Below are 288,358 nucleotides of genomic sequence, written 5' to 3' on the forward strand. Positions count from 1 at the left end.
TCCCTTTCCCAGATAGACCGTTCTCCTGAATCAGGTGCATTGCATTTTGAAACAGGTCTATTTTTCTTCTACTCTTCTTATCTTATATATTGGTGTCCAGAATCAAGATAGAGCATTGTTGCGCATGTTTTCAACTTTTAACTGCATGGAATCCTTCCCCGCAACTTGCTTTCCCCTGCACGTTGTGCGATGGATCCTCTTTGAGCGTTTGTGTAGCTGGTGTGGAGCACTGGACCAAGCCTAGACCATCGTCACTCACGCTTTTCCTGCCGATAGATATTTAGGAAGTTTCTGAATGTTCGAATTACAGAATTCATGCTCTGACAGATGGGGTCATGCTAAAAGAATTTCCGTGTGCCTGGTGGAATCCAGGATTGTTGTCCCCTAGGAACAGTAAAAGTGAGCTCCTGTTTGGGATAGTTAATTATCCAGGTTTGACTACGAATATTGCTTAGCATCTCTCTTACAAACGTGACGCTCAGAGGAAGAAGGTCTGAGTTAATTGGATGTAAACGGCTACTAACTTCAAAATGATCTTTTGTCTCTATCCATCTAGTCTCCTTCAGATGACCTCCTGATCTTTCTTTTTCCCTGTAGGACAACATTTTAATAAAATACATTTACTGTTTCTTTTTGAAAGGATAGACATGTCTCATCCACCTTCCATGACAACATTTTTTGGGGCTAGTCAATTATTTCTAATAAAAATAGAACTTAGTGAATTTAAAAGTCGGCCTTTTTTTAAGTACGATGTGAAATATCAGATGTTGGAACAGATTTTCTAATATACAGCAGAAGAGGAATTTAAAGATGCAAAATTGGCTCCTGAGAAAAATCCTTCTGGGGATCCAGAGTCCAAAATCTTTCCGGGCAAGTTGTCAAAAATGGAAAGATTTCGTGATAGTCACCTTCTCTGAAATGAAAAAGACATTTCTAGGCACACAAAATTAAATTGCACATTTTCCTCATTTAAACAGGAAATAAGGAGTACGCTTGGTCCATTGGGAAATTCTCCACAATCATTTTATCAGCATCACCTTCAGAAAGCAACTGGAGCTAACCCCATCCAGAGTGGGTTGACTTGTGGCCCCCAAGATGGAAAGTCCAAGTCCTGACCCCCAGTCCCAGTGAAGCTGACCTTATTTGGAAAAAAGATCTTTGCAGATGTAAGTAAGTTAAGGACGGTAAGATGAGATCATCCTGGATTAACTGGGTGAACTCTAAATCCCATAACAAGGGTTCTTGTAAGAAGAGAAGACACCAAAGAGGAGAAACATGGGAGGAAAGGCCATGGGAAGACAGAGGCAGGTTGGAGCGATGCTGCCACTAGCCAACGTACCCCCCGAAACCACCAGAAGCTGGAAGAGGCTGGAAGTCTCCCCTAGAGCCTTCAGAGGGAGATGTGCCCGCCAAAGCCTTGATTTCAGATTTGTGGCCTCCAGACTGTAAGAAAATAAATTTTGGTTGTTCCAAGCCACCCAGTTCGCAATAATTTGTTGCAGCTACACTAGGAAATTAACACCCCCCCTGAGCAGCCCATCTGGGGAGGCAGCTCCCCACTGCCCATCCAGCCCATCCCAGATGGAAAGCAACACTGACCTCTTCCACTCTGACCTTGAGCCGTTCCCTCGATTCTTCCAAACAATGGGCTGGCAGCTATCATGCTTCCGGTGTGATGGACAGATGTTGCTAGACCTTCCCAAACTGTCATTCCAATTTTTCACTCATGTTGGAGGAATCCATGGTGAAAGAAATATGTGGCCTAGAACAATAGGCAAAGCCAACCCTTGCTTGATGAGCGGAATACAAAGGCAGACGCAGCGGCACTGATTTCTCCACCCTTCGTGGTGACTAACCCTCCAAGGCCTCCCTCACTCAACACTCGCCCTGTGTGATCAGAAACGCTTTAATGGAAATAAAACACGCATAGCAACCGAGTGAGCAGCCAACATGGTGCACTTTCTGTGAGTCGGGCACTGCCACAGATGCTAACAGCAAGAAGAATTATTCTGACAACTCATAAAGCGTGCCAATAAAAATATCTCTTTTGGTCTGTGGCTAAAGGAAACACTGTTTGCTTGGGGTCTGAGGAGCACTCTTCATTCCCAGGTCTCCAACGGGATTAACTCTCAATGGCCAGGGTGTGCATGGATTGCTATCAGACAGCCGAGCCCACGGCACTGCAATTTCAAAGACGGTCGCAGCAACATCACGAACTTCTTTGGTGTCCTCCCACCTCTTCGCTAGGCTCCTAGTCTGTGCTCCATTGTCATGGGCCCGCCCTCGGCAGGCTGCCAATGACGGGGGCTGAAAAAAGCATGGGGTAGAAGGAGCGTGGGGTCCAAGGTTGGAATACCTGGTTTGCAGTCCATGTACAACGCATTACCTGTCTGTTTCCTCACCTGCAGTCCACGGGCTTGTTTGCGTCTGGAACACAACCCTAGTGCATGTGGAAGTGTTTTATAAATGCACAGCAGTGGGGGGCACCTGGCTGGCTCTGTCGGTGGAGCGCACGACTCTCGATCTTGGGGTCATGCGTTCAAGCCCCACACTGGGTGTAGAGATTACTTAAAAATAAAATCTTAAAAAAAATACAAAGCAATATTCAACTTGCTGTTTACTTGGCGACCACTGCGTCCTGGCACATGCTAGACCCTCTACGTGTACCGCGACAACCCGAAAATGTGGGTATTGTTATTGCTCTTTTTTAGGTGAGAAGGCCAAAAGTTGGAGTGGTCGAGTCACCCAAGGTCACCCAATGGTAGGGGAAGGAGCTGCTGTCCCAAACCCACAGCTCTTCCGCGGGGCCTCCGTGCCCCGATATAAGGCACTGTACCTGCAACGGGCTCACTCAGATGACCGCGTTCGTCCCGTCTAGAGAAACAAATTGAAAAATCTAAGAAACAAGTTATTTAACTGCCTCTCTCTTCTGGAAAACTTTATCTCGCACCCTAGATAGCAATTGGATTTGTTTTCCTTGTATCGTGGTCCCTCACCTTCTTGAAGGGACTAAAGGCGTTGGGAATAGAAGGGTACCCGGGTGTTGTGGGCTCAGCGGTGGGGTCCAAACAGATCAGTCCACGTCCAAGTCCCCCGAATCTGTGAGTGGGACCTAATTTGGAAAAGGGGTCTTTGCAAATGTAGTTCATTTAAGGATTTTTAGATGAGCTCATCCTGGATTACCCAGTGGGCCCTAAATCCAACGTGTCCGTGTAAGACACAGAAGAGGAGAAGTCACAGGGAGAAGAGGAGGGGGCGGTGTGAGTCCAGAGGCAGAGGTCGGAGTGACCTGGGCCTAAGGCAAGAAATGCCGGCGGCCACCAGAAGCTGGTGGAGACAAAGGACAGATTCTGCCCTGGAGCCTCGGGAGCTACTGTCGTCTTGCAACACCGTGACTTGGGACTTCTGGTCTCCAGAACCGTCAGAGAATCAACTTCTGTCGTTTTCAGCCACCATGTCTGTGGTGCCCTTTGATGGCAGTCACAGGAAACCAACACACTTGACGAATGTCCTCCAGCCCCCTGGACTGAGCATCTCTGCCGTGACCGTAGGCACGCAAGGCCAGTAGGGGAAAAGAGCCATCTTCGAATGGCCCCGAAGCCATACCCTGGGGGGGCCTCCCCATGCGATCATCAAGCCTCTGATGGAAACCCGCTGCTTCTCTTGCCCTGGGCCCCGCACAGACAATGTGGCTATTTATCGGGGAAAGCTTGGCTCCCCGGGATCAGGCCGTGCTCAGTGGCCAAGCCCTGAAGTCAGCTCCCCAGCTAACCCGGGGTCGTCAACCTGTGGGTTCCGCAATGCTGCCCTGGCGAGCAACAAGGTGAGGAGCATGCAGCCTGGGGGGCCACTCAGAGGAGGTGCCAGCAGTGACAAGCGTCTGAGTCACAGACTTGAGCTGCCCTCTGGCTGCGGCCCGAGCCCACTCGGTAAATAAACCCCGTCGCACCAGCTATGGGTCTCTCTGTCTGCATCTGTGGGTCTAGGCATCGGACCAAACCCACAGACCTTCTGGTAACAAACAGCTGGGTCAAAGTACAAAGATTTCCATTCAACCTCCTTGCCTGTTAATCTCTCCGTGCCAAGGAGAGCGACACCTAAAATCCTGCAAATCAAATCTGAGGGCGTTGGAATAGGCCAGGCTCTTTCTATGTCATACAGTTTCGGTGTACGTATTCATCATCAGAGGGTGGGCTCACTTGTTTTATCAAAAGCACATCTTCGGGGCGCCTAGTGGGCTCCGTGAGTGAAGCTTGCGACTCTCAATCTTGGGGTTGTAAGTTCGAGTCCCGGGTGTAGAGGCTACTCAAAAAAATAAAATCTAAAAAGAAAAAAGCCATCTGCGGGGGGAGAGCCAACTGTGTGACAAGTTTCCTGAAGTTTTTAGCAGGTCACAGGAGATTAAATGTGTCATCCACAAGCCCATGCTCACGCCTATCACACTCCCAGGCCCTGGGCAAGCACAGGTAGCCACAGGAGCGTGACAAAGCCCCGGGCCCCAGCGTCTTTCCCCGGCCTGTCACCAAGTCCCACCCCGCACCTCCTCCCCCTGCCGGCTCTCTCTAGCCAGCTGTGCCAGTTCACCTGCGGGCCTCAACCCAAATGCGGTAATAATAGCAAACATCCACGCAGCCCTTGTCCCCCGCCGGACATCGTTCTATGTGCTTTACACACCCTGTTTCACAGCAGGGAAACTAAGGCATGGAGAAGTCAAATGGCCTACAGGCACGCAGGGCTATGTGGCAAAGCTGAGATCTGAGGTTTGAGCCAGTAGCTTTACTGCCTCTCGGTGTCCCCACCCCCACCCCCAGACTAGGCCAGGCCCCCTTCCGTACGTTGGTGAGCACCATAATGATCTCCATGAATGGTCATTAATGTCTGTCTCCTCGGCTAGACTGGAAACTCCCATGGAGTTTCCTTGGACTCATGGGACAGATCACCTGGAACTGGAGGCTAGAAGTCCAAGATCGAGTTTCGGTGGGGCCCCCAACCCTTCCCCTTCCCACCCAGAAGCTTCAGGGAAGAGTCCGTTTCTTGCCTCTTGCAGCTTCTGGTGGCTTTTGGCGTTCGTTGGCTTGTGGCTGCCTCCCTCCTACCTCTGCCTCCATGTTCACTGGCCTCTCCTCCGTGTGGGTCTCTCCTCCATGTGTCCATCCCCAAACTCCCTCTGCCTCTTTCTTATTCGGATACATGTGATTGCACTCAGGGCCCACCTGGCCAATCGAGGATAAACCCCTCCTCTCAAGATCCTTTACTTAATCACATCCGTGGCCAGATCAGGTTTCCGGGGATTAGGACGTGGACCCATATATTGGCGGTGGGGAGGTGCTACCCTTTCGAGCACCCACTATGATTCTTGGAGAGCGGGAAGTGTGTGCCTCATTCCCAGCTGTACCCCAGTGAGGACAGGACTCCGCTAGGGTTCTGAGTCCTCCAGCACATTTCTATAAGCCAGGCAGAAGCCCAGCTCTCTGTGGAAGGGAAAGCTAGGGCTGCGGTGCATACAAGTTCTTTTTTCTGTCTCTTTGGCGGCATTATCATCGCCCTCCTGGGCCGCATCTGCAGTAGCTCTTCGTACAGGAAAGGAAAGTAGATCCTCTCTCCTCTCCAGGACTCACTTCTTGCTGAACCCCATCCGTCCATGTCTATCTGTGAAGGTCACCCGGGTCCCCAGGAGGGGTGTCTGGAGAGTGAATTGGTTCAGAACTGCGTGTTTCCCAGACTCCCTGCCAACACCACAGGGAGGGAGTGAAGTTGGTGTGTTTCCTGGACCGCAAGCTTCTCAGGGACAGCGGGGTAGGTAGGCACTGGTGTGGCTGAGGTACCGGCTCCAAGACTCGATGAGCAGTGGGGACGATCGGGATCCCTGTGTCTGATGGATACGGAATCCTTCGGAGATTGGGTTTGCCCCTCTCCCATCACTCCTCCCTTCCAAGAGCACGCAGGCCCCTTCAGCTCAACCCCAACTCCCTTCCACAGAACCTTCCAGGCCGAATGACTCCCTTCTTTAAAGCTTGAATGAGTCTTGTCTGCTGAGGAATTCACTGTGAAGACTTGTCATGGAAACTCAAGATCCCAGACTGCCACCCAAGGGGAGACAGTACTTGGGTTTCTGAAGGTGCTGAGCACTCCAGAATAGAGAAGCAAGAAGCAGAACATTGAACATCCCCAAGGGAAGGTTGCAGCCACAAGAATGAATCAACCATCTGTTCCCTGCTTTGTGGACTTCAGGTAGGAGCCCCCGCACAAAGAGCTCCTTACCTCCCTTCACGTGAGGCGTGAGCTCCGCAAGGATGAGTGCCGTCCAGTTCTAACTCGTGGAGGGCAGAAAGTCATTAAAAGCCAATGATTACAAGATAGAGAGTGGACACTTTGATGGCTTCAAGGAGATGGAAAATTATGTTTAATACATTATACATGTGGCACAATCACATTTTAAATAGCAGCTGAAGAAAATACAACTTTGCATCCAAATACAGTAGTCCAAGGAGGTGTCTCAAAGTTTCTCTCTCTCCTTTTTTTTGTTTTAGAGAGAGAGAGAAAGAGCATGAGCGGCTGTAGGGACAGAGGGAGAGAGAGAGAGAATCTCAAGCGGACTCCATGCCCAGCGCAGAGCCCAACACAGGGCTCGATCCCATAACCCTGAGATCATGGCCAGAGACAAAATCTTAAAGTCGGACACTCGACCAACTGAGCCACCCAGGCACCCCTCAAAGTCTCATTTGATGGTAAATAATATATCCCAGCACATCATTGAAACCTGAACTTTGTTTTCTGGACTCTCCAGCTATAATGCTTTCACATGAGGGTTATACCACCTCATTATTTGAGAAGAAAAATAAAGTCTTGACCTGAACCTTGAAAGCCAGTGTCTTGCATTGAAGAGTCCCGCAGAGCCCACACTTTTATGTGAAGATGAAAGCTTGGGGCACTCATTTTGTTTAAAATGGAGCAAGTGATACTGTGTTTTCAGAATTTGTCAGTCACCGTTTATCCTGAAAAGCTGGAATTGTGCTTAAATAATTTTCCAATGAAAGAAATGCAATCTGAATTTTGGATACATTAGGATCGTAGCTGACAGACTAACTTTAAAACGCCCAGTGCATTTCAGCACGATCCCACTGTGGATGACTAGCTGGCAGCACGTGCCACACCAGGTAAGATCAGCACCACCAGCATGGTCTACAGTAGTGACTTTCTACTTGCTTCAACAGGATTGGCCCCTGATGGGGAGCTTGGCTATCACAGCAAGGTCAAATTGCCATAAAATGTTCTTGGTGTTTGCTCTCAATTTTTTTTTAAAGATTTTATTTATTTACTTGACAGAGATAGAGACAGCCAGCGAGAGAGGGAACACAAGCAGGGGGAGTGGGAGAGGAAGAAGCAGGCTCATAGCAGAGGAGCCTGATGTGGGGCTCGATCCCATAACGCCGGGATCACGCCCTCAGCTGAAGGCAGATGCTTAACCGCTGTGCCACCCAGGCGCCCCGTCAATTTCTGAACTTTCTGGCTATGAACCGGTAACAGCTTCAGACCAGCACCAATATGCTTACCAATCTAGTCCAATTCCCTCTTGGTACAGATTTGTTCATTTGCTCGTTCATTAGTTCAGCAGATAGCAGTTGAGCATCAACCACCTACCAGGCATTGGAGTCAAAATAGGAACTACTCAGAGATAGTCCCACCCTCACGGCATTTGTACCGTTGTGGGGGGAGACTAATTACAAGCACAAATATCTAATATGATTTTAGGTTGTGACAATTGCTATTCAGTAACACAAAGTGAAGGAAAGGGGGAAAGAGCACAGGGGTGGAGAGGGTCATCGAAGGCCTCTCTGAGCCGAGAAATGAGATGAAGCACGGAGGGAGCCATATGACCTTCTGGGAAAGAATGTTTCCAGATAAAACAGCAGAGGCAAAGGCCCAGGGAGGGGAGGAGCTTGGTGTTTTTTGGAAAGGGAAGAAGGCCAGTTGGCTGGGAAGGAGTGAGTGCAAGAGAGAGGGGTTAGGAGGTAAGGGTGGAGAGGTGGCTAGGAGCTAGATCACGCAGTGCCGTGGGGTTGGAAGTTTGGTAAGGACTATACATTTCATATTATGGGAGACAGATGGTGCATTTTGAGCAGAATGAGTTCGATGTGCAAAAACGGGGGTGGGAAGGGTCCAGTTAAAGTTGAGTAAGACTACAGCAACGGCTCCCAATGACCCTCACCTTGTGGTATTCACACCTTATGCAGACCCTTCAACGTTAACTAGATCTGACCCGTGTAACACCAATAGAATATTGCAGCAATGAAAGAGATCAGCTCACGAAGGGCAGTGTGGCTTCCTAGTTGCTTTCACTCTCAGATCAGTTGCCTGGCGCAAGTCGGCAGCCATGTTGTTTGGTGCCTGTGGAGAAGTCCATGGGATGAAGAACTGAGTCCTCCAAACAACAACCCCCTAACTAGTCAGTCATGCAAGCAAGCTGTCTTAGAAGTGGATGGTCCAGCTCCAGTCAATGCTTCAGCTGACCACAGTCCAGCCTGCCATCTTGACTGTAACCTCACAAGAGACCCTGAACCAGAAACTTCCAGCTGAGCAGCTCCCAAAGTCCCCATCCACAGAAACTGTGATTTAGTAAGTGTTGATGGTTCTTCGAAGATGCTAACCTTTGGAGTAATTCGTTATGCAGCAATAGCTAGCTAATATGGGGAACATTTTTGGAATCCTGGAGACCAGTTTATCAGTGCAGCTGGCAGGAGAATGAGGGGAATCCTACAAGAGAAGTTTTCTGGTACATGAAGGTGAAGAGTGTTCTGAAATGAGTGTTAACCCCATCCTGTGTCAGCGAGAATTCCAGAAAGCAGGATGAAAGGTGCATCAGGGGAGGTAGAGAAGAATATACACTCAGGCTGCCATATGAAATACTTGGCACAGCTCAGTGTGGATTCATTTCCACTGATCCATGTTTGTGTCTTCTTCCCAACAGGGTAACACATCCATGTGGGACATCCGCCATGTCCTGAAATGAGAAGACTGTTGGTTGATGATGGTGGAAGCTAGCGCCTGGAGGACGCTCATTTGCCTCTGCTTGCAGATCAGCGTGTGCTCTGAATCACCAACGCCACAGCTCCTCCAGAAATAACACGGCGAGAAGTCTGGGAGAAGCAATTTGTGGGGGGGGCAGCGTTGCGCTGGCTTTCAGATTTGGATGAGAGTCAGTACGTCAATCATTATTCCAGAGAGACTCCTTTAGAGTAAGTGTCTCCAGCCTTGTATTGAGCACTGAGAACCCAAACAAATATTTGCATGTATTAACTTTCCTAAATTAGTCAGATGACTTTTAGTACAACCCATGATGGATGCTAATTTTTCTTCAAAGCAAACACAATTTTTTTTTTTTTGCCTCTGAATGTGCATTCAGGAAACGGAAACCTGATTATTCCTTCAACCGAACTGGGGCTCTGGAAAATTACAACCTCTCGTGCCGTTGTGGAGATAGTCAACCGCTATAGATTTGTATGCCGAAGCAATGACATTAAGAAATCAATTAGAGTTATATTAAAAGGACTTTGCTATCGGCAGCAATTGTCAAAGCGCCACGCCCAGCTGTCCAAGAAGGCAGAGGGACACAGAGGTTACACTATAGGGCCCTGGGGGCTGTTGCACCTGCTCCCAGCTGCTCGGTGATCCAGACCCCGAGAGTTAATACCGTGGGCTGAGCACAGCTGTAACCACTGGGAATGGTCTGATCCATAATGAGATATTGCACTTTTCTCTGGCCATTTCACTGTACGGAAATGTCATTTATAAAGAGAATGGACAATCTGTGGTTGACACCCCAACATCCATTATCCCTAAGCAAGCCGTCTAAATCAATCATGGATCTCATTCTCTTTTCTGGTGATTGATTTAGAACCGGTGAGGGAATTACTTCTGACTTCTAAGCAGACCCCAGAAGTCCGCTGGGGCTGGCAGCCTCTAGACAAGGACTTTACCCTTGAGACTCCGTTTTTCATGTGTGTCTTCCTTCAAGAGTTGTTGCAAAGGTTAAGTTTCATCCTTATTAAGAAGAGTCTAGAAGTAAAATGAGGTCAAATTTTTCTAGAACAGCAGTTCTGAAACTTTTTGATCTTGGGATTTCTTTACACTCATATATGATGTAGGACCACAAAGAGCTTTTGTTTATGTGATATGTCTACCAATATTTACCACATTAGAAATTAAAACTGGGAAAATTTAAGAATATATGTTTATCTATTTATTTAAAATACAATCATAAGCCTATGTCTACGTTACCCTAAATAGCGCATTTTTAGTGAAAAATAACGACATATTCCAAAACAAAACCAGTTTCCTGAGAAGAGTGGCATTGTCTCACAGTTTTGCAAATCTCCTTCATGTCTGGTGTAACAGAGGACAGCTGGATTCCCGTACCTGCTTCTGCAAACGTCAGTCGGGTTTTGGTTAAAGTATATGAAGAAAATCCTGCCTCACGCAGACAGGTTGACAAAGGAATACCCTCCAGAAAGGACTACCAGGATCCCTCAGGAATTCTTGCACCACACTCTCTAGGGCATACCAGAATCACCATCTAGAAAACCAAATATGGACCAGTGTATCCAGAAACCCGCTACTGTGTTCTTAGAAGACAGGCATTCCAGGCAGAGGAAAGGTAGCTGATCCACTCCCAGAACAGGAGTCTGAAGCTTCTTTTATCAACCTGTGAACACACTTCCATGAGAGCCTTTGGCTTAAAACTTACATTTGACATTCCGATGGGCAATGCCTGTGCTAAACCGGCAAAGGGTCCAAGCATCCCAGGATCTCAGAGTCAGAAGGGAGCTTAGAATCATCTTCTGTCTCCCTATTCTGCCTCCTGGCTCCTGTTCTGTTCACGCTGCACCCGCGAGCAGACACTCACTACCTCAGGGGACCGAGTGTGTGCAGAAGCAGGGAATTCGGGATCTCCTGGACACTATCTTCCACACTGTTAAGCTACTTGCTAGTGATCTTACGGTTCATTACCGGCAGAACCGGGCTCTTATTCCCGATCCAGCACGTTTCTTTACTTACATTAACTGTTTTTGAGCTCGGGTCATAAAAACATTTGTCCTTCACGTGCCTCTACTGCTTTCTGGGAATGAATAAACCACAGTGTATGTTTCGGACCTGTGGGACACTTTTTGCTAAATGAACCATTTGAATTACCCTGATCAGTTAAAGGAAAGGAAGGTTTCAAAGTAAAATGTTTCTTTAGGGTACAGTGAAGACACAGCTGCTCCCGTGGCCTCTTGGAACACCTCTCATTCCCATCTTTGCACCGATTTCTTCTTTGGGCTACCTGGGGAGGTCACCGTCAGCACCCGTGTGCAGGAAACTTACTGACCAGAAGGTCTATCCTAGGTGATACATGGATCATCTGAAATCTTTTTGGCAAAGTGCGCCAGGATTGTTGTTTTGTCTTTTACATTTTTTTTTAAAGATTTTATTTATTTATTCGACAGAGATAGAGACAGCCAGCGAGAGAGGGAACACAAGCAGGGGGAGTGGGAGAGGAAGAAGCAGGCTCATAGCGGAGGAGCCTGATGTGGGGCTCGATCCCATAACACCGGGATCATGCCCTGAGCCGAAGGCAGACGCTTAACCGCTGTGCCACCCAGGCGCCCCTTGTCTTTTACATTTTATTGTGAACATTTTTTTTGGCAGAAGTGCCGCAAATAGGATGATTAACCCATTTCTCTGAATTACCAATTTCAACATTTTTATTTTGTCACAGTGGCTTTAAGTAACCAATCTTTACCCCCTCCCTCCCTTCCTTCCCTCCTGTCTTTTTTTTTTCCCATCGATAACTTAAAGCCTATCCTTAATACGTTGTTGCTTCACCTTGAAATACTTCTGTAGCTATTTCTAAAATATAAGACCATTACCCAAAATAGCATCATCTCATTTAACTTAAATTAAAAATTCCTGGGGCGCCGGGGTGTCTCAGTCAGTTAAGCGTCTGACTCTTGATTTTGGCTCAGGTCATGATCTCACGGTTGTGAGATCAAGCCCTACATCAGGCTCCGTGCTGGGCATGGAGTCTGCTTGAAAGTCTCTCTCTCTCCTTCTCCTCCCCCCCCCCGCATGCTCTCTCTCTCTCTCAAATAAATACATAAATAAAATCTTTTTAAAATAAAATAAAAAATAAAAATTCCTTAGTGAGAACGATTAGTCAGTTTATATTCTAATTTTACACTCATTAGATTTGATGATTATTATGGCCTGTAAGTCTTTTTTATAATCTGGGACATCCTCCTGCCCCTTCCACCCTATTTTCCTTATGCCCTTGACTTGTTTTAGAAACTGGATGTGTTTTCTACGGGATGTCCCACATTCTGCACGTGTTTGGTGACTTTCTTCTGGAATCATTTAACTTGCTGATTTGTCCCTTGTTTGTTCCATAAACTAAAAGTGAAGTTTATTTGTTTTTTATTTAAATTCAACTAGCCAATATATAGCACATCATTAGTTTCAGATGCAGAGGTCATGAATTCATCAGGTGCATATAACACCCAGGGCTCATCACGCGAAAAGTGAGGGCTTGATTAGATTCTTTGGCAAGAATACATCACGTTGGTACTTTCTGTTGGACTTTATTTATAGGTGTCCTTTCTGGGCATCCCAGCAACCTGCACATAGCCTGGTTGTTCTACCTGTAGTGATGCTGAGACGGGCCAGTGGGTTCAGGTGGTGACAGCCTGACCCCTCATCGTGAACATCCCTGCCAACCAATATCCCTTAGCTTTTGCATCAGTTTAATCCCTGGACCAATGATTTAATTGGGAGTTGAAATGGTGAATGGTGATTTTTCTACTGTTTTTATTCTATTTATTAGGTGGAATCTCTAAATTTATTAGCTGGAATTTCTAAATTTATTCGTTGGAATTTTCTTGACCGAAGAAGGTTTCCTCTTCAACTAGAACCATTTAGTCACCTAGAAATACAGTTTACATGGAATAAGAAGGATAAATGCTTAATTCTTTCCCTTTGACCACCAATTCTCAGAATAAAAAGTCAGTCTTAGCTGAGGCTGCTATAGCAGGATACTACACACCGGGGACCTTCCACAATTCTTTTGGCTGGGGAGTCCAAGGTCGCGGGGCGGGCAGATGTAGCGTCTGGTGAGAGCTCTCCTCCTGGCTTGGAGACCGCCCCCATCCTGCTGGGTCCTCCTGGAGTGGGGAGACAGAGAGAGAGCTCCAAAGGCCCCCCCTCTGACTACCTTCACTGCGGTGCTAGGGTTTCAGTGTTTGAATTTGGACGGGGTACAGACATTCCGCCCATAGCAGAGTTGGCGCTCTAGCTTCGATAGTGCCCAGTGCATTTTTTGAGCCGGTGCTGCCGTTCCTCTCTCTTCTTCCTGTTCTCGCTCTGATTATCACTGTGAACTCATGATCTTCTGTACTTGTTATGTGTTCATCAGTTACAGTCATTACTCTTGTTGATGCTCAAATTGTCCCATTTGGGGCCATGGTGGTCCCGCGCATTGGCTTTTTGACACGACCCCATTAATCTTTGCTTCCTTGCTTTCAGGCACAACAGGAGCCCCCCTGGATCAACTCATACATTTCCTGCCTCCAATTCAGACTTCGCTAGTTCTCTAAAGAGCCTTGTTTATTTTAGCGGGGGAATGGTGTATTCATCGCGATTGAGTTGTTACTGCTTCTGTTAACCGATTAAGAAAACACATATTTTTCAAAAGCAATAACCTAAAGTATTCATAGTGATATTTCCACTTCAAATTTAACATCATTGGGCTTAAATTCTTTAATTTTATGCTTGTGTGTCTTTTCTGTTATACTAAAAATCTTGATTCCTAATAATAATTGTATTGCTGTAATGACTTATTAACCTACAGGACATATATAGTAATTTCAAAATGTCAATATTTGTACTCCCAAAAGACTATTGGATGAAGTTCAAATTTTCTTTACAATTCTTTTCAATTTTAGAATATTCTACTAATGATGTGCAGTCCAAATGCTGCATTCCTGAGTCACTTGAAATAGCTTTTTTTATCCTTGTGGTATGACATCAGTTTAATATATAATTTAGTACTTGTTTGGATTTTTTTTTCAAATTTTAAGGAATGCTTTTTCCCTCCCAGCCTTTTGATTTAATTTTCTTTTTGGAATATGTAAACTATTTCCTGATTCCAAAGTCAAAGCTTTACAGTAAGATTTATTCTGAGAAGTCTCTTTTCTATTTCTTTTTTTTTTTTTAAGATTTTATTTATTTATTTGACAGAGAGAGCGAGCCAGCGAGAGATGGAACACAAGCAGGGGGAGTGGGAGAGGAAGAAGCAGGCTCCCAGCGGAAGAGCCTGACGTGGGGCTCGATCCCAGAACTCCAGGATCACGCCCTGAGCCGAAGGCAGACGCTTAACGACTGAGCCACCCAGGCGCCCCCTCTTTTCTATTTCTGCTTTGCCTCCTCATCTCTCCCTCTTCTTCCCAATATTTCCCCCACTGGTTTATCCTTCTCGTATTTCCTTGTGGAAATGTGAGAAAGTGTGTATATGTGTGTTAGAATTCCCTCTCCTCCTTTACTCAAAGGCTGGTGCGCTGTAGGCAGTGTTCTGTGAGTGGTCTTTTCTTTTACCAATATATCCTGCGTATCACCCCATTTAAGAATATGGAGATATTCCACATTCCTTTTTATGACACGCCGTGCTCCGTTGTGCGGATTTTTCATACTTTATTCAACCATTTCCCTACTGATGGCTATTTGGTCTGTTTCCAGTGTTTTACCATTACAAGTAACGTTGCCATGAGTAACTGAACGAATACGTCCTTCTGTGTTTTGCTTGTTTGTTTGCAGATGTATCACTGGGATAGTTTCCTAGAAATGGGATTGCTGCATCAAAGGATAAATGCATTGGGATTTTGCTAGACATTGCCAAATTCTCCTTCTGTTATTTCGTATTCCTACTAATAATGGATGAGAATTCCGCTTTCCTCCCCACCCTCACCTATGGCGTTTGGTGTCAAAGTTCTGAATGTCACTCTGATAGGTGAGAAATAGTATTTGAGTGCAGTTTGCCCACTTCCCCTATTATGAGTGAAGCTGAGCATCTTTTCTTATCTTTAAAAACCATTTGCTGGGGCGCCTGGGTGACTCAGTCATTAAGCGTCTGCTTTTGGCTCAGGGCGTGATCCCGGAGTTCTGGGATCAAGCCCCACGTCAGGCTCTTCCGCTGGGAGCCTTTTTCTTCCTCTCCCACTCCCCCTGCTTGTGTTCCCTCTCTCGCTGGCTGTCTCTCTCTCTGTCAAATAAATAAATAAAATCTTTAAAAATAAATAAATAAATAAATAAATAAATAAATAAATAAATAAATAAATAAAATAAAAACCATTTGCTTCTCATTTTCTAGGAACTGTTTGTAACTGTCATCCATAAAAAAAACCACTCTTTTTCTTCTTGACTTTTAGAGGTGTTATCTGTAAATTCCTTCTCTATCATATAAGTTGCAAATACTTTTTCCTCTTTACTATTTGTCCTTTGTCTTTGCGTATAGTTTCACCATTTAAAACGCCTTTGATGTGTTTTGCTCTATTATTTATTTGTTTGTTTATTTTTCAGATTTTATTTTTAAGTCATCTCTACACCCACCATGGGGTTCAAACCCACAATCCCGAGACCAAGAGTCGCACACTCCACCAACTGAGCCAGCCAGGAGCCCCTGTTATGTTTTATTTTGGGGAGCTGAATTTACAATCTTTTCTCCTATTGCTTCTGGATTTCAAGTCATAATCACTAAGGTTTTTCTCCACTCCTACATTACAAAGAAATTTACCCACTTTTTTTCTGGTACTTACGTAATATCATTATAACATTTAGATCTTTGGTCCATTTGGAAATCATCTTTTTTTCTTTTCTTTTAAGTAATCTCTACACCCAATGTGGGGCTCAAACTCACGATCCTGAGATCAAGAGTCACATGTTCTACCGCCTGAGCCAGCCAGGAGCCCCTGGAAATCACCTTGACATACTGTGTGAGGGACAGATTTTTTTCCAAATGGAATTGTGATTGATTGTGGGGTTTTGACACAATTAGTTGAAATGACTGCTGTTCTGGTTCATTGGCTAGCCTTAGTTAAAGTAACATAATATCTATCTCACATTTTCAGCACCTTGTCACCGATAGGCTAAAATTCAAGACTAAAAGTTACAAGTCGATATTATAATAATAGCTGTTACCTTCATTCCGCCTGTTGTTTCAGGTTTTCTAAGGACACTACTCACATTCCTTTCTCAACAACAGCACAACTCATGATGTTACACAGGAAGCCAGGAAGAGTAAAGTCTTCTTGCTGGCCGAGCTGTCCACTTCCTCTCAATTTCCGACGTGATATTGTATACCAGCTATAATTGGGGAGAGGAGACTTTCACATTTGCTGTTGACAAACACATGCTGTTGGCTCACGGTGTCACAAAACATTGCCCATGAGAACACTTTCTGTCCTTGATCCCCATTAGGGGGGAACCACTCTAAGTGACCTTTGGAAATGCCAAAGCTGACGCTTTAGTTGTATTAATTCAGAGAATTGCAAGTAATGATATTTCTGACTTATTTCAATGACTTTTAGAGTTGTTTTTTTTTTAAGTAATCTCTACACCCAACATGGGGCTCGAACTCACAACCCCGAGATCAAGGGTCACATGCGCTTCTGACTGAGCCAGCCAGACGCCCCTATTTCAAAGGCTTTTAAAAGCAGAATTTATAATGATGATAGTATAATAAAATGAAACTCAGTTTGTGAAAATTTCTTGAATATTTTGAAAGGTGATATACACATCAAACTGAACCAGAAATTAAAAAATAATAATAATAAAATAAAAATAAATAAGTAAAATCTTAACTAGAAATAGAATTGTCAGCACATTTGTATCAACAGATGAATCTCTTCTGTGCTCTTTCTTTCTTTCTTTTGTCATAAAATCTGCTGTTCTTCACTTGTCGATGATAACAGAAGTAACTAGCAGATAGCAGGATGTGAGCTTTGTACTGTTTTTCCAGTAATGTGGAAGACCCCACATTTGCAGAGAGGCTTTCAGACCTCTGGAAAGCAGAGTTTTTCTCCATACATATAAATGATCCAGTGTAAAATTATAAAATAAAAAGAGAGTTCTGGATACCTGTCTAGCTCTGTTCCTTCCTTGGAGGAGGACTTTAACAACACAATTTTGGGGATTCGTATTTTTATTAGGATGCCTCTGTCTTTGAAATCGCTGGCCTCCCAGATGCACCATGTATATGATAAGATTCAGGAATAATCCAAATAACTTTACATGTTGGAAATGATAATAAAATCAGAAAATCCTGGTGTTGGAAGAGACTTTATTTTTATTTATTTATTTACTTATTTATTTTTGAGAAAGGGAGAGTGAGCGCAAGTGGGGGGAAGGGCAGAGGGAGAAGCAGACTCCCCACTGAGCAGGGAGTCTGATGCGGGACTCAATCCCAGGACACTGGGATCATGACCTGAGCTGAAGGCAGATGCTTAACCGACTGAGCCACCCAGGCACCCAAAAGAGACTTTAAAGCTCATCTCATTCAGAAGGAAATCTCTTCGGTATTTGTAAGTGCGGCTGTGGGGCGGCAAGATTGGGGAGCTGCTTTCCTCCACGTTGATAAACCAGATAGCGGAAATGACATAAAGGCATGCCAACCAACAAAGAGGAATGACCCACTTAGGGTGACTAATGGTGGCGGAGTCAATGTAATTGCATGCTTGCTAGTGGTATCCTAGCACCAGCTAGTGGCAAGAATTAATGAAGACATTATATGCCCGGAAAAATAGAACATTTGCATTAAGGACATCTTACATCTCAATTTCTCAACCACTTTTTACAGTACATAATTTTTTCCCTCTTGACTAAACAATACAGACATCTTTATTTGAAATGCCAAAGGGTGCTGTTGGGCTGGAAAAACTGATGAGCAGCTTGCCTGCTACGGTTGTCAGAATCCTGGGAGGTAAGTCCAGGATGGGATTAGGAAAGAAGGGAATAGAAAGTCTTTGTGCTTGGGGAAAAAACACTCTTGCATACGTACAGCTTTCCCAGAGCTTGTGTGTAGCAATGTCTTGTTGTTCACCGTAATTCAGCCTGAAGGACACTCTAACTGTCCTTGAGAGCGGTTATTAACCATCAGACCCCAGCCCATTTATCACATGCAACGTTGTGTGATGGAAACTGGAATTTCAAGCAGACTCACCAATCACATTCCGAGCCAGCTCTGACAGTGTCTTGCTGGGTCTGTATAGACAAACAGAATTAAGGACTTCTATGGCAAATGTGACATTGGTAGCTACCTTGCTTTGCCACTGTCAGTAAAGCCCACTTTTGTTACTGTTTACACATCCAAAAAAATCTAGGGAGTCCACACGAGGTCATGTAGCATTAATTCATGATCATCACGAGGTGATTAAATCGGATGCAATAGCTATCTTCTGTGGCTATAGAGGAAAGAACTGGAAAACGCACCCTTGTTATGCAAGGAAAGTTCCTTTAGGACTAAAACCACAGGAATAAGTATTTTCTTGTTGAAGTTAAAACACATTTGAAAAGATCATAATCAAAGAATAAAACTTCACTGGTAGAGCTTAGAGTAGTCCTAGGATCTCACATATATTTCAACAACAGACATATAAACCTATTGTGAAATTCGCGTATATTAAGAAATTATGTGTTTATATATGGATATATTTATAACATCCAAACACAACAGAGTTCTTACTGGTGTGCTTTTAGCTGCTGAAAGGTAATTGGCTCAAGTATATTGCATTACCTCCCAAACAATGTCCTTTTTTTTTTTAAAGTGAACTCTACCCAAAACGTGGGGTTCTAAGTCACAATTCCAAGATCAAGAGTTGGCTCTACCAACCAAACCAGAGGGGCACCCCATAGAATAATGTCTTTTAATGACTGTGGCTTCTATATCCCACAAATGTAAGTACTCCTTGCCGGGTTCCTTTGTGACAGTAACCTCTTCCCAGCTCACCTGCTACTCATGGGCGGAAAGAAGAAGCTCACAGACTCGGCATCTCCAAAAGTCAGATTGGTGGGACCTCGGTAACCTGCATGCCTCCCTCCAAGACAGTAATAGTCAAGAGAATTACCAAACACGGTCAGACCCAAAGTCTGAGGGTCTTACACCAGCTGCTGTCTCCCCACCCACCCCGTTCCCACTGCTCCAAACCAGAACTCCCAGTCCAGAGACACTGGGGTCTGCAGCCTGAGCAGCCACAGTTCTGATCACGTCCACACATCCCTTCATTCACTGGTTCACGCATTTTGTTCAACACAGGCTTATTCGAAACCACCATATGACAGATGTCAATGATTCAGTGATGAAGGACCCAGTCACTGCCCTTACAGACCTCACAGTTTAGTGGAAAGAAGGAGATGCCAACTGATAAATAATACAGAGGAGGAGATAAAAGTTCTTAAATTCCTAAATTGTGCTAGCCTCATGCTAAGAGACTAACAGGAATTATCTCATGTAATCCTCACACAACAGTGATGAGGATACCCTTACTATCTTCGTTTTACTTATTTAAAAAAAAAAAAGGCTTTAGAGAGACAAACAATTTGTCCATAATGATTGCACTGGAAGTGGCAGAGGTAAGAGGAAGTCACTTTGCCTCCGGAGTCTAGAAGCTAGCACGTCTCTAACAGGCGTCTTCAAAAAATAAAGCAAAAAAGCTTTCTTATCCTCCAACCCAGAATAGATTTATTTATTCTTCCCCATTTATTGATATTATTATGGACTCAGGGATAGTCGTCTTATACTTTGGTTTACAATCCAATACTATCTTGTTTTATTGTTTAGGCTGTTCCAGCGATGACCATTGGGAGGGGCTCTTACAGCTGACTCATGTGTCCCTTTGACTCCTCTCCATCGTTGTATTTTTTGTCTATTTAAGCCCTTTTTTTATTTTCTGGAGCTACAAGGTGCTTCGGACTTGTAAATTTCCCTGTTGGCTATGCAGAAAAACAAAATCAATGCTATCCGTTTGACCAAGCAAACTATCAGCCACTATGGGTACCTACCTGAGCACAGATCTGTGGTGATACATTGAGTTTCCACAATCCTTTAGTTTTAGATTTTTACCTTTCTTTCAGATGGCATTGGCAGTCCTCTGGATTTGACCACAAATCCATGATCCTGGCTTTGAACCCTTGACCCATACTCCCTCAGCTGTACTGATTTACAAAAATGGAGTTAGCTCCATTCTTTCCCTTGTGCCCAGTAAATTGATGAAATTACCAGCCTCTTCACATCACACTGTACTCTCTATTCTGCTTTTGTGGAACGTTGCTGGGAAAGTGTGGAGGCCATTCCATGGCAGCAACAAGAACATAAAAATCAGTTGTTTCTCCTCCTCTGGTTGGAGAAAAAGGAAAGCAGGGAAGCCTTCTCCACCTTGGTGTTATTGACATCTGGGGCTGGATTCTTCCGTGTCCTGGGGGGCTTCCTGTCCTTGCTGGTTGCTTAGCAGCATCCCTGCCCCCCCCCACCTGGATACCAGTAGTGCACACCAAGTTGTGACAACCGCACTGTCTCCAGACATTGTCAAATGCCTCCCCTGGCGGAGAAGGGAGAAGGGAAGTGCGATGAAAATCACCATTGTGTGATAACAAACGAGAGGGTTCTTTTAGCATTACGACAGAAAGGGGACTGGGACATCTTGGAGCAAACAGCCTGGCCCTTTTCCCCTGCCGTCTGATCAGCTTTGATTTACTGGGCAGGACTGACCTGGGCAAGTCTTTGCAAAGGCAACCTCCAAGGACCAACAAGGGTGGAATTTGGGTAATTTGATAAGTGACTTGAAAGTTCAGAAAGTCACTCTGGTTCATTCACTGGAATACCTGCCCCTACGGTGTGAGTTAACTGTGTGGTCCTGGCGCACTTCCAGTCCAGGTGATTGCAGGTTACATTCCCTAGTGTTCCTTCCCATTTCCGGGGCGCATGGTGCCCTTCTTTGCTTCTGTGCAGCACAGCATGACTAAACCATAATTATTCTCTTAGCTTCCAGCGATTAGTTAGGGGATATTAATTTGTGATTTGCTTGTAATGTTTAAGTTGGCAAACCACTGGCGGATGAAAGGACTTGAAGTTTCTCCTTTTGGCTCTGTGGGATGTAATAATGGAGGGAGAAACCTCCCTTAAGCTATCTTGCCAAAAGAAAAAAGAATTACCCAATAGTTCATAGATCTGCAAAAGGCTTTCTTTGATGAAGCCCAGTCCTAGAGAAACTAGAGACAAAGCCCCATCACAGCGTCGGGCCATTTGCTGTGTAGACAGTGGAAGGACCTCCTGTCTTTGTGTGTAACTTCCCCCACCCTGCCCCTCCCCTACCCCCAGTCTCTGATCTGATGTCCTACTCACACCTGACCTTTAGGGAAATTGTGCCATCCTCCGGACTTTTCTCAATCCTTGTTCCCGTTTAAACCACCAGCCCTGGGCACCTAGGTGACTCAGTCCGTTAAGTGTCTGCCTTCAGCTCAGGTCATGATCCCAGGGTCCTGGAATCGAGCCCTACATCTGGCTCCTTGCTCAGCGGGGATCCTGTTTCTGCCTCTCCCTCTGCCTGCCGCTCACCTTCTTGTGAGCGCGCTCTCTCTCTCTCTCTTTCTGTTAAATAAGAAATCTTAAATAAAATAAAATAAAATAAAATAGAATAAAAAGCATAAACCACCAGCTCTGTAAATTAATCCCAGTAGAGGGTTGGTCTCAGCGCAGCAATAGAGCGATGGAGATAAACCTGGGGGTGGGGTGGGGGGCCAACCTGTCCCAGTTTGCCCAGGCGTTGCTAAAATAGTGGAAGTCCACGTCCCAGGCTGCCCTTCAGTCCCGGACAACCCGACAGTCGGTTACCCTAACTCCTTGACGGCAACCTCCAGAGTTCATCTCCTGTAACCTCACCCCTGTCCTAACACATCTCCCAGCGCCTGGGTCAGGAGGTAACTTTGCATCTTTAAAAAAAGGGCTGGAGCGAGAGACCCGGAAATTAACAGTAACTCTCTGATCGGCCACGAGGGGGCGCGTTCTCCCACATATTGTGCAGTCCAGCCTGGCAAGGGGAGGAGGAACCATCCTGGTTAGGAGGGACCAAGTTAAGCTGTCATGACAGTCAGTGACTGTCCGAGGGATAGAAATAAAAACGGACAGTCCAGTCAGTGCATTTATGCCCCTAACACATGCACACACGCGCGCACACACACACACCCAGTGCTTATGAAATTAACCCTCTGATTCAAGTACCACCAGGTTCCAGCAGCCTTATACCCCTTATTTTCAACCCTCACAATGACCTTGCAAAGTGGGAACTGCAGTTCACTAGCCTAAAGTCACAATATTGGGTGAAACTTCAAAGACCATCATCTTTTCACTACACCACATCACCATTTAAGAACCATGAAATGGTAGAGTTACAAACTGTTTCCTTGGCTTAGGGTGGAGGGTGGGGCTGGGGGGGGGGAAGGCTGTGTGGATGATGCCTAATGAAGACCTTGATCCATGCTCGTCATGGGGAAAAGGGTGGGGTAGTGTCACCACCGCTTCAGGGTATGGACACCAGTAGGAGTCTGGGTGGGAAATGGGAACACACCAGCCCCAGAGTGATGGGGAGGTAGGGACTCCCAGCCTTAGTTCCTTTTCATTTCTAAGGCAACTGAAAGCAGGGGCTATCACTGCTGCACCACAGTAACGGGCTCAGAGAGCCAAGCAAATGTTTAGGCACAACGTAGCGGTCAGTGGACATGAATACCATCCAGCAAGTCCTTCATAGAAACCTGGGCTGGGCCGGACTGAACGTGCCCCAGGCACCAAGCCACCTGTGAAAGCTGCCTGCCAAAAGGAGCTGGTGAAGCCAACCCAAACTAAATTCAGAATTGAAATTCCGAGAATACCCATAGAAGAAAAGCATCTGGCGTTCATCGTGAAAGCAAAGGAAAAGGAAGAGCTTGGCAATTCTATTAAGGAGTTGTCAGATGTCCTAACCCTGGGGTTGGTGCAAAAGACATGCAACGTTCTAGGAAAGGGTTAAGGTGGTTGGGAGGGGGGGATCTTTTAGAAGCGAAATCTTTAAATTCTGTTTGATTTAGATTCCTCTGCTGCTCTTCACAATTTACAGATATGCTCAGGAGTCCTGGGGTTCCTTGTACTTCTCTCTTTCTTTTTGAATGAAAAACCTTAGCAATAGGTTTCATAGAATTGACTTTTGGTTTTTTTGTCAGTGTCTATCATGTTGACAATCAGCTCGGGAGACCTGCTGAGCTGTCAGAAAAAGGACTCATCTTCACATTACTTTGACCAAAACAGATATGGTTTTTACAACTATAAATTAGATTACTATATCTGTCCCAACTTACTTGGCTGCCACCAAATGAACTAGGCTAACATTCCTGAATTGCAAATAATCCTTTCCCCATGGATATATTTTTATCCAGGGCAATATTCCTCTAATTCAAGGCTTGAAAAATGAAGCCCATGTGATTTCAAGATGAACACTTTAAAGTTGTGAAGCATGTTGTGGCTTAAAAAAGAAAAAAAAACATAGCCTTCCAAGAAAATCATCTCTCTAGTAACCAAAAACAACAAAACAAAACAAAACAAAAACAAAAACAAAAAACAAACCCAAAACAACAACAAAAAACAACCCTGATGGGCAGTTCTTTTCAAGGGCAGATGAGAGAATGACAGCAGGAAGAGGTTTGAAATCCTCATTCAGATGGATGGTAAATTTGCTCTTTTAATGTAAATATTGATATATAATCCGGCTTTCCCTGTCGAAAATCACTCATGCATACAAACATGCTCAGAATTTAATACACACGTTCTCTGTTCCTTTCCTAAATCTTGTGTTCTTTTCTTTATAATGCCCTTCCCAGAGGAGCAGAGAGTGTGTGATTTACAGGCAATTTGTAAGATAGCAGCTCTGAAGATCACCCGAAAAATCTGCCCACTAACCAGTGAAGGAACCAATATGTTTACATAAGCAAAGGTCTCATCATTTCCCTGTCCAGTTAAAAATGTTTCAACAGGCTTCTTAAAAAAAGAGTCCCAGGCACTTGGGTGGCTCAGTTGGTTGAGCATGACTCTTGATTTTGGCTCAGATCATAATCTCAGGGTCATGAGATTGAGCCCCAAATGGGGGCTCAGTGAGAAGTCTGCTTGAGATTCTCTCTCTCCATCTCCCTCTTCTCCCCACCCCACCCCCGCTCTCTCTCTCTCTCTCAATTAATAAATAAAGAAATCTAAAAAAAAAAGAGAGAGTCCTAAGACATACTTCGTACAGAACTGGACTATCGTAAATACTCTGTGGAAAGAAGGATGGGAAGGAGGGATAACCCTCAGCCAGGGTATCTCAAACTAACGAAATTAGTAAATAATGGGGTTTTGGTGTACAGGCAGCTCTCCGAATGTATTTTAAAATTCAACATATTTGGGGGGTCTGACCGGCTCAATCGGGTGCAGAGATTATTTAATAAATAAATAAACAAATTTAAAAATAAAATTCAATGTATTTTACAATTCATTATAATTCTTTACTATATAAACAAAATAAAATGTATTTTTTTTAAAAGATTTTATTTATTTATTCGACAGAGATAGAGACAGCCAGCGAGAGAGGGAACACAAGCAGGGGGAGTGGGAGAGGAAGAAGCAGGCTCATAGCGGAAGAACCTGATATGGGGCTCGATCCCAGAACGCCGGGATCACGCCTGAGCCGAAGGCAGACGCTTAACCGCTGTGCCACCCAGGCGCCCCTAAAATGTATTTTTTAATACAGAATAATAGTTGTTTATATTAGTGAATGGATAACGCTGTTTCTTCTCTTTTAAGAAGGAATCCATAGTTTGTTGATGACGGATCAGTTGAGCCTGAAGTACGGCCCCAAATCCAATTGTTTTGTTTCTTATTTATTAGTTGCTATATTGGCCAGTGTTCTTTCTCTTGAAGTGACAAATATCAAATTAACTTACTTTTTTAAAGGAACTTACCGGCTGAGGTAATCAGAAAATTCAGGGATACTGCTAACTCTAGGCATCGCTGGATGTAGGTGCCCAAATGATGCCATCAAGAACGTGTCCCTTTCCATCTCTTGGATCCCTCTTATCTTTTCTCTTTTATTTTTCCTCTCTCTCTCTTTTTCTTCCATCCTAGGCCTTCTGTCCATGTGGCAGCAAAGAGCACCCCAAGCTGCTCCAGATTGCATACCTTATTGCCTATGCTCTCAAAAGAACTGAGAGGGTCTCTTTCAACCAAAACCCTATGAAAATCTCCCAAAAGGCAGATTGATTGCAAATCCATCTTCCCAGATCGAAACCAACCACTGTGCCCAGGAAATGCGGAAATCACTGGACAGGCCTGGACTTGTTCCCATCCTTCAAACAGGTTGGCATCCACACGGACCACACAGCCCGAGTGCAGGAAGGGGGTACTTTCCCAAAGAAAATTTAGAATGCCGTTATCAAAGAAGTGGGGCATATGTCTGCTGGGGAAACACATCATTTGTCCACTTCATATACTAAATTCCTCCTTGAGAATGGCAGTGAACATTTGGTGGCTCAGATAGTTATGAATATGCAGCTACAAGAAAGGCCAGAAATTATGGGCAGGTCTCCCAGGGAAGTCTCTTCCCAGTGCTCCATCCCCAGCTCACCCAACCAGCCTGTCACACGTGTTCTGGAAGTTTCCATTTCAATTTGGGTAGGAAGCGAGTGCGAATTCCTGTCTCCTGTTTATTGTCGTTGGCATAGTCAGTATTCATGTTGTGTTATGCATTTGAATGTGGTGTTAAGATTATTCCCAACTACCTATCATTGAGTTGTGTCTTCATCGATGATGAAAAAACCAAACCCTTAATGATTGGACCCTGTGCACCAGAATTTGGTCTCCTTAAAAATCCAAATCCTTTGTGCACTGTGAAAACCCATGCAACCTCTTATTTAAGTGAGAGATTCCAGCTTGTGGGCTATGCCACTTAAGCCCAGCACCGGTCATGGCAGAAGGGTCTTCGTTGGATCATCAATGTTATGGACAAACATGTTCATTATCATTCAGCTCTAAGAATTTCTTAATTTCCCTTTTTTATTTCCTTTGCAACTATAGGTTGTGCCTTAATATTTCGTGTTCCAGACATATGGCATTTTTGTGGTCATCCTTTAGTATTAAATTCTAATTTTATTGTTTGATAGCTGAAGAACATGGTCAATATGGCGTACGTGGTCCTGTTCCTTTGGAATTTATGAAGGTCTCTTTTATGACCTAATGTATGGTCTACATTTCTGATATTTTTTCCATACGCACCCAAAAGTGTGCAGAAAAAAGATGGTGTGTTCTGCTGTTTGATACATAGAGTTTTTCGTCTCTCTCACTACACATATACCTAGCAAAAATCTGAAAAATACAATTAATACATTCAAGCTATATAAAAACACGTGTATATATGTGCATATAACATACACATATGTACGCATTATATATGCATGTAGGCACCCACATACACTAATATGTATCAACTCCTAAGCCCAGCAGGGACTTGTGCTGCCTGATTCAGATGCCAGTGACCTGGGATTTCCGTGGTGAAGGGGGAGAGGCAGTTTGGGGAAAAAACAAGAGAACTTAAGGTATTTTGGAGTGTACTTACTGCTCATTTCCTTTTACATTATGTTCAAAGTATGTAATTCCAGAATAGAGATTTGATTGTCTTTGCCATTCAAAAAATGAAATGCATAATCCCCATTCCATCAAATTCACTTTTGTAAAGCATACAATTCAATGATTTTTAGCATATTTGCAAAGTTGTGCAATTACCACCAACTATGGAATTCCAGACAACTTTCGTCACCCCGAAAGGAAACCTTATACTCATGACCTTCTCCTCTGGCAGCCACTAACCTGCTTTCTGCCTCATGGGTTTGATTCACCTACTCTGGGTATTTATCATAAATGAAATCTTACAACACGTGGTCTTTTGCGTCTGGCTTTTTGTACCTCGCGTAATGTTTTCGAGGTCCAGGTTGTTGAAGCGTTATTCATATGGAAGCATGAAGCATTCTTGATAAAGCAGTGCTTTACGACTGACTAGTATTCCATTGTATGGTTATAACTCATTTTGGTTATCCGTTCATCAACTGATGGGTGTTGGCACTTTGGGATATTATAAATAATGCTGTATTGAATATTTGAATGGCCATTTTTGCATGGACGTGTGTTTCCAATACTCTTGGGTATATAGCTGGGAGTGAAATTGCTGGGACCCATGGCAACTCTACCTCTAACTTGTGCAGAACGGGCCAGCCTGGTTTCCAAAGCTGCTGCGCCATTTTTGTATTCCCACCAGCAACGTATGAAGGTTCCAGCTGCTTTAATCGTTCTTTGCCTACATTTGTTTTTGTCAGCCTTTTCTTTTTTTTAAAGATTTTATTTACTTATTTGACAGAGAGAGACAGCGAGAGAGGGAACACAAGCAAGGGGAGTGGGAGAGGCAGGGGCAGGCTTCCCGCCAGGCAGGGAGCCCAATGCGGGCTTGATCTGAGGACCCTGGAATCGTGACCTGAGCCGAAAGCAGACGCTGAACAGCTGAGCCACCAGGCGCCCCTTGTCTGCCTTTTTGATGAAAGCATTCTGGTGGGTGTGAGTGGTATCTTGCCATGGTTTGGGTTTGCATTACCCTATGATTCATGATGTTGAGCACCTTCTCATGTGCTTATTGGCCATTTGTATATCCTGTTTGGAGAAAAATCTATTCAAATCCTCTGCCCGTCCAAAAAAACTTGGCTATTTTTCTTTTTATTGTTGAGTTGTAAGCATTCTTTACATATTTTGAATACTAGACTCTTATCAGATCTATAATTTGCAAATATTTTCTCCCATTATCTGAGACGCCTTGCACTTTCTTGATAATGTCCTTTGAGGCTCCAAAGTTTTAAATTTGTGGCTCATGCTGTCTGCATTAAGATATTCAAATAAACACATCACAATCTTTTAAAAATAAAATGAGGCTCATACCTTTGGATTTCAAAACTTGCTACAAAGCTGCAGCAGACAAAAGTGTGGTACCGGCATAAGGACAGACAGAGATCGATTGAACAGAATTCAGAGTCTGGAAATAAAGCCATATTGCGGAAAGGTATGGACTTTAAGTCGGTATGTCTGGCTGTGCAAGGAGCTACGGCAGAGCGGGGAAGTGGGAGCAGATCCGTGAGTACAAAGTCATCAGCAGAGCCTCAGGAAAGGGGAGAGTTTGGGATGGGCAGGAAGGTGACCAGAAGGGGTAGATTTCCACACATGAGGAAGAGGACTGCCAGGGCTGACAGCCACTTCATTATTGACTTCCTGAAGGTCATCAGGGTCTGGAGAAGGCAGGGACCAAGGGCCAGATAAGCTCCGCACCCTTTCGGTTTAAGGTTACGGATCCAGACTTCTACATATGACGGAGGTATGCTTAATCAGAGCCTTAAGTATTTACGGGAAAACAGGATGAAAAGTTGCCATTGCAAACATTTACACCCCAACTCACTTTGCAGATCAGACTGAATGAGGTAAGTGACTTGCCCAAACAAATCACTAATTAATTAAGTTATTCATCCCATAAGCTGTATCTATTGTGGGCAGGGCACTGTGACAGGTGTGATCACAGAAATAAATAGCCTTGGACCCTGTTCTCAATTAATTAACAGTCTAGTGGGAGAGGTAAGATGTAGGTACAAATAAAGAGAATTCTAAGGCAGAAAGTTTGAAATGCAATAAAGGAGGCCAATAAGCTCTAGGAAGGATACAGAGCTCAGGGAGTATAAGAGAAGGAGGAATTTCTCCCCGTGGGCAAGGGGCTTCCCGCGGAAAGGAGAAGTTAGGAGAAAGCCAGGATGACGGGGCAAGGGTGAGTTACGGGGAATAAAGGTAGATGAAGCTGAAAGGTAATGTGGTGGCCCGCAAGGCCTTGACTTTCCGGCAGGATAGACGGTGCCTCGATCGGCAGACTATCAATCCCTAACCCTGGGAGAGGCAGGGCCACACTCCGTCTTGCTGGCACTCAACCTCCCAAAGCTTGCCTGGTGCTCCATAAATCTGTGCCGAGTGACTGGATGAAACCGGACTAAACTGAACCTCGCCTTGACCCCCAGTCAGCTTAGTGATACAGACAGCAATATTGTCACAACTTGGGATCAATGCATCCGAACATGAGCAATGAAATGACGCAGGTAAAGGAAAAATAGGAAGGTAGGGTACAACCGGTTCTGTTCCTACAGAACTCTCAGGAGAAAGGGGTTGTTTAAGGGAGAAAATCATTTTTACACTTGATGTCATATTTGTATCTTCTTTAAAGATTTTACTTTTGGGGCGCCTGGGTGGCTCAGTCGTGACGCGTCTGCCTTTGGCTCAGGGCGGGATCCCAGCGTTCTGGGATCGAGCCCCACATCAGGCTCCTCCGCTGGAGCCTGCTTCTTCCTCTCCCACTCCCCCGGCTTGTGTTCCCTCTCTCGCTGGCTGTCTCTCTCTCTCTATCAAATAAATAAATAAAATCTTTAAAAAAAAATAAAGATTTTACTTTTGTGTCATCTCTACCCCCAACGGGGGCTCGAACTCACAACCCCGAGATCAAGAGTCACATGCTCTGCCAAGTGAGCCAGGCAGGGGCCCCAATGTTATATTTGTATATTTATCTTTTGCTTTTAGATTTAATCTCATATGATTTTTTCCCCCAGTACGTGCTCTGTGTACGTGTGTTTATACGTGTATATGTTGAAACAAAAACGTATTTTCCTCTATGAATTTGGAGGTGCCTTAGTAGAAATCCATTTCCTTCTACTGGTTGATAATGTTCCTTAAAGATGTTTATATTGAAACTAAATGATATATGTTATAAAATAGTACTGAAGTAGTGACAGAAATTCCCAGACTTCACGTCAAGACTTGCTTGAATGCTACACATTAATCTATAGCTAAAGACATGGAAATATAAAAGATCTCTAAACACGATTGAGCTTGTCTTTTCTTTGCCTTAGTACATCTTTTTTCCTTTTCCTAGGAATAGTCTTCACTCAGAAGTTCACAGGCACAGAAAAAGTGCAACCAAATGCAGAAGACTCAACAGCAAGCATTTAGTGCTACCCTTTAAAGAGAAATACTGTACATTTGTGAAAATCCAAGCTTACCTATAAGCATGGACTCTAAAACAGAAATCACTGACAGAAAATAAGAATTCTATCTGAACATTCTATCTAATTAAGATTACTATAAAATACTTGGGTACCAATGCTACATTTCCATTAATACTAGTTTTATTAAAGTCAGATTCTTTTTTATAGTATTACTCTATCTTCGTGATGGTTAATCGTATGTATCAACTTGGATGAGATCTTTTGGGTGAGATTAACATTTAAACTGGTAAACTTTGGGTAAAGCAGATTGCCTTCCGTAAGGGAGGGTCTTATGGAATGGGTGGGTTTAAGAATGGGTGGGCCTCATCCAATCAGTTGATGGCCTGAATAGGAAAAGACTGGTGTCCACAAGTAAGAAGAAATTCCTCAGCAGACTGCTGTCAGATTTCATCTGGACTGGGGCTTTTCTGGATATCCTGCCTGTTGGCTCACACTGTAGGGAGATATATATCTATGAATATATATATTTATATTTATATATTTATTTATATCAGGTGTCGGAGACACACTATGTTTAAACCATAAGGACATTGTTGAGGTACTTTTACAGAAACTTCTGCTATACTCACCTCTTTTTCTTCTTCCGCTTTGTTTTCTTTATCTATTTTTAACTGTATGAACAAGCGTCACCCACCTGTATTATTTTAAAGATGAGGAGAAATAGAAATAAATAAATGACTATATTAATGACATTCCCTTTATATATTTTGCTCAGAAATCTTAGCAGAAAAGAATTCAGTGAAGCCAGAGAAGATTAAAACACCATTACAATATTTATTAATCTTGTACATAGCATGCTTATAATTATGCTTTCAGAATTATAACTACTTTTAAAAGAGACATTGCACATTTAGAGAAAATTACTTTTCTTGCTATTTTCAAGTCAACTCCTTTTGTTGGGTAATCTTCCAACTCGGGGAGAATTTGTAATAATTTCTTTTAAGAGATATTATGTTACATTGTACATCTAAGGGAATATAATGTTATGTGTCAATCATATGTAAATAAAAAAGATCATTACATAAAAAGATATATAAGTGATCATGTTTTTTTCTTTGATTTAAAGTAGAGACCTTTGTATATATATATATATATCATATAATTTATATTATATAAATATATTTGCCCATTTCATATTAAAGGCTGTATTGTATCTATTTGTCTCATATGATATATTTTATATAACATGTATATTTACATATATATTTTTATATGTTCCCATACATATGCTATCAAGTAATGGGTTTGGTTTTTTGGTCACTGAAAGAATATCCCTACCCCGTTTAACTGTAAATGTCCAAATTCCAAAGTGACATTTCAAGAGGATACAACATGAAGTCTCAAGTTATACAATATTATGGTCTTCTTTGTATTGCATTTCCCCATATGTCACCTGTAATAGAAGGCGAATTGTAAATGATCTTTACTTAAATCATTGTTATTGTTGAAAAATGCCTGAAGTTTAAAAAATGAAAGTTTATAAAATTAATTTTGTTAGAGTGTTTCTTACAAAGTAAGAGATATCTCAACTACACTATTTTTAACTCAAAATACCTCCCATTGTCAAATATTATGGTTCAGTTTTTTATAATGAAACTTTCCAGGAGAAGGTTATATAAATACAATTAGAATAATCAATTTTAGGACCAATAAGGATCTTAAGGGTTTGATCTAGTTCCTTAATTTTACATATGTAAAAATCAGACCCAAGGGCACCTGGGCAGCTCAGTCAGTTCGGCATCCCACTCTTGATTTCCACTTGGGTCATGATCTCAGGGTCATGAAATCAAGCACCATGCTGGGCTCCGCACTGAGTGTGGAGCCTGCCTGGGATTCTGTCTCCCTCTCCCTCTGTTCCTCCCTGGTGACTCCTACTCACATGAGTTCTCTCTCTCATTCTCTCTCTCCCTGTCTCTGGGCAAAAAAAAAAGATCCAGAGATACTAGGCATCATAATTAAAGTCATATAGTTTCTTTAAAAAAAAATTCTTAACCATAAATTCTTTTTTTTTAAAAGATTTTATTTATTTATTTGACAGAGTGAGAGAGCACAAGCAGGGAGAGCAGTAGAAAGAGGGGGAGAAGCAGGATCTGTGGCAAGCAGGGAGCTTGATGTGGGGCTCGATCCCAGGACCCCGGGATCATGACCTGATTCAAAGGCAGATGCTCAACCATCTGAGCCACCCAGGTGTCCCGTTAACCACAAATTCTTAAAAACAAAGACAAAGGACTAAAATAACTTCAGAGTCTAAAACAAATATTTTTAAAAGAAACCTAGGAGTCAGTTTTACATTTAGGACCCATGTATCGTCTTGCATAAAATGTTAGGTTATTCCCTGCTAAAATATTTGTTTGCTCACCTTGCAACTATTGTCATAATCTTCCATCAAACTCAACTATAAAAAGTGCTTGAGGGTTGTGGTTTGTGATGTCACCTCGGTAAGTAAGGAACAGCTCATAGGAATGTCTTTTGCTAATTTCAATCATCTCAGAAGAGAACGTTTGAAAAACATTGCCTGGGGCGCGCCATTTCCTCACACTTGGGTCTGTCTCTCCGGAAGTAGACATAATCCTGACTGGCGGAAAAGGAATAAACTTCAGTAAACTTTTTTGGACATTTGCTCTCAGAGTAGAATACACAGAAAGAGCATGATTAATATAAAGCTTTCCATATTGCTATCTTTATGCCTTACATCGTGAGATAAATCGAGAAAGAGGCAAGGTGCCTCTCCAGTCCAAAGGAAGCCTGAATTTGTTGCTATATTTAGATTAGGTAATCAAAGTATGAGGAAGCGAAGCTTTGGTTTTCTCCGTGTTGTTTTCTCCTTGTTCATTGTTGGGCATGCTGCCGTTTTGGTTTACTAAAGCACAACCCTGATCTTATAATGAAGAGCCATTTGGCACGGAAAACATTCGTTAGTAAAAGTGATTGGGGAAATGCTATCTTACGGATACAATATCCCTATTTTGATCAATGTATTCAACCTTTCTACTAGTGAAATTTTCCTCCCATAATAAGGATGTTATTGATTTGAGTTATGTATTCTCAAGGGGCAAAAATTGGTTCTGGTGGGGTACAGAATCTTAACTATAAAACATTTAAATATTCTTGGCCATAAATTCTTAAAAACAAAACAGAACACCCAAAACTTTTCCAAGGCTGAAACAGATATTTGAAGAAGAAACATGGGAGCTGAATTTATATTTAAAAGCTGCCTACGTGCCCAGAAATACACTCCCACATATATGATCAAATGATTTTCAACAAGGGTGCCAAGACCATTCAATGGGGAAAAGACAGTCTTTTCAACAAATGGTGCTGGAAACACTGGTTATCCACATGCAAAAAAAAAAAAAAAAAAAAAAAAAAAAAAGTTGAATCTTTTCCTTGTACCATATACAAAAATTAAGTCAAGATGGATCAGAGATTTAAACATAAGAGTTAAAACCGTAAAACTCTTAGAAGAAAACATAGAGGGAAAAAACTCTGTGACACTGGATTTGGCAGTGATTTCTTGGATATAACACCTAAAGCATAGGCAAAAAAAAAAAAAGGTAAAAATAGACAAATTGGACTACATCAAAATTGAAAACTTCTATGCATTAAAAGACACAATGAACAGAGACAAAATAACCCAAGAATGGGGAAAAAATATCTGTAAATCATATATCTGATAAGAAGTTTATATTTAGAATATATAAACAACTCTTACAACTCAATAACCAGCACAATTAAAAAGTGAGCAATAAAGCAAAGGGGGAAAAAAAAGAAAGAGAAAGAGAGAGAGACAAATCAAGAAACAGACTCAACTATGGAGAATAAACTGATGGTTATCAGAGGGGCGGGGGTGGGGAATGGAGGAAATGGGGGATGGGGATTAAGGAGCGCACTTGTCATGGTGAGCACTGGGTGTTGTACAGAAGTGTTGAATCATGATATTGTACACCTGAATCTAATATTACACTGTATGTTAACTATACTGGTATTCAAATTAAATCTTTTAAAAAATGAGCAATGAACTTGAATAGACATCTCTTCAAAGAAGATATATACACACCCAATAAACCCAACAAAAATGAAAAGATGTTCAATATCCCTAATCATTAGGGAAATGCAAATCAAAACCACACTGAGATACCACCTCATATCCACTATGATGGCTACTATTCAAGAAAGAGAAAATAATACGTTTTGGCAAGGGTGCAGAGAAATTGGGACCCTTGTACACTGTTGGAAGGAACGTAAAATGGTGCAGCTACTAAATAAAATTGGGGGGCTCAGTCAATTAAGCGTCTGACTTGATTTTGGCTCAGGTCATGATCTCAGGGTTGCGGGACTGAACCCCGAGTTGGACTCCGGGCTGAGTGTGGAGCCTGCTTAAGATTCTCTCTCTCTCTCTGCCCCTCCGCCGCTTCACACTCCCTCTCTCTCTCTCTAAAAAGAAAAGAAAAAAAAAACAGTATGGCAGTTCCTCAAAAAATTAAAAATGAAACATCCAGCATCACCCTCCTGGGTATCTATCCAAAAGAACTGAAAGCAGGATCTTGAACAGATATTTATACACCCATGTTCATAGCAGCATTACTCACAATAGCCAAAAAGTGAAAGCAACCCAAGTGTCTTCTGACAGATGAACAGACAAACAAAATGTGGTCTATACACACAGTGGGATATTACTGACCCTTAAAAAGGAAAGGAATTCTGACACCTGCTACTACATGGGTGAACCTGGAGGACATGACACCAAGTGGCATCAGCCAGGCACAGAAAGACAAATGCTGTCTGATTCTTCCAATTATACGAGGTGCTTAGAGTCGTCAAATTAATAAAGACGCAAAATAGAACAGAGGTTTCCAGGGGCTGGGGCAGAGGTGGAAGGGGGAGTGATGTTTTCATGGATGCAGAGTTCCAGTTTGGGACAACGAAAAGAGTTCTGGAGGTGGTTGGATGGTGGAGATGCCCGCACGCCAGTGTGACTGTGCTGACTCACCGAGCCAAACACTTAAAAATGGTTCAGATGGTAAATTTTATGTTATGGACATTTTACTACAATTTTTTTAAAAGCTGTTCATAATCGTACCTAAAAGATGAGTATAATCTCAGCTGAAATATGTGTTTGCTCTTCAGTGACGATGGCTGTAGTATTTCACCAGAGTGTACAAAACACAGATACACACATAGTACATAAATGGAAAGACAGTATATTTGTGATATTAACATTTCATGGTGAAGGCGGCAATTTGAAAAAATTGTCTAAGAAGGCTTTTGGGATGGGGACGGAACAACAACAACAATAAAGATTGAGATGGGACGCCTGGGTGGCTAAGTCGGTTAAGTGTCTGCCTTTTGTTCAGGTCATGATCACGGAGTCCCGGGACTGAGCCCCACATCCCGCAACCGGCTCCCTGCTCAGCGGGGAGCCTGCTTCTCCCTTTGCCCCTCACCCCGCTTGTGCTCTCTCTCTCTCAAATAAATAAATAAAGTCTTTAGAAAAAAAAAAGACTGAGATATACTCCTTTTCCTTGACATGTTCCTGCTCCACATTCCAATTGAGCAGACATGTGTCAAAAGGTAAGACTGGAAAATCAGATGCAGAATGATCTGCAGTAGGATTTGTCAACATCTTGACATTTTGGCCAAATCGTTCGTTGTCGTGGAAGGGGGTGTTGTGCGTATCATAGAAGTTTTAGCAGCCCCCCTGGCCTCTACCCATTAGAGGCCAGTAGTATCCCTCACCCAGTTATGACAACCCAAAGTGTCTCCAGACATTGTGAAATGTCTCCTTGGAACCCAGTCTCACCCCAGTTGAGAACCACTGCTCAACAATTAGTTAAAGTTAATCATAATTTGGCCAATGGGTGGGTTTTGAGTAGAGGCTCCGACAGGTTGATTACGCTGTGTATGAACCCAGCTTAGGTGTCTCTGCCCTGGCAGGTGCTATCTTGGCTGTGACATTTGTATGACTACTTTATCCTGTTTAAATGATGACCTCTGTGACAAAGGAATGCCATGCCTTCTGACCCTTTTGTGAAGCTTTAGAAAGGTATTATTATTTCTATTGTTAGCCAAAGAATCTTGTGAAGGCAACAGAGCTTAAGTATGGGGGGGGAGGGGAGGAGGAGGGACACAGAGCCAAATTAAATTGGAAGAAAAATGAATTCAAAGGGCAGGTCCAAAGTTCTTGATAAACTGTGGTTAAAGCCTTCTACAGATCAGATTTAAATTGCAACACAGTGCGCTGGTCTCTATCAATTTACAATATCGATCAAAGGAAGACTCTTGTCTACCCTTGTTTGGATAATGGAAGCCTGTATGACTCTGTGTTCATTCTCATGGGCTTAGAATAGGTTTGGGACTTGGGACGTGCATATGCAGTACTTGGACCACAGTGGGTTAGAGCATATGGATAATTGCTGATGGTGTATATGCAGGGTTTCATACAGACAGGAAATGATCAATGATTGAATACTGTGTCTCCCCACCCCCGCAAAAGTTCATGCCCACCTGGAACCTCAGAAGGGGACCTTATTTGCAAATACTGCCTTTGCAGAGGTAATTAGTTAAGATGAGGTCGTACTGAACTAGGGCCTTAAATCCAATGACTGGTAATGTCATAAGAAGGCCATGTGAAGACACAGAGAAACAAGGGGAGGAAGGCCATGGGAGAGGGGTGCCTGGGTGGCTCAGTCAGTTAAGGCTCTGCCTTCGGCTCAGGTCATGATCCTGGGGGCCTGGGATCAAGCCCCACGTCTGGCTCCCTGCTCAGTGGGGAGCCTGCTTCGACCTCTCTCTCTGCCCCGCCCCATCGCTCATGCACTCTCTCTTTCTATCTCAAATAAATAAAATCTTAAAAAAAAAAAAAGAGTTGGACTAAGAATCACTAACACATGATCCCTAAAAAAAAGAAAAAGGAAAAGAAAAAGAAGGCCATGGGAGCGTGGAGACAGATTTGGAGGGATGTGTCTATAAGCCAAGGAACACCAAGACAATCAGCAGAATCTAGGAGAGAGGCGTGGAACAGCTTCTTCCTCAGAGCCTCCGGCGGGAACCTACTAATTGTGCCAGCGCTTTGATTTCAGACTTCTGGCCTCGGGAGCTGTGAATTACATTTCTGTTGTTTTGAGCACTTTGTTAAGGCAGCCCTGGGAATCCGCTGTAATTCCTAAAGGAAAATTTCATCGAAAAGCTGGCTTCTGAGGAGATGCAAAATTCGGATGGAGGAGACAAGGGGTGATGGGTGAATTCCGGAGAAAAAGCAAGCTGAAGAAAAACAGAGAGCGACGCATTTCCAGAACAGAGGTGGGGGCGATGAGAAGCGTAGCACCTGGTTCAGGCGGATGATGAATGAATGAGTGCCGTCTAGGTAGAGAGGATGGGCCAACCTGTCCATAGACAACCCTGTAAAGGGACACACGGAGCTTCAATCTGGGGAAACAAAGGCAGACTTGGGGCTTCACCACCTCAGTGCTTTCTGCCTATTTCTGTACCCGATTTATCGGCTATTCCTTCGCGTGCTGCTTGCTGTCTCCTGCTGAAAAATATTTTCACTCTGTGTTTTTGTTGCCAACCTAGATGTTTTATTCATGGTCTCATGGTGGTGTATTAGTGAATTAATTCTGCCTTCAAGGAAAATGAAGACTGTAATAAACTTCCCTTTGTGTTCTCTAGGACCAAACTGCATCGGCCTTTGAGCTGCCTGTACCAGGGGCTTGGAAACGGGAGTAGATCTGCTACTTGGGGACCTTTGCCTGGCAAATTCTGAACTTTTTAACTGATTTATTAGTATGTTTGGTTCTAAACATGTGGTGTAAGAAGTACGATGGAAAAATCTAGAAAAAATGCTCTGAATTTTCTCATAGGATAGAATACACTTATTAGGGAGTCACGAATTTGAATTGGTTAGAAATGTTATCATCTTGGCATTGGGTTTACTTGTCTTTTTTTCTTTGTACATGACTCTTTGTTGTTTCATTCTAGGACAGGTTACTAGACAAACCACAACTGTATAAAATCTCAATTCATTTACTTTTGTCCGGTCCCTCCCCAACACCCCTCCCCAACACCCCACCTTTTTAAAATAATGATTTGGTATTTTTAAAAAAGATTTTATTTATTTATTTGAGACAGAGAGAACATGAGCAGGGGGAAGGGCAGAGGCAGAGGGACAAGCCGACTTCCTGCTGAATGGAGAGCCTCATGTGGGACTCAATCCAAGGACCCTGAAATCATGACCTGAGCTGAAGGCAGATGCTTTACTCACTGAACCACCCAGGCGCCCCTGATTTGGTATTTGTATACATTGTGAAACGATCACCACAATGTCTAGTTGACCTCTGTCAACCATACGTAGTTACAGAACTTTTTTCTTGTGTGGAGAACTTTTAAGATTTACTCTCTTAGCAGCTTTCAAATATATGCAATATAGCATTATTAGCTATAGTCACCATGCTGTACGTTACATCCCCATGACTTATTTATTTCATAACTGGAAGTTTGTCTCTTCTGACCACTTTCACCCATTTTGCCCAGTCTCCAACCCCTGCATCTGGCCACCACCAATCTGTTCTCTGTCTCCATGACTTTGGTTTTGTTTGTTTTAGATTCCATATATAAATGGGTTCATATGTTGTTTGTCTTTCTCTGACTTATTTCACTTAACATAATATCCTCAAGGTCCATCCGTTTGTTGCCAATGACAAGATTTTGTTCTTCTTTATGGCTGAATAATATTCCACTCTGGTTACATATCTATCTACCTATCTATGTATTTATCTACCTACCTATCTATATCTGTCTCTATATTATACTATATGATATATATTGTTATATATAATATATGTTATATATAAAATGTTATGTTATATATAATAAAGATAGAAAAAATGTGATATATATATATATATATATCATACATTAATGATTTAGATGGATATCTATATATATCCACTCATCTACCAATGGACACTTTGGTTGCTTCCATATCTTGACTATTGTAAATAATGCTGCAATAAACATGAGAGAACATCTATTTTTTTCAAATTAGTGTTTTCATTTTCTTTGGATAAATACCCAGAAGTAGAATTGCTTCTTCATATAGTAGTTCTAATTTTAATTTTTTGAGGAACCTCCACAATGTTTTCCATAGTGGCTACAGCGATTTCCCTTCCCGCCAACAGGGCACGAGGGTTCCCTTTTCTCCATATCCTCACCAACACTTGTCATTTCTTGTCTTTCCGATAATAGCCATTCTCACGTGTATGCCATGATACCTTATGTGGTTTTCATTTTCATTTCCCTGATGATTAGTGATGTTGAGCATCTTTTCATGTATGTGTTGGCCATTTTTATGTGTTCTTTGGAAAAAATGCCTATTCAGATCCTCTGCCCATTGTTTTTAATGTTTTTTTCTCTTCAGTTGTATGAGTTCTTTAAATATTTTGGATATTACCCCCTTATCGGATACATGATTTGCAGATATTTTCTCCCACTCAGTAGGTTGCCTTAAATTAATATTGATAAAAAAGGAGTGGGGAGCAAACCCAGATGGAGCACGCACGGAGCGTAAGGATGCTGTTCTGGTCTTACGCTGTGCTCTGTGGTGCTTTTGTAAGCAATCCCAGACTGCTCCACTAGACCCCAAGTTCTTGGAGGGCAAGGGTGGTGGCTCTGTCCCTTTGTGTTCTCCCCAGTGCCCAGAGATTGTAGTGCTAAGAGCACCTCGATGACTGGGAAGCAGTGGCCAGTAAACCGATCACGGACTTGGTTCTTGAGTCCTGCCTCTGGAGCTCGCCAGCTGCGCCCCTTTATAATCTATGCTTTTGCTTCTTCATTTGCAAAACGGCTGCCATTTTTTGTCTCATTGGAAATAATTTGCAGCAGGAAAGGAGACTCAGGGTTTTGTTTTGTTTTTTTAATAAGTGATGTGTTATTCGGACAAAATGTGAGTTCATAGGATGCTGTTGCCCTTAGACACCCAGTTCCCTCTCCCCTGACCATGAGATGTTCTTGCCCGACAGTCCAGGGGCACTATTCAGAATGGTCTCCTGATGCAGGTGCAGGAAGGACTAGTTGAGAGCACGTAGTGGCAGAGTTACCTGTACCAGCTCTCAGGCTTCTCAGTGTGTGCATGTGTGTGTAGGGAGTAGAGTTTACTTGGTAAGCTTGTAGAGTTTACTTGGTAAGCTTGCAGCTTACGAGGAGGCTAAATCGTCGAGGTTGAAAACCTGGTTCTGTTACTAACTGGGCAGATTCTTTACCTTTTGCTGGCCTCGGTCTCCTCAGTTGTAAAATGACGACAGTGCTCGTCACATTGGGTTGCTCTGAGGATGATTAAGACTGTCCATGCAAAATACCTAGAGAAGCCAGTGGAGAATAAGCACTGTTATCATTAGAGGAACTTTAAGTCCACTTACACTCCCATTGATGATGTGTTGTAAATTCTTTAATCTTGGTTGTAAAATCTTTCATCTTTTTAGGAGCACGGCTGTAGGTCTTCTGGCTGCTCTGCTGAGCAGGAGTTCTGTGGTTCCTATTATAACCATATGCTGTCTTTTAAATGCATCATGTCTTTGGTCCACACAGACTTGCTGTAATCCAGCCACTTCAGAAGAGCCATTCCCCTGTTAAAAACATCTATCTAGTGCTTACCATGTGCCAGACAGTTCTGGGTACGGGGATGTTGTAGAGAATGATGATATGCCCCCTGTAAGGGTACTGCACCCCAAAGGACAAAACTGGCCAGTACCTATACTAGAGGTACCTGTGTAGAGGGGAGTTTCATTCGTGTTGTAGATTTAGACAAAGAGTGCATTTTGTACTTCCATCCCAGTATAGAAGCTGCCTGAGACGTGATGAAAATGTCTGAATTTCCTTCCCTCATCCTTTAGCGATATATTTTACCTTTCCAACAAGGCAAAAGAGTAATATTTAGCATATCGGACAGATAATAAACACCCATGGAACTACATTGTGTTCTCGACAGATAGCATCTTTTTTCGATTAAGGTGGTAAAATATACGTATTTATCCCGACAAGTGGCGCAGGTTGAAAAATATAAACACGTTCAAGAAAAATACACAGAGGAAAAAATACGCAGTGGCTGGGTAGGGGGTAATTTAGGAGAGTGGAGGATATACACAGTGTGGTGGGCTAGATAATACCCCCAAAGATTTGTCCACATCCTAATCCCCATGTGGAAAGAGGTCTTTGCAGATGTGATTATGTGAAGGGTTTTGAGAACGGGAAATTATCCTGGATTATCTGGGGGGATCCTACATGCAATCACATATATCCTCATAAGAGGGACATTGATGGAAATCTGAGCACACCCAGAGGAGAAGGTGATATGGAGATGGAACAGAGATATTTAAAGATGCTGGCCTGGAACACTGGAGTGATGTGGCCACAAGCCTACGAATGCTGGCAGACACCTGAAGCTGGAAGAGGCAAGGAACGATTCTCCGCTAGAGCCTCTAGAGGGAATGTGGCCCTGCTGATGCCTTGATTTTGGTCCAGTGATACTGGTATTGGACTCACGGCCTCTAGAACTGTGAGAGAATCCATTTCTGGTGTTTAGAGCTACACAGCTTATGGTAACTTGTTACAAGAGCCACAGGAAACTAATACACCCAGTCATTTTAGATTAACGATGGAAGGACACCACTGACTACTCTGTCAACCCTGTCTTGGCATGATGTTATCTAATAGATGTCTACTATATGTCACCATGTTGCCTCTAACCTGATGTTCCTTTATTTTCCTTTGCATTCTATTGAATGCCAGATGGCATAGAGTTTTTTTTTTTAATTTTTCATTTGTATGTCAGTGTTTTGTGGATGGAATGGTGGCATCTCTCTCTCTCTCTCTTTTTTTTTTTTTTTGCAGATACTCCAGATAATTTTAATGCGTGGATCGTGTTGCAAGACATTGATTTAGGGAAGAGATGGAAAGTCTGATGTCTGCTTTGATCCACAGCAGAGTCCACTATTTTAGGAACATGGATAGGAGTATCTCCCAGATTTAGGGTCTCTTTCCCTTGAATGATAGCAGAAAAAAGCAAACGCTTGAGGTTTGATTTTTTTCCCTCCTTAGTCTCTGTGCTGACCCTGTCACTTTTTAAGGCCTCGATGAAATTTACTCTGATGAAGTTACCTTGATTTTTTTTTTAAGTATACCTGACTAGGTCATTGGTTACATGATCCTTTTGCAATATTAACATGACACATCATGTTTTCTTAAGATTAAACCCCAGTTACATAAATGGTCTTGCACACCTGCCTCTAATTTAATGTCTGTTCTTCAGGGTGGGCCTTTTCCACGGAGGCCTAATGTTACCCATTACATTTTGATTCTTCCTGATTATCTTGAAGCGCTTACGGCTTTCAATACTACCCACATGCGAGAACCTCCAACGTTCTCTCTCTGACTCCAGACTCCTTTCCAACTGCCTGCAAGACATCTCCAATTCAACGCTGTCCTCCTCCTCGACAGCATTTATTCCTACCCACCCACGCTTATCGATTTGCTCCCTCGTTTGTAAATAGTAAGTTCCACCAGGACAAGGCCAAGGTCATGTTCTGGGCCGTAGGTAGCTGCGGCACTTAGACCAGTGCTAGCCGGGCACATGGCGGGCGGGCAGTAAATACTTGTTCGCAATGAATAAGCAAATAAATCCAGGTGTATCTGCCCTCTTCGCGCTTGGGCTTTTTGGGTGATGCTAGACTGGTCCTTAGGAGATGAGTCAACAATGGGATCTATGTTTATTTGACAGAAACTCAGGGATAACCCATTTTTTTTCTCCCTCCAAAGGCTGCGGATTCCTGTAGTAACTTTTAATCGCGCAAAATTCAAACCCCTTGGTGCGGTCAGAGTGGTCGTGGCGAGCCGTGGGCGCTGGCCGCCGGAGTCCGCGGTGTCCCCGCCAGTGTGGCCGGGCCAGCGTGAGTCCGAAGGGCGGCAGCGCGGCCCGGGGTAGCGGCCGCAGCGGCCCGGGGTCTTCCGGGCGTGTGCGTCCGGGGGGGCGGGGACCGGCGCGGCCCGGGGTCGCGGCCCTCGGCGACGGCGCGGGCGGTGCGGGCTCCCGGGTCCGCGGCGGGAGCCGCCCGACGTCACTTCCGACCGGAGCCAAGATGGCGTCGGCGCGGCCGCGGACGCCGGGGCGGGCGGAGCGGCGGCAGCGGCGGCGCGGGCGGCGGCTCTCGGCGCTCTGAGGCGCGGGGCACGGCGGGGGCAGGTAAGGGGCGGGCGGGACGGGCGGCTTCCCGGACGGTGGCGGGCTCGGCGCCGGCACGCCCGTCCCTGCCCACGAAGAGCGAGGAGGCTGTGGCGGCGGAGGGGGCGACCCGTGGGGACTGGGCGGGAGGGCGGGCGGACGCGCCCCCTCCGAGGACCCGGCGTCCCGGGCCGGCGGGAGTCCCGGAGCCAGGCGCGCGCCGCCGGGGCTCCCCGCTCGTCCCTCCCGCGCCCGAGCCCTCGGGCCGACCTTGCGGCCCGCCGCGGCGAAGTTGTGCGGTTCGCTTTGTGGCCGTTGGATCGCCGCGCGCCCCGCCAGAGGGACGCGTGTGCGCGGCGGGGCCAGGCGGCGGCTGCAAGTCCACCCGGGACCCGCGTCCCCGGACGGGGAAGGCGCACGCGGGGTCCCAGGGCCGCGCCAGTTTCCAGTCGCTTTGCTTTTCTCTTTTGTGTTCAACGCGAATGTGTCTTTCACACTTGCATTCTTAATTTGTTTTGTGTCTTGCGTCTTTGTGTTTCCTAAATAGTTTTTGTGTGGTTTAAACCTGGAAATTATTTCCTTTACTGTTTCTGTCGCAGACCCACCGGTGTTTTTGTTTTTGTTTTTAACAGACGTGCACTTATGTATTAATTTTGCTACCAAAGATACCAACGAACCTATTTTTGATGGTGGCAAGTCAGACACGAAGTATCCCTAACAGGTCAAGGATATGCCCAAACCTCGGTGCTTCCTTCCGACCCATGCGTGAACCGCGGAACCACAACTGGCCCCCTTCTGTCGGGCTGTGAGTTTCGGGAACAATCCCACAATTTAACGGGGAAGCCCAAATTCCTTTACGCAGCTGTAATTTCCCCTGAGAAAGGGGATTCATGCTGGCCCCTCATTTTCCATTCAGTGTTGTATTGGGGTTTTGGTTTTATTTCATAAGTGGAACGCCTTTTGGTGAATTCCAGTAGGTCTTTGGGCCCCTTTAATCAGACACTGAAATGGTCGTACCCAGAACACGACTGAAATATTTCATAAAGTTTTTGTTTACTACAGGTTTATTGTTAAAAGCAACGATAAGCTAACAGGAAGCGCAACCTTTCAGTGAATTTTTTACCTCCCATACCAGACTTCCTATCCAATCGATCAGTTATGGCCAAGTATTGGGAAAATGTGGGCCCTCACCATTTTTTTTAACGTGTTATGAAATTTGTTGTACAAATATTGAGGAGGAACTGAGACACATAATCATGTTCTGTTTTAGAGGGTTTTGTTTTTGAGATGGCTTGCAGCTGCCCCATCATTTTCTAGAAGCTTCCTTAGATACAATTCAACCGTATTCATCATGTGTAGAATCTCATTGTAGCCCGGAGAGGACCTTTAAAGATCATTTTATTAAGCCCCCTCATTTCAATCTGTGGAAACCGAGATTGAAATTCATAGTGAGACTAAGATGGTTCTCAGCTTCTGTTTTTCCAGGACTCTTTTTTCATATCTTTTTTGGTTTGATTTAAATAAGTTAATACGGGGGCGCCTGGGTAGCGCAGTCGTTAAAGCGTCTGCCTTCGGCTCAGGGCATGATCCCGGCGTTATGGGATCGAGCCCCACATCAGGCTCCTCTGCTATGAGCCTGGTTCTTCCTCTCCCACTCCCCCTGCTGTGTTCCCTCTCTCGCTGGCTGTCTCTCTCTGTCAAATAAATAAATAAAATCTTTAAAAAAAAAAAAAAAAGTTAATACGTTTGAAGTGTTCAGAAAAATACCAGGCACATAATACCACTCAGTGAAAGTTAGCTTTTGTTGATTCTGAAGGTTGATTCTGAAAAGTTGGCATATTCGGATTTGTTTTTTCTCATTTTGTGGACAGTTCCTGAAACAATACGGTTTACATTGTATTTGTAATAATCTATTCGTTTTGTGAGTACAAAACATAACAAACGATTCTCACTGTGGGACAATATGAACATAGAGAAAAGTACAGAGAAGGAAATCAGCCCCAATCTTCCCACTCCTCTGATAACCACTGTTAACATTTGGCATACTTCTTCACCTTCCTGTCTCTCTTGTTGTGCATGTGTGTATTTCTTGTGTATATTCACTTTTATGTATATTTTATACAGAATTGATACCATTGTGTATATTATTCATAACCTGTCTTACTGTATTGGGAGCATATATTCATGCCATTATATATTCTTCAATATGATTTTTAGTGGCTGTATAATATATGGGTGGGCCATTATTTATCAATTCCATATTGATCAGTAAGGTTTCTATAGCCCGAGATTCTCTTTTCATTAAGATTTGTTTAGGTTTTTCTGTTGTGAATTTTAAAGTTTTGTGATTAAAAAAAAATACGTGAAAATGTAAATTCTGTCTTTTAGCCTCTAAATATGTATTTTTCCTGCCGATGCAGTTATAAGAAGCAGCAGTCAATTTCAGCTTCCTTTTATTTTCTTCCCCCTGAGCAGGGTCTGTGCAGTTCCATATATATATCTGCACACATATTCTTTTGATGATTATTTTACGTTAGATGTTTATTTATTCATGGGACTGTTTCTTTAAGCTGCCGATCTCTTTTCAAGTTCCAGATCTGATTTACAAACCTTTTAAGTCTTGTTCAATCATAGACTTTCCGGGATGGAAAGCACCTTAGGTTATTTACTATTTTCATGTCTTCCAACTTGCTTTTCATGCTATTTTTAATACCCAGGCAGAGAAAAAAAGCCTGTGGACTGCATGAGAAAACTCCATAGTGGGAGTGAAAAAGGAGTAGGTGGACAGTGGGGGGGGGGGGGGATTGTCAAACTTGTGTGTCGATGTGTAGATACAGGGAGTTTCCAGATGATGGGGACATTACCTGACAGTCATTACTACTGATAATGCTGACGTGTGGCCATCACTCCGTGGTGTGTGTGGTGCCCATTGGTTACGCTGTCACTCCTCCTAGCATTTGGTTAGAGGTCTGGCTCTCTCCTTTTGAAGTTAGAAGTTTATAATGAGAGCCGCTAAAATCATCTTCCTGGAGTGACTGAAAGCTATGGACTCCATTCCTGAAAGCATTACTTTGGTTCCATTAAAGCAGGATTTCTTAACTGTGGCACGATTGACATTTGGGGCTGGATGATTCTTTGTTTGGGGGGCTATCCTGTGCACTGCAGAATATTTGGTGGCATCCCTGATCTCTACCTGTGAGATGCCAGTGACACTCCCTTATAGTCTGCACTTCTACTCAAGTCTCCAGACCTTGCCAGATGTCCCTTGGTGCGGACCCAGTTCTCAACTACTGCATTAAAGGAAGGCCCATCTGACTGGTGGAATCAATGAAGCAGTTGATGGAATGTCTTTAGTCAAAGAACTGTAAGAATAGACTCCATGGTCTACACGAAATCCACCTTGAAGCGGGGGAATGGGCTTAACTGGCCTGTGGCTGTCCCTTCCTGTGTGTGTCTTTATGATCTTCCTGAGTGGTCTACTTTCATCAGTTCTGTGGCAAGAGATAATGCAATTTGAGATAACCTGGAGACTATGAAGAAAGAGTTTTCATGGCATAGGATCAACATTCCCTGTATTTGGTTAAATTATTATAGATTTAAATAAGTTTGTATAGAGTTGATGCATGGTAAATCATGTAAGCTTGTGGTCTATTATACGTGCATAGCACAGGAAGAACTGTCTTCTGGAAAATGAGACTCAGTGAAGCAACCCCTTGAAGGTTGATGGTAGAGGCCAGACTAGTTTTTCTGAAATCTTTTTTTCTTTTCTTTCCTTCCTTCCTCCTCCTTTTTTTTTTTTTTTGCAACCAATTCAGGGTTATGCACTGAAAGTGATGAATTTGTCCTGAGGAAATAGTTTACTTTTAAAGTACTTATCTAACTTTAGCTTATTACTTTATAGCTTAAAGATCACTATTGATCTTCAAGGCATACATGCATCATTAATGCAACTTCCCCTGGGCGAAGAAGTGTAGGTTGTCAGATCTTCCCTTGTAGCCTTAAGTATAGATAGCATGGATTGAATTTTTATTGTGGCATAAGTGATCTTTAGTTAGAACTCAGTGATAAGTAGAACATAAGATAAGAGCTGCCCTGTTAGACCACATTGGTAATGGGGTGGCTTTCTCAGTTACGGAATACCTGCATAATTTCACTGGACTGGAATGAATGCATGTGTTATTTAAATACTCTTTCTTAAAGGGAATGCCTTTCACTCCCCACCCCCACTTCCCTGAAGCGTGAATTCGTTATTGTATATAGTAAATCTGGTTCATTTGGAGTGAAATACGCTTACACTATTTTTCTCACTACTGTATAGTATTTATTCTTAGAGTCTTGGTTCAAGTCATACCTATGCTGTGTTTCATTTATTAGTCTTTTGGAACATGCAGTAAAGGAGGTTTCACTGAATTACTTATATATTTGCCAGCCATTTTGGTGAAAAGAATATTTTGTAGCTCTTGCAATAAATCATCTGATAGGCTTTGCTTTGAAAGAGCTAAATTACTTCTTGGCACAGCTTGCCTGAAATATGTAAAGCGAAGTGCAACTGTTAGTTTGATTACTGTGGGCAGCCTGTCTGGGAATTGGTAAAACCTACAGCTTTTACGTGTGCATGTAAGTCGTTCCACTAAGACTACATTAAACTCTGGTGGGAAAACTCAGTGGCATTTTCAAGTAATTTAAATGATGCTGTTAACATTGAAAAGAAATCTGAGATTCACCAAACCCTTACATACTTCAGTATGAATCCTGTGCATTACCCAAGGAGTTATTAAGACAGTATAAATTAAGCATAATTTGGAGTAACAGTATAAATACGACATTCTTAACGTTTCTTACTTCGTGAGGCTTATTTTAGGGACTTCTCTGTAATTCCGAAAGACCTTAAGTTTTGAAGTACATCTGAAAATGGGAGTTTTAAGAAGGTGGTCTCTCTGGCGATAAATTCAGATTTTTTGATTGTGAAGCTCTGTTACCATTTGTTAGAGGACATTGAGCGAGTCAGTTTACCTGTTTTGGGAGGTAAGTATTGTGTCAGTGCAGTCCCCTAGTAATTTAATTGCGCCCTGCCTCAGTGTATGAAATAATGCATATCACAGATCACCACAGGGGCTTGCGTGATTTCTGGCAATGGTGGGGCAGGTCAGTTATCCTCTCCTCCTCCTATTTGTAAAGTGGGACAACGATTACTTCTTTCTTTCACTGGGATGTTTTGTGATGAATAGATGAACGAAAGCAATTGAGATACTTATAGGTTTCTTCAAAAATATTAATAGCATTTTTCTTAGCTACTTCTTTTAATATAATAGGTCTTGAGGGATAACATGGCAAAATTATTGTTGAGAGAAACCCTTCCAAATTATCTCTGAGTCCTTAGGCTTTTTGGTTCCCCCACCCCCCAACATGGTAGAGGGGACACGTTTTTTTCTAGTCACTTCCATGCCTGTCACAAAGCCAAATCCTTAGTCTTCTCTTCTCTTTGGATATTTTTGCCTTTGGCAGTTTCCCTAGGCACCCCCTTGCGGCTGAAGACTTCTAAATCTCCATCCCCAGCCTTGAAGGCAGTCTGTGCTAGGGCTGTTTTTTTCCATTTGACGGATGCAGCTTTCCATGTGGATGTCTGTTCTCTCCCCAAAGTCTAAAATGGAGCTCACCACCGTCCACTTAAATATCATCCCTACTCCTGGCTGCTCTATCTTGAAAATATATTCATTTTTCCATCAGTCACATTCCGTATTTTGGACTCCTCTTCACCATCTCTTTTTACTTCCTGTTCAGTTAGAAGACACAGTCTGTCCATTCTTCCTGGGTGTAGTATTGGTCATATTTTTTTGTTTCTTTTCTGCTGTCATCTGTGGTTCACACCCTTATACCCTTATCACTTATCATCTCGGATACTTAACCAACTCGCCTGGTCCCAGTCTCTCTGACTGCCCTTCTCCCCCACCCCGCCAACTCTTTCCTGTCAATTTAATCTTTCTAAACTGTTAGACATTATTTTGTTTGCGGCCTTCCTCAGTGAGAAACTGCTTGTGGCTCTGCGTTGCTCATCGCAGGTGGCCAAAGCTGCTTTCCTGATGGGCAGTCAGGAAATCAGGCTCCTGCCCTGGTCTCCGTTGCATGTGTTCGTGGGCTCTGCCTTTAAATAATTCCTCTTGAATCTTTCCCTAAAGACCTTCGGGGCTTTTGGGGTGGTTTGGGAGGGAGGCTGGGTGGGATAATGACTCCTCACATGGCATCTGGGGAGCCCACCCCACAAGTTTGCATTTAACCTGGGACTCAAACCTCTCCAGAACTGTCCCATTTAGTCTACTGCTGCTCTGCACAGACCCTCACTTGAGTCCCGCTCCCTGGTTTACCATTGCTGATAGTTCCAAGAGACAGTCTTCCATTCTTTTTTTTTTTTTTTTTTTTTTTTTTAAAGATTTTATTTTTATTATTTATTTGACAGAGATAGAGACAGCCAGCGAGAGAGGGAACACAAGCAGGGGGAGTGGGAGAGGAAGAAGCAGGCTCCCAGCGGAGGAGCCTGACGTGGGGCTCGATCCCGTAACGCCGGGATCACGCCCTGAGCCGAAGGCAGACGCTTAACCGCTGTGCCACCCAGGCGCCCCCCCATTCTTTTTATCGTAAGTGGGGAGGAATGTATCTTTACCTTGAAACAAGAACTACAAATAATTTATTTGGAATCCTGCTTTCCTTAAAAAATAAAAACTTAACGTAGTACTGGAGCTACTTAAACTGCAGAGCAACACACAAGCATTGCTCTGCAAACAGTACGTGTTGCTATTATTTTTAAATGCTCTTGAGAACAGAAGTACTTACACATTTAGAGGATAGACCCTAAACCTCAGACTTTATTTAAAGTAGAGTGAGTCACTCCCTACCAGAATAATAAATACCTTAATAAACTCTTGGGAGAAGACCTCGAATCTTGTAGCGACAGAAGTGTGCCTGGGATCTTAGCAAAATATAGTTGAAATTGTCAGTCTGTCTGGGATAACTTCCAATTTTGCTTTAAGGTTCTTCACTTGTGAATTCAGGAAGTCTTGTCATTTATGTGTAGTTCGTGGAAGATGAGTTTTCTTATGTATTTTATTGTGTAGGCAAGATCAAAAAAGCTCCGAGCAGCCACAAGTAAGGTGACTGTTAATGCTTAGAGAGACTTTGTGTGAGAAAATGAATACTTGGGTGCTGGGAGCTGGGCACCATGTTGCAGTTTTCTTTCCTTTTTTAGGAAATTCAGAAGTATTTTGTAGGCTTCCTAAAAATCTCTCAATTTTAAATGTTTAATCACAAAGGTAACGTCTGTATTGGCAACGCCAGTGGAGAAACATTAACTCAAAGTGGTCAACTGAGAATTCATTTTATTTCGGGGATTGTGAAATGAATGAGGATGTGGCATCTTGCTTTAGAAATTTTGTGTTTGAGTTGGAAGCTTGACATTTGAGTGTTAGGAAAGAATTGACTTAATTTTCCTTTTAAAATAATTTGAAATTTTTACATGTCTAATGTAGGGAAATATCAGAAAAAGTATCATTCTGTAGGAACTTCTTTGATTTGAATGCTGTTTGGGAGAATGTACAGTCAGCGGTTGGTTACGCTGGACTCGGAGAGATGGGAGCTGAGCCGTACTACAGATCTTGAGTGGGGCACAGTTTTCTTCACGGAGCTGGGACTGGCTGGAGAGCATTTGTGTTCTTACCTACCCATCTTTTCATGTGGATTTTTACATCTATACTTTTTGTCAATTAGTCTTGAAAATAAGGAAAGGAAATTAACTTCTTAGTTGAAGGATATTTTGTTTGGATGGAATTACTTCATCCAAGAAAATTGACTGATTTTTTTTTTTTTTGAAGATTTTATTTATTTATTTGAGACAGAAAAAGGGAGAGTGAGAGTGAGCATATGTGGGGGGGGGGGAGCAGAAGAAAAGGGACAAGCAGATTCTCCACTGAGAAGGGAGCCCCACATGGGGCTCATTCCCAGAACCCTGGGATCATGATGGGAGCTGAAGGCAGACACTTATCCGACTGAGCCACCCAGGCGCCCCGACAGTGATACTTTTGTTTTTGGTGCCATGAGGAAGAATATCAGAGTAACATGTTAAATTGAGAGTAATATGGGGGCGCCTGGGTGGCACAGTGGTTAAGCGTCTGCCTTCGGCTCAGGGCATGATCCCGGCGTTATGGGATCGAGCCCCACATCAGGCTCCTCCGCTATGAGCCTGCTTCTTCCTCTCCCACCCCCGCTGCTTGTGTTCCCTCTCTTGCTGGCTGTCTCTCTCTCTGTCCAATAAAGAAATAAAATCGTAAAAAAAAAAAAAATCTATAAAAAAAATAAAGTGAGAGTAATATGTGTTAACTTCCTTAGAGAAACTGAGTTTTTTAAATTGTGGGGTTAGAGGGGATTTTTGTAGCAACCCTAAACAAAACCTGAAATTTATGATGTAATAAATTCTGTGTTCAGTGCAACATAATGACATAGATCTATAAATTTAATCAGAAGAAAGGAGAGCATATGTTAATAGCTGTCCATAACATAAACCACATAAGTGGTAAATAATCAGCATTTGCTATACATTTATTGCTAAGCCAGCTCTTTATTAATGACTGCTTGAAGCAGTCTTTTGTGAAAAAGTTTTCTTGATTTTCTCTCTTTCTCGCTCTCGTTCTCTTTTTTTTTTCTGTAGGGACATTCTAGAGAAGGAAAAAACCCCTAGAGTGCTATAGTCTAACTTTGGGTTTATAGTACTTTCCTACCACATCTGCAGATCTCTTATTTAACATTCTTCTATTGTGTTAACTCACATATATATATTTTTAAAGATTTATTTATTCATTTTGGGGGGGGGCGGGTAGAGGGAGAGTCCTGATGCAGACTCCCCGGTGAGCTCGGTGCCCACCCCAGTGCCCCATCCCAGGACCCCAAGATCATGACCTGAGCCGAAATCAAGAGTCGGATGCTTAACTAATTGAATTACCCAGGCACCCTAACTTACATATTTTAAACAAAAGTTCTAATCAACCTCATTTTCTCATTGGATTTCTGCAGCTCTGAAGCCATTCAGAACAACAGACTTCTGTTTTTCCCCTCCATTGTGTGCAGCCTGCTGTCAGGATCAGATTCTCCCACCTGGAGTAAATTCGTTGGACTCTGCTTCCTTATTTAGGTTTGTGTCTCACGACACCCTGTTCCAAGAATTTGGAGAATCAGGCCCTGGGATATTTGTCCGCGTTGTTCTGTGCCACTTGAGGGAGACTGCTTTATTAAAATGGGAGAAATACCAGGTTAATTTGCGAGCATTCTATTCTTTGTATGTCCTCACTTACTCTGCAGGTAGGGAAATTCCTCTGTATGATATACTCCGCTAAACAATTTTTGCCTTGGGTGGAAATTGTTCTAGAGGCGGAGAGACGTGAGCATCCGGTTTTGATAAGCAAGAGTTCACACCCCTGAATCTTTGCTGTATTCTCCCTCAGTCTCTTTCTCTTTTCACACACATGCACACGACCTTTATTCTTAAAATGATAAACATATCAGGTTTGATTTTTCACTTCCGCTAATTTAATTTGGTAATATCGTCTGCCTTTTAAAAGGGGAGTTGGGGTGTATTTTTTCGTGCGAAACTAGATGTTCTAGATGATTATTTTTGTGAAGTTGTATTTGTTATCTTAGAAAAGGAAAATGAGTGATTTTGCATTTAGCAAATTCCTGGGCGGATTCTGTGTTTATGAATTACGTGTTTTTGCTTCATCTGAGTAAGTGCTGAATGTTTTCATTATTCATATCTAGATTGTAATTTGGTGATTCCATTCTTCTGGTAGGAATTATGAGTGGTAGTTTTTAATAACAAAAACACTAGCTGTGTTTGTAAGTTAATAAGAACTGCTTTTGAGAAGTTGGTGTAGTTTAGATATTTTTACTATTTTTCTAGAAGTTTCTGGATTGCAAGATTCTTTTGGTCAGAGCAAGTTATTAAGATCAGTGTTAAACACTGTAAATCTACTCCCCTGAAAGCTTAATCATCTCTCTGTTTGCTATAAAGATAACTTATTTACCATGAAAGATCTACTTTATGATTAGTTTTAGAATATTTTTCTTATGCTATGAGGCTATAAGTTTTCTAAGATTTCTTTCACAAATTCGTATTTTTAAAACTTGTCTGCATCTAGTCCACGTTTTTAGTGCATTTATGATCTTTTACATTTTGATATACCATACTAGTTCTCTTATTTCCAGTGACTCTGAATGTTGCAAATTTAATTGTTTTCCACAGAGTCCAAAAGAGCTAAACTGACCCAGAAGAACAATTGGAAAATGGTATCAGTGACTTATAGGTGAATATACGAATCAGATCAAATAATTATCTTCCTAATTCTTTCCCTTCCTTCCAGATTTAAACTAATATTAAAGAATCTGCTATTGCTTTTACTCTGCCTCTTGTATAATTTTGTAGATTTTACAAGTCTACAGAGGGCAGATGTGACAATTTAACCTGTTATATGTGTTGCATTCATGTTACCTTGCGTCCCTAGTTTAATCTGCCTTATCTTAGAGGATGGGTGATAGCGAGATGTGGGGGGCTGCTGAGCTCTTCTGACGCAGGGACCGGGTGTATCTCTCCATTTTGTGGCCCCTGGTGCTTCATGTCAGGAGACAGCAGACTAACAGTTGTTGAGGTTGTCCTGACACTTTAAGGAACCAGTATTGGAATAAAGACCCTAATTATCGTTGCTGTATTGATACTGATCATGTATAATCAAATCATTTTTATGGCATTATTAAATTAAATATTTGTAAGGATGATTTGTCCTAGAATTTGGAAGCAGTATCTTGAAAGGTTAACTGTGTATATATTATTAAAGCCACAGATATGTAAAATCAGGACCACGCTCTTACTTTTCTAGGAATGTATGCTGTTAGCAAAGTATAATTGGTGATAAAAATTCACAAGCTCTAAATTTGTATATCTGCCTATGTACTTTATCTGATAAATGTCAGCAAGCTGGAATGGAAGGGATATGTAGAAAAATTCAAGGCGGTTTGGTCAGGTATAGAAATCGGAAAAAGAAACTAAGGCATAAGCCAGGGTAGGAGAAGCCTTAGTGATATTAAGATTTTCAGTATTTACCATTGGAAAACCAGAGGCACTTAACTGGTTAGCATTTGAAAAAAAATTTTTTGATAGAATTATTAAGTTTCAGTGATAGGTATGGAAAGATTCCTCTCTGCCTCCACACTAATAGGATTGTTAGTTCAGGTTCTCACATATGATAAAACTTGGACCTTGAATATATTAGTTAAGTGGGTATGTGAAGACAGTGCTGTTGAATTCAACACTGAATATGAAAAATATGTAGGATTGCTAGGTGGCTTTCACAGGGGTTTTGCACTGGAGGAATCTTAAGGAAGTTACTTCAGTAACAACTTTTAGAGTCTGCAGTTGCTTTAAAATATATTGTCATATCGCAGTTAGTTATGTGATTGTTACAGTTGAGAGGTTCTCAGGTGGGAGGTTATTTGGGGAGGTGCGTAGGTATTTTCGATTTTCAAAATGATCAGAGGCACTGCTCTCATTGACGGTGCAGGGCAGTGCTAGGTGGCCGTAACAGAAGAGACAGACAAGGAGTAGTTGCCCCGTCCAAAATGCAGTGGTCTTCTGTTGAGAGACACTGCCAGATTCTCAGTTCTTGTGTTTAACATCCCTTGTTTTTAGTATAGTTTAGTAAAGGATTTAATTTTTTAAATACCATCTGAGAACTCAGTGTTGGATTTGCAATGCTTTTGACATTGTAAAATATTTTAGATACATGATTTGACGATGTTGTGAGTCAAGAGAGAAAAAAAATGAGAAGCTGGTTTTTGGCAATTGGGATTAGTTAGAAATGATGGAGAGGAGAGGCCAAGTATACACGTATACAGTGAACCATTGAAAAAAAAAAGATGTTAAGATCATTTTCTCTGGAAAGAAATGATGAGTGCATTCCTATTAGGACAAAGAGGGAACTGACAGGGCAGAAAGTAAGAGAGGTTATTAATCATTTAACAACCTGAATTAAGTCGTAACTTTTTATTAAGAAAAAGTGAGATTCATTGAGATAACAAATGAAAGACTAAAATGTTGTAAGTACTTTAATTTTTGAGTTCTTTGGGATTAGAGGCCAGATGCCGTGGTATCTCAGTTGTTTGAGTTGTGTCTGTGAGCCAGCAACTACAAAAGGGGAGGAAGGAAAGGAGGAAAGTGTTAAGTGAAGGGGAAAAAAGCAATGACAAGCAGATGGGAAGAAGCAGGCAGTATCTCCTTTGATGAAAGAAAATGGCAGCTCCATCCTTTGGTGTCCTTAGGATAAAAATCTTGGTATCCTCCCTGACTTCCTCTTTTTTCATACCTAACATCTACTCTGACAGCAAATCTTAGGGACTCTGTTTTTAAAATATATCCAGGATTACTTCTCACCTCTCTTCTACTATATGGGCCAAGTTGCCGCCGTCTCTTGCCTAGGTGAGGGCATTAGCCAACCCCCTCCTGAAAGGTCTGCTTGTCCCCACCCTGCTCTCTTAGGGTCTCTTTTAAACCCAAGTCACATCAGGTGTGCCACCTTGAGCCTCCCAGTGGCTTTCCATCCCTGGATGGAAGAGCTCTAGCCGTTCTGGTGAACAGTGCTTACCTTGCAAAACCCATACTTTACCCCTGCCCCCCCATCCCCATCTCGCTCCCCACACGTTTCTGAATCACCTCCTCCACTTTCCCCTTCATTCACTGTGCCTCTGTCACCATCCTTGCCCTCCCGCAAACACCCAGGCCCGCTGCTGAATGGGGTTTCTCACTTCCTTATGATGCTCCTTCCCCACCTTGGCTCTTCTGGCTTTTACGCAGATGTCTCTTTCTTACTGAGGTCTTCTCTGACCTCACTGTTGGAGTCACAGGCAGAGAGACAGAGATTGTAGTTCCTATCTCCTTATCTCCCTCTCCCTACCACCTCTTTATTTTTTCCCTAAAGCACTTTTGTTATCTGACCTCCTGCCCACTTTTCTGATTTGTTTATTTCACCCTCTGCCCCGAGGAGGGCATTGATTGTTCTGTTTCTTGTTGAAAACAGTGGTTGACACATAGTAGGTGTTAAGGGAAGGCAGGAGTAAACAGTTGGTGAAATATGGTTAAGAAGCTATGGCAGAAACCCATTATGAGAGTGGCTGAGTTATCCTGACCTCCGTGAACTTGTCTTGTGAGTTGAGGATGCTAGTACCTCCCACTGTAAAAATCAGCTGGGCTGGCTTACGTGAAGGTGTAGCACAGTGCCGCTGGTCTTAGAAGGCAGGTCATAAGTGATAGTTGCAATGATGATACTGATGATTCTCGTAGGAAGGAGAGACAAGCTGAAGGAAATGGTAAAGCTTCATAGCTCTGTCCAAAGATCTTTCATGATAGCATTTGCATTTCCCTGCAGTTTTTAAGTTCTGTTCCTTAAAGAAAACTCCCTGTGGCCAATGTTAGTAAATCCACCCATAAAAGTTTAGTAAGAGGGCAAGTGAAATCGCTGACATTTTATTCACTTCTGAGTGCCAAGTTGTCCGTTGTCACCGTCCTCCCGGTGGACCGTATGGCATTCAGTAGGCACTGATGATAGAGGCGGCAGCGTGACAACCAGATGCACAGTTTAACTACCTAACGATTTTAAGTCTCATAGAAAAGGATCGGTTCTGCTCAATAGGAGATGTATACTAAAGAAAGGCATGTTAAATATATGTGAGAGAGATGTTCAGTATTAAAATTTAAAGGGATGGACTTCATGGGTTAACCTCCCTCCAGTTATCTGAAATCATATTCTCGGAGTATTTCCTTACTGAGAGTTTACATGGGTCTGGCTAGCACTGAGCTCTCTAACAAGACGCAAGCCCCATCCCTGTGCCAATTGTGACTAAAAACTAGTTCAGATGACCAGGTCCTGCCTGACTTACATAGTGCCTTTGATGGTTAAAGGTGATCAGGTGAGTGTGGTTAAATAGTTCAAGGGGAAAAAAACCCCAAACTGTCCTTATTAATGAACTGGGGTAAAAATGTCAAAGCACTGTTTTTTATGATAGTGGGCAGGCCATATATTCTTCTAAGATGAAGAATGTCAAGAAGTCACACGTTCCTTGGTTTATTAGCAATTAGAACATAAAAGTTGTACAATGCGAGTGGAGTCTTGTGGATCTGGGAAGGAGGGAGAATCTATTAAAGCAAGTTCACGAAGAAATAAGAGACCTATGCCTGATGGTATGTGTGCGTATGTGTACCTGCTGGAAGCATTTAGAATGTCACTGTGGAAGTGCCGCTTAAAGTGGTACAACTTTCATTTATTGTGAATGACTTCCAGTGACTCCTAGGATGTCTGTGACAGAAAGGACCATCTTCACAGATTGTCATTTAGAAATAAGTATGTCATACGCATTTACAAGAAATGATTTTGTCTGATCGTTTCAGTGTACTATAAATATACTGAATAAAAATTTTAAAGGAATAATTGCAGTTCTTTCCAAACAGCTTTTATTAAAACATTTGCCTTTTCCTGCAAGGGTTTTGTTTTGTTCCTCCCTGTGGAAATGTTAGCCAATCCACTTTTGTACTTCCGGAACTTGAAAAACTAAATAATGTAAAGGGTCTAATTGTGTTTGCATTCAACACAGTATTGATATAAGTGAAAGAAGGACATTTATTTACATTGCCAAATAAATTACTCAGCAATGCTTTGTGTTTCTATTAACAGAGCTAATCTGTTTCTTCTTAGGAATGATGCAATTTCACAGCAAAAATTGGATGTCATTCTAATGAGTCTGCTTTCAATTGTAGAGTACAATGAAGGCCTAGTAAAGATTAGTAAGAAATCTATTTTATTGTAGATAATAAATCTGTGAAGTAAGCTCTTAGCATAGATTGAACTTGATCTGGCATGGAGTTGCTTTATGAATAGCCCTTTGAGCAAACCCTACAGTTCTGTATGTGGTTTTAAATCCCTGTAAATTTGTAGGCAGGTACATATTACAATTGTCTGTTTTTCTTTTTAGGGCTCATGTAATCAAAGAAGTTTCTTTGTTGTGTGTATCTTTTCAGAACACAACAGGAATTGAAAATGAATCAGGTGAGTTTAAAAATAAGAATTTATACAAATACATTACCTAGATGTTAGACCAGTTTTTGAATTTTAACAGATCAAAACACACACATTCATTTCTCCCAGATTTTGTTTTCTGTTTCTTAGTACCATTAACCAGTTCATTGTTTTCATAGTGTGCGTTTGTTCGTGGAGTGGCGTGTGCACTGTTGTGGCGTGGGTTGGCATTTCCGTGGAACCCTGCACGGGGAGTGATTCTTTGAGACCTTAGTTCTTTCTGTTCAGACTACCTTTCCCCTGCCACACTGTTGTGTTAATTTTTTGTTTTTGTTTTGAAGCTTATTGAGCTTTTCTTTTTAATACTTTTTATTTTGCAAATTATCCATTGGATGAAAAGGGAAGTTTGAAATTTATTTGTTTTTAGTGACTGAAACTGATCAAGTGGGAAACTTTATAAGCGTTCTGTGCTTGAAAGCCTGTGGATAGAATAAAAAGAAGGCAGATATTAAAATGTAAGATGTGTTTCTCCTTATAGGAGGGTGTGGGACTACCTGGGGATTAAACAATTCAGCTATGGAGATTTCTGTAGCCTCAGGGGTGTTCTGATAAGTACTATCAGTTATGTGGACTTAATGTATTCTAAAGGATTTTAAGGATTCTTATTTTCTGGTCTTAACATCGTTTCACTTGTAGTTACAGAAATTCATGGGTGTTAGAAACACTCTCCTTTGAGATCGTAATAAACACATTTAAAACATATGAAAGACAAAACTTGAAAATGTGAAGTCTAATTTGTAGTGCTTAGCTTAAAACTATCAGACTTGAAAACGTTTTGTGTCCCTCATTATCTGAAATTTTGGACACCTTTTTATTATTTACAGGTGCTTCTACTGGAGTCCCAATTTTATTAGGGTGGCCACATTTAATAAGTTCAGTCCTGTGTTGCATTGAGAGATGTGAAATTTTTGGAATGGATTCTTTTGATTTCTTTTCATTACTTTCCTTTATCAAAAATACGTTTATTTTAATGTGGAGGACCATACATCATAAAAAATGAATCTGGTGAACACATGGGGCACATGGTTTCTATTATTTTACAACTTGCAGATCTACTGACATGCTTTTGAAGCCAAATTATTTTTTGAAATGGTGAGATGGGGGAGGGGCGAAGAGAACAGAGTGGATTTTCATAGTCCTTGTTCATCAGAGTTGTGTGCTTATATATGTCATACATTTCATTTATTTTTCTATCTGAAGACTGATTCCATATATATGTGAACCTGGTCACCCAAAGGAACTTTTCTTCCGCCTAGGAACTGTTGTTAGAAGAGCCTTGGGATTCTGGATTAGAGCGATTGTGAACGCTTCCAGAGTGGAATCCAAATATTGACATTGCTTTTGGGGCATCACTGTTCAGCAGTCAGTTATTTCAGGTGGCTACAACTTTACCCGTAGGCTTAGTAAGGCTTTAATTCTTACACCGTATTTGGCTACTCATATTTTATTTCTAACGTCTTTTGACCTGTTTGACACCTCACACTTTCACTTTATGGTTCCTTTTATATCAAGTGACCTTGTGTTCAGAGAGTCCACGTGCCCTTCGAAAGAGTTGTAGCCATAACCTTTTCTTTTTTTGGCTCTTTTACAATTTCATTTTGTTTTTGACAAGTTTTAATATCAGATCTGCAGAGGACTGCCTTTGATGCCAAATGCCAAATATCAGTGGAAAAGTGTCCTCTTATGTTTCTAATGGTTAGCACATTTCTGATTTGGATGTAATTTAAGTGGTCTGGTAGTAATGAAACTTTTATTTGGATTATAAAAATTGTCCACTTCTTATGAGTAAAATTTTCATCATCTTTAGTTATATTTTCCTTATCTGAGGGATTTTAGTTGCTTGATGTTACTATGTCATGGCATAAAATCGATGAGTGTTTTCAACAACTGTCTCAGTAATTCTTAAAAGTTAAGAATTGTTTCAGGGCATTTTATGTTTTTCCCTCTTATATTCTCATTTTCAGCCAGTGAAAATGAGAAATCAGAAACTTGAAAGTAACTACACAAATATTTGGATATTAAAAAAGTTTTAACTTGAACCAGATGGATTTTTTTAAGCTTATTTATTTAAGCAATCTCTGTACCCAGTGTGGGGCTCGAACTCAGGACCCTGAGATCAAGAGCAGCATGTTCCACCGGCTGAGCCAGCCAGGCGCACCTGAACCGGAATGATTTTTTTTTTTCCTCTTTTAAGTAGGCTCTGTGCCCAGTGTATAGCCCAACCCAGGGCTCCAACTCATGACCCTGAGATCATGACCTGAGCTGAAACCAAGAGTCAGATGCTTAACTGAGTGAGCCACCCAGGCGCCCCTGAACCAGATTGATTCTTAATTAAAATCTTAATGGTGATGTTAGGGTCAGATGATCCTCTCTAGGGACTGAGCAACTGTGCTTACATGAATTTTAGCAGTCAGATCTCTCTCTTATGGTGGTCATGGTCTTCAGACAGCAGCACAGTGTCATTCATTCATATGTGTCTGCTGGGTGAGGTTTAGGGACTGAAGGACCCCCAGAGTGAGCAGATCATATTGTTTGCAAACAGGTTCTTCAGAGGAAACAGCAGACTCGGAAGTCTCACGGTATTTTAGGAGCTGACTACTGAAGCAGTGTTCCGAACTGCTCAGTCTTACCAGTGGTGTTCCAAGTTGCTCCTGGTGTGGTGGCTCCCCAGGCTGTCTCTCTCACCCCACCTCCAGGCTCCACAAAGCCTCTGGCTCCACATGTTCTTTGTCCTTCTTTCCCTTCCGGTTTGTTCTGTACTCAACACTTAGCCCTTCTCTTATCTTCCCAGCTTGGAACTCCGCTTGCTTTGCCTGTGAGCCTTTGTTCCTTCCAGCCGGGTGCAGGCCTGGTTGGCAGGCGAGAGGAGCGCTACTCTGCTCCTCCACTTCATTCTCCCATTTTCTTTTCTCTCTGCTGTAAATCACAGATACCCTTTCCTTGCTTCATTAGCATTCCACCCTCATCCCAGTATTTAAGTTGGGAGATGTTCCATTATTTCCCTCCTTATCCCCCCCTATATTTATCTAAGAGAATACCAAACTTTAAAAATGACTTTCTCATTGAATAAAGAAAGAGTTTAGAGTGTTTTACTTTATAGAATATCAAGGGTGAGCAAAGTTCCATAATTTGAATATGCTCATGGTAGTTTAATATAGATACACTGGAGTTTACTACCACTTCCTGTCTACTGAGTGCTTAACCAACATGCCAGGCACTCCATTAAGTATTTCACACGTTATTTTCTCACTCATTTAGTCTTTGCAACCATTCTCTGAAGTGTAGGTATTACCTCCATTTTATGGATGAAGGCATGAAGGCCCAGAGAGGTGGCCATAGCTTACCCACGACCACTCAGAGAGTAAGGGGTAGAGCTCTGATTCACTCCCTTGCTTGTCAGATTCCAAAGCCCAGCTTCTTGGCCACCGTGCTATACTGATGTCTCAGTCAGGAAAAGCTGTGTTCTGCTGTGCTAGCAAACAAGCAGCTCCCAAAGCCCAGGGGCTTAATGTGGCGTATCCTGTTATTTCTTGTTCTTGCTCCACGTCCTGTGTGATCTGCTGTTGGACTTGCTCAAGAACCAGAGGTGATGAAGGCTTTGTCTCAACATACATCACTTCTACTCATATTTAGTTAGCCTAGGGTAGTCGTATGGCCACATCTAACTTAACTAAAACAAGGGTGTTAGGGGCTGGCCGGGGGACGGTGGGCAGTGCAATCCTATGAGGTGCCTGGGAGAAGAAGAGAACTGTAGTATTTTGGGTATAGCCTCAGGGAATTTTCCCCAGCTTTATTGAGATATAGTTGACATATGGCGCATTGTGTAAGTTTTAGCCCTAATGAGGTAATACAACTGCCTTGATTTCAGATTTATTGAGTCACAGTTAGGTTTTTTTGTTTTTTTTTTTTTAAAGAATCTTTGGGTAACTCAAGTTGTTCCTGATATTTGAAACTTTCTATCAACATAGTAGCTTATGATTGCAGCATCTCTACATCCTGGTCAGTGATCTACAGTATTGCCAGTAGCCTCTAGCAAAACAGTTTAGCGACTTAGCCTTCCAGACTTTTAAAAAGTTTTATGTAGTAAAATAACAAAAGCAGCTTTTAATCACTGGGTGCTGCAGATCCAGCCCCAAGAACTGTGTTAAGCCACCATAGTTGCATTATCTTGGCTGTTCTGGGTGTTCATTCGTTCCCTCCTTCCTCCTGTGTATGCTGCAGCCCGGTGTGTTGTGGGTTCTGCAGTGAACCAGACAGGCAAGGGCTCTGCTCTGCAGCTTACCCAGTCAGAGTGAGACAGTTGAAAAGCAGAAGACTTGACAATTTCAGGTAGTGAAAAGAGCCATGAAGACAGTGAAACCCAGTAATGTGGTAAAGAATGATGGATGAAGGTAGGGGGAGGTTCTTTGGATTCCACGCTCAGGGATGGCTGTTCTGAAGAGGTGACTAACAATTAAAACAGAGACTCAAGTGATCTCCAAGAATCAGATACATGAAGATCCAGGGAAAGAAAATTCTCAGTAGAGTGAGCCAATAGTGAGTGCAAAGGCCCTGAGGTGTGGGAGTGAGCTTGCTGGTTCAGGGACAGACAGAACAGGCTGGGGCCTGGAGCTTGGCAAGCATCAGGGACTCTGGGACAAGATGAAGTTGGGGAGAGGCAGGGGTTAGATTCATAGAGCCTTAAGGGCCATAGAAAGAAGTTTGTATTTTATTCGAACTGCAGTGGAAAGCCACTGGACAGTGACATGATCTGTTTTCCATTTTTTAGAGCATTACTTTTATCTTTATTGGGCAAGAGGATAGCAATATGCTTGTTTAATATTGAGATTAACACTGTATTTGAGGATAGTTTCTTCAGTTGGACAATTTAATGGGGCTGCCAGCTTTTTGGAAGAGGGCACTTTTTTATGTGATTCAGAACTCTTTGACTACTGTTGTTTTCCAGAGACGGTGTGGAGGTTTTCTTGTTCTGTGTCCTCATCTCTGTTACTAGAGTCATACTCATTCCTTAACCAAACATAATTTAATGCTGTTTCAATAAGCTGAAGCTTATTTCATCCCCTCCCCCCATTGTTTGCTCCCGGAATAGTAGCTGAGAGTCTTGTTTGCAAGTTTAAACAAAGAAGAGTGGTTCATAGAATTTGAAGTGTTAGCCCTCTGCTTCTCGGATATCTTCTGCTGCTAACAGCAATTAACTGTGGTGATTATCATTAGTCTGTTGCAGAATAATATGTGTCTTAGTGTGAATATACTGTGACACATTCTCAGTGCGAAGCAATGTTCAGTCTAATCTCTTGTGCCAGCCACTGCTGTTGCTCTTCAGTGTTTTGATTACGTTGAATATTTAAGAAACTAGGTGCTTTAATTAAATAGATTAAAACAGATACAATCATTTACGGTCATTTTCTGGGTGGTGTATGTAAAAAGAGTAACAAATTTAAATGAAATACCAGTAAAACTTGCTTATGTTTGTATTTTTAAAAATAAAGATATCCATGCGTTCTGCCTGTCTCAGACGGTACGTGCAGCCTCATGTCACAGCAGCCAATGCCAGGGTCATGCTACCTGGTGCTGTGCAGCGGAGTTACCTTCCCACTTCCAGTGGTATCTGTGTAAGAGGTGGGGGTGTGTGTATGGGAGCGGAGCAGGCTGGTTCTAAGGCTACCGTGTGTCTGGAGCAGAGCAGATGAACGAGGAATGAGTGGGCAGAGAGGTGTGGGCTCAGCTCCATGGTCATTGTCAAGATCAGAGTAGACTTTGCCTGGGGAGATGGGAAATTGTTGGAGGGTTTTGAGCAGAGGAATGCTTGAGTTAGGTCAGAAAAAAATCTTGAAGAAAAATTTTTTTTTTCTTGGCATCAGTATTTTTGTCCTTTATTTTCTGGGACCATTGAAGTTTCATTTGAACATGATTTAAAGAGGAGAGTGTGGAAGTCATTTACTTATTTTACTTTATAGATTTTATGTATTTATTTGAGAGAGAGTGGGAAGGAGAGGGAGAGAGAATCTGAAGTAGACGCCACGCTGAGCGCAGAGCCTGATGTGGGGCTCGATCCCACGACTGCGAGATCATGACCTGAACCAAAACCGAGAGTTGGATGCTTAACCGACTAAGCCACCCCTGAGCCCCTATTTTACTCTAAAAACCTACTTTGAAGTATACTTTTTGTGTAGTTAAATGTACTCATTTGCGGTGTCTAAGTCTTAAGTTTGACAAGCACCTACATGCGCTGCTCTCAACGTAGACTACTTCCACTAGACCGAGAGCTCTTTCTTGCTGCGGTGCCGGTAGCCCCCCGCCCCCCAGGCCTCGGGCCGGGCAAGCACTGCCCGGCTTTCTGTCCCTGTAGTTGCTTTTTCCTGAATTTCCCACGAGTGGCATCATCAGCACTTGCTCTTTCGTGTTTGTCTCCTTTTGAGCAGCGGAGTGTTTTTGAGACTCATCCGTGTTGTTGGAGGTGTCGGGATGTTTATAATTGTATTTCTAAAGATTCGGTGAAAACTTGGATGGCTTTTTATCCTTCATTTTAGGTTATCTTCCCCATTTTTCTAGTCCTAGATGTGTGTATATACACACACACACGAGGTATAAAAAATGAAACCACTTTTGCGGTTTTAGCGTATTATTAATACAGAATTACATTTTTATAAGTCATTATAAATGCAAATTTGATTTTTCAGACTTTTTAAAAAGAGACTTCCAAGTAAGGTGGTTCCTGTGTGTTGGGACTTAAACTTCAATTTATGAATGTATGGTTTAGAAAACTAACGTGTTTAATAATGGTGGCGCTTAAATCTCATTTTGAATCATGTATTCTACTAGGTAAATCAGCAGTTTTCGTGAGATCTGGGCCCTTGCCTTTGTGAATGAAAATATAGTATTTCTGAAATTTGAAGAAGAATTAGCAACTTGGATGACATTTCCTTATATAACTGTGGAAGGAACTGGCAAGAAGGTTTATATTTTTCGTTATTCTGATATTAATGCTTTGGTAGAGAAAAAGGTTATAGGATTGTTCAGCTCTTCCTCACCTTTGCTGTCTGGTGACTCACATTCTACCTTCAGTCCTGGCTTGGCCACTCCAGCTGTGTGACCTTGGGCAAGTCACTTGACCCCTTAGTATTTGCCTTCTTACCTGTTAAGTAGACATAGTAGTGGTGGCCACCCCACACGGTTGTGGTCAAGAGTGAATGAGTTAATAAACGTAAAGGCTAGCGCCTGGCATATAGGAAACACTGTGCAAGTGTCATCATCGTGATCATTATTGTTTTCAGCCACTGACCAAGTGTGGATTCTGCCCAATAACACACTTTCTAAGCACTGTTAGTGCTTTCGTTCAGAGCAAGGCATTGCTTGTTTGGGCTATCACAGAAACCCCCTCATTGACTGCTTTGCTGACCTTCCTGTGGGACCATTCTCCGCAGGCCTTGAATTCTGTATTCATACAGCATAATCTTGACCATATAGGAAGTCAGAAAAGTGGGCATGAGTTGTTTGGAACGTCTTCAAGGATGAACTGGGGTTTGGACTTGGCCCGGAAGGAGGTAGAAGATACTGACTGGTCGGAAGAATTGAGGGTGAGAAGGATCAGTGGTCTGGGAGCCCTGTCAGCTGAAAGCCTGACTCGTGAAAGACCCCAAGGAGCAGGAGGGCCTTCAGAGAGTGGAGCCTGTAGGGACCAGGGAGGACCTTTAAGAGTAAAGTCAGGATTTTTCTGTGATTTCTTCCAGTAGAATTTTTTTTGTCTTAAGGCTGTAGATAGACCGAACAAATTCCGTCTGACTTGAGAGGCTGTGGCTCCATAGTTTGCTGCCATGGAGAAAGGTGCTTTGACATTTTGCAGGTGTCTCAGCGGGAACAGACTCACTAGGAGGCAGTAGAACCCTCCTTTTGGACAAAGGGAAGGGCTATGTTAGGTTGAGAAGAGCTCTCAGGTACCTAATTTACTTTGCCTCCCTCAAACCTTGAAAGACCTAAAACCAGTAGAGTAACTACTGGGTTTTATTTCAAAAGTTTTTAAAAAGAATTCTGAACCAGATGCTTTATAGAATGATTGATCAAGAAGGCAGGGGGGTTTAGAGAAGTTGAATGTAGAAGAGACTGGAAACCAGAAAACCTTCCCATCATATTATGTCAGTCCCCTGCCCAAGACCCTCTGATGGTGTCCCACTGCGCTCCAGTCGCACTCCAGTCACACTTCAATGTCTCTGCCCCGGCCTTCACGGTTCTGCAGGTTATGCTTTCTCCCTGGCTCACTCTGACCCCACCACAGTGGTCTCATTTGTTTCTGAACATGCCAAGCCCTTTGTCTCCTCAGGAGATGTTTCCCTGGAGTGCTCAGTCCTTAACACATGGGCATTGCCATCTTTCAAGTCCCAGTGTCCGTGTGTGTGATCTTCTCTAAGATGCCCCCCACCCCCATCCCCACAGCTACCCTAACTAGGACAGTGTCCCCTTTTTATCTGTTTAGTACACTCTGTTTCATGGGTCCCAATGGGGCACCCCATCAGGTGGGTGCAACCCGTCTTGTCTTCACTGCTGCTTTCCTCAGGTGGCACGGTGCTGGCTCATGGGGCACGCATTGGACATCTGTAGGATGAGGAGATTGCTGGGTTATGTCAGATTGGAAGGATGATGGAAGCAGTGGGAATTGGAGAAAGGGATAGGATACGACCGTACTGCAAGCTCTCCAGCAGCATTGGACCATTGACTTCTCCCCCTTCCTTGAACCTTTTCCCCAGCCTTTCTGACATCATGTTCCTGGTGCCCCTTCTGCCTCTGTGACATTGCTCCTGGTCTTGTCTTCCACTTTTATTTTTTTTTTTTTTTATTTTTTTTATTTTTATTTTTTTTATTTTTTTTTTTAAAGATTTTATTTATTTATTCGACAGAGATAGAGACAGCCAGCGAGAGAGGGAACACAAGGGGGAGTGGGAGAGGAAGAAGCAGGCTCACAGCAGAAGAGCCTGATGTGGGGCTCGATCCCGTAATGCCAGGACCACGCCCTGAGCCAAAGGCAGACGCTTAACCACTGTGCCACCCAGGCGCCCCTGTCTTCCACTTTTAGATAGTGGCATCCTGAGGGCATTGTTCTTGCTCGTGTCTCGTCCTCTGCTCTCATCCGCTCTTCTGGACTCCATTACCAGTTGAGTCTGCACCTTTGCACAGCCATCTCTGTGCACCCAGGCTTCATGGTGCTCAACTGCTTGATACGTGTTTGTTTGTTTACAGCAACCACTGCTCAGAGCGAGGCCTCCTGTGTCAGGCACGGCGTGCGGTAGTGAGTGACAGAACCTGCCCCCTGTGTCTGTGGTCTAAACTTACCTCCTGTGGAGAGGCCATTAAACAAGCCCAGCAGTCAGTGCTTACAAAGTGCAGAGTGCCCCAGACAGGTGGAAGGTGTGCTACTGGAGCCTCGGGGGAAATTCTGCTTGGTAGGACAGTGGGAGCAGGCTTCCTCAGGGTAGGGCGGAGGCGTCGGGCACGAATGCCAAGTGGCGCCCTGATGGGTCTGGCCTTGTTGGGTCTGGGCCCCACCATGCTGGTGCTTAAAGTAAAGGGGAGGAACTCTCTGCTGCTTTTCTTTCCCCACCTGTGCAGGAGCTTGAAAGGGGCACAGACAAGAAGTTGTTGCCTTTAGGGGCGCCTGGGTGGCACAGCGGTTAAGCGTCTGCCTTTGGCTCAGGGCGTGATCCCGGTGTTGTGGGATCGAGCCCCACATCAGGCTCCTCCGCTGTGAGCCTGCTTCTTCCTCTCCCACTCCCCCTGCTTGTGTTCCCTCTCTTGCTGGCTGTCTCTATCTCTGTCGAATAAATAAATAAAATCTTAAAAAAAAAAAAAAAGAAGTTGTTGCCTTTAATTGCCTTTGAAGCTACTTATCCCAGCTTATTCTGATACATTTTGCTTGTTCTCCTTTAATGATTCACAGGGAAATCCTTAACATGAAAAACCCCCCTTGTGCTCATAGGGAACAGCCCGTCCAGTTGTAGTCGAGAAGTAGCGGAGGCCGGATACGGATGTGCGGGCCCAGCCCTCCTTCCTCGCTTTCTTCTTTGGTCCCTACGTTCTCTCCATGTGGTCTCTCAGAATCTCTCTTGTTCTCTGCTGCTCAGGCGTGAGGTGGGAGGTGCCGGCGGAGCAGAGGTGGTCTGTTTAGCGCAGCAGTCCTCCAGCTGTTTGTCCGTGTGGCTTAGATCGGTGGATATTTACCATGTTAGAAATTGAAACACATTTTTTTTTTAAAGTTTAACTTGGGGCTTAAACTCAAAGACCTCGAGATCAAGAGTCCTGTGCTCTACCGACTGGCCAGCCAGGCACCCCTTGAAACAAAAATTTTAGTTGGAAGTATAGATTTCACAGGAAGTTGCAAAAGTCGTACAGAGAGTCCTTGGACTCTCCTTCACTCAGCTTTACCCAGTGCTGTAACATCTTACTTTATTACAGTATCAGAACCAGGAAATAGACTTAGTTCGGGCGTTAGTTAAACTACAGGCTTTATTCAGAAATCAGAAAATTTTAAAACACAAGATCAGAAGCTACTTATCCCAGCCATCTCATGTCCATTAGCTAGTGGAATTGATGACATCATCACTTGTCATGACCCCTGGAAAACTCCTCTCTACACGCCTGAGGATGAAAAAGGCAAGTGACCTCTTGGCATTATTGTAAAAGTAGCCTTAACCTTGTGGCCCCCCGACAGGTGGCCCTAGATGATCGTGCGAGGCCCCTGCTGGCTTCGTGGTTGGAATGTGGACTCTGGAGTCCATCTGGATTTTGTCTTGGCTCCGCTACTTTAAAACCATGTAGCTTGGGATAGTGACTTGACAGGACAGCTCTGTGGCACAGTATTTGAGCATCTAGACCCTGAAGTCTGACTGTCTGGGTTTGAATCCTCGCTCTGCCACTTACTAGCTGTGACTGTGGGCAGGTTTCAGTTTCATCTGGAGAGTGAAAGTACCCACTACTGGAGTGATGGTGCGAATATTAAATGAGGTGATGCATGGAAAGAGCTTGGAATCATGTCCGAGTGGGGTCCTGAGTATCCATCCATGTTAGTATCCATCCATGCTGTGATTATTGTGAGGTAATACAGGAAAAGTGTTTAGCCCAGAGCTTGGCTCAGAGGAAGGAGTAAATGTCCTGCTCCTGAAGCGGCCCCACCATCCAGCATGGGGAGGTCATCCAGGGCCAAAGGGAAGGTATTAGGTATGAGGGAAAGGAAAAGAGCAGTTCGTCTAAAAGAGCTTTGTGAGGAGGGGGCCTGGATCAGCTTTATTAACCGTCGTATCTTCACTGCCCAGCGCAGTGCCCGCCTGGAGCAGGCTCTCAGGAAGTGTTTGTTAGTGATCAAATGATGGACTGAATGAATGAAGGAGAACTGCTCCTGGCCATGAGCTGGGGAGGGTAGAGGTGGGGGTATTGACTTTCTTTGAGTTTGAGTTAGGAAGTTGGAGACATTGATTTAATGAGATCAACTGATAGTTAATAACTAATTTAATGCATTAAATTTAACATATACTGCCCCAGATCAGTTCACTGATAGATGTTTGGAGGCTGTACTTCACTAAGCAGTGAAATAACGAGTTCTTACGTTTCCTGTTACGTAATAGGAAAGTAGAGAAGTCCTTGTAACGTCCTCTATGCTTACCACAGTGATCAGTGTCAGAATCCTTGAAACGGGAATGTGCCTTTATCCTGGGACAGCAAGGATGGGGTGCTGGAGGGCTGTTGGTCACCCCAGAGGAAGGAGCAGCCAGGGTTCCTTCCTTGCAGTTTGGCCTCTGGTTAGTTACCTTCTACTCCTCATAGTCTGTGCCGTTCAGCAGGTGATTTATTTCTCATAAGACACTATCTCTGCCCACCTCTCCCACCTCAGCTCCAGCTGCTTTTTCCTCACCTTCTCTGCTCCGGGCACATTTGTCTGTTCTCTGAGCACACCAAGCTTGCTGGATTACCAGGGTCCTTGCTGATTACTTTTCTGGGCGTGTTTGCCCCCCATACTCTCACACGATGCCTTTCCCACTTCTAGAGAGCTCTTCTTGAAACACTCTGTCTAAAATAGCACCCTATCCATTTCCATCACTATGTCCCCTTCTTGTGCTTGATTTTTCTTCAGAGCATCAGTAAGTACCAGGCATTGTATATCCTTGCTTGATTTTGTCTGTCTTATTAGAGTGACGCATTGTTAAGGCAAATGAGATGTTTAAAACATTGCCTGGCCCATTGAAGGGACTCAGCAATTGAGTAGATGCTGCAGTTTCTTTTAGAAAAAAATTAATCTGGGAAATATTCCCAGGATCTAATTGTGATCTTTAGTGTAAGAACCAAGATGACCTTGTTTAGAGTGTGATATTATATCTAATACTATAAGGATATTCACATATATCTATGTATGTATATGTAAATGAGATCCCAGTTTATAAGTGTGTGGGAGAGAGAAATTTTCTTTTAAATATTCTTTTGTTCCAAAGGTTTACTTGTAAATTGGCTGCTTGGAATTGAGAGCATATTATCACATTTTCTAAAAATTCTTTTATTGACCCAGAAATATACCTACCTCAAATTCAAGAAATTCAGGCACACATGGAAAAAATGCTTTCTGATTGATGACCGTGCTATTTTATTTCTAGCCCTCCTTTTTCTAAAAAAGGGTTAAGTCCACTTACAAGAATTATGTATTCATTCAAGTATTTAAGTGACAACAAACATGTCATGTCTACAGCTAAGCGTTGGGAATGCAACATTGAATAAGATAGACACCATCTGTCTTCATTGTAGTTTATCAGGGGAGGTACATTAAACACATAATTATACAAATAATTACTTAAAATTGTGGTAAGAGCTATGAAGGAAAAAGAAGGAAAAAGAGAGGCAATTTCCAGCCATAGGCACTGCAGCTGGGAAGGGGAGAAGAAGTTCCCGGAGCTCGCAAGGGTTGACTTGGTGTGGTTTGAGGTCCTTGAATTTTAGTTGAGTCTTGTGTGAAGGATACTAAAATAAACAGAAAAAAACCTTTTCCTCCACTAGTTAAATGAGCCCAAATTTAAGAACATGGGTTTACTGAAAGCAGGTAAATAAATGCACAGGAATTCGTCTTACCTTTTTTCTAGTGGCAGCTCTGCTGAGAGGCCTTTTATATGCATAGGTGTATCAGAAATGTAAACATACGTGGTCTCCATATTACACTGAAGTCACAAATTTCCTGTGGGAATGACCATTCCTACCGTAGCAGCCATCTCCTGCTGATACTTCCATGGAAGTTTGGAGGTTTTAGGGCACAGGTTCTCAGATTATATTCCAGCAGAATCTTTTCTCTTTTTTCCAGCTTTATTGATGTATGATTGACAGATTATAAGATATTTAAAGTGTACATAATGGTATTTTGATATATGTATAACCATCTAGTTAATTAACACATCCATCATCTCTCATGTTTATCTTTTTTTTTGGTGAGAACATTAAAGTTCTACTCTCGGCAAATTTCAATTCTATAATACAGTGCTATCAACTATAGTTAACCATGTTTTACATTAGATCCTCAGACTGTATCCAGGAGAATCTTAACTGGAGATAGCACAGTGGTTATGAACTTGGGCTCAGGGTCAGACAGAGGTTCAAATCCTGGCTTCGAGCAACTTAGACAACTTCTCTAAGCTTCATTTTCTCCCATTGTGTGTGTGTATTGCAGGGGGTGAGGGTTGGGGGAGAAGCCAGGGGCAAGGGGCCACAGTGACAGTCCCCTCCCCTTGAGCTGTTTGGAGTAAATGCCATCATGCGTGGAAGACTGTTAGTACAGTGCCTTGAACTGAGGCCCCAAGGAGTTTCTCAGGAAATACTAGCTTGTTAGTATTATTGTCATAGTGCCTGGAAGGATCGGTTAGAATAGCTGACACACTGTCTTTTCAAAGCTCTTGGGGAAGTTAAATGGTGTCAAGTCCTTTTTAAATCTTAGGCTAGGGTCCCATCTGAGGAAGGAGAAGAAAACTCCCTCACTCTGCTTTATGGGCACATGCTGATAGGATTTGGAGCGTTGGCTAAGTACTTTTTAATATTGCTTAATTTGTCAGTGTTAAAAATAATTATTATATAGTCTAGGATACTGACTGCCAGTATAATACCTTTTCCTCCTCTGGAAAAAAAATTATTCATGTTGCCAAAATAACCATTTATAGATGAAAATTTAAAAAATCGGGGTACTGTATTTAACAGTGAGAAATTTGTGTGCTAAATTTATTCACATTTTAGCTAACTAAAAATACCATACGACCCATTTTCTGATCCAGCAGGATCAAAGCATTCATGCTTCTTAAGGGTCCACACTGTCGGCTTTGCCCTGTAGGAGAAATGAATCTCAGTGTGTAGGAGCCCACTTGTGTGCGTTCCAACTCAGAGCAGACCAGGGAGCAGACCTTCATAATGAGTTGCTCATTGCCATGGGATTGATTTCTCTTGAAGCAGCCTATTGATACTTAAAAAAAAAAAAAAAAAAAAAATCGAAGTGTTGGAAGTACACAAATTTGGATGATATTCTCGTCTTTGCACAAAACATTCTTAAAAGCTATAAGAGCTTCATTGTGGGAAAATTAACCTCTTTAGGTTGGAATTTGCTTTTTGCCTAATTTGGTTTCTTTGAAAGTCCTTGAGAAATGATTCCCTTGCAGTGAAATAAAAAACACCTAGACTATAGAACCCATCATTATTAGTGGTGTTGTGATATGCACATCAGTTCTCTGGGGTACATGGGATAACAGTTATAAGACAATTGATTTTCCTTTCATTGAATGTTATTTTTAAAATAATAGTCATGTTTTACCAGTTGGCTCAGATTTCCCCTTTCTGTTCTCTTATATTCATACCCAATAGTAATCTTATTTCTTGAGGTTAAAGTCAAAACTGGTTAGTAATTGTATAAAATTCTCTGTTTCTTAAGATTGTGATGTTCTGATGATTTTGCTAATTAGTGACTTGATAGAAGTGGTAAATTTCAGTTTCCTGGAAAGGTCATATTTCCATTGAGGGCCCAGAAGCTGCAGTGTTCTCGTCGGAGTATTCAAGCCCCTGTTAAAGGGGGTGTTGTTGCTGGAGGGATGAAAGCATAGATGGGGTGGGGTCCAGCCGGCTGGTAGGTCCTTTGCAGTGTGTGCCGAAAGTATTCTTTTAAGTAGGGAGTGTTGATCTTTACTTTTTAAATGTTCTAAAATGCTGATGGTAGCCTTTGACTTAAAAGTAAGCTTTAAGCTGTATTTTACCTCCAGATTCTGTGGGAGTTTAAAATAGTATGGTGCCAGGTATTTACATATTTTGAAAATGACTACAGGTGGCTGGAACAAAATAGATGAACACAGACATGTTTGAAGATGGCAGTAGTTTCCTTTGGAGACTCAAAACCATCACAGCAGCTCCGGAGATGCTCCGAGGGACGGCACGGCCGTCTCGGTCTGGCTTTGCCCACTTCAGGTTTCAGTTACATTTTTGCATATTTGCTTATTGGACCAGAAAAGAAAAAAAAAAAAAAAACACAACAAAACAAAACGCTATCTGGGTTTGCTTCCCTCTGCTCTGATCCTTCTGTTTCTTGACTTGCAGAACACTGAGCCTGTTGCAGCTGCTGAGAGCCTGTCTGAGGTACCTGAACATGTGCTTCGAGGACTTCCAGAGGAAGTGAGGCTTTTCCCATCTGCTGTTGACAAGACTCGGATTGGTGAGGACCAGGGGCACAGAAGGAGACGGGGAGGGGATGGGAGAGCCGCCTGTGTCCAGGCCTCCTTTGGGAGCGTTTAAGGTAGGGAGCTCGTCATCAAAGTGACAGGTTTACGCTTAGACCTAGAAGGTTATGTGGTATTTCTGCATTTTCCAGTCAAGAATCCAGGGTGGACATAGATTATAAAACTAAACCAGAAATATCCACACTCCTACCCACCATCCTTTATGACTTAGCCTGAGTATTCCCTTCCACTGTCTCCTCGGGGCTCTTCTTCCTGCTGTGAGTGTATTGTTCCCTCCTCTCTGATTTCACTGGGACTTGAGTGTGAGTATGCTGTTATATTTAATTTCAGTATTTTGTATTTGTTTTCACATCTGCCCCTTTCATTGATTGTGGGTGCCTTCATTTCTTACTTATCTTTGTGTCTCCAGTACCTGACTCGTTCTGGACCTCAGTAGGTATTTGAATGAATGACGACCTGAGTGTATCTGAATGCTTCTGGCTGGATTTTCTCATTGAATACAAACCAGCTTTTATGTATTTGATCTTGTTTTTGTGCCCCAAGCTTTAGACAGAAGGCCAGTAAGGACCTAGTAAATTATAAAAATTTAGTCAAAGTACAGTTGTGGAATATATCATGTTTGGATCCCTTTTTGTTTTTTTTAAGATGTATTTCTGATATTCCAGTTTATGTGTATATGTGTGTGAATAAATTGTTAATAAATGCTTTTCCTAATTCTCACCGAAAAATTTTTCAGCAAGTCACTTGAGCACTTAGATTGTATCATTCACGTGAAAGTGGTTGATTGTACAGCTCCACTAATTGATTGTTAGCTCTGTTATCAAATTGGATTCATAGACCTACAGAAGAGTGAGATTTGAACCTCCCAGCTGGACAGGACCGGCTCAGCCTCCACCTTCCTTCTGTGCCTCTTCTGAGAGCGGGAGATGAGGGAACTTGTCCAGAGGACTGTTGTCAGTGAGCGGCACCCCTGGGTGCTGGTTCCCTTGACTCCAGGGCTGTCGCCCGCATTTTGCCCGCTGCTTCTTCAGCTTGTCCTTCTGCCTTCTGGTCAGTGTCCAGAACACGGAAACAGCTGAGGAATATGGCGGAGCAGCAGCAGGTGTAACTCTGGGCTGTTGGAAGCTCTGCAAAGTGAGTTGTTACAGCAGCTAAGGTGTCAGGAGACACCTCCTTAGCTGGCGAGGAGAGGGTGTTCCACTTTGAGCAAACAAAATTCAAAAATACTGTTCTCAAATCGGCATTTCCAAGCCTTTATAAAAGCAATTCATGGTCATTGGAGACCATTTGAAATCTGCGGAAAACTAGAAAGAGGAGTTTAAAATTATTTCTAGTTTCACTCCTTTCTCTTCTTTTTTCTCTTTAGTTGTGATCGTGCTGTTCTCCAGGTATTTGTGATTGTACCATCTGGGTAATTTTACATGTAAAAAAATAGAAACAAATATAAAACATTTCTTTCCTACTTATAAAACCATGTAGGTTCTTTACAGACTATTTGGGAACTACAGAAGGATATAAAGAAGAAAAATAAAAATCCTCGTGGAAGACTTGATGTCATTTGCCCTCCGTTGATCTAACATTATCTTGCTAGCCTTTGAACTATTGTGAAACAGAATTGACTTTAACGCTTCAATCTTTAAAATAACCACAATAACATTATAAAAATATTGGTTTTATTTTCTAGGTGTCTGGGCCACTAAACCAATTTTAAAAGGCAAAAAGTTTGGGCCATTTGTTGGTGATAAGAAAAAAAGATCTCAGGTTAAGAATAATGTGTACATGTGGGAGGTAAGAAGAAATTCTGGTTCTTTATCAGCGTTCTATACATTTAAAAAAAATCATTCTCTTCTCTCAGGATTTGACATTTTGAAATTAAAAGTCATCTTAATATGTTCTTTAAAAATCAAGAATATATATTTTTTAAAGATTTATTTATTTTAGGGAGAGAGTGTTGGGGGGGAGGGGGGAGGGGCAGAAGGAGAGGGAGAAGCGAAGCAGACTCCCTGTGGAGCGGGGAGCTGACCTGGGGCTCCATCCCACAACCCCGAGATCATGACCTGAGCCGAAACCAAGAGTTGGGTGCTCAACTGACTGAGCCACCCAGGCGCCCCTCAAGAATATTTTTCCAGCTGCTGTTTACATTTGTCTTTTGAAGCTGCTTGGCTGTCCTCAACAATAAACGTCAAGTCCACTTTTTATATGACCTTGTTCAGGGTGTTCGGCGTGACAGCCAAGACTTTGGGCTATCGCTTGGAGGCTTCCAGATAGGTACCGTAAAAGACACTCCTTACCGGCCACAAACAAAACACCGTTAGGGTCTTCTCTGTGCTTTAGAAACTAATCTCTGTGTTGCTGGAATATTCCAAGTTGGATATATTTAGCACATGGCACATTTGGACAGGGCTTTGGACTCCTCAGAGGCTTTCATTTTGTTAATTTCTTGTTCTCACGAGGATGCTGGAGGGCCACGCAGAGCGGTAGCATATTCCTTGCAGAGGTGAAGCTGTCAAGAACAGAGGTGCATTGTTCCTCCCGTGTTGAGAGTGGTATTGATAGAGAACCAGAGCCCATGTCTCCTGCCTCACAGTGAGGCATCTAAAAGTGTTTCATTGGATTGCCCTGCTTTAGATCCTACCTTTAGCTTTGTGACTCTCTGCGTACTTAACCTCTGAGCCCCCAAACCCTCAATTTAAAAATGGGATTAATAAAAAATACCTCATTAAGATCATCATGAAGATGAAGCAGGTTGTTACTGTTTCCTGGAGCGCTGTGTGCAAATTTGGCGTTTATGTGGAATTTGGTTCAGGTCAGGTGCTCCGGGGAAGCTCCTCGTGTTCTGATAGGATCTCAGTTGGTGTGACTCCTTTTCAAAACAAGTGAAGTTTTTCGGTGGTTAGAAAAGCATTTCTATCAGATGGTCTTAAATTGACTCACATCTGTTTCACACGTAAACATACACAGGACTAAAAATAAAATCTGCCTAGGAAATGTCTGGATACTTTCCATCAAGAAGTTCTGTGACATTTGTACATCTGAGGTATGTTGATATTGTTTTCAGTGTGACCAGCAGTGTTTCTTAACTTGAAGATTCCTTCAGTTTCTTCCAGTAATTTTGACTTTCTTCGTGTTTTGTGAATCCCTTACTTTGAATCTGATGACAACCCAAGGGGCGTTAGGAAATGAGGATTTAGCATGAGAATAATCACATTATGCGGTTTCACTACTTCTGAGGTAAAAGAGTGCTATATTTGTAGGAGAACTGCACAGCCAAAAAATATTAATTACTCAAGATAATGTCTGAATGGTTAAAAATGTCTTGACCACAAAATTATGCCCCCAAATAAATGGCATTTTTAATTTTAGAAATTTCCCGAGGGAGACTAACAAATATGTTCCACAGGTTAGTGCTAATCTTAGATAATGTCTGGAAACCAGGAAATGCATTGTCTAGTTCTGTGTGTATAATGCTAAGCTTGAACAAATGTCACGAATATTAATAGTACACCTAAGTTTATTGTACCTATTTTACCCAGCGTAACAACTGGGAGATTTTTGGGCATAGTATGTAAATTGTTAATAGTGTCTTTTGTAAATTAAGTTTCATGTATATTGAAATTCATATGTAGTGTGAGTTCATACTCAGCTTGCTGAACCTTGTAATTTGGAGCCCTGACCTATTAGGGATTTGACTACTTCTTATAAACGTGTTAATACTACATTGTTAACTTAAGGTATTCTACTTGTATACCACTACGATTGGTGAATCTTATGACATTGCCAGTTCTTGTTAGATTTAAAGATTTAGTTCTTGTCAAGGTTGGCTTTTCCTTCTTGCAATTAAAAAAAAAAAAAAAGAACTGGACGTCATTCAGATAGTTCCGCCTACAAGTATATGTATTCCATACAGAAACCTGTAAGCCTTCCTCTCCGTTAAAATAAAAGTAGATATATCTGACATATATGTAGAAGTACGCATTAGGCAAAGTATAGGAAGCATCAGTTAGAATGTATCTATTTCTTCTAAAGAAAAAGCAACACCAAATAAAATTTAGTGTATCTCCATTAATTTATTCCAACCTTGGTCTTAGCCTCAGACTTGCATCAGAATGCCTCTCATTAACGTAACAGAAACTGCTTATCAATAAAATCTCATCTTGGCATTTGTTCTTCCATTAAAGCCCCTTAAGACTGGCTTATCTTTTAGCAGCCTGGTCTCCTGCCCCAGCTAGAACTCCATTTTAAAGCTAATCTAAGACAAAGTGTTAAATTGCTTTTCTTGAGCCCTTGATTATCTAACACAGTCTTAAGTCCTCTAAGCTTTCACTGAAAACATTGTATTAAAGCAGAAACAACGGGAGAGAAACAGTCAAGTATCCTCAGGGTGAATGCACAAAACAGTCAGATTCTCCTGAGAGGAGAGCATTCTTTGAGCAGTTTCTGGGGAGGAACTGCTTGCTAGCCAGCTTAACTGCTGGACTTGGTGTAAGACTTGCCATGACTACCCCCACACACGCCGAGCCCTCTGCAGTATTCTGACCACTTCTGACAAAAGCCTTTCAGATTCACTTCCATGGGTCTCAGATCGCTTCCCATGAGATGCACTTCTGAGTTGTTTGCCTATGAATTGTTCGAATAAGTTTTTTTTTTTTAATAGACTTTATTTTTTATGAGCAGTTTTAGGTTCACAGCAAAATTGAGCAGAAAGAACAGAGAATGCCGCACACCGCCATCTCCCCCCACTATCACAGCAGAGCGGTGCATTAGACATTCGATGGACCTGCACTCCCACATCTTTATCACTTAAAGTTACTAGTTTTCATTAGGGTTCATTCTTGGTGTATGTTCTAATAAGTCTTTTTTAAATTATAAATGTAATACATGGTCATTGTAAAGTAATGTAAACAATACTGAAAACTATAAACAAGAAAGTAAAAATCATCTGTGAATATTTTGGCGAACGTTCTTCTAAGTCTCTGCCTCTCTGTCTCTGTTTTTCTTCTGTCTCTCACGTGCACTGGCGCATATACAAACACCATATATAGACACTTCATGCAGTTGAGATCCGCAGCACATGCGGTTTCGTGACGTGCTTTTCTCTTTCAGTATGCTGTGGACATATGCATGTCAAATCGTGTCATCTACATCGTTATTTCTTATGGGCCTCTAGAATTCAAGTGCTTCCTTCCACTGTTTAACCAGTTGAACATTTAAATAGTTTTAATCTTTTCATGATATTAACAGTTCTGAGTATGAAACTCACTGTTGTGTACATGTATGCTCACTTGTCTGGTTATCTTCTGTTAAGTCCAAAGTTAACTACATTTTAATCTCTGGTGAAGTTTGCTAACAGACCTCCAGAAGGATTGCACTTTTACATAACCACCAAAAGTACATATTTTTTCCTAGCTTTTTAAAACCCAGTATTGTTAATCTTTTTTATAGTGCTCCCCCTGCCCCTCCCCAGCCCCATTCTTATAAATGAAAACCAATAGTTCACTGCTTCTGTTTGCATGATATTCGTTTAGGCAACAAATTTTGAGTCGGGGATCGTGGGAAGATGTAGAATTGTGTTTCAACCAAAATTGATAAGTTATTTCTCTATAACGAGGGGACTTTAATTATTTCAGAAGTGAAAAACTTTTTATCGGTCTGCACTGTTAGCATTAGATGTTAGCAAGTGCATTCCCTAGTCTTTGCTAGCTCAACACTTCTAATTTCAGATTATTTCTAAGTTAAAAATGGGGGTGAGAAGAGAAAAGAGAGTAGTCAGTCAGCTGATCCTGTAGAAGCTTTTTCCAGAAAGTACTATTCAGCTCTTCTTCCCAGCTTCTAACCCACACCAGAGTAGTACCAGACGAAGAAACCCAGGTCACATGGAAATGCAACCGGCCACCTGTTCTTTACAGCCCTGCAGCTACGAGTGGTTTTTACATTTTTAAGTGATTTAAACAAAAAAATCAAATGTTTCGTGACACATGAAAATAATATGAAATTCAGATGTCAGCTCATGAATCAAGTTGTACTGGAACATAGCTGCGCTCATTTGTTTGCATGTTATAGATGGCTGCTGTGGCCCTGTGGTGGCAGAATTCAGTAGTTCTGACAGGGACCGTATAGCTTGCGAAGCTGAAAATATTTATTGCTGGTTCCTTACAGAAAAAGTTTGCTGAGCCCTGGTCTCAGTATGTAGAAAGGAGAAGCAGCAGGAGTGAGCGTGGCGATGTCTGGTGTCTTAGGCTTATAGTAGTGGGAAGATTTTGAACTTGGTACTTAAAAGTGGAGTAGCTGTAGAGTTGGTCATAGAAGCTTCTAGACCAATCATATTCTTTTCTGTGGAACTTCAGGACAGAGGAGTGGGTCGAAATAGAATGAAGTGACCTTCCCAAATAAGTTAACCTGTGGTCAGATTGGCAGGTTAGTCTGGTGAAAAAAAAAATCTCTTTGGGAGTGTATTTATTCCCTTATTTAACCCTTGTTTCTGAAGCTTTGACCATGTGCTTTTACCACTGTCCTATGTTCTGGAGAACTGAGTTTGGCATATAACGTGTGCTATTGTATAGATTACCAGTGATATAGCCCATGGAGATTTTTGTGGAATAAAAGAATACTGGAAATGCCCTATATCTTTGCACAGGTGAGAAATCTGAGTGTGAAGTGGTTTGCTTGATGTCTTAAAGCTGTCGGTCCTGTCTGGCCTAGAGTCCAAGCTTCTTGGTTGCCTAGTCCGTGCCCTTCCTGCTAGCAGAGCCCAGAGGTTCTTATTCTTTTTTGTGTTGTGGGCCCTTTTGAAAATCTCCCCAGAAAATATACATATGCCATATATATGGCATATATATATATATATGGCATATATATATATATATATATATATGCCATATAGGGTTATATGGAATCCTTAAACAGCCATAGTTCAGTGTTAAAATTTTCTAATTTAAGAATAGAATTAGTTATCTTGTTGATCCATTGAATGTTGATTGGGGTACCTACCTCAAACCTGGGAACATTTATTAAGCATCTGTTGTTGGGAGATTTTCCAGATACATCTGTGTAGTTGTAGGTATGAAACTTAAAGTAATTCCAAAAGAGAGGTTCGAGGGTTAGTCAGTGCTAATGTTTTGGTAACGATGACAGTGGTACTAGACTTTGCAGGCTTGAGAAGCCCACCTGTTTAGTTTTTAAATTTGTATTTTAGGATTGCCTACAAATTTGCTTATTGTAGTAAAATGTGCCACCACCTATTAGATTCCCTTTTATTTCTCTTCTTCTAGAATATTCAGAATATTTCAGATACAGTGATATATTTAAATAGTTCTAAAAAGAAGCCTTTGGTTTTCTAAAGCAATCTGAGGAGTGAAGTAGTTGGTACCAAAGATCCATTTTTGTCTGTAGCCTCCAGAAAGTTATTTCTGTGGGGGGGGCAGTTTTATGGGCCTTAACTAGCCCTCCAAGTGTCTAATTCTGTGGCTCAGGAATAACTGGAATGTGAACATACCAAGAAGAAGGTGTGGTATTTTCCAGGTAGCAGTGTTAATGACTTAGGAAGATGTAACTGTCATTAAATGTTTTCACTGAAATGCTCACACACCAAACGAGGCTGTCTTTTTCTTCTTTATCTTCACTTTTCGGTAAGGACAGCAAGCTCCTCATAGGTTTGTTTGGCCCCAAATTAGATGACGTTTATGAAATTACTTGACGTAGATGAATTTGGCTCAGTAAATATTAGTTGAACTTGAACATAAAAACACTTGAATGATCTTATGGAGATCTAAGAACATTTATAATATATATTTGTAGTTGAATACTTTTAAAAAGATTACCAATCTTCATTTTTGCTTAGAATTTCTTTCTCTTCTAATGTTAGAGAGCATGGGCTATATTTTGAACCAAAAACCTAGAATAACTGTGTGGGGGCAGAAATCTTGAAATTGACTTCTGCAAGCTGAGTTATTGTTTACTTAGGGAGACACATTGGAGGTAAAAGCTCTGCAGGTTGGGCTTGTAGAGGTGTGAGCCTCCTCTCTCCCCTTGACTCCTTTTGTCAGTCTCCATAAATGGTAATAGATACTGTCTGTCTCCCAGGAACAGGCAGGGAAAGTGGGAAATGGTGTATAGATCAAAACATTGGAAATTCCAACAAGCTAGATCCCCAGAGGGATAAAGATGGAAAGGAGCCTCAGTAGCGTGAACCTCCAGGAGAAGTTCTGTCCCACCATTAATAATGTGTTAGAGCTCTTTGAAGGGCAAGTCCAGAGAACAGCCAAGAGAATGGCTTTATCACTGTAGACGCTTAATTGTGTGTGGGGGTGCTCTTTGGATGCATAAAGGACGTATCTCTGCATGAGAGTTGATTCAGTCTAAGGAGGGTTAGGGTTAGGGTTAGCCTCAGTGCCCTGTCTTAATTTCTGGGAGTGGTTTCTTTCCAACTAAGTTGGTTACTGTAAGTTGAGAGTGGGTAAGGACCTCATAGGCAAGCAGTTGAGGATTTGAATGATGTATGTTTGCATTAACTGAATGAGAATTTTTTTCAGTTTATGAATTTGAATTAACATGTGTAGAATAGAACAAGTAAATGCTAAGGAAGGATCTAAGTGAAAACTCTAACCCCCAACCCATGAGGTAAGTGTGTTTAACAGCTTGGTTTGTTCTTTGCAAAACGTTCTTTATGCATCAGGAGGCTTTAATTTTGATGTGTTTTTAAGTTGGAGCGGTACTAAATTTTGATTTTATGACTATTGCAGAATGACTGGATTAAATTGACAGGAAGTTGAGTGGTACGAAGATTATGTTTTGTTTGACAAAGAGTTAATACCCAGTCTGTGTTCAGTGGTAAGGGCAGAAAGGAAGTCTGGCCTGGATAATGGAGGGAAGGTGAAGGATGGGAGGAGGGGTTTGGAAAGAGGAAAATTGAAATGGAGGCATAAATGAGGGGACCAGATTTGAATCTTGGCTCAGACGTTTAGTGACTTTAGTATTCTAGTAAAATTACCAACCTTCCCTAGTGTCCTGTTTTAAAAAAGGGGCTTAGTAATGTTTCATAGGGTTCTTGTAATGGTTAAATAAAATAGCACATTAAGCATCCAGGCCAGTGCTTGGGGTGGAGGTGTTCCTCCTCTGTGAGTTCTTTTTCTCCAAGTAGAGAATTTCCATTTGAAAGTTAATTTGTAAAAACTGGTTGTATCTACATAATCACTACCCTTGCTTTGGTAGAAGGGACTGTTTTATAGATTGGGTCAGGAAAAATTATTGATTCTATGAAAATATTTTTTGGTCATTATAAAGATTTGGAAATAGATTTATTGCATATCATTTGTTGAGTCTGAGCTAGAGTGGGAGTTTTACCTGCCTTTGCGTTATCTTTGTGTGAAAGGAAGGGATTCTGGTTGGTTCTCTACTACCCTCGCCTAATGGTGCTACAGCACTTTTGAGGTCTCAAAGTGGTAGTTAACATTAAGCGGAGTGCTGTCACATCTCAACATTTGGGTTCTATGTGTCAGTCACTGAAGTGAATTCGGATTGGAAACCAAGGTTTGACCAACTAAGGTAGAAATGGTGTAAAAACACGTTTTCATCCCCGTTCCTAATTATGGGTTAGACTCTCAATAAAAATGACAAAGCTACATACTTTAAAAAAACTGTGCCTGTGATGATGACGGCAGGAGGAGGAGTGTCAGCAGGCCTCGGCTTCCTTTAGTCACACTTGGGCCTTCATGCTGGAGACTAACTTGCTTTCCCCGCCCACATTCCTTTTTACTTAGAGATTCTACTAAGTCAGTGGAGGAAAGGCAGAAAATTCAGATAAGCAGAAGAAAAAATAAATGATGGGTAATTCCACTTCTCGGAGAAAACCATTACTAACATTTTCATGTATTTAGTGTCAGATTATTTTTCTCTTCATATATTCCCATGTTTTATTTTATTTTATTTTATTTTATTTTATTTTATTTTATTTTATTTTTTTGAGATTTATTTGTTAGAGAGAGAGAGTGAGAGCATAAGCAGGAGGAGCGGCAGAGGGAGAGGGAAAATTAGACTCCCTGCTGAGCTGCGAGTCTGATGTGGGGGCTCAATCCCAGGACCCCAAAGTCATGACCTGAGCCGAAGGCAGATGCTTAACCATCTGAGCCACCCAGGTGCCCCTGTATTCCTGTGTTTAAGACAGAAATGGTGGGGCGCCTGTGGTTCAGTTGGTTAACTGTCTGCCTTCGGCTCAGGTCATGATCTTGGGGTCCTGGGATCGAGCCCCACGTCGGGCTCCCTGTTCTCCCTCTCCCTTTTCCCCTCTTCCTGCTTGTGCTCTCTCTCTCTCTCTTAAATAAATAAAATCTTAAAAAAAACCAAAAAAACAAAAATGGTATCATCTTAAGCCATACTTTCTATAAGTGGCTTTATTCAGTCATCAGTAGTATTCTGTCTTTTTCACCAGTAAAAATATTCCTCCAGCTTTTCGTTGCCTCTGTTTTCTTCCAATTGTAGAAATAATGTGTGTTCATTGGAAAAATTCTTAATGGGATACAGAAATATATAACAAAATAAAAGATTCCACATAAACCAACTAATTGTTTACACAAAAGTACTTTTTAATGCCTGCTTAGTATTCTTCTATGTGCATGGATTATCATCCTGAGCTAATCCATTGTGTTTTCCACTTAGCAATTAATGGGAAACAGTCTGTAATAAAGCATACTGTTAGGAACGTTCTTGTACATACATCTTGGTATAATTGGCAATTGTGTCATGAGAATAAATTCCTGTAGGTGTATATGCTGGCTAAAGTGTGTGTACGTTTTAAAGTTCTTTTTGTCATGGACTGCTAAATTCCATCCAAAAAATGATACCACTTTATTCTCTGATCAGCACTGTTTGGGGGGATGTTTGCTTTCTATTTTTTTTCTCTTAAAAATTTCTTTTTACTAGTTCGATTAAGTAAAAATCATTTAATTTAAAGTTATTTTTTGATTATTAAATTTCTAGTTTAATTAGTTTAACTTAAACTAATTAAAAGTAAGTATTTTTTTCATGATATTTTGGCCATGTATATTCCTTTGTGAATTATTTTTGCACATTTAAAAAAATTGAGGTGTTCATCTTTTTCTATGAAATAAATATTCTAGTTTAAGTATGACTTAGTAGATGCTTTCATCCATTTTGAAACAAAATGAACCATAGGTAAATAAGGAATTCACTTAAATGGGCCACAGAGGTCTGTGTCAGCCTGGGAGCCAGAAAATTCGGGCATAGCTGGTATTGTTATCCTCAGGTTGGTGGGCAGACTTGGTGTCTCTCCCCAGCTGCTGCCTTTGACTGTGTGGGTTTTCCAGCACCATCTCTGTTCATCCCGTTGATTTCTGGATGTGTGTCAGTGAGGACTGAGTAGGACTCTGCCATCCACTGTGATCAATCGAAACAACACTTTTGATCCCTAAGTTGGTAAAAAGTAACCAAGACGACTGCCAGTGTGAAAGTACAACTACTCCTTTTCCCCTATCCCGTCACGCTGGCAAACGTGACGGATGTCTCTTACACATTTTAAAGTAAAGCCCCTTCTATTATTTTGGTGTGTGAAGTTTCACTTTAAATCTTGCATTGTGATGCTGTCTCTTTGTAACATACCATCTGGGGACTTCCCTTTCTCTGTTTGCAGGGAGGAGAGTGTGTGTGCGTGCACCAGTGTGTGTGAGCAGAGGGTGAATGATAGTTTGAAAAGAGGTCTAATGCGACACGGATAACTTTTCTTTAGAGTGTGCAGGTAGTGTTCAGTAGAGAGCCGATTTCTGAATAAACTCATAGGGGACACTTACAGGACAGTGGAAATACTCTCCTTGGCATGGTACCTGTCACGTAGTCGGTGCTCGTTAACTGATGGCAGTGACACATTCACGCATAACTACATCCTTTCATCCTTTCCGTCGTTATTCATTGAGAGCCTACTCAGTGCCAGGCTCTGGTCAAGTCTTGGGAATGCTCCCGTGAGTGAAAAGGCTGATGTGTTTTTTTTCATGGAGCTAATGCTCTGGCGTGGGGATGTAGTTACTAAATAAAATAAGGGAGTAAGGAGATGATCTCATGCTTTAAAAGAGCATAAGCGCTATGAAGAAAAATAAATCGGGGGGTATGGCTGGGGGTTGATGGGAAGAGAAGGATTTGCGGTTTTAACTCAGATGGCCAAGGAAGGTGCTGTTAAGTATGGTCAAGGTCAGGCAGATTTGGGTTTAATTAAGTGGGTGACTTTGGGAAGTCCAGTTGAACTTTTGATCCTTAATTTCCACATGTTAAAAAAAAGGTAATAAGGAACCTGTTACATAAGGTTAAATGAAATGATAGGAAAAGCATATGGTGTTGTGCCTGACATCTGACTCCCAAGAGGAAAGAAGAGTGGTTAGTACCTAGTAAGGTGGGTGCTGCCTCCTGACAGCCACAGGCTGGGAGATACAGGCATGCGCAGAAGGGCTGGGAGTAAAGAGTGAGAGCTTTGTTCCAGAGGGAAAGCTGCAGTAGAGAAGAGTGTGTAATGTGGGTAGGAGAGAAAAGAAGAAATGAGTAGGGGAGTCTTGGCTGTGTATGTGGAGGGAAGAAATGGGAGCATTGAGATTCTTTCCTTTCTTCCTAAAGAGAAAGTAAGAGACTTAGTTCTTTTGCTTTATTTTTGACAGGTCTATCGTCAGTTGACCCTGTGGTTCTATTTCAGTACCTAATCAAGTGTTTTACAGTCTCGTTTAGGGGAAGTAAAAGTGTGTGTAACATATACACACACACACGTATGTATATGTATATACATAAAAGTAAATATATGTATGTATATATATTTATATATATGTATATATATATGTATGTGTATGTATACAAAGGTAAAAGTTAAAAATAGTTGCTAAATAGATTTTCTTTAAAATGAAACAATGAGAAGTGCTTGGAAGCATGGCAGGGATGGGTGGGGACATTGAGAGCGGATGAGTAGGTTTGATCTGAGTCATGAAAGAGGGGTCAGGTTTCCGGGCTTTTCTTTGGAAGGACACCTGTACTTCCCAGAGTATGTTCCATAGCACCTTAGTCCTAACGGATGATCAGGGAGAGAAGGTTTGGAGGGTCAGCTGAGGTTGCAAAAGCATTGTGTGCCATTACCCATGCTATATGTTCACTTACGGAAGCAAAGGGGCCCGCTGAACCGTGTAGTCTGGCCCTCACATTCGACCTGCAGAACAACCCAGAACACTCAGGGGACTTGGGTGCGGTGCAGTGCTGCCGGAAGCTCGCTCTTCATTAAAGTTACATTTAGGGAGTTGAGTTCTCACTTGTCTTCGTGTGCAGACAGTATTTGCAGAGCATTTAGAGATCATTACAAATATTTGCTGTAGTTGAAGTTTAGGGGAAAAAAATGACTCCAGCACAGATAGAGAAATGACTTTAAGAGGATTACCAGTTTTGGATCTCCGTTTTCATCTTTTTCTTTTTTCTGTTGCTTGTTTTGTTTCTGTGAGATGTTTTGTAGAATATTGCATATGATGGGGGTACCTGGGTGGCTTAGTGGGTTAAGCGTCTGCCTTCGGCTCGAGTCATGATCCCAGGGTCCTGGGATTGAGCTCCACGTCCGGCTCCCTACTCAGCGGAGAGCCGGCTTCTCCCTCTCTTCCCTACCTGTGCGCTCTCTCTATCTCTGTTACTGTCTCACTCTCTCTCAAATAAATAAAATCTTTAAAAAAAAAAAAAGAATATTGCATATGATGAAATTGCTTTGAAAGTTGGAAATGGAAACATTTTAAAGACACACCTATTTTAACAATGGTGTTCCCTCCCTTCCTCCCCCAAGGTATATTACCCAAATTTGGGATGGATGTGCGTTGATGCCACCGACCCAGAGAAGGGGAACTGGCTACGATATGTGAATTGGGCTTGCTCAGGAGAAGAGCAGAATTTATTTCCGCTGGAAATCAACAGGGCCATTTACTATAAAACTTTAAAGGTAAGACTGTTGGAGCTGGTCTGCTGTCAGTTACTTTGGGTGAATTTTTGTGACTGACAGTAATGACTCTGGCAACCTTGAAAGAATTTTATTTGAAAGTCGTTCATCAGCACATCACAAGGTCTTTGTTTTAAATACACGTTGCCACTGCTCTGTGTGCACCAAGGCATGAAGATTGTGTTAAGTAATTACATGCTGCATCTTTATAGATACTGAGGAGTTAGGTGTGTGGCAGCCACTTCCCTTCCCTTAAGATACAAATGCACCAGCAAGTGTCGGACAGGCAGGTTTGTCCACGTGTAGGAAACCATCGATAGCTGTGGTGCTTCCGTGTTAACTGAAAACACAGGCTTGGTCTTCAGCGTCATGTAGCCGTGGATTAGTTTTTCTTTTTCCTGGATTTTACTCAGAATGGAATTTCAACAGAACGGGTTTCTTCTTCCAGTTTTTGATTTGGAGACATGAATCGCCGATATGAAAAGAAGAGGAAAGTCATTTTCTAGAGTTTGTGGTGAGGTCCGAGGTCACTGATACATGCAGGCCAGTTAGCATTAGGCAGCGTGGAGTGCTGCTGCATTTCTGCAACAAGCAAGTCCATGGCTTTGTCCCTGTCTTCATATTCTCTGGGAAGGCAAATCTGCACTGATCCTGCGTGGAAATGTTCTCTAAAGAGGAGGCTTGAGGCACTAAAGATGATTGTTGCTTTTTGGAATAGATACATTTACTAAAATTGCTGCAATTCAAGTTTCTGTTTATTCACATCTATTTAAAAATGTCCTAGATTGGGGGACAGTCCATGAAAACAAATGATGTCCATGGAGTTGAAATCTCTTGAGCAAGCATTGAAGACAGTGGTCAGCATGGTGAATTTTACCTGTGTGGTAGTGCTGGGACTTCTGGAAGTTTAGTTAACACAGAGCGGTTTCATTTTCCTTTGCTGTATTTTTCCTGTCGTCTTTAGCCAGTTGGACAGACCTTTACTTCACATATACCCAAGTCCTTCTAGTCCCTATAGGAAATATTTTTTTGTGGTATCTTCTCATGTAAAATGTCTACCACCTTCCTTCTCATTTTCTTTCTGCTGGATTGTAATAGCAGGATCTCCTGGTAGTTGTTACTATGCAGTGTTGTTACACTGCAGTTTGAAATTGGATTCAGAACTTGATTCAAGAATTCATTCATTGTTTCTCGAATTGATTTAAAGTGAGATCTACCTCTGGTTAAATTGGTGAGGCAGAATCCTGGTGGAGATGAAATAGCAGTGAGGGGATGAATGGGAGGGGATCAAGGGAGTGGAAATGAGGGTCCAAGGGAGAGCACGCCCAGGGTGATACTCAGACACTTTGCAGTTCCTTCATCAGACTTCCGGTTAAAACGTGTTCGTCTCTGGTAACAAATCTGAGAAACACTGAGAATGGAGAGAGAATAGTGTTTGCGAGAGTGAGCTCTGAAGCCGACTACTGGATTAAATCTGGGCTTGCTTTGTGACCCAAGGCAAGTCATTAGGACTTCACTAGCTGTGTAACCTTAGGCCAGTCACCTTTCTGTTCCTTCGTTCCCTTATTTGTAACATACAGGTAATTATAGTATTGACCTCATAGGGTTATCATGATGATTGTGTAGGTTATTAGAAGTAGAGCTCTAGTGCCTAATAAGTGCTAAATGCTAGCTCTTATTTTTGGTGAGGTGGTATAGTCCTGTGGTTAGGAGTGGGGACTCTGGAGCAGATTGCCTTGTGAGCAAATTCTGGCTCCTAGATGTGTGACTAGGAGAGGTTACTGAAACTCTCTTAGTTTTCTCATCTGTAAAAATGGAGGTAATAGTACAATTAATACAGTTGTTGTGAAGGTGAAACAAGCCACTAGTTGTAAGATTCTGTGAACAGTTCCTAGCCTAACCTGAATACTCCCAAGTGTTAACCAACTCTACCATTCCTATTCTTTTTACCTGTGTCTTTGTCTGAAGTAACATAGTTCTGTCTTTGCAGACATCTCCCAGTCCTGACCTTTGATGTTTGCTCACGTACGCACAAGACCTTTCCGATTCCTTGCTAGCGCTTATCTCACTATAATCTTCTAGATTAAGCTTTCTGTGGGTTAGGTTTTGTAAATAAATTACATGTGATGTTCCTCTGGGCTCTATATAGCCTTTTCAACTATCACCCAGATAATTAGGAAATCTCAACCCCAGTCTTGTTTGTAGTAGGATTAAAAACTATTTTAAATTCCTGAAAGTTAGATGTTAGTTAGCCTGCCATCTGTTCATTCATCTCCTCATTCGTTTGAGAAATATTTATTGAAAGTCTGCTATGTACCAGGTATTCTTCTGTGGTAGTGAACAGAACAGACAAGGTCTCTGGTCTCTTAGAACTTCAATTTATGGATAATAAACAATGAGTAAAATTATAAGTTTACAAAATTATATAATTTTATATCTATCCCCTGGGGGGTCAGGGAAGACAGGACATATAAACCCTCTCCTCCCTACCCCCCCAGCTTGGGAAGGAACCAGTCACGCAAAGATCTCTGCAGGAAGAGCAGTCTAGGAAGAGGGGCCCAGTAGAAGCAAAGGCCTTGACGTAGGAATAAGCTAGATTTTTTTTCTTTTCTTTTTTTTTTTTAAAAGGAATAGAATAAAGCCCAGTGTTTCTGGAGCAAAGACAGGAATGGTAGATGAGGCTGGTGAGGTGGCCAGGGGTCAGATCCGGTGGGGCCTTATGGCCCACAGGGAGGAAGAGGAATTTCAGTCTTCAGTTCACCCGTTTGAGAGCTGAGGCTGTCTGACCTGTGACTTTGAAGAGATCTTGCTGGCGAATAGATTGTAGGTGGCTGAGCGTTGACGTGCTTTGTGTATTCTTGTAATTCTGGAGTATTTCTCTTACTTTGACCTAGTGTCAGGAATATTTACTGGAACCCTTGCCTCTTCTTAATTGGTCTGGTAAAATTTCAAGTTTATATTTACTGATATTTAGATGAGAGAGTATGCTTGGTTCTGTAAGCCTGTCAGAACTCAAAGGAAAAGTTGAAAGATCTTAAAGTCTTCTTGTTGTTCTGTTGAACATCACAATACAATACATAAAAAAGAAGTTGTTTGAACTTTCAACTTTATTTTTTAAGATGTACATTTATAGTTCCTGTGTTTAAGGACATAATTTTTCTTTTCTGAAATCTGACTTACAAAATCTTAAATGTGCTAAGGAGTGCAGAAGAAAAAACAACGTAGTACTGAAGCAAACAAGCACTGATTTAAAAAAAATATTATTTTCCTCTTCATAAAGATTTATTAGTTGTGTCACTGTTTTACTATGAGGTGGGGGAGGTAAATAGCTCAGTAGTATAATAATCATCTCAGCTGCTAACAGTTTTGAAGGTTGTTCAATAGCTAACAAACCAGGTTGCTTTGAACTATTCACCAGTTCATTAGCTATTTAGAAATGTTATATTAGATTTGAGTTAAGAACAGATTGTTGGGTTTTATATCGTGTTTTGCAACAATAAAGGAGTACCCTCCTAAATAAAGAGTTTGTGCTGATACGTATCTTCACACAGTTGCTAGTACAGTCAGTACTCTGCAGAAGATTGCAGTGGAATGAACAAGGAAGCTTTAAGCTCTGAGTCTGGGAGGTATCTTGAAAATATCCAGTGGGTGTCTGGTAGCCAGTGTTCTGGTTATGCTGTTTGGGTTAGGGACATATCGGGGATACATTTTCCTCCCTTTTCCTCCCTCCTTTCTGTGTTTCTTTTTTTAACTTTGGCTTTATTGAAGGCTTCCACTTACTTCTGTGAACGCTAATCATTTCAGATATTATAGGATACCACCATTCCATAACTATGTGACTTATAAGAAAAAGATAGAGAAGCAAACTATACATTTGGAACTAGAAATAGTTTACTTATATAAAAAGCCTGTTCCTTCAGCAGAAACAGAGTTAGCTCATCAGAGTGCCAAAAGACATCTGTAATGGCTATTTCAACTCATTAAAAGATTATATATGACATTTAGTTTTTTGGTTTAGGTGTAACTGATTCAAGAAGGCAAATAATAGTACATTGGTTTAAAGATAAGAAAATGGCAGGTTTTAGCCATCCTTGGGGGAGCAAAGGAAACAGTAGCTTGTTCTTTTAAGGAATTTAGAATATCTTAAAATTCGGACTACATAAACTGAGTTCTGCAGAGAATGAAACAAAATAAAGTTGACTTTCTAAGGCTTTATTTAGACGAGAAGGTATGTTAAAATGAGGAACTATGCTGTTTCTAAACTGGCATCTTAGATGGAATTCACCTGTACCTAAAACCAAGGGCCTCCTCTTCCATAATCCTAGTGCAGTGATCAAAAGCAGGGAGCTAACACTGACACAGTATTTCATTAGCTAATTTATACACCTTATTTTGTCAGTTGTTCCAACCATGTCCTTATAGGAAGAGAAAGCTCAGTTGCATTCAGTTGTAATGTCTTCTCAGTCTCCTTAGTGTGGACAGTACGTCAGTCTTTGTCTTGTATAGCCTTTCAGTTTTGAGAGAACTGGTCAGTTATTTTGTAGAATGTCCCAGAGTTTGGGCTTTCCTTATGTTTCCTCATGACTAAGTTACGGTCATGTGTTTTGGGCAGAGATCTCCAGAAGTGATGATAATCTTTTCTGTGCGTGGTATCAGGAGGCACAGGATGTTGATTTGTCTCATTCTGAGGATACTGTTTTTACCTTTGTAATTCATATTTTATGGGGAGATGTTTGGAGACCATGCTAATACTCTGTTACAACCGAAACTTCCACCTACTAGTAGCATCTGTCGATGAATCAGTTATTACTGCTGTGATTGCCAAGTGGTGGTTTTCTAATTCCATTATTTTTCATTGATTAGTTGGGATCTACTTTAAGGAAGAGCTTTTTCCTTCTTACCTATTTACTTGTTCATTCACTGTATTTATGTCAGAATGGACTGATGGATTCTTATTTTATTTGGTGGGTTTTCGGTGCAATTTTACTTGTGTTGTTACCCTTGGAACTTTCTGAACAGATGAGTCATTGTGAAAGAAGCCAATAAGCCATTTCCTTAAATTCTATTTAGGAATGTGATCTTTCCACTCAGTTTTTTCTTCAGGATCTTATTCTAGGTGTACGTGGTGGTGGTACATGTCCTCACTACTCTCGTGGCTTTTTCAGAGTTAATGTTTTAGGAGCATAGTACCTGTGTGGTATTTTTAGGCATTTCCTTCTGCACTTAAAAGTTGCCTGGTACAGAGGGCAAGGCAGTGGATACTCTTTGGGCCGGACCAGGTTTGTGGCAGGGCATAGAGCATAGAGTGCAGGGACGCCTGGGGACGCCTGCGTCCCGCGCCCCGCCTCTTCTTTTAGCATTTCCGTGATATCATTAGCAGTGCGTTTATAAATGTGCAGTGACTTAGAGTTCTTATCATGCTGAACTTGCTCTCGGCATCCGAAACGTACGCTGGTAATTAGCTTTCAACACTTCTCTTTCCAAACCGCCGGGTTCTTTTACATTTCTCATGAGCCTAGGTTTCGTGGGCAAAATGGTTCCGTGTTTTATTTTTCCTTGTGCGTGGGCAGTCGTGAGGCTTTGCACAGTAAGATTCGGTAAGGTACGGCACTTCGGAGTTGACAGCGGAGCCGCAGGTCCGCCCGCGCGGGCCGGGGGGGTGGGGGTGGGGGGAGAGGAGGCGGGCCGGGAAGTGAGGTCCTCCCTCCAGCAGAGGGTTCCTGCCCGCGGCCGCCGAGGCCCGCGGCCGCCAAGGGTTAAGGAGCCCTTCCTGCCGGGCTGGCCTGGCTCGCCGCCCCAGCTGGGAGCACCGCCCCTGCCCCGCCCCGCCCCGCCAACAACCGCCGCTCTGATTGGCCTGGCGCCTGTCTCTTCTGTCCCCGCAGCCAATCGCGCCGGGCGAGGAGCTCCTGGTCTGGTACAATGGGGAAGACAACCCCGAGATAGCAGCTGCGATTGAGGAAGAGCGAGCCAGCGCCCGGAGCAAGCGGAGCTCCCCGAAAAGCAGGAAAGGTAGGCGCCCGCGCCGCCCCGGCTACCCGCCGCCGCCGGACCGGGCCCGGGCCCGGGCGGCGCCCACGGCTCTCGGTGACCTGGCCTGGCCCCAGCCCGCGATCCCGGCCCCCGGGCCGCCCCCCCTTCCCCCGGGCCGCTGCTGAATCACGGCCGGACGCCGCGCTCGGGCTCTTGGTGAACTTGCGGCCGAGAAGCCGGGCGCGCAAAAGTGAGCGGACCGAGCGCGGGGAGGGCCGGCCGAGGGCTACTTGTCACTTCGCTCGGAACCTCCAAAATAGCCGCACTCGCGGGTGGGAGCGGCGGCCGGTCTCTCCGGAGCCCTGCACGCCCGGTATATTCTTAGCTTTTTTGTGCCGTTCGCCAGCGAACGCGTCATGAAGTGTGTTCCGAGAGTGACATTTCCAGGTCCGCAGATTCGGCGGCCTCGGGTCCACCCGGGACCGTGCGGGAAGGGCCGGACGCCGCCGCTCTGCCCCGGGCCGGCGCCGGACGGGCCCCGCGCCTCCGCCCCGGGCCGCGGCGCGCCGGGCCCTGCCACTCCTCTGGGCGCGGGGCCGGGCCGGGACAGGCCCCGCCACTCCTCTCCTCTCCTCCCCGCGCCGGGCCGCGCCGCGCTGCGCACGATTGCAACACCCGGGGTGGGCGAAGGTCTGAGCGCGGCGGACCTTCTCGAAATTAGGCCATTAACAAAATGGAAGTTGAAGAGTGTGCTGTTGTGTCACTTTTGACTCAACTCCCGTAGTTTTATTTTGTTTTACGATGTTTTCGAACAAAAGATAAAGCGTAGTCACACTTAAAAAGGGGAGGGGATAATTTCTGGGTAGGAAAAGAGTTTGGTTGGATGTGTCCTATTTCCAGCTGGCATTCGGACACGTTGGGGTTTTCTTTCTTTCTTTTTTTTTTTTTGTAATGAAGAATTTTAATGTGAATTCGTGAATCTTTCATAGAGCCCAGTTTGAATATATGCCAAGGCACAGTATGGTAGTTTCTTAGTCCTATAAATCCTTTTTTGTTCTTTTTTTTTTTTTTTTTTTTTTTGCTTGCCTTAGGTCTTATGTAAATTTTTGTCGTCATCAGAACTTAGGGGTCCGTCCTTTACTCAGAACATTGCCCAGTGAGTTGTGTAAGTCCTACTGTGAATGAAATCATAACGTAAAACTTGATTTTGGAAGAATATAAAAAGAATGTTTAAACATGTAGGCAAGAAGTCGATTGTGATTTTTTTTTCCATTACATATTCTTTCTATTTCACAGTGTAATGTGAATACTACTAACTCATCCAAGAGAAAGTTGGTGGGGTCTTTTCCTAAGTACATGTTTTCTGTTTTTCAAATGTTATTTCATTATCGCTTTAGGCCATTAAATGCTTTGATCCTGCATCAGATGATCAGGGTCTAGAAAATTCCCAAGTGTTTTTCCTACTGCTGTAAACTATTAAGATTTTTGTTGTTTTTAGGCTTAGTATATAACTGTTTGCAACCTGTTATTTCAGTTTGTTCCTTTATTTAGTATTCATTTTGTTTATAAATAATGCCAGCAGCCTCTCCAGGTAAGTGTGATTTATTTGCAGGGGCAGGAGTTGGGGAGGGAGGGGGGAAGATCTTTACTCTGCTACTAAGTATAACTAAAGATATATTTAAATATATTCATAGCTTTCTAGCAGCTTCTCTCAGGTTTTTCTCTGTTCAGCATACTTTGGGGTGCATGTTTAGAACTTTTCATCACTTTCTGCTTTTTTTTATTGATCCCTAAATTTTTGTTTTGCTTATTTAGTTGGATGTGGAGAAAAAAAACTGAAAATAAACTTTTTGTCTTCTTAGTGGTACATGAATTTACACATTAACATTTTTATACTTGCCTAGATTGCTGGGTTTTTATATTGAATTAAGTAGTTCATGTTATCCTGTTATTATTTTTGTATTTACTCTGGGAAGTATATAATCCACTGAGTCTTAGGTTTTAATGAAAATACTTGCATGAAGCTCACTCTGGGAACCTAATAGTCTGTTTTGAGCAACTTACTGGTAAAGAGTCCTGAAGTTTAGAGAGTTTAAATAATGAGTCAAACCTTCTTTGCTTTTAAATTAAATACTCGGTGAAAGCTAATTTATAGCTTGCAAAGACCTGAAGCAGAGAGCTTTTTATTTTAACTTGGTTCTGTTTAGGTCTTACGTGTGACCTCAGACGTTTAAATGTTTTTTCAGGCAGTGATGTCAGAGAGTAAATCAACATAAATTTCATTCAGTAGCATGTTAGCTTAGTAATTCTGAAAGCCAGATGTTGAAGACATGCAGCTGACAGGTAGACAGACAGCGGACCTAACTTCATTTTGGTTACGAGGCAGGCAGAGAGAAACAAAGGACTGAATTCTTCAGAGTTCTGGGCCTCGGCTCCTTTGCGGGACAGCTGCTATGCCTACAGCTGTGCTTTGCATGTGGCGCCTTTCCAAATTCATCATATCGCCGGTGGATCGTGAGGCGTGTTCTGGGCAGTAAAAAGCCCTGCTTCCTTTTCAGAGTGGCCTCTTCTCTCTCCCTCTGTCTCCCTTACTCATTCATTCACTCAGTTCATGTTTGTTAAGTCCCTGGCGTGTGCCAGGCACTCTGCTAGGTTGAACAGTGCAGTGGTGAGCAGAAAGAAGCAGTGACTCTTCTTCTCATGTCGCCTGGAGTCTAGCTGGGGAGACCGACATTTAATCAGGAAGTTCCTGATCCACACCTTGATGCTTGGCATGGAATAGGCCCTCAATAAATGTTGGCTGATTGGCAAACAAAGACCCACACAAACCTTGTAATGAAGGAAGAGAACACAGTGCTGGGAGAACACAGTCCATATTGTCTCTTGCAGGGCAGCATGCAGTTTTGCCGTGGGCCAAAGATGTGCATACTTGAGGTGTTTCAGACGAGAATTTTGGATTCTCAGCTTTGTAATTCAGCCTAACTTCTTACATGTCTGAGCAGCCCGTTATGAGATGGAGCATGAAAATTTCTTGGAGGGGACAGCAGGTAGAGAAGGAGGGAGGGTTTCTTAGTGTCCGATGCTTTGGTTATTTTAATTTGAACCACAGGAAGATTGTGATCTGAGAAGTAACATAGAAAGGCCATAGTTAGAGGAATTTACCATCTTCTCGATTTGTGTCTTGTTTGTTACTGTGAGAAATAAGAGATTGAATTTGCTGGTTAGCAGTAAATAATGACTGTTGGCAAAAGTTCTTTTAAAACACAGACTATAATAGCAAATTCGGTGTTGCCCTGCTGTCTCCTGGCCACAGAAGAGCCTTACCTGAAGTTCTTTTACCCTCAAGAAACAATAGTGGCTCATACCCATGGGCTTAGTGGAAGGAATGTGAAACACGGGACTCCTGGGTTTCTACCAGGTGTGTGACTAGGGAGGTCACGTCGCCTTTCTGGGGTACAGTTTCCATAGCTTTAAAAATGGGTGTTTTAGGGGAGCCTGGGTGGCACAGTGGTTAAGCGTCTGCCTTGGCTCAGGGCATGATCCCGGCGTGGGATCGAGCCCCACATCAGGCTCCTCCGCTATGAGCCTGCTTCTTCTTCTCCCACTTCCCCTGCTTGTGCTCCCTCTCTCGCTGGCTGTCTCTATCTCTGTCAAATAAAAAAAAAAAAAAAAAATCTAAAAATGGGTGTTTTAACATGGAATGGTTTCTGTACTGCCTGGCCTCATGGGGTTGCTGTCAAGAGCAAACGAGATAATAGGAGTTCAGGGCAGCATGCGGGTTCCTTGTAACAGTAAGTACCACCGACAGAGTGCAGCTGACAGTTCGTGTTTCTTGCAGAGGAACTCTGAATTTGTGACTCATTTAATCAGCCGGTATTTATGGAGGATTTCTGTAAGCCCAGAACAAGCAGTGGGCCTCGCCACTCTGCTTTCCCATGGCAGAGCCTCACCCTTGCCGATTCACCCTGATTTTTGGCCTACTTCTAACCTATTGACTTTTCCATTCACAACAAACTAGAGAGAGAGGAGTTATTTATAGCAGCAGATAGTTTTTATTTGTTGATAGCTGGACTGTAAAGAAGGCGGTTTATGACAAAACTGACAGTGAATTGTGAAGAGTATGTAGCTCCTTCAGGTTACTCGAGAGGTTTAGATAATCCTTATAAAAACTGTAAGTAAGCCCTGAGAATGCCAGCTAGCTTATAGTATCTGTCTGGGTGACTTGTAGTTATCACAGAACAGTTAAATTATAATCAGCTTAAAGAGGAAATGTTTCATGTGTCTCTGTTATCGGAGGTGTTCAAATAAAAAAATCTTGGTACTGTGAAGAACACCTCAGTTTTCTTTAGTTGCCCGTTTTTGAAATGCCTTCTTCTCCAAAGGTGGCAGAGTGTATACACACTTGCAGTCAAGTTAGGGAGGTACGAGATCCATGTGCAGAATGATTTGGTCTGAGGCAGTTGAAGGGAAAGAAGTAAGTGCTGACCTACTGGTATGGGCAGCAGGGACTCCCGACGCCAAGGAAAGGGGGAGGGAACTTGGCTGGGCTCGCTGGGTGGTCTCTTTAGAAAGGGTGGCAGGATGGGGGGATTTCAGAAGGTGGAGAGGAGCCTTAGGGGACTGTCAGAAGTGGCAAATGGCTGGAGGGTCTGCGCTCAGCCTTAAGTGCTGGGCATTTGCCGTGTCTGTCCAACGCTGTGGTAGATGCCGAAGGTATAGCGCAGAGCTAGAACGCTGAAGGTTCCCGCTCTCACAAAATGTATGTTCTGGAGAGCAGGGGCATGGCCAGCCAACAGAGGAACAGTGTGAGTTTTAGGAACATTACGTGCGTGTCAGCTGGTGGCGCAAGAGTGAGACAGGCGTGACCATGGATGGGTAGCCAGGGATGGCCTGTCAGAGGCTGTGACATGACTGACACAGGGGTGGGCCCCGTCAAGTTCAGCTCCAGGAAGAGGGACCGATTTGGATGTACTGTCAGCAGTTTGGGGAATTTGTTCCCCGGGTCGGGGTGGGGGCATGGAGGGGCTACCTAGAAACCCACACAAGTGTTTTTGCATCATGAAACTCAGTTCTCCAAGTGGACGTACCAGGCACTGCATTGGGTGGCTGGATTGGTAGGGAAAATTAGATGACTAAAACATTCGGGGAAGAGCTTATCGCCCGTCTTAATGTAGCTCGGGGCAGGTCAGGCTTCCTAGGTGTTCTAGTTCGTGTGTGTTTGGGGTCCACAGTTGGGGGGGTGGTAGGCAGGAGCCCCTTGGGAGAGGACATGATGCTGCTTTGTAGTGACAAAGCAGAGCACAGTGGGGAGGACTCTTGCAAAGGATACTGAGGAGGGGATGAAGGAAGGACCTTGCGTGAGTTGGGGAAGGAAAAACTTGGAGGGACATGAGAGGTCACAGGTACCGCCAGACAATAGGTAGAAAACAGGTGTAGCAGGAGGCTCTGATGGAGCTGGAGAGGGTGCTCGGGGCCAGAGGCATGTGGGTCACGAGCGCTGCGCAGTGCTGGGCACTCTCCTTGGGGCGAATATTCCCGTGTAGCCTCTGCTACTGCGGTGTGCACCCCGCCTGCAGCTGAGCCAGCTTGGCTAACCTGTCCAGACTCACTGCCGGGGGGCGTCAGAGTCAGAACTTGGACCCAGGTTTTCTGTGCCTTTTCTTCTACAGGATCTACTGCTTTTCGTCCGCTTTTCTGTGAGGTGGACAACAGCAGCAGATGGGACAACACTGATTCCATTTAAAGTTACAGTTAGAGGATGCGTGTGGTAAAAGCTGAGAACAGGGGTGCCTCAGTGGTGTTTGCTGTCCTGGTCTCTCCTAGCAGCCGATGGCTCTTTTTGAGGCTCCTTGGCCAAAGCTGAAGGGCAGAGGCCTGGCCAAATGATGGAAGCCTGGCCATGGTGCCTGAGGGTGATGGCAGATGGGCCCTGAACCTTCTGGGCATCTGGTGGGCAGGTCCTGTGCCCACTTCCTTGCAGGGTGCTCCTCGGTAGCTCTTGTTCACAGGTGCTGGCCCAGGGCACGGGGCAGTGGGAGGTCGTGACATTCCTGTGGAAACGTGGCCCCAGGGTTAACCTGTTGCATTGGACCCAAGAGAGCAGTGTCCTGGTTGGTCCCCACTGTAGCTCTCACTTCCTTCTGGCTGAGTTGTGCCTTTGCTGAGCGTTGGGTCCCATCTCTGATGGTTGCCTGCCAGGTTGACCGATGCTGCTGTTGTGGTGGCCTGTTTTTAAAAGCTTGATACAGCTTTGATATTTTTTTCAACAGTAGGAGGCAGGGGCTTTTTTTGATTTCTAATTCTACTTCTGCTATGGACTCGTTCCAAATTTAGATAAGAAATTGGTGAATAGTTTTGTGCCTTGGATGTGTTTGCTGTGTATAACTTGTTCATAGGGAAAGTGTGTGGATTAACTAAAATTTTTCAAAGCATTTTGCACATTTTTCAACTGTAGTTCAGTGGATGAACTTGGAAAAAATCCTAATGCATGCCATGATTCAAAACTGCTTCAAGCATTGTGACTGATTGTATACTTAGGCTGTTACTCTGGTTCTCCTGTCCATGTGTAAATCAGAAGGTGAGACTTGCCTAATCCAGAAAATAGGTTTGATCATGATTAAATTTTCTAAAAGGAAAAAAGCAACGAGACCCTTCATGTGATGAGTTCAAACTAGTTTAAGATTTTTAAAAATTTGGTTGTAATTTGAAAGTAAAAAACAAAAACAAGCCCCAATTTTCTGTGCCTTCCCTAAAAAGGAGTACTAGGTTCTTTTTCAAAATTTTGGATTAATTGTTTCTGAAACTCATCGAGTGCTTCCTTTCCCTAGGCGGTTTCCTGTTCTGGTTTACAGAGGGGCTGCTACACACACGAACTTGGCAGAATTTCAGAAAGGAGTGTAGCCTTGTATTTGAAGTTGCCTGTGAAGAAGTGAGCGGCTGGCCAGACGCTCCAAGGGCGCTGTGCTGCGGGTTCTCCACACAACCTTAGGCTCAGAGGAGCGTGGGCCCGTTGCGGTCGCCGAGAGGCTAGCCTGGTAGTGTAGGCGCTCACGCGACCTGTTCACACTGTTCATGCTGCCGAGGACAGTCCTAAAGTTTGATTTGATTAATGCTGATCATCTGGGTGACGTAGTTCAGGGACTCTCAGTGACATGGAGAAGCACGAGTTGCTTGAAAAGGCTACTGCGGTTTCTCCACGTGAAGAAGGTGAATACCGAAAGCAGCCGTTTGTCTTTATAAGCACTCCCATTAAACCAGCGTCGGACAGTCCGAGGGCTCTCGGTCGAATTCATTCCTTATAGTGGACTTTGATAGGGACGTCTCTCGTCATTTGACACTTCTCTGCACATCCTGTCGTTATGTGATGAATCACTGCTTTCTGTCAGTGGTGAGGTGACAGCAGTTCCTTGGTCCGCACGTCGCACGTGTGCCCGGCAATGTGCTTGTCCTCCGTGGACAGCACTGCCGATGCCCCTACTGGTGGCGCTGCCAGATGGGGAGGATGCTTATCCTCCTTTGTAGAGGAGGGAACTGGTGCTCCCAGCGGTTCCGTGGTTGGCCCAGGTTCACCTGGCTCCTGCGTTCTTCGGCTCCTCCTTGCCTAAATCCAGTTCTTACTCCAAATGTTTTTGAGGAGGACAGTCATACTGATTAAGTAGCAGTGTTTTATAAGGCTTTCCTCATTAGCCACGATGAATTTTCACTACTCACTGTAGAATTGCCCACTTTAATCCTAATAATAAGGCAGAGTGATTAAGTGAAGCCTTTGGTATTAGAAAGCTAACTTCTGCTGAGAACTAATGCCTTCAGTTATTTTTGCCTTGGGGGTTTTTGGATTGAATAGATTTATTGTATTCCTTTGAGCACCCCAAATAAACAGTTCTTAAAAACACTAATAGATTACATTTTTGTCCCTTGTTATAGCCTTCTCTGTTAAGTGTTGTTGTTGTTGTTGTTTTTTTTTAAATGGCATTTGTTGGTTTGGGCTTCTTCTGACTATTTCATTTTTCTTAAGGTTTATATTATTTTTGAAATCAGTTTAGAAACCGCAAGAACAGAGTGAGACATTGCCTTGGCCTTAGTCCCTCTGCAGTGCAGACCGGTGGGGGGAGCGGGAATCACTTGCAGGACCAGGGAGCTCTTGGTCTTCCCGGTGAGTTCAAGAAGACGGTGATGCTTGGCTTCCTTCTCTGCACCAGTGTTCTTGGGTTGAGAATGACTGGCTATTCCACCGAATACAGTATGGTTTTGAAAGTTTTCTTAAGCTTAGTGTTAGAGATCATGAATATGTTTTAATTTACATCCACTCCAAAAATTAAATCTGGCAACTGGTGGTAAGTGCAGTGCTGATTTGTTCTGTAGTTAAGTCATGCTTGTTACTTTCTTTTACTCCTAGGATGTGACACCAAAAAAAAAAGGTAGGGATTTTGTCTTTTTTTTGTCAGAGTGTTTCTTGGGGGGGGGTGGCTTTTTATTTTTTATTTGTTCCTTTAAGAGGAGCTCATTTGAACTGTTGGAAGCAGCACTTTCTTAAGAGGTTTTGTTTGCTCTTAAAGCTGTTCCTGTTCTGGTGGCTTGAGTCATTCAGGAAGAAAAGCATGAAAAGAAACGAGGAAGGAGCTGCCCTAACCTGCCTTTGTGCTCTAGTGAATTTTCCTCATGAGGGGCAGGGGTTGATTCCTTAATTGTATTTACCCCGCTGTAGAGTCTTTGGAATATGTAAGAAGTTTTGAAACTTTTTGGAAACTTCCTGAATTTGTAGCAAACCTAATATGGCCTTTTCTACCTGAAGCTTTTAATGAGTTTTTTACTCAGTTCCGTAAAGATTTGGTCTTTAACTAAGGTCATTAACGCCCTACCCCCCATGCCTCAAACACACACGGTAGACTGGACAGAACCTCTGCCTAGTAATCTGTGCTTTCATTTTCCAAAAGCAGTTTCCTTTCTTTTCTTTCCTTTCCCCTAAAACTTAGGAGGTAGCTTTGTTTTAAAAGGTTAAAACTTGGCACATATATTAAGAAGAAAAAGTTCTGAGGGATTATGGGTAAGAGATGAAAATTCTCAGCATTCTGAACCTTCTGTTGTACCGATTTCCTCTTCCCATTTTTGTGGTCATGACCCTGAAATTTAGAAATATTTTTTGATGGGAATTTTCGTACTAAGCTGGTACATGTATAGTTATTTTAAGTATTATATATCAATATATTTTAATATACATGGAGTCTTTGAATAGTTTCAGAAGCTAGAGACTTAGCCAAATGATAAAATAATGATATTGTATGTGTATGATATATAAAAATACCAGTTTCTACAATAAGATGATAACATCCAAAATCCTTGCTAATTTGATATTTGGAAAACTTTTCCATTTTATATGTTCTTACTAATTTAATCAGTATCTGAATGACCCAAACCTAATTTCATCCTTAATAAATTAACTGTATGTTACCAATGTGTGTGTAGTTGCAGAGAATTATCTTTGCTTTGGTAAAAAGAAAACCAGTAAGTACCTACTTAGTATACCCCCCCCCCACCATTTCCATTAAAGCTGCGGGTGATAAACAGTCTTTCCCCTTGTACTTCTAATCCTTCCTATTGGGGCAGTCTTTTGTAGGTTTCCTGAGACACCACATGCCACAAAAATGAAGACAAACTGGTTTGTTCACCCCTGTTTTGAACCCCAAAACCAATTGTGTGCAGTGTTTGAAGTTGCGATAGTTTAGAATGGGCAACGATGCAAATTCCTGTGCCTTTTGTTATTTTATATTTTTCTACTGTTTGGCTTCTTAGGTTCAGTTTTCATTCTCTTGCCGGTTGGAGGTGTAGAATATGCCTTTCTGGTTCTGTATTTTTGTTTTTAACATTAGAGATTTCTAGACGCTGTTTCTCTGTGCAGTCAAGTGACTGCTGGTTTTAGGCAGAGTATCTGAGGGTCGATCCCTGTGAGGAATGAGGGCCTCCACCTCCCCCTCCTGCCTTGGGTACCTTCTCTGTGAGTGGACGGAAGCCTCACGTTCCTCTCTCCCAGGTGCATGCAGCAGGCAGCACGCTGCTGGTCTTTCACACACGGTACCCTCTCCTCTTGCGGTTACACGTTATGGATTGTAGCTTCTATAGGATTGACGGTGGGGTTGAAGTTACAGTTTCCTCTCACTGCCATGCCAGACAAATAATAACTAAAAGGAATAACTAGATATAGTCTCAGTCTTGTTTGGATTTTGGAACAATAGGCCTAAAATCCCAAATTTGCCTGTTTAAGCAGTTTGATTAGCTGCCGAATATATTGTCACAGGAAGTATCTTCCTTGCTGCGTGTGAGCTTGTCGTTGTACGAGAGCAGATTTGGGTATTAAGTGTAATATTTATAGTTTTGAGTCCATCAAAATTATAAAGTCAAGAATTCAGAATATAAAATGTAAATTGCTACCTGTGTGCCAACATAAATTCAGTTTATGGTTTCACGAGAGTGTAGAAAATGTTAAATCAAGAAGTGATGCTTAACTCATGCTGTTCCTGGCCCTTCTTCAGTCTGAGAGAGACAGGATCCCCTAAATCTCGTGGGCAGTTGTCAGAAAGTACGTGGAGTTGGTAGATGTTGTTTTCGCGGTGAGTGATTATTGTGCTCCTCCAGCTTCCAGCGTCTGTACTAATGTACGTGAGTATACTGCCCGAGCTTCACTGTTGCGCCTCTGTTAACTGCAGCTTGATCAGTACCGTGCACGTGGGTAACCTGTTTAAAATGAGCCTGCACTGTGTGTCTGTCGTGGGGAGGAGAGAAGAGAAGAATTGCTGGCCCAGCTATACCTCAGAGTTCTGGGAGCTGTACAATGTGCAGACTTCATTGTGGCATGCCAGAACAAGGCCTTGGAATTAGGAGGCCAGGTTCATATCCCAGCTCCACCAGTTAATAGCAGTATGACTTTGGACAGGTTACTCCACATGTTTTGATCTTCAGTTTACCTGTCAGTAAAATGGGGATAAGATCTGCCTTGCAGGATTACTGCGAGCATCAAGCGAGAGCCTTGTAGGGATATGTCTGGCACACTGACCTTGGTCCGTCCCATTTTAATTGCTGGGCACTGGCAAAATTAGCTCTGTGGTAACCCTGTCCATCCTTTGGCTTATCGTAGCCCTTCTGAAAAAATAAAGGGATAGTTCCAACATCTTCTAACATGGCTTATTAAAATCCATATTTTGGTTTGATGACACAAAGTGAATTAAGTGGATTGAAAATTAGGTAAGAGGACGGTCTATGGTTCTGCAACTAGATACACATGATGGCATGAGAGAATTCCTCGTGGGCTGGAGACCCGCTTCTCTCTCAAAAACTGTCTTGTTTTTATTAGTTACTCAAACTAGGACCCCTGTGGTTACATGGATTGGTGGATTAGATAACTCCTGGAATTTGATTTGTTGCATGTGCCTGGGCAGAAGTAAACATGTTTAACTGTTTGCATGTTGCCCACATGGTTTGCTGTTTTCTTCTTGTTCTTCTGTCTTACCTAGCTATGTGGTCCAAACCATTTGTGACTACCGTACTGTTGTGACCAAATTATGTGTGGTTGACATTTTGGATGAATTTTGGGTATGTTTTCTTAGACATTAAATTATCAGACAGCCCTGAAAGTAACTGTGTGGGAGCAATTTCTGTGCTGCACATGACAGATTAGGAAATCTGTCATTTTACATCTTTCTGGATGTGCAGTCAGGAAAGAACAAAAATGTGAAAGAGCCATTTTCTTACAGGTTACCAGTGAGGCTGACAGTACCAGTTTTCAGGAAACAAATGTCCCGATTTTCTGTGCAGTATTTTTATTGAGCAGTGTAAGGAGTGGGGTCTTTTTTGGGGATCACACAGGTGTACCCCCTCAATATGCACAATTTGCATGAATTTAGAGCTGGACTCTGTGATGACACAGAGGGCCATGTGTGATTATGTCTCTTTGTGACTCCCAGGGGAGAGGGGCCTTAGGTGTTGCCTGATTTTCAAAGGGGCCTAAGACTTCTTTCCCAAAAGATTAAGAACCACTGAAGGAACTGTTAATGTTTAGACAGTTGGTTAGAAGCAATAAAATCAGTAGGTTACAGATTAAAAAAAGTGAAATGTACTCACAGCGTCTGTTAGAGCATTACTGTATATTGATGGGAGCATTAGTGAGTGTTTAAAGCACTCAGTTAAACTTCTGTCCTCATTGGACTTGTACATTTCCATAGTGATATTTGGGTGGGATCGTGTGAATCACTGAAGAACAAATGAACAAAACAAATGGATTAATTCAGAATTGTTAGTGGAAGCAGAATGTCGTTGTCTTCATAAAAAGGAACATATGCTGACAATTAAGACTTGTAGGCGTGGGGTTTCTGTAATTTGTTTTGTAGAATCTACTGTGGGTAATCCTTGCAGTTGATTCCATTGATGGAGCCTGTGTCAGGCACTGTGCAAAGTTCTTTTTGTGCATTACCTGATTTATTCCTCCTGATGACAGTATCAGGTAGCTGTCACTAGTGTGTATTACAGTTTGTTCCTGTCTGCGCTAGCCAGGATTATTTCTCCTATTTCTCCTTAATCAGATCATGGCCCAAGGCTGCACAGTATAGTTTCAGTTTTGTGAATTTCAGTTTTTGTGGTTTTGTGCCCTTCAAGAACCTGTGTTATTTGGAGTACCAGCCCAACCCCGGGGAGGGACAGGAGAGCCTGTTCCAAAGTCTCGTTTAAGTTGGGATCAGCTCTTTGCAGGAGAGATGTATGACTTTGGGGGCACGGGAACCTTTTGGGAGCAGGTGAAATGAGTGACTGGAGTGAGAGGGAGACCCTTCTCCAGCCTTGGGCACTGGCCTAGGAGGCAACTGTTGAAAATCCTAGTCCTTGGTGAGCCCTTGCTCTGAGGCTTCTTTTTTCCTTGGGGGGGGGGGGCGTTATTTTATCCCCATGTTAGAGAAATAGAGAAGCATCAACTCAGGATAATGTGGCATAATCCTGGGAGACGAGCACTGAGAAGATTTCATGTTTCCAAAAGGCTGCGGTGTCAGTGCTTGGAGGTCCATGGCTGCAGGCCTAAGGAGGGCCCCAGCTGTGCATGTGTCGTGTGGCTTTACCTGGCTGGGTGGAGATTTACTTCATCCCCTCCCTGTCTCTCTCCGTCCCTTCTCTCCCTCTCCCTACCTCCCTGGCCTTCCCTCTTCCTGCTTTCTTCCTCCTCCTTCCTTCCCCGCCCTTGTTTTTATTTTTAATGAGATTCAGATTCTCTTCAACTTTTTTCCATTCAACATTTGTTTCTTGTTGACATTAGGTAGGGCCTTTCTGCAAAGGGACTTGCTTTTCACAAAGTTCGATGTAACTTCACTTTTCAGTTCCTTTGGGGCAGATATCTCTGTAGATGCATATATTCCCTATAGCTTTTAACAAAGTGCCTTGTAGATAATAAGCACCCAAGAAAAATCAAAATACTTCTGCTTCACCATGGTCCGGAAACTTCACAAAGCATTTAGAGGGCAAAATTCTAATCTTACAAGATTTGAGCTTGAGCTAAATTTGAACAGTAGAATGATACAGGCTAGTGCATCTGAATGTGAGATGTATTGTTAAATAGGCTAGTTAGTAGGATTTTGTTTTTTTGGTGCAGATCTTAAAAGAGAAAAAAATCTCGAATTTAAATGTAATTTGTGACTTAAAAATAATTATTTTATGAGGAGAATACACTTTAGTTCCTTCTCTGCTTGAATCTGAGAGACAGTGTTCTGAGTTATCAGAGCGGGCAAATTTGTGTGTTACCAGTTTGCTGGTCTCTGCACATGCATAAGCCTCTAGAGGTCCAAGGCCTTCCCTGGTGGAGCAGTGATGTGTCCGTTCATAAGCTCTGATAGAGACATGTCTGCAGGTGTGAAGGAGGCCAGAAGACCGTTGAGGTCTTGGAAAGAAAAGAATGAGATTGCTTAGCAGTAGTAATGCATACTTAAAAATTATACTTGGAATAAAAGTGTCCCGTGGTAGATCCAAGTGATGAGTAGTTTAGTATCCCTGTAGATTGTCTTATTTTTATAACCTTTTTCTTTAACCTCTATCAAAATGTGGCATGTTAATTTCACATTTTTAGGAGAAGCAAAATAAAAGCCAGGAAACAATACTCTCATGATGATCATGGTTGACTGCCAGCACATTGACCCTTCACTTGTACCTGGGAGGCACTGAACATGGTTATTTAAATTAGATTTTTGATTTAAATAATGAGGGGTATAATAACCAAGTGCAGTGAAATAAGAGAAAGAATACAGAGTGTGTCGCTGCTCAAAAGGAGGAGGGAAATTAACTTTTTGTTTGAAGTAACATGATGCACAGGGAAATGAGTTGAAGACGACCTGCCAGAAGGTTAACAACGGTAATTTGAATGCTTGAGCAGTGCCTCTTCTGACTATTTTACACCCCCTTTCAATGAGTGTCTGTTGTGAATTTTGATTTTTTTTTTTTCTGGACACTTAGACTAGGTAGGAGATAGGGAGAAGAGAAGCATCTCAATACTTTCTGCTGTGTATGCAAAGTAGACCATTGAGAACTTTTCCAGATTGTACTGTTATAAAATTGCATATGTTAATCTCAACCAATAGTGGCCATTTTCAGTTGCCTCATTAATTTTGCCTTTGTTAGGTACTTCTTTCAAAAATAACGTATTCATTTCTTTTTTGCATACTGTAACCAAATGTTCATTTGAAAAAATATGAACACATAAACAGGTATAATACCTTCCTTAGTGATGTGGCTTGACCACTGTTCCTCTGAGCATTTCTGTAAACAAATGTAGATAATGATTTTATTTTATTTTATTTTTTGAAAAGATTTTTATTTATTTATTCGACACAGAGAGAGAGACAGCCAGCGAGAGAGGGAACACAAGCAGGGGGAGTGGGAAAGGAAGAAGCAGGCTCATAGCGGAAGAGCCTGACGTGGGGCTCGATCCCACAACGCCGGGATCACGCCCTGAGCCGAAGGCAGACGCTTAACCGCTGTGCCACCCAGGCGCCCCAATAATGATTTTAAGTGTTGTAATTGTGTCTTCTCTCAGATTTATATCTAGATCTCACTTCCTGAAAGTATTTTTAATCTAAATTTCCCAGTTAATTCATCACGATATAGTATTATAAAATTTATCATAAATGACTTTCCTTTCAGCTGAGGATACCAATTCTCGAGGGTGTGGCTCTGCGCTCTGTTTCAGGGGGTTGCCAGGCGCAGGCCACACACCCCCCTCCCTCCCTAGCTCCCAGTCCCTGTTTGTTTGGCCCCTGGGGACTGACTCTTGAACTGGAGTTAATATAGTTGCCGACTCACGTTTTCTGTGCAAGGTTTTCAGGCTTTAGATACATTTTTCCCCCCTTTAAAATAAAAGCTACTGGAGATCCATGAGAAGAACCCTAGAAATTAAAATAATTATAAAGTAGAACAGGCTGGCAGCTTGTTTAAGTTTCAGAGGTATTTAGTCTCTAAAATCATTTTGTTCATGCCACAAGACTTTGAGGTTCCAAAGAGTGAAAGGAAATGTAATGCTTTCTCAATTTGAATTTATTAAGGTTTATTTGGGGAGCCTTTTCTGGTATTTGGAATTATCCACTCAAAGCCACTAAAAGCCTTTTTTAGAGAAATTCAAAGCTCCCTTCAGGTGTGATCCTTGCTGTTCCTCCCTTGAGCTGGCATGTGGAAGAGTTGTGGGCCAGACCCTCCACAGGGGCAAAGGCTGCGAACACCCCCCCCCCCATGATGAAAGCATCCCAGGAATTTACACTGGGATCTGCGGCACTGAAAAATCCAGAACTTTTCCATTGTTTCTGTTGGAAGCAAAGCCTCGAGTCCTGTTTTAATACTGTGAGCAACTTAAAACCAGAGAGGTTTTATTTTTATAATTTGTCTCCAGGATTACAGACAGCTCTCTTGGCGAGTCTAACTACAGAAAACGGTTGAAATTGTGCCCAAGCTGCTTAAAAGAATTTTTTTTACTATCAGGTACATTTTCAAGTTATTTTAAGTATAAAAGTTATTTGAAGTATAAAAGAAATGTATAGAAAACGTATAGCACGTTACTGTCATGAAAACCAGTTGCTGCACGGCAGCTTGCCACTTCAAAATGTTCTCTCCCAAACACTGTGGAGAGCCGGGGTGAGGCTCTGAGTGGCTTGTGTTCCCCCAGTGTCACCTTGGGCAGCCGTAACGGCCACTCTGACCATCTGATGGGCACACCACGTCCCGTGTGCAGCTGGGCTGACCTTTGCCGGAGCCTTTCTGGCCGTGGTTTCGGAAGCTCTGCTCTCGGCCTCAGTCCTGCTGTCCAGTTCCTGTGCGCCCTGACCGTGACTTCTGCTGACTTTACTAAGTCATTATCTTCTGGTTCCCTTTTTTAAGCATACCTTGAAATTATTAAAATGGACTGTTAATTCCTTGTGGAAAATTTATTTGCATATATGTTTCCAGCTTCCTTCCTCTGTACTCAGCAACGCCAACTGCAGAATGTTAGCCACCCCCACAGAGAAGACTGCTGGGCTCTGACTCCGCCCCCTTTACCAGCTCCCACGGAACACCTCAGGCACCATTCTTTCAGCCCGTGACTTGGGTATCATACATCCATGCCCCTTCCTCACCACCTGGTCTGTTAGAGATGACGCGCGTGCACGTGTGTGTGTTTTAATCCCGTGGAGAAGTCATTTAACATGAACTTTATGCTTTTTAACATTTTGAAATTTATTTTATTTTATTTTTTTTTTTGAGTCGGCTTAATGCCCAGCGTGGGGCTTGAACTCACAACTCTGAGATCGAGAGTCATGTGCCCTACCGACTGAGCCAGCCAGGTGCCCCTGAACTTTATGCTTTTCTCCCAGCCAAGCATTTCACTTTGCCTGTGGAACTCGGACTTCCCTCTCAAGCTGGTGTTCTGAGTGCTGCTGTCAGGGCCGTGTCAGCCTGCTGTCATGAAAGCTACATCCTTGCCTTTCACAGATTTGAAAAGCTCTATATGACTTTATGTTTTTATGATAAATTTCTCAAACTTGCCTGCAATGCAGATGGCACCATTAATTATCTTAAGAGTAAAAGATTCTTAAGAGTAAACAATTTCGTAAGAGTAAAAGAGTTAGGGCTCAGAAAGTGTCACTCACAGCAAGGCCTCTAGAACACAGTGGACAGAATAGTGAATCAGGTGGGAAAAAAAGTCCCAGGTTTGCTACCAACTTGCTGTGAGATTTTAGGCAACTCCTATAATGAGATAAAGCTTCAAGAGGCATGTTTGTGGAGTTTGGGGAGCAGATAAGACCACCTTTGAGTCTCCTGCTTCACATCGTAGGTTCTTCCTTCTTCCCTTTTAACATAGCCCATTATTCCTGTGTCCCATGTCTGTTCTGTTCTCTAAGTTGTGTGCCCTCAGCTCAGCCTTTCTTCAGCCTTGTAGGAAAGCCTCCAGTCTTTAGATTTCTTACGAGGGCAGGGAGCAGAGGAAGATCCTGCGCAAGAATGGTCACAAAAGGAGGAGATGGTAGATGGTGGTGTCACGAGGCTGGGGAGAGGAATCTTAGGAATGTCAGATCCATGCAACTGTCAGACACAGAGGGGAAACCTGGGGCACATGATGCCTAAAGAAATGTAGGGTTTTGTAGTCACGAAATCAGAGGTAACCATGCCAGGTGGGGCTCCAGTGGAGGGGAGTAGATGGAGGCACAGTTGCCAAGATGAAGGGCTCAGCGAGAGGTGAGGCACTGGAGGCAGCAGGCACAACCCATCCTTTAGGGGAGTCCTTCCGGGGGGGTCCTTTGGGGGAGTCCTTCCGGTGGGTCTCTTTGGGGGGTCCTTTGGGGGAGCCCTTCGGGGGAGTCCGTGAGGCTCCTGTTCAGGGCAGCTCATGTTCTCAATGATCTTATGTGGTAAGTGCTCAGAGATGGGCCTCACCTGGTGTGAAATCAGCTGGGTATCTGAGATGGTGAGCTCCCTATGCAAAGATCGGATAGACCTGCTTCTGTGCACCAGTACTGAATTCTGATTTTATACCTAGGAGTTGGGTAGCTCCCCAGTGAGGAGGCAGCGCACGTAGAATTACATAGGGTTCTAAATTTAATTCACTGAAATCACGAAATGCATGAGCCTTCACTGTTGTGATGAATTTTTAATGTAACTTGAGCACGTCTTCTAGAATTTTGTGTTTTCTCTGAAGCCTGCACATTTTTAAGTGAAACGTTATTCTCTAGAATTTGCTAGTGTTTGACCAGTTTTATTAGACTAGTAGAACACAGTCCAGACCTAGGTTAAATTATTTACGTGATGCTTTAGGCAGTTTTGATTTTGCAGCTTGCATCCCAGGCACCAGAGGAATAATGCTAGACATTATCTTTAAAGAGTAGTCATTATGACTGTTGGACTTCTCTATATGTAGCTGTTTCACTAGAAAGCCCAGTTTTATTTATACTATTTAATGGTAAATCATATTTGCTTAGATTGAGGTTCTATGCTATTGACTGATAAGTGTTTCTGGCATCAGATAAAATTGAAATGGGAAAAAAAATCACTCCAATTTGGTTCTTGTTCCTTTTCTATAAATGCAGCGGAAGTCTCTACCACTTTTCTTTCATTTGCCCTTGAAACCAAGTGAGATAAAGCATAGAAAGTGCTTCGTAGGGGCACCTGGGTGGCTCAGTCGGCTGAGTGTCCGACTCTTGGTTTTGGCTCAGGTCATGATCTCAGGGTTGTGGGATCGAGCCTTCCGTGGAGCCCCATGCTCAGCCGGGAGCGTGCGTGGGATTCTCTTCCTTTCCCTCCACTCCCCCCTGCTCATGCGCATGCTCGCTCTCTTTCTAATAAAATCTTAAAAAAAAAAAAGTGCTTTGTATAGAATACGATATTTTTAATTGTGTCATTACTGGTCTTAAGAAATGTTAGTAGCAAGAACACTTTTAGCATCATCATCCTTGTGGGTTCATTCTGACTCTAGAGCTAATTTAGTTGCGTGACCTTGCGCAGATGACTTCACTCTCTGGTCCTTTGGTATCTGTAAGGTGAGAGGTGTGGATGGGGACTTCGGGGTCTTCCAGCAGAAAGTGGTAAGAGCGTCTGTTTTTGCAGCACGGTCGTGGCACAGGCCTGAGAGTAAGTATACCGAGCGGGTCCTCTTGTCAGTGGCTGAGAACACAGTTAAAGATTAATTTTTTTAATTTTTGCTTTTGTGTGTGAGAATCTTGATGCAGTAGGTAACTGCTCTTTTCCTTCTGTTTCATTCGATTTTCTTCATAACTGTGTGTGTATTTCTTTTCCTTATATACATGAAGTTTGTCCTGTCCTCCATTATGTTCTTTGTTGGCGTTTCCATTTCACTTTCCTTGTGTTTCATTCCTGTATCTTTCTTGTTTAGACCAAGTGGAGCACGCAGCTGGCAGTAGCTTCTATGTAGGACCCTTCAGGAACCTGATGGTAAGTGCACACGTGTACTTACCAGGCTCCCAGTGGGCTCTGCCGGACCCGTCCTCGAGGCCCCTCCTGCCTCACAGACCTGAACAAGCCCCCACGCCCCTTTGTAAGAGTCCTTAGAAGTTGTTTGTGGTGATTGGCTTGTTTTTGTTTTCTCTCTTAGTTTGATTACAAATAGAACAGAAACCAAGTATCAGGAAACGAAATTTACTTATGTGAGGAAATGTAGCAGGTTCCCCCACCTGTTGTACTGTTATCTCAGTGTTTGGCTTTGTGAGTGACACCAAGCATGCCTAAGTGTGGGTTGGGACACCAGGGTCCTAATTTCTGTTCTCTCATAGACTGATTAGTTAGTCCCTCTGGGGCCCTGGCCTTCATTTGTCTCTCAAAATAGCAGGTAGGACAGGTGGTTTTGATAGCCCCTTCATCTCTAGTCTATGGTCCTAATGGGAAGTAACTGAAGTGTTACATGTTTCTGATTAAGATTGTGAGGATCATTTCATGTGTCTGGTAATCTCAGTCTCATGAATGATAATTAGATCATGATCGACTCATATCCACGATATACTAAGTCTGTCAGTGTTTACCAGAGGTACTTGGGAGTACGTTTAATTGTTCTATCCTTTAGTTTTTGCAAGTGGTTTATTAATGGTATTCAAATACTTGAAAAATTCTTAAATATATAGACTGCAGAGCCCCATTATGTCTTTCATGACCTGTATTGTATTGGTTCAGCCCAATGGTTCTTAACCTGGGGAGACCTCCCACGCCCACCCCGGACATTTGGCCATGTCTGGGGACTTTGGCTTGTCACAGTTAAAAGGGGGGCTGCTACTGGCATCTAGTGGGTGGAGATCAGTGATGCTGCCGAGCGTCTTCCAGTGCATAAGACGGCCCCACAACAGAGGGTGTCATTCATGGGACGCCCAGGCAGTCTGTGGCCCTCTGAATAGGGTGCGTGTGTCCTTACTTCAAGTGGTTTCTCTTCACAGGGAATCAACGTTTCTTGGTCTTGTTTTTAAAAGAGGGCACCTGGAGGTGGTGGTGGTGGTGGGGGGGACACTTCTCACCGGTTAGGTTTGGGGAGGTCAGAAGTAGACATGGGTATTCGGTATCAGTTAGGTGTTTTAATATTCTTTTAGGCTGGGAATAAAACTTAAAAGAGTACTTTTGCCTTTTGGATAATTGTGTGATTTCAGTCTAAATACGGATTAGTGAATGGTATTATTAACGTTGTGCGGTTTTATTATAGTATAAATCTAGGAACTTCACTTATTGAATACTCTGTTTATATACAGGCCAGTTTTTTTGTAAGACCTGCTAACCAGTTTTGTATAGCACTTGAGAGGTGGCAGAAAATCTTTGAATTGCTTTTGTAAGGGATTGTATTACAATAAATTGACATCTGTTTTTCTATTAAATTTCACAGTGTGTGACTCGTTTTAATGTATGTAAGATTTATGTGTAACAGGCCAAGTGTACACTATACCTCCATTTTTACTTATTTCAAAAGCTCAGACCTGTACAAAGTAGAAAGTAAGAGGTAAGGAAGGGTTATTCCTTGGGCTATTTGGGTTACATGAGGTGGTACATGATGTCTTACCACACTTTCGTGTTTGTGATCCAGGGAAAAACTCTTCTGAATATAACTTTTGAATGAAGCGTCCTAGAGCACCCGGAGTCCTACATGGTTCTCAGCAGGCACGAACCTGCAGCGTTAGAGCAACTGTGTTAGTAGCCAGTAATGAGTTCTCCTTGTATTGTTTGCCACCAGTGATTGGATAGGGACTGGGCATCACACGCAGGGAGGGGCATCTGTCACCGTGAAGATAAGAAAACTGGCTGGAAGACGTCCTGGAGCGCAGCTGGATTCCCCAAGAGCCTTGTCCTCATCAGATTGAGGTTTAATGCCCGTCAGTTGACAAAGAGAGAAAGAATTTCAAGAGGAGGTTACTTCTTCCTGTGAAAAAGTGTTTTCGTGTCCTTGCCCTTCACGGAGGGGATTGGTTTATAATCTTTCCACCTGCAGGCTCTTGGCTTCTGTTCCCACCAGAATGTGGTTTCATTGAAGTGCTTGCTTGGGTCCTGAGTTCCATTTTAGATGCCTTTGGAAATAAGGGATGGAGGTGTTATCAGGAATTTATTTGAGTGAACTCTTACATCATGGCAGAAAGCATCAAAGCATCTTTTTTTTTTTTTCATGGACTGAAAAATTAGGAGTTTAAAATAGTATTTTAGAATTTGCTGAAGACTGACAAATGGCTGATTATTGAGTATTTTGTGCTTTCCCCCCTTGTTCATCTCTTAATTATTTGTTAAAATCTGGTGGTGCTTTTTTAGGATTAGTATTTGCTTCATATTATAATTGGTGTTTCCATTTTTAACCATTATGAACTTTTCAATGTTGTTTGTGTCTCTCACCTCATTTTCATGTATTGTCTATATTTTAGTTGATTTTGCTCCTCTGTAATGATGTTCTGTTACGGAGAATACCGTTTTCCAGGAGCAGTGAGTGGTTTCCAGTTTGTCGTCTTACTAGTTCAGACAAAAAGGTGTCAGGTTTGTTCTGAAAGAGAAAGGACAGCTCTGCGAGGCCTGGTGGGGAGAGTGTTGCAGGAGGAGAAGGAAGAAGTGTTTGGGGGAGGATGAAGAGGAATCTGCTCTGAATCTGAACACTGAAAAACTAGAGCTACCAGGAAAAAGAAACTTGGAATTTAAAAAAATAGAAGAGGGCCACAAACTCTGCTTAAATCCCAAAGAGACCGAGCTTCCAAATCTTCAGTACTAGTACTTTCCTAGAGAATTACTTATCCATGTGGAATATCTTGGTTCAGTGACCTGAGCTCATTGTTCCAGCTTGTCAGACATGCACTGCATTTTAATCTTACCTTCTGAACTGTGGTATCGGTCGGAATGCAGTTAGTGTTTCCTGAATTCCATTCTTCCAGTTGTTAATGAAATCCCGAATTGTACTGGACCTGGAGTCAGGTCTCTGGGGACCCTTAGAATTCATGCCGACTTGACAGTGAATTATTCATAATTACTCTGCATTTGATATTTGAGCCACTGCACACATGCATCCTTTGCAATTCAACCTGCTTCTGGTGTTTCGCTTTGACAGGTATGGATAAGCATGTCTTAACTAAAAGGGACCCAAGTTATACCGTCTTGTTTTTTCCCAGTGTGCTGCTTACAGTCAGACTTATGCCAGTCCTTATTGTTTGTGTGGTCTTGAGACTCAGGTGTTAGTTATCTCTCTCATTTTCCTCTGACGTCAGTATTATTAACTTTTCGAGAATAGATGATCTGTTAGTTTGATAGGGGAACTAATGCCCAAGAATACAGGGTTTATGGGTTTCTTTTTTTTTTTTCTCTGACATGACTTAAAAGTATTCTTAGTCATCGTCAGTTCCTTTCTTTAGAAATCTGATATGATAATTGCCTCGAAATCTACAGTTTGCTGTCATTGGATTAGTAATTGTCTTTTTCAAGAATTCAGGGTAATAGTGAGTGAGTCAGTAAGTAAATAAATCAATGTTGTGTTTTAGGGAAGAAAAAATCCCAGGAAAGTAAAAACAAAGCAAACAAAACCGAAGACCTACAGCTGAAGACAAGCGAGCCAGATTCTGCTTCTGCAAATATGAGAGATTCTGCGGAAGGTAAGCTTGGAAGTTGGACTTGTATGATTTGGGTATGTATCACCAGTTACTGTAAATCTCCTTGGGATGCCCTTCTGAGACTTCATCCAAGAACTGGAAAGGGTTAACAGCAAAAGGCTGCCTGTTAATATGATGAACTGAGCCTTCCACATCCCACCTCCCCTTCCAATTAGTATTAAAGACCTTCTTTGTTAAAAACGAAATTATTCTGGTTTAAATGAAATGAAACATACTATATGATTACATTTATAAATAATTTATAAAGTTCAGAACCATCAAAACAAATCTCTGGTGATAGAAGTCAGAGTGGCAGGGACTTGAGAAGGTTTCTGGGACACTGGCACTAGTCCATCACTGAGCTGTGGGGCGGGTACATCAGTGTATTTACTCTGTAAACGTTTTATCTAGCTGTACACTTATGATTTATATACTTGCATTGTTATGTTTTGCACTTCAGTTAAACATTTACTTGAAATATCAGACACCTTTGATTTTATATGTCGGCATGAAAAGTGTGCAGCGTGAAGAGTATTGTTTTTTTTTTTTAAGATTTTATTTATTTGAAAGAGAAAGAGAGAGAGAGGGAGCAGGAGCAGGGGGAGGGGCAGAGGGAGAAGCAGACTCCCGCTGAGCAGTGATCCTGCCTTAGGGCTCTATCCTAGGACCCCTGGATCATGCCCCTTGTTTTTTGTTAGAAATTAAGTTCCTATTTTATTTCTTCCTGTTTCTCCCCACCAAATTTTCTTCTTTATCATCCCTTCTAAGGATTGATACTCTAGGCCCTCAGTGATGTGAGAATTCAGAGAGAGGCATGGATTGAAAGTTCATCAGAAAGGCAGATTGCTCTGAGCTCCTTGCACTTGAGCGACTATATTGAGACCGTCGATAATAGAAATGAGGGAGGTGTGTTTTAATTCGTTATGTGGCAAAATATATGCAGAGACCGGAGCTTTCTAAGAATTGTTTGTAGTGACCCAGACAGGCAAATTTCAAAATAATAGGCTTGTGACTCTTTCAAGAAACATTTGTAGAGAAAAAGAAACCCAACAAAACATTTTTGATGCCTTTAAAAAGGGCGAAGGATTGATGTGATCTGAAGAGAAACCAGAGTATTTGGATGCCTTTTATAAAACCACTTTATTAGCACTGTTTGCAGTGATGACATTCATAAACGGTTATAATTTCCTGTAGCATTTTATGAAGCAAGAACGGACAGGTTGATTTCCTAGAGCCTTTTAAAACTAAGTTCTGCATGCTGATAGCAGATTTTGCTAATTAAGACTTTTGTTTGAACAGCAGCACAAATACTTAAAGAATCTCAGTGCCTTTAGTGGCAGAATTAAAAAAGAAAATCCAGCAGCCCTCTCTCCCCTTCAGTAATTGAAGACAAGTTATTTATTCCTGAAATAACATTAGGTCCTATGAAGGAAAGTATCTAATATTTACCTGTTTGTGGAATAGCTGGTCAAAGTGTGATTGGTTCCTTACAGGCTAGTTGTCAGCTTCTCCTGAATGTTCTGCATTGTCCTCAGCAAGTGGTCTGTGTACTGAGCAAATAGTCCAGACTCTTCCTTGTGTTCCCCAAACCTTCCTCTATTTTTAAAATTCAACAGACCTCATCGAGTGTGTGGATACACGTTGCTGTGGGCCTTACTAGTAATTTAATAAGGAGCTCTGAGTGTTTTGCCCCATATTACTTTGGACAGTTTTAAGTCTGGGATTGTTTACCAATCACAGGGAAAGAATTTTTTTTCCCTCCAGTAACAGAAAGCCACAGATTTTGGCTAATAATGGGATCTAAAATCTCTAAGCCTGGGGCGCCTGGGTGGCGCAGTCGTTAAGCCTCTGCCTTCGGCTGAGGGCATTATCCCGGCGTTCCGGGATCAAGCCCCACATTGGGCTCCTCCGCTGGAAGCCTGCTTCTTCCTCTCCCACTCCCCCTGCTTGTGTTCTCTCTCGCTGCCTGTCTGTCTCTGTCAAATAAATGAATAGAAATCTTTAAAAAAAAATAAAATTTCTAAGCCTTGGAGGTGTTATTTTCATTTTCTGTTGTCTCATGTTGACTTTTTTAGCAAGATGCTGGGTCTTTGTTGAAAATGTATTTGGAAAGGGAGTTAGCTCCTCCCACCATCAAATGACGAGTGTCCCAGTCTGTGAACTCTTGGGATTAATGAAGTTTGTCTTCGGGGAGAGAAGGCTGGTCTGTTGGGAGAGAGGTAGCGGACAGACAGGTGAAAGTAAAGCTGAATGACCAGGGGGCTAGGACTGAGCAGGTGAGCTTGCCACAAATACCTGGTGTTTGCAGAGCTGGGAAGGTTGGCCTTTTTAGCCCTTCCTTCCCACATCCAGGTGGTCACTAGGTCTGTTGACAGGTCTCTTATCTTGACAGTCTGGCCACTCTTTGTCCATTGCTTCTTTCCATTTCCGTCTCTTAGTGTAGGCCCCATCCTCTCCCTTCTAATACCCCCCGCCTTGGAATTCATCTCCTGCCTCCAGGAATGTCCCTTCTCCCAACCCTGTAAGCCACATTGCAGCCAGATCTCCCAAACAGCACTCTCCTGCTTTAAAATACCTTAATGGAACCCCACTGCCCCCAGGTGAGTCCAGACTAATTTCTAGGGTGCTACATGTTTTGATTCCTCCTGCTTGCTTTTCCTTTTCTGTCCTTGACCTTCAGGTTCAGCCTGCTCAGTCCTTTCTCTGAGAAGCCTTCCTTCCCTGATTAACGAAGTCGTTATTAGGTGTTTGTCCCGCATGCTTCCGCAGCAACCCGTACTTCAACCCGTACTTCCCCAAAGCATGGCCATTAATTCACGACAGTATTGTTACTCATACGTGGCTCCCGTTACAGTGAAGCTCTGTGAGAGTAAGGATCTTGACAGCCACGTTTACCTAGTACTGGCATATAGTAAATATTGGCTCAGTGAATGAAGAGCCAGAAGTTAGAGTAGCTCTGCTTCCTTTACGGAGCCTTTCTTAATGCTTGTTTCATTTTCTTAAAAGGGGCCTGAGTCAGCAGGGACTCAGGTGGTACTGTGGAGAAAGTGCGGTGGACCATCCCCGTCGTCATTAAATGGGCTTGTGACAGTGCCTGTCTTAGAGTCCCTTGCTGTCCCTGTGATTCTTTCCAGCCACTGCTCCACATCTGCTTTCCTTTCTAGCTTCACTACAGTCTCCCTGTCTCCCTGCTCTGTCCATTGTCTTAGGAACTCCATTAGGCATTTGTCCCCACTGCTCTGCTAAAACTGTTGTCACCACCGCCCCCACACCTCCACCTTGGTAAATTGGTTGTTTAGCTCTCTGTCCTCCTTTAGCCAACCCATTCGTAGTTCCGGACACAGCTGATCTTTCTCCTTTTGAAACTTTCTTTCCTCTTCTTGGCTCTCCAGATAACCTCACTTGCCATTCTTCTGACCTGTAAGTGCTGGAGTCATCTGGGGGACTGTCTTCCTGCCTCTCATCGGTCTGCATTCATTCTCCAGGTGGCCTCGTGCAGTCCCATGCTCCAAATACCACTTGCAGTTTGAGGACTTGTACAGTCTGGGCTCAGCTGTTTGTTGAAATTGAGTCCTGTAAAACAAATGACTTGCTAATATCTTTACTCGGGGGTGTGTGTGTGTGTCTCTGTTTGTCTGTCTCTCCAAAGTAACTCTTGGTTCCCCCTCGACACACACACTCACGGGGGTGGGGGTTTGGGGGGGGCTCAGACCTACTTTTCCCTCAGTCTTTCAGTAAATAGGATTATTCCAGTTGCTGTGGAGTCCTCCTTGACTCCTCCCTCTCTCCCTCCCTCTCTCTTCCTACACACTACAGCCAGTCAGCACTCTTGTCAGCCTTTTATCTTCAAAATATATCCAGTGTCTGACCACTTCCCATCACCTCTCCCTGCCTCCATCTTTGTCCACCTAGAGTTTCTTTTTTTCAGTCCATCTCCACCCCAGCCTTTCTGACTTCTTGCTGTTTTTTTTGAACACATCTAACTTGTTGACTCAGAGCTTCTGTGTCTGCTGTTTCCTCTGTCTGGTGGGCTTCCCTCTCCCAGATATTTGTGTGACTCATTTTCTTTAGGCCTCTGCTCCACTATCATCTTACCGGTGAGTCCTTCCCTGACCACCTGTCTGCTGTCTACCTCAGGTTGGGCTTGGGTGGGTTTCTTCTGGGTATAGAGACTCAGAAGTCACTTCAGGTCTTTATTTCCTTCTTCAGGTGCTCCTGAGTTCTTTTTTCTTTTTCTTAAGCTTTTATTTTAATTCCGGTGTAGTTAATATAGTGTTACATTGGTTTCAGGTGTACAGTGTATAGTGATTCAGTAGTTCTGTGTGATGATAAATGTGCTCTTAATCCTCAGCATCTGTTTCACCCATCCCCCCCCCCCCCCAACCTCACCTCTGGTAACTACCAGTTCTCTGTAGTTAAGAATCTGTTTCTTGGTTTGTCTTTTTCTCTCTTTTTTCCCCTTTGCTCATTTGTTTTGTTTCTTCAATTCCACACTTGCGTGAGGTCATACAGTATTTGTCTTTCTCTGACTGACTTTGCTTAGCATTATACTCTAGCTCCATCCATGTTGTTGAAAATGGCAGGATTTCATTCTTTATTATGGCTTAATAATATTCTTGTGTGTGTGTGTGTCTGCACGCGTGTGTGTGTCTGTGTCTGTGTATATACCACATATTCTTTATCCATTCAACTATGGATGGACACTTGGGCTGCTTTCATGGTTCGGCTGTTTTTAATAATGCTGCAGTAAACATAGGGGTGCATGTATCCTTTTGAATTGGTGTTTTTTTATTTTTGGGGGCTAAATACCCAGTATTGCGATTGCTGGATCTTAGGGTAGTTCTATTTTTTATTTTTTTGAGGAATCTCCGTACTGTCTTCCACAGTGGCTGTACCAGTTTGCATTCCCAGCAACAGTGCGTAAGGGTTCCTTTTTCTCCACAGCTCCTGAGTTCTTAATAATTTGATTAGGCTTGGAAAATGTCCTAGTTTCTAAATACATAGTTTTGGTCAGGAAGGAGGGAGAGAATCATTCTATTCAAGATAGCCTACGAAGAACTAACCTGGTAATGTGATTAACAGTTTTCTAGTTTCAGTTTGGAATCATGAGGAATTAGAAGTCTTGGCAAGACTCTTGATATCCAGTATCACTGGATGCTGGATCTGAATCCAGTTTTGAATCCACTTATCTGTCGATATCCAACACAGGTTTCTTTTCTTTTCTTTTTTTAGGTTTTATTTGTTTGAGAGTAGAGAGAGAGTACTCGTACTCGTGCGAGAGAACAAGCATGGGGAGGGGCAGAGGGAGAGAGACAAGCAGGGAGCCCAGTGTGGGGCTCGAACCTAGGACCCTGGGATCATGACCTGAGCCTAAGGCAGACGCTTAACTGACTGGGCCACCCAGGTGCACCTCCAACACAGTTCTAGGTCCTACAGTTTCTGTCAACAAAATTGTATTTATATGTGTGACTGAACACAGAAGAGATTCGAAGCTCCACGTGGGCACACGGCTCACGTATGTATCCTTACCGCACAGAGTGTGGCCTGGTATGTAGCAGGCACTCTAAATATTTGTTGAGTAAATGAACAGAATGGATTCCTATCTAGTATAGCTTTATAAATGGGGAGGTAGAGCTTTCTATTGCTGATCATAGTCTCCCATACACATCTTCGGTGATAAGAGAAATGTCTTGAATAGTAAGAATTGATAGTAAAGTCGCTCGTTTTTGACCTCATGCTCATGCTTCTGTTTCCCTGTGCTTTCTAGGTCCCAAAGAAGAGGATGAGAAGCCTTCAGCCTCAGTGGTGGAGCAGACAGCCGTTCTTCAGGAGGCGGTTAGTCAGGATGTGCTTCCGGAACTAGTAGTCCCCCCCACTGCCTGTGAGCCCCACACAGAACCAGACGGGAAGCCAGAAGCCACGAACTGTGAGGTGAATGATTTGGAGGAGGAGGAGGAAGAGGAAGAGGACGAAGATGACGAGCTGGAGGAAGAGGGGGAGGAAGAAGCTGACGTGACAAATGAGAGTTCTGTGAAAGAGCCAGAAATACGATGTGATGAGAAGCCAGAAGATTTATTGGAAGAACCAAAAAATGTTTCAAAAGAAACGCTTGTAGGCTCTCTAGAGGTTCCACCTGTTACCAGAACTCCCAAAACTAAAGAGGAGGCCAACGGCGATATATTCGAGACATTTCTGTTTCCATGTCAGCATTGTGAGAGGAAGTTCACGACCAAACAGGGCCTCGAACGTCACATGCACATCCACATATCCACAGTCAATCATGCTTTCAAGTGCAAGTACTGTGGGAAAGCGTTTGGCACGCAGATCAACAGGAGGAGGCATGAGCGGCGCCACGAGGCGGGGCTGAAGCGGAAGCCCAGCCTCGCGCTCCAGCCGCCCGAAGACCCGGCTGATGGCAGAGTACCCGGTGACAGCGCTGCTGCGAACGATGACTTGCCTCCTTCTGGCCTTGGGCAGGACGCTCTGCTCTCGCATTCAGAGAAAGCCCCCCTGGAAACTGTCAATTCTTCTGTCGTGGAAGAGAATGGGGAAGTTAAAGAGCTTCATCCGTGCAAATACTGTAAGAAGGTTTTTGGAACGCACACTAACATGAGACGGCACCAGCGCAGGGTGCACGAGCGCCATCTGATTCCCAAGGGCGTGCGGCGGAAAGGGGGCCTCCTGGAGGAGCCGCACCCGCCCGCAGAGCAGGCCCCGCCGGCCCAGAGCGTCTACGTGCCCAGCACAGAGCCGGAGGAGGACGGGGAGGCAGATGATGTGTACATCATGGATATCTCCAGCAATATCTCTGAAAACCTAAAGTTCTATATTGATGGCAAAATTCAGACCAGCAGCAGCACGAGTAACTGTGATGTCATCGAGATGGAGTCCAGCTCTGCAGACTTGTATGGGATAAATTGTCTGCTTACTCCTGTTACGGTGGAGATCACCCAAAATGTAAAGACCACACAGGCCTCTATAGCAGATGATCTTCCTAAAGAGCCTTCCAGCGGCACAAACAGCGAGTCCAAGAAACGGAGAACCGCGAGTCCTCCCGTGCTACCTAAAATCAAAGCCGAGACAGAGGCCGACCCCTCGGTGCCCTCGTGCTCCTTACTGCCTCTCAGTATAGCCACGTCGGAGGCAGTGTCTTTCCACAAAGAGAAAAGTGTGTACTTGTCATCGAAACTCAAACAACTTCTTCAGACCCAGGACAAGCTGCCTCCTCCTGCAGGCATTTCAGCGAGCGAAATACCGAAGTTAGGGCCCGTTTGTGTGTCCGCTCCCGCATCGATGCTCCCCGTGACCTCGAGTAGGTTTAAGCGGCGGACCAGTTCTCCTCCCAGTTCCCCACAACACAGTCCTGCCCTTCGAGACTTTGGAAAGCAAAGCGACGGCAAAGCAGCATGGCCTGATGGAGTTCTGGGTTCCAAAAAGCCCAAATTAGAAAGTCATAGCAACTCACCCGCGTGGAGTCTATCTGGGAGAGAGGAGAGAGAAGCTGTGAGCCCGCCATGCTTTGACGAATATAAAGTATCTAAGGAGTGGGCAGCCAGTTCTACCTTTAGCAATGTGTGCAACCAGCAGCCCCTGGATTTATCCAGCGGCGTCAAACAGAAGGCTGAGGGCACAGGCAAGACTCTGGTCCAGTGGGAATCTGTATTAGATCTCAGTGTGCATAAGAAGCCTTGCAGTGACTCCGAAGGCAAGGAGGTCAAAGAAAACCATTTGGTGCAGCCAGCCTGCAGTGCCGTAAAGAAGAAGAAACCCACCACCTGCATGCTGCAGAAGGTTCTTCTCAATGAGTACAACGGCCTCGATTTACCTGTAGAGAGTGCTGCGGATGTGACCCGGAGCCCGAGTCCTTGTCAGTCCCTGGACCCCCAGCCAGATGCTGGCCTTGGCCCGGACTCCAGTTTATCGGCCCCTGTGGTTGAGTCCCCACCCACTGTCTCTCCTTCCTCGCCTGCCCTACAGACCTCTTCCCTTTCTTCTGGGCAACTGCCTCCTCTCTTGATCCCAACACACCCCTCTTCCCCCCCAGCGTGTCCTCCCGTGTTGACTGTTGCCACGTCACCGCCGCCACTCCTTCCTACTGTCCCTCTTCCGGTCCCCTCTTCCGAGGCATCTCCCCGTCCATGTCCCTCTCCGCTCTCGAATGCCACCGTGCAGTCCCCACTTCCCATTCTCTCTCCTACAGTGTCTCCGTCACCATCTCCCATCCCTTCCGTGGAGCCACTCACGTCTGCTGCTTCGCCCGGACCCCCGACCCTTTCCTCGTCGTCTTCCTCGTCTTCTTCCTCTTCTTCCTTCTCCTCTTCTTCTTCCTCCTCTTCCCCCTCGCCGCCACCGCTCTCAGCAGTATCATCTGTTGTTTCCTCTGGGGATAATCTGGAAGTTTCTCTCCCCATGATAACTTTCAAGCAGGAGGAACTAGAGAATGACGATCTGAAACCCAGGGAAGAACCCCAGTCAGCAGTTGAACAGGAGATTGTTCAGGAAACATTCAACAAAAACTTTGTCTGCAATGTCTGTGAATCACCTTTTCTTTCCATTAAAGATCTAACCAAACATTTATCTGTCCATGCTGAAGAATGGCCCTTCAAATGTGAATTTTGTGTGCAGCTCTTTAAGGCTAAAACTGATCTGTCAGAACATCGCTTTTTGCTTCATGGAGTTGGGAATATCTTTGTGTGTTCAGTTTGTAAAAAGGAATTTGCTTTTTTGTGCAATTTGCAGCAGCACCAGCGAGATCTCCACCCAGACAAGGTGTGCACCCACCATGAGTTTGAAAGTGGCACCCTGAGGCCCCAGAACTTCACCGATCCCAGCAAGGCCCATAGAGAGCATATGCAAAGTTTGCCAGACGATCCTTTAGAAACGTCGAAAGAAGAAGAAGAGCTGAATGATTCCTCCGAAGAGCTTTACACAACCATAAAAATAATGGCTTCTGGCATAAAAACGAAAGACCCAGATGTCCGACTGGGCCTCAATCAGCATTACCCGAGCTTTAAACCGCCCCCATTTCAGTACCATCACCGAAACCCCATGGGCATCGGCGTGACGGCCACAAATTTCACTACACACAATATTCCACAGACGTTCACCACTGCCATTCGCTGCACCAAGTGCGGGAAAGGTGTCGACAACATGCCGGAGTTACACAAACACATCCTGGCGTGTGCTTCTGCCAGTGACAAGAAGAGGTATACCCCTAAGAAAAACCCAGTCCCCTTGAAACAGACTGTACAGCCCAAAAACGGTGTGGTGGTTCTAGATAACTCCGGGAAGAACGCCTTCAGACGAATGGGACAGCCCAAAAGACTGAACTTTAGTGTCGAGCTCAGCAAAATGTCCTCGAACAAGCTCAAACTAAACGCGTTGAAGAAAAAAAACCAGCTTGTCCAGAAAGCAATCCTTCAGAAAAACAAATCTGCGAAGCAGAAGGCCGACTTCAAAACGGCCTGCGAGTCGTCCTCGCACATCTGCCCGTACTGTAACAGGGAGTTCACGTACATTGGCAGCCTGAACAAACATGCCGCCTTCAGCTGTCCCAAAAAACCACTCTCTCCCTCCAAAAAAAAAGCTTCCCACTCATCCAAGAAAGGCGGGCACTCCTCACCTGCAAGTAGTGACAAGAGCAGCAGCAGCCACCGCCGCCGGACGGCGGACGCAGAGATTAAGATGCAAAGCGTGCAGGCCCCTCTGGGCAAGACCAGAGCGCGCAGCTCGGGCCCCGCACCGGTCCCGCTGCCCTCCTCGTCCTTCAGGTCCAAGCAGAATGTCAAATTTGCAGCTTCGGTCAAGTCCAAAAAGCCAAGCTCCTCCTTAAGGAACTCAAGCCCGATCAGAATGGCCAAAATAACTCATGTTGAGGGGAAAAAGCCCAAAGCTGTGGCCAAGAACCATTCTGCTCAGCTCGCGAGCAAGACGTCCCGGGGCCTGCACGTGCGGGTCCAGAAGAGCAAAGCTGTCTTGCAGAGCAAATCTGCTTTGGCCAGTAAGAAAAGAACAGACCGGTTCAATGTAAAATCTAGAGAACGGAGTGGGGGACCGGTCACCCGAAGCCTCCAGCTGGCAGCCTCTGCCGACCCGGGGGACAACAGGAGGGAGGACAGCGGTGGCAAGCAGGAGCTGAAGGACTTCAGGTAAGCCGAGTCTTCCAGGGCCAGAGGAAGTCCGAGCTGACGAGCGCGGGGGGGAAGACGGTTGGAAGAAAACAATATTCTTGCCCAATGGCCATTTTTTCCTTTTTCCTGTAGAATTTTGACATAAGCATTTAAAGGAAGTAGCTGTTGGTTCAGTTGGAGGCACGAAGAAGGGTCACTGCTTTGGCTGCCTCAGACCTGAATTCCCAGCTTTTGTGTCAGACCTAGGACTCACCGAGTGGTACCGTTTCTTTAATGGGGCTGGTTGTGAATTGAATTTGAAACCATAAAAAAGCTGTCAAAAGATAAAATTCTATTACGAAAAGATGAAATTCTCTCACACTTCCTTCATATCTTGGGTAATATCTCAGTGTCACTTTGTATTATTTCCGGATCATAGATCTTGCTCGTGGTTAAGGTTGGATCACCGAGTTCGTTGAAACCACATTGCAGTCTTGTTTAATATTTTTGTGACTGGAGCATAGTTATAGTAATTGAGCAAGCTTTTATTATTCATGCTTTCTTTTATAGTGTTTTAATTTGAAAAAGTTGCCTCATTGGTTAAAACAAACACATGAAAACACCGTACTCCTTTTAAGATGCCTTAGGTCCCCCCCCCCTCCTGTCTCCAGACGTAGGATAGGAAACAGGCCAGATGCCAAAGAAAGGGGAGGAGGGAGCTCTGAGAGCCTTGCAGTGGGGGCAGAACCTGGCAGGTCCCACAGGCAGGTGTGGCAGCCCAGGGCAGGTCGGCTCCACATGTCAGCGCGTGTGTTCCCCCAGTAATGGCGGAAGAATTCATCTTCGGTTGGAGGTGATTTCACTGTTTTATTCTGTGTCCTCCCTGTATTAAGAACTGTTCTCCGTGACACATTAAAAACACAGGGCAATAGTTAAATTTGTCATACTGACTTTTCAGACTTTCCAAGTTACTCAAGTAACCCGAGCTGATGTGCGTTCTCAGAATCCCTGTTTCCTGGATAATGGCTCCAGGTGAATCCCATGTAAAAGAGTCAACATCAGATAGAATTTCTGCAAAATACTTTAAAATCTTGTCCTTTCAGAGTGATGAGCTGCTCGGCTCTGGGCTTTCTTGGCTCTAACTTTCCGTGTCTGAAAACTCTCTGGTGTTTCAGGCAAATCGTTAGAATGAATATTCTGGAGAGTGACTGCCATTTTGGAGAGGTCATGAGGACTCAGGTGCTGTTACCACTGCACACTTGATGCGTGAAGTTCTTGGTGCTGGTGTGCCTTAAGTCGTGGCTAAAGAAAGGTGTAGATAAGGGTCATCAGCCAAGGCTGATTGGAATGATTGACTAGGAATGAAGGGTCACATTTTTAAAAATGTGGTGAGTGAACTAACAAATCTGTCACGGTAGTTCCGATTCGGCGTCTGGTCTCTGGCCGTGGCGTATGCATAATATAGCATCTTGGAGCTTAGCCCTGCTGAAAATACGCACCTGTTTCTCAGCTGTTCAAGCTGCCCGCCTGTAGCAGTTTAACTGTGTACCTGTTTGTACTCTGTGTTCTGGAAGTTCCACAACAGGACGTTCTTGAACCGAGTCCTTTTCAAGGTTAAAGAACCAGAAAATGCCATCATTTTCACGGACTGTACTAAAAAACATCCCCCGGGTGGTTGATGCTTTAGAATGTACTATGTGCATCCCTTTTTGTCTGCAGTGTTAACCTGAAAGAATCACTCATTTTGTATTGGATCCCGTTTATACAATGCAAGGGTGAGGTTATGAAAAATTAAAGTACTATAAAGTTAAACTCTGTGAGTAAGTGTACACGTATGAAGTTCATTCACTTGGCCTCTTACTCATCCAGTGCTTTTTGAAGAACTCTGAAAACTGCAAAGGACCAAAGTGCCTAATAAAATTGTGTCTCTCTTCTTTGCTCCAGTTAATTTTCATTATTTTGCTTTATTTGATAGTTAACAGAGGGTTCCATTGCTGGAATGGATTTGGCCTAAGAGGAAACACTGAAGAGTCTGATAAGAAAACAGCTGTTGTTTCTAACGGGTAGATGGTGGCAGCAGGCCTCCCCTCCCCGGTAGCAGCCCCTGGTGGCAGGAGTCGCTGGCATTGTACTGTGGGCACATCTGAATGAAGGACGTGTGTCTTGCACGGGGGGCTGCTTACAGGTGACCATAAATTTGTGAAGTGTTTTTGGGACGTGAAAAAACCAGCACGTTCCGTAGGACATCATTGTTTAATTATCTGCACCCAAGAGTGGGCATTCCTTCCGAGAGTTTGTTGTGGTCTTCTTCGCACCTTGTTGTGCATTTACTCTAAAACTGGGATTTCTAAGCTCCGGCCTGGGGAGGGTGGGGGTTCATCACTGTCCAGCCCAGGGCTTTTAGAAAGCCGACCTCATCCTCCCTCCTTGTTGGGTGTATTACACTGGAAAGGAATTGTTTTTGCGGTAGTCTTCGTCCCTTCTCAGTGTATTTCTGCTCGTAGATTTTATTCAGGGATGATTTCATGGTGCATGTTTGGAAGGAGTGGCTTTGCCTTAGTTTTTTTTCAGTGATGTTGCTTTACTTAGCCCGTTGCATATTCAAGGACTTGCACCAGCCTGGCCGCACATCCCTTTCCTGTGTGTCTCATCCTAACAAACTGTGATTAAGAGCTAGTCCCCAGCACTCAGACATATTACATTTGAATGCCAGTTGAGGATTCCACAGTTTCTCAAGCCATGTGAATGAAGTCAGAGTTTCCCATTGAATGCTGAGGGCTCAGCAGAATTGGCCAGTTGGTCATTTCCTGGAGCACAAGACATTGTGCCAGTCAGGGTGTAAAAAAGACATGTGTTTCCAATCCTCTTCTTAGCACAAGGCAGCAGAGGACACCAGGCATACCACCCATCTTTAGATTGTCCCAGGACAACTGTCAGCCCAGCGTACCCTACCCTGTGGTGGGCTCACCTCTCACAGTCAGCGGCCAGAGCCCAACTGCGTGTTGTGGGACTGGAGTTAGATCTCTTGCTGAGGGCTCATTTCCACCGATGGAAAGACGAGGAAAGAGATACATTCTCCGCTCCTAGCCATCTTTGGTCTTTGTAAATTTCAAGGTGTTCTTACGTTCTTTACTGCTCCTTTTAGAGCAACTTAAAAAAAAATACCGTGTTCCCATTAAACACTTAAAGATGGAGAAGCAACATGAAATACCAGACTGTGTTTTCCTGTTGGCCATGAATAGATTTAAAAAAATACCATGATGCTAAGTTTTCACATACCTGCCTCTGCCACACACGACTCCAAAGAGACCTGCTTGTGGTCCCTCCTAGCCTCTCTTGAGTAGGATACCCAAGTTCCCGTGTACCTTCAGAGCCCTTCTGTTGCTGTCAAAACGACATTTGTTGAATAGTCTATGCACCGTTCCCTTAACACCGTCAGGTCATGTCAGGTGATGTTACGTTGCCATTCATCTTCAGTTTCCTTATTTTCTAGGAGCCTCCTGTAGAAAAGCCCCCCAGACAAAGCAAACTGTAATTGACTAAATAAAGATATTGCATGCTTAACTTAGGATAAGTACTACGGCCAAGGATATGAGATACACCACGCTTGCAAGACCAGTTGAAGCTGACTCAAAAATCCTAACACACGACTGACTGTCAGCAGGTTTTTCGCTGCCCTGGTTAGGGTTGGGTCTCTGCTGCTTTGCTGGAGCCTGGCACGTGTGCTGGGCTCCCGGGCGATCGGGGTATGAAGAGGAGGGCATGTCGCCACGGTACTGGGGGCTCAGATCGGAGCGCAGCCCTGGGTCTTGGCACACAGCAGAGAAAGGAATGATTGGAACTTAACTTTGCAGACCAGGTTCTGGTTTATGAGTAGTTCTCTGTAGATTTCAGGGATGACAAATTCTGATGCACTCATTCTAAAATGTTCTGGTCACACACCAGCTCTTGATGCCTTTCTTTTAAATGAGTTATATACAGAGAGGCATTTAGCTTCTCTCAGCTTGTTTGTTCTTTTATTTTTGTTTTTTAAATATATATCAGAAGCAGATTGCCAGCATAATGGAGAGGAAACCAGATTGGATATGGACTTTTTTTTTTTTTTTAATGCTTCTTCCAGTGTCGTGTTCATATATCCAAATGGACATTATCCTCTCAGATGATTATCTGGCACTAACTTATAACTATTATATTATCGGAGACTATGTAGCAATATGTCCGCAGCCAGGATACGCCACAGGCCTCTATACATGTATGTCTACACGTAAGTATGTGAATGAATTTACATGCCAGGTTTTACACTTCCGTCTCTAAAAGAGAGAGCAAAAAACCCGCAAATTGGCCTCGTCCTGAGTGGATGTGTCATTTCTCTGTGCATTCTATGCCTTCCCCTTAATTGATGACTGAGTTGGTGGAAAATGGCTTGGTTTTATTCATGTTGTGTTTTGTTCTCAACTTTAAAAGTAATCTACCTCTGAAAATGTGTAGTTTGATGCTTGTTTGGTGAATTTGTGCCACTTTAACCCTTTCGCGACCATTCCCATTTTGTTACATTTCTGTTATGGGGACTTTATGTTGAAATGTTGTACAAAGCATTTGTAGCAGTTTAAAAATAAAATATTTAAAATTATTTAAATTGTTTTGGACACTTCAATTGTATTATATGTGATTTACATTTTCCATTTTTGTTGGAGTTGTTAATCTGGAGAGTGTTCTTGTATTGAAGTTTGCTGTTAGTTATTTTATTGTTTCTTGTTGGAGAGTGATATAAAAGACTATTCTAATGAAAACATTAAAATTTACAATTTGACATACAAAAGGGTTGTCCGTTGATTTTAACCAATGTAGCCTTGAGAGAGAGAGGGAGGGTCCTTATAGACAGGCATGCCCGTTGCTCTTCTTCCCTTCTGACATGAAAGAAATCATTGGAGCTTGTCAGATGTATAAGAAGTGTTTTTATGTTATTGCTAGCCAGCACTTAATAACTAGAGGGAATTCAAGTGATACGTTTTATATAATTGTAACCAATAAAAACACTTTCTAAACCCTTGTGAAAGGACTGCTTTTGTACATCCTTGGGAGCAGTTGAGGAAGAGGAAGGGGGGCCGCTCAGGAGCGGTCGGGTCGGAGGCTGCCCTTGGTAGGAAGTGCGGCGCGTAGAGTCCACCCAGACGACCTCTCTTCAATGGTTCCAATTTGGCATTCACCGAATGTTGGTTACACTGCTTATATCCCATCGAGAGGGTAGACATGCAGTCGGGACAGTGGTGCTGAGAAGTACCTTGTGAACTTACTTTGCTAAGAGGGAAATAAAGAATTTCGTGTGTGGGGTCTCGGCTTCATCTGTGCTTGTTAACAGCTTGCTTTGGGGATTTTTCTTTTTAAGAATCCCTGGAAGAAGAAACCAGTTGTAACGTTTGTATTAAGCTTATATGGAATTGGTGGTTTTTTTTTTTTTTTAATTAAAAATGAATATAAGTTTCATAAAGTTCAAAATTCCTTTCTCTGTGAGTTACTGCATTTGAGGGAACGGTGGTGAAGCCGAAGGTGTGATCAGCCTCCCTTGGCCACATGGTCCCGTCTCTGGCTTACCATCCTTACCGTACTCCGCTGTTAGTGAAACCCAGGGGGAGGGGGCAGGTGTGGAGGAGGCGAGGGCTTGACGGAGCCTCAGAACGCCTTTCCAGAGCCCTTGTTTCAAATGTTCTGCTAAGCTGGGTGCTCAGGTCACCCAGTGCCCTGTTGACGAGTTGGGCCTTGTGCCTTGTGAGATCGAGCACCAGACAGGAGAAGTGGGTTTCCATCTTGGCCCGAGTTCTCGCCATTCATCCATCCCTCCACGTGCCAGTGAACAGGCATGTGACAGGTGACCTCTGTGTCCCTGCTGTGGCTGGCTTCGCCTTGGGCAAGTTCTTTTACTTTCTGGATCTTAGTTCCCAATCTGCTTAGCAGGGAATGGGCTAGATAGTCTCTGAGTTTTCCTTGCAGAAGGAGGAGGTCTTTTTTTTTACTGGGTTTGGTTACTCACACACTATCTCACTGGACCGAAAGAGCAGGGCCAGGTCTGGCTCTTTGGGACCTGGGTGCTGACAGCAGTGCCGGAGCGTGACAGGCGCGCGGACATCGACTCAGTGGAAGAGTCCCCAGAAGTCCAGTAACTCCCACCCCACCAGGAACAAGCTGCCCCCCGTCTGCTTGCTTTTGCTCTTCGTGGAGGCAAACATTTTAAAAAATTCAAAAGGCTAGTAATCGAAGCCTTATGTTTCTGCTCTTTTGAAGCACCTCTCACTGTTTCTGATTACAAACCCCTCTCTGGGCTGGCTGTTTTAATTTGGTTGATTCAGGTGCTTTCTAGCAAGATGTTACACAGAATCACATGAATTTATCGAGCACCTACCATATACCAGGGCTGTGTTCGGGTGCTTACATTATATCAGTGGACCAAAGTTGCGGCCCTCGTGGAACTTAAGTTTGCTTGGTGGTCTCCCCTATTTATACTTCCTATTGAAAACGTTGTCACTCTGTCACAGTTCTCCAAAGGCTGGGTGGTTAAGAAGCCACCTCTGGCTTCGTATTTGAGGGTGGATATCTAGAGGACTGCCATCTTTTAATACTTACTTTAAAGTGACTCTTTTAAAATGATAGCTCATTTCCTGTATTTGAAACTTAGGTGGATTTTGATTTGCTATCAAACCTTCAAACGGATTGATTTATATCCATACAAGAAGTGTAAATGGCCCTTGACCCTGAAAGTGGATTGCAGTGCAGGTGAGTGACAGAAAGACGGCCTTGGATACCAAGGCCACATTTAAAGACCTGGCTGAAGGTTAGAGGAAGTGGTTTGCCATTTGTCATTTTTTTGGAGACCTGCTGGCCTATGTCCTCTTCCCTACCTGGTGTGGCCCCAGCCCTGCTGCTCCCACTTCTGGATCTCATCTTTCAGTGACTGTCCCCCTGAAGCACCATTGAGGGTGTATTCTAGAGCGTGGAGAGAGAGGGAGTCATCCTGAGATAGTTGGGAGGTTGGAGCGGCAGTGACTGGTACGCTGGTCGGGCGTGCCTGGCTGTCATAAGACAAGCCACAGCCCTGCCCTCTCGTGCAGTGGTTCTCCCACAACCCCCAGAGGTGCTAAGCTCCCAGCTCCAAAGCCCCGCAACCAGCTTTTTAAAGTAGACCGCGGGCAGGGCCTGGGTAGTCTGTCGTTTAAAGCCTCAGGTAATTTAGTGCAGGGTGCAGACTTCTGAAGTGAGGTGGGAGGAATGATAACGAATGTATGTGGCTCTTCATTGCTCAAGCACTCGTGTGCTTCCTGCGTGCTGTCTCTCTGCCCCATTTTTCTGAAGGCAGGGGTGCGGTGGGGTGGGGAGGGTGACAGGCTCGAGCCCTGGGCTGTAGAAAAGTATGTGTACTTAATGGAAAGAAGAGGTGATAGGCCACGAGGGGAAGAGGAAGGCTGGCGGGTTGTGCAGTTTCTTAGCCAGTATTACAAGGTGGTAGCCCCTATTGGGTCCCTCCCTCTGGACGCTTTGACCTTTTCCTGGGAGTTTGCCTATAAGATGCAGGACCTTTAAGTGCACAGTGCTAGGAGATAAAAATATAGTAGGAGCAAGGTCCGGATTGGTGAGCGTGATGACCTCCATATTACTGTTAAAATTCTTTTTAGACAAAATGAAAACTGTCAAAAAAAAGATTGGAACAGAGCTTGAGGTTGGAGTGGGTGCGACAAAGGGGAAAATGTGAACTGCTCATTGACCCGTCCGTTGGGGCCATAAGGCCCAGTCTTCTGCTCGGGAACCGTCCAGGCTTCCCCACCGTGGATCCCCCCCATCCCGCTTCCATCCACGTAGTACACCCCAGCTCTTCCTCCAACCTCCTGCCCCTGTGCTGCTTCCTCTCCAGGTGGTTTTGGAAACGACCTGATAAGGCTCTTTGTGTTTGTTTTAGCTTTTGAGTGCTTTCTGTGCTTGAGGGACTGTGCTAAGTAAGCGTCTTTCAGACTCGACAGTAAGACCTTGAAGTTGGTATCGTGTGCAGATGGGGAAACAGACCCCGGGGTGGGGGAGCGATTTTGTTCAGAGGTCCTACCACTCTCAAGTAGCAAGTTGGGATTTGAGCTGCCATCCTTTTGATCATGTTTATAGTTGTATATATTTCTTAAAGCTTTATTTCTCTGAATGTAGAATACAGGCCTTGATACCTTCTCTACTCAGGGCTTTCTGGCTTAGTGAACAAACAGAATCATCACTGAGGGTAGGGAGTGTTCCTGGTGCAGCCAGAGTGCAGATAGTCAGGAGCTGCCCCCGACGAGCCGCGTCCAGCTTCACTCTGACTGTGGAATATGCCTCTACCCGCTGTGGACCTTGCAGCTCCGACTGGCTTTGTAGGTCATTCTGCTTAATCAAGAAAAATTTGCTTAATAGGAACCGAGCTTGTTACAATAATACCCTTTGATTTTGAAAGTGGTCCCAAGGAAGGCACCTGGGGGTCACCAGGAGTCCTCCTCAGATGTCACTGGAGAACCTTGCCCTGTCGGGCATTAGCTCAGGAGGATAGTTGATCCAGACTTGCCTTCCCACCTCAGCCCAGTGCAGAGCAAAGGGTTAAGTTTCTGCCGGTAGTTACTTTTGAAGTATAGGATTAGAGCCTGGAGGGTATGTGTAGGTTTTATTTACTTTCTGCATTAAGAATAAGAATTGGGGAAAACTGTCATGACTCTGCATTAAATTACTTGCAGTTGCAAAAGTGACTTTCTGTTGTGAGCCACGAACATGGTCTTGGAAGTACTTTTATTTTAAGAGAAAACTTGCTGAACTGTTGGGATAATAGCATTTGTACATGCTTCTGTTTTCTGCCTCACTGGGACTAGCTGGATTCCCTTTCAGCTGCCTCATATAGAAAGTGACCTGAAATTGAGGCGGATGTTCCAGAAAACAAAATATTTTATGGAAGGAGTTAGTGCCTAAATGTGCCTTCCCATGTCCTGCTAGTCGCCCACTGCAGGAAGCCAAAGCACCCGCCCGATGAGGGGGGCATATCACTGATGAGAGAAAGCTACGGATGGATTTTAAAGTACGGGTCTGTACCCTGAGTCAGAACACGTTGAAGTGAGGCGTATTTCCGTATCCATCCGTGGTTGGACAGGCACCTACGGTATGATCTGGAATTGTGCTTGGATAACTCCCAAGTCTTAGTGTTGAATCTAAACGTAAATTTTAAATAGGAATCATTAAAAAAAGACCTGGTGTCTGTTGTACAGGTAAGTTAATAACCAAAGGGGATTAGGCCTTAGGATACAGTTGTGGCAATTTTAATTTTTAATTTAAAAGTAAGAATTCAGTTGAAGATAATTGTGTTTGTTTTAGTATTTAATAATTGCCCAGAATATACTATTTTAATATTCTCTCTTGGAATGGAGTTATTTGAGACTCACATGGGTTTGATTTTCCCTTGCAGTAACATTCTCCTCTCACTTGCTTTTTATAATCACATCCAAACCTTGCCAGCCCAGCTCGAGTTCAGGAACATTTTCAGATGGCTTCTATTTCCAAGCTATTATTGGACTTGAGAATTTAGGCACATTCTCCTGTAGTGTTTCAGTGGGTCAACCATTCAGAAAACCTCTTTAATGGCCAGTGTGTGTCATGAAGGCATCGGGCTGCAGGTCTGATGGACTCTGCCTGCGTCCCGGGCCCCGAGAGGGCCCTGGGGTGTAGCTGGCCGCCTCAGGGTGCAGGAGGGTGGGTGCTCCTGGCCGAGCTCGTGTGCCAGCCCCGTTCTGAGTGCTTTGCAGGGCTTACCTGCCCTGAAGCTCTCCCACCATGTGAGGGACATAGCGTTCTCATTTACAGATACATCGACCAAAGGTGAGGGGCATCGGCACCTGGATTATGTCCCAGAGCTGTAAGTGGAGCCCACAAACGGCCATGTGATTCCAGTCTCTTCACCACAGTGACCCCACCCGCTTCACTGTGCCCCTCAGTTTTACACAGCTGTGGTGTCTCCCAAATGACCGTTGATGATGTCATCGCCCCAACGGGGGTTTTGTTGAAGAGGTTGTATAACACAGTGGGAATAAACATGGGCCTTGAGCCCTCGTGCGCTGTCTTAATACCCCCGGGTACCACTCGTAACCCAGGTGGGCCTGCTGCTGGCTGAGCCTCGGCCGCCTCGCCTGAGGGTGGCTGTACCCAGAGAGCTGGGCTGTGTGCCTAATAGAAGGATTGAGTAGGTGACGGCTGTGCTGGTGCTGGTGGTTGTGAGTTCTCCCCGCCCCACAAAGGAGGCCCACGGCCTGGTGGCCATCCCGGGGGGAAGGGGTGGGACTTGCATGATGGTGATCCTTGTGGAACTTTTAGAAGAGGCTCCTGAAGAAACTTATTTTATTTTATTTATTTAAAGATTTACTTATTTGAGAGAGAGGGTGGTGTGGAGGGGCACAGGGAGAGGAAGAGAGAGAATCTTAAGCAGGCTCCATGCTCAGCACCGAGCCTGACACGGGGATCAATCTCAGGACCTTGAGATCACAACCTGAGCCGAAACCAAGAGTCGGACATTTAACTGACTGAGCCACTCAGGAACCCTCCCCCCCCCCCTTTTTAAGATTTATTTATTTATTTATTTATTTGAGAGCGAGAGAGCTGCTCGTACTTTTAAAGGCTGTGGAAGAAAAGGATTCCTTCATGGCAGCTGACAGACATCAGTTCCTATTTCCCAGAACAGATGGTCACTACCTTTGGTGAGATTAGAACTTTTGTCAGAATTTTAGAAACTCCTAAAGCCTTCCTAGGTGGGCACCTTCCCTCCATTGGGGCACACGCACCCTGGCCTCCTGGGAGCCCCTCATGGGAGCTGTGTGGGCCCATGTAGGGCTTCAGCCCAGGGTGGCCAACCATGATCACGCAAGAATGGAATTCAAGGTTCAGAACTTTCTGATGGCCTCTGGTCTTCTGCACAGGATAGTGTGGTGCAGGCCAGCAGTGGCCTGATTTTGAGGTTTCACTGTGATTTCATCGCAGGCGATGGAATGTATGTAGGGGTGTTGATTGGCTCTGGATCTGGAGCTGCTGAGCAGCTGTCACCTCCTCCAGGAAGCCTTCCCTGACCATCCAATTGGACATACTGCCCTGGGTCCCGGTTTTCCTTTCTGCAAAATAGCAGTAGTGATCCGACCGCAAAGGAGGGGCGTGAAGACAGCAGATGAGCCTGTGAGGACCACAGACGCGGCCTGCTGTAGTATGGGGCGTCGTACACGGTGGCGGCTAGACAGTGAAAGACGCCCTCCCGAAGGTCCACTTGAATGTGACTGAAGGTTGTGGCTGGTGCTCAAAGCTCACTTGCCACGTAGGAGATTATATATGATGGCACAGGGTGCGGAAGCTGGGTCGCTCCCTCGTCATGCTCTGCCTCTGCCCAGAGGGGTGAGGAGCTGCCGGCCCTGCTGCCACCGACCCCCGGGCCTTCGCTGTGTCTGAGCCAGGCCGGGGCTGCGTCCTTTCTACGTCAGGCACCCCCACGTCAGAAATAAAGAGACGGAGCTCTCAGGACAACGATTTTTCAAATCAGGGTGAGGAAAAAGCAGACTAATTTTATCACATCTCCGCATAAGGTTATTTCTCTTAGTTTTGAATTTCAAACCCAACATGGAAATTTTTAAAAGCCAAGTTCAGAAGAAAACCTTCATTAGCTCTGTAAAATCATGAAAACCCAACCAGGGAACCCCAGTTCATTGAAATAATAATTATGTAAGAACGATCGCTGTTAACTTTAACGAGCTTGCTAGCCACCGTTTTCAGGGCTTTTCATAGATTCTCCCATGTGATCATTACGACGACTCTATGAAGTCAGTCCTTTTGTGTTCTCCCATTTTACAGGCAGGGACCCGTGGCACAGAGAGGTGAGGCCGTTTGCTTGAGGTCACAGCAGTGTGGCTCCAAGTCTGTCAGGAGTCTGTTCCCTCTCTTCCCCGCAGGTCTGGGAGTGAAGCCCCCACCCTTCCTGCTTCTTCCTCCAATGGCCTGTCCTTTAAGAAGCAGGGAGGAGACATGCTTTATTAGTCCGCGGCTGCCCACGTGTGGACAAGAAGCACCCGCTCACTCAGACGTGCTAAACCTGATGGAGGTGAACACAGCTCTGGGCCCTTCCTGGCCCCGCTGTGTTTGGTGTGTTGGGAGACAGGACTGAGTAGTGGCAGCTAACCTGGTGTTCGGCCCATCTGCACAGCTTGGTTGGGGAAGGAGCAGACCCACATGCTGAGTGGTTCAGACAGTCAAACCTAGCTTCCTAGTGTCCCTCTTTGTCCCCTTCTATTTGCACGGAAATCTTCCCAAGCCGTGGTTGGCAAGTTAGGGTTCCCCTATGTGCGTGGGGAGCAGCTGCCTCGTGCCACGCAGGCTTGCCTCGGAGGTGGGGTCGCGCTCGGGGAGAGGGCCGGGCTCAGAGCCTGTTGTCTGCCTCAGATGCAGGAGGGGGTGCTGGTGCCGGGAGTTGGCTATCTCTGGTCCCACCTATCTGCTGCTTCCCTGCCATTAGAAACTACACTGGACAGAATTTCACCTTTCCGTGCAGGCTGAAGGTAACCAATTACTACTTCGTTGTGGAAAAGTGATGCCCTCGGAGACAGGTTGGGCATACAGGACGCTGAAGCTTCTTGAGAAGGATGTACTGCTCACCGTCCCCTTTCCTGTCCTTTATGGAGCCTGTCTGCACTCCCCATGTCCCCAGCTAGGCTTCTGTTAATCGTCTGTGGGCGAGGAAGCTCGATAGCAGTCCTGTTGATACTGTATGCAAACAGAGGTGCTAGGCCCTGACAGAACACCCAAGGACCGACCTCGTGTGCACAGTGCGCTAGTGCCAGAACATGGCTTTTCTGGCGTGACTTGGCTACTCATTTAAATAGGTCTTGGCTCTTGGTTCTTTGTGGGCGAGTGATGTTGCTGGACAGCTGACCTTGGGAGAGGAGAGTGTTAGGTGTAACAAACATACAGACAGCTTTTTCTCTTGAGCTCCTAAAGCACACGTGAGTTAGAGAAATGGTTTGTGAGAGAACGATGAGAATGGGTGGTGTCTGCACACTCCTGGGCGGCCGAGGTGTGCTGGCAGGCTCTGGAACAGAACGTTTTTCTCTTTACCTGATGCCCGCCCTTTATGTCTGAGGACGTACTTTATCTAGTGGTAAGTGCCAACCAGTGGTTGGCTCACCATCTCCTCACTTGGCCCACAAGCTTTCCTCTTTTTCCAGATCCTGCTCCGGAAGCTTTCCAGAATTACTCTAATAACCAGTGCAGAGGTTTGTGGGTATTTTATACTCCTCTCTATCATTTATATTTAGATTCTTGACTGAATTTTACTAGCAAGTTCGGTGAAAACCTGTGTTAACTGCTTTGGCATAGGAACCACACTTTTTTTTTTTTTTAAGAGAGCGTGAGCAGGAGGTGGGGTCTCGGGGAGAGGCAGAGGGAGGGTGGGGGAGAGAGAATTCTAAAGCTCCACGCTCAGCATGGAGCCTGACTCAGGGCTGGATCTCACAACCTGCCATCATGTCCTGAGCGAAATCAAGAGCTGGATGCTTAACCAACGGGGCCACCCAGGCGCTCCCAGAACCAACCATTTTGATGCATCTCAGTGAAGTGGTGCCGGATACTGTAGTTGAAGTAGGTGCTGTTGTAAATGACGTCATCACCATAATTAGTATGCGTATGTCCTTCATAAAGATCCAGATACAGCCTGTTCGTGCCAGCTGACAGCAGGTGTTGTATTAAGGCGCTGTCCGGAATTGTGTTGGGCAGGGCGTAGCTGAGGCCGGGGAGTGTTCTGCTGGCCGTCTGTGTATTGTCTTGTTAACTGCAGTCTGAGGAGCTGCGTTGCCTCAAGATGTTCCCAGGTGCGTGAAGGGGCCGGAGTTTACCTCGCCAGCATGTTCCCTTTGTGGACCCCTGCGTCAAAACCCACCCGGGAGGCTTACTTAAAATTCCCGACCAATTAAACTATGATCTCCTGGGTGGGTCTTTGAAATCTTTTTTATCAGCTGCTCAGAATAGTCTTAGGCAGACTCAGGAGTTCTCCTCTGGGTCTTGAAAAAGCACAAGTGACATGGTATCACCCCATCTCGTTATTTCATTTGCTTCCAGTCTTCATTTGAAATTATTTTGTTTATAAGCAATATCGTTGATGTAGCATCTTCCAGTTTTCAGAAACTTCTCTTACATTTCTCCTTAATCCTAATAACCACCCCATGACAAGGAGTAGGGCTGCCCCACAGGTGGGGACACTTCTAAGTGTCAGAGCCCCGGTGGAAGTGAGAATTTTCTGCCTTGGCCATTGTTGCTCTTTGTGTATCTTTCTGAGGGGGAGAGATGACCCTTGGCTCTTACCTGGTGTAGTCTTGGTACCTGCCAGTGCGTGTTCACTGGTCCCCAGCACCTGTGCAGCACCGAGCACGTATGTAGTCGGTGCTCACTCAGTGTCTGTGCAATAAAAAGCCGGGGGGGGGGGGGAGGGGAGAAAAAATCTCTAGGAATAATAGAGTTAAAGTTACCACTCCGCTTAGCGGACCCTAACTTAGGACTTTTTGGCTTCAGGTATGAATTTGGGGGCACTTAATTGTCAGCAACTGAATAGAGAGCGTCACTTGCAGAAGTAAATGACGAGTTGAGGTCAGGTTGAAAGAAAAGGATTGGTTATTTGGCGATAATTAGTCAGCATTAAAGCGTTGCCATCTCACTGCATCGTCCTCCAGGTTAAGGATGCATAGCGAAAGCTGATTGAGAAACCAGAGGCCAGAAAGAGGTTGTATGCTGAAGTCCAGTGTAGCTGCCAGCTCATTGATTCAACGATATTAGGGAAGTTCTGCGCCAGTACACACACAAGCTGCCTGTGACTGTCGCCGAGCATCCTGAACTTGGTGGGGGGTGGAACTATCCAAATATTCCTTCACGTTTTTAAAAACTTCCTTCAAATTATTGGCTCTGAAAGTAGGGTCACCCTTCCTCTGTCACCAGCTTTATTTCTGCCTCCTGATACCCAACGTCTCCTAAGGGGTCCCTCACTTGTAGAACCTTCAAAATACACGGCAATGGAAGATACTCTTGCGTGTGTTGTGTGTTTTTATTTTTGTTTAGAATAGCGAACTCCTTCCTCTTTGATTTCCCCGCGTCGTACACATGTGATGGGGTTGTGCCGAACCAGGCTGTTCCCCCACCGGGTCTCAGCATCACTCACCATGGCCTTTTCCCCGCTCACTGGCGTTCAAGCTGCTGGGTGATGTGATCCCGCCGCCGCCGTCACAGGATGGTGCGTGCTCCATGAAGGAGGCCCTGGGCTCTCCCGTGTGCTCGTCTGTCTTCGCGTCCAGTGTGGTCACCGCCACCTAAGGAATGGCGTGAGGACGTCTTGCAGAGTGCCGGGCCTGCCAGGGCGGGTGCTACCAGGAATCTTTCAGAACTTCTGGTACGATACCAGCTGGGGATCAACTGAAATACAGTTGAAGTTCAATCAGTGTTTCATTGAATCAACCCTCCCTGTTGACGGATGCTGTGCGTTCCCTCCGGAACGCATCGTGACGACACCCGCAGGGAGAGCCCTTGCTCTTCCTTCCCAGCGGTCAAGTTCAGTGCCGCCAAAAGTCAGCTGTGTCTGTTCCCAGCCCTGTTCCTGCCACTGTACTCCTGTGACTCATTGACATAGTATCCAAACCGACACAGTATGAGCATGGAGCTGTTAACGCTTAGAAAGGCGCCCAGTAATGCGCTTAAAAGTTGTCAACCAGTTAGGTGTGGATGAGAAGCCATTAAGAATTTGCATGAAGGCATAGGAAGGTTTTGCACTCTGATTGCTTTTATAAGTGACTTAACATTTTTGGCCCCACTTTAAACAGTATCCGGAAATCACAGGCAGTGCATCACGGGTGCAATTTAGTCGGGAAAGACAGTGCAAGTCTTGGGCCTCCATCCATTCCTTCCGCTACCCATCCATTCAGGAGCGGATGTCGGGGCGCTGTGTGCCAGGCACTGTTACGGGTGTAGCAGTGTCCGAAGCTGGTGTTCTGTGGGGGCAGGGGCGGGGAGGCAGACCGTGGACAAGCAAGGGGCTGCATGGAATGTCGGGAGGTGAGTGCTGTGGACAGAAGTACAACAGCGAAATGGGGATAGATCTGAAGTCAGAATGGGGGCTACCATTTAAAATGGGGAGGGGTCAGAGAAAGCCTGGCTGAAAAGGGGAACATTTAAGCAAAGACTTGGAAGTGAGGAAGGAAGCGTGGGGACCTAGGGAGGAAAGCAGTTGGCAGAAGGAATAACAAGTACAAAGGTCCTGAGGCAGAAGCATCCCTGGCATGCTCCGGGAACCCTGGGGGAGGCCAGCTTGGCTGGAGGGGAACACGGGAGAGGAGGGGAGTAGGGGGTGAAGTCAGGGAGGTAACCAGGAGCTACTGCAGCCGTTGTAAGGACTTCCCTTGTACTGAGTGAGTGAAAGGCATTGGAGGGCTCTGAGGGGAAGAGTACTAGGGGATGGCTTGCCTTTGAAAAGAAGCTCTCTTGCTGATCTGTTAAGGATCGACGGAAAGGAGCCAAGACTAGACATAGAGACTAGGAAGGGGATGCTGTGACCCAGGTGAGGAATGTTGCAGTTGGATGGGAGTGTGGCAGTGGAGGTACGAGCAGCAGTGGAGTTCTAGGTGAGATTTGCTGAGGAGTGGCTGGGATTGGATGAGAGAATTAAGGATGACGACAGGTGTTTTTTGTTTTGCTTTGTTTTGGCCTATGTTTTTAGCATCCAGGTGCTTTTTTTTTTCCCCCCATTAAGTGATGGAGTGAAGACTAATTGGAGCCAGTGTGTGTGGTGCGTGTGTGCTGGGAATTCAGGTTTGGGCAGATGAAGTCTGAGATGCTACGAGGCCATCAAGGAGAGGTGTGGACGGGGTAGATGAATATAGAGTTTGAAGTTCAGAGGGAAGGATCCCGCTGGAAATGTAAATTTGGGTGTCCTCAGAGTGCACACAGTCTTGAAAACTACAAGACCGGAACCCCCAAAGAGTGAGTGTAGATAAAGAGGAGACGCCCAGGAGTTGAGTCTGCGGGCGCTCTAGCGTCGGGGACTTGGAGAGATTGGGGAAGAGTCCGGAGCTGTTCTGGGCAGAGGGTGTGCAGGGGACCGATGTGATATCTGACAGTGGTGGTGGGTTCAGACCGGGTTCCGTGTGCTGGAGGCCCCTCTCCTGGACTTTTACAGAGGCAGGCCTTGTTCTGCAGCTCTCAAAGGCATTTCTCTGGACCCCCCACAGCTCGCCTCTGGGCCTGCTCAGCAGGTGGAGATGCCCCCTAACATCCCCAGGGAGGCATCTCCACCACAACCATCCCCAACTTTCCTTCCATTTCTCCAGGGCTGTTTTCTGTCTGAAACCCATCTGCAGCAAGCCAAGGGTGACCCACTGAAAATGCAGGGACTGTCCTTGGCTGTTCGCAGATTGTCACATCTGCAGCTTGTAAAAAGCAAAAGATCCCCGTGCATCCAGATCTGCTATTCACAGTTCAGAAAAGGCCCAGGGTAGAGACTGGATGAGTTCCTACCCTGGGCTTGTTCCGATTTGCCATCTCCCCAAATCCCCTGGTGTAAAACTTGCTTTGAGACTCAGGAGGACAGGAAAGAATTGGGGTTGTGAATTGGTAGTAACAGTTCTCGCCCCCACCCCTGTCCCGGAGGAGTGGCCTTACGGGACAGACAGGACCTCTTTGGGAAGTCCTGTCTCTTTTCTTCCTGGGAGTAAAGTAAGTTATGCAGTCTATGCTCTTTTTCTTCTATCCCTTCCTACCCCATAAAATAAAGCAAAAGGCAATGTGGTAAAAAGGAGCAAATCCTGAAATGCATTTTGGTTGTGTCCCAGAGCCTAAGTTTCAGGGTATAAACAGAAACTGTGCATGCAGACACGCACACACACACACGCACACACACACACACACACACACACAGTGTTTCTATGGTCCGTTCCCTTGTTCTGAGCTCTGGTAGTGTCTGTTTTTCACACTTTGTAATTATGTATTTACTTCTGTATTATACAGATGATGACCTTCCCCTTCTAGGACACATGCCCCATGGGAGCAGAGACCAGGTCTGTTTGGTTTACTGCTGTGTCCCCAGGGCCTACCACAGGGCCAGGTGTATAATAGGTCCTTGACTGACTGATGAATGCTGATAATCACTGGAGTGCCTGGTTTTGTTTGGCGTGGAGACAAGAAGGCTGGCACCCCTTCATAAGTCTCAAGGACGTCTCCCCACGAAGGCACATGACAGCCCATATACATGTGCAGAGTGGGGAACCTGACTCCCAAAGTTTACACTGAATCAAATTCAGGACACATTGCTTCATATGGCTGATTTTATTTTTTGTTTTTTAAAGATTTTATTTATTTGACAGAGCACAAGCAAGGAGAATGGCAGAGGGAGAGGGAGAAGCAGACCCTCTGCCAAGCAGGGAGCCTGACGCGAGGCTCGATCCCAAGACCCTGAGATCATGACTGAGCCGAAGGCAGACTCGTAACCAACTGAGCCACCCGGGAGCCCCTATATGGCTGATTTTAGGAAATTTCTGTTCAGAAAGGCTAAATTAAGTTTTTTTTTTTTTCTTTGTGGTGCTCTGAGGGCCCCACCCAGAGGCTTAGCGTAGATCAGAGCTATCCCCTTGCAGAGTCTTGTGCCTTCAGAGAGCACATCCGCTTGGCTCTCCACTATGTTCTGTGTACCTGGCACAGAGCAGGCCTCAATAAGTAGTTATCACATCAATGGGGGAAATAAGTTTGGGGTAAATGACAGCCTGCGTCCTCCTCTTGGGAATTTATACCGCCTGTCAGCACATTAAAGGCTCAGTAATCCTGCAGAGACACGCCTGTTTGGCTTCATGAGCTCTGGAGGTGGGTGGCTCAGGCTTTGATCCCAGCTCTGCCTCTTGCCAGCGTTGTGTTCTTGGGCAAGCTGCCGACTCTCTCTGTGCTTTTAGTTCCTTGTGTATAAAATGTAGTAGTCCCCATGTCACAAAGGTCTTGTGAAGATTAAATGTGTGATTCCAAGTCAAACACTGGGCCCAGCACTTGGCACATAGGAAGCATGGAAGCATTGGCTGCCAGGATGCAGGTGATAACGTGGACACACGTGGCATCCGGGGGAACCAGTTCTGCCGAACCTTGGTTTGGGAAATGCCAGTTACATGGGAGATGCAGTAGGCAGGTTTTCATGCCATATCTGTCACTACCTGGCTATGAGTCTCTGGGCCGGGAGGTCTGTCCCCTGCAGGGAGCTGGCCTGTTTGCATGGCCTCACCGTTGTGAATGAGTGGGTCACAAACTAGATGAAGTGCAGGGTCCTGGGGAGGCCCAGGTAGCCCAGAGCGGAGTTGGCTGGCCTGGGTCCAAATCATTGAGCACCTGCAGAACTCCTCTGCGTCCCTGTCGATAAAACAGGATGAACTGTCCCAGCCCTCCACGCTACGGCCTGAGGCAGCCAGGATACAGGGTGAGGGCTTGGGGGATGGCCGACTGGTGGGGGGAGGCGGGGCAGGTGCACCAGCAGACTCTGCCACCCAGGCCCCTGCACCCTGTGAGGATGAGGCCTCCGGCCCACAGTCCACAGCACCCTTGCCCGTTGCTGACCAGCGCCCCGTTCACGCTCCCAGCAAGCTCTTTCCTGGCACACCCAGGCCTCCCAAGACGAGCTGGTTGAGACGTCTTGGTAGCAAAGTTGCCCCCTGAGCTCCCACAAGCCTTCTCCCCTAAGGCGGCCACATCTTCTCGTTAGTGCCCTGGGACAGGCACCAGCATCAGGATGTAGAGACCCCATTCGCAGGGCAGACCCACACAGGGCTTTACGAGACTCTCAGTCCCAACCGCTCCAGACCATGTGAGGGTTTGTCCCTGGAGCTGACTTCATCTTTTTTTAAATTTGACTCATATCAACTTTAAAAGACGGAATGGTCACAATAATGAAGAGTAGGCGTCTTTACAGAATTTTACCATTTAAAGGAGCTTTTCCATGTGGACCTCAGGGAAGGCCCATCCGCCCTTTTTGTCCCACGATGGGAACATGCTTTGTATGTGTTCATCTGTCTTAACCCACGTGTATTTGCTCGTGTTCCCTTCTGGCCTCCCTCCTGGTTGTGGGTGTTTCCTTGGGTGTTAGCAGCCTGTTGCTGCCCAGTGGGAGGGGAGAGGGGACGGCGCGTGGGGTGTACCAGAGCTCAGTGGCGTCGGAGCAAAGTGCGGTGTGAGGTGTCCATGCCCGAGGAGCCACTCGTCTGTCCATCCTGCTGGGTCCTGCCAGGGCTGCTCGGGCCTGAGCCGGCCTCATCTGGGCCACTGGCTGTTCTCTGCCCGTGTGGGGCCTCCAGACTTGAACCTCTGCACTGAGGGGAGCAGGGAGGGTCTGTCAGGGAGGCCTGAGGCCTGTGGAGTCGTGTTCAAAGAGTTATAGAAGTGGGGACTTGGTCCCACAGTTTGGGTGGGGCCTCGGTAGTGAGAGGAACCTACTGGGAAGTTTTTTCCCAGGGTGATTTGGTTTTCGAGCAATGTAGACGGGCATGTTTGGGGGTCTGGGCTCCAGGTTGGCCATTTTCTTGTTCAGGGAACATTCTCCAAGCACCTCTTGGTGCCAGACGAGTGGGTGAGAAATGAACACAGATAGTGGTCTCTGGGGCTTGAGTTCAGTCTCACCTATGGGGCACCTGCTCCCACGGCTCCTTGTCCCAAGTCTGTTGGGGCTTCACTCTGCCCTTCCTCCCCATTTTTGTGTCCCCAAATAGGCAGTGAGGCCACTTGTGTCCCCTTGCTGCTTCCCCAGAATGACTTGCCGTGTGACCTTGAGTGAGTGACCTCCTCACTTGGCTCAGTTTCCGCACTGAGAGTGAAGGGCTGCTTGGCATGGCCGCGGGGGTCCCCTGCCCCCGTCCTAGGCTGGCAGGGCGGAGGCGCCACCCTGGCAGGGATCTCCCCGCTGGCAGCTCCCTTTGGCTGAGGTCACCACAGGCCGGGCCAGCCTTCTTGTTGACTGAGTCGTGTTATGAGTTGTCACATGCTGGGTATTTGGAGTTCAAGCCAAACAGGTTTGGGGAACTAATGGCCTCCGAAGTCCTCAGATCCTGGCATGAAAGCCCCACGAGGCAGGGACGTGATTGGTCTTTTGGATGCATGGCAGCCAAATCTGGAGCCAGCACGGGCACGTGGCTGCCTTCAGAGCTGGAGAGAGGGAAGGAGAATCTGTGTGCTGAGAGGCGGACTTCAGGTCTGGATCAGATCTGTGAATCCCGGCTCTCTCCCTCCCTGCCCTTTCCCCATCTCTTCGCACCTCTCTGTGTGACTGCAGTTACTTGTCTGTGCTACTGTCCCCTCAGCCAGAGAAAGAACACAATAACCCTTCCCATGTGGTTAGAGGGAAGAGTAAATGAAAATACTATCTAAGCACGGAGCTGCCGGGGCCGGCGGTGCCCACCCGCACGTGTTAGCTGCAGGACCCCCCCCCCCGCCCCCGCCCAGACCCCAGACCCCAGTGTCTCCACTTGATAGAAGCTCAACGACTGTGCAGGCCAGTTGCTTCAGGCCTTTGCTCCTGTTCCCCAGGGGCCACTTGCATTGTCCTCGTCCAGGCTTCAGAGCCAGGCCCCTCTTAGGCACGGCCACCTAGCACTTGGCCTGCGTTGACGGCCTGCTGGAGGTGTCCCCAGCCCCTCGCTCCCCTGACTTCTGTGCACACAGACCCCCTGTGCGCCCCCGGGAGCTTGGTAAAACGCAGGTTCCTGACGCAGGAGGTCGTGGGAGGGGTGGGCTGAGCAGCGGCGTTTCTAGCAAGCGCCCAGGGACTTGGGGAAACAGATCTAGACCAGTGGCTCCCAGACCTGGCTTTTAAAGTGTTCACCGCCTGGCATGCAGACCAGCTCAATCAAAGCCTGTAGGGCTGAGGCGCGGGCTGCAGGCTTGCTTTAATCTCTCAGGTGACTCCGGTGAGCGCTGGAGTTTGCGACCCCTGCCCCCCACCCCCCTCCTCTCGATGCCAGGGTTCCTCTGAGCTGACATGGTTCGAGCTCAAAGCCAACTCCTGGCCTCATGGGTGGCTGTCCTGGGGGCAAACGGTGAACCCCATTTGGCTTCTTGGAATATTGAAAAGCACTCTTTGGATTCCCATCGCTGCAAGAACTGCCTCAGGGAGGGGCACCCAGGCTTTGGGGTTAGATGGTCCTGGATTCAGAGTTTGGCTGCACCCCTGTTGGCCAAGAGAACATGAATGGGATGTTGGGCTTCCTCACCTCTGTGAACCTCTGTCTCTTCTTCTGTAAGACACAGATCGCCCTAGTCTCTGCCTCAAGGGCTGCTGGGAATATTTGAGGAGCTCCCATAAAGCACCTGAAGTGGCTCCGGGCACATAGCAGGTACTCAATAAATGATACCATTGCATAGTTTTCCTTGCTTGACATCCTCCTTTTATGGGTGGGATAGCTGTGGTTCAGCGAGGCGGAGGCATCTTCCAGAGGCCACACAGCAAGTCAGCCGCAGATCTAGGGCTGAAACTCCAGCTCCTGCATGCCAGTGTTGGGCCACTTTTCCTGCCGCTGACTCCCAGCCTGGGGCCTTCATCTGAGGGGGAGGGCCTCCGTGGAATGGAAGGGGCTGTCTGCTTGGGGAAGGTGGAGCCAAACAGGCCACCATTCCTGAGGTGGCCAGTGGCTGGTGCCAGGAAGCAGGCGGTGACTCCCACAGCCCGGACCTGTGGGGCTTCACCCAGCCTCCAGGGATTTTCAACAGCATCTCGGGCTGTCCCACCTCGGCACTGGCTCCCACACACTTTGCCTCTCCCTTCACCTCTGTCAAGAGGGCAGAACATCAGACACTGACTTCAAATGAATTGCACTCCGAGAATTTATGGAGAGTTGTGTAAGACTCCTGTGTGGCCGAACCAGCTCTGGGGCCTACGTTCCAGGACATCCCTCCTTGCTCCTGCGAGGGACAAGGCAGGCGGGGGACTCTATTCAGCATGTCCAGGCAGCCTGGCAGGGGGCATGGAGACTCCTGTGGGGACCAGAGAGCCCCTGGCCTCCTCCCCTCCCAAGCCCTTTCCCCTCTTGGCCTCCCTTGACAGAACTGTCCTTGAGGGAGCTCTCTGGACCCTCCCGCTTTGCCCTGGAGGCTTCTGTTACCGGGTAGCGGTAGGCCCTGGGCCGCTGAATACAGCTATGGTTCTCAGTCATGGCCTCCTTGCCCTGGACTCTCCCTGGACAGGCTTGCCATGCCTCTTTCTGGGCTCCCTCACATCACCACCTGCCCCTCCCCCATCCCATCCTGTGTCCCTCCCCTTGCTGAGCCATCTGGGCCACCCAGATGCTGACCAACCCGATTCATCAGTTCCATTTCAGCCACCCACTTGACCTCTCTTTTGGGTCGAATAAACACTTCAAATTTAATCCTTTTCAAACTGATGTCTCCCTGAAGCCACTCCTGCTATCTTCCCATCTTGGCTAAAGGCAAACCATCCTGCTCTGGAGTCAGGCGAGACTCTGGTGTCTTCCTGGCCCCAGCCCCAGCCCGGACATCCAGTTCGTCAGCAAATCCTGTCCTCAAGGCTTCCAAACTGTATCTGGAGCCAGCTCCTTCCCACTGCTGCCCTGAGGCTCAGGCTGCCATCACTAACTTGTTCATCTCCCCCCCCCTCCCCTGCCCATTTCATTCTTGTCATCCTACAGTCTGTGCCAGGTCATGGCCAGGTCATGTCACTCTGCTGCCCAGAAGAACGACCTGGCTCCCACCTCGCTCAGGGCTCACAAGATGCTCCCTTCTGCCCCTTTTCCTCTGGCGTTCCAGGCAAATTCCACCTCAGGCCATTTGCTTGTGCTGTTTGCAACACCTGCAGTGTGCCATGCCCAGGTGTTCAAGCAGATCCACCACCCACCACCTGCAGGTTTGGCTCACAGGTCTTCCTCTTTTACCTTACAGCTCCCCCTCGCCCACCACGCACTCCTGAGCGCTCTCCTCTGCTTCATTTCTCTCCGTGGGGATCACTGTGGTCTAGGAAGGTGGGGTTGTGACCCACTTGCTCTCGCTGTGTCTGCAGTGCTCACAGGGTGCTGAGTGGCAGTAGCGGTTTCTCCCCCCGGCTGGGGTAAGCAGCTCTGAGAGGGACGAGTTGAATAGGCTCTCAGGAGGTGGGGTGGGGTGCTTGGCCCTCAAAGTGGCAGGGAGTGGGGGGTAGTCTGTGACCCGGTCACATCCCCTCACCTGCAGGCACCGTGTTTGCGGGGCCTGTCCCCAGTCTGCCCAGTGACTGTGGTCTGTTGTGTTAACAGGCTCTTCTTGGACTCCAGCATCTTTCCATATCCATCAGCTTTGGATTTCTCTGTAGATCCCCTCTTCGTGTCATTAAATTATCTGCTCACTGATGGGATGGCTTTGGCCCATCTTATTTTTAGTTGCGCTGTTACATTGTTCCACCTCTCTGACTCCCGCACCCCGTCCTCAGAAGGCCCCGGAGATGCTCAGGTGTGACTGCCACTCCATGACGTCACCTTCCCCGCAAGTCCCCTGGGCTCAGTGGCGTTGGGGCACCAGAACCCCATGCGAAGAGACAGAGCCCCCTACCCCGTGACTCATTAGCTTGTGGAGACGCCCCCGGCAAACAGACCAAGCCTGTTAGGTCCTGGGGGTCCTTGCGTAGCTCTCTGCCCAGGCCTGGGCCCTCCACTCTTGGAATCCTCCCCCGGCCCTGGCCTTCACTCCTGTTTCTTCAGTTCTGTTTTTTGTGTGTGGTGCCACATGTCCCGGTGTCTCCTTTACCAGGGACCCGTGGGGGCTGAACGAGAACGTGGTGGCCTGGAGCCGGCGGCCTGAGTGTTGGCCGCACGCTGGCATCAGGCTCCCCCTGCACGCGAGCATTTCTCTTCTCTGGGCTACACCGAGTCGCGCGCAGACTGGGTGAGGGGAGGAAGTGTGTCTGTCTGACTCCCCACAGCGTCCCCAGCCCCGAGCCCGGCAGGTCGTGGACTCCCTTCTGTGTGTCAGGCGAAGGTCCGGGTGCCGGGGCTGCGCGAGAAGCCGCCTCTGGAGCCAGGGGACAACCATGGGGACGCAGAGTGTGTTGGCCGTGGTGGATACCGTCGAGGGAAGGGGCTGGAGGCAGAGAGCGAGGGCCTTTGCGGTTTCCGTGCAAAGGCACGCTCGTGGACGGGAGGGGAGGGGTAGCCCCTGAGCGAGAACTTGAAGGAAGGAGGGGTGAGCCCTGTGAGGATGGGGCCGGCGGCTTCCTTGGCCCCACATAGTATCCCTGGGGAGCTTACAAATACAGAGGCCCCGTGCCACCGCCAGAAATGCCCATGTCACGGGCCCGGCGTGCATGTAGTGCACCTGGCCTCCCGTGAATGTAGTGAGCGGCCGGGGCTGAGGGCCGCCAGGACGGCTGTGTGTGGACGCGCTGAAGGGAGCCCAGCGCAGCCGGGGCACCGAGGGGGCGGGGAGGTGGGGGGCCGGCCTCTGTGTGTTGAGGAACATGGTCAGTGTCCTGGGAGCCCGGGATTGACGGTTGCAGCCGGGTGCGTCGTGATCCAGTGTGCTTTCGGGGAAGGGGCAGGTTGCTCTTCTGTAGAAGGGTTGGGAGTGAGGAGGCCAGTGAGGAGGGGCGCTCCTAGGAGACCCGACCGGGCCCATGGAGGGAGGGCACCGGCCGCCCCCCTGCTTTGACCCCCCGCGTCATCGCCACCAGGAGCATCCCGCAAGTGCTGAACTCTCGGAAGGCGACGTGCCCTCGCATCCCGGTCCCCGGGCTCTTCCCAGCCCAGCTCTGCCTCGGCAGGCCAGTAGGGCTGGCCTCTATTTACAGATGAGGAGGCCAAGGTTCGGAGCCTAGGAGGCAGGGCTTTACCCTGGGCCACACGGCCAGTGAGGATGAGGATCGGGACTGACAGCCATGCCGCTGCCTCCTTGGGATGCGTCACAGCCCCTGGCATCCCCTTGCTTGGCCGGCCCCTGGCGTCCCCGCCGACTGTCCCCGTGCAGACACGTGCAGGTAGATACTCGAGTGCCCACATGTCCTGTGCTGAGAGCTTCCTCTGAATTTCATCAGCACAACCACCCAGTGAAATTACTGCTCCCGTTTTGCAGATGGTGAAACCAGAGCCCAGAGAGGCTCCTGACTTGCCAGGGTCACACAGCCAGGAACCTAGAATCAGGTCTTTGCACGTTAACCGCTACTGTACTGAGAACTGGAGACACTGTTTCTCAGCACCTGACATCTCAGCTCCAGGCAGCCCCTGGGCTCTCAGGAAGACTTCTCTGACACAGGAGGGGTTTCGTGGTCAGGAAGGAGACTGTCCTGCTGGACATCACTGCTCTACTCCTAACAGGAGACACCTAGGTGGTGATCTGATGTCTTCCCAGAAATTGTGGCCCTGGAGATGAAAGGCCTGGGCTCTGCTTCCCCAGGAAAGTCTCGGAATCTGTCTGAGCCTTAGTGTCCTCATCTGTGAAATGGGTATTAAAAAGTGCTTATTCTCCCCACTTCCTGAGGTGCCGGGACGGTCCGGAGATAACAGCTGAGAGAGCACTTGAGAATTACAAGGGTTGTGTGCATGCCAGCTGGGGTTGCCCCCACTGGGCCAGGCAGGTGGTGAGAGGAGCCTGCCTTTGGGGGCTTTGCCTCTGATCATAAGCTCTACCAACCACAGGGATGCCAAGGGCTGGGGAGAAAGCTCGCCCCCTAGTGGAAGTGGGTGTGGTTGCTGCGGCTGCAAGAGCCTGAGCCTCAGCCTGAGCCTGGAACCTGTGCTCAAGGGAGCAGAGAAATGCCGGACAGCTAGAGGCCAGGGCTGTTACCTCTGTTGGACTGATCTGGTTTTTGAGTGGTTAATAGGTGTGCGATGCTGGTAACAGAGAGGGGATGTAGAGATTAATGATGCAAGGCCTGCTGCTGCTCGTCCTGCTCTGCTCTGTTAGAGACGTCTGCAGACGGGACAGCGTAGGGGACCTGCAGTGTGCTCGGACTGCCCTTTCTTCCCCGACAGGACAAGGGCGTGCACGTCGTCCCAAGTGTCCAGGCAGCCTTGCAGCGGACTGTCCCTCCCACAGTCGGGTCGGCTGGCTGAGGGGCTGAGCTCACGTCGGGGTCCCAGCCAGCCCCCAGGCCACCTCCTGGGCCTCATGATTGCGGAGCTTTGGTGGTCCATCTGGGGCACAGGCTTGCCGCCAAGCGTGGGCTCGTCTTTAGTTTCCTGCCTTGGATCTTGCTCAGCTGGTAGAAGCAGCTGACCACAGACCTGGGTCGCACAGCGTTGGGAGGAGCGCACACAGGGGCGGCCCTGCACCTTCACCCAGAGCCAGGCCCTCACTTGTCTGTTCATGTGTCTGTTTGTATGTTCACTTCCTCATTTAGTGTAATAGGTTATTTGTCGATAGCTGCCTTTGCCAGCTTTGACACGGTTCACGTTTCGGGTCCTTCCCTGTCACGGGGGCTGTCTTGAGCATCGTGGAACGTTTGGCAGCACTCCCTGACCCCATCCACTAGATGCCGTGACAACATCCCTCCCCTCGGAGGTGACCACCAGAGATGTCTCCAGACGCTGCCAAATGCTTGCCCTTGTTGAGAACCACTAATCGAAGCCCTGACGTGTCAGCTTCGAGACTGGCCCCATTCCCATCTCTTGCTCCCTCAGACAGAGCTGACTCTGAGCCAACACCTGATACAGGTGAGGTTCCCGGAAGTGTTCACCCTTCCCGCTTTCCCTCCCGCCTCACCTTTCTCCTCTCCTGACTGGAGGGCCTGCTCACTTCCATTCTATCTGGGGAACAGATTTGGGACCTGGGACAAGGTGCGTAGCCTCCTGTGGCCTGTTGCCCCGTTTGTAAGTCAGGGCTGACATATTGGTAGCTGTACGTAAGAGTAGGATAGTTGGTGTATGTAAATCCTTGGCACGTTTCCAGCATACGTGTTCTTATTGAACAACTATTTATTTTTGCTGTGCTAAGATGGGGATGCATCGGTGAGCAGGACAAAAGCCCCGACCTTGGGATTTCAGAGTCTGTGAGGGAGGCAGATACGTTATCCTGCAGTTGGGATTCAGTGTAACAAGTGCTGTGGAGGGGAAGGACCAGGGGGCAGTGAGAGCCTGCAGGAGGGCTGCCCCATTCAGGAGTAAAAGAAGGAAGGCTTCCTGGAGGAGGTATCCCAGCCAGGACCTGAACGATGAGTCCGAATTAGCTGGGTGAAGGAATGGTCTAAGTTACCTATCTTTTTAAAAAAAATTCTTAAATGCTTTCCTGGAAGAAAAAAAAAATCTCATTTAATGAGCTCTGGTAGCAGAGAGGGCCAAACTGGCACAGGATCTGGGCTTACACTCCCCTCAAGATTCCCGAAATGACAGTGTTTGGTGCAGTGAGGCTGGGATGGGGGACCGAGTGCAGCTAGTGGCCTGGAGGAGACCCACTGCAGGTGATGGATGTAACGTGGTACCGGAAACCTCCCCAGGCACGTGGGGGCACAGTACAACTGCTATCCGCACAGCACCCTCCATTCCCAGCTCGCCTGTCCATCTGTGGGGCAGTTGTCAGGACAGCGCTGCTCAGTGCAGTCTCGCAGAACCCGGCTGGGGGATGCTTCTGCTCGCCCCACTCCTTGCAAGGGGAGGCAAGGTGGTGGGCAGAGGCTGGTGGAACTCCCGTGGGTCGTTAAAGCCCACATTTCGGGGGCCTCAAGGTGCCGTCTGGGGCTCCTGGGGGGTCCCCTGCTGATGCTGTGTGTTGTTCCTCTCAACAGCTACAGTCTCCGCCTGGCGTCCCGGTGCCCTCCGCCAGCCGCCCCGTACATCACCAGGCAGTGTAGGAATGTCAAGGCCACGGCAGCAGCCCAGTTCCAGGGACCCCTCTTCAAAGAGTAGACACTTCGCCTGCTCCCTGACAGGTACAAGGAGGGAGGAGCGGCTTCTGGGGCCGTTCGGGTGGCTCTGGGGGCCGAGGAGTTGGGTCTTGGGGTGGGCTGGGAAGCAGGGAAAAGGGTGGGCATGACCGCCTGGGTGCCAGGTGGTACACGGGGCCTTCCTGCAGACAGGTGCGGACCGTGGCGCACCTGGGCACCAACCCTGGCTCTGCCACTTCCTGGCTGTGGGACCTCAGCAAGTCACTCAGTCTCTCTGAGCCTCAGTTTCCACCTTGGTGAAGTGGGGATGACAGTGGTACCTCTTTCACGGGTTGTAAGAATTAGAAGCGTCGCAAGTATGCAGAGCAGGCAGAAGGTGCCTGATGCACGGAAAGCACTGGCTTTCGGCTCTTAGCTGTTGTAGCTCCAGCCGTTAGCTGTGACTGTTGAATAAGAACAGCAGGGACCATGACAGCCGGCACTTCATCAAGACCTTCAGCGGCTTTCAGCCCAGAAAAGATGGTCTAGTCTTTATTCCCACAGTGTGTTTGAAAGTGAAAGTAATAGTATTGTGCAAAACATAAAACTTAAATTTATGTTGAAGCAGAAGTCTCTTTCTAGATTTTCTGATGGTAAAACCTGAATTCATTCGTAGAAGCTGGTCTTTCCCTCTTCAGGGGGCCTGGGCTGCTTTGTTGGTGACGCGGCATGTCTTCTGTCACTGTGTCCCTGAGACCGTGATGGGAGGACCCCGTGCCCAGTACATCGGGGCACCAGTTAAAGACACAGACCCCAAGGTGCGGCACCAAACTTACCAAGCAAGCGTCGTGGTGTGCAGGGCCTGGGAATCTGTATTAGCAGATGGCCCGGCGATTCTGGGACACACCCAGGTGTGGGGGTGCCTGCTTGATGCAGCCAGGGTTGTTGAGGATGAGAACGCAGTTGTTTCGGGCAAGATTGGGCTAAGCTCTGAAACTTTGGGGTCTTCTGTCCTGTACGGTCGTCCTTCCGCCTGCCCTGCGGCCCAGAGAGCTCACTCCTCCCTTCCTGAAGCTGCTGGAGGCTCTGGGCGCTGGGCTCTGGGGATCAGGGAGGGGCATGGAAACAAAACCCGCTTTCCCCAGAGACTGTGTTGTCTTGAGCCAGAACGCAGCCCGCGTCTCCAGCACAGGCTGCTGAGAGGGCACGTGCCCCTGAGCCGGGAATGCTGGGGAGCAGAGTTGAAATGGTCACTCAGCGCAGAACGGCAAGGGCCGAGAGACGGGAGGTCGGGCTGGCGTCTTCCGGACCATGGGAGGCAGTGCCAGGACAGTTCTGGATCCAGGCACGTCCCGGGCCCCTCCCTGTGGTGGCCGCTGCCGTGTGGACGTCTGTGTGGATGGGCGCCAGGGTGTGGCTTCCAGCCCAGAGCAGGTGTTCTTTGTAGCCTGAGGGAGAGCCAGGTGCACCTGGACTGATTGGGCCACAGACCGGGCCGCATCCATCGGCCACGGCAGTCTCTGGTGGCGATGTGGTGTTTGCCAAGCATGGCTAACTCAGGCTCTGCCCGGGGGCCAGCGCGTGACCCTGGACGGATGCGTTCTCTTCCCTTACTTCCAAACACGTGCAGCTTCCCAAGCAAGGTGCTCCGATGAGCAGTGGCCCAATGTCCTTCGTGTCTGTGACTGATAATATATATATATGTTATATATCTATAAATGATTAAAAACTTATATTGTTTGCCTTGGTTTAGGCTGCATAACATACCACAGACTTTGGGGCTTAGACAAGACGTTTATTTCTCATGATTCTGGAGGCTGGACATCTGAGCTTCTGAGGTCAGGGTGCCAGTCTGGCTGAGTTCTGGTGAGGACCCTCTTCCCGGCTTACAGAGGCCACCTTCCTGCTGTGTCCTTGGTAGGGAAGAGAGGAGACTCTGGTGTCTCTTGTGAGGGCACTAAACCCATCATGGGGGCCCCACCCTCATGACCTCATCTAAGCCTAATCACCTTCCGAAGGCCTCAACTCCAAATTCCATCACACTGGGGAGAAGGGCTCCCATAGCAGTTCAGTCCATAGCAGCGTTCCACACGTTTCCAGAATGGTGTTTTAAGTGCTGTGACAAAGGATTTTAGCATGGGAAGGATGTGGGGGTCAAGATGCCCATTTTATAGGGAGGGAAACTGAGATGGGGCAAGTGGCAGAACAGGAGGCAGAACTTGAGGCATATGACTCCCCGAATGGATGGTGGACTCTGAGGGGTCTGTGCTGCCCCCTGAAATTGTACGCGAAAGTGCCCGTGCGTATGGGGTCTGTTCTGAGAAATGAGTGATGTCCTCGGAGTGCCCGGGCGCCAGGACTGTGCCTTCCTGCTGCCCTTGCCGCTTAGAGGCTGGTTTACTCGACGGTCTGAACCCAGCGAGGAGCTCACCTTTCCTCCGTTGCTGACTCGTGGCGTGCCTCCCCCTCTGGCCTTTATCGATGTCGTGGACAAAGCCCGGGGCTTTCTGGTCACTTTTCGGCATAAAACATGCCACCCCATCTAGTCCCATGAGAAGCTGCCCCCGCATGTCTTCTGTGCCTCTGTCTCTCTCCGTTGCATGAGGCCAGCACACTTGGTCCCAGGGTCTTTGAGGGGGCTGTCCAGGGAAGGGACTGGCATCTCTCACTCATCTGGCCACCTCCATGATCTTCCCCTCGGCTGCTGCCGGCCTTGGGGCAGGCTTCCCAACACTGGCCCTCTCGTGGGGTCCCGGGAGCAGGGTGGGCGGGGTGATAGGAGAGCCACCCTCTCAGCTCTAGCCCCAGTGGTCCAGCCCACAGCTCCTGCTGCTGGGGTCCCCACCCTGGAGGGCTGCCCCTCGGGCTAGGGATTGGCAAGCTGGCTTCTTTTGTGGATCCCACTCGATGACCCACAGGTGACACACACCAGCCACACCAGACTGTGGGAGTGCAGGCCACTTCACGGCTGGCCCCTGTCCCTGTGTTCTTTTTCTCCTCCGGCTTGTGCAGGGCACTTGCAGGCCTCCACAGGGAAGGGAGGCCCGCTCTCTTGAAGGTACCCTCACATACTGCCCCATCAAGAGATTTCAGGGGCTTGGAATGGACCTAGTGTAGTGGTTAAGTGTGCGTTTTTTGGAGGTGAATCCTGGCTGCCGTAATCCTGGTAGGTACTTCACTACCCTGTGTTCCAGTTTGCCCATCTGTAACATGGGTTACTAGTAATACCTGTCTTGTGGGTATACCATAAGGATAGCACAGGTTAGTATATGAAAAGCCCTTAGGAAAGTGCCTGGTATGTCATAAGCCTGCTGTAAATCAGCACTGCTGTTACCATTGTTCTCAGCCGGTCATCACAGTAGTGGTATAGTAATAATAATAGTAGTTAGTGGTAGGAGTGGCAGTTACAGTAATGATGACCAGGTCCACGGGGTGAGAGGACGGAGTGCCTGAACGTGGCCCAGCACGATGCCATGCTCATTTTCAGCCCCATGCAGCAAATGTTATGAAGTCCTGACTCCCGTGCCTGGCTGTGTCAAGTCCTGTGGGTGGGGTTTCTGTGGACGAAGCATACAGGCAAAGCTGTTCCCCCATAACAGAAAGCATACACAGGCTCTGAAGTGGGCTTGACCTGGGTTCAAGTCCCATGGCTGCCACTTGTCATCACCCTGGCCTTGTAAAAGTCACTTGTCCTCTGTGAGCCTCTATTTTTTCCGTGCAAAATGGGGATCTGGGGATCTGTGTCACCTGCTATGAGGGTCGTCGGAAGCATTGGAATGAAATCAGGTGGTCGTGTAGTTAACTATGGCAGAGTCTTTGGCAGGACTGATTGAAGCTCAACATACGTGTCCCCCAGACCCAGCAGTTATACCACCAGGGAGACACTCGGCGGGAATGCGTGCACACGCACACCAGAACCCACACACGGGAGAGTTCGTATATGTGCACACCCTACTACCCGGCACTTCTGCTCAGCATAACTATGCACGCGTGTGCACCATATGTGTCCTCCAGACACGGATAAGCGTGTCCCGGCAGCATGACTCATGGTGGCCCCAAATTGGAAACTGCCCCCTTGCCCTCTGCAGTGGACCAGCCGGATGAAGGTGGCCCGATCGTCCGGTAGACTCCCATAGCAAGGAGGTGACGGAGCTGCACGCACAGGCTCGGGAGGGATGAATCACAAACGTGTCGTGTGGAAGGAGCCGGACACAAAGGATACGGACTGAATGATTCCATTTATTTAAGTTAAAAATGAGCAAAATCAATCTATGGTGATCGAAGTCCGGGAGTTTATTCTGGGGGGTGAGGGTTAGTGGTGGTCCTAGAAGGGAGCATGGGCCGGAGGCGAAGGGGAGCTTGGTCCCATTCTGTTTCTTGATCTGGGGGCTGGTTCTGCATGCGGTGTGTTCACTGTGAACATTCGTCAAGCTGTGCTTTTCTCTGTATGTGTAGTGTACTTCAGTCAGTCCTTTAATTGGAAAAATTAAATGAGGTAATGCTTCAACAGCCCAGGGTAGGCACTGAGTCTGCGGCCACTGTTACCATTTTTCTTTTCTTTTTCTCCTCAGCACCTGAAGTGACCTGGAATCAGTGAAGCCAAAGGGACTGGCCTTCTGCCCTGCAGGGAGTACCGACCTATTCCACTTTGATGAGCCTGCGAGAGAAAGGAAGGGAGTGTGTGTGTGCGTGTGCGTGCGTGCGTGTGTGGTCTTCAGACGAGGGTCCCAAACCCCAGGGAGACAGGAAGGCAGCTGATTCCACACCGTGGATGACACTTGGGTGCAGCCCCCGGGACCGTGTTCTGCAGCTCAGCCTTCCTGCTGGGGTGGGGCCTCCCCTACTATGCAATTTTTCAAGAGCTCCTTGATCCTGCTTTTTGCTTCTCGAGTTGTCTTTTGCCATGGTGGGGACTGTGGTCTGGCTCAGGGGTCGGCTCCAGCCCTTTCTGAGGAAGGCCTTCAGGAGGAGGCCGAGTTTCCCTTCTAATCACCCCACCTTCCCTAGCCTTCCACCATCTCTGGGAATCAACGGCGTGTGGACACGTCGGAGCCTCGCTGATCGACCCTCCTGGCCTGCGCACTTCAAAAACCTCCCTTCTTTGCCTGAGCTGCTGGCTGAGTCGTTTTCCAGATTTAAAATTCTAGGCAGTCCATTTCGCGGGACAAAGTCCCCATCCCCATTTGCAGATCTGGCTCCTCCTTTGGGAGAGGCGGGGGATGGGGCGGCATGTGGGGAGAAGGGGAGGTCTCCCTGGTGCTTCTTTTGCCTCCCTTGGTGGGACCATCAACACCTTTAGCGGCTGACCTTCTCAAATTAGCTGAAAAGGGAAACAAAAATTGGGAAACGCAAAATAAGTTGGAGGATTAGGAAGCACGGGGGTGGGGGGGGAGAAGAGATTTCCAGAGGCCACCAGTTGCCTGCCAGGGAGTGATGGAGCTGGCTTCCGCTTTGCGCAGGAGCAGTCCATGTCTCGGAGAAACGGGTGAGCTGAGCAGTTCAGTGAGGGTCTTGGGTTTTGTGCCTTTGGGGCCGACCCCAGACACGGATGTCTGCGACCACTTTGGCGCTGTTTTCTCAGCTCTGTTTTCAGTCGTGATGTATCAAACCCACAGTGGAAGGAGAGCACTTGGAAGAACGTGAGTGGTCACACACAAAAAGGGACTTTTTTTTTCAGGGCTACTATGGTTGATCTTGCAACTCTGTAAATATGTACGTAGACACTTTTAAAAGCACGTATTTATGTCCCTGACTGTAAATGCCCCCTTTTTAAAGTTTTATAACTTGTGTTATTTAATTAATCAGTCGACTGGCTGCAGTGTAGGGTCTGATGATGGTCCAGGAGGAAGGTCTCACGAGACCCTCACATGGGCAGAAAAGTGCCGATTGCTGGCCTCCACCACAGTTTTCCACTTGCCACCCAGCTCCAAACCATCGTTTGTTTTCGATTTCCGTAAGCTGGCATTCTCTTTCCCACTCCTAAAGTTAACCCTCACAAGCATGAAAAGCTGTGGCTGTTCCTTATCCTAAGATACAGTTTTGTCCCATAAATGTCGACACTCATGAACTGTACCCCAGCCTCTCAGTTCTTGAGGGTTCCCCTTTCAGCAGCAAGGAAGGCTCAAGAATCCAAAGCTTCGAAAGTTGCCTTCAGCCGATGGTGAATTCCAGAAAATGTGGGGGACTGGGGGACACTCATTTTTGCATGTGCAAACGTGCCGGTCAGCCTTCGACCCTCTCAGACTGGCGGAAGGGGCGGCGAGTGTCCCGATCACGAAGACGGGGGTGGTCTTCTAAAGAGTGGTGTTTCCTGGTCAGTGGTGGTTTTCGGGCGTGGGTGTGGATCACGGAAGAGAACGGTTCTGTATCTGCCATGTGAAGAAAATTAACAATAAAAGTGTGAAGCGCGATTGTAAAGAACAAGCCTGGGAGTGATCATTTTGATTTCTGTGTTTTGTGTCCATTTTGGCAATTTCTGTGGGGGTCGGGTGGGGACGGGTTGAGGCAACCTCGAAGGCCCCATTCCGGCAATGAGAGCAACTCAAGGTTTCGAGGAGGCTCCCTGTGGAAATATCCTGCCTGGTGAGCAAGGTTACTCTGCCTTCAGATCACTCTCCCACCTGCCAGCCAGTAAGCTAAGCCATTTCACTAAGGCTAGAAGGACCCCTTGATTGTAAATACATTCTTCTCTTTAAACAGCTTTATTGAGATTGCATTCACGCACCGTACAGTTAACCCGTGTAAAAGTGTACACATCGGTGGGTTTTTTTGGTATATTCAGAGTTGTGCAGCCATCACTGCATTCAATTTTACTTCAGTCACCGCTAAAAGAAATCCCATACCCATTAGCAATCACTCCCGGTTTCTCCCCCGGTTGCCCTAGGCAGCCACAAGTCCGCTCTGTCCCTATGTTCACCCTTCCTAGACATTTCACATAAATGGAATCACACAGTATGTGATCCTTTACAACCAGCTGCTTTCACTTCATTTGTTTTCAAGGTGTACCCAGGCTGTCGTACGTATCAGCACTTCATTCCTTTTTGTGGCCTAATATCCCATCGTATGCATAGACTTGTGCAATATTTGGGACATCCTTATGCTCAAAGAATCACTCATTGTTATCTGGAATTCAACTGCAACAGGTATGCTGGATCTTACCTGGCAACGCCACCTCTGAGCAGTGACTCCAGGCCCAGGGCTATGCTTCCAGGGACCATTTACCGCAAACTGCCATGTGCCAGACACTCCCCGCACATTCCCTCCCCTATCACGGCATCCCAGCAGGACAGGTGCCTCGACAGACATCTCACAGATGAAGAAACAGGCTCAGACACGTGAAGCAGTTTGTCCTGGGGTCACCCAGCTGGCAGATGGAGGCCAGGAACTGGACTCAGCCCTTTCGGGCCCAACGTGCCGTATTTCCTACTTGCCTCTGGCAGCTGCCTCTACTGCTGGTTCCTCCAGCTCTCCAGCCACCTGCAGGTGGAAACATTACAACAGAGGTCAGTCTGCAACTGCCCAGAACATAGCAGTCGGCTGCTGGACTTCTGTTCCACCCCAGATGCATGGCTGTATGAGAAGCATGTGTTTAAAACTATGGGTTAAGTCCCAGTTCTGCTCCCTGTTGGCCGCGTGACCTTGCTTGAGCTCCCACCGGCCTCAGCTTGGTTCCTTGTTTGTACAAGGGGATGATCACCCACCTGCCTGTATTCTAGCTAGGGCTGTGTTTGCTTAAAGTTAACTTACCCGCCTCTGGGATCACCTGGCAGATTGTTAAAGGAGAGGTCCTTGGCCTCCCCCCTCCCCCCTCCCCCCCATCTGCTGCATCAGAAGCCCTGGGGGTGGGGGTGGGGGGCACCTGGCCTACCAGCTCTACACGGCCCACTAACTTTAACGCCCGCCAAGGCTGAAGCATGTCTGGAAACAAGCATCCGGGCCTCAGGCAGACCACTGAGTCAGGGGCGCCCCAGGGGTTTGCATTAACAGCCTCTCCGGTGCTTGTTCTGAGCGTCAAGTTGTGCCTGGCGCCAGGTCGCCACCAGGATTGGGGCGCGGGCTCCAGAGACGCACACCCACCAGGTGCTGGGCAGGTCCTTAAACCTGCCCCGTGCCCCGGGGAGGGCAGGGAAGCGCGGCGCTGGGGGTGGGGGCGGGAGCGTGCAGCACGGAGCCCCGCACGCCAGCCCCGGGGCCGCCGGGGGAGGGTCCATGTGTGGAGAGCGCCCTCTGATCCCCCCCACCCCACCCGGGGGCGGGTTCTGGCTCCGACTCCTGGGCTGGCCACGTTCCGGTTGCCCCGGCAACCGCCACCAGAAACGGGTGCTCCTCCTTCTGACGTCGTGTGTCAGGTCACGCACGAGCAGCCTGGCGCTGCGTCACGCCTACGTCATGCGCCTTACGTAGCCGTGTCACGTGGGCATTTCATCGTTCACGTCATGAGGGGCAGGGTGAGCGCAGAGCCCGCAGGTGGTTTGGGAGAGAGCAGGAGCAGGCTCCCACCATGATTCCTACAGTATGTTGTTATAATTGTTTTACTGTGTTATTAGTTGTTATTAATCCCTCACTGTGCCTGACATAACAACTTAAGCTTTCTGTTTTAATAATTGGAGCTTTATCCTGGTCTGTACCTGTGGGGAAGTGCGCAGTCTGTGCAGGGTCGGTCCTGTGGTCTCCCCGGAGGATAAGGGGACAACTGTGAGCACCACTTTCCAGACACAGGTTGGCGCCGGGGAGGCTGGGCCACCGTCTTGGGGTCCTCCTTAGGCCCCGGGGGTAAGCCGGCTGCCCCTCGTTATGCTAAAGGAGCCCGGAGGCCACGGAGCCGCTTGCTGGAGGGGTGGGTGAGCGGGTTCCTGAGCTCCCTGCCCTGAAGTGGGTGGCTTGGCATCTGCCTGTCCCCCCCACCCCCGCTCAGGTGTGAGCTGAAGGCAGGCTCTGCTCTGCAGTGGGGTGTCGAGCTCCTGACTCGCCAGGTCCCTGAGGGCGCAGGTTCTCTAGGCTGGGAGACTGGAAGCCTCAGCCTGCCCCACCAGCCTTGCCTTGCCATGGCTCAGCTGGTGGGGACCTCTGCTCCAAGAGGGCATCCTGGCCCAGGCTCTGTGCCTTCTTTGCAAGAGGCTGGCCATTGGGGCACGAAGCACCTGGTCCAGTGGGAAGTGGCCTCTGCCCCAGGGATGGAGCACAAAGTAAGTGTCTTTCTTCTGATCCACATCTACCGCAGCAGAGTCAGTGGAGGAGCAGGTTTGCTGGTAGGGTGAGGTAGGGGACGGTCACCGTCATGTGACTTCCAGTCAGCTGACTTCCATGCAGGGCGTGAGGATGGGAGCAAGGGGGCCATTGAGAGCACTTGCAGGAAGCTAAGAGTGTTGGTATCCTTTGATTTTGTACCCTGAAGTTGCCCCATTTGTGTCTTCTTAGCCCTGGTCTTGGCAGCCTGTGATGCTGTGTGTTTCTGTGGACTCTGTGCACGTCTGTGAATCAATCACGTCACTATAAAAATCCTCTGAGGATTTTTTGTGAGCTTAGGATAAAATCCAACTCCTTTTTTTGGTTTAGAAGCCCCACTGTCCCCAGCCTCACCTTACACACTACCATCTTCCTCCTTGCTCTCTCTGTTCCAGCCATATCAATTGTATTTTTGCTTCTGTCTTCTGCCACAGGGCCTTTGCACAAACTAATCCTTCTGCCTGCAGTGAGTTTCCACCAGCAGTCACATGGCTCTCAGCTTAGGTGTTGTCCCCTCAGCATCCTTCCCTGACCACTCAGTCTAATTTGGCATCCCTCTCACCTGTTATTTGGCCTTGTTGATTTGATTCACTCCCTGAGACTTTCTAGTTTCTCAACTTCTCTAGAATGTCAGCCCCATAGGAGCAGACAGACCTCATCTATCTATTCCCTTGTTGGCTACTGCATCCAGCACCCAGTAGTAGCCTTTAGGATTCACTGTGGGATGCGTTGAAAGACATCCTGGGGGAAATGTGACTTCAGAGCAGGCCTTGATGAGTTGGGGATTGAATGCAGCTGTGTGAGATTGGCTGGTTTGCAGCTTGCCTACCTGTTTGGAACGTCCGGCCCAATTCTCAACCATGGCCTGCTTCTGTGTAGGAGTCTATGCACTGTTTTCATGGCCAGAGGGGGGAATATGGTGGCTTTTATTTTAAAAAAATATTTATTTATTTGAGAGGGAGAGAGAGAGAGAGTTGGGGGGAGAGGTGGAGGAAGAAGGAAAGAGAATCTCAAGCAGACTCCCCACTGAGCATGGAGCCTGACGTGGGGCTCCATCCCAGGACCCCGAGATCATGACCTGAGCTGAAATCAAGAGTGGACACCCAACTGCCTTAGCCACCCAGGCGCCCCAGGGGGCTTTTATTTTAAATGTCACTACTGTAGAGGTGCGGTTGCCAGGTAAGACCCTGCGCATTTGAATTTCAGATAAACGGGACCGATTTTTTTTTTAAGTAAAAATATGTACCAAGTATTGCATGGGACATACTCCAACTAAAAAATGGTTTGTTGTGGGTCTGAAATGAAAATGTAACGAAGCATAGTGTATATTTATGTGCCAAATCTGGCGACCCTATTCAGAGGGCTAAGCCCCTCAGCTGTGCCCTTCTGGGATGTCCTGTCAGTTCCAGCTGTTCTCGCTGAGCTTGTCAGCCAGCCCTGGCCCTCAGCCCAGCAGCTGGGGCAGTGGCTCCCCCTGCTCTTAATTATAGCTCATGGCTTTGGATGTGAAGGCCACCGATGTCAAGTGGGACCCCGAGGACTCTAAAGAGTGTTCAAGTGGCTTTTGACGCCTGCCTGCATCATGGGGTCGTGGCTCTGACTTTTGCTTGATGCATAGGATTTTTGTTTTTTAAACGATCTTGTCTTTCTTGCCATCTGATGTGAAGGATTCCTTGACAGTGGGGCAAACAAGTGGACCAGTTTTGTCATTGGCTGGTGGGATGTTGCCAGATGCCATCATTCTTGGGCAAGGAAGGGTTTCTACAGCTGTGGGCCCCCTGTCCCCTCCCAGGGCCATGCTGGGTGAGCCCTTCCAAGGCCGCTGACACATGGTTCACACCTGCTTCATTTTACCTAAGTGCCTTCAGGTGTTGCTGGCTGGACTAAGACATGACCAGGAACAAAGCAGGGGCATCGGGCACTCAGATGCTCACCTTGGGGCCCAGGGAAGCGTGGCCTGCCCTGCGGGCCATCCATCCCTTCTGTGACTCTGTAGGCCTAGGGGCTGTGCCCAGCTCCTAGTGAGCACCTAACCGTTGTGTTGCCTCAGCACCTGAGGCATGGGGCCAGTTCTCGTGTGATTCCTTAAACACCAGAGTTTTCATTTTCTAATTGGAAAATGTACAGCGAAGTAACCTGAGAAAAATAGAATCCAGAGAAACCCCCAGATACCGAGTGACCCTTTAGTGTGTAATCCTTCGGCTTTTTATGTAGGCAAAGATCAGCTAACTGGCCGTGCCTCCAACCTACCAGTGTGACCTTGAGACGCTGTTGACCCTCCCTGTGCCTCAACATCCTCGTCTTTAACGTGGAGATTACCGTGGACCTTCCCTGGAGGTGTTTGGGGAAAATTAAATTGATTGCTATATCAAAGGCATTTAGAAGAGTGCCTAGCTCTGGGGATGGACTATAAGGGTTCATTATGATGTCATTCATATGGGGCTTTTACACTTCAAGATTTTTACTAGTACATTTCTCTTAATGATGGTCATGGTGGTAGAGGGCACACATTATAGCCAACATTTGGATTACTTCTGCATTTTCCCATGGGCATCCTTGTACTTATTTGCCCATAGTAGGAGTTTTTTTATTGGAATGGAAGTGGAATGGCTATGTTAAAAGGCAATAATTGATAACCCTAATTATTAAATATACACTGTGGACCAAGCCTGGGCTACATGTTTGCCTTACGGAAACCCCATGGAGGTAGGCTCCATCATTTGTTCCAATATTTATGGAGGGAAAAAACCACCTTAAAGAGGCTGAGCACCTCTAACGTCGCAAATGGTGGACGAAGCCACCCATTCTTCTTTTTAAATGTTTTTATTTTGTGTATGTGTATGGCATAAGATAGGGGTCCAGTTTCATTCTTTTGCATGTGGCTGTCTGGTTTTCCCAACACCATTTATTGAAGAAATCATCCTTTCTCCATTGTCTATTCTTGGCTCCTTTGTTGTCACTGAATCGACTATGTATGTGTGGGTTTGTTTCTGGGCTCTGTATTCTGTGCCATTGAGCGATGTATCTATTTTTATGCCAGTACCATACTGTTTTGATTACTAGAGCTTTGTAAGAGAGTTTGAAATCAGGAAGCATGACACCTCCAGCTCTGTTCTTCTCTCTCAAGATTGCTGTGCCGGTTTGGGGTCTTCCGTTTCTATGCAAATTTTAGGATTGTTTGTTCTATTTCTGTGAAAAATGCCGTTGCAATTTTGGTAGGGATTGCATTGAATCTCTAGGTGGCTTCAGGTAGTATGGATATTTAATAGTATCAGTTCTTCCAATCCATGAGCAGAGTAAGTATGTCTTTCCATTTGTGTCTTCATTTTTTTTCATCAGGATCTTATAGTTTTCAGTGTACAGGTCTCGCACCCCTTTGGTTAAGTTTATTTCTAGGTATTCTTTTTGATACAATTGTAAATGTGATTGTTTTCTTTCTTTCTTTTTTTTTAAAAGGGTTTTTAAAATTTATTTTAGAGAAGAGAGAGCATGGGTGAGCATGGCAGGGAGGGGGCGGAGGGAGAGGGACAAGCAGACTCCACACCCAGTGTGGAGCCCAAAGCGGGGCTCAATCTCACGACCCCGAGATCAGGACCTGAACTGAAACCAAGAGTTGGACGTTCAACCAACTGCCCACCCAGGTGCCCCGGGATTGTTTCCTTAATTTCTCTTTCTGATAGTTTGTCATTAGTGTTTCGAAACATAACTGGTTTTTGGATCTTGATTTGGTATCCTGCAGCTTACGGAATTTGTTGATTAGTTCTGACCACTGGTCTATTCTTGAAGGTTCATGGGGGAGAGATATCCTGTGCCCCAGTCTCCAGGCAACAGCCTCCAGTTGCTGCAAATGTGTGAGCTCCAAGGCTCTTCCTTGCCTTCCTAAGGCTCTTTGGTTTGCCTGATGCCACCCAAGGCCCCCATGTCCATCCCCTCTAAATCAGCAGACGCTACAGGACTCCTGCTGGGAGAGGGTGGTGGGGGTCTTTGGTAGGGTCTGGGATCAGGGCCCTCCTGGCACAGGGCAGGGGTTGGTGAAAGCCAGCTGCCCGGGGCTCTGTTTCCAACTGGGTTCTGCAGTCTTGAGGAAGTCACATCTTTGCCAGAGTGCCCCTCAGTCTCCTCCAAACAGCCACCTGGACATGGGTGCTGGGGGGGGGGGGCAGAGGCTGGGAGGCACAGGGTTGGGGACAGAGGGTGGGGAGAGCTCAAATGCAGAGTGGTGGCCTGGGTGCTCTTCTCCCGTTGCAGTGACAGCCTCCCCAACCAGCTGTCTCAGGTGGGCTTCTCTGGTGCCACCAGTGCACTGCAGACCCTCTGCTGCTTCCAAAGGTCTAATAAAAATCCCCCGACTCAGCATCCCCTTGCAGGTGCCAGCGGGGGATTAGACTGGATGTGAAAAGGGAAGGGAGCCTGCAGAAGGTGCCGTCCGTGTGACAGAAGAGCCATACCTTGGATGCCAAGGCCAGATTTAGTTGCTTTACCCCAGCTTCCCTCTGTCCTGCCAACACATATATACACCCAGTGCTCTGGGGGAACCTTTTCCAGCCATGTGCCGGCTGAGACACCATGTCCCTTGCCTCACTGTGCTGAGCTGGTGGTTGGAAGATGACCCTGGTTTTACCCTTCCTGCCAAGGGGATGGGCCTGGGCTGGCTACAGCTCCAGGGCTCCGTCCTCTCCTCCTGACACCAGGCCTGTTCTGTGCTATGTCTCTTCTGAACATGGTCCCTCTGTCGCTCCCCAGTGATGGCGTCAGTCCATGGTCCACGTAGGAGTGGCCACTGTGGGTGGAGCCGTGCACCTTATAGGGGGAAATGAAACTTTTTAATGTGGAGAATAATTGTGACTGTGCAGGAAGGAAGGGGGCACTTAGGGTGATAGAAGGGTATACTTGTCCCCAAATGCTAGCCATATTTCGTCCATAGAACTCCAGGTGTGACCTCAGGGCAGGGTCAGGACCAGTGGCGTAGAAAATGCTTTATGTAAAGGCTTGATTGCCTTTTAATCTAAAAATATGCCAGTGATAAAGTCTGTGATGGGCCAGTCCCGATACAGCTTTCCCACCATCCCGACTCCTCCCTGAGGTCAGCGCCATCCCGTGGCCCACCTGTGACTGGGACCCGTCCCTGCCTGGCTATCGGATTTTGGGTGGAGCTGGGGTTTGAACCTGGGGCTGGGGATGTTTCTGCTCAGGGTCCCCAGGAGCAGCTACGTGCATTTCTTTTCAGCCTTTCGTGGTTTTTTTTTCGTTTTTGTTTGAAATCAGTCTCGGTCGGCATGCAGGCTTGTTAACAGACACTTATATTTGGGATGCATTCAACCCTCTGGAAAGCGAAAGTACCTCTTTGTGAAGGTGTGCATTCCCCAGCGGCTGGACAAGTGAGTAGGGTTAGATGACTGCTTGGGGTGTGATGTGGGACTGGGCGACTTCCTTTCTGGGTCAGAGAAGAAATGGGGGGCAGGAAGGCTTTTCTTCCTGCGATCACACAGGGGGGACATTCCCACGTTGCCCCCAACAAGGTCTGGCTAACCTCCTGAGACCTTGGTGGACGTAGGGGCCCTTGAGGCTTGTCAGAGCAAGCTGCATGGCCCCCACACCAGGAGGGGCTCTCCTGGAACCCGTCTGCATGGACGGCTCTGTGTGAAGTCTGGCTGCTGGGCAGGGGGCACGCTAGCCCACTCTGACTCTGGACACGTGGAGGCAGGGGGCTGCTCTGTGGCTGCCCGTCCCTCACGGGGCAGGGAGACCACACAGGGCCGCTAGAGGGGGTTCCCTGCTGGCGGAACCGCTGCCACGGGAATCCCCAGTCATGTTCACGCTCAGGCGGGGTTTTCAGAAGTCCTCCGTGCTCCTTCCAGTCTCCCCGTTTATCTTTACCCCTGTTCGGTCATGCACTGATGCCCGTGTTACTGCAGCCCGCCCCTGCACCACTTTGCTGCCCTTCTGGGGGAGGCCCAGAGAGGACAGGCTGCAGAATGGTGAGGGGCTGGGCTCTGGGGGGCCCCGGGTCTGATCCTGGCTCTGCCCCTGTGTGGCCTTGCACAAGTAGCCCCCTGTGTGTCATCCCTTACGGCCAGTGGAGGGGGGGTGTCCTGGGATCCAGAGAAGGCCGTGGAAGGTGCTGGCTGGCATCTGTCCTGCAGTGAGCCCTTGGGGGCTGGGAGGCACTGCTAAAGCTCCCTGGTCTGTTGTTGGTGCGCCATCATCTGACGTTTTAGGGGCGACGTCTGTTCCGGATTGTCGTAGTTTGCGTGGTTGTGGTAAAGTACCCCACGGTGCAGCCTTAAGCACCTCATTTTTTTCTCAGCTCTGGAGGCTGAGAGTCCAAGATGAAGCTGTTGGCAGGGTTGGTTTATCCCCAGGCCTCTCCCCTTAACTTGCAGGGGGGTGGCCTCCCCTCCGTGCACACGCACGCATCCCTGCTGTCTGTCCTCCTCATAAGCACGCCAGTCCTATAGGAGTAGGGCTCACCCTATGACATGTAGCCTTAACTACTGCTTTCAAGGCCCTAACTCCACATACATTCACATTCTCAGGTGTACTGGGAGTGAGGATTCCGACGTATGAGTTTGGGTGAGGGTACAATTCTGTCCATGATATGACTATTCGGATATTTTTCTGTCCTGGTGAAACTGCAAGGGAGATCCACAGAAGAGATGGCTGAGTCTGTAGTAGGTGTGGGCCTTGGTGTAATGCAGGGAATTGGTCTGAGTCTTTGCCCCTTTTTTTTTTCTAAGTACTGTGGCCAAGTGTGGAACCCAGTGCAGGGCTTGAACTCATGACCCTGAGATCAAGACCTGATCTGAGATCAAGAGTTGGATGCTTCACAGACTGAACCACCCAGGCATCTCTGAGTCTTTGCTTTTTTTTTTTTTTTTTTTTAAGATTTTATTTATTTATTTGACAGAGACAGCCAGCGAGAGAAGGAACATAAGCAGGGGGAGTGGGAGAGGAAGAAGCCGGCTTCCAGCGGAGGAGCCCGATGTGGGGCTCGATCCCACAACGCCGGGATCACGCCCTGAGCCGAAGGCAGACGCTTAACGACTGCGCTACCCAGGCGCCCCGAGTCTTTGCTTTTTAACCTCATCAAACAGCCCCGCCCATCCCTCTCAAGGGCACATGGGCATTCGTTGCTAGCTCAGTGTTGGTAATGCATCCCTAGGTTCTGGAGTCCGGGTAACTTTGACCTTTGTACTCAGTCTTCTGCTGTGTGTGTACCAGTCAGGGTGGGCTCTTTATGCTGCAGTAATCAACAGAATCTTCGCTGCCAAAGGCAAATGCCTCTTTCTTGCTTATGCTACATAGGGATTGTGGACTGGCTGGGAACACTCCCCCACATTTGCTAACTCCTGGGTGGACACAGACAGAACCGCTGCCATATAGACATATGGGTGAATTATATGAAGTAAACTCCCTGTAACTACCACCCAAGACTGGACTGGAACTTTGCCAGTCACCCAGGACCAATTACAGCTGCCCTCTCTCCCTCCCAAAGTAACTACTGTCCTGACTTCCATAGCAATTACTTTCTTGTATTTTGTTCTTAATGAAACTTTAAAATTTGAGATTCATTGTAGATTCATTGTAGCTGTAAGAAAATAATACAGAGATCCTGGGGACCCTGTGCCTAGTTCCCCCCAGTGATGACTGTAGTAGTCAGCACCGCAGTGGGATATTGACATTGATTCGGTCAAGATACAGGACATCTCATCACCATGGAGATCCCTCACCTCACCCCTTTATAGCCACATAACTTTCCTCCTTTCTCCTTCTTCTTTTTTTTTTTTTTTTTAAAGATTTTTATTTTATTTATTCGACAGAGATAGAGACAGCCAGTGAGAGAGGGAACACAAGCAGGGGGAGTGGGAGAGGAAGAAGCAGGCTCATAGCAGAAGAGCCTGATGTGGGGCTCGATCCCACAACACCGGGATCACGCCCTGAGCAGAAGGCAGACGCTTAACCGCTGTGCCACCCAGGCGCCCCCCTCCTTTCTTCTTAACCCCTAATCAGCTGTTCTCCATCTCCATAATTTTGTCATTTTGAGAATGACAAAATTGCTTTCCCTTGGGGGTATTGCTCGTTTGTTCCTTTTTATTGCTACATAGTGTTGCACGGTGTGGAGGCTCCCCAGCTAACACTTGACCAGTGGGAAGGCATCTAGGTTGTTTCCAGTTTGGGGCTGTGGTGACTAAAGCTGCTGTAGATACACTCTTGCACGCAGATTTCGTGTGTGTGTGAACAGTTTTCATTTCCCTGGGATAAATTCTTGGGAGTGCAATCAGTGAGATGTATAGCTAGTTTTGTTTTATTTTTGAGAAACTGCCAAACTGTTTTCCAAAGCGGCTGTACTGTTTTACCTTCTCTGTGTATGAGTGATCCAGAGAGTGATTTCTCTGCATCCCTGACAGCATTTGGAGTTGTCGTTATTTTTTATTTTAGCCGTTGTGGTTTTAATTGACATTTCTCTAATGGGTAATGATGCAGATCTTTTCATGTGTTTATTCGCCATTTGTATATCCTCTTCCACGAAATGTCTGCTGTCTTTTGCTCATATCCGAATTGCATTGTTTGTTTTCCATGGTTGCGTTTGAGGGTTCTTTATATATTCTAGACAATAGCTCTTTGCTAGATATGTGGTTGCAAATACTTTCTTCCAGTCTGTGGCTTGTCTTTTTGTCCTTATAACAGTGTTTTTCACAAAACAAACAAAAAACCAATTAAACCTTTTTTTGATTTGTTTTGTTGAAGTCCTGTTTGTTCTTTTATGGATCATACTTTTGGTGTCAAGTCTAACAACTCTTTGCCTGGCCCTAGGTCCCCAAGAGTTTCTCCCATGTTTTCTAAAAGTTTTCTATTTTACCTTTAAGCTGGTGATCCATTTTTAAGTTAATTTTTGAATAATGCATGAGACTTAGGTCAGGGGTTTTCTTTTCTCTTATGTACATGCATTTCAGTGTCATTTGTTAATAGGCTGTTTCCTTCAATGAATTGCTTTTGTATCTTATCAGAGGTAGGGTGGGCATGTTTGTAGATACTCCTGGATTCTCTGTTCTGATCCCCTGATCTGTGCGCTTCCTGCTGTCTTCCTAGGGCAACACCGTCTTGATTATTATGGCTGTACAGTAATTCTTGAAATTAGGTAGGCTAATTCTTCCAGCTTTATTCCTTTTTTCAATCCCAAATTGCTTAGATATTATAGTTCCTTTGCCTTTCTATATAATTTGAGAACGATTGTAGAATTTTAGGATAATCTTGTCTGTATGTGCAAAAAAAAAAATCTCACTAGGGCTTTGACAGGAATTGTGTCAAACTTATATATCAATTTGGAGAGAATCGGCATTTTCACCGTGTTGACTCTTTCAATCATGAACATGATTTATTTAGACATTATTCGATTTGTCTGTGTTTTGTGGTTTTCAGCCTAAAAGCCCTGAACGTGCTTTGTTAGATTTTACCTAAATCTTTTATCTTTTGAATGATTTTAAGTGGTATTGGATTTTTAACTTTGATGTTCACGTGTTCCTTGCAAGTGTAAGAAAGTGTGGTTGATTTTGTGTGTAGATCTTGTATCTTGTGACTTTGATGAACTCATTTGCTATTTCTAAGAGTTTTTGGCAGATTCCTTGGGATCTTCTATATACACAGTCATGGTATCTGCAAAGAGGGACAGTTCTTTTCTGATCTATATGTCTTTTATTCCCTTTTCTTGTGCAGAGTTGGTATTCACTCTTCTTTAAATATTCAGTAGAACTCTCGAGTGAAACCAGTTGGGCCTGAAGATTTCTTTTGTGGAAGTTTGGTATTATGAATTCTGTTTCCTTAAGAGCTACAGAGCTATTCGAGCGATCTGTCTCCGATTGGGTGAGTTGTGGTCATTTGTGTTTGTAAAGGAGATTAATTTCATCAAGTTGACAAAGTCATGTGTATACAGTTGTTCATAAGAGTCCCTTATTACCCCTTCAGTCCTCTTGTTTCATTCCTGATACGTTCTGGTTTTCCTTTGTCAGTCTTGCTAGAAGATCAATTTCATCAATCCTCTTTGAAGAACTAGCTCTTTGTTTCATTGATCCCCCCCCCATTGTTTTCCTCTTTCCCATTGCATTGATTTCTGATCTGTAGTGTTTCCTTCCTTCTGCTTGCTTGGGATGTAATTTGCTCTTATTTTTGTAGGTTCTTGAGGTGGGAGCTAATATTATTGATGTGAGACTTTTCCTCTTTTCTAATTATGCATTTCGTGCTATAAATTTCCCTCTCAGCGTGTGCTGTGTCCCAGAAATTTTGATATGTGGTATTTTCATTTTCATTCAGTTCAGTGTATTTTTGATTTCTCTTGAGACTTCCTCCTTGACCCATGAGTTATTTAGAAATGTGTGGCTTAGTTTCCAAATCCTTGAAGATTCTTCTGATACGTTCTCTTTCAATTTCTGGTTTGAGTCCATTTGGTCAGAGAATCTACTCTGTGATTTCAGTTCTTTTACATTTCCTGAGGTTTCTTTCTTTCCACTTTTATGAAGCTATAACTGACACATAACATTGTCTGCATTTTAGACCTACAACACGATGACTTATTTATCTATATGAAGCAAATGCTTACCACGACAGTTTAGTTAACATCCATCACTTCCCATAGTTATACATTTTTTGCTTCTGATAAAAACTTTTAAGACTTACTCTCTTAACGACTTCCGAGTATACAATATAGTATTGTAAACTGTGGTCACCGTACCTTATGTCCCCAGGGCTTATTTATCTTATACCTGAATGTTTGTACCTTTTGACCACCTTCAATCATTTTGTCCACCCCCTGCCCCCTGCCGCTGGTAATCGTGAGTCTGTTCTCTGTATCTATGAGTTCAGTATTTTTAGATTCCACATACAAGAGAGATCCTACAGTGTTTGTCTCTGACTTGTTTCGCTTAACGTAATGCCCTCACGGACCATCCGTGTTGCTTTAAGTGGTGGACTTTCCTTCTTTTTTATGGATAAAAATATTGCCCTGTGTCTATAATATATTCCACTGTATACATATACCATATTTTCTTTATCCATGCATCTGTCCCTGGACGTTCAGGTTGTTTCCCTGTCTTGGCTCTTGTGAATAATGCTGCAGTGAACATAGGAGTGCAGATCGCTCTTCAAGATCCCGTTGGCTTGATCATAGGATAAGTCTATTTTTATTTTTTTGAGGAACCTGCACACTGTTTTCCATTAATTCAGACCAATTTATATTCCCACCAGCAGTGCATGAGAGCTCCTTTTTCTCTACATCTTATCTAGCATTTGCTTTCTCTTGTTATTTTGATAACAGCCATTCTAACAGGCATGAGGTGGCATCTCAGGGTGGTTTTGATTTGCCCTTCCCTGGTGGTTAGTGATGTTTAGCACCTTCCTATGCACCTGTTGCTTGATCACATATCATGTTACTTGATGCTATTATTTTTATACCTGTTTTTTTTTCAGAAGTTTTTAGGATCTTCTTTTTATCCTTGATGTTCAGAAATTTCACAGTGTGACTAAGCATTTTTCATTTGTTATACCTGGTGGGTACTCTCTTGGGAGTTTGAAACTTTTTTTTTTTTAAGATTTTATTTATTTGAGAGAGAGAGAGAGAGAAAAGAGAGAGAATGAGCAGGAGGAGTGGCAGGCAGAGGGAGAAGCAGACTCGACTGCCCGCTGAACAGGGAGCCCGATGTGGGCTCCGTCGCAGGACCCTGGGATCATGACCTGAGCCGAAGGCAGACGCTTAACCAACTGAGCCACCCAGGTTCCCTGGGAGTTTAAAATTTGTACGTCTGAAACTAATGTAACATTAAGTGTCAACTCCACCAAAATAACAAAATTAAACTGTTGTCAAATTTATCCAAGTCACTCATGTCACTGATGAATGAGTGACGTTCCAACACCTATCTTTGTTTTTCACTTTCCTGTTAATCATTAACACCAATGGAAATATTAGCTAAAATTCTTGTCAAAATTATACTTGTTATTTACATTAATAGCTGCCTACAGATAAAAACGTTCAGCAAAAACCAATGAAATTTAAACATGTATGTACAAAAAGGCTCCCCATTCCTCCCCAGAACTTCTTTTGTTTTATGTTTAGCTCCTGGATTGACTTTTTAATTTTCATTTTTTTATCATTTTTTTTATTGTTATGATATGTTAGTCACCATGCAGTACCTCATTATTTTTGTCTTGGTCTTGATTCTTCTGTTTTTGTGAGACTCTCATGGTACTCTTGCTCTTCTGTTTTTAACTTTAGTCATTTTTAAATCTTAAGAGCTATACATTTTTTCTGTCCTTTTGTATTAATATCCCATAATTTTATGGGAACAAAATTATCTCCGCATTTTTTTCAGTCGTCTTATACATAATGCATTGCCTGACTGTTTCTATAGAGCTGCTTTCTCAAGCTTTTATTTAGACATTATATAGTTGTTTTACATTCTAGGCACTGTTCTACATAGTTTTACAAGTGTTTATTTAATCCTCCACCCACGAACAGCCCTTTGTCTTCATCCTTTGTCTGCAGCCCACAGCTGGCCAGGGCAGAGCTGGGGTTTGAACCTTGGCCTCTGGCTTCAGAGCCTACAGTGTGTAGATACTAGGTGGTCACTCTGGGGTCAGCTGGTTTTGAGCTGTCTTGTCATACTTGGGTGACAATATCTGGATGCTCTGAGGGGTTAACTTGTCCCTCGTGTGGGCAGTTTAAGTTAGGAGAGGTCCAGTTCTCTGCTTGCCTTCTGATTTGTTGCTGATGGGGCATGTCCGTCCTTTCACCATCCTGGCCTGGGTAGGAGCAGGGGACCCAAGCTCTGCCCAGCAGATGCCCTTGTCTGAGACTTTGACTCCTGAGAGAGTAGTAAAACACCAGAAAAAAACACACACACAAAAAACACAAAACGGTTGGCAGTCCTGCATCTCAGCTGCTGTTCCCTGACCAGATACTTGTGCCTTGATATGGCTCTTAGATTTTTGCTTCCAAGTGTCTGGAGATGTCTTACATGTTTTTGTATCACTAGAGTTCTGGTTGTAAGTTAGAGCACTGACCGTTCCTTTCTTCAGTAAGAATAAGAATCTATTGGAAGGCCGTGGAGGCCAGATTTGAAACATGGGCACTGACCAAGGCTGTTCTGGAGGGTTAAGAATTCAGAAGCATGAGGCGCCTGGGTGGCACAGCGGTTAAGCGTCTGCCTTCGGCTCAGGGCGTGATCCCGGCATTATGGGATCGAGCCCCACATCAGGCTCCTCCGCTAGGAGCCTGCTTCTTCCTCTCCCACTCCCCCTGCTTGTGTTCCTTCTCTTGCTGGCTGTCTCTATCTCTGTCGAATAAATAAATAAAATCTTTAAAAAAAAAAAAAAAGAATTCAGAAGCATGAATTACCTGCTAAGATGTGCTGTTACATCATCAGGCCACCCCCCTCCATAGCCCTGGAATTAGTCCTAATTGTCTCTTTGTTTCTTCTACTCTCTCCAGATTCAGAATCTCTGTTGGGAGGGTGGGGAGTCAAGTTCACATCACATACCTGCCCACTGATTGCCAAGAGCTGGGGGAGAAGAAGGAAGATTCCCCTCCCTCCTTGGCTTCTATAAGTAAAGGTTGAGGCAACTCAAATCATGCCTATTGGGTATTGCCCCAGAATAAGGAAGTCAGATTCTAGACAGCCCCAAAGTCAGATTCTAGACAGAAGAAGGAAGTCAGACTCTAGACAAGCCCACCATACTGGTGATTTCCATTCCAAGTTTCCCCACTTTTATATGGGTTCTGTGAATTTCCTATTTCTTTCCCACAAGTGGTCTTTGGTGACTAGCCAGAATCCTGTGGCTTGTACTCGGAGATCCCTAAGTGAATTATGTCCCATGGCTCCCATATGATCTTTGTTTTTTTGGTGCATCCTAGAAGTTTGGGGACCTTGAGGTCTAGACTCGCAATTTGTTTTTGTCTCATTAGCTTGATTATAATGTTTAGGGGGATAAATAACCTGCAGGTCTTTTGCTGAGAGCAGCTTAGTGAGGACTGGCCATGAAGAACATTTTCCATATTCTTGGCTCAAGAGTTAGCTGTTCTCATTGACGTGTCAGTATTGAGCCAAAGGGCCAGCCCTTGGAGACGGGGCTGTGGAATGAGTCAGTGTGGCCAGTCCATTCTAATTTGGCACATTCAAGCTTGACTACTTTTCATCAAGGAGTTCATTATTTGGGGCTGGGAGGCAATTTCACGTGAGCATGCATACGTAAGTCCTTTGCCCACTGCGGTGATTTGGTTAAGGGGACTTGGCCAGCTCTGGGGGTCCAGAATGCCCTGCAGTTGTGTTTAAAATAGAGAGTCCATGGTTTTCAGGGGCTCACAGGGGTCCACAGTACTCAGAAAGGTTGAGTCATGGACTTGTTTCCTGAATTCTGAGCTGCTTAACAATGACCTTTTAGATAGGGTGGTGGTTGTGTAACTAAATTTACTAAAAACCATTGCGTTGTATACTTTGAATGGGTGAGTTGTATGGCAATTGAATTGTATTTCAAAACTGCTAAAAATGGACCTTTCACTAACCTGTTTTTAAGTAGGGGACCGCCTGAACAAGGGACCCATCTTGGGTGCTCAGTGAATCTGGGCATTATTGAGCTCGTTTGTATATAATTGCCCATTTCTATGTATTACTTTGGCTCGAGGTGCACCCAGTTATGATAATTTTGTGGTCCTTCTAAGTGAGTTATTTGGCCTCTAATATTGCACTGAGAACCATGTCTAGACCTATGGTGGGTTAAAAGCCGGAGCTAATTTCATTTATTGCCCCATAAATTGCAGTGGTTATAGTTATGGGAGAAGACACAAGCACAGTGAAAGTTCAGCCAAGTTCCCTTACTTTCATGACCCCCATTGGTATTTTGCACCCTGTTGAGGGATTACGTGGTTAGTGATGAAGTGCTCAGGACGTTAAGGGGGAAGTGCTAAGCCGCGATGTCGGGGCTGCAGTGCTGTAATCGAAGCCATAGCAAAAGAATGGCTGATGTGATCCCCACCTGAGGTCCCACTGACTGCATCAGAAAATAAGGTCGCCATGGAAAGCATCAAGTAAAAAGAGTTCAGTCGTACCTTGCGTATAGCCCTCCAAAGGCAAGTCTGATGGTGTCCTGTTCCTGGCTGATTCTTGGGTGGCTTCCCATCACTGCAGCTGCAAGCCTGTGCCCATTTCCACAGTGTGGGGGCCCCTGATTCCTAAAGGCTGAAGGCCACCTGCTCTGGGTAGCTCAGAGTGCTGTGTTGCAGGTTGCTGACACGGCTGTTGATAAGGGCAACTTAAAGGGGAGTGTGTGCAGGTCAGGGACCCGTTGGTCCCAGTGCACAGTTAAGACTTGCTAGTTAGCAGGATGAATAGAAAGGGGGCACGAAGGCCACAGGTGGCTGAATGTCTGCTGCTGAGGTAGGACGTGAACAGGACTTTCCATGGTACATTCTAGCTGCTCTGTTGATCTACCCCCTGAGAACTGTCCCATCTGCTTCCATCTCCTAGGGGAGCTGAGGGAGTCATTCCTATCCAGGAGATCAAACTCCATTCATCATCTTCAGGGTTCAGCAAACCTATGTGGTATGTACGTTGTTCTGTACCTATGTTCTGTAAACGTACGGATGTTCCTCAGGCGAACTGGTATTGATACAGTTGAAATGTTCTGTTCCTTCCTGTTGTGACCAACCGTCCCTGAGCTCTTGCTAGGTGCCAAGCTGTGTGCTAACTGCTTTGACTAGGTTATTTTTCACTCAGCCCTCTTAATCCCATGAGGCTGGAAATGCCCATTTTTTTGTGTGTAAGAGAAAGCCAAGGCTTAGAAAAGTTAACTGAATTGCCTAGGACTAGACACATAGCAAACAAGGTAATAGACTTCTGTCCTGGGTCGAATTCCATAGCTTTTAACCATCGCTGCTGCACCCCCTATTCTAGACTGTATTTCTCTCAGTGCCTACTTGGTTGGTTTTTTCTTTCTGTGCAGGTGTTTGGGGTGCTTTAGGTGGGAAGGGAAGTGAGCAGCTGATGTCTGTCATCACGTGCCATGGATTAGCAAGTCAGTCACCATCTAGATGGGGCAAATGTTGGGCTGTGGGTCAAATATAGCCTACAGCTCTAGAGCGAAGAATGATTTTTTTCAATTTTAAATGGCTGGGGAAAAAAAATCAAAAGAATGATACTTTGTGATACCTGAAAATTATATGGAATTCAAATCCAGTGCCTATAAATAAAGTTTTATTAGAACACAGCCATGTCCATTTTGGTTATGTACTTAATGGCTGCTTTCATGCTACAATGGCAAAGATGAGTAGCCATGACTGAGACAGGATGGCTTGCAGAGCCTAAAATATTAATTTTCTGGGTCCTTGTAGGAAACCTTTGCCAACCCTTGATCTAGATGATAGTGTTTGCACTCCCAGATAGGAATGACTTCCTAAGCTCTTTTGGGAGGTGGGCAGAGACGGGATAGGGCAGAGCAACAGGACAGCTACGTACAAAGCCAGATCAATGTTACGTATGCTTATCAGCGCTGTTCTGTAACGTTCTTTGTGGCCACACTGTGTGTGCTCTCCAGTGGGTCCTGGTGACCCAGGGTACCATTCATGTTCTGGACAGCTATAACTGCAAGGCTGGAACCCCAGGTCATAGCCTTCTGTGTATGACTCGAAGGGGTTCAGAGTATACAACTCCAAAATATGCCCCTTTGACCTAAGGATTGTTTTGAGCTGAAGGCAATTGAGAGAAAGCAGACCCAAGAAAAACACTCTGCCCTCTCCTCTCGACTATTCTTAATCACTGGGGACAACTCTTGATTCTTTTGGGCGCAGAGATAGCACCTGAGGAATCCCATAACAAACCTTAGTAAGCAACTCTTATTTTCCGTTAGTCTCCCCTAAAAGCCTGAACCCGTTTTCCTGTTTTTTTTTTTTTTTTTTCTTCTCTACAAATGTCCTTTGTTCAGGTGTCGTATAAAGCGCAGGTTCTAACCACCCCTTTGAATTCCTCATCTGAGTTTCTCCCCTGCGCATGTGCACTGTGTGGGTTAATAAACTTCCTGTTTGTTTGTCCCTCGTTAGTCTGCATTTTGCAGGTCTAATTTGCAGGGCCCCAGCTGGAGAGCCTGGGAGGGTAGAGGGAAAAAGTCTCCACTCTGTTGCAGACACGAGACTAGGTAACTTAGATGGAGGGCTGGGGGCGGCAAGCTTGAATGAAGGATCTCCCTGCACACCACCGTACCACCTCAGGGAAGGAGGGGAAGGTTGGGCCCGCCCTCTGGCTAGAAGGGAATTGATACACCCAGGACACGGACCGTGCTGCACGTGTTGCCTGCTGTTTCATTGAAGCCTCAGTAGTCCGGACAGGGAAGGCCATCATCTTCCTGTAAAGATGTTGAAGGGGAGACTGACGTTGGGGGGATATACACTGAGGTGCCATTCGTGAGTACCTGCCCAAGTGTTGTGCTATGGATTCGAGGACTAACGGGCCAGCTCCACGCCCTTGGGTTCTGGCTAACAAGTTCTGAGGTTGGTATCCAGGTTCAGACACATGTGCTTGGAAGCCTGACGTGTTTCTCCTCCATCACGTTGGCCTCTCGGTGCTTACACCTTGAGCAGCCATGTGGATGTGTTTCCTGTCAGACTGACCGCTCTGGACACAGCCTATCGAAGCGGCATGGCTCCGTGATGAGTGCAGGGAATTTCTACTCAGTGAACTGGTGAGCAGTTGCCGTGTGCCAGGCCCCATGTTAGGTGCTGTGGGTATGAACGTGAGGGACAGCCACCTTTCTTAGGCTGTTTCCGTAGAGCGGGTGGGCTGGTGCAGGACCTCAGGGGTTTGGGTTGTAAGCAACAGAAGCAGACTCCGGCGAATTCATCTGAAGACAGTGCACTGGGGGGCATGGGGATGGTTCACGGGATAGGAGGAGAAGCTGAGCGGCTGGGCCCACAGGTGTGGGCAGCAGCCTCAGGGGTCTAAGAAGTGGGAGGCATAGACAGCTGATACCTTTGGGACAGAATGGTTCTCACCATTTTCCTTATCTCAGTCAATATCAGGTTGCCTTTGCATGAGAATTTCACTTGACTTTGGCTATTTCTTTGACTCAAAGTAGACAGGATCATGGATGGGCAGCCCACCAAGGCTGTGTGCAGTGGTAGAGAGGACCTCCCAAAGAACACTGAGTTTCTGTTACTGGAAGAAGGGGTAAGTGCTGTTGGGCAAGTGAAAACCAGGGTCGCTATGTGTCATGGGCTATGGGAGTATAAAGGAAGATGCCCAACCGAGCCCCAGAGGTCAGGGAAGAGTTTCTGGAGGAAGAAACCTCTAGGCTGAAACCAGAATGACAACTGAAGTTAGCCATAGGGCAAGAAGGACACAAAACATTACAAGCTAAGGGCAATGCAGGTGCAAAGGCCCAGGGGCAGGGCATGTTTCAGGCTCTTGCTTGTTGGTCTCTAGGAATGACAGGTCATTTTGCCCAAGGACTTGTGCTTTTAAGGATCAGGGTCCATCTGTCTTTGAGTTTCCCAAGGTCAGCTGAGCATCATGGAAAACCTCAGGCCATGATTTCCTGCTTCCCAGGGAGTCTGCAGCATTAAATAAAATCTTGGGCCCTCCTGCACGGAGAGCTGATAGGAAGAAAAATGCCACCGCAGCCCTGAGCACTTTTATTATTCTACCTTGGCTGCAGTCGGGGAGGCCGCTGGTCATGAGCTGCCCGACCTGATTTGCACCGGCGTAAGTCACAAATTGTGGCTTGACGTTTATAGCAGCTGTGATCCACACATATCGATTATTTAGGAAAAGGAATGAAGCCGAGACGGCCGAGCAGCTGCCTTGTTAAAAATCTGCTCTTGTTGCATTTCATCCCGATGGGAGAGGGGGCACAGACTCGGAAAGGGGGGAAAGCACTATCTAGCTTAGATCTTGTTCATGTCTCGGTGGATAGCAAGCGGCTTTTATTCACTGTCTTTGATTAATCAGCTCCCTTTTATTCATGTGAAAAATCCAGACACCCAGGAGCTCCTTGGAAGGAATTATTGTTCTTTGCCTCTTATGCTCAATTGCTTCTGTATTGTGTTCATTGGGCTAATGAAAGCTGAGCGAATGTCTCTATTGGCTGTGCTTGGATGAATTAGCACTTCGCCTGCAAACTGTATTTCTCTGATGAAGCTGAATTTGTTTCCTCCCCCCGCCACCCCCCCCCCCCCCGCCACGATGAGGTTGTTTCTTCCATGCTGATGACCGTGGGAGCCACGGGAGGCGTTTGGGGCCCTTTCCGTTCAGGGATCACTTGGCCTCTCCATGGTAGTCCGGAGTCCGAGGCAGCCAAACTATAAGAACAAGAGCTGCCGTAGCACCAGCTCCAGTGTGGGCGGACGCCCGGCTCGTGTCTGCGGTTGCTGAGCTGAATGGCATCGGGACCTGCACGGATGGTCCTTCGGCCGGGGTGGGAGGCACACCGACCCCAGGCGGGCGGGAGTCCACGCGGAGGCCTGCTAGAGCCTAGACGAGCTGCGGGCTCTCTGAGCTGTGCCCTGCCCAGTGAGAGGATTGGGCTAGCCGAGTCCGTTAGGCTGCTTGGGCCGCCATGACAGAATACCACAGGCTGAGCGGCTGAAGCAACGGAAAATGATTTTCTCACCTTTCTAGAGGGCCGAAGTCCAAGATCAAGGGGGCTGCAGGGTTGGTTCTTCCTTTTTTAAAAAAAGATTTTATTTATTTATTTGACAGGGAGAGAGAGAGCCCAAGCAGAGGGAACGGCAGGCAGAAGGAGAGGCAAAGCAGGCCTCCAGCTGAGCAGAGAGCCTGACGTGGCCCTCGGCCCCAGGACTCTGGGATCATGAGTTGAGCCGAAGGCAGACGCCCAAACGACTGAGCCCCCAGGCGCCCCGGGGTTGGTTCTTTCTGAGGGCTGTGAGGGAGAATCTGCCCCAGGCCTCTCCTAGCTTCTGGGGGTCGCTGGCCATCTTTGCCATCCCTTGGCCTGTAGAAGCCTCACTCCGACCTCTGCCTTGATCTTCACATGGCGTCGTCCCTCTGTGCATGCTCGTCTGTGTCCAAGCTTCCCTTTCTTAGAAGGACATCAGTCCTGTTGGACTAAGGCCCATCTTAAGGACCTCGTCTTAAACTTGATTATGTCTGTGAAGACCCTGTGTCCACATCAGGTCACATTCTGAGGTACTGGGGGTTTGCACTTTAACACGTATGTACTTTTTTTCCAGTGATGGGGGGAGCAATTTAACCTATAAAACCTACCTTGGGACTAGTTATGTGATGATAAATTTCCTTATTGTTTAAGCCGCACGAGTTGGGTGATGGTTACCTGTAGACCTGAATGGCTGACAGAGACCACAGTTAGCCCCGCTGGGTCTAACCTGCGGTGACATGGGTTTCCCACCACCATGTCCCGCTAGGAACGGTTTCATTTTCTTGCTGTTGGAGATATTCCTGGGTCGGCCCCGGGAACCAGAGTCCTGCATGAAGCTTCCAGCTCAGGGGAGAGCACACACAGCTACAGCGGTCTTGAGGGAGGAAGGAGTTTAGAGGGTTGGAGAAGCAAAGAAGTGAGATAGCACTGACGTCTGCTGGGAACACCACCCCTTTTCTCTGTGGTTGCCAGACCTCGTCCTGCTGGCCCCATTCAGAGTGGCTTTCTCCAGTGTGTCCCCCAGGTGTTTTGTTTATAACCTGGTCATGGTGCTTGGTGTCATTGTGGTATGGTGAGGCTGGACCCTTGCTCTGAACTCTGGAGTCCCTGCCTGGTTTGTGCTTAAAATGTATGTCTACATGGAGCTTCTTCCACTGGTCTAAAGGGGCACGAAGCTTAGGAGCCAGGTGAGGACAGAGCGGCGGCATTGGGATGAGAAGCACAAGCTCGGGGCTTGGCAGGAGGAAGGGATGGGGTGGTGGGGGAGGGAGGGGACAACAGGAGAACCCCAAGAGTGTTTGTAAAGCTGTGCATGTTTTTCTGGGGAAAGGCTCATGTTTTTCATCAGATTCTTAGAAGGAGGGCTAGTACCCTAGCTCTGCCTTGGGCAGCGTGGTGGATGAGATGCTGGTCTACACTACATGCAGGATTTTGGCTCTTCGTGTCATTTAGGATACAGATCTCAAGGAAAGTGTGAGGTCCAGCCATATCAACATGGTACCATGCAACATGGCTGGTGCACACAAGGATTGCCCAGAGCTCAAGATGAATGCAAACCAGGTGATCCCTATCACGGAAGAACCAACACCTGTCATCTCTTCCCATGGAAGACAGTCCGGCCTAATGCTCAGTTCAAGGCACTGCTAGTTCAGACACAGAATCTGGAGTTGATTCCAGGCTCTTCCCCTCTTAGCTGTGACAACATGGGCACTCACTGTTCTTCTGAATCTGTTTTCTCGTGGAAAATGGAAATGAAAATAGCTTCACCGAGGATGGTGTTGAGGTTGACGTACGACCACGTACGTGAAGGGCTTGATTCCGTGCTTGGCACCGAGCGTCTGAAATGTCAGTGTTATGAGGGGAGGGAAAGGTGAGGTGTAGAGGTTACTGACCTCTGTCCTTGTCCCTGAACCTTGCCTCTGTCCCTGACCTGTTAGTTTTATGGCTGTAAAATGGAGCTTCATTCTTCCATTTTGTGAAAGAGAGCTGAAATGTCCTTTTTGCAGAGCCTTTGGGAATGTTAGTGATAATGTGCGTGAGAGGCCCGGCTGAGATGAGTTCTCTTGTAGCAGACGTGAGCATTATTCCTGTGCCAGGCTCTTTCAGGTGGGGAGTACGTCTGTTTTCCGTGGCTACCACAGACTCACTGACTTAAAGCTACACATATTTATTTTCTTATAGTTCTGGAGGGCAGAAGCCCGAAATAGTTTTACTGGGCTAACCTCAGGGCGTCCTTAGGGCTTCTGGAAGCTCTGAGGGGGGAATCCCGTTTTCTTGCCTTTTTCTAGTGGCTACCATGTTCCTTGGCTGGTGGCCCCGTCCTCCATCCTCAAAGTGTACCACCCCTGTCTGTCATTACATCGCCTTCGTTCATGCAGGGGAAGTGGCTACTTTGGGACCACCTGGATCATGCACGCTAGTCTCCCCCATCTCCAGAGCCCTAACTCAGTCACATCTGCAAAGTCCTTTTTGTCACAGAAGGTAACATCCACAGGTTATGGAGACGTGAGGATGTGGGATGTTGGGGGGCCATTGTGCAGCCTCCCACAGGGGGTTTGCCTGTCAAACGTTGTCTACTTCATAGTTCTGCTCTTCTGCCCATTTCTGCTCATGGCATAGAAGCAGTTGTTTTTCTAGACCTTGATGTGGGGAGGAGGTAGGAAGTGGGGTGAGTATACCCCAAAGCAGTGGTTCTCAAAACGTGGCCCCTGAATCAGCAGTGGCAACCTCACTTGGGAACTGGTGAGAAATGCAGATTCTTACCCCCTCCTGAGACCTCCCCAGGCACTCAGGGATAGGATTCAGCAATCTGTACTTTAACAAGCACTGCCTTGCGATCCTGCCTTTATTTTAAATTTTGATATTGTATTCGTTGTGAAATTTTTTGCATTCGTTTTTTGATCTCTAATAAATAATATTGCAGTAAGATATATTATTTGTTTTGGCTATATATTATTTGGTTTACACCTGAGGTTGAGTGTCTCACTGGCCTTACCCTAGTTCTGGCCCTGGAGAAAGCGTGGTCATCAAGTCTCACATCAAGATCTGGGTCCTCACAGGAGGTCTGGGTACTGAGTAACGGAGACACTCAGCCTACAGAGGCATGTATATCGGAGATGTATTCCATGAGACAGTGAGGTCAGAGCTGGGAGCTGAGGGTCAGGGGAAAGGGTAGCAGCGTTTCAGGCAGAGTGGCAGGTGCAAAAGCGAGGTCCTTGGAGGGGGTATAGCATGTAGAAGGGACCGGAAAGACCACTGTGCCATACGACTCCCTTAACAAATGTTTACTAAACTCTTAAAGCTTTCAGCAGCCCAGAATTTCAGCCCCTGTATTGCATGGAAAGAGCCCGGGGGGGGGGGGCAATTAGAACAGAGGTTAGGTCTCAGCATGCCTGTGTGACGTTGGTGAAACGTGCCCCAGGCAGTCTTCCTCCCAGAAATGGTATTTGGCACCCAGCAAATAAGGCAGGGAAAGTACAGAAGGCCGTGTGTCTCATAAAAGATGCATTTAGCACCGGTTTCTATTTCAGAGCTAATAGCATTAGCTGTTATGTAGAAAGTAAGAAACACAATTACCCTGTTTTAATAACAAGGTTGACCGCACAGGCCTAATCCCGGAGGAGCCTTGCTTTACGTTTTTGAGTTTTCTCCAGCCATTGAGTTCTGAGTCCCAAGCCAGCTTGTAACCTTACGTCTTCGTTGCCTGGAATGGTCGTGGTTTATGCCTGACATACCAATATAATTGTTAATAGCGCTTCCTTTCACCTTCCAGTGCCCCGGTTTAGGCAATAAATGACGTGAGCACCGTGGTGATACAGAACTGAGAAAACTAAGCCCGCCTTGACGGTGCAGCTCCTGACCAGCTCCTTGGAGAAATCCTCCCTGGGGCAGAATCCGCAGAATCTCAGACTGCCCATTCATCCACGGTTGGGGGGCCGGCCATGCCGGGGACTGTTACAAAAACAAGGTAGAAAGACATCTTAGGAACCGATATTGGCGTTTTTATCGGATATCAGTGTTTTTATCGTACTCAGGAAAAGCCGAAGCGGAATGAGGGGAAGGGTTAGACAGCACTAAGATAAAGTCGTGTTTGCTCTCATTTAACAGCTCTGCAGATGTTAAGCTCTTTTCCAGTAACAGTGGTTGGGGAATAGAAAACTTTCCCAGTGAAAGCTAATATATTGCCCCAACTTGATGTTTAATTAGCTTAAAAAGTCCAGCTGTACAACTTTGTTCTAAATAATGGGAGGGAAAAACGGAAGTCCCCTCGCTTGTCCTGTTGCTTGAGGCTGAGAGCTAAGTTTGGTGTGTATCCATTTGGACCTTCAAAAGTGACTTTTCTTGAAGTACAACAGCACGGAGCCCATGGTGGAGCTCCTGTGTTGAGAGAACGTTGCAAGCCCCCAGGTGTCCTCTGGGATCCTTCTAATGACCCCCTTCTCCCTAAAGATGGCCGGTGTCCTGACCCCTTATACCAATGATTACATGAAGTTCCACAAGACTAACTAGATGGACTCTTCCATGTAGTTCATCCTTGAAACCTTTCCCTTTCAACTTTCATCTTTCATTTTGTTTGTTCCCTTCCATTCCTGAGTGTATGGAATATACACATTTATCTTGTATGGCTGTTGAGAAAAATTTGGGTTGTTTGCAGTTTGGGGCTGTTCTGAGGAATGGATGCCTCTGTGAACGTTCTGGTAATATGTGGCATGCATTCTGTTAGGTGTCTACCCAGGGGTAGAATTTCTAGGTCAGAGAGCAGGGGGGAAGGTCAACTTTAATATGTCAGACAGTTTTCCAAAGCGTTTGCACAACCTCACGCTTCCACCAATAGTGTGTGAGAGACCCTGCTGCTCTACGCCTTTGCCGACACTCGGAATTGTCAATCTTAAATTTTGGCTCTTCTGGTGGGTGTGGGATAGTTATTTCATGGTGATTTTAATTTGCCTTTCCCATTTTAAATAACCTCTTTCATGAAGTGCTTGTCTGAGTCTCTTGTCTGTGTTTTAATTGAGTTTTTACACGTCTTACTGATTTGAGGGAGTTCTTTCTGTAATGAGAGTAGGGATCTTTTCTTGGCTATCGGTGATGCAAATTTCTTCCCTTTGTCAAGAGTCACTATTAAGAGAGTGGAAAGACAAGCCACCGAGTGGGTTCAGTTCTTGACTTTCATGTCTAATTATCAATCTTTTTCTTTATAGTTAGCACTTTTTGAGTCTTATTTAAGAAACCATTGCTCACCCCAAGTTCATAAAGATATTCTTAATTATCATCAAGCTGTTTTGTTTTCTTTTTCTTAAAAGATGTATTTGGGAGAGTGAGAGAGAAGGAGAGAGAGTGTGAGCATTGGTTGGAGGGGGGCAGAGGGACAAACAGACTCCCTGCTGAGCATGGAGCCGGGCTAGGGGCTTGATTTCACCACCCTGTGGTCATGACCCAAGCCAAAATCAAGAGTTGGACCTTCAACTAATTGAGCGACCCAGGCATTCCAAACAATTTTGTTTTAATTTCCCATTGGAATCTATAATCCATCTAATAATTGATTTTTGAATATGGTGTGAGGTTGGGGTCAAATTTTACTTTTCTTTTCCCATATGGATTTCCAGTTGAGGACCACTGAGGATCTATGTTGCTCTGCTGTGGTGAGTCACCTTCTGGACCCTCTACTCTTGTCTCTCAGTCCATTTGTGTATCCTTGGGTCAATACCATACTCTCTTAATTACTGAAGCTTAAAAATCTGGATAACTTGGTAGAGCAAGTCTTCCCATTTTTTGATGGTCTTCAAGAGATTTTGGCCCTTTGCCTTTCCAATTAAATTTTAGAATCATTTTGTCAGTTTTCATAGAAAATCTGTTCAAAATTTAATAGGATTAACTCTTAAATCAATGTGGGGAGAATTGAACATTTTACAACATTGGATCACTGAATCTATGGCCTAATGGTGCATTTCTTCATTTGTTTAGGTGACTTTCTCTCCATCTTTTAGAGTTTTCTCTAGAGTGGTGTTGAGTATTTTTCATTAGATTTAGTCCTAGTTATTTGATATGTTTCAGTGCTATTATATTTAAAATTTTTTATTTTCTGTTTTATGTACAGAAATAGAATTTGTTTTATATATACCTTATATCTAACAGCCTTGCTGAATTTATTCTAATGATTTATCTGTGGGCTTTTCTTTTTGGATTTCCCTACAACAGTCATGTCATGTGCAAATAGGGACAATTTTATTTTATTTCAAACCTCCAATTCAATTTTTTTTTAAACTTCCAGTATAATGCTGAATAGAAGTGATGATAGTGGTCATTTTTATCTCAGTCCTGATTTTAGGGGGGAGCTTTCAATATTTTACCATTATGAATTATGTCTTTCTGCGGGGTTCTTTTTGTTCTTAGTTTGTTATGTTGCCTTTTTATGTATTTGGCTATTTCTGTCCCTATCCTGGCTGGGAGGAGACTGGTTAGATTAGTTTTTTTAAATAGGCTTTATTTTTTTAGAGCAGTTACGGGTTCACAGAAAAATTGAGAGGAAGGTACAGAAATTTTCCATAATCCTTCTGGTCCCTCACATGTATAGCCTCCACCATTATCAATACTCCCATCAGAGTAGTACGTTTGTTAAAATCGATGAACCTATGCTGACACATCATTACACCAAGAGTCCATGGTTTCCATTAGGGTGCATTCTTGGTGTTGCACATTCCATGGGTTTGGAGAGCTTTATAATGATATTATCCATCATTATAGTGTCATATAGGGTCTTTTCATTGCCTTAAAGCCCCTCTGTGCTCTGTCTATTCATCCCTCTCTCTATGGGCTTTTAAAGTATGTACTCTTCATCAGTTGAAGGAAGGTTCTTTTTATTTCTTTTGACATTTCTTTGAAACTTGAATTAAAGTCTGGCATAGGGACAATTTTTGTAATGTTCTACATTAAAAATGTATATTTGGCAGTTGTTGAACTCAATAATCTGTGCCCATTGGTCCATATGTTAATTATGTTCCATTTGTCAATATTTTCTGCTTTTTTTGTTTAGTTTTTCTATTTTTCACTCGTGGGCTTATTTTTCCAGATAGTTTATCCATTTTTTTTTTTTTTTGGTCTTCTGTTTTGAGCCTTCTAGAATTGATCATTTTGTTATTAGGAAGGATATTTGTGGTTGCTAAAGCTGCTTTTCTTCTGTCTGATAATAATGGAGGTAGGCCAGCTTTCTTTTTGGTTGCCTCTTCTCTCCTGACATCTTTTGGACTGCTTATTTTGATATTCATTGTCCCCCTCTATTAATCTGGTAATCATATACCCTTTTCCTGGACTCTGTGTGGTTACACTAGAGATCCCAACATGCATTGTTGTCTTATCAAGGTCTAGTATACACTAACACTCTTGTGTTTTCCTGGACAATGCAAGGATCTCAGAACATTCTAATTCCATTTACCCTCTCTCCATTTCTACACAATTTTGGTCTTATATTTTATTTCTATGTGTACTTTAAACACTATAGTACATTACTGATATATTATTAGATAATCTTAACCACTAATAACTATAAATGTGTATGATTATACATTAATATTACATGTTAATATTAATTTTTATCTAATTTAGATTTAGCTACAACTAGCCTTCACTTCTCTTTGTTCCTTCCTATAGCTCCAAGCTCTCATCTGGGGTGACTTCTCTTCTCCCTGGAGAAACTCCCTTTAGTATAATTTTGATTGGGTCTGCTGGTGATCAGTTTTCCCAGATTTATTTAGTCTGAAGATGTCTTGATTTCATTTTCATTCTTGGAGGATATTTTCACTGGGTGTAGAATTCTACAAGACAATTATTTTCTTTCAGCACTTGGAGGACATCATCCGAGTAACTTCTGGTTTCCTTAGTTTGTGTTGATGGCATGTGTCTGTCTCTGATGCACTTTAGAAGTCAAGAATGAAGGGGGGGTAAACAGTAGGGGGGAATGAACCATGAGAGACTATGGACTCTGGGAAACAAACTGAGGGCTTCAGAGGGGTGGGAGGTGGGGGAATGGGATAGGCCGGTGATGGGTATTAAGGAGGGCACGTATTGCATGGTGCACTGGGTGTTATACGCAAGTAATGAATCATGGAACTCTACATCAAAAACTAAGGATATACTGTATGGTGACTAACATAATATAATAAAAAATTATTATTATTAAAAAAAAAGTAATCTGTTCTCTCCTCACCCTGCCGCCAGCTGCTTTTAAGACTTTCTCTGTTGCTGGTTTTCAGTATGTTACTGTGATCTCTCTAGGTGTTATTTTCTCTTTATTTATCCTGCTTAGGGTTCATCGAGCTTCTCAAATCTTAGTTTTTCTAAAATATATCCGTGATCTCTTCTGATAGTGCTTCTACCCCATTTTCTCTTTTCTTTCTTTCCAGGATGACAGTTATACCCATTTGACCTTTCCACTGAATTGCTCTGTCTCATTCTTCTCTGTGCTTCATTCTGACTTTCTTCTGTTTTTCCAGCTCGTGAATTCTTTCTACCTGTGTCTAATATCAATTTGGCTACTTACTTTTTCAATTAGGTGACTTTTTATACTTTCCATTTCGCTGCCAAAATTCTTTACCTTCTCCTGTTTCCTTGATCATCTTAAGCAAACGTGTTGTCGTCTGCATCTGAGATTAGAGTTATCTGGATTACCTGTGATTGTCTTATCTTGATGCTTTCTCTTATGTTTTGATCATGCTGTCTTTTTTGTGGGTGTGGTTGTTTTTCCTTAAACCTACAGAAAAACTGCAAGAATAGTACAATTAACTTTCCCCTCACATACCATTTGAGAGTATGTTGTAGACATGATGCTCCATCACTCCCAAATATTTTAGGGCGCATTTCCTGCACACCAGGGACATTCTCCTCTTCAGCCACAGTGCAACCATCACACTCAAGGAATTAACACCGATCCATCATTACAATATAACCCATAGACTCCAGTCAGGTTTTACTGGACCAGTTCGGGATCACAGGTTGCATTTGGTTTCCCTGCCTCTTGAGTTACTTTTGATCTGGAATCCTTTTTGAGATTTTTCTTAAGGGTTAATGACCTTGCCACTTTTGAAGATTACAGAAGAGTTATTTTACAGGATGTTCCTCAGTGTGGACTTCTCTGATTGCCTCATGATTAGATTCATATAATTGATCTTTGCTAGGGACGTTGCAGAGATGTGCTGCTGAGTTTGTCTTATCACCCTGTTCAGTGGTACATGACTTGGTTATTCTGTTACTAGTGATGTTAACTTGGGTCACTTGATTAAGAGAGTGTCTTCATTGGGTTTCCCCGCTGTAAAGTCACTCCCTTTTCACTTTGCAATTAATAAATATTTTATAGGGACATAGTTTGAGACATTAAGTCTACTGTTCCTCATCAAAGTTTCATCTACAGTTTTGGCACTCATTGATGTTTCTTGCCTGATTTATAACTTCAGATGGCTGTCAAATGGCAATTTTCCAGTTACATTATTTAGAATACATTTATTGGTTGGCATTCTGCTATAAAGAGCTTTCTCTGATCTACTTATGCATTATTTATGTATGTATATATGCATGTATTATGTATTCGTCCATCCATCCATCCATATGGATTCATAGGTTTCTATTTAATGAGTTAAATACATTATTATCATTTTTATGCTCAAATTATCCTTGATTTGGCCAGTGGGACCCTCTTTAAGCTGGCTTTCTGTGTGTTTTTTGGAATGTCTCCATCCATCTTTGAGCATTTCTATACTTTCTGGCTGATCAAGACATCAAGTGTTGCGTTTTCCTCATCTCAGCCTTGGAATCAACCAGCTCTGTTTCCTTTTAAGGAAGAGTGGTATTTAGAACCTATGAGATCTCATTGCTACTGGGTGTCACAGCTTCTGGGCACTCCCAGGGGACAGAATTAGGGAATATAGTAGGGTCTATGTACTGACATACTATACATGTACACACACATCTAAATCTGGATTTATTTCTTTGTATATATACTTATATATTAGATAATACATATATTTGTGGATGTTTGCATATCTATACCTATATCTATACCACCCGTGTGGATGCCTTCCTTGCCTTTTTTGGGCTCTGACCCCCCTGCCTTCCCTCCTTACCTTACAGATGCTCCCTCATCTTGCTTGTGTTCTGACAGCATTGGGCCCAAGCACCCCCAACCTCAGGCATGGATTTTTATCTATCTTGTCCCCTCTTTTGGATTGAATTGAATTACTCAGGAGGGAAGGAAAGTAGATAGCTGGTTATTTTTGATTCAGTGCTAGAAAGTGTGTATGAAATTAGAGAAATGATTTAAGACCTGGGATTGATGAGACTGAATTGAAGTCCCATTCCTCCAGAGGAACATTATGCTTACTTCTATAGGTTTAGTTGTGATAGAATAAAAGGAGCGTGGTCTAGATTTACTGATCAGTGACTTCTGCAGCGAAAGAAAAGCTTACCCTTTCTAAATGAGTCTGTTTAGATATTTAATTAAGCTCCTTTTGAGCCAAGTACTATTTTTGCCTTTGCCACCTTTAAGGTTACTAGGATAATTTAGTGCCTAGTACTGCATCAAGACATGATCGTATAACAAGTGTTCTAAGATTCAATTCGTGTGAAAGTCCAGAGTAGGGACGTTTATAGAGACAGTGATTCATGGTTACTTAGTTGAAGGGGGTGGGCGTTTAGGGGTTGATAGATAAAGTGTATGGGTTTCTTCTTGAGGGGATGAGTATGTTCTAATATTGTGCTGATGTTTGTACATATTCGTGCATACACTTAAATCCATTAAATTGCACACTTCAAATAGGTAAGTTGTATGGTATTTGAATTCTGTGCCACGAAAACTTTTGAGACATTTTGTAAAAATGACATTGATTGTGCCTTGCTTGGAACCTTGAGTCAACATTGAGAACTCTGTGGACTGCACACCAGCAACACAACTTCTCAGTGAAGTCAGTAATAACCACAAAGCAGAGACCCAGTAGAACTGCTTATCCTGGGGATCACCTGTTCACGACTGTATAACCTCGGGCAAAGCACCTGAATATCCCTAAGTGCAGGTTTCCTCAGCTGGGAAGGGGGAATGTTAGTATCTGTTATTAAGTAAGAGTGTCCATGGAGCTCATGGCATGGCTCATGGCAGGGAACAGCCTCTGCTGAATGGTCTTTTGCTATGAGACATGAAGCATCATAAAACAAGTTGAACAAGTTGCTCTGAGTTCAGGTCCCATTTTCCTAAATTGTTCTTCACTTTGCCTCTACCTGTCTGTGATGCCCGGCCATGGTAATCTGCGCCTTTTGGGAGCCGTGGGTGATAACAGCTGATGGGTTGAGCCTGATCAGTCAGAGAATTGATTTTTAACTCCTCTGGGAGTGTGAGTCTCAGCAAAGTCAAGGGAGCCCTCTGGGGCAGATCAGTTTAAAGCCTGAAAAGGTACCAGGGGAGATTTTTAAAATGCAGATATGACCATTGATTCGAAGTAGAGCGAATTTGTATCTTTCCTAATCTAAAGAGCCCTAAGTGGCCTTTGGAAACTTTTCGGTATAACAGCATTTAAACGAGCATTGTCCACATGACTTGTTTGTGCCAACCCCTCGTCCCAGCCCAGTCTTTTCCTTCTACTGATGCAAAGCCGACTTCTGTTCTCACATCCAGTTGACATAGTGCCCCCCCTTAAAGGTTTCCCTGAAGGTGCTAACCCTCACCTATACTGGAATGGCAAGACCTTTCATGATCTACAGTTCATAGTGTCGTATGTTTTTCTGCTTCGATTCATCATTCTCCGTGTTTATCATGTCTGTACAGACTGTGTGTTTCTTCTCTCACTCTTTCCTCATTTCTCCCCTCCACCCCTTTCCATGCCCAGCCTCTACGCCATCTACCTGTGGCTAGCATCGTGTCAGGTATCAAACAGATAATTAATAAATGATCTTGATTAGCTCAGATGTAACAGAAGCCCCGAGAGGCAGTAAAGTTTTTCTCTAATGTGGTTTTCTTTTGACCTTTGCCTTTGGAGGTGTTTTTATTTATTTATTTATTTATTTATTTATTTATTTATTATTTATTTTAAAGGTGTGTTTATTTATTTGTCAGAGAGCATGCGCACAAGCAGGGGAAGCAGCAGGGGGAGGGAGAAGCAGGCTTCCCACTGAGCAAGGAGCCTGATGTGGGGCTCGATCCCAGGACCCTGGGGACCTGAGCCAAAGGCAGATGCTTAACCAGCAGAGCCCCCCAGGTGTCCCTTTGGAGGTGTTTTTTAATACCTGAACCACATCTCTAGGAGAAACGAGCTTGTATCGTAAGTGAGTGCAGACTAGGTTTGGTGTAACGGGAAGGCATGCATCCCACAGAAAGGGGTGTCTGCTGCTCCGGCCGCTTACGAGCAAGACAGACAGACGCAGCACCATCAAATCTGACATGTCTTGAAAAATTGGAAATCTGGGCTTTTTAAAATGTTGGCCCACTGACTCTAAAATGTTACCATTGACAGCAGTGTGGGGGGAACTAGCAGAACAGGAGAGAGCTCAGGAAGAGATCCATGGGTGTGGGAACTCGTCAGATAATAGTGAGGTCACGATGGGGAAAGGACAGGTTGGGAAAAGATGGTTTTGGGAAAACTGGTTCACAGTCTCAAGAAAGACAAAGCTGGACCCTACTTAATACCAGATATAAAAGTAGGCTCCAGATAGACAGGGCCTTTGTGTGAAAGGTAAAGCTATAAAGGAGGCTGACTTTGCCGCCTTGGGGAAGGAGGTTTTAAGCAAGACCCTCAGAACAGACTGTAAGTCCAAGAAGCCATGAATCTGACTACATTAAATTGAAATATTTCTTGCCAAGAAAAGATACCATGCACAAAGTTATCAGTCACATGACTGACGGGGGGAGATATTGGCAAGGTCTAATGAATAGCTGGCAAGGTCAAGGGAACCAGCACGAAAGTCAGAAACGAGAAAATGGCTGGAAAAGCGGGGTAGAGGCTGTGAACAGGAAATTTCCTGAAGGGGAAGCCTCAGTGTTAATAGGCTTTCCAAGGAGTGCTCAGCTTCCTAGTAATTAAGGAAAGCAAATCAAAAGGATGATCTATGACTTTATACCTGTTAGGTTGCCCGGCTTCCTCATTTTTGCCAACAGTGGTTATTGGTAAAGCTGTGAGAAAGTGGGGCCCCGCGTGCAGCCCTGGGGAGGGTGTGAACCAGTCCCTGCCCGTTGATAATCATTTATCCTGGTGTAATTACCAATTTGTTCTCCATGTCCAGACTTGGGTGACATATTGATGACTGGCCATTAGGTGGCATCATTACTGTGTTGTTTACAGTCTCAGGACGCTGGAGGCAACTCAGGTGTCTCCTGCTAGAGAGTGAGTGAGATGTGGTAGATTTCCTATATGGAGCACCAGGGAGCAGGGAGCAGCCGCAGGCTAGGTGCGCAGAGAAGGGAGGAAAAGAACCCAGGGTTTTCTAAGCCAAAGACATCTACAGGTTGAATTAATGTGTAAAGGTTTACCTTGGATTTTTTTTTAAAGGTAATTTTTTTTAGAGCAGTTTTAGTTTCACAACAAAATTAAGAGGAAGGTACAGAGATTTCCCATAGACCCCCTCGTGCCCAGCCTCCCCCGTAGTCAGCATCCCCCACCAGAGTGGGACATTTGTTTCAGCTGATGAACCCTCAGAGACACATTGTTCTCAGCCGAAGTCCATAGTTGGCGCGAGGCTTCACGCTTGCTGTTGTAACTCTCTGGGTTTAGACAAGTGTATAATGACACGTATCCATTCTTAGAACATTATACAGAGAATTTTCACTGCCCTAACCATCCTCGCTGCTCCTCCTGTGCATGCCTGCTCCCCACAGCCCACCTGGGATTTTTCGTCGGGGCAGCGTAGTACTTTATAGGTAGGATGCATTAAAGCCCGTGGAGCTGCCAGGGCGTGGGGAGCTAATCCAGCTCCCAGCCCGCGAGGGGTTTCTGCAGTTCTCAAGAAGTCTGGTCTCCTCCTTGATTGCGTGCCTCGGTCATCAGAGGGAATGGTCTCTGATGTTCTGTAACGTCACGGCCTGGAGAAGAGCCTCTGCCCTGCAAGGAAAGGCCTCCTCGGGCATCCAGGCTACCTCAGCGCGTGAACATGAAGTCGACTTCGTTTAACTCTTGGAAGTTTGTCAGGGCTTCCTGTGCCTCGCCTTGACCATCCCAGCCAGCCGTCTGAACATCACTGAGCTGTGCGACGTGCTGGCCGGGAGCTCCAGTGGAAAAGCTTCTGTTGGAGAGCCTTTCTGGCCCGCACGTCAGTTGGAACTTTACTCTCTGTATCGTGAACACTGAAGAGGCAAATGGCTTTGCAGCCCAAGTCGTCGTGGGTGCTCTGCCTGCCGCTGTGCCATTTCCCTGTTCTCTCTGCTGGTGGACGCAGTGCCGCCAGCGTCCTGCCAACACTGCAGCCACATCCCCAACAAAAGTATCCAACAAGCTGGCTGGAGAAGATGCGGTGTCTCTCCCTCTTTCTCTCTCTCTCAAGTTAGCACCTTTGCGATCAGCAGATGGGATGTCAAAATAGAGCCACAGCACCCACTGCCACAGCTGTTATAATCCCGTGGACGGTATTCCTCCTTCCCCTCCCCCTGTCCCAGGGGAACGGTCCCTTTGGGGTGGAGCAGGTTGATTGATCTGTGCCCAGAAGGGGTCAGGGTTGATGGTGAAGCTCCCAGACCATGTCCCTGTCACCAGAGTGCCATGGGGGACGTGTGGCATTTGCCATCTCTTCTCTTCTTGATCTTCGGATTTTATTTTTGGCATTCTCCTCTCCTGTGTCTGGCACTTCCTGGGCTGTGGGCATGAAGAGGTTACAGCAGCCGGGAGCCTGCTGGGCTGAGTTAGCACTTCCCTCTGCATCCAGAATATTTCCCAAGTACCGTCCCTTTTGCATCACGGAGAAGGGGTGGTGGTGTGGGCAGCCCCCCCCCCCCCCCCCCGCTGCAGTAGGTCAGAGCAGGGGCTCCTTAACCATGTCTTGCTTTCCTCCCCACAGCTCTGCGAGGAGGACGCCGCAAGGGAAAGGCACCGGGAGTGAAGGATGAGCCAGGGACGCCTCGCTGCCGAGCTGCAGAGTGCCCCCGCTGCGCCCGCCCGCCGCCGCTCGAGCGCTCCCCGCGCTCCCCGTCTGCATCCGGCCGCCCAGGGGCACGCAGACGCCGCCTGCGGCTCTCTGGGAGGGCAGACCGCAGGGCCTGGGTTGCGGGAGCTGAGGGCCTGTGAAGCCAGTTCTCCGTGGCGCCCGGGCAGCCTCGCTCCCTGCCCTCCTCCCTGGAAGGAGCAGGTAGCGCTTTTCCAGCAGCTGGCGGGGACCTGCTGGGGCCTGAGCTCTCCAGCCCGGAGGCCACCAGAGGAGCTGCATCACAGACTCTGCCCCTTGCGGGTGACTCCTAGGAAGGCAGAGGGGGACCTCGTCCCAGTTGTCCCTCCCAGACTAGAGGAAAGGACTCTGTTGGGTAAAACTTCGATTTCCCTGTGCGTCTAACTCTGGGAGTGTGCAAGATCTGCCGAACCACAGGGGGTTTCATTTTTCACTTGCTTGGTGTCTGAGGAAAACTGCAAGGAGTGGTAAGAGGAAGAAGCATTATAAACTTTGGGAGCAGGGACATCTTGGAAGTGGCAAGTAGCCTCAGACCGACGGTTCCTGGGCCAGTGACGTCCTTTGCTCAGACACTCTGAAGGGTCTGGACGCCGCCACATGACCAACACCAGAGACCCCAGGAGAGCCATGGAATCCACGCTGGCACCATCCAGTTCTGCCACAGGCCCAGTCACCTTCTCCCACGTCTTTGGTCAGCAGTGCCAGCTCATGGAAGCAGGTAGGAAGGGCATCGCGTGGGAAGCGGGGCGCTAGCCAGGGGCCCTGGAGGCGGAGGCCCCTGTGTCTGTCTGCCATGTCTCTCCCTGGATGTAATTTGGAATGTGAGATTCAACTAGCCAGTGATGTGATTGCCTGGCATATTCACTTTAAAGTTTTTAGGACATGTCACCAGACTGAACGTGCCACCGGGGCACGGGCAGTGAGGGCCCCATTTGTCTTGTCATGTCTTTTCTCTGTGGCTACGTGGAGGATGAGGGCGGGTGCGTCAGGAGGGATCTGATGACGTGGTGGCTGTGGTCGTTTTTGGGGGACCAGTCCCAGACTGGTCGTCTTCTGTCAGCTTGCCTCTCTGTGCTGCCGAGGGAGGCGTGCGAGCAGGGCCTCTCCAGCCGGTGTTGGAGGAACTTAGATGCTCACGATCGTGTCTGTCCTGCAGCCTCTCCCAGCCCTTGGCTGTGCTGCGAGGAGACCCCATTGCTCTTTGCCCCTGACTTTGTCTTCCGCAGGCTCATGTGTTCTGTGGAAGGGAGACTTGGGGTGGGCTGCAGCCTTACTGTCTGACAGCCATCTTGCTTGGATGTTTATCGGGCACAAAGAAAACCAGGTGAGGGTGCACGGCTGGGTGCAAATGGTCACAGGGCCGGAGCCCGCAGACCACTGCTTCGTAGGGGCTTCCGATTCTGCTGGAGTCGCGCAGGATTCCAGGTGGCCTCATGTCAGCCCGGGTCCCTGCTCCCTGAGTTCATTCCTGTTGGGAGAAGGACCACGTGCGCTCCAAAGCTTCTGTGGGTGTTCAGGCGTTAATTGTGCATTTCGGCTGTGAGACAGGAAGGCGATGAGAAGAGCACTGTATTAGGAGTCTGGGGGCCTGTGTCAGTGTGTCAGATGCTGAATTTCATGAGGTGGTTGCATGACTTTGACGATGGCAGACCCCATCCCTTTCCCTGGGCCATCCGTCTCTAGCTGTGAAACAAGAACTGGACTCCCGGCAGCCTGATCCATCCAGACCTTCCGTTCCGGGGGTTCTGAAATCCCAGCACACTGGAGAAAACAAATGAGCTGGTGTCTGGGGATGGAATGTGTCTGCACAGGCTGGCAGCCCGTGGGGTGGGTGAGTGAGGGCTCTGGAACTAGACCACCAGGTGTCCTGACTTTACCTGCTACAGGCTGCATGACCCCAGGCAGGTGACTTCTCTGTCTCTCAGTTTCTTCATCTGTGTAATGGGGATACCACATGTACTTCATGGGGTCCTTGCAGAGTTTAAGTTGGTATGTAGAAAGCCTTAAACTGCTGGCACTGAGTGGCAAGTATTTATTAATGTTTCTAGAGGATGCGGGGGATGCTGGACACACATCCTTCCATAGGCCAGTCGGGGCACCTCTGATTGCAGAGAGTAGCACAGCTGCCTTGAGTTCGAGGGGATCGAAGCACTGCATACCCTCCTCTCCACATGCACTTTGACCCTGGCTTGTTCAGAAGGTTGAGAATCTCCCACTTCATGCGTCTGTTGATTATTTGGTCCACAGTGGGTTTGGTGCCTCTACTTCCACATGGGAAGGAGGCCGTGGGAGCTTGGATGGACCAAGGTTTCACACACCTTTCTACACTTCTGAAGTTACTATGAGAAGGCAGATTGGATTTCCAAAGTGCCTCGGTGCTGTCCCTTGTGGCTTTATTCTCTAAGTTTTTGGAGGCACCCAGGCCTAAATCAGGCTGTGAAATCCTCTGTCGTCGTTGTCTTTTTTTTTTTTTTTAAACAAAACACTTTATGTCAAGGAAGCAGTGCAACACGGAATAATAACGACCAGCCGTCTCGAGGGGGAATGCTCTCTCTGAAGACATGCGAACAGGAGTAAGAGCCAAAAAGCTAAGTCAGAAGAGCTCACTCAATCAGGAGGTGAAAGGGGTGGAGAGAAAATGTGGACCCCTCTCTAGCCAGCCATCTGGGGGTCCGTTGGCATCACAAATGAGATCTTCCGTGTGCGAGAAATGACCTCACGGCTCCAGGGGCTCACCGCCATGTCTGTCACGTCTGTTCCCCAGTAAGATGCAGCCCTCAGTCAGCAGGCTTCACTGAGCACCTACTAGGTGCCTTCTCTGCACGGTTTCCAGAACTACAGAATCAGAAGAGTAAGTCAGAAGGAGACGATCTTCCTCAAGGACAGGATGATCTCCTTGGCGCATGTAAAACATATTGAGGGAAAGAGTTCTACACAACGTGACTCTTTAACCATTCCATTTTTGAACAATCCTTCCTATAAGTCTTACATAAGTTATGTTAATTTTCAAAAATCCTGAACAATTTCTACAGGCAAGGGAAACACTCAGGTTGTCTGCATGCCCATGTTCATCCCACTAGGAAGTAGCAAAAGGGGAAGGTGAACTCCGGGCAGACGCCTAAGCCTGTACCTTTAACCGCTAAAGCATGTGGTCCCATTGATGACTTGGCTTAATCTCTTGTGTCTGTCAGTATCCTAGGTCTTAGAAGAAGTTGATTCTTCAGAGATGGAGCAGTCAAGGATGCTTAGTGGGGTGGAGATGGGGGAGGAGTATAAAAGGGCCCATTAAACTTGGGGGGGCAGCAGTAGAACCCTGGCAGCAAGGGTGTAATTGGGCATGGGTGGGCCAATGAGAACTCTGATGGAGTTCATGGTAGCAGGATTGTGAAAGTCTGGTGGAGCCATGGAAAGAGTATGACATTCTTTCTCAGTTAGTCCCCGTTCAGCTTCTTTGAGCTGGCTGTTTGCTGGCTGTGTGAACTTGATGAACCCCCAGACCCTAGACCAGGAATTGGCAAACTATGACCCTGGCACCAGATTTGGCCCACTACTTGTTTTTGTAAATAAAGTTTTATTGGTACACACCCACATCCATTCATGTTCATTTTATCTGTGGCTGCTTTTGTGCTATGACAGTGGAGTTGAGTAACTGTTATGAAGACGATGTGGCCCATAAAGATGAAAATATTTGCTATCTTGCCCTTTGCAGAATAAGGAGTGCTGATCCCTGCCCTAGACCAACATGTGTAGCACAGAATGGGGGGTAGGTAGAACTTGTGTGGGACAGCGTGGAAGGGCTCAAGCTGTGCTTCCTTGCTGGGACCTTTGATACTCTGTGGTGCCTTGGTTTTCTTATTCCTCCTCCGACACCCCCACCCTGCTTCACCATGCACGGTAGGCATTGCTTTCAGCAGGGAGCATTTAGAGTAGGTCCGAAAGCTCTAGTAAGAATAGTTCCCACTGTGTTCCCAGATCCATACCACCTGTGCTGGATGAGCTCCTGCCTGCCTCTTCTTCAAGGTCAACCTGCAGGCAGATGGTGCCTTTCCTACTTTCATGAGTGAGTTTAGATGTTGGCAGCCTTGGGACTTAAATCCCAGCCAGACCGACCCCAAAACCTGTGCTCAAAAAAGGCAGTCCTGCAGCTTCTGCAAAGGGTGTTTAAAGAAACAAAGAAAGAAAGAAAGAAACAAACAAACCTGTCTTGTCTTTCTTAAGGAAGTGGAGAGCGTGGCATTCTGGCTCTTTTGTTGGCTTTGGTGCTGTTATTCACCCTCATCCCCCTCCAGGGTCCTCCACCCACTTCCGGAAGGCAGGCCTACAAGTTCCCTTCTGTTTCTAACCTCCACCCCAAATTTCTCTCCTTTCCTCTGGGCCCTGCTGTAGCCCAGAAATGTAGGAGAGGAGTTAGCTTGGAGGCTGCCACTTTTCATTCCTCTTGCCTGACTTCCTTCAGGTGGGAGCTGAGGGCCACACTCCCAGGCAGGCCACTGGGGACCTCAGCTGTATTCTGCATCGCTGGTTTCTGGCTGTCTCTAGCACTTGACAGAGGATCCTGGGAGGAAATCCAAGGGAATGGGCAGAGCAGACTCAAGCTGGTGTCCTGTTGGTCTCAGTGTAGCTGAGTAACTCCACTTGCCCATCTCCTCCTTGGTCCCCAAAGTGTTGGATGGGGGAGACCCTCTGACCTGGTGTTTGGCTGTGTCTCTGCTGCAGGCTCTTGACTGAGCCCTGGGCCTGACAGTCTGTGGGCCGTGGCTCGTGGGGCTTCATCTGTGGTACCAGGCTCGGACATGCAGAGCCTCCCCTGTGTCACTCTAGGTCCATTTCCATCCCATCTTATTTGGGCGGCAAGTGTTTCTGCAGGGCTGTTCTGCTTGACCAGAATGACTGAGGTCACTCTGTCCAATATATCCTGCTGCTGTTGCATGACATCAAGCCCAGCTCCAGGGGGAGGGTGGAGGAGCCGAGGGAGCAGGAAGGCGCACGGGCTTCCACACCTGGACTGCTGTTCTCCTGCAGCCCTCCTGGTTGCCACTCAGAAGCCACAAGTTCCCCGTCTGCACCGTTACTTAAGGATCGGTTCCAGCTCTGTGCCGTGTGGAAACTCCAGTGTATGCAAGCCATGTCTCTCTGTCTGTCTGTCTGTCTGTCTCATAAGTCAGGCGGATGCCTGGAGCCAAGGTCTGGTCATCTTTTGACTTTATTACCTCGTTCCTTCTGAAGGCTGCCAGAGGAACCCCCCTTCCTGCCTTTTGAACCATGTAGAGATTTATCTGAACGTACAGTCTATGTGTATTTGGAAGCCACTTGCCATATTTATAACCAGGAGAGGAGAGAACTAGGAGTTATGCCATCTGCTGTGAGCTGAGCACATTGGGCGCTTTTGCAACAGTGAAACAGACGAAGATGAGCAGAGCGAAGAGCCCTGTTTCCTGTATTTCCATCTATGGGAATGGGAACATGGTTTTAAGGTCTCCTTTTAGATCCCCAGGAGATGGCTGTCTAGGACCTGTTCCCTGCCTGGCTGTTTCTGCAATGGGAACAGCATGTTTTGACCTTCTAGACCAGGAATTACTGTACTGGCTGTTGGCAGTTGAGTATAACCACAGCTGACCCTTGATCAGGTGCTTATTCCGTGCTGGTCATTATGCTAAGTGCTTACGTGTTACCTCATTTCCTCCTCGTCACATCCTTGTAAGGCGGTGGACGTCATCCCTACTTTATAGATGAGGAGACTGAGGCCCATAAATTGAAGTGTCTCTCTTCACTAGTCAGTGGTTGGGCCAGGATTCAAATTCAAGCCATCTACATCCAAAGTTTCTACTTACTCCTGTTCTTCTGCCCGGACTCTGTCAAATTCCCCAGCTTTTCAGGAATCCATCTCCAGATGGTGAACACCTAGGCCGACGAGCAAACATTTGCTGAATGGACGTGGCCTCTGCCATAACAGCAGTTATTGGAGACAGTGTCCACCCTCCAGGAGATTGTGGCTTGAAGGGGGCATGACCTTCGTCTTGAGTTTCCACAGTTATTCACAATGTGTTGTGTCGTGATGTGACTTCTGTTCGTCGGCGCCTTCTGTATTAGGCTCTGGGCACCCCGAGGTCAGGAACTATCATCATGGCTGTCTTTGCATCCTCCAGACCTCGTGTGGCTTTGGCAGTGCTGTCGTCCTTATCAGTAAGATCACGGCCAAAGTGTTCATCCTTTTCCAGGCTAGCTGTCGATCTTGTGAGAGGCTGGTAGCACAGTACGGTGGTGTGAGAGGAACCTGGCAAAGCAGGCTTGCCGTTGTGTTCATTCTCTTTCTCAAGACTAGTTCCTCCCAGCGCGCGAGTTAGCTTGTGGAGTCAGGGCAGTGGGGAGAACAGCTGATCCCAGTGGTCCTTTGGGCTGATCAGACAGAGTACTCTGCACTCCGGGCTCTTGAAGGAAAAGAGGCCTACTTGCTGGTGCGAAGGACGATGTGGTGGGCACCAGCTGCCCGTTGCCCTCTTCAGCATCTCCTCCCCGACCTAATCTCCCACCCTCAGCCCCCACGTGGGGTTTTCTCAGCATCCCGGTGACCTCCTTAGGATGCGGCTACTGTCAGTGACACCCCCTGTGTCATGTCTTGATCTCAGAAAGTCCCACCGGTGGTGTGTGTTTGAGGGGAAAGCAACAGGGACATGTTGGGTGCTTCTCACAGTGGAAATAAGTTGTGTGCGCAGGAGCCCTGGCTTGTGAGCAGCCCGGTCTTCCCATAGGTCCTTACATTAGAAGCAGCAGCCGGTCTCTTGTTGACTGCATTCTCCAGAGACCTGTGTGTCAGAGGCAGGGCCATTTGGTTGGCAGTATGGACTTAAGAACTCTACTGCTTGGTTCAAATCCCAGTTCTGCTGTTCACTAGCTGTGTGACCTTGGACAAGTAGCTTAACCTCTCTGGGCCACAGATTCCTCCTCTGTAAAAAGGAAATAGTGGTTTACCTACTTCACAGGGTTGTGGTGGATCTGACAATGAGCTAATATGAGTGACATGTTTATCATAGTGCCTGCCACAGAATACATTATATATAAACATTTGCAGTCTGTTTTAATTAGTTCGGGCAGCTATCACAGGATACAATAGACTGGCGCCTTAAACAAAGACCTGTATTTCTCACAGTTCTGGAGGCTGGGAAGTCTGAGATCAGGGTATGAGCAGGCCTGGTATCTGGTGAGGGCTCACTCCGTGGTGTGTAGATGGCTGCCTTCTTATTGTAACTCCCACAGTGGGGAGCGGAGAAAGAAGCAAACTCTCCTGTCTCTTCTTCCAAGGGCACTCATCCCACAGCGAGGGCTCCACCCTCATGACCTCAGCACCTCCCAAAGGCCCTGCCTCCAAGTACCATCACGGGGGGGGACTAGGAGTCCAACATGTGAATTTTGGGAGGACATTCTGTTCATAACTGTCATTATTACTGTTCCTCATTAACACATCATCACTATCTTTTTTTTTTTTTTTTAAAGATTTTATTTATTTATTTGACAGAGACAGCCAGCGAGAGAGGGAACACAAGCAGGGGGAGTGGGAGAGGAAGAAGCAGGCTCCTAGCGGAGGAGCCTGATGTGGGGCTCGATCCCACAACGCCGGGATCACGCCCTGAGCCGAAGGCAGACGCTTAACGACTGTGCCACCCAGGTGCCCCAACACGTCATCACTATCTTGCCTGGTGAGACAGAGTTTAGTAATGCCAGGAATTAAAACATTCCTTGTGGTCTTGTCTTTCTGACCAGCAAAAAGTTCCTCCTTTTTTCCCTTGGCTAATCATTGTGGTTAAAAAAATTCCTCAAAGTCAACATTTGTCATCCGCAAGGCCAGGAATCACCAGATGTGTGAAAATTGCCATCCACAAATCACAAAAGGGTATTTAAAGAAGGTCCTCATTGGACCTGGCTTACCTAGGACAGGCCTGGTTCATGTCAGTCTTCCAGTTAATTACTACAGCACCTGCCTTCATTCACAAGCATGTCCCCCCTTACGTGATAAATTAGACGGTCAGCCTTAATAAGGGGCAGCTAAATAAATAAATTCAAGTGTTACTTAAAACGTGGAGCATCTGATCTTGGAGGAAGTAGTTGAAGGTTAAGAGACAGTCAACGGAAGTAGTGAATATTTGGTTTGGAGCCGGGGTTAGAAAGGTCGGGTGAACTGGACGCCAGTTCTCGGAATGACTAGGGGGGTTGTTGATGTTGCCAGATCTTATTCTCTAGGAGAACCCTAGAGTCCTGGTCTTCCTATAGAATCTCCCAGTTTTTGAATGGGTGTCACCAAATGCAAGATTTTGAATTCTGGAAGGTCAGACTGGGACAGCTGTGTCTAGCCTGTGGGCTACCCATTTACAATGTTTGGTTTAAGCCCTCAGCTCTTCTTAACAGGTCACTCATTTCCAGTTTTCGGGTTGCTTCCAGCCTCAGTGGTATTCCCACTTTCCGGTCTCCTGTTCCCTTGCCTTGAATAAAATAAAAGCGTTTAGGCTGAGTCCTGAACCTCAGCTCTCGTCCACATCCCCTTATACAACAAATGTGGTCTTGCTGGACTGGGTGCTAGACCGGGCCCTGGGCCTTCAGAGTGCTCGTTTGTGAGCTGTCCTACCATTTGGCATTGCAGTAAGTGTGCTTTACTTGAGTGGTTGGAGTTTTCTCCCTCATCTTAGTCATGGAGAAGACTTGGCAGCAGCTGGGGAATGGGAACAAATAGAAGGGATGTAATCCTGAGGCGCCAAGGCGTTGCATTTTTTGATTCAGGGCTGTGGCCATTCCGGAATGGGGAGGTGGGTGCCGCCATGAAGTGGGAGGTCTGAGCCAGACCATTAGTGCACCGTCCCCAAGAAGCCCTGGGTGGTCAAGAACAGAGCTGGCTCTCTGTTCTCTGAAGGGCAAGGGGGACAGCTTTGATTTTGTGAGTTAGTGGGTATTGCTAAATAAGAAGGAAAATGGCCTGTGTCTGGGAGAACAGGTGAGAGACCCCACTTCACCCTCGGTTCTCTCTTCAGGAAGTGCTGGGACTAAGGGACTGCTGGGCTTCTTCCTGGAAACTGGCCTAGGTCGTACCAAGAGCCCACCAAGGAGTGAGCCCTGCAGGCACTTATTCGTGCCCAAGGTATAGTCGGCTTTAGACTCTTGTTCTTGGACACGTTTACTTGATCAGCTTCACGGGGGCTGTTCTCACGAGGCTCTGTATAGACGAACCAGCTTCTGAAAAACTCATGAGCTGATTCTCCTCATCATTTCCAAGCCCTCTGCCAGATGACCATGCAAACCAAGGGCGAAGCTCTCATCCAGACAAGTTTCCTCCAATCTCTTCCTGGAGGAAGTGGGGCAGTTGTAGGTTTAAAAAAATCTGAAGGAAAAGCACAGTCCTCTGTGACGGTCCCCCTCTGAAGTGGCTGGCGCGTGAGAGAAGCCCTGCCCACTGTGGGTATCACGAGGCAAGAAAGAAGCGGGAGGCTTTCCATGTGGGTCACTGGGGAACCCTGGAGCACAGAGGGCTCCCTGAGGACTGAACACTGACAATGCGATGTTTGGAGTAGGGGATGCGAAGAGTCCTGCTGTAAGGATGTGGAAATGGGAGGTACTAGAATTCCCACGTCATCCCCACCCCCACCTTTTGTGGTGGTGACATTTAGACCTTGATGAATAAACCCTTTCTGGTCTGTTACAGTCTCACACAGTGTCTTTCTTTTGGACATCAGCTCCTCTGACCAGTTCCGATCTCCTCTGTCCTCCTAAGGCATAAGCTAGATGAGGCAGACGTAGTCTGGGCTTTTCCTGGAAGGGTAAATGTGCTTCTGTTGGTTGTCAATGTTAGCCATCCTCCCTGGTGCCTGTGTTTTCCTTTGTTCTTACCTACGGGGCCTAGTGTTGCCATTGCTAGGAAGGAGCTCCGGCCTCAGACGCGAGAGCGACTATCAGTCCGCCTGGCTTCCATCTCAGGAAGAAGACACAGCACGAGGGCAGCCAGGTGCTCACACCGGGCTCCACTTGCATCTTAGGAACTCTTGAAACTCAAAATCTCCTCGGTGATTTTCTCAAAGTCATTAGCAGTTACCTGTAGTGGGGACCAGTCAGGACACATGAAGAGAGGACTGGTTTGGGGACGAGGGAAAGGCAGAAGTGAGGAGGTGGTTTCCATCCCTCCCCGTCCAGGGAATTGGAGGGGTGATGTCGCTTAGGGAGAGAACCAGTTCTTGGGAGGGATTTACAGGGCTCGCAAACTGGTCTGAGAGACAAGTGCTCCTGGCTACTCGGACAGGCCAGAGTCTTGGCCTTGATTCCTAGGTGAGAAGTGAATTGAAGAAGGAATTTATGTAGTGGGTCCCTCTCTGTCCCTGGGGAGACTACAGCTGCAGCCAGGAGCACCAGGGTCACAGGAGGGTAGGAAGTGCTCAGAAGAAACAGGTGGACAGCCTCTTGGGGCTGCCGGAGACCCAGAGAGCTGTGGGAAAACAGCAAGGCCTGGGGGGGAACATGGCAGGGCCCACCACCTGATCGGCAGTCTGACTGAGGCAGTCGTCCAAAAGGCTATGTAGAAGGACTAGACTTTGGTTTGGCCAGAAGAGCAGAGGATGGGGAGGTGGGAGGCAGAGCTGGGCCGTGCCCGAGATGTTGGAAGCCAGCATGCACCTTCATCACCATGGAGGAAGTCCACAGCGCTGAGACAGGTAAAAAAGGAAATAGGAAGAGAACCGTCCCACTTTCAGCGGTGACACCCTGTGGCCAGTTGTGCAGCGACTACTGAAGGCGGAGATCCAGAGTATGAAGAGTTGGATTCTAGAGAACATGCCAGTGACACCTGAGAAGTTCATAAATGGTTGGGACTAGTCTGCAGTGGAGACTGGGGCCAGCCACAGAAGGGACTCCATAGAAGGGTCTCCAAAATTTTTAGTTTCTTTTGGGCAGTGTTACTGAATGAGATCTGCAGGATAGAGATTTCTAGGTCGGCTTATTTTTCTCTCAGCATTTGGGTAGGATATTCCTGTCTTCCATTGTTGCTATCAGCGTCTGTTTCTCTTGAAGTCATTTCTCTGGAGGCAATCTGCCTTTTCTGTGGATTTGCTTTTAAAACCTTTATCTTAGAAGCTTTGTCGTTTCACTAGAGTGTGTCTGGGAGTGGATCTAATGTCATGTGGCCTGTTTGGGCTTTGAGCTTCTCAGGTCTGAGGATTGGTGTCTCAGTTCTGAAAATGTTAAGCCAGTTAATTTCTCTGAATACTGACTCTCTCCCATTCTTTCCGTTGCCTCCTTTGTGAGCTGCCTTGGACTTCTCACTGGATTGTGTTTCATATTCTCCATCTTTGTCTTTCTGCTGCATACTGGACAGTGACTTTAAAAACTACCTTTGGGTCTATTAATTTTCTTGCCGGCTGTGTCTGATCTTCAGCTGAACTCAGGTGATCAGGTTTTTCATTTAATATCTTTAAAATATTAAACCTCTAGAAGTTCTGTTTAAGTCATTTTTAATCTTACAGGTATTCTTTTTCTTTTTAAAGTAATCTGCTGTCTGTCTTGATCTTGATCTTTGATTTAAGCTGCTTAATCATTGAGAATCACAGTTATCTGAGAAAGGAGTTTTAGAATCCATTTCAGGCATTTCTGGATCCAGTTCTGTTTTTCTGTTGACTCATGGCCAGGATAGCTTATTACCCCAAGGGCTTTGTAAGTTTGGATTTTGAGCTCCTGTTTAGGGTTTTATCTGTGCGATGCCATCGCCGTGGGCAACGTGAATTTCTGAGCCCGGGATTTCCTCAAGCTCCAGGAAGTATATATTTGAACCCAGACCCATTTGAGGGCAGGCTTGGGGTACCGAGCTACTAAGGAAGATGGGTCTCTTCCCCCGCTCAATCCAGGACTCAGAGCCTATTACCTCTTGCTTGTGCACATGACCCTTATCCTACTCCCCTCTTTTCTTGAAGGCGAAGCCCTCTCAGGCAGCTGGAGCGTGTGTGCGTGCCCATATGCGTGTGTGAAGTGTTGTTCTAACTCTATCCAGCATAACCTAAGATCTTTTTACCTGCCCCATAAGCCAGTAAAACTCCAGCACCCATTTTATAAGATCAGCAAATGCTTCTGAGCTGCCTGGGTGTGAGTGTGTGCAATCACTCTGGTTTTCAATATTGTGTTTCTTTGTTCGTTTGTTTTGTGGGTATGTTAGTTTCCCTTGGCTGCTGTAGCAAATTACCATAAACTTGGTTGAAAACAACTCGCGTCTGTTTCTCACTGTTCTGGAGGCCAGAAGTCTGAAAGCAATGTCACTGGACTGAAATCGAGGTGTTGCAGGGCTGCGCTCCCTGCAGACGCCAGGGGAGAATCTGTTCTTTGCCCCTTCCAGCTCCCACGGCTGTTGGTGTTCCTTCCCTGGGGCCACATCCCTCCATTAACTGCCTTGTGGTTACATTGCTCCTTCTCTTCTGTGTGTGTCCTCCCTCTGTCCCTCTCTTATAAGGACACTTGTGATTGTGTTTAGAGACCACTTGGATAGTCAAGAATAATCTCTTATCTCAAGATTCTTGACATCCTCACGTCTGTAGAGACCCTTTTCCCAAACAATGTCACATTTACAAATTCTAGAGATCTTTTGGAGGAGCCACGCCTCTCACAGATTTCCCTAACTCTGAGAGCTCAGCTTTTTATTTATAGGGATGCCCATTGTATTTCCAAATGTTGTGTGGCTTCCCCTTCCCCCCCATCTACCATATTCCCGGGAGGAGAAATACACCAAAGAATCTCAAGACTGGAGAGAGAAATGCAAAACCCACATGGCAGGCTGCTGCTCAGAGGGCCAGAGGGTGAAGATGTGAGGCGTAGGTGCTGACTCGCGCCAGGAAGGGGCATTGCTAAAACCCTGTGGGGCAAAATGCTGGCCTTATCTCGTGCTAACAGGACACTGCTGTCTGGAATGGTGGGACTGGCCCTAGTTCCCCTGGCTCATCTCTTTCTAGATTTTGGTTACTTTGGCCCATTCCTGACTTTGCCTCTTGGCTTTCACGTGTGTGTAACTGATCTTGGTTTCTTCTCCCACCTGACCCTTAGCATCTTCCATTCCGACAGCCAGTAATAGACCTTGAGTCTGCTCATTATTCCCTTTGCTTCGGGGCCAGATGTTGGCCCAGGAGTATCTTGGGAGCTCACTCTACGCCAGTCAGGCATCACCAAAGCCAGAGCAGGGGCAGGGCAAGAACTGACCATTCTGTGGAGTAGGACTCTTCTGCAGCCATTGGTCCCAATCATAGGAGAGACAGAATGCATTCCTGAAAATCCTTCCCATTCCTAGGGATAGACAGACTGACCGGGAATTATGTTGTGACTCTTTGGAAACTGAAACTCAGCAGCTTGTGTGAAGGCCATTGCAAAGTGAAACAGCCTGTGCCCTTAGGTAATAATATGGAGTAGTCAGTTGTGGCTTCCTGGCTCTGTTACCTCAGAGGGAAGAAATGTCCCCCATGGGTGGTTTTTGTTCCTCCCTCCCTTGGCATAGTGTCCCCATCCTCAGTGTCTGGAACCTTGATGGAAAGTGTTTTTACATCTGGAATTCCCCCTTTCTCCCCCCTGTCAAGGTCATCTCCACCATGAAGTGGAACTTTCTAGAACCACAGGGCACCCCTTTCAGGTCCAGAGTTCCACTGAAGGCTGGAAATGTGCTTTGTGTCTCTCCTACCAGTATTAGGATCAACTGGCAATGTTTCTTCACATTGAGCTTGAGTGACCCCTGGTGAAACCCCCTAGGAGCTATGCCAGGAGCTTGGTAGGATGGGGTCTAGGATCTAAATTTAGTGGTAAACCAGTAAGACTGGCAGAGAAGACCCCAGCCCAGGGCTCCAGGCTCAGTCATGGCAGAAAGATTGGCAGGACAGGGCAAGACTTCTGAGGGGTGTGTCTCAGGGTGTATGTGTGTGGGGGGGGCTCTTGGAATGACCTGGGCTGTCATCACCTGTGTCCCTGTTGCTGTCAGATCCAAGCACTCCTCTCTGGGAGGATACTGTAAAGGTCAACAGCCCTTGGAGCCATTGACAATACCTCCTTGTCCAGAATCCCTTCCACAGACAAACCAACTTTCTGCTGTCCTCACCCAGTTTCAAATTATTTTCTGGGAAGCATGAAGCCAAATTAGTCTGGCGAAAGCTCAGTCCCCTGGTGAGAAGTTTCTGAAGGGAGTTGGGAGTAAAGTCTCCACCTGCAACAGTTTTTGACTTAGTTGGTGATTCTCATGCCCAAGCTGGGGGAGATTGAAGATCGTGAAGTTCGTAGAGAAGAAGAGAATAAGCTCATCCTTAGCCAGAGTCTCGAAGAGAATCCCTGGGATCTGAGGGAAGTGATACCCATACAGAAATTTATAGGATGGATTAGCAGTAAGAGAAGTAACAGAAGAGCAGGGAGAGAGCCTTTGTTCTCAGATGGCCTGCAGAAATTGAATAATTTGGATTGCAGACAGCCCCGGCCACATTTTAGCAGCTGGTCGATTTTTCTGCTTGAAACTGAATTCCAAGACTTTGTTTTATGTGAAGACAGTTTATTTTTAGGTCCATCGGGGAGCCTGTAACGTGGGTAGTTCAGAAGGCTGGCCTGCCAGTGAATCACAGGGCCTGATCAGCATGTTGTCTCAGGGCCTAGAAAGACCCTCTTGCCTGCTCTAGCATGAAGGACTAGCCACTTGCCTTTGAGGGTAAAGAAAAAGGTCATGAGAAAGTCGGAGGGTGTCAAAGGCACTCATGCTTTCTTGCACAAAGCCCATTGCTGTGGGCCCCAGTTTAGCTCTCCGGCCTGATGACACTGTGGCTAAGAAAGCTCTGGCTGAAATCGCTCATCCCCCTGAGTACCGAGTGTGCATTAAAAATCCAGTTTGTCAGGTGGTACCACCCTGGTTGTCCCTGATTTAAACAAAAGTTCCTTTGTGGCCACTGGCACTTGGGATTAGAACCCCGGAGCCGTGTTGAGGCCAGAAGGCAGCCAGCAGAGCCTTTGCTGCTTTTCTTGACCACTGATAAATGAGCCCAGCACGGCACAAGATCCCTTTCCGATGATCTCGTCCCTGAGTCTACTAAAGAATTGTGGGGCCTGCCCTTCACTTTCAAGGGTCATAAACCTCTCAAGTGATAAAACGGGCTCCGAGCTGGGATGCTGAGTTGCAGAATTTGTGTGTGCAGAAATCCGTGGTTGTGGGACCGACACTCACCCCAGACAGCATAACGACGGAGCGGCTAAGGACTTGCCTGGGCTGGAGGAGAACATAAAATAAACACGTGCTTTTTAAGACCAGAAAGAAAAAGGACAAGGCCACTGCTTGGGCTGCCTTCTTTTGCAAAGTGAGTTCGTGCCTCTCCTGGTTGTTATGACCTGTAGACAGACGAAACCTACCAATTCAGCACAGAGGAGGAGGCCCTGTTTTGTGGGCCCTTGGGTGGAGTGTGGTGGAAAAGTTTCGAATGCACGCACAGGTGACTGAGAACCCGCGTGCCCACCTCGAGTTGGGGATTGGTTGACACACCACTGAACCGCGCTGGTTCTTCAACGACAAAGTATTGCGTCTGTCAGACAGATGACCGTCTGGACAACATTCGAGTGATTTCAGTTAAGGACTCTCTTTTCAGGTCTCTCTCCCTCCCAGGATGCCTGGAAATTAAAACAGCCATAAACCCACGGAAGGCTGTGTGCTTCCTTCAGGGGCAGGAGGATAAGGAGGCGAGGTATAGATCTCCCTCTCTTTCCAGGTGGTGAGGGGGCGAGCGGAGGCTAGCCTTGGAAGACGAGAGGTTGTAAAGAAGGGAGAAGCTGCCTGGATCGGTCGTATCTCAGTCAGGGTTCTCCTTGCCCCCTGCTTTATTGCCCACCTGTTTCTACACCCACATTTTCTTCAGAGAACAACAAATCGATATTCAGTACTTGGGCTTATTCAGGATAAAATGTCTTTCTTGGCTTCTTATGATTAAAGCCTGGTTTGAAAATGTAGTGGGACTAATGAAGCATTTATGAGGGGAGGGGGATCCTTCTGCCAGCCTTCCTGAAATATTCAGCCTGAGCTAGAACCTGTGAGAATAGGGGGGTGGAAAGGGTGGGGATGGAACTGTTGAAGGGAGGCCCCTGTTTTCTGGACTGGCTTTCTGGTATTCATCTCCAACGTTGAGGTACGTGGAGCCCTCATTTAAACCGAGATAGGGCTCATCAGCCTCACCCCTGTGAGGTGGGAGGCGGATGGGGACATTTGGAGTGGCCACTTTGAACGCACCATAACTCCCAGCGGGCGTCTGGGGCTCTTCCATGGTAAGAGGAGGTCTGTAGTGAAGGAGATCATAATCCTTCACGGCCGAAGTTTTGGAGTGCTGCTTTCGGATACCAAAGAGAACATCGTTTCTCTGAAGGGCTATAATAATTCTACCATTTTGGAAATCTCATTTTAAAATCCATCCCATGGGGACGCCTGGGTGGCTCAGTCATTGAAGCCTCTGCCTCTGGCTTGGGTCATGATCTCAGGGTCCTGGGATCAAGCCCCACATCGGGCTCCCTGCTCAGCGGGAAGTCTGCTTCTTCCTCTGCCCTTCCTTGTGCTTGCTCTCTCACTCTGTCTCAAATAAAATCTTTTTTTAAAAAAAAATGCATCCCATGACATCCGCCACTTGGAGGCCCAGGCAGAAACATTTTGAGTAAAAAGCTATGTCCTCAAATAAAAAATTATATAAGGCATAATGCTAAAAGGGAGGAAGTGACTGGTGAAGAAGATTGTCTGCAGGAGGTCAGTGCTGGGTTTGGATCCTCCGAAGTCCCTTCTAGGTGATTCCACAAGAAGACAGAAGTTAAAGGCAAGGGTTTGGTGTCAGATTTGAGTTCAGGCTATGCTCTATTTATTGATTGTGTGACTTGGATGGGCTCTCTTTCTCCCCATTGTTATTTTTTTTTAAATCTCCCTGAGTCACAGGCTTTTCTGTAAAATGATGATAACTTTTCTGTAAAATGGTGATAACTTTTCTGTAAGGTTGGAACCATGAGGATCGTATACACATGCATGGAAGGGCTTGAGAACCCGAGACTGGCTGTCGCCGAGCAAGGACAGCATCTGGGCAGAGCTCCTGGAGTTCTGGGCTTCTCTCTATGTAACCTCCACACCCAACACACAGATACAGTCCTATTCTTGGGTAGCGCCTAGAATTTCAGTTCACTCAGGTCAGAATAGTATTCTACTCTTTCTGCCCTGTCCGGAGGAGCCTGTTGTAGTTCCTTATTGGCTGGAGGGGCTGGGCTGAGCCCAGAGGAGCAGGCTGGTGTTAACACCCCCAGGACAGCCTCTTATCTAAAGGGGAAATGAAGACTTGCAATGAAAAAAAAAAGATGATAAAATTGATGAAGGGTTGACTGAGTTTCCATATTGGTCACAACGAAGTCCTGTCCAACGCAAATTCTGTCATTCCACCCAAGATTTACCTATTGGCTGGGCATCCCAGAGAAACCAAGGGAGAATGTGGGTTGGGCCCAGGAGTTGTGTCCGTAGAGACCCTGGGGAAGAATTGGCCTCAGATGGCATTGGAATTCTCCCTTACCTTCCTGCTGATGCCAGGGGAGGGCGGCTGGGGTGAGGGTACTGGAACCTCCCGCAATGTTAGTGTGAGACCTGTGAGAAGGGGTTGTAGGACGTACAGAAGAGGCAGTCCTTGCCTGCTGTGTAGACAAACGTTGGAAACAACGGGAGGATCTAAACAAGTGATCAGGGAGAGGCTGTAGGTCGTAGAAACAGAAAGAGTGTTCTGGGTGGGAGGTGGCGGGTCTTATAGCCTCGCTGGTCAGGCTGGTGTTCTGCTGATCTCCAGGGAGGTGAGAGCCCCTGCTGTTCACAGCTCTGCTCCCAGCTCTCCTCTTGGCTAGGACTTCCTCAACGTCACCAGTTTCAGCCTACTTTGGCCAAGCAAGAAATCTTGGAGGTGATGATCTTTTTCAGAGTGGTTTTCTAAACTTCCATGTTACATAGTCACTGAGGAATGTTGTTTAAAATATAAACTCTCAGCTCTGCCCAAGAGGTTCCAATTAAGGGGTCTCATTGCTGACCCATTTAATCCATTCAACAAGAACTCCAAGGAGCCCCTGCTTCACGTGGTTTGAGAATCATTATTCTAGTGTAGTGGTTATCAAAGTCAATCCCGGATCTGCATCACTGGGGACCGTGTTAGAAATAAACATGTTTGGGTCCCACCTCAGGCTTGCTGAATCAGAAACTCTGGGGGAGGGCCAAGCCCTCCTGGTGATTCCGATGGACACTGGAGCTTGAGAACCAACGCACTAGGGTTTGTAACAACCAAGGGGATATTGACTGAATTTCAAGACCCTCTTGTTTGCCACTTGCTCCTGGGAGGCGGGACCAAATACCACACGCAGGCAGGTATAATTTTGATTAGTCACCAATCTGGTAATAATAAAAAAAACTACAAGGACACTAAAAATAACAAGGAAACTATTCATGCTTAGAAGTCTCGCCACTGTCCTCCTATAATCGCGGGGATGTCTGGACGATGAGCCTCGCAAGCTACCCAGCCCTCCTGAGTGTCATTTTCCTGAACCAGACCATGAGGATAATATGTTACCATCCTCCTCAAAAGTGTTGAAACTTGTATGAATTCCCCAGAGCAGTGCCTGGTAAGAGCAAGGCAATGCAACTACTGATACTTGCTGAAGACCCCGTGGTACGCAGAATTCCAATATGACCCCCAAGATTCCCACCTCCTGACAGGTGGCCCCTGGAAGTATGATGGGATATCACTCTCTTGATTGGGTCCTGTCACTCCTGGGATCACGTAATGTTATATCACCCTGTCTTAGCTGACCTGGGAGAGATTCTCCTGCTGACCTTGAAAAACCAAACAACCATGTTACGAGAGACGCACAAGGACCAGAGGGCAGCCCAGAAAGGGGAGAGCGAGCCCCGGATGGCAGGTGGCAAGAAAGTGGGGGCCTCAGTCATACAGCCACAAGGAGATAAATCCTGCCAACCACCTGAAAGCACCTGGAAGCAGATTCTTCCTCAGAACCTTGGGATGAGAACACAGCCAGGCTAATGTCTTGTGGGCAGCCTGGGGGGTCCTGAGCAGAGGGCTGTCCCTGACCTCTGACTCAGAGAACCAGGAGATAATGGGTGTTGCTTAAGCTGCTAATTCTGTGGACATTTGTGACACATAAATAGAAAATACAACTGTGTGTGTGCATTTACGTGTAATTACATACGCACGATACATATCCACGTACATATGCATGTGTGTGTGTAAATATGTAAACACACATCCATCCACATGGACATAGCCTTCTGTCTCAGCTCACGTTTTTCCCCGTGGTGGAACCAGTAGAACCTTAACCTTGGGGGGACAGTGGATGGTACAGAACCCGGGGTCTGCAGTACTTTTAGGGGTTTACAAAATTGTTCTAATTCCTTGTAAAGTCAGAAGGAAAAAAATGCACTTTAGGCCAAGAAAAATGTTTTCATGTATAATATTATATATTAAAATATTAATATATGTGTCTTCAAATGCCAACAGTCATAAACTGTAATTTTTAATATTTTAAAAATTTAAAATTTAAAAATTTAAAAATATTTTAATATTTTTTATCAAACTTTTTACCCAGAAAGGCAAAAAGTACCTAAGCCCTGTGAGTCTCACCCTTGGCCTCTGGTGGAGTGCAGGTGTCCCTAGAGTTTCTCCTCCTCTCACAGCCGGCCCCCAGTGTGATGCTGTGCACACCAAGCTTGCCTTCCATGATTCTTGTCCCGTTTCTACCGCAGTTGGACCACCTCTGATCGGGCGGCTGTTACAGATGAAGGGAGGAGGAGAGGACCCGGGGAATGAGGTCACGTGCCTTGATGTGCCCTTTTAATACTGGAGGAGAAAGGCCAGAGTCTCCACTCAGCTCCACCTTGTTCGGCCTCCCTTTTCTCTGAATACCTTCTACATGGGGTCTCTGCCACACGTCAGTGCTTCCTCATTGCTTTGATGAGGGTTTTTTTTGTTGTTTAACAATACAAACTAATTCTGGATGGAAAAAGAAATGCAGAAGACATTTCAGAGAATCAAAGGAGAGGTGAAGAACCAGGCTTTGAAAAAGACTGGCAGCAGGGCAGCACTCAGGGAACAAGACCCAATGGCAGGGTCTCTGAGGCTTTACCAGGAGGGGGTGAGCCCCTGCTGCCTTTGATGCTTGCATCCTGAAGATCAGATGTAGGTTTCCTGGAGTGAGGTTCTTGGCTGAGCTTCGGTCATGAGCTCACCTCTTCTGGTGGAGAGTAGGACCCCTGGATGCAGAGACCCCCAGAACTGCACGTGATGGACAAGCAGTATCTCCCCAGGGTGATGTCTGCTTGGAGGTGGAAGGGCTGCCAAGCAGCAGGTGTCCGCTTTGATTATGTTCTGGTATTTTCTGAATGTCTCATGAGTCTTCGACTTTGATCCTTATGGGGACTCTGTGTTGGGAGAGAGGGGCTGTATCTTACCCTGATTCTTATGCCCCACACTGCTTAGTGCAGAGAGTGGGTGTTCAAAGACTGCTCTAATTAACACTCCCTTTTCCCACCCATTCAGCACTTCTGTATGCCAGAGGAGCCAACAGAACCAACAAGGTCTGTGTCTTGTTGTTCACAAAATAGTAGAGGGGACCGACATTAAACCACACAAATATATGTGAAATTACAACCATAGAGCGTGCAAGAGTCCTGAGGCTGGAGGGAACATGGCATGCTGGGGGAGCAGCAGGGGGCCAGCATGCTGAGGTGTAGGGAGAGAAGAGAGAGAGGTGGGGCTAGCACACATATGGCTTTGCACAGCATGGGATGAGACTGGGAGGAATGGGTAGCCACAGAAGAATTTTGGGCAGGGGAGAAACCAGTTTTGGTTTTTATTTGATTCAATGAAAAGAATTCTCTGAATGCCAAGATTAGCCAGGCTTCCAGTTCCTTTGAAGAGTGAGTGAGTGAGTCTGTGTGTATGTGTGTGTCCACATGCACATGTGAACTACACCTACAGTTCACTTAAAGTAGCTGCTAATTGCTTCTTCCACCACCTCGCATACCTGTCCTGTAATAGCTCCTGTGTCTCCTTGCTTCCACACTTGCCCACTTTCAGTCTGTTCTCAGCAGAGACATTTAAAACCTTCCATAGGCTCCCATCACTTCTAGAATGTTCTCCCTGACTCTCCTCCCATCACTGCGCATCTAGCTCCTTCTTTCTTGGATGTCAGAGCAGCCTTGCCTGACCCCCCAGCTAACCTGGCCTCCTCTACGTCGAGTCCCGCTCTAGCCTGTCTGCGTGTCTCCATTTTCCTCTCCATGATATCACCTTGTTGGTGTTGTTTTTCTCTTCCCTGCCACCGAAAGTGAGCCAGTGAAGAATAGCCTTTTCCAGTCTTGTTGACTGCTGTATCCCCAGTACCTGGAACAGTGTGTGGCACAGAGATTGCCCTCCATACATATCAAATAGCTAAGAGTCATCTTCCAGCATCTCTGTGCTCTTTCCAGGAGCCCCAAATGAAGTGGAACTTCTGAGTGGTTTCCAGCGTCCAGCTGCCACAAGAAGAGATGCCCAAGGATAACATCACAAGTATATCCACTGAACAGCTATTTATGGGGCACTTACTGTGTTCCAGACACTCTCATAGCTGCTTGGAATATGCAAATGAACACTAATACACTATGACCTCTCTCCTGGAGCTTGTATTTTAGCAGGGGAACTAGATATCAGAAATACACAAAATAAGTAAATCCTGTAGTAGGCTTGATGACAATCCTGTAGACAAAAGGCAAAGTAAAAAACATAAGAGGACTGGGAGTGGGGGACAGATTGCTCTGCTAAATAATGTGTCAAAGGAGGCCTGATTGGGAAGGTGACATCCGAGCAAAGGCACACTACAGATCAGGGAGTGTGCTGTGCGGCTCGCTGGGAAGAGCTTTGCCGACAGAAGCAACAGCTAGTGCAAAGGCCTGAAGGCCAGAGGCTCCTGGTGTGTTGGAGCGGCAGCAGGGTGGGGCATGGGAGATGAGCATGAAGATAAGGACTCCTAGACCTCCAGGCAGGACTTGGGCTTCTGAGCAGAAGAATGACCTGTTCTTGAGTTCCACTGTTTAAAGAGTCACCTCGGGGGCACCTGGCTGGCTCAGTCAATTGAGCGTCCGACTCTTGACTTTGGCTCAGGTCACAGTCTCAGAGTCATGAGATGGAGCCCTGAGTTGGAGTCCATGCTCAGCATGGGGAGTCTGCTTGAGACTCTCTCCCTCTCCCCCTGCCCCTCTGCCCTTCCCCCTGAAAATTAAAAAAAAAAAAAATCTAAAAAAAAAAAAAAGAGTCCCCCCTGGTGTACACACATATAACATGTGCAAGATGTCAGCCAAGGTGGTGGCAGAGGGAGTGGTGAGGAATGGTTGGATTCTGGGTACATTTGGAAGGTAGAATTTTATGATAGATTGCGAGTGGTTGATGAGAGGAGTCAGGTGTTACTCCAGGGTTTTTGGTTGGAACCCTTGGAGGGTGAAGTTCCCATCAACATGGGATGATGAAAGCTGCTGTGGAGCAGATCTGGGGCAGGAGGCCGGGTTTGCACATGTTGGGGTTGAGACAGCTCTCGTGGAGGTGGTGGGAATGTAGTTGGGATACGAGCCAAGACTGGGAGCCAGGAATGGACTGGAGATGACAGTTGGGAAGCGGTAGGCATATAGATGGTATTTAAAGTCTCATTTTAAATGCTTTCATAAAGATAAATTTACTCAGTGGATTCCTTTCCTCTGACATTTTTCTTCAAGAGCTTTTTGGTATTCAAATGTTCTTTTGTTTGTAGAGTAAAATTGAGATTACTTAGCAAAGTAAACAATTAGCAACCTTTGTCCACACAGGGGACAATAAAATTGAAGTAAAAATCAAAGTAAAACATGTACAAAAATGTGCATGCATCTGAAGTGTGGTGCTGCTCTGTGAATGATCAGAGTGAACTCACCTGTGTAACCACCTCAGGAGGTACAATGTTACTTATACCCGGAGACTCTCCTGGTGCCTTCTTTCATCCCCCCTCCCCCTTCTACCAAAGGTGACCTCCGTCCTGACTTCCAAATGATAGTGTAGTTTTGTCTGTTTTTGAACTTTCTATGAATGAAATTATACACTTTGCTTTCTCTCTGGCTTCTTTTTCTCAACCTGTCATGGGATTCATCCACGTTGTCAAGTGTAGCAATACTTGGTTCTTTTTCATTGCTGTATAGTATTCTGCCATGGGACCACATCACACACATTTAATATGTCCATTCTGTGGTTGATAGTCTTTGGGTTATTTCCAGTTCTTGACCAATTTGAATGGTGCCCTGTGTGCATTCTCATACAAGTCTTCTGGTGCATAGTGCACATACATCTCCAGGAGTAGAAGAGCTGCCTGTGTGCAGTTTTAGATACTGATGACCTTCCGGAGTGCTCGTGTCCATTTACACACTCACTGGTATATGAGGGTTCCAGTTGCTCCATATTATTCTGTCAACACTTGATATTGTCTTTTTTTCATCTTAGCCATTCTGGTGGGTATGGAGTCGTAGATCATTGCTATTTCCATTAGAATTTCCCTGATGACTAAAGAGAGTGAACACCTCTTTTTATTGGCCATTTGTATAACTTCTTTTATGGAGTGTTTGTGCAAGGCTTTTGCCCATTTCCTTACTGGGTTGTCTTTTTCTTCTTGAATTGTAGGAGTTTAGGTTATAATATGGATACAAGTCTTTGGGTCACAGGTATGTTCTCCCACTGTATGGCTTGCCTTTCACCCTCTTATTGGAGTCTTGATGAACAGACATTTCTAATTTTAATATAATCCACAATATTAATCTATTCCTTGATGGATAGTACTTTTTGTGTCCTGTTTAAGAAATCTTTGCCTACTATGTGGTTTTTTAGTTTGGATCTAAAATATACCTGAAGTTGATTTTTGTGTATAGTGTGAGGTAGGGGTCAAGATTCTTCTTTTACAGTGTGAATATCCTATTGACTCAGCACCATTTATTGAAAAGATCATCCTTTCTCCGTGCTCTGCAGTACTCTCTGTCATGAATCAAATGTCCATATGTGTGGCCTGTTTTATACTCTCTCTGTTTTATTGACCCATTTGTCTATCTTTGTTGACACACCACACCACACTGTCTTAATTACTGTGGCTTATGAGTCCTGCTGTATAGGACTGTGAGTCCTTCAGCTTTGCTTGGAATCTAACTAGTGAGCTTGATAGGCTAGCCAGGTGAACAGGTCAGATGTACAGCTCAAAGGAATGTGAGTAGTGTGTCTGTAATGGTGAAAGGTAGCTTTCCTGCATACACACTGCGCACAGACCCATACTGTCTGTGTGCACCATCTCACCATCTCAGTTATTCATTGGGGGTCTTTGTTATCCAAGGATGATATGGGGAAAAAAATCCTCAAAGTTGGATGGCCTTCGTTGTTCTTGGGCCTTTGCATTTCTAGAATACATTTTTAAAAGATTTTATGTATTTATTTGAGAGAAAGAGAGAGCGCAAGTAGGGGGAGGAGCAGAGGGAGAGGATAAGCAGACTCCCTGCTGAGCGTGGAGCCTGATGGAGGGGCTTGATCCCAGGATCCTGAGATCATGACCTGAGCCAAAGTCAGGTGGTTAACTGACTGAGCCACCCAGGAACCCCTCCATAATACATTTTTACAATCAGTTTATACATGTTCATGGTGAAATCCTGATATAATTTGATTGGGATTTTATTGATTTTATGGTCAATTTGAAGAGAATAGATATCTTTTGAATATTGAATCTTCTAATGCAGGGATTTGGAAAACTTTTTCTATAAAGATCCTGATAGTAAATATTTTAGTTCTTGTAGGACAGATGGTGTCTGTTGCGACTGCTCGATTCTGCCATGGTAGAATGAAAGCAGCCGTGGGCAGTATGCAAATGCATGAGTGTGGCTGTGTTCCAATAAAACTTTATTTACAAAAGGAGGCAGTGGGCCAGATTTGGCCATAGGCTGCGGTTTGCAAAGTCCTGTTCTAATCCATGAGCATCTTCTTCAAGTTCTTTCATATCTTCCTGTTTTGTGAAATCCAAAAGTCTGAACCATAGTTGTTATCTTCCACTACATTTCTTAATTCCCTCCTCATGCTCCTGTCCTGCCCTGCATCATAGTTCTCTACATTTTTCTTGGGGTCTGATCAGGTCACAAGCTATTTGAGACCAGGGACAGGTGGTTTTATCACCCCCCTCCCTTTCTCTTATTCCCCTGGTGTACCGTACAAGGTCTAGCACACAGAATGATGCAGTAAGTTACTTGGGTCCGTCTCACACTGAAGAGGAAGTAAGAGAGGAGCTCACCCTTAGGGCCCTTGGCCCTGGCTTTCTCTGACTTTTCTGTAGTATTTTAGGGGAAACCCAGGGCCCTGCAACTTGACTGTCTCTTCCTCATGGATTATTAGCTTCCCTCATTTTGTATTCTTCCAGGAAAGCTCTGGGTTCTTTAGACATACAGAAAAAACATGTACGTTGTAGATTTTGGGCTCCTTGAGAGCCAGACTTCATTTTTGATCTAAGGCCCCTAACATGGCTCTCTGTGAGCTGCAAGTGGATGGACTACTGAGGGAGAGGGAGTTGCTACTTCCGTTTCCCATTGGAAATCCCTTAGGACGATCTCCTGTGATCACACCTGGCTTCCTAGTGAAGGGTTCATTTGGGGCTGCTCTCCCAGCTCCACCTGGAAGATCCTTTAAGTTTGCTGCACTTGGAGCTTTGCTGTGGTCTGAGACTGAGTGGGAAGGAAGAGAACTATGGCCAAGCATGGCCTGGGGTGACCTTCTCCCCCTGATTTACAGCTCCACACACTCAGTCTCTAGTCAGCCTGAGATATGATGGGACTCAGCAGATCACACAGCTTTGGAGGCTGATGGAGCATTGGGGGGCATCTGGTGTGAGGATGTCCTATGCAGCCCAAGCTGGCTCATCATCCTTGGAGTTCATGGCAGGACCATGTGCCATGACTTCCCAGCTCAGGTCAGAGATTGGGCTCCCTTGGAATGTTTTTTCCTTCACTTTTGGTTGTGTTTTCAAAGCTGTACCATTTTATTTCTCTAGTTTAGTGCTTAGAACCTTGGTTAGCACATCCTAGTTGCTTGAAGACTTTGGATCTAACCAGTGAGGTTGGTGGGCTGGCCCCGTGGACAGCTCAGAGGATTGAGAAGAGAGCACTTGGGGTGGCAGTGGCCAGCTGGCCTGTGTGTTCGCTGTATCCTGGACCCAGGTGAGCCTCCCACATGCACTGTCTGTTATTCTTTGAGGTCTGTGTCATCCAAAGATGGCCGAAATTGGAAAAGGCCCCTTGAAAGTACGTTCATTTAAATTGGGAGGTAAAGGATCTGTACTCTGAAAACTATAGAACACTTACGAAAGAAATTGAGGAAGACACAAAGAAATGGAAAAGCATTCCATGCTCATGGATTGGAAGAACAAATATTGTTAAAACGTCTATACTACCCGTAGTAGTATACTACCCAATCTACACATTCAGTGCAATCCCTATCAAAATACCATCAACATTTTTCACAGAGCTGGAACAAACAATCCTAAAATTTGTATGGAACCAGAAAAGACCCCGAATAGCCAAAGGAATGTTGAAAAAGAAAACCAAAGCTGGAGACATCACAATTTCAGACTTCAAACTCTATTACAAAGCTGTAATCATCAAGACAGTATGGTATTGGCACAAACACAGACACATAGAGCAATGGAACAGAATAGAGAACCCAGAAATGGACCCTCGATTCTACGGTCAACTAATCTTTGACAAAGCAGGAAAGACTATCCAATGGAAAAAGGATAGTCTCTTCAACAAATGGTGTTGGGAAAAGTGGACAGCCACGTGTAGAAGAATAACACTGGACCATTTTCTTACACCATACACAAAAATAATCCCAAAGTGGATGAAAGACCTCAATGTGAGACAGGAATCCATCAAAATCCTAGAGGAGAACACAGGCAGCAACCTCTGTGACCTTGGCTGCAGCAACTTCTTGCTAGACATGTCTCCAAAGGCAAGGGAAACAGAAGCAAAAATGAACTATTGGGACTTCATCAAGACAAAAAGCTTTTGCACAGCAAAGGAAATGGTCGATAAAACCAAAAGGCAACCTACAGAATGGGAGAAGATATTTGCAAATGTCTTATCAGATAAAGGGCTAGTGTCCAAGATCTATAAAGAACTTACCAAACTCAACACCCAAAAAAACAAATAATCCAGTCAAACAATGGGCAGAAGACAAGAGCAGACATTTCTCCAAAGAAGACATACAAATGGCCAACAGACATGGAAAAATACTTAACATCACTCGGCATCAGGGAAATACAGATCAAAACCACAATGAGATACCACCTCACGCCAGTCAGAATGGCTAAAATTAATAAGCCAGGAAACAACAAATGTTGGTGAGGATGCAGAGAAAGGGGAACCCTCTTGCAGTGCTGATGGGAGCGCAAGCTGGTACAGCCACTCTGGAAAACAGTATGGAGGTTTTTCAAAAAGCTAAAAATAGAGCTACCTTACAACCCAGCAATTTCACTACTTGTTATTTACCCAAAAGATACAGATGTAGTGATCCGAAGGGGCACCTGCACCCCAGCGTTATAGCGACAATGTCCACAAACTGTGGAAAGAGCCCAGATGTCCATTGACAGATGAATGGATAAAGAAGATGTGGTATATATATATGATGGACTATTACTCAGCCATCAAAAATGAAATCAATCCATTTGCAATGATGTGGATGGAACCAGAGGGTAATGTGCTAAGCGAAATAAGTCTATCAGAGAAAGCCAATTATCATATGATTTCACTCATATGTGGAATTTAAGAAGCAAGACAGAGGATCATAGGGGAAGGGAGTGAAGAATAAGATGAAATCAGGGAGGGAGATAAAGCATAAGAGACTCTTGGGGCACCTGGGTGGCACAGCGGTTAAGCGTCTGCCTTCGGCTCAGGGCATGATCCCGGCGTTCCGGGATTGAGCCCCACATCAGGCTCCTCCGCTATGAGCCTGCTTCTTCCTCTCCCACTCCCCCTGCTGTGTTCCCTCTCTCACTGGCTGTCTCTATCTCTGTCAAATAAATAAATAAAATCTTTAAAAAAAAAAACATAAGAGACTCTTAACTGTAGGAAACACACGGAGGGTTGATGGAGGGGAAATGGGTGGGGGGATGGGGTAACTGGGGGGATGGGCATTAAGGAGGGCACGTGATGGAATGAGCACTGGGTCTTATATGCAACTGATGAATCACTGAACTCTACCTCTGAAACTAATGATACACTATATGTTAATTAACTGAATTTAAATAAAATAAAATTACAAAAAGTAAAATGTGACCACCCTATTTGGGTGTCTTGATGCTTTGAAAAAAAGAATTGGGAGGAAATTTGAAATTAATAATGGTGGGGGTGGGGTGGTTGTAGACCAGGTTTAGGACTTTAGTATTAAAACTGCAATTAAGAGCTTTAAAAATAAATTTCTTTAATGTAACAAAACCTAAGTTGGGCAGAGATTATGAAAGAGACTTCAGATGCAGTACTATTTTCTCTTATTAAAAAAAATCTGAAGCAAACAGGGTAAGGCGATCATTTACCAATTCCAGGTAATGTTATAGTCTTTTTCTTAGGATACAGCTTTATTGAGATTTAATTTACATTCCATAAAATTCACCCATTTGAAGTGTACAATTCAGTGATTTTTAGTGTAGCCACAGGTGGTGCAGCCGTCCGCACAGTTCTGGTACGTTTTGATTACCTCACAAAACCGTAATAGTCTAGATGTCACCTCCCTCTCCACCGCCGTCCCCGCCTGGCCTAATACTAATCTGCTTTCTGTCTCCATAGACTAACATATTCTGGACATTTCATATCCGTGGAATCATAGAATCTGTGGGCCTTGCCTCTGGCTTCTTTCATTCAGCATCATGTTCTCAAGCTTCAGCCCTGTCCTTGCATGCTTCATGTCTTTTTATGGTTGCTTTAATTTTTCATATCTTTCTGTAAGATCTATTGTGGTTATGTTGAAAGAATTCTCTCTCTTTTTTAAAGATTTATTTGAGAGAGAAAGAGAGAGAAAGTGAATGAGTGTGGGAAGGAGCAGAGGGAGAGGGAGAAAGAGAGAGTCCCAAGCAGACTCCCTGCTGATCTGGGAGTCTAATGTGGGGCTCTGTCTCAGGACCCATGAGATCATGACCTGAGCCGAAACCAAGAGTCAGACGCCCAACCGACTGAGACACCCAGGTGCCCCTGAAAGAATTCTCTTATCTGTCAGAACTAAATCAGGGAAGAGGGGTGAGAAATGCAGGGGACTGGGTTCAATTGTAAATTGGGTGGTGGGGGAAGTGTCTGTGTAGAGGTGATATTTGGGCAAAGATTTGGGAGAGGCGTGAGTTCCTAGGAGAAGGTGCTCCAGACAGAGGAGATGGTGAGTGTCAAGAACCGAGATAGATCAAGGAGCCTCAAGGTGTCAGTGAGGAGGGAGGAGGTAGTAGAAAGTGAGGTCGGAGAGGTACGGTGTGTGCGGGAACGGTGGGAAATCACTCCGGACCTCGTAGACTGTTGAAGGAATGTGGCCTTTGTTCTGGGCGAAATGGGAAGCTGTAAGAAGGCTTTGAGCAGAGGACTGACTGACTGATCTAGAAGTTCAAGGACCCCTCTGGCCACAGTATTGACAGAGGACAATAAGGACCAGAGTGCAGGGGCAGGGAGTCCAGTTTGGAGGGTGAGGGTGACCGTGACTTGGACTCCAGCACAGGGAGACGTGACGGCGCTCAAGTGCATTCTGCATGTTGTGCTCATAGGATTTACTAATGGGTTGAATGTTTGGGATGAGAACAGGAGAAGGGGCAATGCTGACCATGAGGGCCTTCCAGGCGTGACCAGTAGGGTAGGTGTCAATGGTGGAGCTGGTAGACACTTGAGGAGCAGGGGCGGGGGAGATGGGAGAAGATGAGGGCTTTGGTTTTGAGGATGTCCTCTCTTAGCCTGCACGTTCTCATCCCACAGAGTCTTGTTTTTTTGTTTGTTTTTTTTTTTTGAGAGAAAGACAGCACAAGCAGGGGGAGATTCAGAGGGAGAGGGAGAAGCAGGCTCCCCACTGAGCTGGGAGCCCGACGTGGGGCTTGATCCCAGGACCCTGGGATCATGACCTGAGCCAAAGGCAGACGCCTAACCATCTGAGCCACCCAAGTGTCCCCAGAGTCTGGCTCTGAATCAGTGTCTCTACACTATTAAAATCGCTAGGCTTGGGGTCTGTTTTTGTCCTTTCTTCCAGGGAGCTTTCACCAACTCCTCCCGAAACCTGATTAGGGTCCTGCTTTGCCACTGCACCATGTGCTTCTCTGTGGCCTGGGCTCACGGTGCTGTTACTGCTCACGTGGACAGGCCAGGTGTGACCCTCTGCCCCGGGGTGGCCGGGAGCACAGGGATGCTCCTTCGTAGCTGGGCGGCATCCCTGCCTGCACCACCTGAAGGTGTCTCTCTTGCCCGCTCTGAGGTCTCTCCTTCAGTGCGTGGGGCCAGAATGAGTCTGTGTGCAAGTGCTGGTGGAGTCAATCTGGGTTTCTTCTCTTTTCTCCAACTTCGCCTGTTTTCAGTTTCCCTTCCGGTGAAGGTGGGCACACGGGGGAGGTGCCACTGGGTGCTGATTACAGTGAAACTGACAGCTCCCTGGTATTAATGAGTAAAAATAATGAGGCCCTGAAAATGAGAGAGGAAGATTTATGTTTGTTTTAAGAGTTAACAATCTCTCGAGAACTTCAGTGCATTACTGAAATGGCTGTAAATTTCTCCGAGCACAAATCAGTACTTTACGGTGATGAAAGGCTGGCGAGAGTGACAGATTATATTTAATATTGAGGTGACAGTGGAAAGAGCAGCCTCCTCATTTGCTGTTTTTCCGAGTTAGAGCTTCAGAGGGAATGGCTAGGGAGACGAGAAACATTTATCATCCGAGTTTTTCACTTCCTTTCAAAGGTTAATATTGTCGTTAAGCTTTAAGGAAAAAAAAAAGCCTACAGAAATATGTTTTAAATATGCATTTGTTTTAAAGAGGCTAAAAGTAAAATCCACCTCACTTACGTCTTTATTTTCCACGGAAACCCTCACACGGTGCCCTGTCATTGTGGCGTGATCAAGGATGCCAGATCTGTAGTGTCTCCAAGCTGGATTCTTGCTTCTATATATGGCCCAGTTTTCATGTTCCATAAAGGCTTTCAGAAACCCTATAAGATGAAAAGGTGCTGCAGTCTTGGGTTTTGTTAATGGAAGTATCGCTTCAAGGCTCAGGTGCTCACAGACCCGCAGGGGTATCAGGGCACCTTCCCTGGGACGAATGCAGCCTTAGCGCCCTTGGAGAAGGACCCTCAGGAATCGGAAGGTTACACAGGCACCTCGTCGAGGCAGGAGACAGAGTTGGGCTATTGCAGAGAAGTCTTCAAATGGGGCTTGGAAGCTGTTTTCAGACACCTGAAAGGTTTCACGCGGTGGGAAGTAATTGGTTCTTGCAGCACATCGGGAGGCGGGGTTAGAACTGCTGGGAAGAGAACCGAAGGTGGGGGGGTGTCAAGAGCGTGGTCCTTGTGTCAGACTGAGCTGTGTATAAGTCCCAATCTCAGTGTTTCACTCAGGCGGCTCCTGGTCGAGGGTCTGCTTTGAGGCGGGCACTTTTCTAGGCACGGGGAATACAGTGGATGTAGGACAGAGAAGTCCCTGCCCTCGCCGAGCTTGCATCTCAGTGGGGAAGCCGAGAATAAACCCATAGTCCTATACCGAGAAGGTTCCGTGGCACCTGCGGTGGGGTACTTGAGAGAAACTGGATGTGGGGGGAAAGGAAGGGCTGCCCCATACAAGGTGCTCAACACACAGACTGAGGCTCGAATGATGGGAGGGAGCCGGTGACAGGGAGATCCAGGCGAAGGGCGTCCCACAGGGGTAGAGCGGATGCAAGGACGCAGAGGTGGGAACTGGCCTGGTGTGCTCAGAGTTCCAGGCCTTCACTGCACGCTGGTGGGAACCACAGGGCGTATTCACACAGAGTGGTCAGAGGTTTCCTTGCTCAGGCCACTGGGGGGAGACCGGCTTTCTGCAAAATAGCTGCCCTGTGGCTCTAAATACCGGCCTTATCTGGGCCGCTTCTGGAGGAACCAGCCCTGGTGGAGAGCCTGCTGTGTTACTTCCTGTGCTGGGTCCTGCTAGGGTCACGGGCGGTGGCGGTGATATCTGAGGGTTACTCTGAGGACTCTTACATGTGTGCTGTCTCCTTGCATCCCTGCGAGGTGGGAAGGATTTCTCCTCCCCCGTTGTTACAGTGATGCTGGGCCTCAGAGGGGGTGTGTGACTTGCCCAAGGTCACACAGCATCAGCACTGCTTCTAGAACCCTGCTTGTCCCTAGTTTTCTGAGCTGCACATCAGGAGGAGGTACTTCTGGAAGTAGAGGTTAGAAACTCACTGTGTCCAGGGCGCCGTTGTCTGTGTTATGTGTGGCTGACATAATATCAGAAAACAGGACTCTTCTTCTGAATAAAACATTCAGCTGGCAAGGTACTGACAGTTGGGGGCATATGTCGGCATGGTTTCTGGGGAGTGACCTTCCAGGTAGGGGAATTCTTCAGAGTAAACTAAGCATCACTCTGGATTAAAATATCGTGATCTTTAATTTTGAATGAAAAAATGCTTTGGGGCAAAAGAACCCCCGTTTTTGGAGGGAATCTTTGTTTTCCTTTTGTCTCCTGATATCTAATTTTGGGGTAAGAACCCTAATGGGATAGATTCTTAATCCTTTTCTGCTCCCCAAACTAGTCACGTGATTGCAGACCGTTCTGGGAATCAGCTTTCTAGATTGTAAACTAGATCTGGGCCAGCTGAAGACCGAGGTCATGTGGCTTCAACCTTCTTTAATTCTAACTGAGAGGACCCAGGAGAGGCACCCGATAGGCACCTGCCTGTATTTTATCTTCAACATCTTTGTCTCGATTCAAGCCAGTTGAAAACTCAGGCTGCGGAGGTACCCCGTGCATTCATTTAGGAGCGAGGTTGACTCCCACCGCGTGCTCTTCATCTTCATGGCTGCATTCGGGCTCCAAGGAAGAGATGGATTGTCCTGGAGGCGTCCCGCAGCTCAGCAGCCTGCAGCCATCCATCATCGAGACACCTTCTTTATGGGCAGAGTGACTTTGGTGACTCGCATCAATGTCAGCCCCAAGCTTTTGTGCCTGACGTAAGCCTGATGTCTGGGGGTCCTTTGAGCAGCTGCTAAAGACCTACTCGTGGTTAATAAAGGAATCTTTTTTTTTTTTTTGGGTGACTTATTTTTTTTATTTATTATTTTTTTTAAATGATTTTTTATTATATTATGTTAGTCACCATACAGTATATCCCCGGTTTCCGATGTAAGGCTCGATGATTCATTAGTTGTGTATAACACCCAGTGCACCATGCAATACGTGCCCTCCTTACTACCCATCACCGGTCTATCCCATTCCCCCACCCCCCTCCCCTCTGAGGCCTTCAGTTTGTTTCTCATATTCCATAGTCCCTCATGTTTCATTCCCCCTTCTGATTACCCCCCCTTTCTTTATCCCTTTCTTCCCCTACCGATCATCCTAGTTCTTATGTTCCATAGATGAGAGAAATCATATGATAGTTGTCTTTCTCTGCTTGACTTATTTCACTTAGCATTATCTCCTCCAGTGCCGTCCATGTTGTAGCAAATGTTGAGAACTCGTTCTTTCTGATTGCTGAGTAATATTCCATTGTATACATGGACCACAACTTCTTAATCCAGTCATCTCTTGAAGGGCATCTCGGCTCCTTCCACGATTTAGCTATTGTGGACATTGCTGCTATGAACATTGGGGTGCATATGGCCCTTCTCTTCACTATGTCTGTATCTTTGGGGTAAACACCCAGTAGTGCAATGGCTGGATCATAGGGTAGCTCAATTTTTAACTTTTTAAGGGACCTCCACACTGTTTTCCAGAGTGGCTGTACCAACTTGCATTCCCACCAACAATGTAGGAGGGATCCCCTTTCTCCACATCCTCTCCAACAATTGTTGTTTCTTGCCTTGTCTATTTTTGCCATTCTAACTGGCGTTAAGGTGGTATCTCAGTGTGGTTTTGATTTGAATTTCCTTGATGGCTAATGATTTTGAACATTTTTTCATGTGTCTGTTAGCCATTTGTATGTCTTCATTGGAAAAGTGTCTGTTCATATCTTCTGCCCATTTTTTGATTTGTTTATTTGTTTCTCGTGTATTGAGTTTGAGAAGTTCTTTGTAGATCTTGGATACCAGTCCTTTATCTGTGGTGTCATTTGTAAATATATTCTCCCATTCCGTGGGCTGCCTCTTAGTTTTTCTGACTGTTTCCTTGGCTGTGCAGAAACTTTTAATCTTGATGAAGTCCCATAAATTCATTTTATCTTTTGTTTCTCTTGCCTTTGGGGATGTGTCATGAAAAAGGTTGCTTTGGCCGATGTCGTAGAGGTTGCTGCCTATGTTCTCTAGAATTTTGATGGATTCCTGTCTCACATTGAGGTCTTTCATCCATTTGGAGTTTATTTTTGTGTATGGTGTGAGATTCTTTTGCATGTAGGTGTCAAGTTTCATTCTTTTGCATGTAGCTGTCCAATTTTCCCAGCACCATTTATTGAAGAGACTGTCTTTTTTCCACTGGATGTTTTTTCCTGCTTTATCAAAGATTAGTTGCTCAAAGAGCCGAGGGTCCATTTCTGGGTTCTCTATTCTGTTCCATTGGTCTATGTGTCTGTTTTTGTGCCAGTACCATGCTGTCTTTGTGATCACAGCTTTGTAGTACAGCTCGAAATCTGGCATTGTGATGCCCCCAGCTTTGTTTTTCAATAAAGGAATCTTTTTAATGACATAAGATACATGGGCCAGTTGGGGAAAACTAGGGAGTCTGGCCACAGGGTAAAGGATGGGGGCTGGGAGTGTTTGGTGTTTTCTGGGAGAAGATCCAGTACAGAGAAGGGAGAATTAAACTAATGGGTAACATTTACTGAGCACTTGCCATGACTAGACCCTGTGCTGGATGCTTCGCATGGACTATTTTCATTAAATCCTCATGGCAGCCCTAGGAATTAGGTATTACCATTATGTCAGTTTGATAGATGGGGAAGCTGAGGCGCTGAGCGTTTGAGTCACTTCTCCAAGGTTACAGTCTTAGTTGGGGGCAACGGGAGCCAAGACTTGAACTCAGGCAATCTGATTTCAGACTCTCACTCCTCACCATTACCCTCCACTGCCCCTACTTCTTTACTCCATCCCTGTACATTACGTATGCACCCTCTTTGCCAAGTAACTTTGCTACGCATCCCAGCAGACTAGAGGGAGGATCGTCCCCTCTCCCCCCTACTATTTGATGTTGGACTTGGCCATGCAACTTGATTTGGCCCGTGAAGTATTAGTGGACGTGGTTCAAGCAGAGACTTTGTGCTGGCACGATTAAGCTTGGATTCTCACCTTTCTGCTACCTGCCATGATAAGACCATGCCTTGGAGAAGCAGGAGACCCGAACTCAAGCTGTGGCCTGAAGGAAGCCAAACCGAGCCACAGCAGCAGAACACAACGTAGCCACGGAGCCACCAAGTGAGAAACAGATGTTGCTTCTGAGTCTGTAGGTTCGGGGGTTGTCACCCAGCATGATCATAGCAGTCGTTGACTGATACAGTGAGATCTGCTAAACCATTGCCTTGCTCTCTCTTCCATTAAATGCCTACTACGTGATGGGGGCTGTGCTAGGGTTTGGGAAAACATAGCCACAGCCCCCTCCCTATCAGATCCCAATCTTGTGTGGGGGTTTGTTGACAGCCAGATGAACCAAAGCACTACATTTGAGACACAAGAAGGGATGAGAGTCATTGATGCAGCCTGGGAGTTTGGAGAAGATTTACTCAGGTGATAACATTTGGCCTGAGCTTTGCAGGATTCATAGGAGTTTGCCAGAACTGCCATTCTAGGGGAAAGGAAAGGCTTTATTTAATAGTCTCTGCGTCCCTGGAGTCTGACACATGACAACCACCCAATCGTGGGTTGGACGAGAAAACTCTGATGGTCCTCAGAGAGCCCTGGATTGACCCTCCCAACCAGCCAGGATCAGCTCCCGCAGATCTCCTCCAAGGCCTTCTAGTCTCATGCTCTATCCTTTTGGTGCCTTTCCCCCCCTACAAATCCTCTCCTATTTGTCTGGACTTGAATGAAGAAAGAAGCAGCTGTGGTCAGAGTATCTATGTACAGGGCCCTTAGTCTTCTCCTAATTAAATAATGAAGGGCTGTTCATCTTTGTTCATGCTGGAAGAAGTCAGTTTTGCCAATTAATGTGAGTAAATTGCAAAATCTAAGGAAATGATAGTTTCCGCCAAATAAAAGCAGTCACCATATTTTTATTACACAGCTGTAATGGTCCAAGTACATGGCTATGATTGGATTTGTAAACTGTAAACATAAATTAGTAATTCTCCCTCCAAATACCAGTGCAGCTTCCCTGACACGTTTTAATTGCTGCGCTTTGTGGTGCAGGGAAACCTGGCCGGGTGTGACTGGAGCAAACTGTGTCTTTGGGAATTGCCGACGTCTTTCAGCCAGAGGGACGTGTGTGTCTGGGTGTGCACACACGGACACCTGTCTCTTTCTCGAAAGGTGCTGGGGAGAAGCCTAGACTGGAAGCAGTCCCGTGCTACAGCAGCATCTCACTTCCCCATCATCCAGACTAATGAGAGAAGAGCAAGGGCGTGGATAATCGAAAACATGGACAGTCCCCGGGGATTGTCATTTGCATGTGTGTATTTGGCCCCGGGCATGTTAATGTTAATTATTAAGTATGGCTTAGACTGAGCTATTTCAGAACGAAAAATCAGGATGCAGATGTCTCCCAGCGAAACTTTCTGATTGGTACATTTATATGAGACCTCTTACAGAGGCACACAGCTTAATTCTACATTTAACACCTCCTCCGTCAAAGAAGTAAGATTATTAGCTAGCTCCACTTCGCTTCCACATACCAGACACAATCCTCAGATCTTTAAACCCATTAACTGAATGAATTCTTGTGTTATCTCCCTGAGAGGCACCATTTTTACCCCCATTTTATAGAAAAGGAAATGGAGGCCAGGGAGGACCAGCTACTTGGCCGTAGTAACACAGCTCACGAGTGGAAGAGGCAGGATTTGAACCCAGGTAGTCTGGCCTGAACTCAGAGTCACTAGTGATATGTGTTTGTTGATGAATGTTTGACCTCAGGACTGTTCTGGTACCTGGAAGGATGATGCCACACATACAGTTTCTGATCCCCCTTGAACCTGTTTATTCTGACAGTCTTGCCATAGTCATCATGCTAGATATCACTTTGTCATTTTATAAAATTATCCCAAAATAAGAAGTTGATTTTTTTAAAAGATTTTATTTATTTATTTGACAGAGAGAGAGACAGCCAGCGAGAGAGGGAACACAAGCAGGGGGGGTGGGAGAGGAAGAAGCAGGCTCATAGCGGAGGAGCCTGATGTGGGGCTCGATCCCGTAATGCCGGGATCACGCCCTGAACCGAAGGCAGACGCTTAATGACTGCGCCACCCAGGCGCCCCAAGAAGTTGATTTTTAAAAAGATACTGGGAGGGGCACTTGTGTTCCCTCTCTCGCTGGCTGTCTCTCTCTCTGTCAAATAAATAAATAAAATCTTAAAAAAAAAAGATACTGGGAAAAGATATTTCCAGATGTTCAAACTTTAGATTTAGTTGCTAAGATATAGTACAAGAGTGTTCCCATGCGGTCCCCACCATGTTTTCCCTGATGCCATCTTGGATACTTTGTCAAAACTAAGAAACCAGGGGCACTTGGGTGGCTCAGTTGGGTAAATCCGACTCATGATTTTGGCTTAGATCGTGATCTCAGGGTCCCGAGATCGAACCCCATGTCAGGCTCTGTGCTGGGCGTGGAGCCTGCTTGAGATTCTCTCTCTCTCCCTCTTCTGTCTGCCCTCCCCCTGCTTGCACTTTGTCGCTCTCAAAAAAAAAAAAATAAATAAAATAAAAACAACTAAGAAACCAGCACTGGTACAGTAGTGTTAAGTAAACTTGAGGCTTTGTTTGGATTTCACCAATTTTTTCATCAGTGTCCTCTTTCTGCTCTAGGGTCTCATCCTGACACCCCCTCCCCATAGCACTTTTTTTTCCCATTAAAAAAAATACCCATTGAGTCTGGCATGCAGTAGGTGCTCATTCACTCATTCATTCATTTGAGAAATGTTTACCAAACCCTTGCTTTGTGCCTGACTCAGTTCCAGGCTCTGAGGACACAGCTGAACAAACCCAAATCCTGCCCTCCTGGAGTTGACATGCTAACAGTTTGTTGAATGATCCTTTGACCGATGAGAATACAGCCTAATTAGTCACTGAGTGCTTGCTCTGTGGCAGGCTCATTTGATTGATGCTGTGATTCAGGGAAATGACTGGTACCCGGAGAGGTTGAGTAACTTTCCTAAAGTCCCATCCCTGGTTACTGGCAGATCAGGTCTTCTGCCCCAGGTCTGTCTGCCTCAAGGCTGTTGCCTTGAACCAGTGTTTGGTGATGAATGAGTGAATGAATGAATGAATCAATCAATCCTTATAGAATGCAGTCTGAGGCCAAAGAGGTGTGTTGGATGCCAAGAGGGAGCTAGTCTATAGCCAAAAGAAGGAAAACGAAATTGTCGAGAATTATCTACCCCCTCATCTTTAGATAAAGGGAAATAGCCAGTACTAATCCTTTTTAATAACATAGGCCTTTCTCCCTGGTAACTAAAACAGAATAGATGCATAGAAGATCAGAAACAGCAATGGGTTGTCACTGGACTCACAGAAGCAAAAACAGCTATTGCCTTTGCAATGGTTGTGTGTGTTCGGGGTGGGGAGAACCACCACCTTGAGACTTCATTCCTGAAGGAAGCTTCTGGAAAGGGCTGCCTAGAAAAGGTGGTGGCAAAGCCAAGCCTACAGCTCCGCTGCTGGCAAATCGTTACCTATGAATTTAAAGTCACCTGTGGTTTTGCCAAAGTCTATGAAATTCCTGGGTGCAGGGTAGGTGGATGAGGTGGTGCCCACTGCTGGGAAAACCTCCCTGTGTTGATACCAGGAGGAGAAGACGTTTTCTCGCTGTAAATCCTACTCTCCAGTCACGCCAGACTCTCAGTGGCCTGTTCAGGTACGCAGTTTTATGTGACTGTGCCTCTTGTTTACTGTTTCCCTTCCTTTCTCCCCCTTGTCCACCCTTGAATTCCTTTCTTCCTCTAAGACCTGGTGTGGGAAGGAGCTACTCTCACCACCACACTCTCAGACATTGTATGCGGCCCTTGAGCAAGACTTACATTGTCTTCTTGGGTTGTGTTTACTCTCCCAGAGCTCCTCGAAGTGGAAACTGGGTCTTACTCATCAGTCTTGTGCCACAACCCAGCTGCCCTTAGCAAATGTTCAATGAGTGTTTTTGCTTTGAGATGAAGTGAAATTGAACTAGGATAAGAATCCTCTAATTCTTATATATGCTACACATTTTAAATATCCTGTTATCTAATCCTCCCAACAAGTTGAACTATTTTAATTTTCATTTTCTGATACAGAAAGTAGGGCTTAGAGGGTGCGAGAGTCTTGTGCAAGGTGCCAGAGCTAGGAAGGATAGGAGGTGGGATTCAAACCCAGGCTGTCTGGCAGCAGAGTCTGTACTCTTAACTGCTATTCTGTGTTGCCACCAGTTTACTCAAGAGAACTTACTGGACTTTGTCCAGGAATCTTGAGGGATGTCATTCAATGGCTCAGATCTGTGGAAGGGAGGTGTGAACAGATTGGGGAGCTGGTGCACTGATTTCCAGCTCATTGTTGGGAAGTTCCATTTCTAGCAGAGAGTTCCAGCTGGTTTATAAGCCCCAAACAAATGTGTAGTTGCACCTTGAATTAAGAAAGCCAAAGATATAGGGGTGCCTGGGTGGCTCAGTTGGTTAAGTATCCGACTCTTGATCTCAGCTCAGGTCTTGATCTCCAGGTCATGAGTCTGTGCTGGGCTCCACGCTGGGCATGAAACCTACTTTAAAAAAAAAAACCTCCAAGATAAAAATATCAGAATTTATAGCATGGGATAGTAGATAGACCATGAATTTTGGAGTTGAGAGAACTGGATTTAATAGCTGAGTGGCTGACCATGACAATACTGATCACAGCCCTGGGCAAGCCACTTTATACTTGTGAGCCCCAGTTTCTCCATCTGTAGAGAGGGGAGGAATATATATACATCCTTCTCAAAATTGTTAGGATTATATACATATGCATATGTATGTATATATGTGTATATGTTTCATTCTAGTTTTTTTGTAATATATACATATCAGATAATTTATCAGAGAACTAGAATCTATAAAAAAAATCAATGACAACTCCACAGTTGAAAAACACTGTAAATAAAAGTAACTCATTATATGGGTTAGACATAGCAGAAGAGAGGATTAGTGCCCTGAAAGATTAATAGAAAAAAATACATGTAGTGCCTTATTTGTAACGAGAGTTGAAAAAATTTTAGCTGCTATTCTTAATGGATTTTTTTCGTTCAATTGTTTTTAAATTTGGAGAATGAGTTGTTACAAAGACTCTTGAGTGAACTTCATCTGAAATAACTAATCAATATGAATTTTATTTATACCCAAAACATTTAAAATACATTCATGATATTAAGTGGGAAAAATCTTCATGTTCAACAACTACTATAGGAAGATGGGACTCTTTTGGACTCTTTCATACTTGCTCACGCTCTTTCAAACACTCCCCACCCCCAGCCCTGCTTTCATCAAACATTTATTATCTGCTGTATGCTGGAGATGAAGAGGGCACAGGTCAGGGAACTGATAGTCATTACTATGCATATGATTCATCTTTAGATTAGACAGACTTCCTTTCTGTTCAGCTCTCATACTGGCAGACCCACACCTTGCCACGTCAAGTCAAGGACAGTGATTATTTGGCAAGTGCCTTGGTAAAGCAAATGGGATTTGTGGATTCTTTCCCAGGAAGCATCCTCTCCTGGAGGCTCTGTGTTCTGGAGTTTTGGCAGCAAATGGCAAGTTAGAACAAATACAGCTGTTTCAGATTTTCTTCCCAGCAATGAAAAAGAAGCTTGTTGCAGACAAATATTCCCACTGAGAACAACTAGAAAAATGGACCCCGAATAAAACCAAAGCCCATCATCACCCTCACCACCACCACCACCATCACCAAACAACCAAACGCTTGTGTTTGAGAACATCAAGGAGCTAACAAGGCAGGTAGGACTTAGGGAATCAGGGTTCCAGAGAGAGAGGAGAAGCCCAGTGAAGTTAGTCCAGTATTCTGCTGTGTCTTCCCCTTAAGGCATTTGACAGTTGCCTGCTGCATGGAGCTGTGAGAATAGGAAGTTGAGCAGAAAGCTGTGGGGTCAAAAAGCTAGAAGACCAAGAATTATGGAAGTCTCATGGCTTTGGGAGACAGATACTGAAATTTGGGTCTGCCAAGGAAGAGAGTCCCTGGAAAACACTCAGACTTCCTGTTAGTCCTGGAATGGCTGTATTTTAGGAGTTACAGTAAATTAAAAATAGAGCAGCCCTCAGAAAATGTTGAAGCCTACCTTCAGATTTCTCAGTGCTCAGCTGGATTCAGGTGATTTGCCTCCACTTGATCCAAAACAAAACAGATCCTTTCTGAAGTAAGATACATTTGCCAGAGCCTCAAATCATCTTCAGACTTTTTAAAAATGCACAGTAGTTTGCATTCAATAAATTCCAGACATGCTAGGGAACAGGACCAAATCACCAAAATCCAGGACAAAGACTTGGAGTTAGACATGTGGACTTTAACTGTGATTAAAATGCTTTTTAAAAGGAAAGATGAAGAATTTTACCAGAGAACTAGAATCTATTTTAAAAATCATATGACAACTCTGGTACAACCACTCTGGAAAACGGTATGCAGGTTCCCCAAAAAGTTAAAAATAGAGCTAACCTATGGCTCAGCAGTTGCACTACTTGGTATTTACCTAAAGGATACAGTGATCTGAAGGGGCACCTGCACCTCAATGTTTATAGCAACAATGTCCACAATAGCCAAATTATGGAAACAGCCCAGATGTCCATCGGCAGATGAATGGATAAAGATGTGGTCTATATACACAAAGGAATACTACTCAGCCATCAAAAATGAAATCAATCCATTTGCAATGACATGGATGGAACTAGGGGGTATTATGCCAAGTGAAATAAGTCAGTCAGAGAAAGACAATTATATTTCACTCATGGAATTTAGGAAACAAAACAGACGATCATAGGTGAAGGGAGAAAAATAAAATTAGATGAAATCAGAGAATCAGAGACTCTTAACTATAGGAAACAAACTGAGGGTTGCTGGAGGGACAGGGCGTTGGAGGATGGGGTAACTGGGGATGGGCATATAAAGGAGGGCAGGTGATGTAATGAGCACTGGGTGTTATATGCAACAGATGAACCCCTGAACTCTACCTCTGAAACTAAGAATAATATGTTAATAAATTGAATCAAAATAAAATTTAAAAAATATGACAACTCTAGGAGTGAAAAATTCTGTAGCTGAAATTACCTCATTATATGGGTTTGACAACAGATTAGACAGCAGAAAAAAGAATTAGTGACCTGGAAAATCAATATATAATTACACATTGAAGCATAAAGAGAAAAACTAATGGGAAGTACAGAAAATAGTGTGAGGCACGTGAGGCATGTTGAAAAGATTTAATATGTATAATTGAAGTCTTGAGCAAGATAATGGAGCATAGGCAATATTTGAAGAGATACTGGCTAAGAATTCTCCAAAACTGATGAACAACATCAAGCCGTAGACCTAAGTAGTTCCATAAATCCAAAGCAGAGTAAGTTCAAAGACTACCCTAGGTACATCATCAAAAAACTTATGAAAACCAAAGACAAAGAAGTCAGAGGGAAAAAGACATTGTCTTCAAATAAGCAGTAAGACAAACAGCGGGATCTTTTTAAAAAAGTAAGCTCTAGGGGCGCCTGGGTGGCACAGCGGTTAAGCGTCTGCCTTTGGCTCAGGGTGTGATTCCGGCGTTATGGGATCAAGCCCCACATCAGGCTCCTCCGATGGGAGCCTGCTTCTTCCTCTCCCACTTCCCCTGCTTGTGTTCCCTCTCTCGCTGGCTGTCTCTATCTCTGTCGAATAAATAAATAAAATCTTTAAAAAAAAAAAAGTAAGCTCTAGACCCAACATGGGGCTTGAACTCGTGACTCTGATGTGAAGAGTCACATGCTGTACAGACTGAGCCAGCCAGGTGCCACCATACAGCTTTTCTAAAGACTTGGTGAAAGCCATATTATCAGAGACAATGGAACACCATCTTTATTTATTTATTTTTTTTTAAATAATGATTTTTTATTATATTATGTTAGTCACCATACAGTACATCCCTGGTTTTCGATGTAAGGCTCGATGATTCATTAGTTGTGTATAACACCCAGTGCACCATGCAATATGGAACACCATCTTTAAAGCACAGAAAGAAAATAGTAGTGAGCATCTGGGTGGCTCAGTGAGTTAAGCATCCAACTCTTGATCTCAGCTCAGGTCTTGATCTGCGGATTGTGAGTTTGAGACCTGCGTTGGGCTCCACACTGGGTGTGGAGCCTACTTAAAGAAAATAGCTATGTAGGAGTTCCATATCTAGAGAAAATAACATTCTATTACAATGGTGAAATAAAGGTATTTTCAGATAAACAAGAATCTAGAGAATTTGTTGCCAGCAGACCATACTAAAAATTTTTAGGCAGAAGAAACATGATCCTAGAAAGTATAGAAATGCAGGGGCGCCTGGGTGGCACAGCGGTTAAGCGTCTGCCTTCGGCTCAGGGCGTGATCCCGGTGTTGTGGGATCGAGCCCCACATTAGGCTCTTCCGCTGTGAGCCTGCTTCTTCCTCTCCCACTCCCCCTGCTTGTGTTCCCTCTCTCGCTGGCTGTCTATCTCTGTCGAATAAATAATAAAATCTTAAAAAAAAAAAAGTATAGAAATGCAGGAAGGGATGAAGAGAAATTCAGAGGGTAATTATAGATAAATCTAAATATATGCTGATTTTGTAAACTGATATAATGCAATGACAAAAAATCTAATAAAAAAGAAGCCTATGATATATAGAAGAAGATACAGAAATGGCTAATAAGAGATACTCAACATCATTAGTCCTTGGGAGAAATGCAAGTTAAAATCACAATAAGATGCTATTTCATATCCACAAGGATGGCTATAATAAGATAGGCAATAACAAATGTTTGTAAGGATATGGAGAAATGAGAATTTTCATACCTGCAGGTCAGAATGTAAAATGGCGGGCCACTTTGGAAAATAGTTTGGCAGTTTTTGAAAAACTTAAAACTATCCTATGATTTAACAATTTCACTTCTACGTATCTACCGAAGAGAAATGAATACAAATGTCCAAAGACTTTTATGCAGAGGTTTATAGTAGCATTGTTCATGTAGTAAAAAAAAAAAAAAAATAGAAGCAACATAAATGTCCTTAGACAAATGTAGCACATCATACAGTGGATTACTATTCAGCAATGAAAGGAATGAAATATTGACACATGCTGTATATCATGGATGAGCCTTCACAGGACTATGCTAGGGGCACCTGGGTGGTTCAGTCGGTGAAGCATCTGCCTTCGGCTCAAGTCATGATCCTGGGGTGCTGGGATTGAACCTGGCATCGGGCTCCCTGCTCAGCTGGGAGTCTGCTGCTCCCTTTCCCTCTGCCTCTTCCCTGCTCATTCTCTCTCTCTCTCTTTCTCTCTCGCTTACTCTGGTCTCTCTCTCCAATAAAGATAATCTTAAAAAAAGACTATGCTAAGTGAAAGAAGCCAGACACAAGAAACCACACACTGTGATTTCATTTAAATAAAATGTCCAGAAAAGGCAGATTTACAGGCTTTACAGCCTTTACAGACAGAAGTAGATTCCTAAGGCTGGGAATAGGAGTGGGCGTTAACTAAAAATGAACATGGGGGATTTTATTGGGGGGATAAAATGCTCTAAAACTAATTTATGCTGATAGTTGTAGCACTGGGTGAAATTTACTAAAAATCATTGTATACTTGAGATGGATGAATTTTAAGGTATGTAGAATATACCTGAAGAAAGTTGTTTAAAATATGTGTAGATTTAAAAGTATAACCACAATGACACAAAAGCTAGTGAAGTCAAAGGAAGTTAGCATTATAAGCATCTTGAATTGGTCACAAAGTGGTAAAAATAATTCATATTAGGCTCTAATAAGTCAAAGATGTGGGTCATTATCTCTGTGGTAACCATTAATAGAAGAGTGGAAATATGTAACTGTAAAGATAATAAGGGGATAAGTATAATAAAAATACTTGATTAATCAAAAAGAAGGTAAGAAAAGATAGAACAAACAACATAAAACAGTTTGACAAATAGAATGTAAGTGGATTTAAACTCAGGTATGTCAATAATTATACTGTGTATGTAAATAAATTAGGTATTTCAATTAACAAAGAAATCCAATGCTGTGCTCTTACAAGAGATACACTTTAAATATAAGATATAGAAATATTTATAGTAAAGGGATAGAGAAGGATATATATCATGCAAATACTAAAAAGTACTGTCATTTTTTTAATATAAGACAAAGTAGACTTTAAAGCAAAAGCCATTACTAGATTTAAGGAGAAACGTTTCATAAAATAGCAAAGATAGACTCAATCCACCTGAAACATATAAAATCTGAAAGATACAAATAAAACAATTCATATGCACCTACTAACATTGCCTCACAATACATATAGCAATAAATGATAGAACTAAGAGCATATTCACAGTTGTAGTGGGAGTTTTTAACACAACTGTGGCTCAGGGTGATTTTTTTTAAGCAACATTTGCCCTTAGTGGTGTGATCTGTGACTCTGTGTGTGTGTGTGTGTGTGTGTGTGTGTGTATGTGTGTACGTGTGTGAAGGGGGAGTGGGGATAGGGAGAGGGAATTTTTATGGACCTAGTGGGTGTGTGCACTAGGGTACTGGGAACCAGAATTCTGGTTCTGGCATGGGCCACCTGAGTGGGGGAGGAGGTGGTGGTGTGGTCCATAGACATCAGTGATAGTTTCTGTGCTTGCTTTGGTTCCTTCTGTGCTGGGACCCCTGGGACCAACTCCTGAGGAAGAACAGTGACTCGTCTTAGGTGTTTTGTGGAAGGCATTCTTCAAGAGTGGCCACATGGCAGCACCATCAGACAATCTGGGCTCCTAAGTCCTTGGGGAGGGTCACTCAGACAGCTGAAACTATCCTATTTTTAAATAAACCCAGAGTTAGCCTTTCTGTATTCTTTCCCTGGTCAGCAACTTCTGGTGCTTTTCTATCAAGAAGTGCATTCTTTCGGCTAACCTGAATCCCTCATGTCTTGATTGAAATGCCTTGACTCTAATGTGCTTACCACAGTCTTATTGATAGAACCGGAGAAACCTTACATAGCTGACTCTTAAAACAAGGTTTTAATTTCCTCAATCATAAAATGCATAATGGAGGGATGAAGAATCCAGATTCTGGAGCCAGTTTTCCTGGGTTCCAAAACAGGGTTCTCCTCTTCCCAGCTGTGCGACCTTGGACAAATTACTTCTGTTTTTTCCCATCCATAAAACGGGGATAAAATTAGGAGTTCTGAGGATTAAGAGAGATCATGAACACAAAAGTCTGCCAATATAGTGATCAATAATAATTATTCTTTTTTTTAAAGATTTTTTAATTTATTATTTATTCGACAGAGATAGAAACAGCCAGCGAGAGAGGGAACACAAGCAGGGGGAGTGGGAGAGGAAGAAGCAGGCTCATAGCGGAGGAGCCTGATGTGGGGCTCGATCCCATAACGCTGGGATCACGCCCTGAGCCGAAGGCAGACGCTTAACCGCTGTGCCACCCAGGCGCCCCAATAATAATTATTCTTACTGTAGATATTGGAATTGTCATCTACCCCTCCAGTACCGAGGATAATCCTTGGCATCTAGTAGGTTCTATTTTATTTATTTATTATTATTTTTTTTAATTTTTAAAATTTTATTTACAGTAAAACGTACAGTGTTATATTAGTTTCAGGCGTACAATACAGTAATTCAGCACTTCTGTACATCACCCAGTGCTCATCAGGACAAGGGCACTCCTTAATCCCCTTTCCCTGTTTCCCCCATTCTGCCAGCCACCTCCCCTCTGGTAACCATTAGTTTGTTCTCTGTAGTTAAGAGTCTGTTTCTTGGTTTGCCTTTCTTTTTTTTCCTTTGCTCATTTGTTTCTTAAATTCCATATATGAGTGAAATCATATGATATCTCTCTTTTGTCTAACTTATTTCACTTAGCATAATATCCTCTAGTTCCATCCACGTTGTTGCCAATGGCAAGATTTCATTCTAATGGGTATTATTTCATTGTATACATCACATCTTCTTTATCCATCCTTGGACACTAGGGCTGCTTCCATAATTTGGCTATTGTAAATGGCATCTAGTAGGTTCTTAACAAGCAGTTGTTGAACTAATATTCCAAAAGACCCATGATCTGTGCTTCTGTGTCCCAAAGCACATGTCAAAGATCCTAACTGGCCAAAGTTTTCTATTCCTGAAGGTAATATAACACTTTCTTCCTCTGTCTTAATCCATACTGTACTTACCAGGGCTGTAACTGGCCCCTACTAAAGATGTGTCATATTTTAGAATTAGGTAGTGTTTTTGTTTCCTGGGGCTGCTGTTACAAACTTGGTGGGTTAAAACATCAGAAAGGTATTCTCTCATAGTTGTGGAGGCCAGAAGTCTGAAATCAAGGTGTCAACAGGGCTGTGTTCTCTTCTGAGACCGAGAGAGAGAAAGAGAGAGAGAGAGAGAGAGAGTCTGTTCCTGGCCTCTTCCAGCTTCTGGAGGCTCTAGGTGTTTCTCTGGGTGTGGCTGTATCCCTCCAACCTCTACCTCCATGGTCACATTGCCCCCTCCTCTTCAAGAATCCCTCTGCTTCTCTCTTATGAGAATACTTGTGATAGCATTTATCACCTACCCAGGGAATCTGGGATAATCTCCCCCATCTCAAGACCCTTAACTTAATCACACCTGCAAAGACTGCCTTCCCATTTAACCCAACACTGACAGGTTTCAGGGATTAACCAGTTGCCTTGGGTTGGCCCTTATTCAGCCTACTACAGGTAGGGAGGGAGTAGAAAGAACAAAGGACAGTGAGAATGTCAGGTGACTAAAAGCCACCCTGCTTGTGGGGAGAGGGCAGCTGGAACACTTGCAGCAAAATGGAACCTTCCTGTACTGAAATCCAGTGTTGGCTTCTGGAGCCTTACCTCTAAGACCTCTCGGTAGCCTTTGACATCATGGAATATTTCTTCTTTATACAGTCTTTCCTGTTTCAGTGACAGTGCCTGTGGTCTCCTGGTTTCCCTTCTACATCTCTGCAGGCTTCTCAGCAGCTCTGCGGGCTCCTATGTGTTCGACTGCCATTTTTGGAAATGAAGATGTGCTCAGGGTTCTGCCCTAGGCCCCTTCCCATTTTGCAGATGGGAAAATGGAGGCTGAGAAAGCTAGTAAGTGACTTCCCCAAGATCACTCGAGTAGCAAGAGGCAAAATCATGACTTGATTTGATGCGTAACTTAAATGTCCCGATTCTTCAGTGACACATGCGCTGCCTCTCTGGTTAAATGTGTCACAGCACTTAGCATGTATGAGGTGCTCAATAAATATTCCAGGAAATGCTGAGTAAGACCGAACTCAAACCCAGGCCTTCTGGATCTAATTTATATTCTTGCCAGCCAACATTTTTGTGAGGACATCATTTTTTTCCCCCAGAGGGAGTAGCTGTCCCAGAAATTGCAGCTCCTCTCAAGATTTTTATTTCTAGCAGCTCTGATTTTTATGTTCAGGGACCACACTTAATTATTGCAAAACATCTGCCTGCACAAAATACCATTTTGTTCCTGAATCATTCCCAAGAATGCCCTGTGAGCTCTTGTACTTGGAGACACGACTCTCGCAGGGGCTCTGGGCCAGCAGTAATACCTCCTGTTTCAGTAGCAGCAGGAGAGATTCAAGGTCGGCTGGCTTTGAAAACGATCGCTAATTAGATGGCTCAGGGCTCAGAAAAAGATAAGCCTTGGGAACATCAGGCAGTGGTCCTTATCGAACAGTTAATAATCTCTGCTTGGCTTTCCATGAGCATCTCTGTTTGAGAAGGCATTTTTAGAGTGGAATTCTTTTCATGCCTTTCTATGGGGTTCCACAATTTAGATTATAATAGCTCTACATTTTTAGGGCCCTTTCCCCAGGCCAGGCAGCCTTCGAAGTACTCCTTGAACCATATCACATTCCAACTTCCCAAAGTCCTGCAAGGTATAGACTATTACCACCCCCATTTTATAGGGAAAGTCTTTGGGTCACCAGGCAGTTGCCTTGCCCACACTGAGTCAGTTGGTGGGTGGGAATAGGATTTAGATCCAGATAGGCTGATCCCCGAGCCCCCGGTCTCCACCTTTATCCTCTAAAGTCAGAGGCAATCGGGGAGCCGCTGCTGAAAATGAAGCCAGGACACCACTCAGCTGCAGGCCCAGGAGAATTCCTGCCGCAGCCATTCGTTACAAGACCCGGCTTGACGTTTGGATGATCTTCCTGGCTACGATTTAGAGGCGTCAGGACCAAGTGAGGTACAAAGGCCTTTGAATGGCGTGTAGGGACCTCCCTGATCCCATTCCTGCCTTGTTTGACAGCCCCATCTTCTGCATCTTCCCCCCACTGTCTGTGGCTGAGTTCCTGGAGCCCCTGTCTCTCCCAGGCTTCTTTCTTTGCTTTTCCACATGCTTTTGCTCTGTTTGGGTTGCCCTCCCTCTACGCTTGGGCAGAGTTAGGTGCCGAGGCCTTCTCCCTGCCCTCCTGATAGCTCTGCATAATGCTGTCATGGTCTCCTTGATGTCTTCCTGACCTCCAGGCCAGGTCAGTGCCCTCCACAGTCACTTCTCATGGAACCCTGCATTGTTCCCCTGCAGCGCTTAGAGCTGGCATTTTGCACTTGTCTCTGAGATCTGACGGGGTTTCCCACCAGGCTCTAAGCTCTGTGAGGATAGGGAGCGTGTCTGTTTTTCCTTATGTACATCCCCAGCCATGGCACACTGCCCGGCAAACAGTTCAGTTCAAAATATTTTCTGAAGAAGTGAATTGTCTACTTGTTGATTGCTTCAGTAGACTGGCAGGAAGTGGTTGGCATGGTCAAACTGGGTTAGGGTTGCTAGTAAAGATACAGTGTACAGAGGTGGGGACAGGATGAAAGGAACCTGAGTGGGACAGTGCAGTGGGCATGTTATAACCCCCAGGCCTGAGGGAGGGAGGGTTCTGTTGGAACCTGGAGAGGGCTGCTTGGCAGTAGCTGGGATCATTTCACTGCCACCCAATGGGGAGAGAGCAGGGGAATGAAAACTCTGACCTCACTTGCCACTCCCTTCCCCTTGGCTGAGCCCACTGAACAGCCACAGGACAAGGGGGTCCACTGATGCAGTTGGAATGGGTCTTGATCTTGGGGCATGATTATCAGGGGTGTGGTTGTCTATCCAGAACTGTGTGTTAAATGGATGTGAAAAGGAAGGAATGAATGGCTTTCCCAAGAGATGTGATAGTGGCGTCATTCTCAGGAAATCATTAGAGAAGGGAGAACAGAACATTCCTGTTCTTGTTGGGAACTGGCCGTGCTTGGGGGTCATAGGATTTCTCTTAGTTTCAGCTTTTTATGCCAGTACACAGCCCTGTATTAACCTTCATATTTTGAATTAGGCAAAAAATAGCATTGTCAGCTGGAGTTCTTTGAGCAAGGACTCTAGAGAGGAGGGAGCATGGTAGTGTGGATAGAGCATGGCATGGGGGTCAGCCCCAGTTGAGTGTGCCTCCTGACCCCGGGAGAGGCAGTATTGGATAGTGGTTAGGGTGTGGGACCTGGAACTAAGCTACTTGGGTCCAAATTTTGGGTCTGCCACCTCACAGCTGTGTGTCTTGACTTTCCCATCTGTGAAATGGGGAAAATGGTGTATGAAGATGAGATGAGCTAATACATACAAAGCACTTAGAACCGAAGCCTAGAACATAGTTGGGTGACCACACTCCCTAGTGAGCTCAGGATAGCATCTAAGTATGTCTGTTGTCCTGGCATAATTACTGTATTAATTATATAATTATTAATGATGACAACTATTATCCCTTCACTCTCAAAGGAGTTTTGATTTGGAGATAACTCGTATGGTCTTACACACTATAAGCTGTCACTGATGTTGAACGCTTGGCTAAGCTACGTGGCTGCTCTGAGTCTTAGCTTGAGTACGGGGTAACAGTAGTACCAGCTGATCCAGCTGACTCAGCTCTTAGGCGCATTTGGAGCTGATGGGTTGATGCACAATGGCTTGTGTGGTGTTGGTCTTAATTATGGTGATGCCATTTGTGGTTCTTCAGGCTCTGAGACCAGGTAAGCTGTGAGGACTTGGATGGATTCCCTGACTCCCATACCTTCCATTTCTGCATTCATAAAAAGCTCTAAAGTGAATGCATTGTGAGGAACCTAGTGCCCAAAGCATTCAGGCGTGGAAAGGCGTGACCCATAGCCCTGGTGCCCTGTGGTTATCTTTCCTCAGGTGTCTTCATTGTTTATTCTCAGGGCAGTTTTGGTAATGGTTTCCCAGGGAAACCTTGAACCAGGTCAGGGCTGTTTGCTGTAAATAAAGGAGAGTGTCTTAACCTAGATTCCTGCAGGCCTATGGGAGCTGCTGATTGAGGACTGTTGAATGGGTAATCTTCCTTCCAGCAGCTTCTTACTTGAATGGGGAAAAAGGGTTTCAGGGCTCCTTAGAGCTGCCTTTTTTTTTTTTTTTCCTTCTTTTTCTGAGCTGCCTTCTTGTGCTCCAAATACCCTATGCTGGGCCTTTCATTGGAAACACAGAGAACAAACAGCAGTAAGCCGGGAAGTATCCATAGTGAACAGATATAAACTTCCAGATTCCAGGGCATTACCCTCAGCTCAGAGCACTCTATTTTATAAAACCAGCTCTGCGCCATAGTACGGAAGTGATACCCCACTTATATTGCTTTGACCATGATCATGAAAAATCTCTCCACTAGATCATCACGGAAAGGTCTCCATGTTGCCAGGTAACCGGCTAACCTGTATGTACAGATCAAATTCCAGTAGAGCCAGCTGGGCCACAAGTATGCTGTGTAACCTTGGGGAAGCCCTTGTCTCTCTCTGGGCCTCTACTTCTTCATCTGTGAAATGAGAGGATTGTGTCAAAGTGATCTTGACTTCCCTCCTAATTATATAATTCTTTTATTGCTAAGATACACGGAAATAAATTTTTAGCTCAACACAAAGCCAACACTGCCCAGCAGTCAATGGAATGGGCTGTCTCAGGAGTAGTGAGAAGCCTGTAGTTGGGGTCATTCAAGCAGTTTGTTGGGGACAATCTGTTGGGGAAGCTGTGGAAATCCTTCCTGACTTCCAATGGACGGTTGACCTGGGAGCTGCTATGATTTTTCCTGGGACTATATAGTCTCTCTTCTCTCTCCCCTCATGTGTTGGAGGTGGGTTTTAGGTCCATTTACTCAGGGAGGAGTTATGGCTACTCTGAGGGTCCTGGGATGGTCTGAATTGACACTTAGCTCTTATCATCTGGAGTTACGTTTTGGCCAGTGGAGTACTTACTGCTCTAAAAGTCAAGCCTGTTTCCGGTCTCCCTGACTCTGGGAGAGAAAGTTTTCGCAGATTTTAGAAAGGGTCTCTGATGAACCTCTGAGTACAACTTCTGAGTGTTAAGTTTTATTTTCACCTCTAAATGAATGATAATTTGTCTCAGTAAAGAATTCCTGATCCAAAGTAACTTTCCCTCAGAAGTTAACCTTTTTTCTTCCAGCGTTTGGTGTTGCTGATGACAAGTCTGATCTCAATTTTATTTTCTTTCCTGTGTTGGTAATCTTTTTTTCTTTTCTGGACACTTTCAGGACTTTCTCTGTTTTGATCTGCAAGTTTACTATTGCATTTCTAAATGTGGGTCTCTTTTCATGCATTTGGTCAATCTTTTAGTCTGAAGATTCATGTTTTAATTGTCCTTTGCATTCTAATTGTTCTGTAATTGTTTTAAAGTTCCTGTTAGATTTGTTCTGCCCACTATGGTAAGCCACAAGACATGTGTGACTATCAAGCATTTGAGGTGTGGTTAGTCTGAATTGAGACACGCTGTTAGGTTTAAAACATGCTCCAGATTTCCAAGATTTATTAAAAAAAATCTCATTAATTTTTAAATTTTAATTACATGTTTAAATGGTAATATTTTACATGTAATGTGTTAAAATATATTATTAAAATTAATTTCACTTACTTTCTTTTACTTTTTAAGTTGCTGTTAGAAAATGTAAAATTACGTGTGGCTTGCATTTACAGCTTGCACCATATTTCCATTGGATTGTGCTTTATCAGAGAGCTGTTGGGACCACCAGGGTTTCCATTTGTATGTCTATTAACTTTTCCCTTATACTTTCTATATCTTTGATATCATTTTCTCTGATATTTTATATCTCTAAGATGTTTGAATTGTATTTTGAGGGACTTCTGAGCTCAATCTTCTGTCTTACACAATTCATCTTCAACTGTTTCTATTCTGATATTCAAGCCCCTACTGAATTTTTAATTCAGGTGGTCATGTTTTGAAATGTTGACAGTCTCTAATTATTTGTGATTATAATAGTTGGTTCCTATCTTACAGATTTACTAGACTTTCTATTCCTTTGAGAATATTAATTAATTATGTTTATTTCAAAAATTATTGTTTTGTTGTTTCCATTTCTTCAGGTGTTAATTCCTTCCTTTGTTCAATTTGAAACTTCTTTTTTCTAGGTGTAAGTTTCCTTCAAGTGTGGGGTGAGTCTTGACTATGTGCTTATTCTCATGTTTAAGATTCCCTGTTCCTCTCTTACTGAGTGTTGTTTTGTTCAGTGGTCCTTGTCCAGGAATTGTGAAGGATCATTGAGATGTGTAATTTGGTGGGTTTGCTGGTAGTTTATCTTCTGAGTGTGGGATTCTCTGTCCTTTTCAGGGATCTTTTCATACTTCCTAGCTCACTGGCCCCAGGGCCTATACCTATGGCTTCAGGTTATGAATGCTTTCTTCTGCCACTCAGCACAAGTGGAGGAAGGGTGACTGCCTCAGTGTTCTACACTTGAGATGGGGCTTCTCTTCTTCGGGTAGTTATAACTATGCTGTCCACGGATTACTGGGTCATCCCAGTGAGTCTTTTAGGAGGTAATCTTCCACTGGTCCCATCACTGATGTCTACTTAGGGTTAATGTTCATCACACCAGCACTTAGTGAGACCTGAGGTAAAGATTCTGGAAAGGCTGCCGAATGAATGAGTGGTGAATGTGTTAACCGTAATTGGAACTGGAAAATATGTTCCCATTTTTATTAATTGAGTTGAAGTTGTTTTGTACTGATTCCCTCTGAATCATTAGTCTGTATTTTCTTTTGTTGTCATTCTCTTTGTTGTTGTTGTTGTCACCAATTGTACAATCTTCGACTCTTCTTTGCTTGGCATGTCAGCCTGCAAGAATTTTTAATGATGTCTGTAGGTGTTGCTCCATCATTTCTTTTTTCGATCATTTATGAAAATGTCAGATTGTCCCGGTTCCAGCCCTGATTCTCTGAGTAGATTTACTGTTTGCAGTCTTCTACCCAGAGGCTTCTTTGTCTCTGTCTTTTAATTCCTATCTGTTCCCGACCTATGACAAAACCGTCCTCCAATTCCTTGCCAGCTCACGTTTTGAAAGGAAATTCTAGAAGTATTTCTCGGGAAGGATTCCAACACACGCATGGTCGTTCTTTTCTTTCTGGGCGTCCCTCCAAGGCTCTCGTCACTATGTTTGTATCCTCCCAGTGTGGCCCACCGAATGATGCGGCTCCTTCAGCAAGTCTGTGCCCATAACACGGTTGTGCTTATGTTTGGAGCACGATGTGCACCCACTGTTTCGTTGTTGGGGAACAAATCATTGCTTTCAGGGTTTAAAAAAATCAAGGACTTGAAGGCTACACCGAGAAGATGTAGGAAGAGGTGGAGAGCTGCTGCCTACTTCTTGTTTCTTGGATAAGTAGGTGGAGACTCAGGGAACGGAAGACTGTTTTGAAGGTCACGAGAGGTGCTGGTTACTAAGTGAGGCCTTGGTATCCTAGGTTGTGAGTTCAAGTGTATGGAAATTGCTCCTCAATTTTGTCTTTGGGTTGCTGGGTGGATGAGAACCTTACTAGGTTGGGGACAGCCCGTGTGGGTCTCCCCTACAGGATGATCTTGCATTTGTTGTGTGTTTACTAGGGAAGTTCTGGGAGTTGGAGGTGGAAGAAGAAATCCTGCCCAGTGTCAGAGCCTCATGAGCTGCCAGGATACTTAGAGAAAACTCCAAATCTGGGAGTAAGGGCTTCAGTCCTTGCTACTTGGCACTGACTGGCTGTGACCTGGAAGTCCTATGGCCTCCCCGGACTTCTGTCTCCTCATTTGGAATGTGGGCTTTCCTGCCTCTGCTTCGTCGAGGTGTCAGGAAATGCAACATGAAGTGATATATGCAGGCTAAAATGTGAGAGTTAATACCTTTCTGGATGCCAACACTGTTCTCGATGCGGGGGATGAGGGCAGCGACCAAGATAATCCAGGCCCCTCCTCTTCTGGGCCAGGGGGTCAGACGACTAAAACACAAGCAAATGACTAAGAGAGTTTATGGCAGCGATGAGTTCAGACAGGAAGAGGGTGATGATATATGGAGCAGCCAGGGGGGAACTTTGAGTTGGGCGCCCGTTTCTAGTGGGAGATGGGTGGGTGCTGTCATTATAAGTACGATGATAACGATGATGATAGTGACACCCAGGAGACTAGATTGGTCAGTGCTGGACACTTACGAATGGGAACCTGATGGTAGTAATCCTGCTGGCTATTGAACGGGCGTGTAGGTTAGCGCTGACCCCGTTCATTCACTGATTCACTCATTCATTCAGACATTTATGAAGTACTCACATATGCCAGGCACTGCCTGGGCCCTGGATGCACTGCAGGGAACACAATAAAACCATGGTGTGGACCCAGATCTTCTGACGGAGTCATGGGAGACAGAAGTTAATCATACACAAATAGATTTGCAGTTGCTAATTTGATAAGTCCTCCTAGGGAGGAGTATGAATTTTAACTGATAAGATTAACAGGCTGGGGAGAATCTACTTGGGAGGGAAGCCCATTTGGGGGACCTTAGCCCAGTCTGGGAGAAGTGATGGTGTGAGGAGGACCCTCTGGGCCGAGAGAGGAGTCTGTTGGGTTGGGGGGGGGTGGACCCTGGGCAGCAAAAGGGCTTGGTAGGCTCCAGAACAGAACAGGACACTGGTGTGGTGGAGCAGCGGAGGGGTGGGGGAGAGCGACAGGTGCATTTGGAGAAAGATGCAGGGACCAGGTTGCTTGGGTCATGGTAAGAGTTTGACTCTACCCAATAGGTAGGGTCTGACGCCCATCCCGCCCATCCCAGGTCACATCTGCCCTGCTATGCTTGCCTCTGGTCTTGCCCCCTCCACCCTTTCTTTCTGTTTGCACTGCCGCCACCGTGGGCGTCCTCAGCCCAGCTCCACCACGGCCAGGTGGCTGCAGAAGTCTCCTGGCTGCTCTCACTGGCTCAGCTTTCTGCCCTTCCAGAGCTGGGTGTAGGCCCTCTGTGGTGGGAAATACCATGGCACAGGAGGCCACCTTGAGGACTGCGGCTGAGCTCACCACGAGAGGGTCTGGATGGACTGCAAGTCAGCAGGGAGGGACAAACAGGCAGGATTCATGACTGGTTCTCTTTATTCTCCATCTGGCAAATGCTTCAGTTGGCAATCAGTCCCACTGCCTACTGGGCTCTCAGGGCTGTGCTTTTCCCTCTGCCTAGGATGCTCTTCCGTTACCCTCCTCCCCTCACTAGCTCCCATGTGTCCTTCACTTCTCAGTGCAGAAGTTGCTTCCAGGAAACCTCACCTGACTATGTGGGATTCCCCCATCATACCCTCCATTAATTCACCCCCACCCTGGGAGATGGCCAGATTGAGTCAGCCTTTCTCAATAGACTTCAGGCTCCTTGAGTACCGGCCTGGGTCTGATTCACTCTTTCAGCCTTAGTGCTTGACGCAGACCTGGCTTATAATAGCACTTAATAAGTAGCCGATAGGAAATCATGCACTGAAGGCCCTCTATGTGCCAGGCGCGGTTCTGGGAGCTGGGATGGGGGCAATGATGAGCAAGAAACAGATTCAGGCTGTTTTTTTCCATTTTTATGTGTATTTGAAATTTTTCATAATAAAAAATTAAAAAATACTCTGCTTTCATGGAGGTTACAGTATCATGGGGGGAAGGCATTAATAATCATAAAATTTAAGCACAACATTTGTTATTAGAGATCATGCTTAGAGATATAGAGAAAAAGCGGTAATAAACAGTTAACTTTTACAGCTTCTGAGTCTATGCTGGCATTGTTCTGAGAGTTCTATATGCATCACTCTTCTAGTCATCACAAAATCCCTGTGAGGAAAGCACTCTTATTATCCCATTTTGCAGAAAGGGAAACCAAGGCAGAGAGCTTTGCCTAAGATCACAACAGGCAGGTGGGGCTGGGATTCTAACCCAGACACCCCGACTTTAGAACCCACCTTTGATTGTATCTATTGCCTTTGTAAAGACACACCTAGGTCGGAGTGTTCTGGAAATTCTAGAATCAGCCCCAATGTTGTTCTTACGGAGTGCATTCTCCCACTTACTGCTCTCCCACTTACTGAAAATAGAACAAAATCATTCCCTCAAGGTCCATCTCTGATGGTACGTGCGACGACAGTGACCCTGTGTGGTCAGAGTGTGAATAGCATGAACACGAGCAGGATGGAGGGGAGACCCAGCCTCAGGGTTGTTTCTGAAAGAGGCCCCATCTGGGTTACCCCTGTGCTGGTGCATCTTCAAACACAGGACAGGATAAGTCTCCAAAGGTGGCCTTTCAGGCATTGGACGAGGCTATGGCCGGGAGAAGTCTGAACTCTGGCCGTTGGAAAACCCTGGGCGCTGCTCTTCCCAGCTTGCCTCTTCTGGTGCTTTGGAACCAGAGGGCTGGCTGGGCCTCTGGCCTGGGCAGGTTATTTCAGCCCAGTTTGCTTCGTCACAGCTTTCCTGGGCACTGACCCTGGCCGAGAAAGGACCAGCTTATTCATTCATCCATCGGGCCAAATATTTATTGAGCACCTACTGTGTGCCAGGCATGTTGCAGGTACTGAGAATGAAGCAGCGAACAGGAGAGACAAAATTCCTGCCTTTCCCTTTCCCCAGATTAGAGGAAGGAGGACCTCTCCTCTCCTTCTTTCTTCCAGTCCTGGCCTCATTCCCTTCTTCCTACTTGATAACGTCCTGGGGTCTGTATGTGTGCAGCATCCAAGTGTGCCTTGAGGGAAAGGAGCCAGCTTCTACTCGCCTGAAGATAAAGAATAATAGACCACAGAACCAACACACACACGCACACACACACACACACACACACACACACACACTCTGCCTTCGTGATGTTTACTTTCTAGTGGGGAGGGACAGAAAATAAGCAGATGATGATACGTGTCGCAGAGAGAAGGAAAGCTACGGTAAGCGGGTGGGTGCTGTTTTACGTGGGGTGGGACTAGGAAATCTTGCTGACACGGCAGCATTTAAGGAAGGGCAGAGGTGCCTGGGGGTAGTGCAATTTCTTTGTTCTTTCTTGTTGTCTCGCTCTCTCGCCCTAGTAGAATTACCCAGAAACCAACACATACGATGGTGTTTCATTTGTTTGGTGGTCAACAATTCTAGGGTAAAACGAAATTAAAATCTCCCCACTGGAGTGTTTGCCACAGGAGTACTTACCCCTTTTGTCCTGCGTGGACTGTGCTCTAGAAAGGGACCTAAAGTGGGGGAGTGAGCCATGTGGATATTTGGAAAGAACGTTCTGGGCAGTGGGAACAGCAGGTGCAAAGGCCCTGGGGTGGGAGCTTGGGGAACAGCAGGGAGGGGAGTATGGCTGCAGGGACAGGGGACAGGGAGGATAGGTAGCGAGGCCGGAGTTAGGGGAGGGAGGTGAGGTGAATGTCCCGTGAGGCTTTAGAGGGCACGGTATTGTTGGTGGGACTGATTTTGGTCTTGTGTATAATCACAGCACCTCCTCTGAATGGTGAGTGACTTTACCCACACAGAGGAGGAGGCATGAGGCAGTCTCCTGGCCCAGAGGCGCTGGTGCCATTTGGGGCTCTCCAGGCATGGTTAGAAGCTCTCGATTGCATTACTGCCATTTACTTTGACAGCAGCCTTGAGTGATGGACGTCATCCTACACGTGTTCTTGATGAGAGAACAAGCGGGGGAGAGCATTCTAGGTGGCCGGAACAGCTTACCCAAAGGCATGGTGAATGCGGGATCTGGGAACATCCCAGGGATGGAGAGATGCGTGCTGGTGGGGGTGGGGTGTAGGAGACGAAGCTAAGGAGACCGGTGGGGTCCGCTTTGCAGGGACCCGTGGGTTATGTGGATTATACTAGGAAGTTGGGACTTGATCTTGATGTCCACAAGGTGTTTTGAAGGAGGACCGGCACGATAACGCCTGTATTTTAAAAATCACTCTCATGTCAGCTTCGGCGATGAGCCAGAGAGAGGTGGGCACTGGGATGGAGGGTTCAGAGGGCCTGAGAGACAGATGGGAGATTTTTGGCTCAAATCGACGAGAAAGCTGTTAACCATCTGAAATGGGTGGAGGGCTGTTTGCAGAGAGACAACTTGATTTAGAGACAGATTGGAAGTTGGAAGTGAGAAAGGGAGGTTAGGAGGAGGGTGAGGGTTTTGTCTTCCGTCTTCCTTATTCTCTAGAAGCGCTGGGGAGCGTTGCATTTTGGGGGTGCAACAGGCACTCTTGCCAAGTACCGCTTGAATTGAAATCCTCTTCTCTGCTGCCCAGCGTCCTAATGGCTCCTGTGTTGTTCCCCCACGTGGACGGCGTTTGCAGAGGGGCCACCCCCGCTTCCCAGCCGGATGCAGCGTTTTGTACCCTGGGCCTTCTGTGTTAGCGGCTGCTTTAGTTGTTTAATTGTTACTTCTCTGGATACTTTAGTAACGTGTCTGTCGCCTCGGCAGTTCACAGACGGTATAAAGAACAACCACCTCCTCTCTTCTTTCTGATCTCTTAAAGTTCTATTCCTGCTTTAAAGTCTAGCCTGACTGCCATCCCCTCCATGAAAATGCCCTTCTTCCCCTCTTTCTCTCTCTCCTGCTTCTATGTTCCTTTAAGAGGTTCAGCATTTCTGCCTGGGCTGTGTGTGTGTGTGTGTGTGTGTGTGTGTGTGTGTGTGTGTGTGTGTGTTGGGTGGGTGGGCAGCAGAGACAGGACAGTACCCTGGATGGGCTTTGGAGTCAGACACCTAGGTTCTCAACCCAGCTCTGCTACGTGCATGCTGTGCAACGTGGAGCTAGTTACTTAACCTCTCTGAGTCTTTGTTTTCTTCTCAGTAAAATGGGGCTTGAAATTTAAATTGTCTCATTATGCTGCTGTGAAAGTTAAATAACTTCACTGACCGCAGAGCTTGGCACAATGTCTATCATTTGACAAGTGCTCAATTAATGGTGGTGGTGGGTTACCATTATTTATCATTTATTTATTTTCTATTTATTGAGCACCTACTGTGTGCCTTGTGTCGTCCTAGGCTCTTGGGGATGCACCAGTGACTAAGACACACGTGCTTGCCTGCCCTCACGGGGATGCAATTCTGTGTAGTGTAGTTACGGAGCTGGACAATGAACAACACGCTCAGCATGTCTGCTCTATAGTGTATTAGACGTATGAGTGGAAAACAGGAAAGAGAGGAGAGTAAAGCAGGGTGAGGTGGTTGGCAGTGCGCGGGGTAGGTCTGTGTCTAATAAACAGTCACCAGACCTGACGGCCTTGGACGGCAACTGCTATCTGGCCCACAGTTGCATTGCCCCATGGGTCTGCCGTGGAGGCTGGGCTCCGTGGGGTGCTTCTCCAGGCTTGGCCGTGCTCACTCCTGTGCCTCTGGTTGCTGGCTGTCCAGGACGGCCTCAGGGACATGTCTTCTGTGTCCCACACCATCACTCACCCTCCCTCGGGCCAGACCCGGCTTGCTGTCTTGGCGGAAGCGGGGTTCCGAGAGCGCAGACACAGGCAAGGCCTCGCCTGGGAGGCATGCTGTCCTTTCCGCTGTGTTCTGTCTGCCACCTCGTAAAGGAAGGAGCTGAAAGGAGGCATTGCCAAAGATGGGGATACGGGGGAGGGGAGGTACAGGCCACTGTGGCCGTTTTGCAATCGTCTACTTCAGTGAGAAGGGTGTAGGTGGCAGCGTGGAAGGGTCCCTGAGAGGTGACACTTAGACAAAGACTTGAAGCAGGCTAGGGGTCAGTACGTGGGGATCCTAGAGAGGCGTGTCCTGCACATAGGGCACAGCGAGTGCAAAGGCCCTGGGGCAGATGTATGCCTGGGGCATTCCAGGAGGAGCAGGACTGTGAGGCTGGAGGATGGTGGGAGAGTGGCAGGAGGGGAGGACAGAGAGACCACAGGGACCCTTCACTCTGAGTCACCTGGGTGGGGGCAGGGGAGGGTTTTGAGCAGAAGAGGGACAGGATCTCACTTGCACTTTCTCAGGCTGATTCTGAGTCCCCTTGAGACCAGATTGTAGGAGGCAGGGACACAGGAGGGCAAGCTTGGTGGCTCAGGGGGACAGTCACAGTACTACCTCCTAGGCGTGGTGGTTAACCCTCTAGGGCTGTTTTGCAGGAAATGGGGCACCTGATGCTCAGAATGTGACCCGAGCTCAGCAGCTGGAAGTGGGGGGTGGTTTTTACTACAGAGGGAGCTTTTAATTACTGTTCCTTCAGATGGAATCACTGGCTGGTACGTTGGACCTACCAGCGTGGCACTGACCACCTCGCAGCACGAGTATTTATTTTCAGTGCTGTCCCCGGGAGACCTGGGGGCCTGCAGGTCAGGACTGTCTCACTGGTGTTCCCAGCCCCCTGTGCAAAGCCTCCACAGCAGGTCCTTTGGGCTGGGTTGAGTGGATTCACCCGGCTGCGACATCGAGGAGGGCAGGAGCTGTGTCCTAGCCGGGAGGTCCAGCCGCTTGAATCACACTGTTCTCATGTCTTCACCTAAATGTGGACTACTTCCCTCTGAATTAGAGAGATGGGGGGGGGGGCAGCCGTCATTCCTGATTCCAGCTGGTTTCCTGTCAAGCTGCATGTCCCCCTGCAGGAGGGGCTTGGGCTTTCTTGATTCATAGGATTGTTTGACACAGAGCCCAGGAGAGGGAGGCAGAGTCCAGCAGAAAGGGCGCCAAGCAGGGGAGCAGCCTGCCTGAGTGTCTATCCTAGTTTCTGTCCTATTCAGTCAGAACCTTTGAGGGTGGCTGTCCTGGGACACTGAGGCAAGGTCAGGTGCTCTCGGGGCTTCTCCAGCCCCATCCTCCTCGCCCTCCCCCCTCCTCCCTAACTCCTTCCCCTTCCTCCCCCACTCCTAGCTCCCTCTTCCCCCCTTCCCCTCTCCCCCTGCTCCTTCTCCTCCTCCCCTCCTCCACTTCCTCCCCTACTCTTCTGCCCTCCTCCCCCATTCTTTCCCCTTCCCCTCCTCCCTCTCCCCTCCACACCCTCCCCCACTCCTCCTTTCCCCCCTTCTCCCCACCTCTCTCCTCCTCCACTCCTCCTCTACTTCCCCCCTATACTCCTTCCCCTTTCTCCTCCCCCACTCCTCCCTCCTTTCTGCTCCTCTCTGCCCCTCGCACCTCTTCTCTCCTGCTTTTCTCTCCCACATCCCTTCTCCAGCTCTCCCTTCACACACCTGAACTATTCTTCTGCAAAAGGCTGCTCAGGGACAGGGAGGAGATTAATAGCGGGAATGGGGAAAGGAGATAAGGAAAGAGCATCTTTCTAGGGACAGGATGAGGCGGGGGACCCCATGGAGCCTTCTGGATCCCATGGTTCTTGGGTCTTTGCTTGGGTTTCCCCTTAGCCTTGTCTTCCATCTGCCCTTAATATGGGCTGGAGGAGCAGCAGTGCACTCACAGCACTTTCTAGATGCTGGGTCCGGTGGCAACTGTGACGTTATCTCCTGATCCTTGAGAGGGCTCCAGGAGGGGAAAGCTGAGGCTTAGACCTCTCTGGGGCCACACAGCGGGTGAGTGGTGATGCCAGGATCTGAGCCAAGGAAGCCCCAGTGTGGACCTGTGCTGTCTCCTCCCCCCTGCCCCCCCCCCCCGCCCCAGCGTCAGTCCCTTACCACCTGCCACTGTTGGGGAAGTGAAGGGTGGCCAGGCTAAATTTGGATGTGCCATAAGCACAAAATACACACTGGATTTTGAAGTTAGAATGCGAAAAAGGAAGTGTAAAATACCTCATTAATAATCATTTAAACTGATCACTTGCTGATGTGATCATTTTTTGGACATATTAGGTCAAATAAAGCCTGTGAAAGTTAATTTCATCTTTTCCTTTTCACTTTTTCACATGCGGTATTAGGAAACTGAAAGGGACATACACGGCTCACGTCATGGTTCTGTTGGATGCTGCTGGTCTAGAGTCATGACGTTAAATCACCGTGTTGTAGCCCGTCCGTAGGGCTGCCTTCCCATCCCAGTTCCCACCTCCAGCCCTTGCCCCAGCCAGACTTTCAGCTTCTAAAGTTTTACTGTGGAAGGTCTCACTCTTTTTATTTTCTGTGGCACCTTAGATGAGACGTGGCACAGGTTAGCTGTTTTGTTTTTTTTTACTTTTTATTTTGAAGGCATCCTAAACTCTGGAAGTTGCAAAAATAGCCCAGAGGGTCACAGGTACCCTTCACTCCATTTCCCCAGGGATGTCGGTAGGTGATGGAGGAGGAGGACGTCTTTGACAAATGCGTGTTGATTGACCCCAGCACAGATGGATAGGCGCCCACTCCCATCTACCCTGCAAGGAACGCGAGTCTTCCAGGCTCAGGAACCCAGATGTGGAGAAAGATTCCACTCACCACCCTGTGCACCCAGTAATATGGTCACGTGACCCCTCGGAACTAGCCCTGGTGGCTGGCATCAAGGGGTATAGATGTGGGTGTGGTGTGGCTGGAGGGAAAAACGGAAGAACCTGGGGGTCGGCTGCCCCCGTCAGGTCCTGCCTTCACCACTCAGGACTGGGGGCCACTGCACTGCACTCCCACCGCTCGCTGTCCCCTCTGGAGAATGGAGCCGGAGACAGTGCTCTACCTTGTGGCTGGTGGTTTGGGTTCGTGGACGGTGGAGGCCAAGTGGTGTCACACCCACTCTGTGGGTAGGAGTGCGGTGAGGGAGTGAAGCAATGCTTGGCCAGTGGCAGGACCCTGGGATCCCAGTCAGATCCCCAGGTTCTGTTTTCCTAGGACGGGAGAGCAGGCTTCGCTCAGCAGGAATAGAGCTGCTCTCAGCCGCCAAGAGCAGATGCAGCTGGCAGCCAGCACCTGCCAAGCCCGGCGTTGCTTTTGTCCCACACAGCCGCGGACGCAGATGGGCCAGTGACCTTGGCGTTGAAGCACGTGGCTCTTGGCAGTGTTGGGAGGGATAAGGTGGGGTGTGGCACATGGCGCCTTCCCAGTGCTCCCCTGTGCAGAGCGGTGCATCACTGGTCCCCAAGGCAGCAGGGGCAGAAACCATGGAAACCGTGGAGCCGGGGCTGGAGACTCCTCTCCCTTGGTCTCTGAGCAGCGCCTCTCCTGGGGCTGCTGGTCCTTGGTCGGTCCTCACACTTGCAGGCCTCTCGGGGCCTCCTTCTGCCCCCCAGCTGCACAATCCCAGGGTGTTCATTTCTTGCTGTGATTCCTTGTGGAGAAAATGACTGGTGTGAGAGCCCAGTTTCAAACAATTAAGTGGTGGTTCCTGGCCCTGGGGCGTCTGCTGCCCTGCAGGCATTCTGTGCGGGCTGCTGAGAAAGGATCATCTCGGAGGGCATCCAGGGACTTCCCATTCGCCTGGTGCGATGCCTGTGAGGCCATTCCTGAGGTCATCTGCCAGGGGGGCTGCAACCCCAGCAGCCTCGAGCCTGTGGCCTCTGACTGTGGAACTCCGACCGGGGCAGGCTTGCTGGGTTTGTGAGAAGGCTGGGAATACCAGGTCTTCCGAGCTTGTTCTGTGGATTCTTGAGATATGAGATGGGCTAGAAGCCGTGAGGAGCTACTCCCTTCTTCCCCCCCCTTTTAATCCTAGCTGCCCCCCTCTGCCAAAATCCGACTCAGCTCCTGCCTTCCCTTGCAGCCTTGCAGCCAATCAAGAGATTCGACGTACTTCCTGCCTTTACTTCCTCATCGTTCATTCTCTTGTCAGCCCCTTCTGGTCGGGTCTTGTGCCCACCGTCAAGACCACCAATCACCTTCATTTTGCCATATTCCCTGGTCAGTCCTTCTACCTGACTTCCTAGCAGCATTTGACCCAGATGATCACGTTCTCCTTGAAGTGCTTTCTTCTGCTTATGAGACACTGGACTGCTCTCTTTCTCTCTGACCTGCTCACCTCTTCTTTCCAGTCTCCTTTGCTCCTTTTCCACTTGAACATGGAGTGTTGTGCCATCCTTGGTCCCTGTCTCCCGACCTCTGCCCTGTGGATGCTCTCTCCCCAGCCGGTCTCATCTGGTCTTAGGACTTTAGATGCCAGGCACTTGCTGACGGCTCCCATCTCTACAAGCTCAGCATAACCTGCCCACCAAGATTCTGTAGTCAGTCATTTAGTTGACATCTGTCCTTGGATTTCTAACAAGCATCTCAAACAACAGGCCTAAAGTGGGATTCTTGATGTATACTCCTACAAATTCTCCTTCCCCAATCTTCCTTCCTTCCTTCATTCATTCATTCATTCATTCATTCATTCATTCATTCATGCATTCAGTGTTTCTTTGTCATATGCTACATGCTAGGGAATCTTCCAGTACTTGAGAAATGGCAGAAAACCAAAAACGAGTTTCTGCCCTCATGGAGTTTATATTCTAGTTGGGGGTATTATGCGTTGAATTGTATCCCTGAAAGATTCATGTGTTGAAGTCCTGATCTCCAATACCGTAGAATGTGAACTTATTTGGGAATAAAATTGCGGACATAATTAGTTAAAATAAGGTTAACTGGAGTAGTGTGGGCCCCTGATCCAACAGGACTGATGTCCTTATAAGAAGAGATTTAAATAACAAACAAAAAATAAAAAAAAATAAAAAAGATTTGGGCATACACATGTGGGGAGAACATCATGTGAACACGAAGGCAGAGGTCAGGGTGATGTCTCTAGAAGCCAAGGAAGACCAAAGACTGCCAGCTAAACCACCAGGAGCAAGGCAAGAGGCACAGAGCAGATTCTCGCAGCCCCAAGAAGGAAGCAACCCTGCTGATGCCTTGATCCTGAGTTTCTAGCCTCTGGCACTGTGAGGCAATACATTGCAGTTGTTCTAAGCCATTCGTTCTGTGGTTTTTGTTACAGCAGTCCTAGCAGACTCATCCAGGAGAAGACAGACCATATACAAACACATAACTTCCACTACGCCCAACAGGGATCCAGGACATGGAGAAAATCAGTGCAACACAAGGGAGTTAGGAAGCACTGGGAGGGGGTGGTGGTTATTTTATAGATGGTGGTCAGGAAGGCCTCACGGATGGAGTCCTGCTGGACTAGAGACGTGGAGGAGGAAAGGGAGGGAGCCATACAGGGCTTCACAAGAAGAACGTTCGAGCAAGAGGAGGAGCAGATTCCGAGCCCCTCTGGTGGAACAGGCACTTATGTTCAATCTAGAATTCTAGGAGGTGTCCTTGATCCCTCTTCCACCTTCACACCCCACATCTAACCCAACAGCAAATCCTGGTGGCTCGACTTCAAAATACAGCCCACATGCAGACACGTCTCCCTACCTCCACTGCTCTTGTCTGCTTTAAGTTACCCTCCTCTTTCCTTGGATGATTATAGAAACTTCACAACTAGAAGCCCCCCTGTTTCCATTTGTTCACACCCACACCCACAAGTCAGACCCACAAGTCTGCTTTCCACGCCGTGAGCAACCAGGGTGAGCCTGTCTAAATTAGGCAGAGCAGACCATTTGTCTTCTCTACTCGCCAGCCCCGAAGCCTTTCCCTTTCCCTCCGAGGGATGGCCAGGTCCTACACCGGCCATGCTCTAGGTGCACTGCCCACCCCTCTTGTGCCAGCTCTCTCTGCTCTAGTCACCCTGGCCTCTCTGCCCAGTGGTGAGCGTACCCAGCCTGCTCTTACCTCCGGTTCTTCCCCTCCTTGGAATGACCTCTCCCAGCTCTTCCTGGACCTTCATCCTTTGCATTCTTCAGACCTTGGTTCAACTGCCACCCGGTCAGTTCTCGAGGCTGAAGCTCTGCATGACATCAGCTGGATGACAGAAGAGAATTAGTACGTGTGCTCTAAGCGACACAGCAGATAGATAATTTCAGGTAGGCTCCATGGGTGATTTGAGAGCTTCGCATGGCATTATCTTTTGAATTCAAACACGGAGGCCAATGTTAGTTGATAATTACTGGTTCTTAAAATGATCCTGTGGGCAACTCCCATTTTATAGAAGAAACCAAGACCCAGAGTGGTTAAGTGACTTGCCTGCAGGCGTCCAGCTGGTGAATTCCAAAGATGGATGTAAACTTTGGTTTCTTTCATGCCAAGGAAAATTCCACTCTGCTAAGTGGATTAATGTTCCTGTTCATTTGTCACTCATGTCCTAGATTCCAGGAATATTTAATGTAGAAAAAAAAGGTTTAAAAGTCAAATAATTATATTCTTGGTTTTTCAGCAGAAGGAATATTCCAAATACCATCTGCTCTTGGTCTCTTCCTCCCTTCTGATGGGAGGCAGTATATCTGTGAGGGAATAAGGAAGGCATTAAACATTAGCAGAGTGCTGACAAGTGCTAGTAATAGCTCATATTTATTGAGGGCACCCTGTGTGCTAGGCTGTGTGCTAATAAGCCCATCCATGCTTCATCTCATCTGTGACGCCCGGAAGGACAGGCTGAGTCACCCTGTGCTCACATAGCCTGGGCATGCTAGAGCAAGAGTTTGAACCCAGAGGGTCTGACTCCCAAGTATTTGCTCATTGATGACAGAACAGGTGGGCTCTGGGCCATGGTGAAGCATCTTCTATCTGTCTGCAGTGGATCAGATGGAATTCTGCTTAGGCTGGGGATGGGTGAGATGACCTCTCCAGATGATTCTTTTCCAAGGCCGTTCCATTTTCCTTGACCAAAATGGCAAGGTGTTTTTTGTGGCAGAACCAATGAGCTTTCTTCACAAGGGGTTTCTTTGAGAGACAAAGAGTGTGGGGCTTTGCCTGCTTCCTATTTCTTCTCTGATTTACCGTCATGGCCTCCCTGCTGGCTGCCTCTAATTTTTATCTAAAATTAGGCCATTTCTAGCTTTCTCATGGGATTGTAGCTTCTATCGAAGGCAATCAAAATACTCAATAATGAAAAAAGATCTTCTGATTCTCTGATTGTAATGGGAACTGAGAATGTCAGTGTTGACTCAGACTTCCTTAGGGATTTGAGGGAAAGTGAAGCATGATGTATTTTGTACATCAGGCGTCTGTTGCCATAAACCACCCCAAACTCTGTGCCTTCACATAGTAAGCATCTGCTCAGCCTGCTTCCAGGCAGGCGATCAAAGCTGGGCTCAGCGGGGAGGTTCTTGTGCTTGCTGTTCGACCCCTCATGTGGCTGCGAGCGGGCCGTCTGGTATCTGCTCTGGGATGATGGCTCTGGCTGGAAGACAGCTCAGCTCTCCTCCACCAGGCCAGCTCAGGCATACTCTCGTGGCCTAACGGGTATAGCAGTGAGCAGGCCTGAGTGTAGAAGAGAACAGGTGGGGGCGTGCATGTGACTTTCAGGTCTCCTCTTCCTTCACCTTTGCTGACGCTGCTTCAGCCACAGCGAGTCCCAGGGCTGAGCGCAGAATCAGACGGCATGTGTATGGGTGGACTGACCACAGACAGAGCTCAGAAGGCGTGGATTCAGGGAGTCAAGAATGGGGTCACAAATACAGTCTCCCACATTTTGTGGTTACGTATGAATGCATTCTCAATATGGGCTTGAACGACGCTTGTGGCCACTGTCACATGCCTGGATTGCCCGACCAAGACACATTCTGATTCTCTGCTTTAAGGGATGCATGTCTCCTGAGTGTCTTGTGAGTTTCCATTTTGGCTCGTTGGGGAAGAATTTCACACGGTGTGGCTTCCAAAGATACGACATCACAGAGAATTGTCTTTTGTTAAATCACAGTGGATGAGGTGTGTGCAAAGGGAAGAGAGAATATTTCAGTAGACAATAAAATTCAAGAAGAAAAAGACAGCAAGCACCAAAGAAGCCCTCAATAAAGAACACACTTGTATTCCTGTGTGAAAGGCCACCCGGCTTTGGAAATACCTGGAGGTGTGAGAATGTTCCCAAACACTGTTGTTTGATTAAGAGGAGTTCAGCTGTCCCTTGCTGTTTGCCCAAGAGTCAGGGCTGAGTGCTGGTGGAGGGCAGGTGGCTGCTTAGGCCATGCTACCAGAGGTTCTCTGATCTTCTGTGACACCAAGATTAATCAGCTGGTGTGCTCAGAACGCAGACCCTGAGCCTTTTACTCGGAGAGACTGTCTTGGAGGTAGGACAGAACCAAACCATCCCTTAGCCTCAAAGTTGGGATTCTCAGATGACCTCCCCAGAGGCAGCCTGCTTGCATTTGAAGAGAATGGGGCTGGAATCAAAACATCTGGGTACCGTCTGGGGCTCTTTCATTGATGTGCTCTGTGCCTTTGGGTAAGTCACGTCCTTCTCTGGGCTCTGGTTGCCATCCCTACGGTTAATGTTTCTGGCTGAGGCCTCCCAGTGGTGGTTCTGTGTCTCTAAGGCCAAGTCCCTGTGTTGAGTCAGGGTTTAGAATCTGGGTACACAGATCCTTACGTGATTTGTTAACGTGTTTACTGAGAGTTTATGCGTGCCAGGGACCATTTTAGATGCTGCAAGTAGCACAGCGATGAAGAAATTCTTGCTCTCCAGGAGCTGCTTCCTCCTCCTCCTCCTCCTCCTCCTCCTCTTCCTCCCTCCCCGACTCTCCCCCTCCCTCTTCTCCTCCTCCTTTTCCTCCTCCCCCTCATCTTCATCGTGATCATCTGTAAAGGAGTGATTTGGCATTTATGCATTCTGCACAACGGGCGAAGTTCTCTCTCTTTCCACGTACTGCCTTACTTAGTCTTTGCTCAGCCTCCAGGTAAGGACTACTGCAACCGTGCGGGGCATTTGCCCCTCCAAATCCACTGTCCACCCTTCCTCTCCCTGCGCTGTGCCCTAGGAGGCTGACCTCATCAAGTGTCTTCCTCGTTCTCCGGCTTGGGTTTGGTCAATAGAGCCTGGCAGAGGATCAGAGGAGAGTGAGGTCAGCGTATCTGTTTACCTGGCTCCACTCTCACCAGGTTATGGTGGCCCCTGGCTCAGGGCAGGCATCCCTTCTGTACAGCACTCTGTCCTTGCCTTCAGGCCTGTGGGTGGTTCAGTTTTCCACTGTTGCTAGTCGAAGGAGACTGCCTTATTCCTTGTTGGTTAAATCCTGACCACGCCCTTGTGTGTCTTCTCTTTGTTAAACTCTCCTCCTGTAACTCGGTTTGAGTGCACCGTGGGTTTCCTGCCAACTTGGACTGATATGCCCCCATTTTGCAGAAGAGGAAACTGAGCTTCAGCAGTGGCCCTGCTGCTCATGAGCTGCATGATCGTCCCAGCTCTCAGCTCAAACACTACCTTCTGGAGGAAACCTTCCCTGGTGCTCTACATGTCCCGTGTCAGGCGTCCCCAAGACTGCTCCCAGGTTAGAAGGACTCACAGGACTCAGCACATAGTCGTACTCATGGCTGTGACTTATTACAGTAAAAGGCTCTAAAGCAAAATTAGCAAAGGAAGAAGGTGCATGGGGTGAAGACTTGTGGAAACCCTGCACGAGCTACCAAGAGTCCCCTCCCAGTGGAGTCGCATAGGATGTGCTTAATTCCCTCGGGATTGAATTGTGACAGTGTGAGTGAAATGTGTTCTAGCAGGGAAGCCCATCAGAGACTCAGTGTCCAGGGTTTTATTGGAGGATGATTATATAGTTATTCTGTCTGGCAGGTACCAAAATTCTAGACTCCCAGAAGGAAGGTAGTATTCAGAATAAGCCATATCGTTTGTACAAACAGTCTAGGCACAGCAAGCCCCTCTTTATACTTAGGGCAGTTTGATATCCAAGGAGGGAACCATTTACAGTTCCAGTTCACACATGCCAGCTATTGTGTGTGGAATGACGCCCCGTTACAGATCTGCCTACATCGAATTCCTGGAACCTGGGGATGTGCCCTTATTTGGAAAAAGCGTCTTTGAAGATGCAATTAAGTTTAGGGTCTGGAGGTCTGGAGACGGAGATATCATCCTGGATTATCTGGGTGGGCCTTAAATTGAATGACAAGTGTCCTTATAAGAGACACACAGGGGAGATGTGACCGAGGAGGAGGGGACAATGTGACCATCGAGGCAGAGGTGGGAGGGATGCAGCTACAAGGCAAGGAACTTCTGGAGCCTCCAGAAGCATATGAGGCAAGGACCAGATGCTCTTGGAGAGTTCCCAGAGGGAGCGAGGGCCTGCCAGGTTCGGGACTTCTGCTTCCAGCCCTGTGAGCGAATAGATTCCCATCGTTTTCAGCTGCCCGGTTGGTGGTAATTTGTTATGGCAGCTGCAGAAAACTGATACACCGGCTCTTGGCACACCTCTTACCCTATTATGTTGTTGGAGTCGTTTATATACCACGTAGTCATTGAATACGTTCCATATTCTAGGCACTGTGCTAGGTTTTAGGTATCTGGTAATAAGGAAAACAGGGACTCTGTCCGTATAGATTTCCCAACGGGAAGCTACAGTAGGAGGCTAGACCATAGAGCGCCGTTCAGGCTGGAGGTTGAGTCAGCAGCCCTGTCCTGCCTCCAAGTGTGTTTTGAGGAACTTTGCCACTTTCTCAGAAAGGCAGGTGGTGGATGCTGGGGGGATCAATTGTGTTGCATGCCAGGGTCACTGTTGAGAACCCAGGGCACTTCATCACAGCCCAGACCAAGCACGTGGAAAAGGTCTCTTGTTCTAAGAGTGCTTTGAATCCGAAGGAGCCTGAGATATCCCTGGGGTGAGGGTCCAGTCTTTCCTCTGGGCTTTAGAAGAGTGTGCTGCAGAGAAGAGCTACACGTGGACACTTCACTGTACTTCCTTGCAGCTTGAACCATAACGTGGACTCTGCTTATGAAGTTATTTGCTTACTTGTTTATCATATGTCTCCCCTACTAAAGTTATAGCTACCCAAGGACCCTCTTGTGTCCCAGTGCTGAGTACAGAGTTTGACACATAGTAGGTACTCACTAAACATTGATGAACAAATAGATGAATGATCATTCCTTTTTTTTGTTGTTGTTGTTAAATAGGCCTTACCACATGCACACTATCAGGCTGTTAGTATTGATTCATCTGTCTTCCCCCACCAGACCATGAACTCCATGGGAGTACCAATCATGTCAAAGCGTTTTTGTGGTCCTGGCACAACAAAGAGTTCACCCAAGACCTGCTGGATGAAAGTAAATCAAAGGGGATAAATATGAGCACATTTGCAATAAGCACAAATTTTGCAAGGTGTTTTGATGGAAAATTTCTCAGAGTGCTTGGGAAAGCTCTCCTAGATTTGGGTCATTTTTCCTCTGGGTTTAGATGTCCAGGACAATTAATTTTCTTCAGTCCATTGCAACCTGTCCTGAATTCAGATGCCTGAGTGATTTTTCTAAAACTTTGGCTGTTGATCTTATGAGGCTGACTCCCCCATTAATACTCACATCCCATCTGTTCTGCTCTCCAAATCACATCTCTGTGAGACTTCTTAGAGTCGGCCTCTAGAATCTTAGTTTCCAGAGGATTTTCCCATTTGTAATAATGACCATTCTGTCTAATTTTTGTCCCTAATATTTCCTGATGGGCTTACCAAATGCATTCATGCTTTTGATCTTAGAAGGGAGCAACGTGAAATAGACTAATAAAAATCCATAATGTAACCGTTTTAATAAGTCAATCTGTCCTTTGCTGTCATAGAACCAAGCTTCCATTTCACTGTTCAAGAGCTCATCAGATGAAATGACCTCCCCGTCAAGAAAAATTACTCCATATGGTAATGTAATCACAAAGGAGAAACATTATTTTCCTATATATTATTCCCTGCAGAAATTGTAGTAGGAAAGCCATCATATTAAAAATATCTAGGATGCCGAGGTTCCTATTTGCCAGCCTGATGGAGTTTCATTTTCTTTATAGGAGAGGCAAACTCAGTTCTCATTGGCAGCATTTTATTTTAAGGGTTCATTAGGCAATTGTACATTACACTTGGACACCTGTGGAAGTGTAGATTATATCTACATGAATATAAATGTCTTTGTTGTGACTCACACTATTACAGTCAATAACAGATGCCTTTTTAAGGACAGACACTTAAAATGAAGTGTGTATGGATGCATCCACCTATCTTCCTTAAAATGTTAGTGGCAATGTTGTGTGTTTTTTAAATTTAGGAAGTCAGTATGCAGAGAGATTAAAGCGTCTCTACTCTATTAAGCATCACCTTCCGCTAAAAGTGTGGTACTAGTCAGAAAAACGTATGTGTTTAAATTGCATCTTCCTTAATGAATCCTCTCTTTGAACCACATTTACTGCACAAGGAAAATATTTTTCTTCATCTCAGTAGGGCCACAAAGACAATTCATCCAAGGTTGAGTTGAGCTAGGAGCCCTCCTGTCTTATGAATTATTCAACAGTTTCTCACTTCAGAAATACAGGTTGGCTCTCTATTGTTGGTGAGGATCAGAGAGGAGGTGGAAAGAGGAGGGGATCTTACTGTACAGAAAAATTGTCCTTTATCCTTGTTTTTCAGCTGAGTTCCTTTGTTCTGGGTGTTACCCAAAGAGAGCTGGGGATGAGGTATCCATGGTGGATTGGAAAGAACATGGAACTTGAAATACAACTCAGCACTCTGATTTTGATGTTTTTTCTTGTGAAATAACTTAAAGCTCCTATGCCTCAGTTCCTCCTCTGTAAAGTGAGGATAGTTATTGCACAGGATTGTTCAGAAATTTTAGAATATAGAACTTCCGATTCCACTGGAGTAGCATGGGGGAGATTAAGTCTCCCCTTCCTCTGAAACAATGATAAAACCAGATAAAATGCACCAAAAAGAGAAGAAAAAAATCTCTGTGAGGATATTAGAGAGCAGTCAAGGTAACAAGGACTTCAGAAACCAAATCCTTGAGAGAGAAGAAAATCTCATTCAGATGAGTCCTGCATTTATCTCTGCTTTCCCCACTCAGGCATTTGCTGATTCATAGCAGAGGGCAAGAGAGGTTGAGCAGAAAGATCTGGAGTTATAGCAGTTTCAATAGCATGAGGGGAAAGGAGTTAGAATTTTTTTGTGCCAAGACAGTTGGGACTTGAAGAACTAACGTCCTAGAAAGGAGGAAATCACAGAGAAATGAGCTCAAAAGTCTATTGCAATTTCACATTGGTACAGTTGTCAAATTCTTAAGTTGCACATGTGTGGGGCGAGACTCAGAAAACAAACAAGTGCAAAGCAGCTGCTAACTGATTAAAGAGGTAAGCAGACATTTTAGCAGTTCAGTGGAGCTGCTACAGTTTTTATATTCACAATGTTTGGCATTTAATAAATTACCACACATCATAAGAAAAACCGATCTATGGGTGATCCAAATATGGAGTTTTCAGACACAGATTTTCAAATAACTATGGTTCTTTTGTTCAAGGAAATAGAAGGGAATCTGAAGAATTTTACCAAAGAAGTAGACTTTATAAAAAAAAAAAGTACATGGAAATGCTGTGCCTTATAAATAAAATAACTGAAGTTAAGAATTCAGTAGGTAAATTTAATAGTAGTTTAGACACAGTAGAAAAGAGGATTAGTAAACTGAAAGGGAGGTGAGTAGAAAATATTCAGAGTGAAGTGCAGGTAGGACAAAGGATTGACAAATGCTGAAAAGAGTTTAAAAGACATGTGGGACATGCTGAAAGGTCAATCATACCTGTAAATACAATCACAGTAATAGAGAAGAGAATGAATAGAGCGGAAGCAATATTTTAAGAAAATACGGACTGAAAAATTTTTATACTCATCAAAAGCATCAAGGCCCCAACTGAAGAAACTCTACAGACCTCAAGATAAATGGAAATAAAACCATTCTAGTCACATCATAATAAAAAATGTTGACAACCAAATACAGAAGATGTCTTAAAGGTATCAAGAGAAAAAAGATACATTACTTTCAAAGAAGCAACAATAAGACCAATAGCCAGTTCCTAAGCAGAAATGATAGAGGTAGATGACAATGGAATGTCACCTTTAAATTACTGAAAGAAATATATGCCAACCTACAATCCTATATCTAGCAAAAACAAAACAAAACAAAGAAACTTTAAGAAATTAAGATACAATAAAATTTTTTTTCAGAAAACAAAGACTGAACTGCACTGAAAGGAATACGTAAGACAAAAGGAATGTACTTTTGGATGGAAGCATGGTTATCTAGGAAGAATTGGAAAGGGTATATTTATGGTAAATCTAAGTGAAATCTGTCAGATTCGATAATAGTAGTCATGCCCTGTGCTGTTTAAAATATGAAAGAATTAAAATACATGGTGAAGTAGCCACAAAAGGCAAGAGATAGGCAAATAGTTAAAGTGTTAGAAGGTCCTGGCATTGTCCAAGAAGTGGTGATGTCCTAATATAGGTAGATTTTAAAAAGGTAAGCATGCATATTGCAATCTCTATGGTAATCACTAAAACAATACTAAAGTAGTATATAAATAAGAATCTGATGGAAGGAAGAAAATATAATAATCAAAAAATATTTGAGTAACTCAAAAGAAGACAAGAAGCTATAATAAAAATGGAACAATAAACAGAGGAGACATATAAAACAAGTAGTGAAAAGGTAGTTTTAACTCCAGTATATCAAGAATTACACCAAGTATAAAGGGACTAAATATTCCAATTAAAAGCTAATATTACCAGACTAGATTTTAAAAAGACACGAAGTATATACTGCTTATAAGAAATATGCATTAAAGGTGGGGACATTGAAGAACTAAATGCAAAACTGTGGAAAAAGACCATCAGAATCCTAACCAAAAAAATGCTGGTGTATTGATAATATCAGACAAAATAGACTTTAAGATAAAAATATTACTAGACACAAAGAGAACGTTTTCTAGTGATAAAGGGTCTTTCAACAGGAATATATAACAAATTGGGGGCGCCTGGGTGGCACAGCGGTTAAAGCGTCTGCCTTCGGCTCAGGGCGTGATCCCGGCGTTCCGGGTTCGAGCCCCACGTCAGGCTCCTCCTCTATGAGCCTGCTTCTTCCTCTCCCACTCCCCCTGCTTGTGTTCCCTCTCTCGCTGGCTGTCTCTATCTCTGTCAAATAAATAAATAAAAAATCTTTAAAAAAAAAAAAGGAATATATAACAAATTGAATTTGTTCCTGAATTTCACTGGATTAAAGTTATGTAAAATATATTCCTTGACCACAGTGAAATTAAGCAAGAAATCAATAAAGAAAAGATAACTAGAAATTTCCAAATGCTTAGGAGTTAAGCTTCCTCATTTTTTTTTTGTGTTCTATCAATTACAGAGAGAAGTATCTTAAAATCTTCAGCCATAATTGTGTATTACTGATTTCTTGTTTAATTTCACTGTGGTCAAAAATTATATTTTGTATAATTTCAATGCAGTGAAATTTACCAAGGTATGTTTTATGGCCAAATACTCGTTTTGGTAAAGGTTCTGTGTGTTCTTGAAAATGATGTGTATTCTGCAGTTGTTAGTTAAGCAATATATTACATAATGATCCACAAATGAAAGAAAAGATCATAATGGAAATCAGAAAATATTTTGAACTTAATGACAATGAAAATATGACATTCAAGCCATTAAACTAAAATGATGCTCGAAGGGAATCTCTAACACAGAAGGCAAATGAATGGATAAAGAAGATGTGGTATATATTTATGCATATATATACATATATATGCATATAGACACACACACATATATACACAATGAAATATTACTCAGGCATCAAAAAGAATGAAATCTTGCCATATGCAGTGATGTGGCATACAGTATTAAATACCTAGGAATAAATCTAACAAAGGTATATAAGATGTCTACACAGACAACTATTAAATTTTACTTAGAAAATTTAAAAAAGAGGGAGTCATCACCTGTGTTAAGTGCTGCTGACAGTGGGTGAGGCGGGGGAGAATCAACCCCTGGATGTGACAATCTGGAACTTGGTGGTTTCTTTGGAATGAGCATTTTCAGTATAACAGGCCAATTTCAAGGTAAAAGGCTGATTCTCAGAAGTTCAAAAGAGAGGAGGAGGTGAGGGTTTGGAGACAGCAGGAATGGGCAGTTATCAGAGCAGTTTTTTTCTCATACAGGATAGCAGAGAAATAGGACGGTGGCTGAAGAGGAGAATGGGGTCAAGGAAGGTCTTCGTTGGCTTCTCTTCTTTTTGTTTTTTGGAAAGTTGGAGACGTGGCAGCGTACAGTGGAGGAGTTGTGGATTAGAGTTGTGGTTTCTTCCACAGGATTCTGGGCTCTGTGTCAGCCAGGGAGCGCGGGTGGACATCTAGTTCTGTGTCTGCAAACATCCATGATGTTTAAAAGGTTTCCTGAGCACTGGTAGGGAAGTGAAGAGACAACTGTGTTCAAAATACATGGAGTAGTTCTCAGGTTCAGCTCTGGCTTAACCCCAGTTCTTTGTAAAGTAATCAAATCACTCGACCTGCATACATTTCTTCATTGTCTCCTGTTTATCCTGGAATAAAGTTAAAACTGCCTTAGCATGGCTTGAAAGGCTCACAACCGCCTAGCGGCCACCCACCAATCTCTACTCCATCTCCCACATTCTGTGCTCCCCTCTGGCTTGCCTGGGGTAACCAGCTGAGGGGCTTCATAGAATGTGAGGCCTCCCATTTTAAAATCTAGGAAGTCTCGGGCAAACCAGGACAAGGTACTCACCCTGTGCCTCCTCTCCCCTCACACATGCCCAAATTCCTGAAAATCTCTGGCAATTCCCTGAATGCACTTGACTCTGTCTTGACTTTGCACAGCTACTGTTCTGCTGTAATATCCACCCCTTGTCTTTTCTCTTGATTAGGTCCTTTCCTCCCCTTTGAAAACTCAGGTCAAAGGTTACATTTTCCAAGAAGGCTTCACTGTCCTTCACTGCCTCCTGACCCCTGTTTTGAATTGGGTCCCTACTTGTGTGATCCATAGCATTCTGTACTTACACTTATCATAATTCTTATCACGTCAAATTGATATTTTAATCCCTCTGTTAGATTGCAAGTTCCTTGAGTTATAGGAACTATGATTTTCATCTTCGTATCCTGAATGCTCAGCATCATACCCAGAATATACTGATGAATAAATGCTTATTGAATACAAGAATGTGTAAACAGGCATCACGGTAGGTAGAAGAACCAAAGAAGGTTACGGCTGGAAGAAACCATAGAGCAGTGGTTCCTAAGCAATGGGTAGCCCTCCACTTCTCCCTGGAGTCGCCAGAATTGAATCCATCTGTGAAATGTATATATTGACCTCATAGGGTTTGTGAAGATAAAACGAATGATAACTCTTGAATTCTTAGGGTAACTTTTTAGTATATTGTACGTCCTCTGCTTACCTACTGTTGAGTAACAAAGCATCTCAGAGCGTAGTGGCTTAAACAGCAATAATAATTTATTTAATATGATCTGTCTGGTTCTGGGGGTTGACTGGGCTAGGTGAGTGTGGCTTGGGATTTCTAATGTGATTGCAGTCAGACAGCAGCTGGAGCTGGGGTTCTCGCAGACTTCTTCATCACATGGGCCCAGGAGACTCAAATGATGGATAGTTGGCATAGCTGGGCTCATTGGGCATCTTTCTGTCTATATGGTCTTCCAGCTGGTCTTCCAGAATGACAAACCTCCAGGTAGTGAGATTTCATATGTGGCATCTAAAGCCTTCAAGAACAAGAATTTCCAGAGAACCGAGGGGAAGCAGCATGGTCTTTTATGACCCAGCCCATGCATTTTAACAGACGTGATATTGTCCTCTGGGGGCAAAAGTTGGTCCATGGGGAAGTGGGAAAAAGTATTAATCTTTTTATGTAAAAAAAACCCCAGACATACATGCAGTATAAGAAATATATATATATAATTAAAATATTATGGAAGTGGGTAAGTGATTAGGGAAAAAATGTCTGAAAAGGCTTTTTAGGGAGGCAGTAATGAATACAAGAGGTTGAGAAACAGCTACTTGGTCTTAGAAGTTCCGTAGTGCCATTTTAGCTGTACTCTAATGGTGAAAATAGTCACAAGCTGGCCCAGGGTCAAGGGGAGGCACAGAGATCCCTACCTCTTAACGGGAAGAGTGTCAAAGGATTTGCTGCCGCATTTAAATCCACTAGAATAAATATTCTACCTATCTTCCTAGTTCTAGACTACGGACTCTGAGAAACAAACTGAGGGCTTCAGAGGGGAGGAGGGTGGGGGAATGGGATAGGCTGGTGATGGGTAGTAAGGAGGGCACGTATTGCATGGTGTACTGGGTGTTATATGCAACTAATGAATCATGGAACTTTACATCAAAAACCAGGGATGTACTGTATGGTGACATAATATAATAAAAAATAATAAAAAAAGATTAAATATTCTATAGATTGCTGCAATTCTGGAGCTCGGTCAAATGCCAAGCTGTACCACGCAGGCCACGCAACACAGCAAGGAGAGGGAACCTGCGAAGAGGCAGAGGGAACTTAAACCTGTGACAGACCGCGAGGTCTTGTTTATGGGTTCTTATGCGAACTTCCCCCTCCAGTGCATGGAAGGAGGAGAAGGCCGGGGCCGTGAAGTCTCCTCTGCTAGCTTCATAGTCCAGAGAGGCTCCCGTGAAAGCATGCTATATAACTGTGGATGCTTCCAGAGACACTGTGATACCTGGGCAGCTGTGACTGTGTAGTGATTACTGCTTACTCACACATACCTGTTTGAAACATTAGTGGGTGGGACCTTCTTATTTTGCAAACCAGAAGACTTACCTGGAGAGGGACAGTAGTTTGGCCAATGTCACACACAGAGATAGAGGGCTGTGACCCTGCTTTGGTAGGTTCCCACTTCAGTGTTGATTCCCATGCCCTGGAGAATAATTAGAGAAATCATTAGCAACTGATTGACTGCAGTTGTAAGTGGGTGAAAATGTTGGACCCGGAGGAACTCCAGTAGGGCCAGGGCTGTCTCCAGGCAGGAGGGAGAGCCGTGGGCTCTGCTCCGGTGGTCTGTGGACCAGCTTCTTTTTTTTTTTTTTTTTTTTTTTTTTTTAATTAATAATGATTTTTTATTATATTATGTTAGTCACCATACAGTACATCCCCGGTTTTCGATGTAAGGCTCGATGATTCATTAGTTGTGTATAACACCCAGTGCACCATGCAATATGTGCCCTCCTTACTACCCATCACCGGTCTATCCCATTCCCCCACCCCCCTCCCCTCTGTAGCCCTCAGTTTGTTTCTCATATGTGGACCAGCTTCTACCCCTCAGTGAGAGCAGGTTGCCTCAGAATGCCCCTCCTTCTCATGGGTACCTCCTTTTCTTCTCTGGATATCTTAGTATACTCATTTATCTTTTCTCTCTGTCCTTACAAAACAAATGCGTCTTCATTTATATTTCAGAAGTGACTTTATATTTCAGAAGTATATTTCTTTTTTTTTTATAATGATTTTTTATTATATTATATTAGTCACCATACAGTACATCCCCGGTTTTCGATGTAAGGCTCGATGATTCATTAGTTGTGTATAACACCCAGTGCACCATGCAATATGTGCCCTCCTTACTACCCATCACCGGCCTATCCCATTCCCCCACCCCCCTGCCCTCTGTAGCCCTCAGTTTGTTTCTCATAGTCCACAGTCTCTCATGTTTCATTCCCCCTTCTGATTACCCCCCCTTTCTTTATCCCTTTCTTCCCCTACTGATCATTCTTGTTCTTATGTTCCATAGATGAGAGAAATCATATGATAGTCGTCTTTCTCTGCTTGACTTATTTCACTTAGCATTATCTCCTCCAGTGCCGTCCATGTTGTAGCAAATGTTGAGAACTCGTTCTTTCTGATTGCTGAGTAATATTCCATTGTATATATGGACCACAACTTCTTAATCCAGTCATCTGTTGAAGGGCATCTCGGCTCCTTCCACGATTTAGCTATTGTGGACATTGCTGCTATGAACATTGGTGTGCATATGGCCCTTCTTCAGAAGTATATTTCATTTTTATACCTCATCTTTCCTTTTCAAAACCTAATGTGGGGGCGCCTGGGTGGCTTAGTTGGTTGAACATCCGATTCTTGTTTCAGTTCAGGTCATGATCTCCTGGGTCATGAGATCAAGCCCTGCATCAGGCTCCTTGGTCAGTGGGAAGTCTGCTGGGGATTCTCTCTCTCCCTCTGCCCCTCTCCCTCCTTGCATGCACACATGCACGCTCTCTCTCAAATAAATACAATATAAAAAAAAACCCTAAAAACCTAACATGATGCGTGGGTTGGTTCATAAGGGTGGAAGGTGAGGATAGCAAGGAGAGGGAAATGCAAACTCAAGTTTGGCCCAACCTCAGTACCTTTTGGGAGTGGTCTTAAAAATGACTTATCTTTGGGTTGCCTTTCTTTGGATTATTGATCAGGTAGGTGGTCCAGTAAGCCTCAAGGAAATGGAAAATGGGCTGGTCCTTACCGGAATCAACAGAAAGGACAGTGTATCTCTCGTATGTTAATTCAAACAACCCCCAGAAAGCAGCTTAAGCATCAGTACATTTGTGTTTTTGACCTAGTAATTCCACTTCTTAGAATGTCTTCTAAGAAAAGAATGGAAGAGGTGGATAAAGATAACTTTAGGGATAGGATGTTCATCCCAGTGTTGTTTATAATAGTGAAAAAATTGGAAATGGTCCAACTTTTCAGCAGTGGAGATTTTGTTCAATAATTGTGCTATAATGGAAATGCTATGCATACCCACAACGACGACCACAAAGTGTGGCACATAATAGGGAAAGGAGCTTGGTGAGCGAAGGCTCTGCCAGAAGTCTTTCATACATGAAGGGAAGCAAAAGTAGCTTTTGTCAAAATCTACCTCAGTGATTCTTAACATGTTTTGGGTCACAAGTTCTTTGAGAATGTGTTAAATTCCTCGCCCTAAAGAATTCAGGCTCCTGCTGCAATCTGGGGGTCCTCAGGTTAAGAACCCTTGGTGTATGTGGTAAGCAGAGACCAAGGTGACATGCACTGAGCACCTGCTATGCCCAAAGCACATGTCTGGGTACCATGTGGTTACACAGCTGAAATAGATGAAGTCCATGCCCAAGGAGGCTTCTCGAGCCTCAGGTGGAGTCAGAGAAAGAGTGTCACATAGACCAAGTAGCTGCTATGCTGGAGGCACAAAGCACTGACCAACAAGGCGCCTCAGGCATAGTCCACATAGCTACAGGCCAGTATAGAAGTACGTTCTTCAGGGTTGGGTTACAAAGTAGAAATGGGACTAGCCATTCATTCATTCATTCATTCATTCATTCATTCATTCATTCATTCATTCATCTATTTGTTCATTCAGTTCCTGATCTCTTCTGGACACTATTTTAAGTGATGGTGATGAAGCAGTGAATGAGAGAAACAAGGTTCTGCTCTCAGGGGAGGTTAGATGCTAGTTGGGAAGACAGGGAGGGAGAAGGGAGATTACTAGCAAAGAAATAAAAATTTAAGTCTCCTAGTGACCACAGGCCCCTGGTGAACTCATCAAGCATTTAGACTCATCTTCGATTCCAAGGATTGGAGGATAGCATGGTTGACCCAGACTTCATGGCCGCCTTGTCCCCCATCCTTGGAGAGGATGTGGCAGCTGGGCTAGCTGCCATAGCCCCAGGCAGGACATGCATAGGCAGATCAAATGGCTGGAGTCCTCTGAAACCTTTCCCTGGCAACAAAAGACGCTGAGTGAGAAACTGCAGAGAGGGTCTTAAAGATGGGGCTTCACCAATAATGAGATGTGAAGCTGAAAGGAACTTTTTAAACTGTTGGTAATAAGAAACTAAGTTCCCTTCAGAAAAACACATGGAAATTTCTTATAAAGCTAACCACACATCTCCCCTTTGACCCAGTGATTCCACTCTTAGGTGTCGACCCAAGAGAAATGAAAACATATGTCCACAGAAAGACTTACTCAAAAGAGTCCATAGCAGTCTTATTCACAATTGCCACAAATTGGAAACAGCCTAGGTGTCCATCAACAGGAGAATGGATAAACAAATCGTGGTATGTTTGTACAAAAGAATGCTATTCAGTAATCAAAGGAAGCATACTCCTGACACAGGCAACATCATGAATGAATCTCATAAACGTTATGTGCACGTGAAACAAACCAGATACAAAAGAGAATATATTGTATAATTTGCTGTTTGTTAAGTTCTGGACTGGTAAAGCTAACCTCGGGTAGAAACAAAGAGGAGTGGTTTCCCATGGAGGAATGGGGTGTGGCATTGACTAAGAAAGGACAAGAGGGAACTTTCTGAACGATGGTAATGGTGTTGTTAGACGTTTGGGTTTCACAGGTGTGTGCATTTGTCAAAACTCAGAGTGGTACTCTCAAGATTTGTTTATTATGTTTTATGTAAATTTTACCGCAAAGAAAAAAAGTCTTAATGATATGCATGCTGAAGTGCTTGGAGTAGAGGGTACTGATGTCTACAACTTTGAAATGCATAAAAAATGAGATGAAAGACAAATGGATAGGTAATATGATAAAGCAAGTATAATAGAATGTTGATTATAGAGTCAAAGACATGGATAGATGACGGTTTACTGTATAATTCGTTCAACTTTTTTTTTTAAAGATTTATTTATTTATTTTGAGAGAGAGAGTACATGGAAGCGGGGGGGGGAGAGAGAGTCAAGCAGACTCCACGCTGAGTGTGGAGCCCAATGTGGGGCTCCATCTTGTGACCCTGGAATCACAACCTGAGTCAAAACCAAAAGTCGGATGCTCAGCCATCTGCACCACTCAGGCACCCCTCAACTTTTCTTTATAATAAAATGCTGGGAAGAAAACAATTATTGTTGAATAATAAACTACTCAAAGATTTGGCGACTTAAAACATTACTTAGTTCTCACTGTTCTATCATTTGCCCAGATGGTCATTCTGCTTTGCAGGATTTCAGCTGGGATGTTGAGATGGCCGGAAAGTCCCGAATAGTCTCACTTCACTGGTCTTGGTGCTGGCCATCAGCTGGGAGCTCAGCTGAGGCTATTGGCCAGGGCCCCCTGTTCCCTCCCCCGCTGACCTCTTCACGTGGCTACTTGAGCTTTGTCATGACATCGTGACCAGCTTCCAAGAGGGAAGTCCTTGGAGGAAGGAAGCAGAAGCTGCCAGTCTTCATTAGTTAGGTCTGGACGGGGAAATCACACAGTGCTAGTTTTGCTGCATTCAGGGTTCAAGGGAAGAAAAATGGAGTCCATCTCCCAGTGGGAGGAGTGACAAGAATTTGCAGCCATCCTTAAACAACCTCTAATTTTTTGACCAACCACTCTGCAGGACAAATTGCCTTATTTTTATATTTTATATTCTCGATAGAAAATACTATAAAATCACTATCAAAGGTGGAGTCATCCAGGGAGAATGTAGTCCAAATATGCAGGAGAAGAAAGATTATGGAGGTATTTTAGGAAATTAATTGATAACGATATGATCATGTTGTTTTCCCAGATTTTTCTGGATTTTGTGGTATTGGCCAGTTTTTGAAAATGGTTTTAAAACTGTGGTGATTTCTTTTTTTCATTCTGAACAAATATTTACTTTCAACTTCATTTTGAACTTGTAACTTTGAATTTTTTTTCCTTGAAAAAGGCACCCAAATTGTATATGTTTCACACTACACAAACCTGGATTCATCTCTGCGTAAGAGTAAAATATGAACGTTATTTATCTTTGCTATAGGCCAGCTAGGATTCTCTGCCCTGGGTCTATGGATTATGTCAAAGTGAAAAACACCATACATACAGACAGTTCATGCCTTTTCTAGTTGGGTTGCCTCATTGAGAGCATTTCCTTTTCTCAGGTGGTAAATTTTCTTATTCAAATTAGTAATGCTTTATCCTAGGCTGATGTTTGGGGCCAGTGTTTTGGTTTCAGATCACAGTGCTGGAGGGTAGCTCGAGGTGTGAAGACCACACCTCCCGGTTAATCTGAGCCCATCCTGGTTCATACTTTTTCTGATGTAACTGTGTCATCTCTCTTCCTAAAGGCTCCTGCTTTGGGCCATCAGCATGTGGTACTTGTGGAACTTCCAAGTGGGGTGCCTTAATCCAGGGGCTGGATCAGGGGTCCCTCCTTGCCTCAGCCTTTGAACCTTAGGCTCACATGTGTATTTCTCAGCTTCAGCTTGAGTCAGTGGACAATTTTGCTTGTATGTGCCCTTGGCCAATAGACGGTTCTTTCCAAGAGTTAATGCTCATTCTCCTAAATGATTATTCAGGATTTCTGTTGATCCGTTTAGTGTTGGTTTTATTGTACTTAAGGTAAATCCCATTTCTGAGATCATTACTACCATGGAGGTGGGATTGCGTGTGTATTTTTGCTGCTGCTTTTTGATCCTTTCATTTTTAAAATCCTCTTTAAATCCTCTTTGAAATTTTCTTTAACATAGCGTTGCTTCACAGTAGAGATGAACCAGTGGACAGTGCTGAGGACAGTGATCATGGCAATGATAGTGGTGAATTTATCAGTTGGAAATGAGGCACACAATGGTTGGCTAAGATTACATATATGATGATTGCATAGCAGAGTTAGGCAGTGAGGACAGAATTGGTCTCTGTTTCATGCTCAATAAAAGATTTTAACTACGTTGATGCTGTGAAGCATTTTAGGGTGTAGTTTATTAAAAAAAAACCATACGTTACCTTGGAATTAACTTAACCAGAGACGTAAAGGATCTATATTCTAGAAACTATAAATCACTCTTGAAAGACATTGAGGAAGACACAAAAAGATGGAAAAATATTCCATGCTCATGGATCGGAAGAATTAACATAGTTAAAATGTCCATGCTACCCAGTGCAATCTACACTTTCAATGCTATCCTGATCAAAATACCAAGGACGTTTTTCAAGGAACTGGAACAAATAGTCCTTAAGTTTGTATGGAACCGGAAAAGGCCCCGAATCGCCAAGGAACTGTTGAAAAGGAAAAACAAAGCTGGGGGCATCACAATGCCGGATTTCGAGCTGTACTACAAAGCTGTGATCACAAAGACAGCATGGTACTGGCACAAAAACAGACACATAGACCAATGGAACAGAATAGAGAACCCAGAAATGGACCCTCGGCTCTCTGAGCAACTAATCTTTGATAAAGCAGGAAAAAACATCCAGTGGAAAAAAGACAGTCTCTTCAATAAATGGTGCTGGGAAAATTGGACAGCTACATGCAAAAGAATGAAACTTGACCACTATCTCACACCATACACAAAAATAAACTCCAAATGGATGAAAGACCTCAATGTGAGACAGGAATCCATCAAAATTCTAGAGGAGAACATAGGCAACAACCTCTACGACATCGGCCAAAGCAACCTTTTTCATGACACATCCCCAAAGGCAAGAGAAACAAAAGATAAAATGAATTTATGGGACTTCATCAAGATTAAAAGTTTCTGCACAGCCAAGGAAACAGTCAGAAAAACTAAGAGGCAGCCCACGGAATGGGAGAATATATTTGCAAATGACACTACAGATAAAGGACTGGTATCCAAGATCTACAAAGAACTTCTCAAACTCAATACACGAGAAACAAATAAACAAATCAAAAAATGGGCAGAAGATATGAACAGACACTTTTCCAATGAAGACATACAAATGGCTAACAGACACATGAAAAAATGTTCAAAATCATTAGCCATCATGGAATGGACCATCTGATCATGCTATTAGCAGAATACAACTTGGCATCTCAGGGAGATGAATTTTATTGTGTTTAATGTGGAGCAAATGTTCTTTCCTTTTATGCTTCCTTAGAGGTCAGCTGTTCTTTCTAGCTTTGGGGTTTGAGGAAAGCTGATGGCTGATTGTTTACACTTGGGGTAGTGGGGATACTTTCTAATGACCATTGGCTAGAGTATCTCTTACCCTTTTGGCATCTCCTCCCTCAATTTCCTTCAGCAAATATCATGGTCAACAAGGTGCTTCTTTGTTTGTTTCCCAGGGTCCATAGTCTCTCATGGTTCATTCACAAACCGAGGGCTTTGGAGGGGAGGGTGGGGGATCAGGATAGACCGGTGATGGGTATTAAGGAGGGCATGTATTGCATGGTGCACTGGGTGTTATACGCAAGTAATGAATCATGGAACTTTACATCAAAAACTTGGGATATACTGTATGGTGACTAACATAATAATAAATTATTATTAAAACAACAACAACAATAACAAGGTGCTTCCTGACTTCTCTCTCCAGGTTCATTTTCCCTGTGTGTGTTCTAAGCCCCAGCCACCTTGAACTGGGCACAGATGGCAGTGTATCTCATTCCCACCCCTCTGTGCCTTACTCATGCTGTCCTCTCTTTCTGGGTGCCTTTTCCCCTACCATCCTCTATCCTACTCCCAATCAGCTAACTCCCACTCTCCCCAGCTAACTCTGATACACCCTTATCTCCGAATTAAGCACCTACAGGGTAGCTCCCCAATTGTCCCAGGCTGTATGAGTGATCATCCTGCTTCAGCACAACCTTACTTTTTACATTTCATGGAAAATATTTGTTGTCTTTCTGTAGGTACCC

At 45.6% G+C, this 288,358-nt stretch overlaps 2 protein-coding genes across 9 annotated transcripts in view; both read left to right on the forward strand.

The window, feature by feature from the left end:
• The first annotated feature begins 43,374 nt into the window (after positions 1-43,374).
• PRDM2 (PR/SET domain 2) lies at positions 43,375-162,671 on the forward strand. 7 transcript variants are annotated; one of them, XM_048221962.2, is made up of 10 exons: positions 43,418-43,435; positions 58,469-58,542; positions 74,158-74,272; positions 75,982-76,085; positions 88,099-88,251; positions 94,134-94,260; positions 117,198-117,308; positions 123,073-127,453; positions 156,177-156,320; positions 160,826-160,925. In XM_048221962.2, the coding sequence occupies exons 2-9, from the start codon at positions 58,534-58,536 to the stop codon at positions 156,295-156,297; spliced, it is 5,121 nt and encodes a 1,706-aa protein (XP_048077919.1). In that variant the 5' UTR covers positions 43,418-43,435; positions 58,469-58,533; the 3' UTR covers positions 156,298-156,320; positions 160,826-160,925. The 7 variants fall into 7 exon arrangements, with proteins under 7 accessions (XP_057161471.1, XP_048077919.1, XP_048077918.1 ...); XM_048221961.2 differs by lacking the exon at positions 43,418-43,435 and adding an exon at positions 52,256-52,589; XM_057305488.1 differs by lacking the exon at positions 58,469-58,542 and having other exon boundaries at positions 43,375-43,435.
• Positions 162,672-200,092: 37,421 nt separating this feature from the next.
• Positions 200,093-288,358, forward strand: part of KAZN (kazrin, periplakin interacting protein) — a 1,011,261-nt gene continuing 922,995 nt past the window's right edge. For both annotated transcript variants that reach the window (XR_007190621.2, XM_026519796.4), the window contains exon 1: positions 200,093-200,967. Coding sequence is in view for 1 of the 2 variants with exons in the window: in XM_026519796.4 (XP_026375581.4) it covers positions 200,847-200,967 (121 nt within the window). In the remaining variant the exon portion in view is untranslated. The remainder of the gene's footprint in view (positions 200,968-288,358) is intronic.

The sequence above is a fragment of the Ursus arctos genome, unplaced genomic scaffold (genome assembly GCF_023065955.2).
Source record: "Ursus arctos isolate Adak ecotype North America unplaced genomic scaffold, UrsArc2.0 scaffold_32, whole genome shotgun sequence".
Classification (NCBI taxonomy): Eukaryota; Metazoa; Chordata; class Mammalia; order Carnivora; family Ursidae; genus Ursus; species Ursus arctos.

Coding starts and splice junctions, on each gene's coding strand:
- PRDM2 (XM_048221962.2), top strand. Junction 76,086..88,098: donor ATAATGTGTACATGTGGGAG/GTAAGAAGAAAT, acceptor TCCTCCCCCAAG/GTATATTACCCAAATTTGGG. Junction 117,309..123,072: donor TATGAGAGATTCTGCGGAAG/GTAAGCTTGGAA, acceptor TGTGCTTTCTAG/GTCCCAAAGAAGAGGATGAG.